Source organism: Oncorhynchus nerka, linkage group LG23 (assembly GCF_034236695.1).
Source record: "Oncorhynchus nerka isolate Pitt River linkage group LG23, Oner_Uvic_2.0, whole genome shotgun sequence".
In the NCBI taxonomy this organism is placed as follows: domain Eukaryota; kingdom Metazoa; phylum Chordata; class Actinopteri; order Salmoniformes; family Salmonidae; genus Oncorhynchus; species Oncorhynchus nerka.
Genome location: NC_088418.1, coordinates 39408408 through 39656295, shown reverse-complemented (window position 1 = coordinate 39656295; position 247888 = coordinate 39408408). Strand labels below are relative to the sequence as shown.

Sequence of the window (247888 nt, the reverse complement as noted above, 5' to 3'; positions counted from 1 at the left end):
GGGACCAAGCTTCCTTCCATCCAGAACTTCTATACCAGGCGGTGTCAGAGGCCCTAAAAATTGCCAAAGACTCCACCCACCCTAGTCAGAGACTGTTCTCTTTGCTACCGTAGCTTCTAGCCCCAAGCCATAAGCTAATTAAATGTCTACCTGGACTATTTGCATTGACTCACCCCCCCACCCCCATTTTTACGCTACTGCTACTCTCTGTTTATTATCTATGCATACTCACTTTACCTTTACCTACATGAACATATTACCTCGGCTAACCTGTTCCCCCGCACATTGACTCTGTACCGGTACCCCCTGTATGTAGCCTCGCTACTGTTATTTTATTGTTGCTCTTTAATTACTTGTTATTTCTTAACACTTATTTTTCTTAAAACTGCATTGTTGGTTAAGGGCTTGTAAGTAAGCATTTTACTGTAAGGTCTGCACTTGTGGTATTTGGCGCATGTGACTAATACAATTACATTTTGTATTTGATTTGATCGACAGCTTCCCTAACATCAGCTGCCTGTTGGATAAAGAATACATGGGTTTATCACAAAGGGGTCCCATAAGTAGGTAAGAGGTAACTTAATCAGCATTCTTATATACTGTATATTTACCTGGTCAACAACTGCATGTGAGCTATACCCAGACAGAGAGAGGGAAACCTGATACAGTAAACAACCTTTGCCTTCACTGAACTGGGTTTTTCACTTAGCGCTGACTTCATAGCTTGGGAGGTCTCTATTTTAGAGCGCACTGTACTTTCCTCAATCTAGACATCAAATAATGTGGTATTTGTTAGATTATATTGTATTGTATTGTATTGTTATTATGTACAGCATTAGGCTGTCTAACACAGACAGACCAATTCGATATTTTTTTACCATGTTTTGACCAATCAGATTAGCTCTTTTGCCCATAATTGGAATTGGCCTGCCTGTGTTAGACCTTGACCAACAGTAGGCCTAAACACCAGGAAATCGGATAACGTGGGCAATGTTTTTTTGTGTATTTTGTACCAGTTTCCATCTATGTACAAAGGCATAGTCTTCAACAAAAATATAAACGCAGCATGTAAAGTGTTGGTCTCATAAAGCTTATTTCTCTCAAATTTTGTGCACAAATTTGTTAACATCCCTGATGGTGTGGATTTCTCCTTTGCCAACATAATCCACCCACCTGACAGGTGTGGCATATCAAGAAGCTGATTAAACAGAATGATTATTAAACAGGTGTACCTTGTACTGAGGACAATAAAAGGCCACTCTAAAATGTGCAGTTTTGCCACACAACACAATGCCTGCCACAGATGTCTCGAGTTTTGAGGGAGCGTGCAATTGGCATGCTGACTGCAGGAAGGACCACCAGACCTGTTGCCAGAGAATTGTATGTTTATTTCTCTACCATAAGCCGCCTCCAACGTCATTTTAGAGAATGTGTCGGTATGTCCAACCGGCCTTACAACCACAGACCATGTGGTATGGCATCGTGTGGGCGAGTGGTTTTCTGATGTCAACATTGTGAAGAGAGTAACAGTGGGGTTATGGTATGGGCAGGCATAAGCTATGGACAACGAACACAATTGTATTTTTAGCCCGTTGTCGTGCCATTCATCCACCGCCATCACCTCATGTTTCAGCATGATAATGCAGAGCCCCATGTAGCAGGGATCTGTATACAATTCCTGGAAGCTGAAAATGTCCTAGGTCTTCCATGGCCTGCATAGCCACTAGATATGTCACACACTGAGCATTTTTGGGATGCTCTGGATCGGCATGTACGAAAGCGTGTTCCAGTTCCCGCCAATATCCAGCGACTTCGCACAGTCATTGAAGCATAGCCGCGGAAAGTAGTTTGGAGGTGGGGGTGCTGTAGAAATATTTTTTCTGGCGCTGCAGACAGATATATCGGTCCACTAATAAAGGACTATTAAAGGCCCAGTGCATTACTTTTGTGAAATAAAAATTTTTTGACACACATTTGTATTTTTTTATTCAGATATTTCTAATTCTGATTTTTCAGGGGATGCTGCAGCACCCTCAGCACTGCTACTTCCGGTGGCTATGCATTGAAGAGGAGTGGGACAACATTCCACAGGCCACGATCAACAGCCTGATCAACTCTATGCCAAGATGTATCACGCTGCATGAGGCAAATTGAGGTCACACCAGATACTGACTGGTTTTCTGATCCACGTCCCTAACTTTTTCTAAAGGTATCTGTGACCAACAGATGCATAATTGTATTCCCAGTCATGTGAAATCCATGGACTGGGCCTAATGCGTTTATTTCAATTGAATGATTTCTTTATATGAACTGTAAGTTAATAGGAAACCAAAACAAAATAGGAAAAATGCCAAGGGAGATGAATACTTTTGCAAGGCACTGTAAGCAGACAATGAAAGCTCTTACAATATTCAATGATTACATTTGTCAAAAACAGGTTATAGGCTACATGTGCACCACAAAGTCAGAAAAGTAGGCGAAATTAAGAGGTGAAAATAGACCAAATTATTAGGGTGAGGCACATGGGTTACTAACAGCTTACTACACAACATACACTCAGTATTATTGTTTTAGCTACAGTATACATATCTTCCTGGCATATAATTTATACAGCAGCATAGAAGACATTTTTGGACTTACTTTGTTGTGCTGTGCTCACTTGAACAGGAAGGTGGCGCGGCGGTCCTTCGTGGGCAAATTTTGTCATCAAACCTTATCATCAAAGTCTGTCATTCTCTGGATGTATGGTGCTTTCAAGACAACTGGGAACTCGAAGAAAAAAGGTTGAATCATGATGACGTTAGTGATCTTCAGGTCGTAGCTCTAGAAAGAGGTCTGAGTTCTGAATTTACAATTCCAAGTTGGATGACAGTTCAAAACGTATTTTCTCAGTCGTAGCTCATTTTTCCTGAGTTCCCAGTTGTCTTGAACTCACTAAAGTCAGATTTTGAAGTTCAGAGTTAACACTTTTTTTGAGCGTGGCACAAATCATGCTTCATTGACAATGTTGAATGGTTATACTTTTAAACTAGGAAAAGAGATGCTTAGTCTTGACAATGTTGAATGTTTATCATTTTAAACTAGGAAAGGGGACCCTTAATCTTAGACGTGGTACCACACAGCCACTCCACTGAATAGCAGGCTAATGATTGCTTTGCAATGCTTGCAGTTAGCCACTGATTCCTTCCAAACCACTCACTGTTGAATTTGCGATTTCCAACTTGTTATGTAATGTTTATGTCCAATGGCCAATGAGCACCAATAAGTTTTGTTTATAATTTCTCTTCATTATTTCTCTTCATATGACAGGGATTAAAAAGGATTTGCCAGTAGATTGTCGACTTGACTCATGATGATGACTGCTAGCTAAGATTTTGAAAGTATGTAGATATAATGCTACTGTAGATACGTGATTTGATGTCATTTTATCTGTGGCCAATCACCTTGAGCCTTCTTGGATGGGCACTTCTAATGTAACTCTATGGCAGGTAATGTAACTCTAGGGCTTGAATTGTCTAGCTCTACCCTTAGACTTGGACGTGACATAGTGTCCCCATGAGTGACAGAACACTGAGCCAATCACGGCGCAACGCTCCGTATTTTCTGCTGGCTTGCCCCACCACAGAAAGCACTGAGCTAGGCTGAAACACCTGCATTTTGGAGCTTCCTTATTCTAGAAACCAAAAAGAGACCATGTTTGTATGCAGCTTTATTAACTGAATCATATGGTTTTTAAAAATATTGTTTGTAATCTGATATGTAAAAAAACAACAGATAAAAAAACATGAGCTGGCACACATCCAGAAAAATAGCTTGTGTGGAGGTGCTGACTAACGGCAAACTAAAAACCAAGAGCGGAATTACTAAAAATTAACCAAAGAAGAAAGACAGGGCAACCGTCTTTTGTACTAAGTACACCAAGGGTTCGGAGAAAATGAAAGCAATTCTGAAAAAGCACTGGCATATTCTGCAATCAGACAACAAAAAAATTGCACACCTCTTCAGGGAAACCCCACTGGTGGTCTATAAGTGTGGTCACAATATTGGAGATAGTTTGGTGAGATCTGACATGCCCCCTGAGCCCACTCAGACACTCTTGACACCTATCCCAAATGGGAACTACAAATGTGGCTCATGCGCACAGTGTAATAGCACCATAAAAATGTCTTTCTTCAGACACCCACATACAGGTCGAAAGATCCCTGTGAGGGGTATCATCTCATAAAAGACCAAGAGAGTAATCTATCTCATCACCTGTCATGTGGAAAAGCCGACATAGAACAAACGAAAAGACAATTAAAACAACACATAGCTGAACATCGCAGCTCAATCAGGTGTAAGAACATTGACTATCTAGTAGCATCTCACTTTGTTGAAGCTAACCATCCCATCTCCTCCCTCAAATATACAGACATTGAGCTTGTTGCTCTACCAAGGAGAGGTAACATTGAGATCCTACTACTACAAAGAGAGGCTTAATATCCTGCCTAAAAACATTGACCCCTAGTGGTCTGAATATTGACTTTGATCTCAGGCCCTTCTTATGAAAACATTTTCCTTTATGAACAAGTCTTATAAATGTAAAAAAATATTTTTACAGCTTTTTAGCGTACACCTAATATGTTCCCCCTGTTGATGCTCATTATATATTAAGGTTGAACCAAAAGATTACATGTAACAAAAATGAAATACGAAATTATGTGAAATTGAATGAAACAATGTATGTTGACGCTAATATGATGTACAATATTCCATTATGTTTCTATATGAAGGCACAGTGATGCCGAAATATTGGTAAATACCCATTAAATTGCTGGGAGATTATACATGGAGTGTGCGACTTTCTTTATTTTGATAGTGTAATCTGAGATGTGACACATGTTAATTGCCAAAATAAAATGGAAAACAGGAAACCCCTCCCAAAAATATGTATTTCTTTTTTTGCTAAAAATGTGGGGCTCAAAACAGGTGGGGCTCTGAATGATGCGTCGCCACATGATGCGTCGCGTCATAGCGACGTTGGCCAGCTAAACTCATGCGTAGAAGCACCTAATCGCGTCGCAGGCCGTCAACGGGACTCCTTCGATATAAAGTTGTTTTCGACGCAAATGAAAACAGTTTGTTTCACGAGGTTGGGAGGAATAAGTTCAACTGCTTAAGATATTGCCTCGACTCTTGGTTGTGTTTTTTCGATTTCGGACAAACTAGTTTGCAAAATGAACAACTAAGGAAGAATGTTACTATTCTCATTGACTTCTCGAACTCCAAACCACCGTCAGTTTGGTCGCAAGCGTTCGCGGAAGTTTCGTATCTGGGTATAGAAACTCTGCTATAACGTTCCAGGTCATAAAAAAAAAAAAAAAACGTTCCAGGTCATACAAAATAGAATATCAACTGTTTCCACTAGATGGCGGTAAAGCCACATTCACCAATACCGACAAATCTGAAAAAGTGACCACAGGACCACATTATTGCATGTGTCAACGTGAAGTCATCTGAATGATCTTTTATCAAAATGAGAATTAAATGCATGCCTCTGATCAACATAAATCCAAATGAACGAAGCAAAAGTTTGTATGAACAACTTCATGTAGGCTTATGTGGGGGAACAAATGCAGGGGGAAATGACTGTTTTCCCATTGGGGTCTTTTTATTTGATGATAAAATATCATTGTATGGCATTGGATGTGGTTGATAGATTTACACAACCTGAATTCAAAACAGCTGAACTATGAAACACCTGAAAACAATCTATTGAATTCACCTTGAATTTAAAGATGGAAACATTTTAGACTTGATTGCAGAATTGCATATAAACCAAGACAACATAATCAATGACAAACAAAAACATCAAATAACCGCAGGTGGAATCGGTGATTAGTTACACCCCCATACAACGTCAAGCACTTTGAGTTAGAAAAAAACAACAACATAGATATACAAAATACAAATCACCCCAATCAAATAATGATGCAAAGTCAAGGTGTGGTTGTGGATGACGAGACCAAGGTTGCACCTGAAGAGGTAGCAGCAGAGATGTTGAGTTCCTGTAATTTCTCTGTTAGCGTCGGACACTCCTGCTCCAGACTGTGTGGGGGGTCAGTGAGGCACTCTAGAAACTCGCTCCCCGCCACCCTCTTCCCTGTCAGGGGGTCCACCACGTTGCCCACCTTGTAGACGATCTCTGCCAGTTCATGTTTCACATGTCTCGACCTGCGCTCAGCAAGGGCCTTCAGAAGGACTATATCTCCCACAGTGCACTGCTGCAAGGCATCGTGGGCGAAGTAGGTCTTTCTCTTGTTGTAGTACTGTAAGAGAGAGGTGAGAGTGAGGACTGGTACAGTTGTTGGACAACTAGGGATGGTAGATGTCACAGTACCCTGAATAACAAATAAGCTATAACATTGAGTGAGAAATAACCAAAGCAATAGAGAATTTTCTATACAAATTTGCCGGTATCCGTCTAGTTTTTTTTTTTTATACATCAGTGCAGATGACGTAAAGCCGACGAGGAGAGGTTGCCTCCATAGATATGCACCTATTAAGTGAATGTGCTGGACTGGCCTAGAGTACTAATGTAGTGGGCATGAGTCAGGCTCATTGTCTCGTGATGAGGTAGCCCTGCCAGCAACTTCAAAATCAGTGTCCCTCCCGGTCTAATGGTCAAGATGTTTTTTTTCTCCCGTGGGAGATCCCACCTGTGACACTGGGCTGACCCCGTCTGTGTTTACCTTGAGCAGGTACGGGTCCAGAACCAGTCTGGTGACTCTAACTTTTGCTGTCTTCTGCATCTTGGTCCCGATCACTCTGCCGATGATCCATTTAGCATGGACTGAAGCCTGTTTTACAGACATCCTGCTAAAGCTTACAAATTCCTAGAACACATTACACACAGACAGGCTAAATAGGATGACAAAGTTGCACGAGGGTTGTTTAACTGATAAGCCTTGTACCTATTTAAAGTATTTGACCACAGACTTTGGCTGCTGGGTGGCGAAGTGGTCCAAGGAACTGCATCTCAGTGCTAGAGGCGTCACTATAGACCCTGCTTCCAGGCTGTATCACAACCGTGATTGGGAGTCCCATAGGGCGGCGCACAATTGGCCCAGCGTCGCCGGGTTAGGCCGTCATTGTAAATAATAATTTCTTCTTAACTGACTTGCCTAGTTATATACCAACTGTGATATGACACCACCAGATAGATTGGACGGACGGCAAACTAACGTTAGCTTGCCAGTTACCGTTAGCATTTCTTGATCATGTGACTTCGCATTGGCATGAATAAAAAAAGCACACAAGCAAAACAGCAACCTCAACATTGAACTTAACAGTAATGCTATTTTAATGGCAAGATATAAATAGGCAAATCGACTTACTTTATTGGGTAACTGTTCAAGTGAAGGTCAGAATTGTGTCAATGCGATCCGACCGACTCTGGCTTGTTTTGATGACGTACCTACGGAATAATGATGACGTAACTACGGAGTATAAAAAGGAACAATACATTGCCGTTTGGTTCTTGGTTGATTACCTTCCTCAAATCGCATGGGCATTCCTTTCCACAGTAAATACTTAGTGATATACACAGTAATATTTTTACATCAATCAATCACATTTCGTACTTTCTTATTGTTTATCCACATATTTGAACTTACTCTACCAATTGTCTGTGGGGTTGGTTTTTGGGGGTGGAATTTGAGACAAAATATCCAAAGGAACGTATTATTAAACAGACTTTCCAAACGTGGGTCTGTTGTAGACCCACTTCTTCTCAGCTTTCCTCCTGTCAAAATAAAAGTCCTGGACTTGTGCCAAATGTGCACAAACAAGCAATAACTCGTGGGGGATTTGTAGTCTGGGAGACTCGTAGTCTCAAATTCCACCCTATATGAGAACCAACCCCATGGACAATTGGCAGAGTAAGTTAAAATGTAATTTTATTCAACATTTGTGACAGACAAGAGATGTTTAGGTCCAAGAGTTCAATATAGCCTAGCCCTTCTCATGACTCTAATTCCATTCCATGACAGTGGAGATATTCCACGTCACATTTTGCCATGTGAGGAAAATGCACTAACACTCCAAAGCTGTCGGATGCTGTCCAAATGCTTCATCTTAATGTGAATATTCCTCGGTTTTTGGAAACATTTGGAATTTAACTTTCATACCAGCGAGATATAATTTACAACAGATACACATACTGTACGCAGTTTAGTAAAGGTGTACCCGGCTATATTTCCAGAACCACATACAATCCAACCGGAAATTTGGAATGGAATGGTCCAATGGAAAAGCTAGCGCAAGGTGAAAGGATGTGTTGTAGTCGAAGCAGTGTGTGAAAACAGCTGGGTTCAACCTTTTGAATTTGAAAGATTCTTTCTCGCTTATATGAACATTTTTACCATCGAGGACCACTTTGGAAACAAGCGTTTTAATGAATACTTTCAATGGATATCCTCTGGGTCCACATTGTACAGTTTGTTGTTCCAAAGATTTCCAAAACCTTATCACTGGTGAGGATTAATACAGTTCATAAATGTTAAAACAGAGTGTCTGGATAGTAGTTCATTGATCCAGATATGGTCCATACCTTCAGTTTAAGAATTCAAGGGCTGGATATACCCCCCTTGGGCTCTTGAGAGCTGGTATAGCCTAGTTCAATAGTGGAATAGAAGCTAGGAAAATGTACTTTGTCAGCCACCCTCCAGTGTTACCACTCGATCTGTTAAAAAACATAACTCTTGTTTTTTTCATAATGTCTTAACAGAACAAATAGATTTTGTTAGGCTCTTCACTTTTACGTTTTCTTATCTGCATGTCTGGTCATTTTAACACAGCAATAACCCCCCAGCCTGCAGCTTCTAATCAGACCAATCGTTGAGCATTGGAACACATCCCTCTTTGTTTTCCACTGGAGAACATTTACATTTACATTTAAGTCATTTAGCAGACGCTCTTATCCAGAGCGACTTACAAATTGGTGCATTCACCTTATGACATCCAGTGGAACAGTAGTGCATCTAAATCTTTTAAGGGGGGGGTGAGAGGGATTACTTTATCCTATCCTAGGTATTCCTTAAAGAGGTGGGGTTTCAGGTGTCTCCGGAAGGTGGTGATTGACTCCGCTGTCCTGGCGTCGTGAGGGAGTTTGTTCCACCATTTGGGGGCCAGAGCAGCGAACAGTTTTGACTGGGCTGAGCGGGAACTGTACTTCCTCAGTGGTAGGGAGGCGAGCAGGCCAGAGGTGGATGAACGCAGTGCCCTTGTTTGGGTGTAGGGCCTGATCAGAGCCTGGAGGTACTGAGGTGCCGTTCCCCTCACAGCTCCGTAGGCGAGCACCATGGTCTTGTAGCGGATGCGAGCTTCAACTGGAAGCCAGTGGAGAGAGCGGAGGAGCGGGGTGACGTGAGAGAACTTGGGAAGGTTGAACACCAGACGGGCTGCGGCGTTCTGGATGAGTTGTAGGGGTTTAATGGCACAGGCAGGGAGCCCAGCCAACAGCGAGTTGCAGTAATCCAGACGGGAGATGACAAGTGCCTGGATTAGGACCTGCGCCGCTTCCTGTGTGAGGCAGGGTCGTACTCTGCGGATGTTGTAGAGCATGAACCTACAGGAACGGGCCACCGCCTTGATGTTAGTTGAGAACGACAGGGTGTTGTCCAGGATCACGCCAAGGTTCTTAGAGCTCTGGGAGGAGGACACAATGTAGTTGTCAACCGTGATGGCGAGATCATGGAACGGGCAGTCCTTCCCCAGGAGGAAGAGCAGCTCCGTCTTGCCGAGGTTCAGCTTGAGGTGGTGATCCGTCATCCACACTGATATGTCTGCCAGACATGCAGAGATGCGATTCGCCACCTGGTCATCAGAAGGGGGAAAGGAGAAGATTAATTGTGTGTCGTCTGCATAGCAATGATAGGAGAGACCATGTGAGGTTATGACAGAGCCAAGTGACTTGGCGTATAGCGAGAATAGGAGAGGGCCTAGAACAGAGCCCTGGGGGACACCAGTGGTGAGAGCACGTGGTGAGGAGACAGATTCTCGCCACGCCACCTGGTAGGAGCGACCTGTCAGGTAGGACGCAATCCAAGCGTGGGCCGCGCCGGAGATGCCCAACTCGGAGAGGGTGGAGAGGAGGATCTGATGGTTCACAGTATCGAAGGCAGCCGATAGGTCTAGAAGGATGAGAGCAGAGGAGAGAGAGTTAGCTTTAGCAGTGCGGAGCGCCTCCGTGATACAGAGAAGAGCAGTCTCAGTTGAATGACTAGTCTTGAAACCTGACTGATTTGGATCAAGAAGGTCATTCTGAGAGAGATAGCGGGAGAGCTGGCCAAGGACGGCACGTTCAAGGGTTTTGGAGAGAAAAGAAAGAAGGGATACTGGTCTGTAGTTGTTGACATCGGAGGGATCGAGTGTAGGTTTTTCAGAAGGGGTGCAACTCTCGCTCTCTTGAAGACGGAAGGGACGTAGCCAGCGGTCAGGGATGAGTTGATGAGCGAGGTGAGATAAGGGAGAAGGTCTCCGGAAATGGTCTGGAGAAGAGAGGAGGGGATAGGGTCAAGCGGGCAGGTTGTTGGGCGGCCGGCCGTCACAAGACGCGAGATTTCATCTGGAGAGAGAGGGGAGAAAGAGGTCAGAGCACAGGGTAGGGCAGTGTGAGCAGAACCAGCAGTGTCGTTTGACTTAGCAAACGAGGATTGGATGTCGTCGACCTTCTTTTCAAAATGGTTGACGAAGTCATCTGCAGAGAGGGAGGAGGGGGGGAGGGGGAGGAGGATTCAGGAGGGAGGAGAAGGTGGCAAAGAGCTTCCTAGGGTTAGAGGCAGATGCTTGGAATTTAGAGTGGTAGAAAGTGGCTTTAGCAGCAGAGAGAGAAGAGGAAAATGTAGAGAGGAGGGAGTGAAAGGATGCCAGGTCCGCAGGGAGGCGAGTTTTCCTCCATTTCCGCTCGGCTGCCCGGAGCCCTGGAGAAGAGAGAAAAAAGAAAGTGAAGTCAGAAATCATAGCAAATGTATGCATAGCAGAGAGTAAACAGTTCGCTCCGTCCCTGAGTGGGAATTGGATGCGTGTCAGAACCAACCAACCACAGGCCAATCTGGTCTTAATCAGGCACATGCTGAGGAGAGAACACAATAGGTCTGGTTCTCCTCGTGTTAGTTTCCCATTTAAGGGAAACACTGTGGATATCTAGCCCAGGTCTACCGCTGCCTCTGCACTGACTCACAGATAACAGCCAACAGAACATAGACTACCCCGTAGAACAGGACCACTCATAACGCTCACTAATATATCAGCATCACATAGTGTACATTTACTGTAGCCAGGGAGGTCAAATGACTAGATGTAATTTAGATCATCTTTGTGTTATACATATTCTAAGTGTTGTGAATGAGGTATCGATGTATGAATGTAACTTGAGGATATCAACTCAAAATTTACATGCTTATAACATGCTGTTATAACGGTTTTATATTTGCATATGGGATAAAAACATCCTTAAAAGTACATGCACATGTATGTTTTCACAAGATTACTGGCTGTGACATAATGACTGGATGTCTAAATGTAAATGTAAATGTCTAGTCACACAAGCCATGCAACCAGAGGTCTCTTCACAGTCCCCAGTTCCAGAACAGAGGCTGCGAAACAAAGTATTAAATAAAGTCATGACTTAATGGAACATTCTGCCACCCAGGTAACTCAAGCTAGCAATAAAACCAGATTAAAAACTACATAAAAGAACACCTTATGGCATGATAGGGACTGTGAAGAGACACACAGACATTTGAATGCATTTTGTATTCAGCATTTTGCATCTTCAGTATTTTGCATTTAATTATGTACAGTATATATTTTATTATGTACACTACATGACTAAAAGTATGTGGACACCTGGACACCTGCTTGAACATCTCATGGGCATTAACATGGAGTTGGTCCCCCTTTGCTGCCAAAACAGCCTCCACTCTTCTGGGAAGGCTTTCCACTAGAAGTTGGAACGTTGCTGCGGGGACTTTCTGCCAAACAGCCCTAAATGCATTAGTGAAGTCGAGTACTGATGTTGGGCAATAAGGCTTGGCTCGCAGTCGGCGTTCCAATTCATCCCAAAGGTGTTCTATGGGGTTCAGGTAAGGGCTCTGTGCAGGCCAGTCAAGTTTTTCCACAAACCATTTCTGTATGGATCTCACTTTGTGCACATGGGCATTGTCATGCTGAAACAGGAAAGGGCCCTCCCCAAACTGTTGCCACTAAGTTGGAAGCACAGAATCGTCTAGAATGTCCTTGTATGATGTAGCAATAAGATTTCCCTTCACTTGAACTAAGGGCCCTAGCCTGAACCATGACAAACAGCTCCAGACCATTATTCCTCCTCCACCAAACTTTACAGTGGGCTCTATGCATTGGGGCAGGGAGCGTTCTCCTGGTATATGCCAAATCCAGATTCGTCCGTCGGACAGCCAAATGGATTAAATCGTTTTTATTCTCATCAATCTACGCACAATAACCCATAATCACAAAGCAAAAACAGTTTAAAAAAAAAAAATTGATAAAAAAACTAAACTGAAATATTACATTTACGTAAGTATTCAGACCCTTTACTCAGTTCTTTGCTGAAGCACTTTTGGCAGTGTTTACAGCTTCTAGTCTTCTTGAGTATGACGTTAAAAAGCTTGGCACACCTGTGTTTGTGGAGTTTCTCCCATTCCTCTCCGCAGATCCTCTCAAGCTCTGTCAGGTTGGATGGGGAGTGTTGCTGCACAAATCTTTTTAGGTCTCTCCAGAGATGTCCGATCGGGTTCAAGTCCGGGCCCTGGCTGGGCCACTCAAGGACATTCAGAGACTTTTCCCAAAGCCACTTCTGCGTTGTCTTGGCTGTGTGCTTAGGCTCATTGTCCTGTTGGAAGGTGAACCTTCGCTCCAGTTTGAGGTCCTGAGCGCTCTGGAGCAGGTTTTCATCAATGCTCTCTCTGTACTTTGCTCTGTTCATCTTTCCCTCGATCCTGACTAGTCCTCCATTCCCTGCCATTGAAAAACATCCCCACAGCATGATGCTGCCACCACCATGCTTCACCATAGGGATGGTGACAGTTTTCCTCCAGACGTTACACTTGGCATTCAGGCCAAATAATTACATATGGGTTTCATCAGACCAGAGAATCTTGTTAATCATGTTCTGAGTCCTTTAGGTCTCAAACTCAAACTGTGCCTTTTACTGAGGAGTGGCTTCCGTCTGGTCACTCTACCATAAAGGTCTGATTGGTGAAGTGCTGCAGAGATAGTTGTCCTTCTGGAAGGTTCTCGTATCTCTACAGAGGAACTCTGGAGCTCTGTCAGTAACCATCAGGTTCTTGGTCACCTCCCGACCAAGGCCCTTCTCCCCCACTTCCTCAGTTGGACTCCAAAGAAGTTTGAGGAATATCTCAAGGATGATCAATGGAAGCAGGATGCACCTGAGCTCAATATCGAGTCTCATAGCAAAGGGTTTGAATACTTATGTGAATGAGGTATTTATGTTTTTTATTGTTAATATATCTGCAAAAATATCTAAAAGCCTGTTTTTGCTTTGTCGTTATGAGGTATTTTGTGTAGATTGATGAGGAAAAAATGTATTTAATCAATTTTAGAATAAGACAGTACGTAACAAAATGTGGAAAAAGTCAAGTGGTCTGAATACTTTCCGATTGCACTGTATAGTGTATGTGATTTCTGTTTGGGATATGATTTTGATATTTTGTAGTCTCGCCTGGCTATCTTAAGATGAATGCACTAGCTGTGGGTCGTAGCTGTGGGTCGCTTTGAATGGCTAAATTGTAATGTAAATGTTGTCATATGTATGTTTATGTATATTATGTATGTTATTTGTTGTGTTGTTTCCTGTTTAGACCCCAGGAAGAGTTGCCGCTGCCTCGGCAGCAGCTAGTTGTGGATGCTAATAAATACGAATAGTAAAAAATACATAGTTACATTCAAACATAAAATACTATATGAGATACCAGAACTATCTTCCTCATGGTTTCTATGATAGCAGAGTGTGAGAGACAACTCTTTACAGACTATACTGTATATCTGACTAGATGGTACACTCCTAGGAAACAAAAAGGGTCTATCTAGGCTCTGGGTAAGTTGCAGGAGATTCATGGCACAAACAGGGAGCCCAGCCAACAGCGAGTTGCATAAATCCAGACGAGAGATGACAAGCGCCTGAATTAGGACCTGTGCCGCTTCCTGTATGAGGTAGGGTCGTACTCTACGGGTGTTGTAGAGCATGAACCTGAAGGAGTGAGTCACTACTTTGATGTTTGCAGAGAACGATAGGGTGTTGTCCAGGGTCATGCCAAGGTTCTTTGCACTCTGGGAGGGGGACACCATGGAGTTGTCAACCGTGATGAGGAGGTCTGGAGTGGTGTCCTGGTTAAACAAAGACAATGGGTGTGAAACATACATGATGAGTCAAAAATCTATACATCCCAACTAATGAATTGTACTTTAAATTGAAGTTATGTTTCAAATCTGAAGAGGTGCTTTCATTAAACATACTCCACGCACGTCTTCAGTAACCTTGCTGGAGGGTTAGGGTTAGGGTTTAGGGTTCAAATCTATACCTCCCCACGAATGAATTGTACTTTGTATGGTAGTTCTTTTTCAAATTTGCAGAGGTGCTTTCATTAACACACGTCTTCAGTAGCCTTGCTGGATTTTCGCAAACAAACAAGGGTAGACCTTCCAGGACTGTTTTCCGGTGTGCCACAGTGTTGGAGTTCTGAAAAACAATACATACAAGAAAACAATAGGATTTACTTTACATATTTGTGTGTACTTTGTGGCATTTATGATACCTTAAAGCAATTTGTAAATATCTGGGCTACTCAACATAATGCACATAGAAATGTGAGTTATAGATCTGCCATTCGCATTGAACGCAAGTCTAAGAAGCGGTAGATATGTTCTATGTGTGCTATTTCTATGCTTCCCATGCTTAAGTATAGCTTTTACTTTCGGGTTTGTACACCAGGATCAAACAACTGAAAATACAATATTTTCGGTTATGGAAAATATGTATATTTCACAGCAGTTTAGATGGTACAGTGATGTTTTGTCACAAACTGAAATTAGGCATACTGTTCTAATTTTAGCAACCAGGAAATAGCGGAGCGATTTCTGCATAGTGCATCTTTAAATGCCGATAGTGCTAAAACGTGTTAAATAGCTGAAAGATTAAACATTTTGTGGCGCTCCCTTGAGCTAACATACGTCACCCTCACATTTAAATGAAACACATCAAGGATCTGTTGATGGCAACAAAAAGGAAACAGATCAAAGGCCTTTGCTGAAAGCTCATACTGCCTGCTACTTGATAGGCTTTGAAAGTACAACATTAGACAGAGAAAAACACACACGGTTAAAGTAGTACCACCAGATTGTGAACATTTTGTCTAGCCTATCTTGACAATGAAAGTACAGTTAAGCCTACGGCCAAGCTATGAAAAACACATGCTCAGTCTGCAGCAACTATCAAAGAATACAAAAATCTACTCAATTTACCTCATCTGGACAAAATAGGACGGGCCATCGGTCCTGGACCTCAGATACCATTGGAGCCATGTTGACAATCTCTTTCCTTCACAGAGAAAAGGTCAGGTGCATCTTCTGACTGATGAATGTTGAATCTCTCCTTCTCTTTTTAATTTCCTCCACAATGATTAGCCTTTCCTTCTCCAGACTATCATCATTTCGGCCCTCGGTATGGTCGTCTGCTAAATGACTTAAATGTAAATGTAAATGTAGTCTTTTCTTAGTAACATTAGGCGTATTCGAGCAGATCACTTTTGGCATGTTGCATTTTTGGTATAAAAAATAACGAGAGTCGCACACTCCATATATAAACTCCCAGTAATTGATTGGGTTGATTGGGTAATTTATCCAATCAATTACTGGGAGTTATATATGGAGTGTGCGTGACTATTTTCATAGCTTATAGTTTATTTGTCATTAGTCAGCACCTCTACATAAAACAATTTTCTCTGGGTGTGCGCCAGCTCATGTTTTTATTGCATTATGGGTATAACAATTGTCAGACTTGCGACTACATGTCGACTGCATGACCTTTACAACAACCACATGATCAAAGGTCATGAACTTTCAACTGCACTTGACTGGAAATTTCTGCAGTTGCTTCTCACCAACTGCAACATGAAGTTGGAACCAAAGAATTGTGGGAGACAACGTTCTGTTTTTTGGAAGCAGAAGGCACTACTATCAGGATAAAGGTAAGATCCAGACCGTGTTGAAGTAACAATGTTTATTACAGCAACAGGGGCAAAGGTACAGGACCGCAGGCAGTCTCAGGCAGAGTGGTGGTTATTCATGTTTTTAATAAAGACGACTATACATGAACAGACTATACAAAACAAGAAAAGTGAAAACCTAAACAGTCCTATCTGGTGCAAACACAGAGACAGGAACAATCACCCACAAAACCCAACACAAAACAGGCTACCTAAATATGGTTCCTAATCAGAGACAATGACTAACACCTGCCTCTGATTGAGAACCATATCAGGCCAAACATAGAAATAGACAAACCAGACACACAACATAGAATGCCCCCCCAGCTCACGTCCTGACCAACACTAAAACAAGGAAAACACATACGAACGATGGACAGAACGTGACACACGGCCGTTGAAAGAAGAGGACCAAGGCGCAGAGTGGTGAGCGTACAATCTCTTTTTATTAGAAAAAGACGCCAAACAAAACAATTCTAATTAATTGTCTGGCAACAGCTCTGGTGGACATTCCCGCAGTCTGCATGCTGATTTGCACGCTGCCTCAAAACTTGACACACCTGTGGCATTGTGTTGTGTGACGAAACTGCACATTTTAGAGTGGCCTTTTGTTCCCAGCACAAGGTGCACCTGTGTAATTATCATGCTGTTTAATCAGCTTCTTGATATGCCACACCTGTCAGGTGGATGGAATCGAGCCGGTTGGTCACATGTGTAATAGTGGAGTATTGGCCTGGGGGAAGACACTAAATGTATTGGGTAAAGTGTTATGAAATATAATGTCATGTACTATTTTAAATTGTGTTTATACCTGCCTTAATGTTGCTGGACCCCAGGAAAAGTAACTGTTGCCTTGGCAGCAGCTAATGTGGATCCTTAATAAATACAAATACAAGACTCAACTAACAAAATCTGACCAGAGAGTACTGACCAGAGTGGTCCAGGACCTTAAGAACAGTTTTCAGTTCTCTCAAGGTTAGGTGGATGTCCTCAAAGAGACTTGCAGCAATATGACCACAAACTGTAAGTCCACGTGACTTCACTGTCTGTGAATCATTATTAACAATGACTGGGAAAACAGACTATCTATAGGGACAATCCAGGAGGAATAACATTGTTGTCGGTGGCATACCAGAGTCTTCACATGAGAACTGGGCCGAGTCAGAGGAGAAAGGAGGGAAAATGATAACTGAAAATCTGCAGATGGATCATAGGAAGATGGGTGGAGCGTGCCCCCACAGGTCTAGAAAACCTGTAACCAGCCAAGGTGACAGACTACTGATAGTAGTCAAGTTCCTAAGGTTTAAGGACAAGATGGCCGCTCTGGAGAGAGCCAAGAACTTGAGAGGAACCAACATCTTCCTTAACTACTCGGAAGATGTGCGCCAGAGATGGGAAGAACTTATCCCGGCCAAGAAAACTGCCAGAGAGCATGGGTACATTGCTTACATCCGCTACAACAGGCTCATTGTCCACCCTCCCTCCCAAAAGACCGGCAGGAGTGAGAGAGCTCAGCTTCCAGGTTAGTAGCTTCAGCCACTGAGGCCGGTTAGACATGCTGCCAAATACTCTAAAAAGACCTTGGAGGCGGCTTATGGTAGAGAAATGGACATTCTGGTGGACATTCCTGCAGTCAGCATGCCAATTGCACGCTCCCTCAAAACTTGAGACATCTGTGGCATTGTGTTGTGTGACAAAGCTGCACATTTTAAATGGACCTTTATTGTCCTTAGCACAAGATGCACCTGTGTAATGATTATGCTGTTTAATCAGCTTCTTGATATATCACACCTGTCAGGTGGATGGATTATTTTGACAGAGGAGAAATGCTCACTAACAGGGATGTAAACACATTTCAGCACATCATTTGAGAAAAATAAGCTTTCTGTGAGTAATTGTTTTTCAGCTCATGAAACATGAAACCAACACTTTACATGTTCCGTTTATTTTTTTGTTCATTGTAGTATAGGGAATCATTGAACCATTTAAATTGATGTGAAATAAACACTACATGACCAAAAGTATGTGGACACCTGCTCATCGAACAATTCATTCCAATGTCATGGGCATCAATATGGACTTGGTCCCCCCTTTGCTGCTATAACAACATCCACTCTTCTGGAAAGGCTAGAGTCGTATAGGATGTCATTGTATGTTGTAGCATTAATATTTCCCTTCACTGGAGCTAAGGGGCCTAGCCTGAACAATGAAAAACTGCCTCAGACCATTATTCCTTCTCCACCAAACCATCAATCAGGTAGCTCACCAAACCGAGATTCGTCTGTCAGACTGCCAGATGGTGAAGCTGTGTGCTCGATTTGATATACCTGTCAGCAACGGTTGTGGCTGAAATAGCAGAATCCACTAATTTGAAGGGGTATCCACCTACTTTTGTATGTGGCATTATAACGCCGCCATTATTTGTCAGTTTGTGGCCCGCCTGTTAGGACTGCTGTTTTTACAGCTGTTTGAAACTGGTGGACCAAAACGAAAGTTCTTTCGGTTTTACTTTTGTTTTGGTCCACCAGTTTCAAACAGCTGTAAAAACAGCAGTCCTAACAGGCGGGCCACAAACAGACGAATAATGGCGCAGTACAACAGTGGTGTTAACGGCATTGCGGAACGTACAACTCACCGATCATTGTCAGGGATGGGCTATTGCATCAGACGACCACCCCGGGTTCAACTCCTATCGGTTAAAAACAAGAAGAAGAGGCTTCATTGGGCACGCGATCACCAACACTGGACAATTGAGGAGTGGAAAAACATTGCCTGGAACATGACAGTGATTTAATTTTACTTGAGTGGCCTGCTCAGTCCCCAGACCTCTATCCATTAGATCATTTTGGGATGAGATGGAATGGGCTGTTCCCAGCATGAATGTACCGGCATCCAAATTGCAGCATCTGCCTGATGCCATCAGCATTGACCAACATCCCTGTGGAAAGTTTTCAACACCTTTTACAATCCCTGATGAATTCAGGCTGTTCTGGAGGCAAAGGGGGATTCGACCCGATACTAGATGGGTGTAGCTAATAAACTGGCCGTTGAGTGTATATTGTGATGTACCATTTGACATACATTTATATCAGTGGAGGCTGCTGAGGGGAGGACAGCTCATAATGATGGCTGGAACAGCGGAATGGAATGGCATCAAACCATGTGTTTGATGTATTTAATGCCATTCCATCTCTTCTGCTCCAGCCATTACCACGAGCCCATCCTCCCAAATTAAGGTGCCACCAACCTCCTGTGATATATATATATATATATATATACACACTTTAAAAAATACTTTATATATGTTTGATGTTTGAATGTATTTATAACGTATTATCTACTTTTTTTTTAACATACATTATTTGGCCAAGTTTTATATTTGACATATATCCTAAAAAAGGTATTTTAAATGTATTTTTTGTCTATATGGCTGTGTCTGCGTAATCATCATGAACAGGACAGGTCTGTACTTCTCAGACCAAACAAACACAGAAATGGGAGTGAGAGAAAAGGAAAGGGGCTCAGGGATAGAAGGAGGGATGAATAAAGAAGGACTGCATGGGAAGGACACATGGAGGGGAACGTAAACCTGCATGCATCACTGACATGACATCCCATGGAGCTCTGGGATTCCGTGTGTGTGTGTTTTGACCTATACGAGTGGAATATTATTGTGGTAATTATTAGATGATTTACAGCCTTCTCTCCAACAGGTAATGTCATAAGTATGAGCTAGACAGACAACACAGACCAAACAGCACCTGTGTACACTACGGACACAAACAGGACACAGTGACACATTCACAGATAAATAAAGGTTTAAACAGACACCATTCATTATTAGTATTAGCTGTAGCAACAGCATTAGAAGTGTTGGAGTAAGTACACACTCCAATAGTACTTTGAAATGCTCCATATGAAGGAAGTGATGCTTGAAGGCCAAGGAAAAGCCAGGATCTCATGTTTGTGCCGATGTCATCGTTGACTAATGGGACATGGTGGTTGTTGAACAAACTCACCTCCGGCCAATGAGACGCTATGTGAGGTCACCACACACCAATCATTTATTGCACCTGGGACAGTTCTTCAGATGAGGTCACAGCGAGCAAATGAGACTGTGGAACAAGGTTACAATTATACAGTTATGAGTAAATAGTTTCACAATATTTTCTTTCTGCTAAGTCATGCACGAAGGTTGAGTCAAAAGTCAAGCACTTCAACAGAATTTATTTTGCATACTATAAGAGATTAAAATACAGAATCACTAATGGTATGCTATGGACCTCTGGCATCCACACACACACTGTATGTGCAGTGAATAACAATAAATAATTTAAACTCATTAAAATGTTAGATTAGCCAGTTGTTTGACCCTTTGAACCAGGGCTGGGGTCAATTAGATTTATTTGTATTTTTTACTTGTAACTTTTTTTTAAACTTTTGAAAGAAATAGCTTCGACTACTCAGTTTATTGCAAATAGATGCAGTTTTTTAAACATTTTGAATTGTTATGTAAGTTTACGTCTATTAGAATTGACCGCAGCCCTGCTGTGATCTCTCTCCCTGCTCATCTGTTTAGCCATGTGCCATGGTGGCCCAACGTCTGCAGGTCTGAGCTGTGAGGTTAAACCAGCACCACCTCCACATCAACACTGACTGGAGGGAAGGAGAAACATGAGACAGACAGGTCCCTGGTCTTAATGTAGGGTGGGTCGGTTAGATAGCCATCTCTCACACACACAGCCATCTCTCTGACACACACACACACACACACACACACACACACACACACACTGCTCTAATCATCACTGGCTGTGCTTAAACAGGGTCTGTTAGCCCCTGGGGAGCGCATTCGTTAACCCCTCAGTAAATCAATGCATTGTGAAAACAAACACGTTACAAGTCATGTATGTTAGCTGACTAGTACTGCCTACCCGGCCGAGACGCTTCCTGTCCCACCAGCCTCATCCTTCTCTTCCTCAGGCCCGCTAACCGCTAGACGCTGCCTCTGTTTCGCTAATCTGTCACTATAAGCTTTTAACCTTATCATAAAATGACTGACTGCACTCAGTGAATACGTTGCTGTGGAAAAGAGCATGTTGTGAAATTAATAAATCTAGCTATCCTAAATGACAATGTTTACGCTAGCTATTACACTATGTACAGACCTCCCTGTGCAGTTAACGAACATGGTTTGCAGAATACATCAAAATATGTCAAGTTTCCCTGTATTTGAGCGGGAAACTGTGAAGTGAGATGTCTATTTCTGTTCAACGTTGTGTCTGTTTGCTACTTTTTATTAAATTATGAATAGCTGTTCTTTAGGCTATGGCCTAAAATACATGTGTTCATATGGGCAGAATATTTTTTTTTTATTATTATATTTTTTTTTCACCTTTATTTAACCAGGTAGGCCAGTTGAGAACAAATTCTCATTTACCATTGAGACCTGGCCAAGATAAAGTAAAGCAGTGCAACACAAACAACACAGAGTTACACATGGGATAAACAAACGTACAGTCAATAACACAATAGAACAATTTATATACAGTGTCAGCAAATGTAGTAAGATTAGGGATGTAAGGCAATAAATAGGCCATAATGGCGAAATATTTACAATTGAGCAATTAACACTGGAGTGATTAGATGTGCAGAAGGATGTGCACGTAGAGATACTGGGGTGCAAAAGGAGCAAAATAAATAACAATATGGGAATGAGGTAGTTGGGTGTAGGCTTTTGATTAGTTTCAATAAAAAAAGACTGTCACATGATTATAGAACTGCAAACATTGTGCTTTTAGAGACAGAAAGTAACAATAGGATATGATTTAAGGGTTTGCAGTCCATCTGTTAGGCTACTGTGTCACGACTCCCACCGATAGGCCCTCTGCGGTCGTCGTCGCCGGTCTACTAGCCGCCACCGATCCCTTTCCTTTTCGTTTTGTCTTATTGGTTGCACCTGTTCCCTGTTTCGTTTCTTGATTTATGTCTATTTAAGCCTGTTAGGTCCGCCTATGTTTGTGCGGGATTGTTACTCTGTCGGTTGTGGATGTGTTTTTGTGTTTGTTTTCTCCGGACTGTTTGGTCCTGTGTTTGGGCTGGTCTGTTTTATGCGCCCTGTATTTTGGCGTGACCGTTTTGTGCCGGAGAATAAACTCCAACCCACTACTCCTAGTAAACTCTGACAGAATCCCGCACCTTTTTGAATGGAGTCAACAGGAGCAGCCACACCTCCTCTCCCATCGATGGAGGAGCGAGCCCTTCATCATACGGCCATTCTCCACCGGATTGGGTCGGCAATGGACCAGAGGATGGAGAGGATGGACTGATGGGAGAGGAGTGGCCTCCCTACCTCACCTCCAGCTCCTCTTCTACCAGCACCACCTACCCCTCCTCCGGCGTCCGGATCCGGTGCCCTGCATCTGGCGCTCCCCAGCAAGTACGATGGAACGGCGGCTGGGTGCCAGGGGTTCCTGATACAGTTGGAGTTGTACCTGGCTACCGTTCGTCCGACTCCCTCGGGGGAGGAGAGCGTGAGCGCCCTCGTCTCCTGTCTGACGGGTCGAGCCCTGGAGTGGGGCAACGTAGTGTGGAATGGCCCAGACTCGGCGAGGGATCACTACCCCGAGTTCACCCGCCGGTTCCGGGCCGTGTTCGACCACCCACCGGAGGGCCGAGTTGCGGGTGAACGGCTGTTTCCCCTGCGACAGGAGATGAGGAGCGCGCATGACTTTGCGCTGGAGTTGCGGACCTTGGCCGCAGGGGTGGGGTGGAACAACAGGGCCCTGATAGACCACTATCGCTGTAGCCTCCGGGAGGATGTCCGCAGGGAGCTAGCTTGTCGGGACACCACCCTCTCCCTCAACGAACTTATCGACATGTCCATCCGACTGGACAATCTGCTGGCTGCCCGCGGGCGTCCAGAACGGGCCCTGTTGGTTCCACCTCCAGGCCCTCCCGCACCTATCTCCATGGAGTTAGGGGGGGCCGCATCGAGGGGGACCGGAGGAGGAGTCTCCTTCTGCACCGGGTGTGGTCGGAGAGGACATACTGCCGATCAGTGCTGGAGGAGCTCGTCTGAGAGTCGGGATGGCAGGCAGAGCACTCCTCATTCACCCCAGGTGAGTCAGCACCAGACTCACCCAGAGCTCTCGGTTGGCCATATGTTCTTACTAATTTATTTTTCTGAGTTTTCTCCCTCTCTACAGCATAAGGCGCTAGTTGATTCAGGTGCAGCTGGGAACTTTATGGATCGTGGGCTCACGTTAAGGCTAGGGATTCCCCTGGTGTCGTTAGACCAACCTTTCCCCGTGCACAGTCGACCATTAGGGTCAGGGCTGGTCGGGGAGGCCACGGTGCCACTGGACATGGTAAAGCAGGGGAATCATAAGGAGCAGATCAGTCTCTTCCTTATTGATTCGCCTGCATTTCCAGTGGTGCTGGGGATTCCCTGGCTGGCTAATCACAATCCTGAAATTTCATGGAGACAGGGGGCTCTCAGAGGGTGGTCAGAGGAGTGTTCAGGCAGGTGCATAGGAGCTTCCATCGGTGCGACGACGAGTCCAGACCAGGTTTCCACTGTGCGCATTCCCTCTGAATATGCCGATTTGGCTATCGCCTTCTGTAAAAAGAGGGCGACAAAATGACCACCTCATCATAGAGGGGATTGCGCGATAAACCTCCTGGAAAACACTGCACTTCCCAGGAGTCACGTGTACCCATTGTCCCAGGAGGAGACAGTGGCGATGGAGACATACTACACTGAGTCTCTGGGACAGGGGTACATTCGGCCCTCCACGTCACCAGTCTCTTCGAGCTTCTTTTTTGTGAAGAAAAAGGAGGGAGGTCTGCATCAGTGCATTGATTATAGAGGTCTAAATTCCATCACAGTGGGGCTTAGTTACCCACCACCTCTCATCACCACGGCAGTGGAATCATTTCATAGGGTGCGTTTCCTCACAAAACTGGACCTTAGGAGTGCGTATAATTTGGTGCGTATCCGGGAGGGAGAGGAGTGGAAGACCGCGTTTAGTACCACATCTGGCCATTATGAGTACCTCGTCATGCTGTATGGGTTGAAGAATGCTCCAGCCATTTTCCAATCTTTCGGAGACGAGATTCTCAGAGACCTGCACAGGCAGGGGGTGGTAGTGTATATCGATAATATACTGATCTATTCTGCCACACGCGCCATGCACGTGTCTCTGGTGCGTAGGGTACTTGGGCGACTGCTGGAGCATGACATGTACATCAAAGCTGAGAAATGTGTGTTCTCCAAACAAGCCGTTTCCTTCCTGGGTTATCGCATTTCCACCTCTGGTGTGGTGATGGAGTGTGACCGCGTTACAGCCGTGCGTAATTGGCCGACTCCGACCACGGTAAAGGAGGTGCAGCGGTTTTTAGGGTTTGCCAATTACTACCGGAGGTTTATCTGGGGTTTTGGTCAGGTGGCTGCTCCCATTACCTCACTGCTGAAGGGGGGGCCGGCGCGCTTGCGCTGGTCAGCAAAGGCGGGCAGAGTTTTCAGTCATCTGAAGGAGCTATTCACAGACGCTCCCGTGCTGGCTCATCTGGACCCCTTGTTGGCCTATATAGTGGAGGTGGACGCGTCCGAGGCTGGGGTGGGAGCCATGCTATCACAGCGCTCGGGCGCGCCACCAAAGCTCCGCCCCTGCGCTTTCTTCTCGAAGAAGTTCGGTCCGGCGGAGCAGAACTATGACGTGGGGGACCGGGAGTTGTTATCTGTAGTCAAGGCTCTGAAGGTGTGGAGACATTGGCTTGAGGGGGCCAAGCACCCTTTCCTCATCTGGACTGACCATCGTAATCTCGCGTACATCCGGGCAGCGAGGAGACTGAATCCGAGTCAGGCCAGGTGGGCCATGTTCTTTACCCGATTTTGTTTTACGATTTCCTATCGGCCAGGCTCACTTAATACGAAGGCTGACGCGCTGTCCCGCCTATATGACACAGAGGAGCGGCCCATCGATCCGACTCCCATCCTCCCAGCTTCATGTCTGGTAGCACCGATGGTATGGGAGGTGGACACGGAGATCGAGCGGGCGTTACGGTTGGAACCTGCACCCCCCCCAGTGTCCAGCAGGTGTTCAGTACGTGCCGCTTGGTGTCCGTGATCGGTTGATTCGATGGGCCTATGCACTACCAGGTCATCCTGGGATCGAGAGGACAGTGCAGAGTCTTAGGGGGAGGTACTGATGGACCACTTTGGTTAAGAACCTGAGGTTTTATGTGTCCTCCTGTTCGGTGTGCGCTCAGAGCAAGGCTCCTCGACACCTGCCTAGAGGGAAGTTACAGCCCCTCCCCGTTCCACAACGGCCGTGGTCGCCCTTGTCGTGGACTTTCTCACCGACCTTCCCCCATCTCAGGGAAACACCACGATCCTGGTCTTTGTGAATCGGTTTTCTAAATCCTGTCTTCTCATCCCGTTGCCCGGTCTCCCTACGGCCCTACAGACTGCGCAGGCCCTGTTTACCCATGTCTTACGGCACTACGGGTGCCTGAGGACATCGTTTATGATCGGGGTCCCCAGTTCACATCCAGAGTTTGGAGGGCGTTCATGGAACGGCTGGGGGTCTCGGTCAGTCTGACCTTGGGTTTCCACCCCGAGAGTAATGGGCAGGTGGAGAGAGTGAACCATGATGTGGGTAGGTTTTTGCGGTCGTATTGCCGGGACCGGCCTGGTGAATGGGCGAGGTATGTACCATGGGCGGAGGTGGCTCAGAACTTCCTTTGCCACTCCTCTACCAATATGGCACCTTTCCAGTGCGTGTTGGGCTACCAGCCGGTCCTGACTCCATGGCATCAGAGCCAGACCGAGGCTCCTGTGGTGGAGGAATGGGTGCAGCGCTCGAAGGACACCTGGAGAGCCGTCCAGGAATCATTCAAACAAGCTAGTGGACGGCAGAAGAGGAGCGCTGACCAGCACCGCAGTGAGGCCCCCATGTTCGCAACGGGGGACCGGGTCAGGCTCTCGACCCGAAACCTGCCCCTCCGCCTGCCCTGCCAAACAAGCTAGTGGACGGCAGAAGTAAACTCTGAGGGCTCTCACCATCATCATCATTATCATTATTCACAAATGTAATCAAGTCAGTTATCAGCTTTAGTATGACTTTCGATTGCCCTTTCATTAGCATCAGCACCAAGCAGTGAGGCCCCCATGTTTTATATAAAATGTCTGCACACTTTTAACAGGGGTAATGAGTGACCGGGCCTATCAATTTTGATGTTATGAATCTCTAATTCGACCCAAAATTATGAAACCTGCCCCTCCGCCTGCCCTGCCAGAAGCTGGGGCCACAGTGTGTGGGGCCATTTAAAGTCCTGAGGAGGGTAAACGAGGTGTGTTATAGGTTACAGCTTCCTCCTTACTATCGTATTAACCCCTCGTTTAAATTATTTATTTAACCAGGTAGGCCAGTTGAGAACGAGGGGTTAATGACAAAGCGAAAACAGGTTTTTAGAAATGTTTGCAAATGTATAAAAAAAAAAAACAGAAATAACTTATTTACATAAGTAGTCAGACCCTTTGCTATGAAACTCCAAATTGAGCTCAGGTGCATCCTGTTTCCATTAGTAATCTTGAGATGTTTCGACAAGTTGATTGGAGTCCACTTGTGGTAAATTCAATTGATTGGACATGATTTGGAGAAGGGCCTTGGTCAGGGAGGTGACCAAGAACCCAATGGTCACTCTGACAGAGCTCCAGAGTACCTCTGTGGAGATGGGAGAACTTCCAAAGGGACAACAGCACTCCACCAATCAGGCCTTTATGGTATAGTGGCCAGATGGAAGCCACTCTTCAGTAAAAGGAACATGACAGCCCGCTTGGAATTTTCCAAAAAGCACCTAAAGGACCCTGATGGGTCCTCAGATCCTCAAAAGGTTCTACAGCTGTAACATCAAGAGCATCCTGACTGGTTGCATCACTGCCTGGTACGGCAACTGCTCGGCCTCCGACTGCGAGGCACTACAGAGGGTAGTGCGTACGGCCCAGTACATCACTGGGGCTAAGCTGCCTGTCATCCAGGACCTCTACACCAGGCGGTGTCAGAGGAAGGCCCTAAAAATGGTCAAATACCCCACCCACCCCAGTCATAGGCTTTTCTCCCTACTACCGCATGGCAAGGGGTACCGGAGTGCCAAGTCTAGGAACAAAAGGCTTCTCAACAGCTTTTACCCCCAAGCCATAAGACTCCTGAACAGGTAAACAAATGGCTACCCGGACTATTTGCATTGTGCGCCCCCAACCCCTCTTACACTGCTGCTACTCTCTGTTTACCATATATGCATAGTCACTTTAACTATACATTCATGTACATACTACTTCAATTAGCCCGACTGTATATAGTCTCGCTACTGTTATAGCCTCGCTACGGTATATAGCCTCGCTACTGTTATTATTCACAGTCTTTTTACTGTTGTTTTTTAGTTCCTTACTTATCTATTGTTCACCTAATACCTATTTTTTACTTAAAAATTGCACTGTTGGTTAGGGCCTGTATGTAAGCATTTCACTGTAAGGTCTACACCTGTTGTTTTCGGCGCACATGACAAATACACCTTGATTTGTTTTGACCGTGAGAAACAAGATTCTCTGGTCTGATGAAACCAAGACTGAACTCTTTGGCCTGAATGCCAAGAAACCTGGCACCATCCCTATGGTGAAGCATGGTTGTGGCAGCATCATGCTTGTGGGGATGTTTTTCAATGGCAGGGACTGAGAGACTAGTCAGGGCAAAGATGAACGGAGCAAAGTATAGAGAGATCCTTGATGAAATCCTGCTCCAGAGCACTCAGGACCTCAGACTGGAGTGAAGATTCACCTTCCAACAGAACAATGAGCCTAAGCACAAAGCCAAGACAACGCAGGAGTGGCTTCGAGACAAGTCTCTGAATGTCCCTTAGTGGCCCAGCCAGAGCCCGGACTTGAACCCGATCGGACATCTCTTGAGAGTCCTAAAAAGAGTTGTGCAGCAACGCTCCCCATCCAACCTGACAGAGCTTGAGAGGATGTGCAGAGAAGAATGGGAGAAACTCCACAAATACAGGGGTGCCAAGCTTTTAGCGTCATACCCAAGAAGACTCGTGTCTGTAATCGCTGCCAAAGGTGCTTCAACAAAGTAGTGAGTAAAGGGTCTGAATACTTATGTAAATCTGATATTTCAGTTTTTCATTTTTAATACATTTGCAAATATTTTTAAAACCTGTTTTTGCTTTGTCATTATGGGGTACTGTGTGTAAATTGATGAGTGGAAAAAACTATTTAGTACATTTTAGAGTAAGGCTCGAACGTAACAAAATGTGGAAAAAGTCAAAGGGTCTGAATACTTTCTGAATGCACTGTATATTTAATCTCGCCCACATTAAGTTTTAACCCAACCAGGGCATTTTGTAAGGCAACAAAGTCAGATCGCAGCTCTAACAACGCCTGGTCTACAGTTAGGACAATGGCTTACATAACAGTATCATCTGCATACAGATTAATACAATACGTTTTAACAGACCAATATTATTTATATGAATAAAGGGAACAGGCAAAAATCCTGACCCCTGTGACACACCTTTCGTAATATCCACTAACCTAGACTTAACACCATCAGAAATCACACATTGTGTCTTGACTGACAGATAATTTTCATACCACTTGCGAGAAGCCTGATCCAGACCTATTTCAGTCAACCTTTGAATGAGAGTGTGATCTTTAACAGTGTCAAAGGCCTTGGAAAGTTCTATAAATAAGGCAGCACAATGCCTTTTATGATCTAAGCAATTTACACTGTCTAAAACCAGATTGGTATAATAATAAGTCAAAAAAGTTCTTAGCTGACAGTTTGCCAGGGTTTCAAAAATGTTGTAAAGGCAAAATAATTTGTAGATGAACAGTAGTTGTATAAGATCTTTTTATGTAGGGGAGGACATGTGTCAAAGGCCTTGTCAAATGAAAGATATAGGTCAACGGTTCTGCAATAAGTGGGGCAGAGAGCTGCAGTAAGAACGGATTAAGTGAATCAGCCCCTATGGATTTTTTTAACATCAATTTTTAGAAAAGCACTTACTACATCGTAGACATGAAATAGTCAAAATAAAAATAAAATATGACTTCCTCATTCACTACAATCTGTTCTAAGGTGGCTAGAGTACTCTAGTAGACTGAGATTAATTTTCAGAGACTATCATTTCAAACAAGTGGCCAGCTGAAGCAAAAATGTACATTTGTGGTGCTTTTAATTACTATTTGTCTAGTAAATCAAATCAAATCAAATCAAAACATCAAATGTATTTGTCACATACACATGGTTAGCGGATGTTAATGCGAGTGTAGCGAAATGCTTGTGCTTCTAGTTCCGACAATGCAGTAATAACCAACAAGTAATCTAACTAACAATTCCAAAACTACTACCTTATACACACAAGTGTAAAGGGATAAAGAATATGTACATAAAGATATATGAATGAGTAATGGTACAGAGCGGCATAGGCAAGATGCAGCATATGGTATCGAGTACAGTATATACATATGAGATGAGTATGTAAACAAAGTGGCATAGTTTAAAGTGGCTAGTGATACATGTATTACATAAAGATGCAGTAGATGATATAGAGTACAGTATATACGTATACATATGAGATGAATAATGTAGGGTATGTAAACATTATATTAAGTAGCATTGTTTAAAGTGGCTAGTGATACATTTTACATCAATTCCCATTATTAAAGTGGCTGGACTTGAGTCAGTGTGTTGGCAGCAGCCACTCAATGTTAGTGGTGGCTGTTTAACAGTCTGATGGCCTTGAGATAGAAGCTGTTTTTCAGTCTCTCTGTCCCAGCTTTGATGCACCTGTACTGACCTCGCCTTCTGGATGATGGCGGGGTGAACAGGCAGTGGCTCGGGTGGTTGTTGTCCTTGATGATCTTTATGGCCTTCCTGTGACATCGGGTGGTGTAGGTGTCCTGGAGGGCAGGTAGTTTGCCCCCGGTGATGCGTTGTGCAGACCTCACTACCCTCTGGAGAGCCTTACGGTTGTGGGCGGAGCAGTTGCCGTACCAGGCGGTGATACAGCCCGACAGGATGCTCTCGATTGTGTATCTGTAGAAGTTTGTGAGTGCTTTTGGTGACAAGCCAAATTTCTTCAGCCTCCTGAGGTTGAAGAGGCGCTGCTACGCCTTCTTCACGATGCTGTCTGTGTGGGTGGACCAATTCAGTTTGTCTGTGATGTGTATGCAGAGGAACTTAAAACTTTCTACCCTCTCCACTACTGTCCCATCGATGTGGATAGGGGGGTGCTCCCTCTGCTGTTTCCTGAAGTCCACAATCATCTCCTTAGTTTTGTTGACGTTGAGTGTGAGGTTATTTTCCTGACACCACACTCCGAGGGCCCTCACCTCCCCCCTGTAGGCCGTCTCGTCGTTGTTGGTAATCAAGCCTACCACTGTTGTGTCGTCCGCAAACTTGATGATTGAGTTGGAGGCGTGCAGGGCCACGCAGTCGTGGGTGAACAGGGAGTACAGGAGAGGGCTCAGAACGCACCCTTGTGTTGAGGATCAGCGGGGTGGAGATGTTGTTACCTACCCTCACCACCTGGGGGCGGCCCGTCAGGAAGTCCAGTACATAGTTGCACAGGGCGGGGTCGAGACCCAGGGTCTCGAGTTTGATGACGAGTTTGGAGGGTACTATGGTGTTAAATGCTGAGCTGTAGTCGATGAACAGCATTCTCACATAGGTATTCCTCTTGTCCAGATGGGTTAGGGCAGTGTGCAGTGTGGTTGAGATTGCATCATCTGTGGACCCATTTGGGCGGTAAGCAAATTGGAGTGGGTCTAGGGTGTCAGGTAGGGTGGAGGTGATATGGTCCTTGAATAGTCTCTCAAAGCACTTCATGATGACGGAAGAGAGTGCTATGGGGCGTAGTCGTTTAGCTCAGTTAGCTCATTCCACTTGCCTATTCCATTTTTGCGGTTAAACTGTAATTAGTTTGCTGTAATTTTGGATAAGAGCACACATTTCCACATACCTTTGTTAGCTGCATTTGTGACATAACTCTACCAGTCCTATATAGGATATTATTTACAAAGATTATACATTTTTTATTGAAAAATAATGTTTTTTTGTCAATTAGAAAATTTGAGTTTTACCACAGTATTTGTTGAATGATTTGTTCTGTCCTTTCTGGTGGATTAAACTGAAAATGCAACCAACTTTGTATTACTTGTTTTAAAAATAACTATATTTTGGAGATTATTTTTCTTTTCAAATTAACAAAAGTGAGGGGTTGTAAATCTGAAAAAAGAGAAAAACGCCATTCTTGAACATGTAAAATCATTTCTTTCTTTTGGGATTTGTATACCAAGTATGTTCACATCTCTGTCAGACCATTTATTTGGTAAACTACACGATAATGTAAAAGTTGTATTTTTTTATCAATACGTAAAATAGTACATCATAAATTGGTTTTAATCAAGGAGGTTATAAAAAGTATCTATATCCTCTATGAGGCTATGGAGGGATCCAAATTGTGGATTTAAAGTAAAACATGAATCATCAGCGTACAATGACACCTTTGTTTTTAAGCTCTGTATTTCTAACCCCTTGATATTATTGTTGGATCTGATTTTAATAGATGACATTTCGATGGCAATAATAAATAGATATGCCGATAGTGGACAACCTTGTTTTACTCCTCTTGACAGTGTAAAACCTTCTGAGAAGTAGCCATTATTTACTATTTTACACCACATAAGATTACAAAACATAACTTCAACCAATGTTATAAGAGATTCTCCAAAATAGGCATTTATACTGTATATAAACTCCAGTTGTACTTTATCAAAGGCCTGGTTTCCCAGATTGTTCATAGTGTTCTATTGTTTCCAATACTTGTCTTATTGTCACGTCTACTCCCGCTGGAGTTTTCCCGGACAAAGGCTTTAATTGCGTCAAGAAGTTCCTCCTCTTTAATTTGCCCTTCTCATGAGTCTTTCTGTACAGCTGTTAATTTTACATTATTAATAGAAAAAATCGATACAATTAGCTTCGGTTAGTGGATGGAGGACACTGAAAAGAATATATGCTTAAAAGTACTTTACTTCCTCTTTCAAAATGTAGTTTGGTGAATCATGGGTGACACCGTCATTTGTAACAAGGTTTGTTTAATTATTTTTGGTACGTTGAATATTAAAAAATAATTTGGTGCATTTTCCCCATATTCCATCTGGTTCGCTATATTTTTGTAATACATTACACTTGATATTTCAAGAGTCTTATGTAACTGTGTTTTTTACATTGGATAAAAGTAGAGATTCAGAGCAAAACAAATTGTATATCATACACTGCATTTGAGGAACAATCGGAAAGTAATTCTGCTTAGAAAATTAATAAACTTGTAACCCCACTTATGAGAAAATGTTTTGGTTCACCTACTGGAGAGCTCTTCCATGTCAACACCCATTCAGAATCGTTCACACCCACTTAAGCCTTAGCCCCACCCATCTCTTTAAGGATTCACATGTGAGGCCATGTGCTAAACAGAGTGAGTAAGGTAGTGTAGTAAACAACCAAAGATTTTAAGACTAAAAGTGGTGAAAATAGTAGGCTACAATTAGGAAAAATACACTTTATCTAGTCCTTGGCCTATATCCTAATCTGACTGTGGTGCAGGTCATGTTGTTCTTCACATTACCGTCTCTGGTAAACACACACTATATAAAATAAAATCTATGTTTATTTGTCACATGCACAGGGTACAGAAGGTGTAAACAGTACAGTGAAATGGTTACTTGCATAGTAGCAATATCAAAAACAGAAAGTGTCCATATAAAAAAACAAGAACAAAAATGTCAATGCTATTAGAAAAATAACAAAATAATACACAGTATATACAAGAACAATATCAATAACGATGTTAGTCATACTGTTGATAGACAAGGCAGTTACACGCATACAATCAGGGGTAAAGTGGCTGAGCAGGAGGATACAAAAAATAGTAGCAGAAATGTATGGTGTGTGTGTGTTAGGAGAGAGTCATGTGAATGTGCATAGAAGCACTGCAGATATTGCTGGTGACTGGGAACTCGCCACCACTGATTAACTGGTCCGTCCGTACCACGCCTGAACAAGGGAATCTATATTTGGAGAGCTTGTTTCTGTCCTGCCCTTGACTTAGGTGCTGGACATGTGATTTTCATGCCCTCTTCATCACAAAACTCCCAGATCTTCTCAAAAAGATACCTTTGTCTAGTTATTTCCAGTCCAGGTTGTGCTTGTACATGCAGACCGTCTATGGGAGCAAGGATGTCAGCTTTGCGCAGCAGTTGAAACCTGGTCCCGACTGAGTCCAAACGCTCCTTGGTGACAACAACACCAGGCTCCAGAGCATTGAAGCTGTAAAACAGAAAAATAGACAAAACAATTGAGAAGGCGTTGTAATCTTCCAGAACATAAATTCACCTCCCAAGTTGAGATAATATGAATAACCTCATACAATGCAATGAAAATTATATTCACCTGACGTGCTGGTCTGCTTGATCTCTGGCAGCGGCCTGAAGTACGGAGTCAGCTGTAGTTGCCAGCCATAGCTTTCCACCAGAACAGTACCATCCTCCAGTCCGACCAGCTGTGGGATGTTGATCCCTGTCACAGTGCTGCCCTTTACCACACCAATAATCTCTGACAAAGTGTTCACTCTGGTATTTCTGAAGCTCTGCTTGATGGGGCCTGAATCATCAGTTGAGGGAAAACTTGGTGTGGCCAGTGATCAGTGAAGGTCTAGACTATGGTGGAGCTGAAAGTGCCCTCCACTAATATTGGCACCCATGGTAAATATGAGCAAAAATGGCAGTGAAAAACATTTCTTTGCTGTTTATCCTCTTGGTTTTTCATTCAAAACATTCACAAAAATCGAACCTTTAATTGAAGCGAAATTATAGAAAAATAAAATTATTATTATTTGTGCCACTTTTATTGGCGCCCCTAGACATTTTTATGAGTAAAATCTAACTGAAGTATATTCCAATTCATATTTTACGTTTTTAAGTTCACCTGAGTGATTAGGAACACTTAAGTGGTCAGCCATGACTTCCTGTTTCACTGACGCATAAATATGAGGTGACACCCAGGCCAAGTTCCCATAGTTATCCCATCACTATGGGAAGACCCGAGAATATAGTAATGATGTGCAACAAAAGGTTGTTGAGCTGCACAAATCAGGAAATGGCTATAAGAAAGTAGCTCAACGGTTGAAAATGGCCATTTCCACTATCAGGGCAATAATTAAGAAGTTTAAAGTAACTGGAGATGTTAATAATCGGCCTGGAAGAGGACGTGTGTCTATATTGACCCCACGGACAGTGAGGAGGAAGGTACGAGTGGCTAAAAAAATCTCCAAGGATCACAGCTGGAGGATTGCAGATGTTAGTTGGGTCATGGGGTCAGAAAGTCTCCAAAACTACGATCAGACGCAACCTACATAACCACAAGTTGTTTGGGAGGGTTGCCATAAAAAATCCTTTGCTGTCATCAAACAACCAACTCAAGCGCCTACAGTTTGCCAAACACTACTGTAACTTTCAATGAGACCGAGTTCTATGGTCAGATGAGACCAAAATATAGCTTTTTGGAAACAACCAGAGGTGGGTTTGGTGTAGACAGAAAGATTGCCATGCAGAAAAGTACCTCGAACCAAATAATGTCCATGATATTGGCTAGCATACAGATGACACATTTGGACCATTAGGGGGATTCAAAAGGCTGCCCTCCAGATTGCAAGGCATTATTGTGAAATATTAAAGTATGGATTCCCATTTACAATGTTTTTCAATTTTGCACCAAATAGAAATTGTGTAAGCAATAATAGGACCAAAACGTAGTTGCCAAAGTTTAAGGGATATATCAGTGAAGACTACCTTTTCCAAGGTAGTAGGAGACACCATATTTCTCTCTATACTCAGCCAGGGGACAGAATAATAATTTCTAAACCAATTAAGGATGGGGTAATAGGCTAGTGCCTGGAAATACAATTGAAAGTTTGGTACGGATAGTCCTCCTACATATTTGCCTCTTTGTAAATGTGTTCATTTAATCTGGGACCGTTTACCTTGCCATATACATTTTAAAACAGCACAATGAAAGCATTGAACTACAGAAATTCAGCCATGGCAATATATTCAATTTGACAATAGTTATTCTGCCTGTTAAAGCAACTGGGGTATTATTCCATCTAATGAGGTCCGATTGAATTGATTTGAGCGTTCAGTAAAAATGTCTGTTTATGGTTTTATATAAGGAATCAAATATATAAACTCTTAGGTATTTAAAATGGGAAATGATTGGGATTCCATTAGTAGGGCTGATTTGTTTAGATAAATTTTATAACTTGAGAATTTGTCTATGATATTCAATGAGTTTGGAGCGATTGAGGTCCGTTGTCTAGAAATAGTGAAATATCATCTGCATTTAATGAGATTAAAAGATCCATAGATTTGAGGGAAATTGGGGTTATTTCCTTCGATTGACATATTGCCTGGGCTAGGGGCTCCATGGATAAAAAAAAAAACAAAGGTGAAATTGGACCACCTTGTCTGCCTTTATTGATTCTGAACAGAGCAGAGCAGAGCAGATTATTGCCTGTTATAACTATGGCTGAGGGATTGGCATATAGCATTTTAATCATATTAATTACATTGTAGCTAATTCCTATATATTCCCAGACAGACCAGAGACACAGTGCCTTAATCCCTTCAGAAAGTATTCACACCCCTTGACTTATTTCATATTTTGTTATGTTACAGAATTCAAAATGTATTACATTTATGTTGCTTTCAACCATCTACACACAATACCCCATAATGAAAAAGTGAAATCATGTTTTTAGAAATGTTTGCAAATGTATTGAAAATGAAATACAGAAATATCTCATTGTTTTAAAAATATTTGTAATTAACTAGGCAAGTCAGTTAAAGAACAAATTCTTATTTACAATGACGGCCTAGGAACAGTGAGTTAACTGCTTTGTTCAGCGGCAGAAAAACAGATTTTTTACCTTGTCAGCTAAGGGATTCGATCTAGCTACCTTTCGGATACTGGCCCAACACTCTAACCTCGAGGCTACCTGCATAAGTATTCACACCTCTGAGTCAATACACGTTAGAATCACCTTTGGCAGCGATTACAGCTGTAAGGTTTCACTGTCTTTAAGAGCGTTGAACACCTGGATTGTACAAAATTCTTCAAGCTCTGTCAAGATGATTGTTGATCATTGCTAAACAGACATTTTCAAGTGTTGCCATAGATTTTCAAGCCGATTTAAATGAAATTATAATAATTATAATAATTGCATATTTGGCCTTGTGTTTTAGGTTTTTGTGAATTTGTCTCCCAGTGTCTGTTGGGAAAACAGACTGAACCAGGTTTTCTTCTAGGATTTTGCCTGTGCTTAGCTCTATTAAGTTTCTTTTTATCCTAAAAAACTCCATAGTCCTTGCCGATGACAAGCATACCCATAACATGATGCAGCCACCACCAGGCTTGAAAACATGAAGAGTGGTACTCAGTGATGTGTTGGATTTGCCCCAAACACAATGCTTTGTATACAAGATGTAAAATACATGTCTTTGCAACAGTGCACTTTTACTTTAGTGCAAACAGGATGCCATTTTGAGTTCATTGAGAGAGACTTCTAGACATCAGGACTGCGATTACTCACCATGGACAATCAGAATCCTCTTTTTCCTTTCAGGACTCTGATGAGCCCGACGCAAAGGATACACTGCTTCCTCGGGAACAGGCGATCGAATAAACCCCCACTTCCTTTCATACTGCTAGCAAACGTGCAATCATTGGACAATAAAATCGATATGGCTGAACGACGACAACATCAACATACAGCTGGCTAGTTATACGATATACCGGTAGGATAGAACAGCAGTGTCTGGTAAGACAAGGGCCGGCGATAAGAGCGTCTGCTAAATGACTTAAATGTAAATGTATTTTTGTAAACAACAGGTGGTGCACGATATCTAAGCAAGTCTTGAACTTTTGCTCGCCTGAGGTAGAGTTTTTCATGATAAGCTGTAGACCACGCTACCTACCGAGATAATTTTAATCTGTATTCTTTACATACCACCCCAATCATAGGCTGGCACTAAGACAGCATTGAATGAGCTGTATTCCACCATAAACAAACAAGAAAACGCTCACCCAGAGGCGGTGCTCCTAGTAGCCTGGGACTTTAATGCAGGGAAACTTAAATCCGTTTTTACCAAATTTCTATCAGCATGTTATATGTGCAGCAGAGGAAAAATAACTCTGGACCACCTATACTCCTCACACAGAGATGCATACAAAGCTCTCCCTCGCCCTCCATTTGGCAAATCTGACCATAATTCGATCCTCCTGATTCCTGCTTACAAGCAAAAATTAAAGCAGGAAGCACCAGTGACTAAATCAATAAAAAAGTGGTCAGATGAAGCAGATGCTAAGCTACATGAGTGTTTTGCTAGCACAGACTGGAATATGTTCCAGGATTCCTCCGATGGGATTGAGGAGTACACCACATCTGTCATTGGCTTCATCAATAAGTGCATTGATGACGTCGTCCCCACAGTGACCATACGTACATACCCCAACCAGAAGCCATGGTTTTACAGGCAGCATCCGCACTGAGCTAAAGGCTAGAGCTGCCGCTTACAAGGAGTGGGACTCTAACCCGGAAGCTTATAAGAAATCCCAGTATGTCCTCTGACGAACCATCAATGCAGGACTAAGATCGAATCGTATTACACCGGCAGTGATGCTCGTTGGATGTGGCAGGGCTTGGAAACCATTAGTGACACAAGCTAAACTACTTCTATGCTCGCTACGAGGCAAATAACACTGAAACATGCATGAGAGCACCAGCTGTTCCGGATGACTGTGATCTCGCTCTCCGCAGCCGATGTGAGTAAGACCTATAAACAGGTCAACATTTACAAGGCCGCAGGGCCAGACGGATTACCAGGAAGTGTACTGCGAGCATGTGCTGGTGTACTGCGAGCATTTGCTGACCAACTGGCAAGTGTCTTCACTGACATTTTCAACATCTCTGCAATACCAACATGTTTTAAGCAAACCACCATAGTCCCTGTGCCCAAGAACACTAAGGTAACATGCCTAAATGACTACACTCATGTCTGTAGTCATGAAGTGCCTTGAAATGCTGGTCATTGCTCACATCAACACCTTCATCCCGGAAACCTAGACCCACTCCAATTTGCATACCGCACCAACAGATCAAATCAAATGTATTTATATAGCCCTTCTTAGATCAGCTGATATCTCAAAGTGCTGTACAAAAACCCAGCATAAAACCCCAAACAGCAACCAATGCAGGTGTAGAAGCACGATGGCTAGACAAAACTCCCTAGAAAGGCCAAAACCTAGGAAGAAACCTAGAGAGGAACCAGGCTATGAGGGGTGGCCAGTCCTCTTCTGGATGTGCCGGGTGGAGATTATAACAGAACATGGCCAAGATGTTCAAATGTTCATAAATGACCAGCATGGTCAAATAATAATAATCACAGTAGTTGTCGAGGGTGCAACAGGTCAGCACCTCAGGAGTAAATGTCATTAAATGTCATCCACAGATGATGCAATCTCCATTGCACTTGGTGTCCACATCATCAACAAATTAACATGGTCCAAGCACACCAAGACAGTCGTGAAGAGGGCACGACAAAACCTATTCCCCCCAGGAGACTGAAAATATTTGGCATGTGTCCTCAGATCCTCAAATCAAGGTTCTACAGCTGCACCATTCTTGTTGATGGGGCTGCAGTTGAGCATCACTGGTTGCATCACTGCCTGATATGGTAACTGCTCGGCCTCCGACCGCAAGGTACTACAGAGGGTCACTGGTTGCATCACTGTGATATGGTAACGGCTCAGTACATCACCGTGGGCCAAGCTTCCTGCCATCCAGGACCTCTATACCAGGCGGTGTCAGAGGAAGGCCCTAAAATTGTCAATGACTCCAGCCACCCTGGTTATAGACTGTTCTCTCTGCTGCCGCATGGTACCGGTACCGGACCACCAAGTCTAGGTCCTAGAGGCTCTTAAATTGCTTCTACCTTCAAGCCATAAGACTCCTGAACAGCTAATCAAATGGCTACCCAGACTATTTGCATTGCCCCCCTTCTGGAAAGCTGCTTCTACTCTCTGTTGTCATCTATGCATAGTCACTTTAATAACTCTACCTACATGTACATATTACCTCTAATAGCTGGTGCCTCTGCACATTGAATCTGTACCGGGTACCTCCCTGTATATAGTCTTGCTGTTGTTATTTCACTGCTGCTCTTTAATTACTTGTTACTTTTATCTCTTATTCTTATCTGTATTTTTTAAAACTGCATTGTTGGTTAGGGGCTCGTAAGGGAGCATTTCACTGTAAAGTCTACACCTGTTGTTTTCGGCGCATGTGACTAATACAATTTGATTTGATTTGGACCCCTAGTGGGTGGCTTCTTCTCTTGAGAGAAGAGGAGTTCTTAATTATTGTAGAAATGACTTAGTCTGGCTTGAGGTAGATTTAAAATTGGAGGTGTACAGTTCTTTATAAAAGCAGGAGAAACTTTGATTGATTCATTTGGGATCTGATAGTAATTCCCCTGTTTCAGATTCAATAGTTGCTATATCAGCTCTACGTCTTATCAATAAATTAAGTTCTATCTTGACCTTGGAAAGAGTAATAGCTACCTGGTCTGAAACATCTTCTTTAATTGTGATTTATTCAACCCAGATGAAAATGCAGTTGTAATATTTTACCGGAAGGTATAATCTAATTAAAAATCGAAAAGAGATTGAAAATAAAATTTAAATATAAATACGAAAAATACAGAAGTACACGAGAGGACGAACAAAACACGTCTTCACTGCTACGCTATCTTGGACAACAATGCATTACATGGGCCTACAAAGCATTACATGGCTTGCTCCTACCTATCTCTCTGATTTGGTCCTGCTGTACATACCTACACGTACGCTACGGTCACAAGACGCAGGCCTCCTACTTGTCCCTAGAATTTCTAAGCAAACAGCTGGAGGCAGGGCTTTCTCCTATAGAGCTCCATTTTTATGGGATGGTCTGTCTACCCATGTGAGAGACGCAAACTCGGTCTCAACCTTTAAGTCTTTACTGAAGACTCATCTCTTCAGTGGGTCATATGATTGAGTGTAGTCTGGCCCAGGAGTGTGAAGGTGAACGGAAAGGTTCTGGAGCAACGAACCGCCCTTGCTGTCTCTGCCTGGCTGGTTCCCCTCTTTCCACTGGGATTCTCTGCCTCTAACCCTATTACAGGGGCTGAGTCACTGGCTTACTGGTGCTCTTTCATGCCGTCCCTAGGTGGGGTGCGTCACTTGAGTGGGTTGAGTCACTGATGTGATCTTCCTGTCTGGGTTGGCGCCCTCCCTTGGGTTGTGCCGTGGCGGAGATCTTTGTGGGCTATACTCGGCCTTGTCTCAGGATGGTAAGTTGGTGGTTGAAGATATCCCTCTAGTGGTGTGGGGGCTGTGCTTTGGCAAAGTGGGTGGGGTTATATCCTTCCTGTTTGGCTCTGTCCGGGGGTATCATCGGATGGGGCCACAGTGTCTCCTGACCCCTCCTGTCTCAGCCTCCAGTATTTATGCTGCAGTAGTTTGTGTCGGGGGGCTAGGGTCAGTTTGTTATATCTGGAGTACTTCTCCTGTCTTATCCGGTGTCCTGTGTGAATTTAAGTATGCTCTCTCTAATTCTCTCCTTCTCTCTTTCTTTCTCTCTCTCGGAGGACCTGCGCCCTAGGACCATGCCTCAGGACTATCTGGCATGATGACTACTTGCTGTCCCCAGTCCACCTGGCCGTGCTGCTGCTCCAGTTTAAACTGTTCTGCCTACGGCTATGGAATCCTGACCTGTTCACCGGATGTCCTACCTGTCCCAGACCTATTATTTGACCATGCTGGTCATTTATGAACATTTGAACATCTTGGCCATGTTCTGTTATAATCTCCATCCGCCACAGCCAGAAGAGGACTGGCCACCCCTCATAGCCTGGTTCCTCTCTAGGTTTCTTCCTAGGTTTTGGCCTTTCTAGGGAGTTTTTCCTAGCCAACGTGCTTCAACACCTGCATTGCTTGTTGTTTGGGGTTTTAGGCTGGGTTTCTGTACAGCACTTTGAGATATCAGCTGATGTACGAAGGGCTATATAAATACATTTGATTTGATTTGATGTACCAGTCCTGTGCTGGTGTTGTTACATGTGGTCTGCCACTGCGAAGACAATCAGCTGTCCGTCCTGTCTCCTTGTAGCGCCGTCTTAGGCGTCCCACAGTACGGACATTGCAATTTATTGCCCTGGCCACATCTGCAGTCCTCATGCCTCCTTGCAGCATTTTATTTATTTATTTCACCTTTATTTAACCAGGTAGGCAAGTTGAGAACAAGTTCTCATTTACAATTGCGACCTGGCCAAGATAAAGCAAAGCAGTTTGACACATATAACAATACAGAGTTACACATGGAGTAAAACAAACATACAGTCAATAATACAGTAGAAAAATAAGTCTATATACAATGTGAGCAAATGAGGTGAGATAAGGGAGGTAAAAGGCAAAAAGAAAGGCCATGGTGGCGAAGTAAATACAATATAGCAAGTAAAACACTGGAATGGTAGATTTGCAGTGGAAAAAAGTGCAAAGTAGAGATAGATATAATGGGGTGCAAAGGAGGAAAATAAATAAATAAATCAATAAATACAGTAGGAGGAGAGGTAGTTGTTTGGGCTAAATTAATCTGTGATCTGTGAGCTGCTCTGACAGCTGGTGCTTAAAGCTAGTGAGGGAGATAAATGTTTCCAATTTCAGAGATTTTTGTAGTTCGTTCCAGTCATTGGCAGCAGAGAACTGGAAGGAGCATGCCTAAGGCACATTCACACAGATGAGCAGGAACCCTGGGCATCTTTCTTTTGGTGTTTTTCAGAGTCAGTAGAAAGGCCTCTTTAGTGTCCTAAGTTTTCATAACTGTGACCTTAATTGCCTACTGTCTGTAAGCTGTTAGGGTCTTAATTTAACGACCGTTCTACAGCTGCATCTTCATTAATTGTTTATGGTTCATTGAACAAGCATGGGAAACAGTGTTTAAACCCTTTACAATGAAGATCTGTGAAGTTATTTGGATTTTTACGAATGACCTTTGACAGACAGGGTCCTGTAAAAGGGACGTTTCTTTTTTTGCTGAGTTTATATTTTGATAAATTGAATTTAAACTTGTCTCATTATGGTAAGTGGTAAAATAAGTATAGCCAGTTATAATTGTAATGGCTTAGCAGATAATAAGAAAATATGATCAGTATTTAACTGGCTAAACGATAAGGAATATAATATCTGTTGTTTACAGGAAACTCATTCAACAATTTTAGATTACGTTTTGTGGAAAAAGGACTGGGGGGCAAAATATATTTCTCCCATGGGCAAAGAAATTCAGAAGGGGAGATGATATTCATTAACAGTAATTCTGATCCAGTGTGCCAATTGTTCAAACAGATCATCAAGGTAGATGGATTATTTTAAATATGTTATTGGACAATAAACATATATAGATTATTAACCTATAAGGTCCAAATAATGAAGATCCAAGCTTCTTTGAAAATATAAGAATTGATCAATTCTACAAGCAACACAAGACTCTATTATTATGGTGCGGGATTTTAATACGGTTTTAAATACCTCTATGGATCGTAAAGGAAATCCCACTACAAACTATCACCCTCAGGCACTTAAGGAAATAATGAATGTCATGGATATATTGGAATTAGTGGATATATGGAGGCTTAAATTCCCTGACCTAGTGAGATATACATGGCGGAGGCTTAATCAAGCTAGTCGTCTCAATTACTTTATATCACTCTTTCTGTCAGCAAAAGTTAAAAAGTGTTAATAGGGGACAGAATGCGGTCGGATCATCCCATAATTGGCATATATATTACTCTTACAGAATTTCCACATGGGCGAGGACATTGGCAATTTAATCAAATCCTACTGGATGATAACTTTATTATAACTAGGACAGAAGAATTTATAACAGACTTTTCCTGACATAACATAGGTACAGCAGATCACCTTATTGTATGGGACACCTTTAAATGTGCCTTTAGAAGCCATGCAATTCAGCACTCACATCTAAAACAAAAGCGATTTCGGTCAAAAGAGTCCATATTAACAAAGGAAATTGAAGTACGAATAGTACAGTTAGATAGCAATAAAAAACTGTACCATCGAGGCACTGAATAAGTTAGATGAACAAAACAAAAAGAAATGGAGGAACTTATTCAAGAAAAATCCAGTGTAATATATTATAAAAATAAAGCGAACTGGATGGAATATTGGGAAAAATGCACCAAATTATTTTTCAATCTTCAACATAGAAATGCTACCAAAATATTTTTATTGAAACTTCTTACAAATGATGGAGTCACGCATGATTCACCGGATGATATTTTGAAAGAGGAAGTAAAGTACTTTAAGAATATGTTTTCATTTCAGTCTCCACCATCTCCGCTAACCAAAGCCAATTGGATAGATTTTTTTCCTTTTAATAATGTAAAATTAACATCTGAACAGAAAGACTCATGTGAAGGCCAAATTACAGGGGAGGAACTTCTTGATGCAATTAAAGCCTTTACGGCTGGGAAAACTCCAGGGCTGGATCGCATACCAGTGGAAGTATACAAAACCTTTTTTTATATACTCAGAGGACCATTATTGGCATGTTTTAACCACTCCTATATAAACGGTAGATTATAGGACACGCAACAAGAAGGTCTGATTTCATTATTACTAAAACAGGATCCAAGTGGAATATAAAGACCCAGTCCATTTTAAAAAATGGAAGCCTCTTACACTTCCGTGTTGTGATGCAAAATTTCTAGCTAAATGCTTGGCGCATAGAATTAAAAAGGTATCATCAGATATGATTCATCCTTATCAGGCAGGTTTTTTACATGGGCGAAACATTGGAGATAATATAAGACAAGTCCTGGAAATATTGGGGACACCAGGCCTGATTTTCATAGCTGATTTTGAAAAGGCTTTTGATAAAATACGACTGGAGTTTATATATAAATGCCTGGAATATTTCAATTTTGGAGAATCTTTGATAAAATGGGTTAAAGTTATGTGTAGTGTCACGCCCTGACCTTAGAGAGCCGTTTTATTTCTCTATTTGGTTAGGTCAGGGTGTGATTTCGGGTGAGCATTCTATGTTGTTTGTTTCTATGTGTTGACCGGGTATGGTTCTCAATCAGGGACAGCTGTCTATCATTGTATCTGATTGGGAATCATACTTAGGCAGCCTTTTTTCCTTTTGGTAGTTGTGGCTTTGTTAGTGGCCTGTATAGCCCTAGGAAGCATCACGTTCGTTTTGTTATTTCTTGTTGGCGACAATCAAAATAAAAAGAAATGAACACTCACCACGCTGTACCTTGGTCCATTCCATACGATGATCGTGACATATAGTAACCCTAGGTGTAAAATAGTAAATAATGCTACATCTCAGAAAGTTAGAAAGGTTCAGTACTTTTATGAAGCATCACAGCACGGTTGAAAAATATATGGCAAATAGAAATACAAAATGGATGGTGTTAAGAGATCAATGGGAGGAGTTAAAGTGTGGGACTGATAACCAATGTAAAACATACGTGTCTGTAAAATGTTTAGAAAAAATAGGTTCAGAAATTGTGAAATAGCACAGTTACAAATAGAATTGACATCAGAAATAGAGGAAGGACTAAAAACAAACACAATATAACTATTGTAAAATAGATTGTCTGTAAAATGTGTATAGTATATAGAAGCATAGTGTTATTGTTTATTAGTTTACTCCAATTGGGGGAGGGGTGGTAGGGTTTGACTTATGACCCCAATTTGTCGTTTTAACAATCCATCAGTGGGACCAAACGATCCATCAAGTCTGCTCCGAGTAGCAGGTGTTCAGTGTCGAGGCTGGTAACATACACATGGTGAACGAGCAATACGTTCTGGGAGGGTAGTTTCAGCATGAGTCAGATTGTGAGAGGCGAGGTAGACTGAGTGAAACCTTGAAGTTTAGTGTCAGATCTTTCAGCTTTTAACCAACATTTAGGTGGGTCCACAGCCCCTTTGAGATCATTAAACAACGTTTGAGAGAGGAGTGATATTGTCGAGCCTGAATAAATTAGCGCAGTCCTTTTAGGTCTGTTTCCGGGTAGCGACTTTCAGAGTTGCATTTTATAATCATATTCCCCACAAAGTGGAGTGCTTCGGTCGTCATTGAACCCTTTTTTTGTCACTGTAACGGCATTCGTCCTCCTCTGATGAAGAGTAAGAGAGGTCGGACCAATTTGCAGCGTCGTATGTGTACATTTTAATATGAAAAAAGTGAACACTACAAAATACAAAATAACAACGTGAAACAAACGAAACAGTCCCGTGTGACACAAACACAAACACGGAAAATAACCACCCACAAAACAGGCTACCTAAATATGGTTCTCAATCAGGGACAACGATTGACAGCTGCCTCTGATTGAGAACCATACCAGGCCAAACACAAAATAGAAAATCATAGAAAACTAGCATAGACTACCCACCCAACTCACGCCCTGACCATACTAAAACAAAAGACAAAACAAAGGAACTAAGGTCAGAACTTGACAGTCACCCTTGTTACCCTTGAGCCCTGACCTTTTGTGTGGGTTGGGTGCAGGAACGTAGCAATCAGGTTGATTTTTGCGGTATTCGTTTCACTGGCGACCACCGTGGTGGTTATTGGTATCGTAGTTTTGTGGTAGATACCGTTGTTGTGCGTCATCTCTCACCGATCGTATCCCTGATGGCAGTGTTAGCCAGCGAGCTGTCATGTTTGTGAGTCGCAGAAACACTGAATTCTATTTTCAAAGCCGTGGCAAGTTTTGTGAAGTCGTTTTGCACGTGTTGCTGTTGTAGACGGACGAACCTTGTCACGTGTCTATTCAATGTTCGCTTCAACAGATAAAGCATGTTGGTATCCCTAGCATCCGGGTAGCCATCCAAGGCGACCTTTATGTCTGGTAAGAACGTCTCAGTGTCGTTTGGCTTCCCTGGAACGGGGTCAAAGGTGCAGAAGTTCTTGACAATTTTGTCAAGGCGTTCCACGCCAAGTGCAGGGGGAGGGTTTTGTATTTTTTTTGCATTTATTATGGATCCCCATTAGCTGCTGCCAAGGCCGGAGCAGCTCTTCCTGGTGTCCAGCAAAATTAAGGCAGTTTATACAATTTTAAAAACATTACATTCACAGATTTCACAACACACTGTGTGCCCTCAGGCCCCTACTCCACCACTACCACATATCTACAGTACTAAATCCATGTGTATGTATGTGTATAGTACATATGTTATTGTGTGTGTCTGTGTCTATGTTTGTGTTGCTTCACATTCCCCACTGTTCCATAAGGTGTTTTTTAATCAGTTTTTAAATCAAATTTTACTGCTTTCATCAGTTACCTGATGTGGAATAGAGTTCCATGTAGTCACGGCTCTATGCAGTACTGTGCGCCTCCTCATAGTCTGTTCTGGTCTTGGGGACTGTGAAGAGACCTCTTGAGGCATGTCTTGTGGGGAATGCATGGGTGTCCGAGCTGTGTGCCAGTAGTTTAAACAGACAGCTCAGTGCATTCTTAATGTCATAACCTCTCATAAATACAAGTAGTGATGAAGTCAATCTCTCTTCCACTTTCAGCCATGAGTGATTGACATGCATATTATTAATATTAGCTCTCTGTGTACATCCAAGGGCCAGCCGCGCTACCCTGTTCTAAGCCAATTGCAATTGTACTAAGTTATTTTTTGTGGCATGTGACCACACGACTGAACATTAGTCCAGGTGCAACAAAACTAGGACCTGCCTTGTTGATAGTGTTGTTAAGAAGGCAGAGCATCACTTTATTATGGACAAACTTCTCCCCATCTCAGCTACTACTGCATCAATATGTTTTGTCAATGACAGTTTACAATCTAGAGATACAACAAGCAGTTTACTCATCTCAACTTGATCAATTTCCACGTTATTTATGACAATATTTAGTTGAGGTTTAGGGTTTAGTGAATGTTTTGTCCCAGATAAAATTATTTTAGTTTTAAAAATATTTAGGGCAAATGTATTATTTGCCACCCACTCTGAAACTAACTGCAGCTCTTTGTTGAGTGTTGCAGTCATTGCAGTTGCTGTAGTAGCTGACGTGTATAGTGTTGAGTCATCCGCATACATAGACACTCTGGCTTTAGTCAAAGTCAGTGGCATGTTGTTAGTAAAAATTGAAAAAAGCAAGGGGCCTAAATAGCTCTCTGGGGAATTCCTGATTCTACCTGGATTATGTTTGAGAGGATGCCATTAAAAACACCCTCTGTGTTGTGTTAGACAAGTAACTCTTTATCCACAATATAGCAGGGGGTGTAAAGCCATAACACATACGTTTTTCCAGCAGCAGACTATGATCGATCATGTCAAAAGCGGCACTGAAGTCTAACAAGACAGCCCCCACAATCATTTTATCAGTCATTTCTCTCATCAATCATTTGTGTAAGTGCTGTGCTTGTTGAGTGTCCTTCCCTATAAGCGTGCTGAAAGTCTGTTAATTTGTTTACTGTGAAATAGCATTGTATCTGGTCAAACACATTTTTTTCCAGAAGTTTACTAAGGGTTGGTAATAGGCTGATTGGTCGGCTATTTGAGCCAGTAAAGGGGGCTTTACTATTCTTGGGTAGCGGAATGACTTTAGCTTCCCTCCAGGCCTGAGGGCACAAACTTTCTAGTAGCCTTAAATTGAAGACGTGGCAAATAGGAGTGGCAATGTCATCTGCTATTATCCTCAGTAATTCTCCATCCAGATTGTCAGACCCCGGTGACTTGTCATTGTCGAAAGACACATTTTTTTTTTCACCTTTTCCACACTGACTTTACGGAATTCAAAAGTAAAATACAACATCTTTCATTATTTGGTCCGACATACTTGGATGTGTAGTGTCAGCGTTTGTTGCTGGCATGTCATCCCTAAGTTTGCTTATCTTGCCAATGAAAAAGTCATTAAAGGAGTTGGAAATATCAAATCAAATTTTATTTGTCACATACACATGGTTAACAGATGTTAATGCGAGTGTAGCAAAATGCTTGTGCTTCTAGTTCTGACAATGCAGTAATAACCAACGAGTAATCTAACCTAACAATTCCACAACTACTACCTTATACACACAAGTGTAAGGGGATAAAGAATATGTACATAAAGATATATGAATGAGTGATGGTACACAACGGCATAGGCAAAATGCAGTAGATGGTATTGAGTACAGTATATACTGTACATATACATATGAGATGAGTAATGTAGGGTATGTAAACATTATATTATATTAAGTGGCATTGTTTAAAGTGGCTAGTGATACATTTTTTACATGAATTTCCATTAATTTCTATTATTAAAGTGGCTGGAGTTGAGTCAGTATGTTGGCAGCAGCCACTCAATGTTAGTGGTGGCTGTTGAACAGTCTGATGGCCTTGAGATAGAAGCTGTTTTTCAGTCTCTCGGTCCCTGCTTTGATGCACCTGTACTGACCTCGCCTTCTGGATGATAGCGGGGTGAACAGGCAGTGGCTCGGGTGGTTGTTGTCCTTGGTGATCTTTATGGCCTTCCTGTGACATCGGGTGGTGTGTAGGTGTCCTGGAGGGCAGGTAGTTTGCCCCCAGAAATCACTGGGCTTTCTGGTGAACTAGCCATCTGAATCAATGAATGAAGGAGCTGAGTTTACTTTTTTTCCCCAAAATTTAATTTAAGGTGCCGCAAAGCTTTTTACCATCATCTTTAAATACACTGCTCAAAAAAATAAAGGGAACACTTATTTAAACAACACAATGTAACTCAATCACACTTCTGTGAAATCAAACTGTCCACTTAGGAAGCAACACTGATTGACAATACATTTCACATGCTGTTGTGCAAATGGAATAGACAACAGGTGGAAATTATAGGCAATTAGCAAGACACCCCCAATAAAGGAGTGGTTCTGCATGTGGTGACCACAGACCACTTCTCAGTTCCTATGCTTCCTGGCTGATGTTTTGGTCACTTTTGAATGCTGGTGGTGCTTTCACTCTAGTGGTAGCATTAGACAGGGTCTACAACCTACACAAGTGGCTCAGGTAGTGCAGCTCATCCAGGATGGCACATCAATGCGAGTTGTGGCAAGAAGATTTGCTGTGTCTGTCAGCGTAGTGTCCAGAACATGGAGGCGCTACCAGGAGACAGGCCAGTACATCAGGAGACGTGGAGGAGGCCGTAGGAGGGCAACAACTCAGCAGCAGGACCGCTACCCCCGCCTCTGTGCAAGGAGGAGCAGGAGGACCACTGCCAGAGCCCTGCAAAATGACCTCCAGCAGGCCACAAATGTGCATGTGTCTGCTCAAACAGTCAGAAACAGACTCCATGAGGGTGGTATGAGGGCCCGACGTCCACAGGTGGGGGTTGTGCTTACAGCCCAACACCGTACAGGACGTTTGGCATTTGCCAGAGAACACCAAGATTGGTGCCACTGGCGCCCTGTGCTCTTCACAGTTGAAATCAGGTTCACACTGAGCACATGTGACAGACGTGACAATCTGGAGACGCCGTGGAGAACGTTCTGCTGCCTGCAACATCCTCCAGCATGACCGGTTTGGGGGTGGGTCAGTCATGGTGTGAGGTGGCATTTCTTTGGGGGGCCGCACAGCCCTCCATTTGCTCGCCAGAGGTAGCCTGACTGCCATTAGGTACCGAGAAAAGAATGTGGTGATCGATGGTATCAAAAGCAGCACTAAGGTCTAGGAGCACGAGGACAGATGCAGAGCCTCGGTCCGATGCCATTAAAATGTCATTTACCACCTTCACAAGTGCCGTCTCAGTGCTATGATGGGGTCTAAAACCAGACTGAAGCATTTCGTATACATTGTTTGTCTTCAGGAAGGCAGTGAGTTGCTGCGCAACAGCCTTCTCTAAAAATTTTGAGAGGAATGGAAGATTCGATATAGGCCTGTAGTTTTTTTATATTTTCTGGGTCAAGGTTTGGCTTTTTCAAGAGAGGCTTTATTACTGCCACTTTTAGTGAGTTTGGTACACATCCGGTGGATAGAGAGCCGTTTATTATGTTCAACATAGGAGGGCCAAGCACAGGAAGCAGCTCTTTCAGTAGTTTAGTTGGAATAGGGTCCAGTATGCAGCTTGAAGGTTTAGAGGCCATGATTATTTTCATCATTGTGTCAAGAGATATAGTACTAAAACACTTGAGCGTCTCTCTTGATCCTAGGTCCTGGCAGAGTTGTGCAGACTCAGGACAACTGAGGTTTGGAGGAATACGCAGGTTTAAAGAGGAGTCCGTAATTTGCTTTCTAATAATCATCATCTTTTCCTCAAAGAAGTTCATGAATTTATCACTGCTAAAGTGAAAGTCATCCTCTCTTGGGGAATGCTGCTTTTTAGTTAGCTTTGCGACAGTATCAAAAAGGAATTTCGGATTGTTCTTATTTTCCTCAATTAAGTTAGAAAAATAGGATGATCGAGCAGCAGTAAGGGCTCTTCGGTACTGCACGGTACCGTCTTTCCAAGCTAGTCGGAAGACTTCCAGTTTGGTGTGGCGCCATTTCCGTTCCAATTTTCTGGAAGCTTGCTTCAGAGCTCGGGTATTTTCTGTGTACCAGGGAGCTAGTTTCTTATGAGAAATGTTTTTAGTTTTTAGGGTGCAACTGCATCTAGGGTATTGCGCAAGGTTAAATTGAGATCCTCAGTTAGGTGGTTAACTGATTTTTGTCCTATGGCGTCCTTGGGTAGACAGAGGGAATCTGGAAGGACATCAAGGAATCTTTGTGTTGTCTGTGAATTTATAGCACGACTTTTGATGTTCCTTGGTTGGGGTCTGAGCAGATTATTTGTTGCAATTGCAAACGTAATAAAATGGTGGTCCGATAGTCCAGGATTATGAGGAAAAACATTAAGATCCACAACATTTATTCCATGGGACAAAACTAGGTCCAGCGTATGACTGTGACAGTGAGTGGGTCCAGAGACATGTTGGACAAAACCCACTGAGTCGATGATGGCTCCGAAAGCCTTTTGGAGTGGGTCTGTGGACTTTTCCATGTGAATATTAAAGTCACCAAAGATTAGAATATTATCTGCTATGACTACAAGGTCCGATAGGAATTCAGGGAACTCAGTGAGAAACACTGTATATGGCCCAGGAGGCCTGTAAACAGTAGCTATAAAAAGTGATTGAGTAGGCTGCATAGATTTCATGACTAGAAGCTCAAAAGACGAAAACGTCATTTTTTTTTGTTGTAAATTGACATTTGCTATCGTAAATGTTAGCATTTGGTTGGTCCTCATTACACACCACAGACCAGCAAATTTTCTTTATATCATCAACATATGAATCACTACAAAACTTATTGTATGACCTCTTATACACTATAATAGGCCCAGCCTTTGGAACTTTGGTTTTCCTACATATGGCTACTATATTGTGATTACTACATCCTATGGATTTGGATACTGCTTTAAAGCCAATTTCTGCAGCATTAGTGAAGATGTGATCAACAGATATTGATGATTTAATTCCTATGCTGTAACTGCCCTGGTAGGCTGACTGACAACATGAACCAGGTTGCAGGCACTGGTTACAGTTTGATTTTTTTTTGAGTGGGCAGCTTGATGATAGCAAGTCAATATTTAAATCACCCAGAAAATAAACTTATCTGTTGATATCACATACATTGTCAAGCATTTCACACATATTATCCAGATACTGACTGCTAGCACTTGGTGGTCTATTGCAGCTTCCCACAAGAATGGGCTTTAGGTGAGGCAGATGAACCTGTAGCCACATTACTTCAACAGTATTTAACATTAGATCGTCTCTTAGGTTTACAGGAATGTGGTTCTGAATATAGACCACAACACAAACCTAAGGGTTTGCCTCATCCTGTGAGGAAGTATGGGCCGAAAGGCAAAGAGGAGAAGCCGAGCTTTGGCTATGTTGGCGAGGATGCACCATTCTTCTCTGGGCCGAATATATATAAATAAAATCAGTGATGAGATTTCCTCCACTTGTTCAGAGATCATTTTGTCCATATTCCTCGCCTGAGTTCTCTCATCATTCATTTGGTCATCGACTTCAATGAGTTCCGCTGTTATGTCATCCAACTTGGTGATTGTGTTCGTTAATTGATCTTCTTTGGTCTGCAGCATTTGGACCAGAACATTATTGCTTTGAGTGTTATCAAGTTGCACACCCCTGTTTGTAGATAACTCGGCAGATTTATCTAGTTTAGCGTGGACTTCGACGTATTTATTTTGGGCTAAACTGAGTTGTTCCTGTAGAAGGTTACTTTGTTCCTGTTGAAGACAATTTTGTTGAAGAGTTTGTGCTCGTTCGTCGTCATAAGTTTTTGCCATTTCTTTAAAACAAATTGTTCTGAAACGCAGTTACTCGGCTAGCATTATCTTTTCCTTTCTGCTTTTGTCAATAGTGGTTCTCTCCACCTGTCCCTTCATCTCAACCGTTACTTGCTTGTAATGGACCCTGATGTATGGCGGCCATACATCCTAGCTAAACTGGAGAGAACCTTTACAGGGCCTGCGCCTGATGGTTTATTTTGGAGGGCATTTTCCGCAATTTCTGCTGATTTTTGCTTATTGCATTGTGATCTAACATTTTCATCCCTTTGGCATAGTTTGGGTTTAAATCGCTGCTGAGGTCAGCGATCAATCTTTCTGTGGGTGAGGGTTCAGTAATTAGCGGGGGAATGTGGATCACCTTCTCTGATAGCTTGGTCATTCTTTTTATTATTATATTATTTTAAGTTTGGGTTTTGACCCTTTGGAAGCTGAAAAATGATTTTAATCAATTTATGGACGTTAATGAATCGTCAACACTGGATCAGTAATCTTGGAGTTGGACTTCAATGAACCTGCAAAAGCTAATTGAATTGATTTAGCAATGTTTATGATTAATCATATGTATAGGCTATCTGGGAATTCAACTTTAATGAACCTGAAAGAGTCACTGTATCTTGGATAATATTGACAAGTTTAAAATGTCTCATTGGTTGGAACAAATTAATTTGGTCTTTGTCTGAATTATCAACCTGGGAAAAAAAATTGTTTGGCGATTTAACTTCCTTGTTAACACTCTCTGGGATATGTGGGTTGGGAGAGTCCCACCTCGCCAATAGCCAGGGAAACTGCAGGGCGCCAAATTCAAAACAACAGAAATCCCATAATTAAAATTCCTCAAACATACAAGTATTTTACACCATTTTAAAGATAAACTTGTTGTAAATCCAGCCACAGTGTCCGATTTCAAAAAGGCTTTACGACGAAAGCTCACCAAACGATTATGTTAGGTCAGAGCCAAGTCACAGAAAAACACAGCCATTTTTCCAGCCAAAGAGAGGAGTCACAAAAAGCAGAGATAAAATGAATCACAAATCACTAACCTCTCTGCAAAGAACCACTAAATTCCAAGCATCTGCCTCTAAAGGAAGCTGAACCTTCTCTCCCTCCTGAATCCTCCTCCCCCCCCCCCCTCCTCCCTCTCTGCAGATGACTTCGCCAACCATTTTGAAAAGAAGGTCGATCTGGTTCTGCTCACACTGCCCCTACCCTGTGCTCTGACCTCTTTCTCCCCTCTCTCCAGATGAAATCTCGCGTCTTGTGACGGCCGGCCGCCCTAGCCCGCTTGACCCCTATCCCCTCCTCTCTTCTCCAGACCATTTCATGAGACCTCACCTCACCTCGCTCATCAACTCATCCCTGACCGCTGGCTCACGTCCCTTTCTTCAAAACACCCCTTCTGAAAAAATATTTATATGTCAAAACTACAGACCAGTATCCCTTCTAACTTTGAACGTGTGTTCTCTCTCAGAATGACCTTCTTGATCCAAATCAGTCAGTTTCAAGACTATCATTCAACTGAGACTGCTCTTCTCTGTATCACGGAGGCGCTCCCGCAAAAGCTAACATCCTTCTAGACCTATCGGCTGCCTTCGATACTGTGATCAGATCCTCCTCTCCACCCTCTCCGAGTTGGGCATCACGCTTGGAACCTGACAGGTCGCTCCTACCAGGTTTACACCACGTGCTCTCACCACTGGTGTCCCCAGGGCTCTGTTCTAGGCCCTCTCCTATTCTCGCTATACATCACTTGGCTCTGTCATAACCTCACATGGTCTCTCCTATCATTGCTATGCAGACGACACACAATTAATCTTCCCTTTCCCCCTTCTGATGACCAGGTGGCGACATCTCTGCATGTCTGGCATTTTGACGGATCACCACCTCAAGAACCTCGAAGACCTGCTCTTCCTCCCGGGGAAGGACTGCCCGTTCCATGATCTCGCCATCACGGTACAACTCCATTGTGTCCTCCTCCCAGAGCGCTAAGAACCTATCCTGGACAACACCCTGTCGTTCTCAATAACATCAAGGCGGCCCGTTTGTAGGTTCATGCTCTACAACATCCGCATACGACCCTGCCTCACACAGGAAGCGGCGCAGGTCCTAATCCAGGCACTTGTCATCTCCCGTCTGGATTACTGCAACTCGCTGTTGGCTGGGCTCCCTGCCTGTGCCATTAAACCCCTACAACTCATCCAGAACGCCGAGCCCGTCTGGTGTTCAACCTTCCCAAGCAGTTGAAGCTATCCGCTAGACCATGGTGCTTGCCTACGGAGCTGTGAAACGGCACCTCAGTACCTCCAGGCTCTGATCAGGCCCTACACCCAAACCACTGCGTTCAGGCCTGCTCGCCTCCCTAATTCCCGCTCAGCCCAGTCAAAACTGTTCGCTGCTCTGGCCCCCAATGGTGGAACAAACTCCCTCACGCGCCAACAGCGGAGTCAATCACCACCTTCCGGAATGAAACCCCACCTAAGGAATATATTTAATCCTCTCACCCCCTCCCCTGAAAAGATTTAGATGCACTACTGTTCCACTGGAGGTCATAAGGTGAATGCACCAATTTGTAAGTCGCTCTGGATAAGAGCGTCTGCTAAATGACTTAAATGTAAATGTAAATGTAAATGATCTTCATCAGATGACACTCATAGGACTTCATGTTACACAATACATGTATGTTTTGTCAAAACATAAAGTTAATATTTATATCCAAAAATCTCAGTTTACATTGTGTGTTATGTTCAGTATTTCCAAAACATCTGGTGATTTTGCAGAGAGCCACATCAATTTACAGAAATACTCATAATAAACATTGCTAAAAGAGTTAACAACAAGTGTTATGCATGGAATTTTAGATCCACTTCTCCTTAATGCAGCCGCTGTGTCAGATTTTTTTTTTTTTTAGAGCTACTAGTTCCCCTTTGGGAACTCCCCCCCCCCCCCTGAGCTGTAATGTGGCGCAGGGAACGCAAGAAATAATCCTAAAAATATTTAACCTCCACAGAATCGCTTGAAAAATGGCTCAAATGAAAGATAAAGAAGTTATTTATCTACCCAGCAAGTCAGATTTCTAAAATGTTTTACGGCGAAAACATAGCACATATTTATGTCCAACCACCACTGCATACAACCTCATTAGCATAGCCAAGTAGGAAAAAATATGCAATCAACAAACGCAGGATTAAAAGAAAAATCATTTCACTAACCTTTTGAAATCTTCATCAGATGACAGTAATATAACATGTTACACAGTACATTCATTTTTTTCAATAATATGCAATATATATCCATAAATCTCTGTTTACAATTATGCATCGTTCAAAAATGCTACTGCAATGTCAGGAGAAATAAAATAGCTCCGGCAGATAACGTCAGCTAACAAGGAATACACATCATAAACTTTGACTAAATATGCATGTTTTACATATGTATGGCAAGATAAACTTCTTCTAAATGCAATCGCTATGTTACAATTATTTTTAACGTTACATTTTGCGTTCACTAGGCTATAATAGGGAGGCGGCGCTCCCATTTAGCATACTGACTCCTCTATCTTGGAGTCGACAGAAACCCAAAATGAAGACATAAATATTCCCTTACCGTGGCTGTTCTTCCATCAGAAGACCTGGAAGGGTTAATACTCACCAAGTTAGCGTTCAGTTTTCAAGTCTGTGTCTTTCGGTTCTCAAACTAGACACTTTTCGGTCGAAATGTATGCAAATTTCAAGTGGATGCGCACCAAAACGTCGAAAGTATACATTATATTTCGAGTAAACTTGTCAAACTATGTTTATAATTAAGCCTTAACATGTTATAAAGGTCTACAGCAATCGTGAGGGCGAACAGAGAAACACACGTTGTTCAATCCATCCTGAGGGAAAGAGAGAGAAATTTCCCAGCTCGCATTGGTGAAACTTTTTTTTTGCGTCACCGGGACGTTTGGGCATGCTGAACGTCTCGTGAGCGCGCGATTCTCACAGTTACACGCCTCATCGAAAGCAGGCTTCACGCTGAAGACGTAGAAACTGTTTCCATGGTTATAACTGCTTGGGAAGTGTGTATACGATGACGTTGAAGTGGTGGCAACTTTTTTCATTACAAGAGAGACTTTGGGAGAATGCATGCCCTGAGACTTCTGCTTTACATAGAGACAAAATTTAAACGGTTTTAGAAGCTTTAGAGTGTTTCCTATTCGATAATAATTTTTTATTTATTTTTATTTTATTTGCATATATTAGCAACTTTTGACAAAAATGTATCATGTTTTATATGGGTGCCGAATTCCTCCAGAAGGGGCAGTATTCAGGGCTAGCCCCAACAGGTTAACTCACGGAAAAAGCACACCATGCAATAATCTGAGAACGGCGCTCAGTCACAAAAACAAGCCGTACAGATATCCGCCATGTTGTGGAGTCAACAGAAATCAGAAATAGCATTATAAATATTCACCTACCCTTAATGATCTTCATCAGAATGCACTCCCAGGAATCCCAGTTCCACAATAAATGTTTGTTTTGTTTGATAAAGTCCATCATTTATGTCCAAATACCTCCTTTTTGTTCACGCGTTCAGCCCAGTAATCCAAATTCATGAGGCGCGATCACTAGGTCCAGGCGAAAAGTCAAAATCTGTAGAAACATGTCAAACGATGTATAGAATCAATCTTTAGGATGTTTTTCACATAAATCTTCAATATGTTCCATATAATGTTCCAACCGGAGAATTCCTTTGTCTTCGTGGAACGCAAGTCGCTCTCACGGGTGTTCACATGATCAGCTCATGCCAGACACCTGATTGAAAGAGCTCTCTTTCTCTCCCACCTCATAGTAGAAGCCTCAAACAAGGTTCTAAAGACTGTTGACATCTAGTGGAAGCCTTAGGAAGTGCAATATGATCCCATAGACACTGTATATTCGATAGGCAATGACTTGAAAAACTACAAACCTCAGATTTCCCACTTCCTGGTTGGATTTTTTCTCAGGTTTTTCCCTGCCATATGAGTTCTGTTATACTCACAGACATAATTCAAACAGTTTCAGAAACTTCAGTGTTTTCTATCCAAATCTACTAATTATATGCATATTCTAGTTTTTAGGCCTGAGTAGCAGGCAGTCTAGTTTTTGAGGCCTGAGTAGCAGGCAGTTTTACAGATGTGAGAAAATGTTTTTCCATCACAAGCTATTCAATACTGCCCCCAGTCCCAAAGTTAAATTGAATGAGACAACAATATCCAATCAGTTGAGGTTGGTTGTATATTATGAAGTGTAACCAGTTGTTACAGATATTACCAGAACACGCGGCCAGCATTCCAGAGTCGCCTCTTCACTGTTGACGTTGATGACTTGTGAGGCGTCTCTGTCTCAAACTAGACACTCTAATGTACTTCTTGCTCCTCTTGCTCAGTTGTGCACCGGGGCCTCCCACTCCTCTTTCTATTCTGGTTAGGGAGAGTTTGCACTGTTCTGTGAAGGGTGTAAACACAGCGTTGTACGAGATCTTCAGTTTCTTGGCAATTTCTTGAACATCCCACAGAGCACCATGAAATCAATTATTTAAAAAATGGAAAGAATATGGCACCTCAACAAACCTGCCAAGATAAGGCCACCCACCAAAGCTCACAGACCAGGCAAGCAGGGCATTAATCAGAGAGGCAACAAAGCGATCAAAGATAACCCTCAAGTAGCTGCAAAGCTCCACAGTGGAGATTGGAGTATCTGTCCATAGGACCACTTTAAGCCGTACACTCCACAGAACTGGGCTTTACGGAAGAGTTGCCAGAGAAAAAAATAAGCAAACACATTTTGTGTTCACCAAAAGGCATGTGGGAGACTCCCCAAACATATGGAAGCAGGTGCTCTGGTCAGATGAGACTAAAATGTAACTTTTTGTCCATCAAGGAAAACAGTATGTCTGGCGCAAACCCAACACCTCTCATCCCCCTGAGAACACCATGCCGATGTTTTTCATCGGCAGGACTGGGAAACTGGTCAGAATTGAAGGAATGATGGATGGAAACCTGCTTTAGTCTTCCAGAGATTTGAGACTGATGTTCACCTTCCAGCAGGACAATGACCCTACGCATACTGGTAAAGCAACACTCCAGTGGTTTAAGGGGAAACCTTTAAATGTTGTGGAATGGCTTAGTCAAAGCCCAGACCTCAATCCAATTGAGAACCTGTTGTATGACTTCAAAACCTCTTAAGGATCCTCCCCTTTTTTCAATTTTCGCCTATAATGACATACCCAAATCTAACTGCCTGTAGCTCAGGCCCTGAAGCAAGGATATGCATATTCTTGGTACCATTTGAAAGGAAACACTTTGACGTTTGTGGAAATGTGAATGGAATGTAGGAGAATATAACACAATAGATCTGGTAAATGATCATACAAAGAATGAACCAACCGTTATTTTGTTTTCTTTGAAATGCAAGAGAAAGGCCATAATGTATTATTCCAGTCCAGGTGAAATTTAGAGTTTGGCCACTAGATGGCTGTCAGTGTATGTGTAAAGTGTTTGACTGGTCCAATGAACCATTGCATTTCTGTTCAAATTGTTGAATCAAGACTGCCCAAATGTGCCTGATGTTGTTTATTAATCACTTAATAACTTGTTTGTTTATTAACTAAACTAAATTAATGTTCAAAATTGTGCACTATCCTAAAACAATAGCATGTTATTATTTCACTGTAATAGCTACTGTAAATTGGACAGTGCAGTTAGATTAACAAGAATTTAAGCTTTCTGCCAATATCAGATATGTCTATGTCTTAGGAAATTTTCTTGTTACTTATACCCTCATGCTAATCGCATTAACCTACGTTAGCTCAACCGTCCTGTGGAAGGGACACCGATCCCGAAGAAGTTTTAAAGATTGCTGTACACCAGCTGAACTCATCCGACCTGAAGCAGTTTTGCCTTGAAGAATGGGCAGAAATCCCAGTGGCTAGATATGTCAAGGTCATAGAGACATGCCCAAAGAGACATGCAGCTGTAATTGTGGCTCTATAAAGTATTGACTTAGGAGGGGTAAATAGTTATGCACACTCAAATTCAGTTTTTTTGTCTTAAATATTTTTTATTATGAAACAAACAAGAAATAACATATTCAAAGATGTTGTTTAAATCAAATGATAGAAACTCCTCCAAAATATTTTTTAATACCAGGTAAACTCAGTTTTTCACAATTCCTAACATTTAATCATAGTAAAAATTCCCTGTCTTAGGTCAGTTAGGATCACCACTTTATTTTAAGAAAGTGAAATGTCAGAATAATAGTAGAGATATTGATTAATTTCAGCTTTGATTTCCTTCATCACATTCCCAGTGGGCCAGAGGTTTACATACACTCAATTAGTATTTGGTAGTGTCATGACGTGGCTCTCTTTGGGTATAGCAAGCACCATCCCCATCTTTCTCTCTCTCTCTCTCTCTCTCTCTCTCTCTCTCACCATCTCTCTCTTCCCCCTACACCCAGGCTCTGTTATCGCAGGTCATAAATTCCTAGAGGAGTCTCTCTCCTCATGGCCAGGCAGAATAGAGGCAGAAGGTTTCACAGGAGAACAAACAAACCTCTTCTCCATCAAAGAACTTGAGAACTGAACAATGTCCATGTTTTGGAGAATGTGTACACGGTCGGGGAAGAATCCATTTCATTTAATGTTTGTGAAACTCATGAGAGACAATACAGCCACAGTACCATAACTCTGTTTATACAAGGGTCTCAGTTGTGAGGCTTGCATCCAATTGTTGTATAAAATGAATGAAAGATGAAACAATTTGTGAAATTATGTAATGTAAATAAACTGTTTAATGAAGGCAACTCCAATTCCTTTTGGAGTTTAAAACCTCTCTAGGTTAGGGGGCGGTATTTTCACTTCCGGATGAAAAGCGTTACCAAAATGAACTGCATTTAGTGTCGTGCCTGGCGGATTGAAATATGAATGTTATGTGTTTGTTTGATGGAGTGCTATCCTCAGATAATAGCATGGTGTAACGGCGTTCTTCGTTTGTGGAAGAAAGAGAGTCGGACCGAAATGCAGCGTGTAGGTTACTCATGTGCTTTAATAAAGGAAATAGCGATACATGAAATAACTGGGAGAATACAAAACAACAAACGGAACGTGAAACAAATTACAGCCTATCTGGTGACATACACAGAGACAGGTACAATCACCCACGAAATACAACGCGAACTCAAGCTACCTAAATACGGTTCCCAATCAGAGACAAAGAGAAGCACCTGACTCTCATTGAGAACCGCCTCAGGCAGCCAAACCTATACCACACCCCTAATCAGCGGCAATCCCAAATAATACAAACCCCAATACGAAACACAACATATATACCCATGTCACACCCTGGCCTACCCAAACTATACCAAAAACACAAAATATAATGACCAAGGCGTGACACATGGTTTACTTTCGCCTTAAAAACTTTTTGAAATCTGACACAGCGGCTGGATTAACAAGAAGTTTATCTTTAGGCCTATGTATAACACCTGTATCTTTCATCAATGTTTATGATGAATATTTCTGTAATTTGATTTGGCTCTATGCAATTTCACCAGATGTTATTTGAGACAATGCATTACTGAACATAACGAGGCAATTTAAACTGGGGTTTTTGGACATAAAGAGGGACTTTATTGAACAAAACAAACATTTATTGTGTAACATGAAGTCCTGGGAGTACCACCAGAGGAAGATCATCAAAGGTTAGTGATTAATTTAATCGCTATTTCTGACTTTTGTGAGCCCTCTCCTTGGCTGGAAAATGTCTGTATGTTTTTGTGGCTAGATGCTGTCCTAACATAATCGCATGGTGTGCTTTCGCCGTAAATTATTTTTGAAATCGGACATTGGGGTTGGATTAACAAGAAGTTTATCTTTAAAATGATGTATAATACTTGTATGTTTGAGGAATTTTAATTATGAGATTTCTGTTGTTTGAATTTGGCGCCCTGCAATTTCACTGGCTGTTATCGAGGTCGACGCTAGCGTCCCACTAATCCCAGAGAGGTTAACTAAGTCATAGGCCCGCCCCATGAGCACCGACATTGGTCTGGTGTCATGGGACAGCCCTTTCCTACCGTTCTGGATATTACCCCCACCTTGGGAATTTCCCAGGAGACCAAGCTTACCTCGATTACCGAGAGGGCTAAGGTTTGAGTAGAGACCATAAACCCTAAGGCTGTAATGGTTGTTGAGACTATCGATACCGACAGAATAAGAGCAAATCTTCAATTGTAATTACTAGTCTGCAACTAGGAATTGTGTACCATTGAATGCGAAGGCTGACAACCACCGAAACATCTATTCTGTAAGAACATTTCTGAATGTGACTCTGAAGAATCCTTTCTAACCACGAAAGACGAGTGGATGAACTTCCAACAGAAAGAAGGATGATTCCAACAGCGATCACGACGACACACTGAACGTAAATACATATATTTATTGCAATTATTCCTGAATGAGTGTGCGTTCTTGTGCAAAGGATTAGCATTTCAATTGTTATAATCATCAACTGTGTAGTGTCTTCTGTCTTTCGCGCCCTTCTCAGTCCCTTTGTCTACCAAGCCGCCATACCGGTTTAGCCCACTAGGGCTCATTCCCTATCATTTCCTTGTAACCATATCTACTTTGTTTGTTTGTTTGTGCATTTCTGTGACTATTTTGTTTGTTAATAAAGAAATGATTGAGACAATTGATGTATGGATGATTCATAGTGAAGACTGGGTTCGTGCAGATAACCAACAATTTACGACATTTGGAATGAGAATAACGTGAGGTAAAGAATAATTAATTCATAAGAAGACTAATTGATCAGATATTAAAATATCTGAAAGTTATATTAGGAAAATTATAATTTTGTAATCTGAAGATTTTCCTTGGTGCCCCGACTTCCTAGTTAATTACATTTACATGATTAGTTTAATCACGTTATAATAATTACAGGGAATTGATTTGCTAAAATCACAATCTTCAGTGTAATGATGCCATAGACACGACAGTAGAATTTCCTTTAACTTGTTTAACTTGGGTCAAACATTTTGGGTAGCCTTCCACAAGCTTCCCACAATAAGTTGGGTGAATTTCCTGACAGAGCTGGTGTAACTGAGTCAGGTTTGTAGTCTTCCTTGCACTCACACGCTTTTTTAGTTCTGCCCACAAATTTTCTATAGGATTGAGGAAAGGGCTTTGTGATGGCCACATCAATACCTTGCCTTTGTTGTCCTTAAGCCATTTTGCATTAACTTTGGAAGTATGCTTGGGGTCATTGTCCGTTTGGAAGATCCATTTGGACCAATCTTTAACTTCCTGACTGATGTCTTGAGATGTTGCTTCAATATATCCACATCATTTTCCTGCCTCATGCACCAGTCCCTCCTGCAGCAAAGCACCCAACAACATGATGCTGCCACCCCCGTGCTTCACATTTGGGATGGTGTTCGTTGGCTTGCAAGCCTTCCCCTTTTTCCTCCAAACATAACGATGGTCATTATGGCCAAACAGTTCTATTTTTGTTTCATGAGACCAAAGGACATTTCTCCAAAAAGTACAATCTTTGTCTCCATGTGCAGTTGCAAACCATAGTCTGGCTTTTTTATGGCGGTTTTGGAGCAGTGGCTTCTTCCTTGCTGAGTGGCCTTTCAGGTTATGTCGAAATAGGACTGGTTTGACTGTGGATAAAGATACTTTTGTTCCTGTTTCCTCCAGCATCTTCACATGGTCCTTTGCTCTTTTTCTTTGCACTTTTCGCACCAAAGTACGTCCATCTCTTGGAGACAGAACGCGTCTCCTTCCTGATCGGTATGATGGCTGCGTGGTCCCATGGTGTTTATACTTGAGTACTATTGTTTGTACAGATGAACGTGGTACCTTCAGGCGTTTGGGAATTGCTCCCAAGGATGAACCAGACTTGTGGAGGTCTACAATTTTTCTTCTGAGGTCTTGGCTGATTTCTTTTGATTTTCCCATAATGTGAAGCAGAGGCACTGAGTTTGAAGGTAGGCCTTGAAATACATCTACAGGTACACCTACAATTGACTCAAATGTTGTCAATTAGCCTATCAGAAGCTTCTAAAGCCATTACATAATTTTCTAGATTTTTTTGTTTAAAGGCACAGTCAACTTAGTGTTTGTAAACTTCTGACCCACTGGAATTGTGATACAGTGAAATAATCTGTCTGTAAACAGTTGTTGGAAAAATTACTTGTGTCATGCACAAAGTAGATGTCCTAACCGACTTGCCAAACCTATAGTTTGTTAACCAGAAATTATGTGTTCAGTGGTTGAAAAACAAATTTAATGACTCCAACATAAGTGTATGTAAACTTCCGACTTCAACTGTAGCTTCTTCTAATTTACCAATGTCTCTGGGTTTACGTGTTTATCCATGTCTTGGTCGGGGGATTCGGGGGACTTGCTGTTAGTGTACTAGTCAATGTGGCCTTCTGTGAACACTTCTGTGAATACCGCGTGTTAGTCTTGAAGTCTTGAAGTTTCTCATGTAAATTATCTTAATATTAAACTGTACTTCATGTCAATTTATTAAGAATAAATTGAAAGTGTATGCCATTGGATTTCATGCAGGTATTAGGAGCTCTCTAAAGTGTTGCTATCTTTTTTGGCGGTCCCACGTGACTCCCAGAAATGTACTAACAATAAAAACATAAACACCTTATTTACATAAGTATTCAGGCCCTTTTGCTATGAGGCTCGAAATTGAGTTCAGGTGCAACCTGTTTTCATTGCTCATCCTTGAGATGAGTTTCTACAACTGGATTGGAGTCCACCTGTGGTAAATTCAATTGATTGGACATGACCTGTCTATATAAGGTCTCACATTTATTTTTTATTTTATTTCACCTTTAGGTAGGCTAGTTGAGAACAAGATCTCATTTACAACTGCGACCTGGCCAAGATAAAGCAAAGCAGTTCGACACAAACAATAACACAGAGTTACACATGGAATAAACAAACATACAGTCAATAACACAATAGAAAAAAAGTCAATATACAGTGTGTGCAAATGAGGTAAGATAAGGGAGGTAAGGCAATAAATAGGCCACAGTGGCAAAATAATTACAATATAGCAAATTAAACACTGGAGTGATAGATGTGCAGAAGATGAATGTGCAAGTAGAGATATTGGGGTGCAAAGGAGCAAAATAAATAGATAACAGTATGGGGATGAGGTAATTGGATGGGCTATTTACATATGGGCTATGTACAGGCGCAGTGATCTGTGAGCTGCTCTGACAGCTGGTGCTTAAAGTTAGTGAGGGTGTAAGGGATTTCCTCCTCTTCTTCCGAAGAGGAGAGGCGAAAAGGATCAGAGGACCACGTGGTAAGTGTCCATGGTTCTTTTAATACGAAAATGTACACATGAACAACTGAATACAAAAACAATAAACGTGGAATGAACGAAACCCAAAACAGTACCGTGTGGTGAAAAACACAGACACGGAAACAAACACCCACAAACACACAGTGAAACCCAGGCTACCTAAGTATGATTCTCAATCAGAGACAACTAATGACACCTGCCTCTGATTGAGAACCATACTAGGCCGAAACATAGAAATACCCAAATCATAGAAAAACAAACATAGACTGCCCACCCCAACTCACGCCCTGACCATACTAAATAATGACAAAACAAAGGAAATAAAGGTCAGACCGTGACATAGGGAGATATGAGTTGCCAGCTTCAGTAATTTTTGCAATTCGTTCCAGTCATTGGCACCAGAGAACTGGAAGGAAAGGAGGCCAAAAGAGGAATTGGTTTTGGGCTTTGACCAGTGAAATATACCTGCTGGAGCGCATGCTACGGGTGGGTGCTGCTATGGTGTCCAGTGAGCTGAGATAAGGCGGGGCTTTAGATGACCTGGAGCCAGTGGGTTTGGAGACGAATATGAATTGAGGCCCAGCCAATGAGAGCATATAGGTCGCAGTGATGGGTAGTTTTGGGGGCTTTGGTGACAAAACGGATGGCACTGTGATAAACTGCATCCAATTTGCTGAGTAGAGTGTTGGAGTCTATTTTGTAAATTACATCGCCGAAGTCAAGGATTGGTAGGATAGTCCATTTTACAAGGGTATGTATGGCAGCAAATGTGAAGGATGCTTTGTTGAAAAAATAGGAAGCTGATTCTAGATTTAATTTTGGATTGGAGATTCTTAATGTGAGTCTGGATGGAGAGTTTACAGTCTCACCAAGGTATTTGTAGATGTCCACATATTCTAGGTCAGAACCATCCAGAGTAGTGTTGGTGGACAGGCAGGCATGTGCTGGTAGCGATCGGTTGAAGAGCATGCATTTAAGAGCAGTTGGAGGCCACGGAAGGAGAGTTGTATGGCATTGAAGCTCGTCTGGAGGTTAGTTAACACAGTGTCCAAAGAAGGGCCAGAAGTATACAGAATGGTGTCGTCGGTGTAGAGGTGGATAAGAGAATCACCAGCGGCAAGAGCGACATCATTGATGTATACAGAGAAGAGAGTCTGCCAGAGAATTGAACCCTGTGGCACCCCCATAGAGACTGCCAGAGGTCCAGACAACAGGCCCTCCAATTTTACACACTGAACTCTGTCTGAGAAGAAGTTGGTGAACCAGGTGAGGCAGTCATTTGAGAAACCAAGGATGTTGAGTCTGCCGATAAGAATATGGTGATTGACAGAGTCAAAAAACCTTGGCCAGGTCTTTGAATACAGCTGCACAGTATTGTCTCTTATTGATATAGGTTATGATTTCATATCGGACCTTGAGCGTGGCTGAGGTGCACCCATGACCAGCTCGGAAACCAGACTCCATAGCGAAGAATGTACTGTGGGATTAGAAATGGTCGTTGATCTGTTTGTTAACTTGGCTTTCGAAGACCGTAGTAAGGCAGGGTAGGATAGATAAAGGTCTGTAGCAGTTTAGGTCTAGAGTGTCTCTCCCTTTGAAGACGGGGCTGACCGCAGCAGCTTTCCAATCTTTGGGGATCTCAGATGATACGAAAGAGAGGATGAACAGGCTAGTAATAGGGGTTGCAACAATTTCAGCTGATAATTTTAGAAAGAGAGGGTCCAGATTGTCTAGCTCGGATGATTTGTAGGGGTCCAGATTTTGCAGCTCTTTCAGAACATCAGCTATCTGGCTTTGAGTGAAGAAGAAATGGGGAGGCTTGGTGTGGGGGGTGCAGGGCTGTTGACCGGGGTAGGGGTGGCCAGGTGGAAAGCCAGAAATTCTCAATTTACGTGGATTTATGAGTGGTGACAATGTTTCCCAGCCTCAGTGCAGTGGGCAGCTGGGAGGAGGTACTTTTATTCTCCATGGACTTTACAGTGTCCCAGAACTTTTTGGGATTTGTGCAGCAGGATGCACATTTCTGTTTGAAAAAGCTAGCCTTTGCTTTCCTAACTGTGTATATTGGTTCCTAACTTCCCTGAAAGTTGCATATCGCGGGGGCTATTCGATGCTAATGCAGTACGCCACAGGATGTTTTTGTGCTGGTCAAGGGCAGTCAGGTCTGGAGTGAACCACGGGTTATATCTGTTGCTGGTTCTACAGAAATGAGGCATGCTTCTTTAAGATTGTGAGGAAAACACTTTTAAAGAATAACCAGGCATCTTCTACCGACGGAATGAGGTCAACATCCTTCCAGGATACCCGAGCCTGGTCGATTGGAAAGGCCTGCTCGCTGAAGTGTTTTAGGGAGCATTTGACAGTGATGAGGGGTGGTTGTTTGACCGCAGCCCCATTATGGATGCAAGCACTGAGGCAGTGATCGCTGAGATCCTGGTTGAAGACAGCAGAGGTGTATTTGGAGGGCAGGTTGGTTAGGATGATATCTATGAGGGTGCCTCATTGGGGTTGATTGGGGTTGTACCTGGGAGGTTCATTGATCATTTGTGTGAGATTGAGGGCATCAAGTTTAGATTGTAGGATGGCTGGGGTGTTCAGCATGTCCCAGTTTAGGTCACCTAACAGCACGAGCTCTGAAGATAGATCGTGGGCAATCAATACACATATGGTGTCCAGGGCACAGCTGGGGGCAAAAGGTGCTCTATAGCAAGTGGCAACGGTGAGAGACTTGTTTCTGGAAAGGTGGATTTTTAGAAGTAGAAGCTCAAATTGTTTGGGCACAGACCTGGATAGTAAGACAGAACTCTGCAGGCTATCTTCGCAGTATATTGCAACTCTGCCCCCTTTGGCAGGTCTATCTTATCAGAAAATTTTATAGTTAGGGATGGAAATTTCAGGGTTTTTGGTGGCCTTCCTAAGCCAGGATTTAGACACGGCTTGGACATCCGGGTTGGCAGAGTGTGCTAAAGCAGCGAATAAAACAAACGTAGGGAGGAGGCTTCTAATGTCAACATGCATGAAACCAAGGCTTTTACGGTTACAGAAGTCAACAAATGAGAGCACCTGGGGAATTGGAATGGAGCTAGGCACTGCAGGGCCTGGATTAACCTCTGCATCACCAGAGGAGCAGAGGCGGAGTAGGATAAGGGTATGGCTAAAGGCTATAAAAACTGGTCGTCTAGTACATTCAGAACAGAGAGTAAAAGGAACAGGTTTCTGGGTGCGGTAGAATAGATTCAGTGCATAATGTAAAGACAAAGTTATGGTAGGATGTGAATTTCGTGGAGGTAAACCTAGGCATTGAGTGACGATGAGAGAGGTATTGTCACTAGAGGCATCAATTAAACCAGGTGAGGTCACCGCATATGTGGGAGGTGGGACAAGAGGGTTAGCTGAGGCATATTGAGCAGGGCTGGAGGCTCTACAGTGAAATAAGACAATAATCACTAACCAAAACAGCAATGCACAAAGCATATTGACATTAGGGAGAGGCATGCGTAACCGAGTGATCATAGGGTCCAGTGAGTAGCTGGGCGGGCTGGAGACACGGTAATTCAGACAGCTAGCAAAATAGGTATTGTAGCCCAAAGAGTGGCTGATGGACCTCTTCAGCTAGCCGGGAGATGGGCCTAGCATAGGCTAGCTCCTGGCTAATTGCTGCTTGCTTCAGGACAGAGACGTTAGCCAGGAGAAGCCAATTGGATAGCAGCTAGCTAGCTGCGATGATCCAGGTGAAGAGGTTCAGAGCTTGTGGTAGGAATCCGGGGATATGGAGAAAATGAAGTCCAATAAGCTCTGGGTTGAATTGCGCTGTGCGGACTGGCAGGAGTTGTCTGGGCTGAAGGTTAGCTGATGACCACTAACAGTGGCTAGCTGACTACTAGCTAGTAGCTAATTAGCTGGCTAGCTTCTGTTGGGGGTTTCGGTTCTAAAGTAAAGAAAATAGCAGATACATAACACATGGGGTGAGACGGGTTGCAGGAGAGTATGTTGAAGTTGGGGTTAAGAAGAAAAAAAAAGAAGATATGCGAAGAAAAAAAGATATAAAAAGATATATACACGGAACACGACAAGACAAAGACAACGACGCCTGACTGCTACGCCATCTTGGATTTTTGAGGGAATGTTGACAGTGCATGTCAGGGCAAAAACGAAGGCATGTGGTTGAAGGAATTGTCCTTAGAGCTCCGAGACAGGATTGTGTTGAGGCACAGATCTGGCGAAGGGTACCAAGACGTTTCTGCAGAATTTAAGGTCCTCAAGAACACAGAGTCCTCCATCATTCTTAAATGGAAGAAGTTTGGAACCACCAAGACTCTTTCTAGAGCTGGCCGCCGGTCCAAACTGAGCAATCAGGGAGGTGACCAAGAAACCTTATAGTAACTCTGACAGAGCTCTAGAGTTCCTCTGTGAAGATGGGAGAACCTTTCAGAAGGACAACCATCTCTGCAGCACTCCACCAATCAGGCCTTTATGGTAGAGTGGCCAGACGTAAGTCACTCCTCAGTAAAAGGCACATGAAAGCACGCTTGGATTTTGCCAAAAGGCACCTAAAAAAAAGATTCTCTGGTCTGATGAAACCAGAGGGGAGAATGATATTGTAGAAAAAGAGAATGAGCTGGAAGAGGAGCAGGAAGAGCGAAAGAGAGATAGGAGGTAAAGGTGATGTAAGAGGACAGAGGGAGAGAGTTCCCATACGGAAAGAAAATCGTTAAATATATTTTTGAAACATTTTTTAGGATACATGTGAAATATAAAACATAACACATATAATGAATGGCATTTTTGTCAGGGAGCTTGGCCCCAGTGATGTAGCAAGCCAATCTTATTTTTTTCTCTAATCATTTTAGAAAGATAATTGTCCCTTAATGATGATGTCAGTTATTGTCGGTTCTTCTCCAGACCTGACCACCAAATCTGTCATGCATGAAGGATGAGTGTCACTTAATCATGACCTCTCTCTCGCTCTGAATCCACAGATACCACGACCTCTCCACGACGACTCTTCTCATTGGGCAGCACTGATATGTATAGACTCTTGTAATATTTAGTGTAGGCTTCACCAAGACCATGATACAGAAGATATGTGTGTGTCTGTGTTTTGTGTGTGTATGTTTGTATGGCTGTATGTCTTCATGTGAGTATGTGTGTGTCTGCGTGTGTCTTCATGCATTGGTATATGTGTGATTCCCACCATAATCAATCAGAATATTCCCCACTTCCCAGTAATGGGAACTCCAGTGCTGATTGTGTGAAAGCGTATCACACACATTGTGATGTCACATTAAAACAATGATGGCTGTAGAATACCAGAGATCTTTTCCACCCCAGCGCACTGAGGTCATGGCTGAAGCCTGGGCCTTCCACAGATAAGGCAATTACGGGCTCAGTCCTATCTCACGGAGCTGTTAATGCTTGCGTGTGTATGCACATGCATGCGTGTGTGTCCTACTCCACAAATCCCAGGCAAACCAACAGAACACACACCGTACCCCAGGATTTGCACACCCACATTTTTTGGGGGCCTTTCATTAACACATTTCATGCAATTCTACGTAATTTACATGACTAGAGACCAGGGGTTGGAACCAAAATGATTTTCCAATCGTTACTTTCTGAACAGAACCACTATTTTTTATTTTATTCGTTCCACTGTTCCCGACCAGAAGAAGAAAAAGTTCTGGACTGGTTCCAACCCCCAAAAAGTACTGGTTTATATGGTTCCTTTCTGTTCCTTTTTCAACCCGTGAAATCAACTGTTGTTTACATTTAGCTCATTAAATGACTTCACCAGTCAGTGCAGGAAAGCTGATTGTTTACATGCGTGACAGACAAGTGTAGCCAATGGCACAAGATGCCACTGAGATTATTCAGGGTGGGGAGAGAGTGAGAGAGGGTTGAGGAGGAGGCTTGAACCGCTGGGCATCTTGTTATGACATGTATTATCTGCATCACCTGTCCTTTGAGCTAGCTAGCAAACAAGCTTGTGTGTGCAGAGCGGCACCACAATTAAAAACACGTCTTACCTTTTTGTAGTGAATAAATAGGCCTATAGTGTCCTTAACCTCTTCAGTCGACCCTCTACTTTTTTGAACATTTTGTTAAAAATCGCGCAACATTTCAGCGCCCTGCTACTCATGCCAGGAATATAGTACGTTCATATGGTTAGAATGTGTGTATAGGAAACCCTCGGACGTTTTTAAAACTGGTTAAATCACGACTGTGGCTATTACATAACGTGCGTTACATCGGAAAGCGCAGGAAAACCTGATCACAGAAAATGGAAATAAATATCCTTGCGCCACTTCCAGCAATTGTTAACAGTGAGCCGAATTAGATAAGACCGAGCATTCAACTCCCACAGCATCCCCATGTAGTCGAGTATCTTGTGAATTTAATCATCTTTGATTCTTGGTTGAACCGAAAGAGGGGCACCGCTTACCTCCGGTCTCCGCCCAGATCATTCCGGAAGAGCTCTCTCCTGAAATTTTTTCCAAGACGACAGCTAATGATATATACATCGCCTACGGATGATTTTTATCGCTTATTAACGTTTACTAATACCTAAAGTAGCATTACAAACGTATTTCGAAGTGTTTTGTGAAAGTTTAACGTCTACTTTTTGAATTTTAAAAAATGACGTTACGTTGTGAAATCGCTGTTTTTTTCGTTTATCACACAGTCTACATATAACGATATCTTGGCTTTATATGGCCCGATTTAATCGAAATAAAGACCCAATAGTGTTTATGGGACATCTAGGAGTGCCAACAAAGAAGATGGTGAAAGGTAATGACTGTTTTCTATTTTATTGTGCGGTTTGTGTAACGCCGAAATGCTAATTATTTTGTTTACGTCCCCTGCTGTGCTTTTCTGTTGTAGTGTATTGGTGCATGCTATCAGATAATAGCTTCTCATGATGTCGCCGAAAAGCATTTTCAAAATCTGACTTGTTGCCTGGATTCACAACGAGTGTAGCTTTAATTTGATACCCTGCATGTGTATTTTAATGAACTTTTGAGTTTTAACTAATACTATTAGCATTTAGCGTAGCGCATTTGCATTTCCAGAGCTCTAGTTGGGACGCAAGCGTCCCAGGTAGAGGTAAGAGGTTAACTAGCATTGAAAAAGGGAATCTATTATTTTCTAGCTAATAAAAAATATCTACTCCCTATCTTCTGAATCAAACTAGTAATGTCAGTACAGTAGCCTATGCTTCAGAGGGGGGAGGGGCAGGTCGCCTAAACACGCACAAGCACATGCAAAGATTTTCAGCTTGCATGCAGACACTGGAATACATTTCTGAGTAACAGACAGAGGGCTTTGCCGAGGCGCTTGTTGTGGAAGTTGATAAAAAATGCCTGAAACATTAAAAAACGTTACAAACCAGTTCCCAGGCTTTTAAAATAACGGTTATTTTTCAGAACAGTATGGATCAGTTTCGTTCCAGGTTCCATTTCTGATATTTGAAAAATGTTGATCTTTCCCGGTTTTCTGTTCTGTTCCCTGAACCAGTTCCAACCCCTGCTGGAGACATTAGCAGAATATTTTTTAATACCACACAATTAACCGAAATGAGTAACTACTCAGACATTGAAAAACTGAGATCAATAAAAATGACCTCATCGTGAATTCAACCAATAGCCCAGGCCAATGAAAAGAGACAATATTAGGAGGAAATATAATGGGCTACATTATAGGCTACTAAATAAACTTTTGAGTGGCACTGACTCACCAACTGAGAAAGAGAGCATGAATATGCATAGGCTACTCACCGTTGATTGGCCGATGCTCTTGCACCAATTGTAACAATACAGAGGCGGATGCAAGATGCAAGCAACGATGGTTTAATGAATACAGGTTACAGCAGCAACAGGACAGACAGACTGTACTCAGACGGAATCCGACCCAGGGACTAGGGCGCATCCTCCTGTGAAAGCGTGCTGAGAAACCCAGGGGAGAGTGTCCAGATGGGTAGGAAGGAGCACAGCAGATAAACCACACCGACACAACCTCCGGACAACAAAAACAACAGAACATATAAAGGGAAGATTAGCTGCGGGCAACAGGCCGAGGGCGGAGGCGTGGATTCCCCGTTCTAAGGCCGTTTTGACCCTCGATTCAACCTCCCATGTGAGTGTGGAGACCACTAGGGTCCCGGGTAGGATGCACTGCCTGAAACACAGGTTTTAGTGGATGGATGAATTCGTTCGCGGAATGGTCAAAAATGCGAGAAAGGGAATCGGGTTTGACATTCTTGGAACACGGGCGATACGAGAGAGAGAAGTCAAAACGTCCGAAAAGAGTGCCCACCGCGCCTGCCTGCAGTTGAGTCGCTTAGAGCGGTTCTGATATATTCCAAATTTTTGTGATCGGTCCAAACTATAAACAGGCTGACCCCGACCCCTCTAACCAATGGCGCCCCCTGTCACTCCTCCAGTGCTAACTTCACTGCCAACAACTCTCTGTTGCCAATCTTGTCGGGAGGGCGGTTGCGTTCCAGGGTCTCGAGGACCGTGATAACCGATGGGAAAAGGAACGCGCAAGGGTGCATCTTGTCGTCAGAAGAGGAACGTTGGGAAACCGTACCGCACCTACCCCCACCTCTGAAGCCGTCCACCTCCACCACGAACTGACGCGGTCAGGAAAGGGAATCGGGAGCTATGAGGATGGGAGCCGAAACAAAGCGGCTCTTGAGTTTGAACAACTCTCTGAATGCAGCCTCGGCTGTATCGGACCACCTGAACGTCCACTCTGGGGGAGGTTAAGGCGGTAAGAGGAGCGACTATCTGGCTAAAGTTGCGAACGAAACGCCGGTAGAAATTGGCGAATCCCAGAAACCTCTGTAGGGCCTTACGGGAATCTGGGCTTGGCCAATCCACCACAGCCTTAACCTTGTCAGGATCCATGCGAATACCTTCAGTCGAGACGATGTAACCTAGGAATGGAACGGATTGTGCATGAAAAATGCATTTCTCCGCCTTGACAAAAGTCCATTCTCCAACAACCTCTGAAGCACTCGTCTGACGTGCTGAACGTGTTCCTGGAGAGAAGAAGAAAAAATCAGTATGTCATCCAGGTAAACATATATGAACTGATCAATCATATCTCTCAGCACGTCATTTACGAGTGCCTGGAAAACCGCTGGGGAGTTGGATAGCCCAAAAGGCATGACCAAATATTCGAAGTGCCCTCTGGGGTGTTAAACGCGGTCTTCCATTCGCCCCCCTTATGCGAACCAAATGATATGCATTACGTAAATCCAACTTAGTGAACACGGATGCTCCCTGTAACCTTTCAAAGGCTGAGGACATCAACGGTAAGGATAGGTATTCTTCACTGTGATGTTATTCAACCCACGGTAATCAATGCAAGGACGCAGAGATCCGTCCTTCTTCTCCACAAAGAAGAACCCCGCCCCGCTGGAGAAGAGGAAGGACGAATGAATCCAGATGCCAGAGAACCAGAGATGTATCTCTCCATAGCCTCCCTCTCAGGAACAGAGAGTGAATATAACTTGCCTTTAGGCGGAGACTCACCTGGCAATAATTCTATTGCACAGTCATAGGGACGATGCGGAGGAAGAGAAGCAGCATGGGACTTACTGAACACCTCCTTCAGGTCGAGGTATTCAACGGGCACGTTAGACAAATCCACTGCCTCCTCTAGAAACACAGAATCAGACACAGACGAACAAGCAGACACTAAACAGGACTCAAGACATTTGTTACTCCACATGGATATAGAGTTATGACCCCAGTCAACTCTGGGGTTGTGTTGGGTGAGCCAAGGGTGGCCGAGAACTAATGGTGCAAGGGGTGAGTCCATGAGTAGAAATGATAGTGTCTCAGTGTGATTGCCAGAAGTGATGAGTGTGATAGGTTCAGTGGTGTGAGAAATGTTGGGTAGTTCTTGACCATTGAGAGCGTTGACGGATATCTTGTGCGTGAGTGAGGTGATAGGAATCTGGAGTTTGTGAGCGAGCTTGAAGTCCATGAAATTACCCTCTACTCCTGAGTCCAGTAAGGCTTGGGTGTCGTGCGTGTGGTTGGCCCATCTTAGTCTTACCGGGAGGAGAGTAGATGATGAGGTCTTCTCTGTGGTGACACCACCCGATAGTAGCCTCATTCTTACTACCGGGCCTAATCTTTTACCGGGCAGGAGTGGATAAAGTGGCCCGCTCTACCACAGTAGAGACAGAGTCCTTGGGATCTCTGCCTCTCCCTCTCTTCCGGGAGAGGCGAGCTCTCCCCCAGCTGCATGGGTTCGTGAGCGGAGGCTGAACTGGCCATGTTCCCGCCGCTGGCATGCCAGCCCTCCGTGTCGTTATACGGTCTGTTAGGGCATGCTCGGCGGCCAACACGACTCAGACGAGCGTCGACCCTCAAGGCTAGTTCCACTAGTCCATTTAAACTCCTGGGAAGGTCCAGAACATAAATCTCCTTCTGGATCCGGTCCTCCAGCCCATGCAGGAACATGTCCCACTGCGCCTCCTCATTCCACTGACACTCTGCGGCCAGAGTGCGGAATTGGATGGAGTATTCCGATACTGAACGGTCTCCTTGGCGAAGGTCAGCGAGTAGTCTGGCCGCCTCCCTACCCGCCACGGCCCGATCGAAGACCCTTCTCATCTCCTCGGAGAGTGTCTGGAAAGAGGTGCAGGATGGGTCCTGGTTCGCCCACACCGCCGTTCCCCAAAGAGCCGCTTTGCCTGATAGCAGTGTGAGTACGAATGCTACCTTAGACTGTTCACGGTTGAAGGTCCGTGGCTGCAACGAGAAATGCATGGAACATCTCGTAAGAAAAGCTCTGCAATAGTCAGGATCACCTGAATAACCCTCTGGTGTCGGTAGCCGTGGCTCTAGCTGGGAATCCGGCTCTGGCGGGGCGGGTTGAACTGCCGGTGTAGGTGGCGCAGCGAGACCCCTCAGATGTTGTAATTGTTGGGTCAGCTGGGATACCTGCGTCGCAATGGCTTGTACTGCCCGACCTGTGCTGGAGATGTTCTCCTCTTGTTGATCCATTCTCGTGATACTGCGGGAAATGAATTCGGTCAGACTCGTTGAACTCGCTGCATCCATGGTCTGGTCAGATCGTTCTGTAACAATACAGAGGTGGATGCAAGATGCAAGCAACGATGGTTTAATGAATACAGGTTACAGCAGCAACAGGACAGACAGACTGTACTCAGACGGAATCCGACCCAGGGACTAGGGCGCATCCTCCTATGAAAGTGTGCTGAGAAACCCAGGGGAGAGTGTCCGGATGGGTAGGAAGGAGCACAGCAGATAAACCACACAAGGGCGACGAGAGATGAGCACGGACACACGACACAACCTCAGGGAAGTAACAACGATCTGACAACAAGAAACACTGGTTACAGAACATATAAAGGGAAGATAAGTGATTCCAGCTGGCGCAGACAATCAGGCCGAGATTGGGAACCACGCCCACACAAACACGAGAGAGAGAGAGAGAGAGAGAGAGAGAGAGAGAGAGAGAGAGAGAGAGAAAGGAAAAGGAGGCAGTGGATTCATGAACCGTGACACCAATAGCTTGTCTCAAGCTAGGCTACTTTGAAAAACAGTGCTGTTCGCTCAAAATTGAGAGCTGAGAAAACATTTGGTAGCTTCTACAGATGGATTAGTCTTCTCTTTTCATCAGTAGGCATTTGCTTTCCAAACAAACTAAATTGTATTTTATAATCTAGACATACTCCATATGTTAGAGCACACTATAAGGAGGATAATGACACCAAGATGGGTCTTACAGGAGGCATCTATAGCTATAAAAAGTGCCTAAGATGGCCACTCTCATCATGATTTTCCCCCCAAAAATATGTGATACAAATGTAAAAAGCATGTCAAACATCCTTCCTCACGATGAAGATCCTATGTGAGAATTGGCAGAACAATCTGAGATACCCTAAATATTTTCGGGCAGTCCTGGTGTGGAATCGCCCCCATAGGGCTCTAGTCAAAAGTACACTATGTAGGGAATAGAGTGCAATTTGGGGCACCTAGTCCTACATAGGATTCTATTTGTAAGTGTAATTATGGCAATCTGTGAGGGAACAGTGGCCATAATGTTTTAATCACATTGGGCTATTCTTCTGATTTGTCATTGGATGAATTCATCACATCCCAGTTTTATTTTAGGGTATGCACTGTAAGAGAGAGTCTGATTGACTGGGAGACAGAAAGCATCTCTGGACAGAGTTTAGATGGACTCAAGGGACGTCCCTGTCTCTGAACAATTATTATTTTGTTATTCAATAAATGTATTTATTATCAACAGATACCATAGATTAATGAGTCATCAGCATCAATGTATGCAGATGGGACAAGACAGCCAAACAGTCATGTCTGACTGCATTAGTTAGTTAGTTAGTTACTTTAATCAATTATTATTATGAATACTATACCGCAATTCATGTCTGTTGTTGGTGGTGTGTTCGTCTCTCTGGGTAAGAGCCTTTGATTAATGAAAGTCTGTTTGGCAGGCTGAGTGACACAATGAGTGACACTGGAGTGACAGCCACATCAGTCTCATATGTCAGAGGTGTGCTTTAGCAATGGTCTAACGTTAATGAGTGAAGCCCTTCAGTCCACTCTCTATATAATTAATGGTACTGTATGTCACACCACAGTCAGCACAGCACACAGACTAGAAAAAGATTACAGTAATACTCAGTTCTTTCCTTTTATTTATATATTTTTTAAAGGAACTGTTCATAGTTTCAGGGTTTACCTCACAGTTTGAACTTGCCAAAGTATCTAAAATCAATATTGATAGCGCGTCTCAGCTCGGCAGTCTGTGATAGGGGCTGATTCTATGTATGGTCAGAAGTAAAGAATGCAGGTATGTGGTCACTAGTGGAGTGGGCTGCTGGTTGCTGCTGCCAGGACTTTGACTGACAGGCTGGCCCAATCTCTCTCTCTCTCTCACACTCTCTCTCTCTGTGTGTTTCTCTCTCTCTCTCTCTGTGTGTTTCTCTGTGTCTATCTCTCCCTCTCTCCCTCTCTCTCTCTCTCTCTCTCTCTCTCTCTCTCTCTGTGTTTCTCTGTGTCTATCTCTCCCGTTCTCTCTCCCTCTTCTGCTCTCTGCTTGGAGTGATTACATTCCTGTGTTCTGTTTGTGCAGTGATTCAGAGGTCTGAATCAGACGTTGTGTGCTCATAACTGTGGCATGCACTGATATTTGCCACACACACACACACACACACACACACACACACACACACACACACACACACACACACACACACACACACACACACACACACACACACACACACACACACACACACACACACACACACACACACACACACACACACACACACACACACACACACACACACATATGCACTTGCAAGAACACACACACACACACACACACACACACACACACACACACACACACACACACACACACACACACACACACACACACACACACACACTTGTAAGAACATGTGCACTCACACTTGCAAGAGCACACACTACACTGGGAGAGTGTCTTGGCACACGCATAGACCAGCAGACATTAAAGGTGCTTAGTTTTGGCATTTTCACTTTTATTACGATTTGTACTGGTTTTATTGAATTATTGGATGTTTGCTGGCATCACTGCACCAACCAATGACTTTGCATGTCTGACTGCAACATTGAATAAGTCCTCCATTAATATCCAAGCAAGCATTGATTTGTGAGCATAAGAGCTCCATTCACAAAACAATGAATAATGACCTGTTGCCAGGCATTTCAATCGCCATAATCATGACCTAAGTGGCTTACGTTATATGGGCATTGAATTGGTGAAGGTGCGACATAGGGGAGGAGATAGGGATAAATGACATCTCCAAAGAGACATTGGATAAAGCGCTTGGGCACCTTTGCCCAGCAAGTCTCAATGACGAATGTTATTTTTCTTGTTTTTTTTGTAGAAGGTTATAAATATGTAGGCCAAAATACCCTCCTTACATTTAGGTTATGACATACTAATGTATCTTTATTGTGTGTTTGTATATTTTTATTTTATTTAACCTTTAGTTTATCAGGGAGTCATATTGAGACCAAGGTCTCTTTTACCAATTTACATGAAGAACAGAAAATGCAAGCAGAACGAATTTTAAAAAACATTCATCAGTAATAAGGTCCTCAACCCTCTTTTTGAATTACCCTGGAGGCACCAGAACATCACATTCATCAGTAATAAGGTCTCAATCAGCTCTTTGAATTGCCGTAGAGGCACCAGAACATCACATTAATCAGTAATAAGGTCCTCAATCACCTTTCTGAATTGCCCTGGAGGCACCAGAACATCACATTAATCAGTAATAAGGTCCTCAATCACCTTTCTGAATTGTCCTGGAGGCATCAGAACATCACATTAATCAGTAATAAGGTCCACAATCACGTTTCTGAATTGCCGTAGAGGCACCAGAACATCACATTAATCAGTAATAAGGTCTCAATCACCATTCTGAATTGTGCTGGAGGCACCAGAACATCACATTAATCAGTAATAAGGTCCTCAATCACCTTTCTGAATTGCCCTGGAGGCATCAGAGCATCACAATCAGTAATAAGGTCCACAAACACCTTTCTGAATTGCCGTTGAGGCACCAAAACATCACATTCATCAAAAATAAGGTCCACAATCACCTTTCTGAAATGCCCTGGAGGCACCAGAACATCACATTAATCAGTAATAAGATCCACAATCACCTTTCTGAATTGCCGTAGAGGCACCAGAACATCACATTAATCAGTAATAAGGTCTCAATCACTGCTTTGAATTGCCCTGGAGGCACCAGAACATCACATTAATCAGTAATAAGGTCCTCAATCACATTTCTGAATTGTCCTGGAGGCATCAGAACATCACATTAATCAGTAATAAGGTCCACAATCACCTTTCTGAATTGCCCTGGAGGCACCAGAACATCACATTAATCAGTAATAAGGTCTCAATCACCTTTTTGAATTGCCGTAGAGGCACCAGAACATCACATTAATCAGTAATAAGGTCCTCAATCACCTTTCTGAATTTCCCTGGAGGCACCAGAACATCACATTAATCAGTAATAAGGTCCTCAATCACCTTTCTGAATTGCCTAGAGGCACCAGAACATCGCATTCATCAGTAATGAGGTCCTCAATCACCTTTCTGAATTACCCTAGAGGCACCAGAACATCAACTTTAAGAATATTTTGAAGATTGTTCCACATAATAATTTGCAAATAAATTCATTAAAAATCCTACAGTGTGATTTTCTGGATTTTTTTTCTAATTTTGTCTGTCATAGTTGAAGTGTACCTATGATGAAAGTTACAGGCCTCTCTCATCTTTTTAAGTGGGAGATCTTGCACAATTGGTGTCTGACTAAATACTTTTTTGCCCCACTGTAAGTGCATTAGTCCAAGTCCCCTATGAGATTTTAAGTCAGAAGGGTGTTAAACACTCAGATATAGCACCAACAGCATCCGCCATGGCAGCAATGGTATTAACGAACACATCTACAAGCAAGAGCTCAACTTTCTTGGGAACATAAATATTTAAAGATTGGGATGCCATAAAAATTAAATTGCTCCTTCCCATAAGAGCTAAGAGGCATAGCGTCATCTGCAGCTATTTGTTGAGAGAGCTGAGACTTTGTCAAGGTCCCTGGCCAACAACGTGAGAGCAGAGCAGAATGAGCATTTGACAGACCTCCCTCAAGAACTGGGAGAGCAGTGTTTGCAGAGCTCAGTGCACCCAGATGTCCTAGGCCTGTTCTGGGGATGGGAGTAGGGAGGGTAACCAAAACTAACCTGGAAGGGAGGTTGTGGCGGAAATTGATGAGGTTGGTATGGAGGGCAGTGTGGCTGGCAAAGCTCAAAACTCTCATTATATGTAAGTTGATGATGAATATGATACATGGTGTGGACTGCATCATGTGGTGCACTCCCATTGACAGTGTTTTGTCAGATCCTAGAGTAGAGCTGGGCTGAGTTGAGGTGGGCCTGGTCTAGTAGAGCTGTGATGAGGCGGGCCGGGTCTGGTAGAGCTGTGCTGTGATGGGCCGGGTCTGGTAGAGCTGTGCTGTGATGGGCCGGGTCTGGTAGAGCTGTGCTGTGATGGGCCAGTTCTGGAAGAGCTGTGCTGAGACGGGCCGGGTCTGGTTCAGCTGTGCTGAGACGGGCCTGGTCTGGTTGAGCTGTGCTGTGATGAGCCGGCTCTGGTAGGGCTGTGCTGTGATGGGCCAGGCTCTGGTTGAGCTGTGCTGAGGCGGGCCAGGTCTGGTTGAGCTGTGCTGTGATGGGCCGGCTCTGGTAGAGCTGTGCTGAGGCGGGCCTGTTCTGGTTGAGCTGTGCTGAGTCGGGCCGGGTCTGGTTGAGCTGTGCTGAGGAGGGACTGGTCTGGTAGAGCTGTGCTGTGATGGGCCAGTTCTGGAAGAGCTGTGCTGAGACGGGCCGGGTCTGGTAGGGCTGTGCTGTGATGGGCCGGCTCTGGTTGAGCTGTGCTGAGGCGGGCCGGGTCTGGTTGAGCTGTGCTGTGATGGGCTGGCTCTGGTAGAGCTGTGCTGAGGCGGGCCTGTTCTGGTTGAGCTGTGCTGAGTCGGGCCGGGTCTGGTTGAGCTGTGCTAAGGAGGGCCTGGTCTGGTAGAGCTGTGCTGTGATGGGCCAGCTCTGGAGGAGCTGTGCTGAGATGGGCTTGGTCTGGTTGAGCTGTGCTGAGACGGGCCTGGTCTGGTTGAGCTGTGCTGTGATGGGCCTGGTCTGGTAGCATGGGAGGGAGGTTTTAGAGGGTATTGAAGAGGGAAGTGTGGCCGGCGATGCTCCAAACTCTGTGTGGGGTCTCTTTTACTGCGTATAGCTTGGGCATAGCTCAGTGTATCTGCATACAGTTCCTGGGAGATAAGTGGTGGAGAGTGGTGTGGGGGGCAGTGTCTGCTGGCTGTTCTCCAGTCTCTGTGAAGCGCCACCAGATACATGTCTAAAGGAGTGTCTGATTTGTCTAGGGGAGTTGGTGGCTGGTCTCCAGTCTCTGTGAAGCGCCACCAGATACATGTCTCAAGGAGTGTCTGATTTGTCTAGGGAGTTGGTGGCTGGTCTCCAGTCTCTGTGAAGCGCCACCAGATACATGTCTAAAGGAGTGTCTGATTTGTCTAGGGGAGTTGGTGGCTGGTCTCCAGTCTCTGTGAAGCGCCACCAGATACATGTCTCAAGGAGTGTCTGATTTGTCTAGGGGAGTTGGTGGCTGGTCTCCAGTCTCTGTGAAGCGCCACCAGATACATGTCTAAAGGAGTGTCTGATTTGTCTAGGGGAGTTGGTGGCTGGTCTCCAGTCTCTGTGAAGCGCCACCAGATACATGTCTCAAGGAGTGTCTGATTTGTCTAGGGGAGTTGGTGGCTGGTCTCCAGTCTCTGTGAAGCGCCACCAGATACATGTCTCAAAGGAGTGTCTGATTTGTCTAGGGGAGTTGGTGGCTGGTTCTCCAGTCTCTGTGAAGCGCCACCAGATACATGTCTCAAGGAGTGTCTGATTTGTCTAGGGGAGTTGGTGGCTGGTCTATTGCTCCTGTGGGGTGAGGCGGACTGGCCACACAGAGCAACATCTTTTAATGCCCTTTCGAATGTGGAGACTGTCTCTTTGTACATGTGTACATTGTCATAAAGACAAGTCCAGGCTGAAGATGGGATGGTGGGCCAGGTGTATGTTGGGCCATAGCACACAGTCCCGAGAGAGGCTGACATTTACCCTCTGGATGGTGGCGGGGTGGAAATCTCTCCTCTGGTGTAGTGTAGATATTACAATCTTCTAAGGGGGAAGATGGTGGAGGCCCTCTCTATCACTCAGTGATGTGGCCACCTCTCCTGTGAGATGGGGATGAAATGGATCAACTGGGTTGGTGCGTTGGTTGGTTGGTTGGTTGGTTGGGTGGGTGGGTACTGATTCAGCTGTTGGCTTGGTTCTGGGTTTTTGTGGGACTCTTTTAGAGTGGATGGTTGCAGCTGAGAAATTCCTGCCTTAGCTCGTGTACTATAGCTCCTTCTGCATGTGGCTGGTGTTTTCTGTGCTGGACAGTTCCTCCCAAAGTCTGCGCACTTCCATCCTGAGAGCCTGGTTGTTTTTATTTGATTTTTCATTTAAGTTTATTCACCGGAGTGCTGTCCTATTTTTGTTCTTTGGATTATATACGAGGATTCAGCGCCCGATTTAAGTTCATTTAATGTGGAGTTGAGCGTGTTGTTTATCTTTTAAGCAAGCATGGCCCTCATTTATAAATACAAAGCAGGCCTATATGAAACACTGTGAGCTCATAACTTACACCATTGTGCTGTGACTTTGGGTGGACACCAGAGAGACTTTTCCTACTTTTCCATGGCTGTGCCAGTCAACATAAACATGCACCCAGTAAGCAAAATGATGTTGAAATCACGTGCTTATCAGGTTAGAAGACCTCTTTTCCGGATGTCAGAAATACGTCTTATATGAACGTTGAAAATACTTCTTATACGGACATTTTAGGTGATGAATGAAAGGTAAAAATACATTGAAAATATATAATTTACAGACATTGAAAATACTTTTTTTCAGTCATTGATTCTATGGCCAAATTTCAACTGCTAGACATTCTAAATTAAGTAAGCATCATATACATTAATAATCGTTCACGTCTCTTAATAGGAAAGAGGAGTCAACTTTAAATTGCAACCAAATATCACGTGCACTTATGATAGCTTTTTCAAAAGCTTTAAAACTGGCAGCAATGATGTTATAAGTAGTCCAACATAAAGAATAAACCAACAGATTACTTCAACTACAATAACATTCTGAGTAATGGTTACAGATTTTTATGTTGTTGCTATGAATGTGGCATTTTGTTGTTTATCTACCTTAGTTGAATGCACTGGATTACTGTAAGCCAAATTAAATGTTATTTCACATGCGCCGAACACAGCAGTTGTAGACCTTACAGTGAAATGCTTACTTACAAGTCCATAACCAACAATGCAGTTTTAAGCAAAAAGGTGTTAAGTAAAAAAATAGAAAAATAAAAGCAGCAGTAAAATAACAATAGCGAGGCTAAAAACAGAGGGTACCAGTACAAAGTCAATGTGCAGGGGCAGTGGTAAGTGGATGTAATTAAGGTAATATGTAGTTATTAGTGACTATGCACAGATAATAACAGAGTAGCAGAAGTGTGAAAGGGGGGGGGGCAATGCAAATAGTCTGGGTAGATATTTGATTAGATATTCAGGGGTCTTATGGCTTGGGGGGTAGAAGCTGTTTGGAAGCCTCTTGAACTTAGACTTGCCGCTCCAGCAGAGAGAACAGTCTATCACTAGGGTGGCTGGAGACTTTGACCATTTTTAGGGCCTTCTTCTGACACCGCCTGGTATAGAGGTCCTGGATGGCAGGAAGCTTGGCCACAGTGAGGTACTGGGCCATACACACTACCCCTGTAGTGCCTTGCGGTCGGAGGCAGTTTCCATACCATGCAGTGATGCAACCCGTCAGGATGCTCTCGATGGTGCAGCTGTAGAACTTCTGAGGACCCATGCAAAATCTTTTTAGTCTCCTGAGGGGGAATAGGTTTTGTAGTGTCCTCTTCATGATTGTCTTGGTGTGCTTGGACCATGTTAATTTGTTGGTGATGTTGACACCAAGGAACTTGAAGCTCTCAACCTGCTCCACTACAGCCCTGTCGATGAGAATGGGGGCGTGCTCGGTCCATGGCTCTGGTTGGGTTATGTATGTACAGTCACTGTGGGGACAACGTCATCGATGCACTTATTGATGAAGCCAGTGACTGATGTGGTGTACTCTTCAATGCCATCAGAAGAATCCCGGAAAATATTCCAGTTTGTGCTAGCAAAACAGTCCTGTAGCTTAGCATCAGTGTGTGCAGCTGAACATTGTATGATGGAAAACACTTGGTTTGTTACTTTATTCCTGCGAATACCGAACTTGTTTTTACGTGATTTTGTACGTTTGCCCACTGACAAAGAAATGATCAGTCTATAATTTTAATGGTAGGTTTATTTGAACAGTGAGAGGCAGAATAACAACAACAAAATCCAGAAAAATGCATGTCAAAAATGTTATACATTGATTTGCATTTTAATGAGGGAAATAAGTATTTGACCCCTCTGCAAAACATGACTTAGTACTTGGTGGCAAAACCCTTGTTGGATATCCCAGAGGTCAGACGTTTCTTGTAGTTGGCCACCAGGTTTGCACACATCTCAGGAGGGATTTTGTCCCACTCCTCTTTGCAGATCTTCTCCAAGTCATTAAGGTTTCGAGGCTGAAGTTTGGCAACTCAAATCTTCAGCTCCCTCCACAGATTTTCTATGGGATTAAGGTCTGGAGACTGGCTAGGCCACTCCAGGACCTTAATGTGCTTCTTCTTGAGCCACTCCTTTGTTTCCTTGGCCGTGTGTTTTGGGTCATTGTCATGCTGGAATACCCATCCACAAGCCATTTTCAATACCCTGGCTGAGGCAAGGAGGTTCTCACCCAAGATTTGACAGTACATTGCCCCGTCCATCGTCCCTTTGATGCGGTGAAGTTGTCCTGTCCCCTTAGCAGAAAAACACCCCAAAGCATAATGTTTCCACCTCCATTTTTGACGGTGGGGATGGTGTTCTTGGGGTCATAGGCAGCACTCCTCCTCCTCCAAACACAGTGAGTTGAGTTGATGCCAAATAGCTCCATTTTGGTCTAATCTGACCACAACACTTTCACCCAGTTGTCTTCTGAATCATTCAGATGTTCATTGGCAAACTTCAGACGGGCATGTATACTGTATGTGCTTTCTTGAGCAGGGGGACCTTGCGGGCACTGCAGGATTTCAGTCCTTCACGGCGTAGTGTGTTACCAATTGTTTTCTTGGTGACTATGGTCCCAGCTGCCTTGAGATCATTGACAAGATCCTCCTGTGTAGTTCTGGGCTGATTCCTGACCGTTCTCATGATCATTGCAACTCCACGAGGTGAGATCTTGCATGGAGCCCCAGGACGAGGGAGATTGACAGTTTTTATGTGTTTCTTCCATTTGCGAATAATCGCACCATGTCACAGCTGGCTGAAGGACCAAGGTGCAGCATGGTAAGCGTACATTTTCTCTTTATTAAAAATGACGCTGACAAAACAAAGAACAAAACCAAACCGTGATGCTTTGGGCTATGTGCCCTGAACAAAGTCAAAGTTAACTTCCCACAAAACAGGTGGGGGAAAAGGGTACCTAATTGTGGTTTTCAATCAGAGACAACGATAGACAGCTGTCCCTGATTGAGAACCATACCAGGCCAAGACATAGAAATACAAAACATAGAAAAAAGGACATAGAATGCCCACCCTAGTCACACCCTGGCCTAACCAAAATAGAGAATAAAAAGCCTCTCTATGGCCTGCGCGTGACACACCAACTGTTGTCACCTTCTCACCAAGCTGCTTTGCGATGGTTTTGTAGCCCATTCCAGCCTTGTGTAGGTCTACAATCTTGTCCCTGACATCCTTGGGGAGCTCTTCGGTCTTGGCCATGGTGGAGAGTTTGGAATCTGATTGATTGATTACTTCTGTGGACAGGTGTCTTCTATACAGGTAACAAACTGAGATTAAGAGCACTCCCTTTAAGAGTGTGCTCCTAATCTCAGCTCGTTATCTGTATAAAAGACACCTGGGAGCCAGAAATCTTTCTGATTGAGAGGGGGTCAAATACTTATTTCCCTCATTAAAATGCAAATCAATTTATAACATTTTTGACATGCGTTTTTCTGGATTTTTTTGTTGTTATTCTGTCTCTCACTGTTCAAATAAACCTATCATTAACATTATAGACTGATCAATTCTTTGTCAGTGGGCAAACGTACAAAATCAGCAGGGGATCAAATATTTTTTTCCCTCACTATATATACGTCTAAAATCGGACAAAATCTGAACGTCTATGTTTGGGTCAAATATAGGCCAGTCCGGACATCTGTAGACATCTATGATTGGTTCAGATTTGTTCAGGACCAGATCAAAAGTCAACGTACATGAACGTTGAAATCAAGGCAAGTCCGGACCAAAAAAAGCCTGCCAAAAGACGTTGCCTGATGTCAAATGCTTAATGGGCAGTGTCCTACTGTTGATTTTGTCATCCATTCGTATGTTTGTTTATCCTTCGTTCTCAGGAGCGCCCGTCCTCTCCTCATCTGCCCAGACACTAAGGAAAACACAACAACCACCCTTCTCTTTCTCTCTTCTTCTAAACACTTCTAAACACAGCAGGCATCATGCATCACCATGGTTACAGACGTATTAACGTGTAGTCATCGCACATCTCACTGGTGTCACACACACACACACACACGCACACACACACATACACGCACACACACACATACACACACACACACACACACACACACACACACACACACACACACACACACACACACACACACACACACACACACACACACACACACACACACACACACACACACACGTTAACGGCCTGTACCAGTCACAGCAATGACACAATACATGATTTACCATTCTTTTCTATTGGGCACAAAATAACCTGAAAAACACAATCAACACAAACAGTACATTTACAGAAAAAGTTTGTACAGTCACAACTTTGTACAGTCACAAGCTTAATGTAGTCATTGCATGTAAGGAATATGGGACCAAAGATTTAACTTTTTACTACTTTAATACACAAGTTAATTTGTCCCAGTACTTTTGATCCCCTAAAATGGGGGGACTATGTACAAAAAGTGCTGTAATTTCAAAATGGTTCACCCGATATGGATCACAATTCCCTTAAATTAAAGCTGACCGTCTGCACTTTAACGTCATAATCATTGATTCATTTCAAATCCAAATTGCTTGAATACAGAGCCAAAATAACAAAACATTAGTCACTGTCCCAATATTTTTGGAGCTCAATGTGACTATGAATGACATGCATGTAAAGTATGTGGTACAGTACAGTGTGTGATCTTGGCTGTGTAAAGGCAGATTGTTGAGTGAAGGATAAATGAATGAGACTATATAATGTATTGTGTCAGACACAGACCTTGTGCCACCTGCCTGCCTGCTGTAACCGTCGCACTCTGATGACATTCATCATATGGATACGCCTGTGATGACCAGGGGCAGCATGGTTAGTGTATTTTAGCAGTGTACTACATAGGGAATAGGGTGCCATTTGAGAAACTGCCGTAGTTTGCCATTATAATTGCTATTGGCCTAACTCAGGGATTGGCATGGCAACGCTGGGCCTGGAGAGCTGTATATGATGTGTATAGTCTGTTCTCCAAGCATAGCACTAACACACCTGATTAAACTAGTCAACTAAACATTGCCTTCTATTTAGATCATGATTAGTTTAATCAAGTGTGTAAGTGTTGGGCTGGAACAAAAGCCTGCACAAACTTCAGACCTCCAGAACCGGAAGTGGCAGTTCACTTGGATTTTTTTTGTAAGGTTTTAAAAAACAGATTCACCCGTTTTGAGTGTTATATTGGTTTTGTGCATCTCTGAGTGATGTTCTGTCGATTCCCAGGTTCATTTTATGTGCATCTGAGCTATTGCTATTCAAGCAGGCAGAAATTCGAGCAGGTATGAAGTAGCATTGTGAAAAGCCGCTCTCACTACACTGGATGTTACTAGGAATACGACTTTTAGATCACAAAAGCATCTATCAATGTCAGTTTTCAATACGGGACAATGTCATAACGTTGGAGGTTGTCTTCTCTCGAATGAGACATTGATCATATTTTGGTGATATTCCTACCTCGGGAAATGTGTAATTCAACAGAGTAATCACTTTAGTAATACAGTAGATCGCCTAAAGCTATCTTACCATGTAACATTCAACCTTAAAATTAGTAGCACATATATGTCCACATTGTGAGGTTACTTGGTCTGTAAATGTATTGTTATGTAATCATATAAAGCTTACATGTTCAAAATAGGTCAGTGGAGATCTTCACAATTGCTGTAATAGTATGTGCAGAATCTCGAACGGCATTTCTAACTTGTACCGAGTACTTTTAATGTCTCAAAAGCTCTGGTGAAGGCCGTGAGGCCGACACGTAAAGCTTATTAAAGAGCAGTGATACTAGCAAGACCAGTGTGTCTAACTTCCTTCTCATTTTATTCAACTGTTACCCACGCACCTGCAAAAAAAAGATAGCTCAGATGTGCGAGTGCCTTTTGAATTTCGAATGTAATCTCACCTGAAATCCAAGTCATTTGGTTCTGCTAATAGATGAGGAACAGTGATAACACGTCAATATGTTGTGTAATTCAACAAAATATCTCAATTGTAATCCTGTTGAACTTTACAATGATTGAAGCACAGTGATAGACATTTGGGTGAAAACTAAACCAAAAATAGTTTTTATCATTATTTAAGCAAGGAGTCATCATTGATACCAGGGTCTCTTTCACGAGGGAGTCCTGCATATACAATTTCATAGACATCAAATTCAAATGTAAAATACAGCACGACACAAATGTTCAAGAAAAACGGTCACATTCCTCAATAAGAATGTCCCCAGTCAATATATGTAACTGCCTGAGCGGCAACAGAACATACATTTATAATGTATTTTGTAGATGGTTCCAGTAATGAGGTGCTTTAAAACTAAAAGTGGATTTTTTTTCTAGTTCACTGGAGACCCGAGGAACCTCGAGTTAACCATCCTTGTGAATAGGTTTTGTATCTTACGTTATTATATTTTAATAGCGGAGTTAGGTAAGTCGGAATGGAGTAGAGCTTTGTAAACAAAAAGGGAATAGTGAAGAGATCTACGGGACTTTAATAAGTTATGCTTCTAGATAGTTGACGCAACATAACATATTGGAAAAATGGGACCTCATTCACTCATAGGGCTCTGGTCAATGGAAACACACTATATAAGGAATAGGGTGCCATTTGGGACACACTACAGCGGGCCTGACAGTCCAGGTTCAGATGTGTAGCTGGTCTAGTTTAGTTTCTCTAATTAACTCACACACTACAGCGGTACTGACAGTCCAGGTTCAGATGTGTAGCTGGTCTAGTTTAGTTTCTCTAATTAACACACACACTACAGCGGTACTGACAGTCCAGGTTCAGATGTGTAGCTGGTCTAGTTTAGTTTCTCTAATTAACACACACACTACAGCGGTACTGACAGTCCAGGTTCAGATGTGTAGCTGGTCTAGTTTAGTTTCTCTAATTAACTCACACACTACAGCGGTACTGACAGTCCAGGTTCAGATGTGTAGCTGGTCTAGTTTAGTTTCTCTAATTAACACACACACTACAGCGGTACTGACAGTCCAGGTTCAGATGTGTAGCTGGTCTAGTTTAGTTTCTCTAATTAACTCACACACTACAGCGGTACTGACAGTCCAGGTTCAGATGTGTAGCTGGTCTAGTTTAGTTTCTCTAATTAACTCACACACTATAGCGGTACTGACAGTCCAGGTTCAGATGTGTAGCTGGTCTAGTTTAGTTTCTCTAATTAACTCACACACTATAGCGGTACTGACAGTCCAGGTTCAGATGTGTAGCTGGTCTAGTTTAGTTTCTCTAATTAACGCACACACTACAGCGGTACTGACAGTCCAGGTTCAGATTTGTAGCTGGTCTAGTTTAGTTTCTCGAATTAACGCACACACTACAGCGGTACTGACAGTCCAGGTTCAGATGTGTAGCTGGTCTAGTTTAGTTTCTCTAATTAACGCACACACTACAGCGGTACTGACAGTCCAGGTTCAGATGTGTAGCTGGTCTAGTTTAGTTTCTCGAATTAACGCACACACTACAGCGGTACTGACAGTCCAGGTTCAGATGTGTAGCTGGTCTAGTTTAGTTTCTCGAATTAACTCACACACTACAGCGGTACTGACAGTCCAGGTTCAGATGTGTAGCTGGTCTAGTTTAGTTTCTCGAATTAACGCACACACTACAGCGGTACTGACAGTCCAGGTTCAGATGTGTAGCTGGTCTAGTTTAGTTTCTCTAATTAACTCACACACTATAGCGGTACTGACAGTCCAGGTTCAGATGTGTAGCTGGTCTAGTTTAGTTTCTCTAATTAACTCACACACTACAGCGGTACTGACAGTCCAGGTTCAGATGTGTAGCTGGTCTAGTTTAGTTTCTCTAATTAACGCACACACTACAGCGGTACTGACAGTCCAGGTTCAGATGTGTAGCTGGTCTAGTTTAGTTTCTCGAATTAACGCACACACTACAGCGGTACTGACAGTCCAGGTTCAGATGTGTAGCTGGTCTAGTTTAGTTTCTCTAATTAACGCACACACTACAGCGGTACTGACAGTCCAGGTTCAGATGTGTAGCTGGTCTAGTTTAGTTTCTCGAATTAACGCACACACTACAGCGGTACTGACAGTCCAGGTTCAGATGTGTAGCTGGTCTAGTTTAGTTTCTCGCACACACTACAGCACACAGATGTGTAGCTGGTCTACAGCGGTACTGACAGTCCAGGTTCAGATGTGTAGCTGGTCTAGTTTAGTTTCTCTAATTAACTCACACACTATAGCGGTACTGACAGTCCAGGTTCAGATGTGTAGCTGGTCTAGTTTAGTTTCTCGAATTAACGCACACACTATAGCGGTACTGACAGTCCAGGTTCAGATGTGTAGCTGGTCTAGTTTAGTTTCTCTAATTAACGCACACACTACAGCGGTACTGACAGTCCAGGTTCAGATGTGTAGCTGGTCTAGTTTAGTTTCTCTAATTAACTCACACACTATAGCGGTACTGACAGTCCAGGTTCAGATGTGTAGCTGGTCTAGTTTAGTTTCTCTAATTAACACACACACTACAGCGGTACTGACAGTCCAGGTTCAGATGTGTAGCTGGTCTAGTTTAGTTTCTCTAATTAACTCACACACTTGCTTTTTAAAACATTCGTACAGCTCAAAAAAAAAATACATACCACATCGAAGGACAATTAGTCACCACAAGCCAAGGGTTTTTGTGCTAGGTACATGCAAAACTGATTAATGTTACTCAAAATATTGGCCCATGTGTGCCAAAAATCAGTGTGTGTGTATGTGTGTGTGAGTGAGAGTTAGCGAGCAAGCAAGTGATCAATCTGTGATAGCTAATATGGTGTGTGTTTCTTTGTCTGTGAACATGTGAGCGCTGTGCGTGAGACTGCGTGTGGGCTGAAATGTGTGTGTTTCCATCCAGTTGCGTCAGCGTGCTGTTATTAACGTGGTCAGACAGCAGGTCATTGCTCTCTCAGGGAGCACCAGCTCTCTTATCTGACTGGCTGCTCTCCATCCCACATAAACTAAACATTATTAAAGATTAGTATGGCTTGAGCTGGGACTGCAAGGTTGGCTCTGAAAAGCTATTACTTCTCAACCAATATCTGTTTTGGATTTCAATGTTAGAGCCAGAGGGAGAAATGACAACTCTTTGCTGCAGTCTTGTAGAGATAGGGAGAGAATGAGAGAGAAAAAGAGTGAGCCAGAGAGAGAGAGAGAAAGCGAGAGAGAGAGCTCTATTTTCATGTAATCTGACCATAACACAGGTTACAATCTAAATTCTCATGCGGTTTAGCAAACTCCCAGCATTTACTTTTGTTGGACGACATGAAAATAGAGCTCTTTGGCCACGACACCAGTGGTGGCTTTGGCATCTAAATAAGGAAGTGTAAGCAGAAAGGTCAACAGCATCACAAACTTTACCCAGTACCAGGACATTTTAGCCAAAAACCTGGTTGCCTTTGCTAGGAGGCTGAAACTTTGCCACAAGTGGATATTCCAGCAAGTAAATAGCCCCAACAAACATAAAAATCCAATAATTGACCACAATATCAACATTTTGCAATGGCCATCTCAGTCTCTGGATTTGAAACCCCTTGGAAACCTGTGGTTTGAATTGAAGTGGGCAGTCCATAAACTCAGACGAAGGATATCAAGGATCTGGAAAGATTCTGTATGGAGGAATGGTCTAAGATCCCCCAATGTGTTCTTTAATCTCCAATTGTTTTTGTTTTAAAAAAGGCTCATTGCCGTTATCCTCTCAATGTGAGGTGTTAAAAGGTATTGAAAACATGGGTGCCCTATCATTTTGAGAAAAATAAAAACATGTTCAACAAAATCTCTTTCTCTGAGAAAATGTTGTATATAATAATATACTTCTAAAAAAAAATGTAGCATACAATATAGCTCAGAATATGTATTATATATTTCATACAGTGTTTTTTGCTCATCTTTAGCAAGGGTCCCAATAACTTGTGTTAGGTCGTGCGTACATGGGTGTGTCTTTTTCTGGGTGCATGAGGGTTTTGGAAGGCCAATGGGGAGGGTTACTTTTGGGGGTTGATTTCTAGAATCCACACTCAGCAATAGGTCGTTATCAATAAAAAGTCGCATTAATAAAGTACAGTATTTCTCACATGTTGGTATTATGAGTTCATCTCTATAATTATTTTGTTTATATTTTTTGAAGTATTGTTTGTGCATTGCCAGTCAGGGGTGCCAATAATATTGGAGCCCACTGTAGATGGCTATATGCAAATATTGTTTGATTTGCTTGCCATCTATACTGGTGATGACAGTAGTCAGACTGACAACTTTACCAGGACGAGGACTTGCCGATGTCAAATTCTTACCAAAAGCCTCATCTCTGATGAAGCAAGCTAAATGACACGTTGTTTGCCTAGCTAGCTACTTGCCAAATGCGTCAACTTCTCTCACGTATCTGAAAATAAATAATAAATAGATGTTTACTGATCATGAAAACTGTAAAACTCTGATGATAGAGCTAAATGTGGAATAATCGGAAATGTGTAGTTCTGACTATGCTCTTCAAGAGGTGAGGATATTTTAACCAAATAGTTATAACATTTATTTAATAATCCCTTTGAAAATGGCACATCGTCAATGGTTTTAGCAGAGCTGGGGGTCTCCTTGCCCCCCAGCAGTCATTACGAAAGCTCTGCATTGCATTGTGACGTTTTCTTGATTAGGACCTATATAAACAATTGATTGAAGGTTGGTAAATAGTATGGGTTCCATTATTCTGGAGGACATTAAAATTCCATTCATTCATCGTTCCGAGCCTTCATTTGGCAGACTGTGACCAATCAGTGTGCTCAGAATAGTAACTCGCGGAAACCCATAGGAGTGGTCACCATCTTGTTCTGAGTCATGATCACTTTCGGAGTCAAAAAGCTAGCTGAGATCTACCGCTCTGAATTTTTTTTTCAACATGACTTACCACGTGTAAGCCTATGCAACATTAAACTCATAAAAACAGTTCTGTAGGAATGAGGTTTGTGCTGTAGGCCTAATACATAATCACAGCATATTGGCTATAGGCTTGGCCTGCCAATGTTGTTCTTTCTCAGACCATATTATATTTCAAAACTCAAGCTTTGATAAAAACATTTATCAGTTGTTGTATCACTTGCAAAAGGCATATCTGAGCATAAATTGAAATAATTAGCAAATAATTATGTTTTTCATTTACTGTACCAAATGGTACCTGTATTTGATGGTCAGTCTCAGCGAAGGGAGGGAGAGAGAGAGCAGCAGAGGGTCTGCCTCTCACAGTCCCTGCTCTCTTCCTCCCTCCTGTGAGACTGACCAGAGAGAGGGCCACAAATGCATGTTGTTCCTATGAACAGATGAAGTGAAATATTCCCAGATATTAAAATAGACACAATGAGCTGCAAAGAATAAAAAGGCAGGCCTGTCAATACACTTGGCTACTCATTCATTGCAGCTGCAGTGCTGGTTGTAGCATGAGTGGAAGTAGGGAGAAGCGCATCATATGTTTTGGAAAAGTGTTGAATAATCACAGTGTTGGCAGTGCTGAATAAAACTTAAACATGAACTTACTCTTTGCAGTATTCTTTGACAATCTCTCTCCGGTCATGGTTTTAAAAGTTGTGAAATCTCACATAGGCTAGTATCACACTTTGCTGTGGGGTCATGGAAGCTGTTGACACAATGAGTTTTGATTTTGATAGCTATCTGATTGGCCAGCGCGCTAGGCACACTTGATTTAGCTCTCCTGGTTCACCGGGAGGCGGAATCTGTCCCTTCAGACAAATTAAATTGTTCAAAATGGGAACACGTTGCCTACCCGGTTTGCAAAAAATAGCAGCGCAAGGCTTTGTCGTTAGATATTCTACAGAAATGTTTGGTGATCGACTCGGAATGCCTTGAAGATCGACCGGTTGGTAACCACTGATCTAGGAAGTCTAAACGGTCTCTGATCAGACACAGGATAGATGAGCCTGCGGTATAATTGGTCTAATGGTGATGTCAGCAGGGGAACGGGATGATTACGGAGCCTAAATTATGTCCAGATGAGATGTTACAGTCCTGACGTTACGGTGATGACAGGGAGCGTCTCATCCTCTCTGTTCTCAACTAAGAGCTCCTGTCCTGTGTGGGGGATGACTTCCTATCACATGTCAGGGGTTAGGGGGTATATAGATCAGAGAGATGGATATGAAATAATTAAGACATGTTACATGACTGACCCCTATGTCACTTGTGATGTGCTGATGAGCTATACATAAGGTGTGGGATTACAATCCTGGAGCTGTGTCATGCCTGATATGTAAATGCCTACACCTAGAGAACAGAGAGAGATATAGAACATGTCTGTTACATGTTACAGGCCTGACCCCTGTGTGACTTGTGATATGTTGATGAGCTATACATAGGTTGGAGTTTCTTGTATAACATACTTTAGAATGATACCAATACTATACAACAGGTGGGTCTAATCCTGAATGCTGATTGGTTATAACCGCATTCGAGCTGGTTGCCACCGGCTAAATCTATGATGTTGAAATGCCTATTTACTCTATTCCATCTGACTGCGCAATCCACTGTCTCATCAGCCCAGCCAGGCACTTTATAAACTTGATCTCCATTATAGACATTATCTCATTCTTTTACACTAACATTTAGTTTTCAACAGCGGAGATTTGAATAAACCTCGCTGTCTGTCTGTCCGACATTTGCAACATTGTTTCAATTTTCAAATTCGATCTCCTGCTGTCCCATAGCAATGAACGTGTCGTGAGTCTGGACGAGACAAACAGGCAGGCAACGTTTCTCAACCAGTTTAAATCACGATTCAGCTGCCATCATTTTTATAGATAAAAAAATAAAAATAAAAAAAGTAATTTAAAAAAAGATATAACGAAACGCAGCTAATTTGCAGTCTTTCCAGCTTCAGTTTGAAGTGATTGTGTTACTGTATATGTGTTGTTGGAAAGCTCCTCTGAACAACAGTGTCCTGACAAGTAAGCACATTTTCTATGCCAGGCGAAATCGCGTCTCATCAGCTTATTGTTATTGATGTATGCAAATAAATGTCACTAGAAAACAGTTTATGCAAATGCAGGTACTTTTGCGCTTATTCTGGCTGCACTTCGTCTTGGGCCTAACAAGTGAATGCAGCGGTCTAAGGCACTGCGTCCCAGTGCCAGAGGCGTCACCTCAGTCCCTGGTTTGAATCCAGGCTGCATCACATCCGGCTGTGATTGGGATTCCCATAGGGCGGCGCACAATTGGCCCAGCGTTGTCCAAGTTTGGCCGGAGTAGGCCGTCATTGTAAATAGCTTAAGTTAAAGTTAAATGCATTTTTTAAATAAAAACAACACCCGTGCCAATATATCCTTCAAATATCAGCTTCTTTGGAATTATTACTTAAATAAATGCCTGCAGCTGGGCATGGGGTGGGGGTTTGGCTTTGCGTCAGTTCAATCACTGTGGAGGCTGGAAATACCTGAAAGCCTCATGCAATGAGGTTTACATGAGCAATACAATACCTGCAACATTGACTAATGTTTTATTATTAGGTAACATGGTCTGGGTAAAAGGGCCTGAGATACTAACGTTATCTAACGTTATCTAACTAACTTCATCATTAAAACAATGTCAGATAGTTTCAGTCAGGGATATCCCCTGACTTTGTATAACATTTCCTTGACATTAAAAGCAAACCATAACTCTGGTAGGAAAATTACTACTAAGACATCATTTGATATGGCGGGGGGTGTAACCAACAATATTTCCTCATGATGTTCCCCTTTGGTTTCTCCAGGGAGAAAGTGATTGTGAAATAAAGTCATGATGAAGACAATGAACTTTGTCTTACTTTAACAACTGGAGCAGAGAAAAAGAAGAAGAAGTTCTACATACATTTGTATTTGCAGTTGCCATGAGATCAGGGGAGTCTGTTGCCTTGCCGACCTTGTCTCTAAGGATATGACCTATTCTCACAGGTACTATTTGACAAAGGTGAGCTCACATCAGTAGTATGCGTGTGGGTGTGTGTGTGCGTGTGTGTGTGTGTGTAACGTTCGTCGTTGGGAGAAAGAGAGAAGGACCAAGGTGCAGCGTGGTAAGTGTTCATAGCCTTTAATGAAGTACAAGAACACTGAACAAAACAATAAATAACAAACGAACAGTCCCGTAAGGTGAATGAAAAAAACACTAAACAGGAAATAAGCACCCACCACGCAAAAGTGAAACCAGGCTACCTAAGTATGGTTCTCCATCAGGGACAACGATTGACAACGGCCTCTAATTGAGAACCATACCAGGCCAAACACAGAAATCCCAAATCATAGAAAAAAGAACATAGACAACCCACCTAACTCACGCCCTGACCATACTAAAACAAAGACATAACAAAAGAACTAAGGTCAGAACGTGACAGCGTGTGCAAATGCATTTTTGTTCTCCTTTTCTGTGAGCTATGCTGGGTGGTCATCCACTCTTCTTCTAATCCCCATTATTAGGTGAGATTATGGTGTTCATAGTGACACGTTTCATTTAGACAAGTATTTATCCTCTCTACTCTATTGTCCCTGCTTTGTGCCCCCATGGGATTTGGAATGTAATATAGAGTAATTTACTCTTCACTGAATAACAGATACTCTTAAATAACAGGTAAATGTACATTAGAGGTATTGCAGGGGAGAGAAAAATAAGACTTGATTGTCCATTGTCATACCTTGAATGTTTTCACTCCCACGTCTGTCTCCATCTCAGCTCTGTGGAGAGGAGAATCCTTAGAGCTGACCTCATACACACATCACAGCCTGTGTTATTACAGCAGTCTAATGAACCAAATACACACCCAGTCCTCACATTTCTCCTGCCCTGGCACAGGCACTCAACACACACACACACACATGCAAATTGTTTTTTATTCTATCTTTGTGGGGACCTAAAACTTATTTACATTCTAAATGTCCCTTAAACCTAACCCTAAACCTTACCCTAACCTAACCCTAACCCCAATTGCAAACCTAACACTAAACCTAACCCCTAAGCTTAAAATAGCCTTTGTCCTCATGGGGACGTGGGAAATGGGAGCATTTTCCTTGTTTAACTATCCTTGTGGGGACCCACACGCACGCACACACACACAGACACACACACACACACACACACGGTGGAATCAGTCAACAACCTTCATTAAAGCATTTTTAATGAGGGTAAAACACTTCTTACCATTTTCCAGAAAGTCAGAATGATGACGTAAACTACAGTCAGAACAGGTAGAAATATAAAGGTGTGTGAATGACAACACCCCCATCTCCTAACCAATATCCATTCTGTCTGATTAGTTTCCATGGAGAACAACAGTATGCTTTGGTCCAGACACCTGTCTGAAGCATGGAGAGGGTGGAGGTCTGGGTGAGGATAGGGGTGTGTAATGCTTTGGCGAGGGTCGACACTGAAAGCCAATACCGACCTAGAACCAGACCTTCATGCTGAGAAATAACAGGGCTCACTCGTGCCAGATTATCAGAGGAGTGTGTGTGTGCGACCTTGCTCAGATTTGACTTTTTACTTCTCTCTCTCTCCTTTCAGGGGTACCAGGCTGGAGGGGTAGACTGAGCAAGGGAGAGCAGCACAGAGCATTGCTCTCCACAGGTCCTTATAAAGGCAGCAGACGTTGGGTAAATGCTAGGTAGACGTTAGGTAAACTGAAACAGGCAGGACTCAATCGGTAGCTTTATACATAGCACCAATACGCCTCTCTGAGCTGGCACAGGCATCACTCAACATAGGGTACTGGGCAGGCATGGGGGTGTGTAAGTGTGCGTGTGTGTGTGTGTGTGTGCACACAGGCATGCATGAATATGGGTGTGGGCAGGTGGATGTGTGTTGGTCTGTTTGTTTGGTTTGGATAGGAGTCAAGAGAAGCATATCTATATCAGAGGGATCAGCTCTTCCCTCTCTAGCTGTCAAATGGAGTAAATGGGTCAGATTCCCCTCTCACATGTCTTTTCCTGTACTGTTGGACAGATGCCTGCAGTGCTGGCTCATAAATCTTCTCAAAAGGTCACAGCACCCACTGACATGTTGTATGAAAGGTGCGAACCAAATAAGGTTTCTGATATTTACCATAGCTCATTGCTGTTTTCCCCTAAGAGGCACTAAAAACTGTCCTGGTCATTTCCCCGTGGGCCAAGTCCTCTGCCACCACTACCACTGACTCTCCTCTCTTGTTTCTTATTACACGTCTGAGAGGCTGAGTTAGAGTAGTGTTTCATCTCCCTGTCTGACCCCTTTCTACACTGCTGCATGTATCACCTGAGAGAAGGAAAAATGCATACCATTCCATAAGTATATATTTTATTTCTCCCCTAATTCTTTTCTCTCTCTATTATTCTGGTCTTATTTCACTGCATAACTATGCTACTCCATTAAAGCATACGACCTAATTTGAAAAAAGGGGTAATAAAATCTATGCTTTCAAGCCCAATTATGGGAGCTCAGGTAGTTTTTTACACACACACACACACACACACACACACACACACACACACACACACACACACACACACACAAAACTAGTAAAGTTGTTTCAGACGGGTCTCAGAGCCAACAGTGTAAGCCTGATCAAGTCTCCAAGACTTCTAAAGGTGTCCGCATACATAGTTTCGGTTTGCTCCTAGCAGAACTAGGCTAGGCGAAGCGACCGTCTGTGCTCTCATACTCCCTATAAAGAACTTTGCTTGAAAAACAAGAAAAAAGCAGCAACATTGCTGTCGTTGATCCCTCTTGAGCCATCATAGCAACAACAAAGCCAGAAACATTTCTTCAAAATAGACAGAATTATTTTACGTTTTTGCCGTTGAGGTCTTAGTAGCTAAATTGTACATCTAGTTAAGGTGCAGTATTTCTCAAGTTAAAAAATGTGCATGAAAACTACTCCCCGCTCTTTGAATGACAACAAACACTTAATGTTCCCACTCCTACTAGGGTAGTACTAACGAAGGGGCGTAAACTTAGGTTACTGAAATTTGACTTGCCTCAAGAAAAACATTTGCGTTCACCAACAGCCAAAAGAAAACCTGTTCAAAACGATCAAAGCAAACAAAATTGTAACCAAATGTTGTTTTAATATACAGTGGGGAGAACAAGTATTTGATACACTGCCGATTTTTTCAGGTTTTCCTACTTACAAAGCATGTAGAGGTCTGTCATTTTTTATCATAGGTACACTTCTACTGTGAGAGACAGAATCTAAAACAAAAATCCAGAAAATCACATTGTATGATTTTTAAGTAAATCCAGTAGGCTGGTGACGACGACCGCCGAGCGCCACCCGAATAGGAAGGGGAGCCACCTTCGGCAGGAGTCGTGACAATACTTCAACAGGGAAGTGAGGTATGATGGATGCTTGTGGAGCAGAACTTTGTAAACAAGAAGGGAGCAATGAAGTTATCTACAGGATTTTAGTGAAGTCTAGCTGAGCTTCTGATACAGGATGCAGCGAGGAGTATTAAAAGGGTGCTATGGTAGACGGCTGCCAAAGGTTTAAGAGTAGTGGCTGCTGCATTCTGGTAAATGGTGTCACCATAGTCAAGAACTGGCAGGAAAGTTGACGTTACAAGCTGCTTCCTGCTGTTCATGGAGAAGCAAAATCTATTCCTAAAAAAGAAGCCCACTTTAAATCTTAGCTTTTTAACTAGCTCATCGGTATGCTTTTTAAACGTTAGATCTGTATCAATCCAAACGGCCAGATATTTATAAGTGAAAATGTAGCCCATCTGAGACATTCTTCTCTAATTTAAAGAATAACATATAGTTAGTTTTGCCTGCATTAAGTAAACGTTTTATATCAACAAGGGCTTTTTGTAATGTAACAAATCAGATTGCAGCTATAACATAGCTTGGTCAACAGTCGGTGCAATGGCATACATAACTATATTGAGTGAATACAGATGGATATTGCAGGATTTAAATCATAGACCAATATTATTTATATAAAGAGTAAAGAGAACAGGTCCCAATACGGACCCCTGCGGTTCGCCTTTCATAATATCGAGGAAACTAGACTTGACACCATCAGAAAGCACACATTGTGTCCTGCCTGTCAAATAGTTCTTAAACCATTTGCAAGACTCCTTATCCGGGCCCATTTCAGACAGTTTTTGAATGAGTAGGGAATGGTCAACGGTGTCGAATGCCTTGGAAAGGTCTATACATAAGGCAGCACAATATTTTTTATGATCTAGGCAGTTTAACACATCATCTAAGACAAGCGTAGTGGCTGAAACAGATCTATGTCCAGGTCTAAAACCAGATTGTTGCATGTTTAGAATACAGTTAGAAGTTAACGTTCTTAGCTGGGAGTTGATCAGGGATTCTAATATCTTGTCTCGGCAAGATAACTTGGATATTGGATGGTAAATTAACTAAGTCAAAAGGAACGCCGCCCTTATCTAGGGGGAGGACATTTGCCGCTTGTCAAATCTTAGGGATAACATCAGAAGCAATTGTTAAATAAGAAATACAGGTTCAAGGTTCAACAATGAGTGGGGCAGAGAGCTCTAGTAAGACGGGGTCAAGTAAATCAGCCCCTGTGGATATGTTTTGCGTCGATCTTTAGCAAGGCACTTAATACATCATAGACAAAATGATTGAACTGAAAATAAAGTATGTGAGTCTGTTAGTGCATCATTCTCCACAATCTGTTTTGAGGTGACTAAAGGACTCCCTCTAGTGGAATGAGATACATTTTCAGAGATCATTGTAAACAGCTGTTATTAAAAGCATATCTACAGTATTTCACTTTTTAATGTGTACAGTATTGCTTACTAGGTGTTGTCCAATGAATGATGTATCCACTCCTTTAAATCAAATGGTGTACCTTAGCAGCGCTTCCCTTCCTTCATTTTTTTTACACTACAAATGTCTAGTTTGGTACAAGAGGCTGTCAAAACCTGCTGGGGCCACAAAGGGGTGAATCCTCAATTCAATAAATATATTGATATTGCTTTTTTAACCATGCATAGATAGACATCTATTTCTGAAATGTCTGAAGGACTGCCACAGACATAACCCACCAGTCACTCAACCCCAGCTAAGACAAAAGATGTTGCTCATTAAAATGTCTATAATATTCGTGAGCGAGATTTAAGGCAGATTTAAGGCAGTTTAAGGTCTCTTACGCTGGCAATGGAACAAATATTCCGGGTGTTTAATCAAGTTGAGGCGAGTTAGTTTAGTTGAGTTAGATTTAGCTCCGTACAAATATCTTTCAGATGATCAGATGTTGGTGTCAACTAGTCCAGATTAAGATCATCCACTGTTAATAATCCAGATTTAGAATAGTTAGACAGCAGGTCAGACAATTTGTTAAGAGCACATATGGAGGCAAAGGGCGGGTGATAAATCCCCACGAGCTTCAGATCATTACCATGGCTCACATTTAAGAGATGACATTCAAATTGCTTAGGCACAGAGATGTTAATGGATACAAAAACATTTAACTTGCTCTTTATGCATATGGTGACAGCCCCTCTGTCAGATCTAAAAACCATTCTAACAGGTCAGATACACATCAGAGTCCGGCACAGACTTCTTTAGCCAAGATTAGGTTATAACCAAAACGTCTGCGTCGGTTTGAGAAGCAAGAGTCACAATAAAGGCAATTTTAGAAATAAAAGATTTAGCATTTACATGAATCAATCCAAGGCCGCAGCTGCGGGATTTCAGATCAGAAGTCATTTCTAATAACGAACATGCCATGTATTACTAAACACCATGGGTTTGGCTTGAATGCAACATACACGATTTAAAGCTGCAATATGTCACTTAGGAAGAAACCTAGAGAGGAACCAGGCTATGAGGGGTGGCCAGTCCTCTTCTGGCTGTGCCGGGTGGAGATTATAACAGAACATGGCCAAGATTTTCAAATGTTCATAAATGACCAGCATGGTCAAATAATAATAATCACAGGCAGAACAGTTGAAACTGGAGCAGCAGCACGGCCAGGTGGACTGGGCACAGCAAGGAGTCATCATGCCAGGTAGTCTTTAGGCATGGTTCTAGGGCTCAGGTTCTCCGAGAGAGAGAAAGAAAGAGAGAATTAGAGAGAGCATACTTAAATTCACACAGGACACCGGATAGGACAGGAGAAGTACTCCAGATATAACAAACTGACCCTAGCCCCCCGACACATAAACTACTGCAGTTATAGATCTGTCATTCTCATTGAATGCAAGTCTAAAAAAGAAAGTGGTAGATGTGTTCTATGTGCGCTATTTCTATGCTTCCCGTTCTTAAGTTTAATTTACTCTCTGTTTTGTACACCGCCTTCAACAGCTGAAAAATACATATTTTTCGTTATTGAAAATATTTCTCACAGCGGTTTAGATGGTACAATGATTTTTTGATGTCTTGTTACATTTACTGAAATTAAGCAAACTACTATAATTTTTGCAACCAGGAAATGGTGGAGCAATATCTGCATATTGCACCTTTAACTCTGTGGCAGTGTTCCCCATTTAACTGAAAGTGTAAAATGCACACTGTTTTCACTGTACTGTCCCACTGTTCTGGTGTTAAAATAACACTTTGAAAGTGTTAAAGATTTAACTATGTTGCAGTGTTCCCCATGTAACTCTTAAAGTGTTCAAAGGAACTAAATTGTGGTGCTTGCATAGCTTTACTGTTGAGTAGTACGCCACACCTACAGTGTGAAACATAACACTTGATTTAGAGAGTAACGTTTAATTTGTATGTTTCCCAGGGTGCCTTTTCTTTTTGAGTAAATTGAGTTAACACCCATGACTGTATTTGTTAACACCCAGAGACATGTTTGTTGAATTATTTCCATTATAAAGGCTCGTGCTTTTGCCAAGTAGGTACCTAGGGGAACGTTATCATTTAAAATGAAACCCTATGCCAATGCATTACATATATCATAAGGTCTTAATTATTAGTATAGTAAATGGCCTAGATTAACCCTAAAACAGTGGTGTTAGGAAACTCCTGGATGACAGGCCACATCAGGTCTGCATTACGCTTGCTTGCAAGGTTATGTGTATTGGAATCCAGCCTGGGATAGGATATCCAACAGGTGGCATTTTTATTCACCCGCAACCTGCATTCAGATTGACTGTGTGGATTAAGATACTTGGTTAAAAAAACACTACCTAAATCTTTTAAACCGGAAAAAAACATAAATCTAACGAATTGATTGAATTAGATTAGCAGAATGTATGTTATATATCTTTGTGTAGCATAAGATTAATGAATATATCAATATACAGTACATGCAGAAATGCAGATATTAAAAAGAAATCGACCTGCAGTAGAGCATGCTGGGAAATGTGATAATGATGGGCGTGGTTTTGATGGGACTATTTTACTTTCCACAGTGTAAAACAATAACTCTAGCTATTAACACCAACACTTGAGGTTATTTTATACCACCGAATGTTAATTTCACTCTTACAGAGTGAATTTAACTCCTGAATCAACAGTAGAATTATTACACTGAAAAATCAACACTGGCCAATTTGCTGTGTGTCTGTGTGATTGTGTGTGTGCGTGTGTCACTTTTTCAAAGGAATGGTACTAGGAGGTGCTAATTTCTATCTGGCTGATATATCTCCTATTCTTTAATTACGTCTTTCTATGAATAACAAGTTTACATTTCAGTTTCCCCCGTTAGTGACATGACTTCATGCTCTTCTCAAGAAAGGACTGTGTTGAGTGGAAGCCTGCCAAGGACCCTCCACCCCCTCTATACACATACACCAACACATGCACCAAATATGCACATGCATACACACACACACACACACACACACACACACACACACACACACACACACACACACACACACACACACACACACACACACACACACACACACACACACACACACACACACACAAACAAACTGTGGGTCTAGAAGAGTGTGCAAAGAGGATAATGGGATGATCAGGTGAGGTTCCTCAGTCTTTACTTGGTGCTACTTGTCATCAACACAGTATCCACTTACTCCACTGTTCTAGAGTTGTCCATGGATATACCGTGTTGTATAATGTTCCGGAAAAGTTTCCGTCTTTCTTCAGTTACAATTCAGCAGAAAAAACACACATCTGTAATTGCCGTATCAGGCCTGTATAGTTAGTTACCTCTTCCCCTTGACTTAACAAAATGACATCATTTTGGAATCTATGAGAATATCTGGCAGACTGTCCCATTTATTTTCCTTTGGTGGGGTGGGATAGGGGGTGGACCCCCAACTCTCTCTCAATTTCCTTCTCTCTCCATCTCTCTCTCTTTACATCCTCCAGCACTCTGTCTTTTTTTGGGAGGGGTGGGATAGGGGGTGGACTCACCCGACTCTCTCTCCCTCTTCATCTCTCTCTCTCTCCTCTTCATCTCTTTCTTTTTCTCCACCTCTTTCTCAATTAACCCCCCCTCTCTCTCTTTTAGGCAACCATGTTTTTATGGCAGGAGTCAACCAAATAAAAGCAGCCCCACCAGTCTGTGGGGGAGAAAAGCCGCTGGTTCAATGAAGTGATCTATTCAACTCAGTGTTTCTCTCTCTTGCTCTCTTCATTAATTACATACTGTCCTGCCTTTTCATCCTTTCTGTCTTTTGTTTTCTGTCTCTCTTACTCTTTATTCCCCTCCTTCTTTCTCTGGCTGGCTGAGCTCTGACAAGGGGATAGAATCAAGAGTTTGGGAGAGGAGAGGGACATTTGGGAGCGAGATGGCGGGTGGGACGGTGGCGTTGTTCCTGTATGGATTCCTGCTCCTGTCTCTGTGGAAACCTTCACTGCAAGGAGGTAGGACCCCCTTTACTATGGATATCTATTTATATACACCCCTGTGTTTCAGGTGCCACTCTAAGCTTGTACACACAAAAAAAAGGAGGGTTTCTCAAGGGTTCTTTGGTAAGGGTGATTGTTCTATGTGCAATTATAATGAGTCAAAGAATCCTTTGAACTCTTCAATGGTTCTTTACGGTTCACAAAAGGGTTGTTTGCTCTTTTAGTGATCATTAAAATGTAGGGGAGGTGGTACATTAGAATATTTTGGGGTGTGGTTTGTGCACAGCTCTTTTTGTAAAACCGTGATTGGGAGTGTCATTCCAGTTTATCTAATGTGTTGTGTTACTGTATGAAATTACATATTTTGAATGGCTATGGCTAGTGACAGTGTCTTGTGTCAATTGTGAACAGTTGACAAAATTAGTCAGTGGGTTTTGATTCTTTCCACAGGGACCCCCAGCTGTTTCTGAGAAAGCTCATGTTATTCAACAAGTAAATTAACATAATAATAACGCATTTGGAATTTTAACAATATAAAATGGTTGACCAGAATAAAAAACCCTGTATGGTTCTTCAAAAGGGTCCACAAAGAACCTTTCAGATTGAGAATGTTCTATAATGAACAATAAAAAGATCTTGAGTGTTTTTAGTTTAAGTGTTTTCAGTTTTGAGCGTTGTACTGATTTGCTCAAGACGTAATTGATGTATTATGCTATTTTGATAGATTTGTTAAAAATGTTCTCAACATCTTTTAGATTTCAAAGTGTCTTTCAAAGTGTCCAACATTCTGGAGCTCTACTGTTCTGTGGAGTGACATAGAATCGGCCCGTGGAGCTGAGTGTATTTACCTGCTGGTATTCCCTCTAGGAGTGGGGCTTGTAGTTCGAGTCCCACTCCTCTCCCCACTCTGCTCCCCGCTCCGCATAATTCAGAATTACCCACGATGCCATACTATAGGTAGACAGTGAGCTGTCTGATTGGCTGTTGGGTTTTGTTTAGCCTGTTTTGATAGGCCAGCTGAGGGTTACTGGTTCCTATGATCTCTCCGCTCACTGGAACACAGGACTTAAACAGCTCTGAGAGAGGTCAAAGGGTGGAGGGTAATAACTATGTTTCTAACACTGTAATAAGCATGTAATAAGATCATAATATCAGTATCTCACATGTTCAACCAAGGTGTGTGAACTGTGGAACCAACTGGAAATACTGTATATTCAGCTACTGTTGGAGGAGAACAGAAGTTGAATAGAAAATGCAACTTTATTATTACACACTGATTGAAGAAAATGGCAAATCTTGCTGGTCTTTGGTAACAGTGAAATAACAGTGAGGTTTGTGGTTCAGGCTTAAGTTTATATGGAGTGTAACTCAATAAAAGGAAATGATTTGTAGAGCATGGTTCAGGTTTGTATGATTGAGTTCCCCATTGATAGAGAAATACTCAATACAGCATTGGGCCCCTCCAAGACTCTTACATCTATGCTGATGTGAGAAATCTGTCCTGTTCTGTTGAAACATACAGAACTGTCGTGTTCTTTTACAGACGATTCATGGCAGAAGGGAATGAGTAATGTTGTCCACTTCACAGATACTGAATCTCCCACTGTGGATTATAGCAACATGCACAACAATTCCTGTACATTTCCAACCCACTGGGGTCTTGGTTACATATCACTGGAGTCTCTGGTCAAAGTAGTGCACTTTATAAGGGATATGCTGTCATATGGGGAACAACCTATACCTTTCTGCTCCACCGTGCTCTTGGTCAAGTCCAATGATAGAAACAGATGTCCTTCTCATGTTCAGTTTCCTTTGAACACAGACCACAACTCTCCCAAAACTAGATGCATCATTTCTTATTATCTCTGAAACAGTGAAGAAACATGGCATTGATGAATGACTGAAAAGGGAAAAGACTAAAGTGTAAAAATCAATCATATAACAGATGACAAAACATAAATAAATTCTTATAAAACTGCAGTTCCTCACAATAAAATGACAGCTCTTAATAAAGATTGTTTAAAAAAAGACCAGCTCTATACTGTTAACAAAATGATTTGAAACTCACAGCCTACATCCCAAATGGCACCCTCTTCCCTTTACAGTGCACTAAGGACTCTGATCAAAAGTAGTGACTATATATTGTGTATTGGCTGCCATTTGCTGATGTAGCTGATGTAACTGCACGAGGGGGGCACAACAGACTTCCCTCCATCGCGTCATCTCTCTAAGGCCTTTCTGTTAGCCTGCTAGCCCCGTGCCGCTAGCTGCTTGAAGCCACGCACTGGACTTGAATGATCACCCGGCTATGCATGCCTTTCCCTAACGTCACCATGCCGTGTCGATTGCTGTTCTGGTTTGTAACTATTGTTTTATTTCACCGTAGAGCCTCTAGCACTGCTCAACACACCTCGGCTAACAATTTAGTTCCACCCCCCACACACGCAGTGACATCACCTGGTTTAAATGCTATTTCTAGAGACAATATCTCTTTCATTATCACTATTATCACTGTATTCACATCCTACTATACCTTTGTCTGTACATTATGCCTTGAATATATTCTACCGTACCCAGAAATCTGCTCCTTTTACTCTCTGTTCTGAACGTAATAGGCGCCCAGTTCTGTTAGCCTTTAGCTGTACCCTTATCCTACTCCTCCTCTGTTCCTCCGGTGATGTAGAGGTTAATCCAGGCCCTGCAGTGTCTACCTCCACTCCCATCCCCCAGGCTCTCTCATTTGTTGACTTCTGCAACCGTAAAGCCTTGGTTTCATGCATGTTAACATTAGAAGCCTCCTCCCTAAGTTTGTTTTATTCACTGCCCTAGCACACTCCACCAGTCTGGATGTCCTAGGCGTGTCTGAATCCTGGCTTAGGAAGACCACCAAAAACCTTGAAATTTCCATTCCTAACTATAACATTTTCCGACAAGATAGAACTGCCAAAGGGGGCGGTGTTGCAATTTTCTGTAAAGATAGAACTCAGGTTGCAGAACTGCAGGTTGTCTTACTATCCAGGTCTGTACAATTTGAGCTTCTACTTCTAAAAATGAACCTTTCCAGAAACAAGTCTCTCACCGTTGCCACTTGCTATAGACCACCCTCTGCCCCCAGCTATGCCCTGAACACCATATGTGATTTGATTGCCCCCCATCTATCTTCTGAGCTCGAGCTGTTAGGTGACCTAAACTGGGACATGCTTAACACCCCGGCCATCCTACAATCTAAGCTTGATGTCCTCAACCTCACACAACTTATCAATGAACCTACCAGATATAACCCCAAATCCGTAAACACGGGCACCCTCATAGATATCATCCTAACTAACTCACCCTCCAAATACACCTCTGCTGTTTTCAACAAAGATCTCAGCGATCACTGCCTCATTGCCTGCATCCGTAATGGGTCTGCGAGCAAACGACCACCACTCATCACTGTCAAACGCTCCCTATAACACTTCTACAAGCAGGCCTTTCTAATCGACCTGGCCGGGGTATCCTAGAATGACATTGACCTCATCCCGGCAGTAGAGGATGCCTGGTTATTCTTTAAAAGTGCCTTCCTCACCATCTTAAATAGGCATGCCCCATTCAAAAAATGTAGAACCAGGAATAGATATAGCCCCTGGTTCACTCCAGACTTGTCTGCCTTTGACCAGCACAAAAACATCCTGTGGCGTTCTGCATTAGCATCGACTAGCCCCCGTGATATGCAACTTTTCAGGGAAGTTAGGAACCAATATGTCAGGACCCGGTTACGAACCCGGGTCTCCGGAGTGAGAAACAGTCACTTAACCAACTGAGCCACGAATAGTTGGCAGAACCCAGAAGATGAGGCAGACACAGCAGTACTTGAGACGATGTATTTAATGAAGTAAAAAATGAAGTTCTTCAGGAAAACATGTAACTCCACAACTTCAAAAGGAATTCCACAAGAACAAAGGTAATCCTCCAAGACAAAAAGGTAAATCCACAAGGTGGAAGGTATAGCACAAAAAGCCTCAAAAAATACTCAAAAACAAACAAACAAGAACAAAAAACAGAATTCCACAAGAGAGTCCACCGGGATCAACAAGAGTACACAGAGTACTAGGGCTGGGTGCTAACATACAAACACAGAGCAAAGGACTGAGGAAAACAAAGGGTTTAAATACAATCAGGGAAACGAGGCACAGGTGCAAATAATAATGGGGATCAAGGGAAAACAAAAAGGTCAAAAGGCACAATGGGGGCATCTAGTGACCAAAAACCGGAACAACCCTGGCCAAATCCTGACAGAATCCCCCCTAGGAACGGCTCCTGACGTTCCTACCAGCTCTCTCAGGGTGGAGAGCCCTGAACTGACGAATGAGGTCAGGGTCCAGTATGTCTTTGGCAGGAACCCAGGAGCGCTCCTCGGGACCGTAGCCTTCCCAGTCCACCAGATACTGCCAGGACCGCTGCACCCGGCGGGAATCCAGTATCCGATGGACGGTATAAGCCGGCTGGCCTCCAATGACACGAGGCGGAGGGGGAGGTCTGTCTGCCGGGACAAGGGGAGAAAAAACAACAGGTTTTAATAAGGAAATGTGAAATGTGGGATTAATCTTAAGGGATCTGGGTAAGTGTAGGCGATAAGAAACTGGGTTAACTCTCCTGGCAACCTTAAAGGGACCGATGTATTTTTGGGACAGCTTGCGAGACTCCACCCGTAGTGGTAAGTCTCTTGTGGAGAGCCAGACTCTCTGGCCAGGGCGCAGGGTAGGCCCGGGACGGCGACGTCTGTTGGCTTGTTGTTGGTACCTCTGTGAGGAACGCATAAGATTAAGACGGGTCTTCCTCCACATAAGCCGACAGCGTCTGACGAACTTCAAGGCTGAAGGCACTCTGACTTCTGCCTCCTGGTCCGGGAACAATGGAGGGGCATAGCCAAACTGACACTCGTGCGGGGACATACCAGTGGAGGAGCGCAAGGTGTTGTGCGCGTATTCGGCCCAAACAATGAAGGACGACCATGTGGACGGGTTGTTACGAGTCATACATCGGAGGGTGGCTTCCAGCTCTTGATTCATCCTCTCTGTTTGGCCGTTGGACTCCGGATGGTACCCTGAAGATAGACTGGCAGAAGCACCCATGAGTTGGCAGAAGGCCTTCCAAAACCTTGAGGCGAACTGGGGACCTCTGTCAGAAACCATATCTTGAGGAATGCCGAAGACTCGGAACACATGATTAATTACCAACTCAGCCGTCTCCTTGGCAGAAGGTAACTTAGTCAGAGGGACGAACCTGGCCGCCTTTGAAAACCTGTCAATTATGACTAGGATAGTAGTATTGCCATGGGATGGAGGAAGGCCAGTAATAAAGTCCAACGAGATAAGGGACCAGGGTCTGTGGGGAATAGGTAAAGGGTGAAGGAGTCCTTGAGGGCGGAGGTGAGAAGATTTGCCCTGGCAGCACACGGGGCAGGCATTGACGAAAGAGGCAACGTCTTCTCTTATGGTAGGCCACCAGAACTTACGCTGGATGAACTCCAAGGTGCGACCTACGCCCGGGTGACAGGTGAGGCGAGAGGAGTGCCCCCACAGAAGGACCTGAGTCCTCACTGCCTTGGGGACAAACAACCGATTGGCAGGACCCCCTTTCGGGTCCGGTTCGATAGCTTGAGCTCGTCTCACGGTATCCTCAACTTGCCACGAAATCGGAGCCACGATCTTAGCAGCAGGAAGGACAGGCATGTCCGTGTCATCTCGAATGGCAGGAGCGTAGACTCGGGACAGGGCATCCGGTTTGAGATTCTTCGACCCGGGCCGATAGGTGAGGATAAACTGGAATCGATTGAAGAAAAGAGACCATCTAGCTTGTCTAGAGTTCAACCGCTTCGCCTGCTGGATATACTCCAGATTTTTGTGGTCCGTAAGCACTTGAAACGGGTGAGAAGCCCCTCGAGCCAGTGTCTCCATTCCTTCAATGCCATCTTAACCGCTAGGAGTTCACGATCCCCACATCGTAGTTCCTCTCAGCCGGGGTAAGCCGGTGTGAGAAGAAAGCGCACGGATGAAGCTTCTTGTCTTCACCCCTCTGAGACAGGACAGCTCCAACACCAACCTCTGAGGCGTCTACCTCCACCACAAACGGTTCATCCGTAGTCGGTAGTATCAGGATGGGAGCAGAGAGGACGCGCTGCTTGAGTCCTTGGAAGGCCGTCTCAGCTTCTCTTCCCCACAAAAACCTTGCATTGCCACCCTTGGTTAAAGCTGAGAGAGGGGCTGCCACCAAGCTGAAGTTCTTGATGAACTTGCGGTAAAAGTTTGTGAAGCCCAGGAAACGCTGAACTTCCTTAACGGATTTGGGGGTGGGCCAATCCCTACCGCCCCTACCTTCCTGGGGTCCATTTGGACTCGACCGGGTTCCACTACAAATCCCAGGAATTGTACTCGGGATGAATGGAATTCACATTTTCCGGCTTAACGTACAGATGGCTGTCTAGGAGCGTTTGAGTACTTGTCTGATATGCTTTGTGTGTTCTTGAAGAGAGCTCGAAAAGATGAGGATGTCATCCAAGTAAACAAACACAAATATGTTAAGCATATCCCTAAGCACATCGTTTATGAGCGCTTGGAACACCGCTGGGGGCGTTGGTCAGGCCGAAGGGCATCACCAAGTATTCATAGTGACCAGTAGGCGTGTTGAACGCGGTCTTCCACTCGTCACCAGGTCTGATCCGCACAAGATGGTATGCGTTCCGCAGGTCAAGCTTAGTGAAAACAACTGCTTCCTGGAGCAGCTCGAAGGCTGTGGCCATAAGGGGTAGCGGGTAACGGTTACGGACGGTTATGGCATTGAGTCCCCGGTAGTCGATGCAAGGACGTAATCCACCGTCTTTCTTGGCCACAAAGAAAAACCCTGCTCCCGCCGGGGAGGTGGATGGACGCATGAGGCCTGCTTCCAGAGCGTCCTTGATGTAGGTATCCATAGCAGCTCGTTCGGGTGGAGATAGGGAAAAGATCCGACCCCTGGGGGGGCAAGTGCCCGGAAACAGTTCGATGGGGCAATCATAAGGTCTATGGGGTGGTAGCATGGTGGCCCTCTGTTTGCTAAATACCAGTTTGAGGTCATGGTAACACTCGGGAACTCGGGTCAGGTCGATGGATTCTAAAGACTCGGGAGTAGAACTCGGGAATTCGGGAAAATACATGTAGCTTGGCACGTAGGACCCCACTGCTTGATAGTGCCCACAGACCAGTCGATGTGAGGGTTATGGCTGTGAAGCCAGGGGTATCCAAGGACGAGAGGGAACTCGGAACAGGAGATCAAATGAAAGTTCATCAATTCCTTGTGTTGTGAAACTGAAAGTCGCAAGGAGGTAGTGACATGAGTGACAAGTCCAGATCCCAAAGGGCTTCCATCCAATGTAGTAACCCTCATGGGGTTACTTAGAGGTTCAGAGGGAACGCCATTCTCCTTCGCCCAGACACCATCCATGAAGTTACCTGCGGCTCCAGAGTCTACCAAGGCTTGAAGGTGAAGCTTGTGGTTGTCCCAGGAAAGGGTGACTGGAATGAGCAGACGGGAGTTGGACGGATGGGAGGAGGTTATGTTTCCCGTTACAGTTCCCCCCGGTCTGTACGGGACAGAGCGTTTCCCTGGAGCCCGGGACACGTGGAACGGAAATGGCCCGGTTTGCCACAATATAGACAGCGTCGCTCCCTCATCCGGCGGTCTCTCTCAGCCTGGGAGATGCGTCCAATCTGCATGGGTTCCGGTGGAGCCAGCGAGGATAAAGGTGGGGACTCGGAGCTGGGACTGATAGGGGCTAGAGGTCTACGGTTGAGTTCTCTCTCTCTCAGACGCTGGTCAATGCGTGAGGCCAACTTGATCAGGGACTCGAGATTGTCCGGTGGTTCCCGAGTGGCCAGTTCATCTTGGATAGTGTCGGAAAGGCCTTTCAGAAAGCACACAGTGAGCGCCTCGTTGTTCCAGCCACTCGCTGCTGCCACCGTGCGGAACTGGATGGCATAGTCCGTCACGCTGCGCCGACCTTGGTGGAGAGTCAGGAGCTGTTTGGCTGAGTCAGGACCACTGCTTGGGCCTTGAAACACTCGTTTGAATTCCTCAGCAAAGGCAGAGTAGCTGGCACAGCAGGAACTATGGGCATCCCACACAGCAGTAGCCCAGGCCAGGGCTTTTTCCGACAGCAGGGTGATGATATATGCGATCTTAGACCGGTCGGTGAGGAACGACGAGGGTTGCAGCTCGAAGGAGAGAGAACATTGGGTGAGAAACCCTTTACAAGCACTTGGATCACCTGAGAACCGTTGGGGAGGTGGAAGACGAGGTTCAGCCAGAGGGTTAACTGCCATGGGTACGTGAATCTGAGATACTGGGACGTCATTTTTTGGCTCTGTGTTTCTGTCAGGACCCGGTTACGAACCCGGGTCTCCGGAGTGAGAAACAGTCACTTAACCAACTGAGCCACGAATAGTTGGCAGAACCCAGAAGATGAGGCAGACACAGCAGTACTTGAGACAATGTATTTAATTAAGTAAAAAATGAAAGTTCTTCAGGAAAACATGTAACTCCACAACTTCAAAAGGAATTCCACAAGAACAAAGGTAATCCTCCAAGACAAAAAGGTAAATCCACAAGGTGGAAGGTATAGCACAAAAAGCCTAAAAAAATACTCAAAAACAAACAAACAAGAACAAAAAACAGAATTCCACAAGAGAGTCCACCGGGATCAACAAGAGTACACAGAGTACTAGGGCTGGGTGCTAACATACAAACACAGAGCAAAGGACTGAGGAAAACAAAGGGTTTAAATACAATCAGGGGAAACGAGGCACAGGTGCAAATAATAATGGGGATCAAGGGAAAACAAAAGGTCAAAAGGCACAATGGGGGCATCTAGTGACCAAAAACCGGAACAACCCTGGCCAAATCCTGACACAATATACACAGGCAGTTAGGAAAGCTAAGGCTAGCGTTTTTAAACAGAAATGTGCATCCTGCAGTACAAACTCAAAAAAGTTCTGGGACACTGTAAAGTCCATGGAGAATAAGAGCACCTCATCCCAGCTACCAGCTACCCACTGCTCTGAGGCTAGGAAACACTGTTACAACCGACAAATCCACTATAATTGAGAATTACAATAAGCATTTCCCTATGGCTGGCCATGCTTTCCACCTGGCTACCCCTACCCCGGTCAACTGCCCGGCACCCTCCACAGCAACCCGCCAAAGCCCCCACCATTTCCCCTTCACCCATATCCAGATAGCTGATGTTCTGAAAGAGCTGCAAAATCTGGACCCCTACAAATCAGCCGGGCTAGACAATCTGGACCCTCTCTTTCTTAAATTATCTGCCAAAATTGTTGCAACCCCTATTACTAGCCTGTTCATCCTCTCTTTTGTATCGTCTGAGATTCCCAAAGATTGGAAAGCTGCCGCGGTCATCCCCTCTTCAAAGTGGGAGACACTCTAGACCCAAACTGCTACAGACCTATATCTATCCTACACTGCATCTCTAAGGTCTTCGAAAGCCATGTTAACAAACAGATTACTGACCATTTTGAATCACATCGTACCTTCTCCGCGATGCAATCTGGTTTCCGAGCTGGTCATGGGTGCACATCAGCCACGCTCAAGGTGAACCTTTTGTGACTAGGGGGCAGTATTTTCATTTTTGGAAAAATAACGTTCCCGTAGTAAACGGGATATTTTGTCAGGACAAGATGCTAGAATATGCATATAATTGACAGCTTAGGATAGAAAACACTCTAAAGTTTCCAAAACTGTAAAAATATTGTCTGTGAGTATAACAGAACTGATATTGCAGGCGAAAGCCTGAGAAAAATCCAATCTGGGAGTGCCTCATGTTTTGAAAGCGCTGCATTCCAATGCGTCCCTATTGAGCAGTGAAGGGGCTATCAACCAGATTACTTTTTTCCGTATTCCCCAAGGTGTCTACCGTATTGTGACGTAGTTTTACGCATTTATCTTGAAGAATACCCGTAAGCGGCTACATTGCGCAACTGGTCACCTGATGTCTCCCAGAGTGATTCTCGAGTAAAATACAGAGGTAGCCATTATTCCAATCGGTCCAACTGAAAAACCAATTGTCCCGGTGGATATATTATCAAATAGATATTTGAAAAATACCTTGAGGATTGATTATAAACAACGTTTGCCATGTTTCTGTCGATATTATGGAGCTAATTTGGAATATTTTTCAGAGTTTTCGTGACTGCAATTTCCGGGCGATTTCTCAGCCAAACGTGAAGAACAAACGGAGCTATTTCGCCTACAAAAATAATATTTTGGGAAAAAAGGAACATTGGCTATTTAACTGGGAGTCTCGTGAGTGAAAACATCTGAAGCTCATCAAAGGTAAACGATTTAATTTGATTGCTTTTCTGATTTCCGTGACCAAGTTACCTGCTGCTAGCTGGACAAAATGCTATGCTAGGCTATCGATAAACTTACACAAATGCTTGTCTAGCTTTGGCTGTAAAGCATATTTTGAAAATCTGAGATGACAGGGTGATTAACAAAAGGCTAAACTGTGTCTCAATATATTTCACTTGTGATTTTCATGAATAGGAATATTTTCTATGAATATTTATGTCCGTTGTGTTATACTAATTAGTGTCAGTCGATGATTACGCTCCCGCATGCGGGATGGGGAGTCACTAGAGGTAACGATATCATAACCGCCATCGTTAAGAGACATTACTGTGCAGCTGTATTCATCGACCTGGCCAAGGCTTTCAACTCTGTCAATCACCACATTCTTATTGGCAGAGTCAACAGCCTTGGTTTCTCGAATGATTGCCTCGCCTGGTTCACCAACTACTTCTCTGATAGAGCTCAGTGTGTCAAATCGGAGGGCCTGTTGTCCGGACCTCTGGCAGTCTCTATGGGGGGTGCCACAGGGTTCAATTCTCGGGCCGACTCGCTTCTCTGTATACATCAATGATGTCGCTCTTGCTGCTGGTGATTCTCTAATCCACCTCTACGCAGACGACACCATTCTGTATACTTCTGGCCCTTCTGGCCCTTCTTTGGACACTGTGTTAACTAACCTCCAGACGAGCTTCAATGCCATACAACTCTCCTTCCGTGGCCTCCAACTGCTCTTAAACGCAAATAAAACTAAATGCATGCTATTCAACCGATCATTGCCCGCACCTACCCGCCCATCCAGCATCACTACTCTGGACGGTTCTGACTTAGAATACGTGGATAACTACAAATACCTAGGTGTCTGGCTAGACTGTAAACTCTCCTTCCAGACATTAAGCATCCCCAATCAAAAATGTAATCTAGAATCGGCTTCCTATTTCGCAACAAAGCTTCCTTCACTCATGCTGTCAAACATACACTCGTAAACTGACCATCCTACCGATCCTTGACTTCGGCGATGTCATCTATAAAATAGCCTCCAACACTCTACTCAGCAAACTGGATGTAGTCTATCACAGTGCCATCCGTTTTGTCACCAAATCCCCATATACTACCCACCACTGCGACCTGTACGCTCTCGTTGGCTGGCCCTCACTTCATACTCTTCGCCAAACCCACTTGCTACAGGTTATCTACAAGTCTCTGCTAGGTAAAGCCCCGCCCTATCTCAGCTCGCTGGTCACCATAGCAGCACCCACTCGTAGCACACGCTCCAGCAGGTATATCTCACTGATCACCCCCAAAGCCTTTCCTTCCAGTTCTCTGCTGCCACTGACTGGAACGAACTGCAAAAATTACTGAAGCTGGAGATTCCCATCTCCCTCACTAGCTTTAAGAACCAGCTGTCAGAGCAGCTCACAGATCACTGCACCTGTTCATAGCCCATCTGAAAACAACCCATCTATCTACCTCATTCCCATACTGTATTTATTTATTTTGCTCCTTTTCCACAACAGTATCTCTACTTGCACATCCATCTTTTGCACATCTACCATTCCAGTGTTTAATTGCTATATTGTAATTACTTTGCCACCATGGCCTATTTATTGCTTTAACTCCCTTATTTGACCTTATTTGCACTCACTGTATATAGACTTTGTTTTTCTTTTTTTGTCTACTGTATTATTGACTGTATGTTTTGTTCATTCCATGTGTAACTCTGTGTTGTTGTACAGGTATCTTATGTATAATCTTAAAGTGCAATTCCTTAAATTAGTTTGGTATACAATATTTGTCAGGCATCAACCAAGCATTATTCAAGACAATGACAGGAATAAGCATTTCCACACTTTGTTACATTACAGCCTTATTCTAAAATTTATTCAATAACACATCAATCTACACACTATACCCCCTAATGACAAAGCTAAAACAGGTTCATAGAAATGTTTGCTAATTTATAAAAAAAAAACTAAACAGAAACACCTTGTTTACATACGTTTTCAGATGCTTTGCTATGAGACTCGAAATTTAGCTCAGGTGCATCCTGTTTCCAATAATCATCCTTGAGATGTTTACACAACTTGATTGGAGTCCACCTGTGGTAAATTCAATAGATTGGACATGATTTGACAGTGCACAGTTGACAGTGCATGTCAGAGCAAAAACCAAGCCATGAGGTCTAAGGAATTGTGCGTAGCGCGCCGAGACAGGATTGTGTTAAGGCACAGAGCTGGCGAATGGTACCAAAACATGTTTGCAGCATTTAATGTCCCCAAGACCACAATGGACTCCATCATTCTTAAATGGAAGAAGTTTGGAACCACCAAGACTCTTTCTAGAGCTGGCCGCCCGGACAAACTGAGCAATCCTGGGAGAAGGACCTTGGTTACGGAGGTGACCAAGAACCCAATGGTCATGCTGACAGAGCTCCAGAGTTCCTCTGTGGAGATGGGAGATCCTTCCAGAAGGACAACTATCTCTGCAACACTCCACCAATCAGGCCTTGATGGTAGTGGCCAGACAGAAGCTGCTTCTCAGTAAAAGGCACATGACAGCCTGCTTGGAGTTTGCCAAAATGCATTTAAAGGACTCTCAGACCATGAGAAATAAGATTCTCTGGTCTGATGAAACCAATATTGAACTCTTTGTCAGGAATGCCAAGTGTCACGTCTGGAGGAAACCTGCACCATTCCTATGGTGAAGAATGGTGGTGGCAGCATCATGCTGTGGGGATGTTTTTCAGCGGCAGGAACTGGGAGACTAGTCAGGATCGAGGGAAAGATGAACGGCGCAAAGTACAGGGATATCTTTGATGAAAACCTGCTCCAGAGCACTCAGGACCTCAGACTGGGGCAAATTTCCACCTTCCAACGGGACAACAACCCTAAGCACACAGCCAAGACAATGCAGGAGTGGCTTCGGGACAAGTCTCTGAATGTCCTTGAGTGGCCCAGCCAGAGCCCGGACTTGAACCCAATCTAACATCTCTGAAGAGACCTGAAAATAGCTGTGCAGTGACGTTCGCGATCTAACCTGATTGATCTTGAGAGGATCTGCAGAGTTGAATGGGAGAAACTCCCCAAATACAGGTGTGCCAAGCTTGTAGGGTCACACCCAAGAAGACTCAAGGCTGTAATCACTGCCAAAGGTGCTTCAACAAAGTACCGAGTAAAGGGTCTGAATACTTATGTAAATGTGTGTTTTTATTTAATTTTTATTATTATTTTCAAAAATGTTAAAAAACTAACTTTTTCTTTTGTATTGTGTGTGCAAATTTGCATAATGTCCAAAAGTGTGCAATGGAACAAGTTAGAGTAAACTATCAGAACCATATTGAACAGTACAGGCAATGAGGAAATTAAACGGTGCTTTATAAACTATGACAGATTTCATACAGGCTGGGTTTACACAGACAGCCCAAATCTGATATTTTTTGACAAATTGCATCAGATGATTTCACATCAGCTCTTTTTCAGAGCTGATCTGATTGGTCAAAAGACCAATTAGTGTAAAAGTATCAGAATTGTTCTGCCTGACATAGAACCGCAGAAGTTTCGTGGTCATTTAAGAGTCCAGAATAAATGAAAATATGGATAAACGGTTGTTTATTAACATATAAGGCCAAGCCCTTTGTATTTAAGATTTACATGGTAATGAAATCAGCCGTCCACTGTGGACTGACAGAATGAAGAAGGGGAAGAAGGAACTGAGCCAGTAGAGAAAATCCTTCCTCTATTTTTCTTATTGGTCATCAGTGTTGCTAACAAGGGCAATATTTATCACAGACAATCCATCAACCCACCAATCAACCAATCAATCTGGCAATCAAACACACAATGTATTTTTTTTTTATCACAATACAGAAATGTCCCTGAACACAAACTCAATCCCATACCTCACTTGACGATTGATTAGGTATTTTGGTGCTGGACTGGAACAAAAGCCTGGACTCCCTATAACTGTCCAGGACCAGAACTGGTTGTGCTATGTTTCAGGTGTGTGCTTTAGTTGTGTGTATACAGTGGTTTAACATGTTTGTGCTGTGTTCCAGGTGTGTACATACCTGCTGGTGTAGGTGAAGGAGCTGGGGCTGGATTAGGAGCTGGAGCAGGAGGCAGAGCTGGATTTGGTCCAGGTGGAGCTGGCACCGGTTTTGGGCCTGGTGGTGTAGGCACTGGATATGGGCCAGGTGGCGGAGCCGGAGTTGGATCAGGAGGTGTAGGTGGAGCTGGCGCTGGTCCAGGAGGTGCAGGCTTTGGCCCTGGAGCCGGTGGAGGTTACACCAAGCCAGGGAAGACGGGAGGTAAGGGAGAACGTTAAACTATCAACTGCTATTTGCCATATCTTCAATTTAAGTCTACTAGAAAGTGTGTGCCCTCAGGCCTGGAGGGAAGCAAATGTTAGGCGGCAGGGTAGCCTAGTGGTTAGAGTGTTGGACTAGTAACCGAAAGGTTGCAAGTTCAAACCCCTGAGCTGACAAGGTACAAAATCTGTCTGTTCTGCCCCTGAACAGTCAGTTAACCCACTGTTCCTAGGCTGTCATTGAAAATAAGAATTTGTTCTTAACTGACTTGCCTAGTTAAATAAAGCCACCTTTACTGGCTCAAATAGCTGACCAATCAGCCTGTTACTTTGTTAACTTTAAGAAAAAATTATATTTGACCAGATACAATGCTATCTTACAGAATTTCAGCATGCTTATAGGGAAGGACATTCAACAAGCACAGCACTTACAAAAATGACTGATGATTGGCTGAGATAAATTGATGATAAAGAGATTGTGGGGGCTGTTTTGTTTGACTTCAGTGCTGCTTTTGACATTATCGATCATAGTCTGTTGCTGGAAAAGCGTAAACTATCGTTCAAAAGTTTGGGACCACTTAGACATTTCCTTGTTTTTGAAAGAAAATCAAAAAACATTGTCCATTAAAATAACATCAAAGTGATCAGAAATACAGTGTAGACATTGTTAATGTTGTAAATGACTATTGTAGCTGGAAACTGCAGATTTTTTATGGAATATCTACGTAGGTGTACAGAGGCCCATTATCAGCAACCATCACTCCTGTGTTCCAATGGCACGTTGTATTAGCTAATCCAAGTTTATCATTTAATAAGGCTAATTGATCATTAGAAAACCCTTTTGCAATTATGTTAGCACAGCTGAAAACTGTTGTCCTGATTTAAATAAGCAATAAAACTGTCCTTCTTTAGACTAGTTGAGTATCTGGAGCATCAGCATTTGTGAGTTCGATTACAGGCTCAACACAGCCAGAAACAAAGACCTTTCTTCTGAAACTCTTCAGTCTATTATTGTTCTGAGAAATGAAGGCTATTCCATTTCGAGAAATTGCCAAGAAACTGAAGATCTCGTACAACGCTGTGTACTACTCCCTTCACAGAGCAGAGCAAACGCGGTCTAACCAGAACAGAAAGAGTGGGAGGCCCCGGTGCACAATTGAGCAAGAGGACAAGTACATTAGAGTGTCTAGTTTGAGAAACAGACGCCTCACAAGTCCTGAACTGGCAGCTTCATTAAATAGTACCCTTAAAACACCAGTCTCAACGTCAACAGTCAAGAGGCGACTCCGGGTGACTGGCCTTCTTGGCAGAGTTCCTCTGTTCAGTGTCTGTGTTCTTATGCCCATCTTAATATTTTCTTTTTATTGGCCAGTCTGAGATATGGCTTTTTCTTTGCAACTCTGCCTAGAAGGCCAGCATCCCGGAGTCGTCTCTTCACTGTTAACGAGGCATTTGTTTCTCAAACTTCTGTTGAATGCACCGAGCTGTCTGTTTGAACTACTGGCACACAGCTCAGACACCCATGCATTCCCCACAAGACATGTCAGCAATGGTCTCTTCAGTCTCCAAGTCCAGACCAGCCTATGGAAGGCGCACAGTACTACATAGAGCCATGACTACATGGAACTCTATTCCACATCAAGTAATGCAAGCAGTAAAATTTGAATTAAAAAAACACTTAAATATACACCTTATGGAACAGCCGGGGACTATGAAGCAACACAAACACAGGCACAGACACATGCATATAAACACACGATAACATACGCATTACACACTCATGTACAGATGGATTTTGTGTTGTAGATATGTGGTAGGAGAGTAGGGTCTTGAGGGCACACACTTAATATGTTGCGAAATCTGTTGTGAATGTCTTGTAATGTTTTTCAAATGTAACTGCCTTAATTTTGCTGGACCCCAGGAAAAGTAATGGACATCCGTAATGCATGCAAATACAGCAAATTGCATTCATTTCTGTAATGTCTTTATTGAAGTCCTGCTGATACTTTATTAACATAGAAAGCCAAGTCCTTTGTATTTAAGATGAACATGGTTATGAAATCAGCCGTCCACTGTGGACTGAAGGAATGAAGAATGGGAAGAAGGAACTGAGCCAGTAGAGAAAATCCTTCCTCTGTTTTTCTTATTGATCGTCAGTGTTGCTGCCAAGGCCAATGTTTACCATATTCCTATTAAAGTCTTACAATGATTCATGCTCTCACAGACAATCAATCAATCAACAAATTGATAATTGCCTTTATTTAGTCTCAAGGTTAGGATGATGACCTTCGATTAAACAAATATCGGTGTTTTCATTTGCTGGGATGTAATCCTGTTGATATGACCATTGCATCTTGCAGCTGGCTATGGTGGTCAGGTTGTAGGCCAAGGCCAAGGCCAAGGAGGACTGGGGACTGGAGGTCTGGGGGAAGGAAGAGTTAGACCAGAAGGAGCTGGGGCCGGACCAGGAGGTTATGGACATGGCGGTGGTTTAGGAGCTGGAGGCCTTGGAGCAGGTATACTATGAGCTACTCACTGTTTGTGTTTGTTATATTGGTATTTTCTTGGCTTAGAGATGTAATCAAGGCCGAACAACTGCATTTGGGGCCCCAGGGATATTTGTGGTGGGAGTGGGGTAGGGCAGATTTAAAGCAAATTTCTTGCTATACTAAACATTTTTCATAATGCTGAGATAATCTTTTATAAGTTTTAAAGCTAATTTCCTGCAATTCTACACATTTTGCTATCATATGGTATCTGGGGCCCTGCATGCCCCATCTGTAATCCGGCCCTGGATGTAATGGACAGATTCAGTTGTGGTAGTGATACTTGAGTCTTCCTCTCCAGGAGCTGGCAATGGAGGTTGGGGTCCTGGAGGACAGGGGGCTGGACTAGGAGCTGGAGGTCTGGGAGGAGGAGGTCTTAGACCAGGAGCCAGACCAGGAGGTTATGGACCAGGTGGTTATGGGCCTGGTGCTGATCTTAGTCTGGGCGGAGCTGTAGCTGGAGGTCTTGGTGGTGGTTACGGACTTGGCGGGGGTCTAGGTGCCGGAGGCCTTGGAGCAGGTATGAGGCTCTTGATTTGATCATCTGATCAATTATAACTAATTTCAGTTCATTTTACAGAAATTAATTTTTGATGATTGTTGTGTTTCCACAGGAGCTGGAGGAAAGCCAGAGAAGGCAGGTGAGTGACATATGCAGTTCAGGTCTGCCCTAGACTTCTTTTAGGGCTCACAAACTATTGACTTGTTTTTTCAATGGCAGCCTATTTCCTCAGTATATCCAAATTAACACTACACATGACAAAGACCCTCCTAAAGCTTTTAAGCCTGTTTGTTGTTATCGAGAGGATGATGCAGTCAATCTTGATCTCCAGGAGCTGGCTACGGTGGTAGAGATCCAGGAGGACAGGGGGCTGGACTAGGTGTTGGAGGTTTTGGACCAGGTGGCTATGGACCAGGTGGAGCTGGAGCTGGTGCTGGACCAGGTGGCTATGGGCTTGGTGTTGGTCTTGGTCCTGGGGGAGCTGGTCCTGGAGTTTTTGGTGGTGGTTATGGACCCGATGGAACAGGTAAAGAACCCTGAGGTTTACAGATGGAGTACAGTCAAAGATACCGTCCGTGTCCCCAAAGGGCACCATATTACCTAAATAGTGCACTACTTTTTCCCATAAGTGGGTGCGTTTTGGGAGTCACACTAACTCATGCAGTACAAACTGATCTTATGGCCTCTGTTATTCCTCTGCTGTTTCTCCATCTTTCTACAGGAGCCAGTGGGAAGCCTTCCAAAACAGATGTGTGTGAATCTTGTCTCTATGTTCAGTAGACCTTTGAGATGTATGTGTTTTTGTCTGTTTGAGTCTGTATTTCTCGTGTTTGATCCCCAGGAGCTGGCTATGTAGGTCGCAGTCCTGGGGGACAGGGGGCTGGATTAGGAGCTGGAGGCTATGGACCAGGTGGAGCTGGACCAGGAGGATATGGGCCTGGTTCTGGTGTTGGCCAGGGTGGAGCTGGTGGTTTTGGTGGTGGTCTTGGAGCTGGCGGACAAGGAGACGCCCTTGGAGCTGGTAGGGTGGAAGGCCTAACTCATATAGCGCATGAGTCTGATATACTGTAACTTTGCTACTGTAGGTGCGTCTTTGGGTGCTATTAATGATGACAAAGTCTGTGACTGCTGTAATGGAGTAAAGCCAAAGCCATGTTACCATCTTTATGCACTAGCATCCATAGAATTAGGAATTCGATTATTAGAATGGACCTTCTTATGATGGTCCAAAGGTCAGCCATGTTGGTCAGGGAGTTTGTCAACCATGGTTTGCCAGTGCTGAGATAAGATATTGTGTAAAACAATGAATGTTAATAATTGATATGCATTGTATGTGTGTTAGCTAGGTAGCCACAGTTTTAGAGGAATGATTCCATTCATTTTTCAAATGAACTGCCAACATTCCATTCAAGCAATGCAGTCAATCCACAGCCATACACTGGCTGAAATCAGTTGATGATACAGATGTACTGTAGGATCTTCATTTGCTCACTATTTTCTGCTGATAATTTTCCTGCACAGGAGGAAATGCAAACTTCTAGTGTATTTGAGTTTTAAAAAGGCTTCTAATGTTTGTAATTTCAACTTTGAAATTTCAGACTTGTTTTGCCCTAATGGAAAATGTATCGACCCCTACAAAAAGGTATATTAATTATAATTCACATAATAATTCAAATATCCTGTTGCGGCAGGATTATTTTCCTGCTGTAGCAAGCTGTCTCAAATTAAGATCCTACATTAAACAAGTACTCCTCATATAATCAAATATGATATCTCATATACATATACACTCCATGGTCAGTTTATTAGGTACACCCATTGCCTACAGAACAGTCTGAATTCTTCGGGGCATGGATTTTACAAGGTGTTGGAAATGTTCCACAGGGATGTTGGATTTTTTTCCCAAAATTATGTTTATTTTTCCTGGTTTTATAATTATAATTATCATACTAAATGGAGTGTCTCGAATTTATGTCCAGAATAATACAAAATGCTCTGAGACTGAGTTGACTTTGCAGTTAACATTTAATTGAGAAGGTTTTGGGGAAAGTATTTCTGTCAACCCACAAGATGGTTATCACATCAACTGGCTACACACGGAGTGATAGACAAATGCGCATACCATACAGACAGACAGGGGCAATATTGCTGGAAATTAATTGGCAGATATTTTCATAGGTTTGGCTTTTTAAGCCAATAGTGGCTAACCAGGGGTGGGATAACCTCAATGTTGCGTTGATTAGACAGTAGCTGGGAGCTTGCAGTCTCAGATACTTGTGTGATTTGTTTATGACAGTTTGCGATGGATTACATAAAAAATTGCATATACTTTTGGAATTGTTTGGTGAGCTACTCATAGGTGGGCTGCGAGCTACTGGAGACCCCTGCTTTAGACCCTGAGATAGAAAGTGTGCCACAGACCTGGGTTCAAACACTATTTGAAATACTTTAAAATCTAACGATGAAAAATGTTTTCCAGATTGTATCTTGTCGCTTTTTTTTTTTTAATTGCAATGCGAGTATTGGGTTCAAACTGAGACAACCTGGTTCAATTTGGGTACCGGGGTAAAACCAGTTCGGAAACACTGATGTAGTGTAATACACCTGGGAATTAGACTGCATGCTGTAATGTAACTGGCCAAAGGAGGGCAGTGCTTCATACTCCAGGGCTTGGAGCAGGGCTTGGATTTAAATCAAGCACTAAACCCTTATATACCCAGTGTGTTCTTAGAACATTAATCTCAGTGTTCTATTTTGGAGTGTTATTTAAAATGTCTTTTACATTAACCTCACAAAAATGTGCCCACAATGCAAGGATGCCATCATGTGTTGGATTCATATAAAACATAATTCCTCCTGTGTTCCCATCAGGGTATGGAGGCCTCGGAGCAGGGTGAGGCCACGATTTAATGATGACGTCATGTGTTGGATTCATGTAACACATCAAAACATCATGTCTATACTGTGTTCCCATCAGGGTTTGGAGGCCTCGGAGCTGGGGGACTGGGATCCAGAGGTACAGGTCAGGGGGCTGGAGGACTTGGAGCAGGCCAAGGTCTTGGAGCCAGCCAAGGAGATGGATACAGACCTGGAGGAGGCTACGGTGGTGCTGCTGGTGGTCTGTACCCTGGAGCTGGAGGGGCGGGGGCAGGCCAGAAACCTCCCAAAACAGGTACAGGCTCCAGGAGGATGGGGCTAGGGGTGGAATGACCAGAGCCATATGTCACAGGTATACAGAGTTTGGTCAGCTCTTTATGGCCACCTGGCTATTGCCTGATTGTTCTGTGCATTTCTCTCACCCTTTTTCATTTGCATTAGGAGCAGGAAGCACACTAGGAGGAGATGGATATGGGCCTGGTGGTGCTGGTGGATATGGGCCTGGTGGCGCAGGTGGACATTGGCCTGGTGGCGTAGGTGGACATGGGCCTGGTGGCGTAGGTGGACATGGGCCTGGTGGCGCAGGAACTGGGCCTGGTGGCACAGGAACTGGGCCTGGTGGCGCAGGAACGGGACCTAGTGGCACAGGTGGATATGGTCCTGGTGGCGCAGGAACTGGGCCTAGTGGCACAGGTGGAGTTGGCCTTGGTGGTTTTGGGCCTGGTGGCGCAGCAGTACCAGCTGGAGGTTAGTAAGGGTTTATCAAACCCGAGAACTACGACATTCACAGAGAACATGCAAAAAAACAGAGCAAGACTGAACACTATTTCATTGTGTAAAGTATATATATTAGACTGAGTTGGAAATGAAGGGAGAAGATATGCAGTACAATACACCTCATTAAGATGAATATATACATCATATTGTTGCAGCACCAGTACTTCCACAGACTGGAGTCCCTGGGGGTGGAGCTAGAGAGAAGAGCGGTTGGAAGGCCAACAAACAAGTGCCAGGTAAACTACAAGTCCCAGAGGCCAACTCCATATCTTACTGCAGTACAGATGTAAAGGTAGTAGTTTTATTTCAAAACACAGTAGTTTTGTTTTGTCATATATTCCTTACTTTATCAACACAGGTGTTGGAGTACCTGGACTTTATCAAGGTGGAATAGTGCCTAGTCAAGGTATGTCTGCCAAGATGTTCTGATTTGGTTGATATGTTGTGAGATTAGATGAGCTGAGATGCGTTACAATACTTTACATGTCTGCTTTTGCAAAACTTTGCTTTGGTGCTCTCTCATTTCTCCTCCATTATTGTGTTTAGGTTTCGGAGGGCGTGGGGTTCTACCAGGTGTTGCCACTGGATCCGGACTTGCTCCCCAGACAGGTGAGTCTGTCATCCACCTGTTGAACTACTGACCTTTGACCCCTAATTCTGCACCCTGTTGACCTTGGTCTCGTCTTTCCTACAGGGGCAGGTGTGCTGGGCCAGGGTGGAGTTGGAGCTGGCACTGGAGCTGGAGGTAAGGGTTTATCAAACAGAGAGGGACAACAGTGTTATAATTGATTTTATAAGACGTGAATATACAGTGAGCTCCAAGTATTGAAACAGTGACATTTTTTGTTGTTGTTTCGGCTCTGTACTCCAACACTTGAAATGATAGGAGGTTAACCTCTTAAAGGGCAGACTGTCAGGGCAGACTGTCAGCTTTAATTTGAGGGTATTTTCATCCATATCAGGTGAAATGTTTATAAATAACAGCACTTTTTGTACATCGCTCTCCCCATATTTTAGGGGACCAAAATTATTGGGACAAATTCACTTGCAGTGCATTTGGAAAGTATTCGGACCTCTTATCCATCTAAAATGGATTACGCAAAAAAAAATGTCCTCATCAATCTGCACACAACACACCATAATGACAAAGCGAAAAAAAATAATTGATTAAAAATCAAAAACAGAAATACATTATTTACTTAAGTATTCAGACCCTTTGCCATGTTACTCGAAATTGAGCTCAGGCGCATCCTGTTGCCATTGATCATCCTTGGGATGTTTCTACAACTTTATTGGACTCCATTTGTGGTAAATTCAATTGATTGGACATGATTTGGAAAGGCACACACCTGTATATATAAGGTCCCACAGTTGACAGTGCATGTCAGAGCAAAAACCAAGCCATGAGGTGGAAGGAGTTGTCCATAGAGCGCTGAGTCAGGATTGTGTCGAGGCACAGATCTGGAGAAGGGTACCAAAAAATGTCTGCAGCATTGAAGGTCCCCAAGACCACATTGGCCTCCATCATACCTAAATGGAAGAAGTTTGGAACCACCAAGACTCTTTCTGGAGCTGGCCACCCGGCCAAACTGAGCAACCGGGGGAGAAGGGCCTTGGTCAGGGAGGTGATCAAGAACCAGATGGTCACTCTGACTGAGCTCCAGAGTTCCTCTCTGGAGATGGGAGATCCTTCCAGAAGAACAGCCATATCTGCAGCACTCCACCAATCAGGCCGTTATGATAGAGTGGCCAGACGGAAGTCACTCCTCAGTAAACGGCACATGACAACCCACTTGGAGTTTGCCAAAAGGCACCTAAAGGACTCTCAGACCATGAGAAACAAGATTATCTGTTCTGATGAAACCAAGATTGAACTCTTTGTCATGAATGCCAAGTTTCACATCTGGGGGAAACCTGGCACTATCCCTATGGTGATGCATGGTGATGGCAGCATCATGCTGTGGGATGTCTTTCAGCGGCAGGGACTGGGAGACTAGTCGGGATCGAGGAAAAGATTAATGGAGCAAAGTATGGAGAGATCCTTGATGAAAACCTGCTCCAGAGTGCTCAGGACCTCAGATTGGGGCGAAGGTTCACCTTCCAACAGGACAAAGATCCTAAGCACACAGCCAAGACAATGCAGGAGTGGCTTCGGGACAAGTCTCTGAATGTCATTGAGTTGAGAAGACTCGAGGCTGTAATCGTTGCCATAGCTGCTTCAATAAAGTACTGAGTAAAAGGTCTGTGAATATTTCAAGCTTTTTTTAAAATAAATTTGCAAACATTTCTAAAAACCTGTTTTTGCTTGTCATTATGTGGTATTGTGTGTAGATTGATGAGGGGGAGAAACTATTTAATCAATTTTAGAATAAGGCTGTTAATGTAACAAAATGTGGAAAAAGTCAAGGGGACTGAATATTTTCCAAATGCATTGTATATGTGTATAAAAGTAGTAAAAACTTTTAGTTTTTGTTTGATACATTGATACATTTAGTTGTTTCAGATTATTTTCTGCCCAACAGAAATGTATGGTAAATAATGTATTGTAATTCTGAAGTCACTTGATTACGGATAGTCCTGATGAATTGTGAATAATGATGAGTGAGAAAGTTACAGATGCACAATTTCATACCCCCCCCAGCAATATAAAATGCTAATCTCCCTTGTTATTGTAATGGTGAGATGTTAGCATGTCTTGGGGGTATGATATTTTTGTGTCTAAACTTCTCACTATACATTATGTACCATTAATTTGTACACAAAATTTTGGGCACAAAATAATCTGAAACGCAACCAAAGCAAACAGCAAATGCGTCCAACAAATTTGTAAAGTCACAAACTTGATGTTGCGTGCTATGAATATGGGACCAAATACTTATTTTTTTACTACTTTAATACACATATAAGTGAATTTGTCCCCATAGTTTCTGTCCCCTGTACAAAAAGTGCAGTAATTTCTAAATGTTCCACCTGCTATGGATGAAAATACCCTCAAATTAAGATTGACAGTCTGAACCTTAAAATCATTGTATCATTTCAAATCGAAAGTGCTGGAGTACAATACTTTTGTAGCTCACTGTATGTACTCTATATAAACACTCACCTTGTGCATTAATATACAGGTAACTGGCAAAATAAAGGAAACCCTGAGTAAATGAGGGACACAAAGTATATTGAAAGCATGTGCTTCCACACAGGTGTGATTCCTGAGCTAATTAAGCAATTAACATCCCATCATGCGGAAGATCATTTATAAAAATTCCCAGTTGACCATTATTTTGTCTACCATGGCTAGAAGAGATTTTGAAAGAGGAGTCTCTAAGGAGCATAAGCGTGTGTGTGTCTCAGTTACCAGATCTCAACCCAATTGAGCACATATGGAAGATTCTGGAACGGCACCTGACACAGCGTTTTCAACCACCATCAACAAAACATAAAATTATGGAATTTCTCGTGAAAGAATGGTCACATCCCTCCAATAGAATTCAGACACTTGTAGAATCAAATCCAAGATGCATTGAAGTTGTTCTGGTAGCTCGTAGTGGCCCAACACCCTATTAAGACACTTTATGTTGGTGTTTCCTTTATTTTGGCAGTTACGTGTACATTAATATAGAAATAAATACATTGTACATAGTGTATATTTTTCTCCTCAGGTGGCCGAGGCAGTTTAAATGGAGTGTTCCGTGGATATCCCCTCATATCACCTAAATCTGGAGGTACTGGACACTCAGCCTGGTCTCATAAACTAGACATAGTAAACATAAATTCGGGACACTCAAATGTGTATGATATGTTATGTTTTGTATGAGACTTAATGAAAGTAGCATGATTGGTCGGAGTGGATGGGTGGGCATATAATGCGAACGTCTATCAACCCAAAAGTTGCAAGTTCAAATCTCTTTACGGACAACTTTAGCATTTTAGCTAATTAACAAGTTTTCAAATATTTAGCATGTTAGCTAACCCTTTTAGCTAACCCTAACCTTAACCCTTTTAGCTAACCCTAACCCTTTAACCTAACTCCTAAACTTTACCCTAACCCCTAGCCTAGTTAATGTTAGCCAGCTAGCTAATGTTAGCCACCTAGCACCTAGCTAGAATTCAAAACATATCATAAGTTTAGCAAATTCGTAACATATAGTATGTTTTAGAAATGTGTAAGATATTGTACAATTGCAGATTCATAATATATACACTGCTCAAAAAAATAAAGGGAACACTTAAACAACACAATGTAACTCCAAGTCAATCACACTTCTGTGAAATCAAACTGTCCACTTAGGAGGCACCACTGATTGACAATAAATGTCACATGCTGTTGTGCAAATGGAATAGACAACAGGTGGAAATTATAGGCAATTAGCAAGACACCCCCAATAAAGGAGTGGTTCTGCAGGTGGGGACCACAGACCACTTCTCAGTTCCTATGCTTCCTGGCTGATGTTTTGGTCACTTTTGAATGCTGGCGGTGCTTTCACTCTAGTGGTAGCATGAGACGGAGTCTACAACCCACACAAGTGGTTCAGGTAGTGCAGCTCATCCAGGATGGCACATCAATGCGAGCTGTGGCAAAAAGGTTTGCTGTGTCTGTCAGCGTAGTGTCCAGAGCATGGAGGCGCTACCAGGAGACAGGCCAGTACATCAGGAGACGTGGAGGAGGCCGTAGAAGGGCAACAACCCAGCAGCAGGACCGCTACCTCCGCCTTTGTGCAAGGAGGAGCAGGAGGAGCACTGCCAGAGCCCTGCAAAATGACCTCCAGCAGGCCACAAATGTGCATGTGTCTGCTCAAACGGTCAGAAACAGACTCCATGAGGGTAGTATGAGGGCCTGACGTCCACAGGTGGGGGTTGTGCTTACAGCCCAACACCGTGCAGGATGTTTTTCATTTGCCAGAGAACACCAAGATTGGCAAATTCGCCACTGGCGCCCTGTGCTCTTCACAGATGAAAGCAGGTTCACACTGAGCACGTGACAGACGTGACAGTCTGGAGACGCCGTGGAGAACATTCTGCTGCCTGCAACATCCTCCAGCATGTTTGGCGGTGGGTCAGTCATGGTGTGGGGTGGCATTTCTTTGGGGGGCGCACAGCCCTCCATGTGCTCGCCAGAGGTAGCCTGACTGCCATTAGGTACCGAGATGAGATCCTCAGACCCCTTGTGAGACCATATGCTGGTGCGGTTGGCCCTGGGTTCCTCCTAATGCAAGACAATGCTAGACCTCATGTGGCTGGGGTGTGTCAGCAGTTCTTGCAAGAGGAAGGCATTGATGCTATGGACTGGCCTGCCCGTTCCCCAGACCTGAATCCAATTGAGCACATCTGGGACATCATGTCTCGCTCCATCCACCAACGTCACGTTGCACCACAGACTGTCCAGGAGTTGGTGGATGCTTTAGTCCAGGTCTGAGAGGAGATCCCTCAGGAGACCATCCGCCACCTCATCAGGAGCATGCCCAGGCGTTGTAGGGAGGTCATACAGGCATGTGGAGGCAACACACACTACTGAGCCTCATTTTGACTTGTTTTAAGGACATTACATCAAAGTTGGATCAACCTGTAGTGTGGTTTTCCACTTTAATTTTGAGTGTGACTCCAAATCCAGATCTCCATGGGTTGATAAATTTGATTTCCATTGATAATTTTTGTGTGATTTTGTTGTCAGCACATTCAACTATGTAAAGAAAAATGTATTTAATAAGAATATTTCATTCATTCAGATCTGTTCCCTTTATTTTTTTGAGCAGTGTATTACGAATTGCAATTCGAAACATATCATATGATATGATGGACAACAACAAATTAATACATACCATAGTAAATGCAACATTGAACAATTCCAACAATTTTACAGAGTTACAGTTCATATAAAGAAATCAGTCGATTTAAATAAATTCATTAGGCCCTAATCTATGGCCTAACTGGGCAGGGGCGCAGCCATGGGAGCCAGGCCCACTCACTAGGCAGCCAGGCCCAGCCAATCAGAATGAGTTTTTCCCTACAAAACAGCTTTATTACAGACAGAAATACTCAGTTGGGTGGCTGGTCTTAGACAATGCCACAGGTGAAGAAGCCGGATGTGGAGATCCTGGGCTGGTGTGGTTACACGTAGTCTGCATTTGTGAGGCCGGTTGGACGTACTGCCAAATTCTGTAAAATTACGTTAGAGGTGGCTGATGATAGAGAAATTAACATTAAATTATCTGGCAAATGCTCTGGTGAATATTCGTGCAGTCAGCATGCCAATTGCATGCTTCCTCAAAATTTGTGACATTGGTGGCATTGTGTTGTGACAAAACTATACATTTTAGTGGCCTTCTATTGTCCCCAGCACAAGGTGCACCAATGTAATGATCATGCTGTTTAATCAGCTCCTTTATGTGCCACACCTGTCAGGTGGATGGAATTATCTTGGCAAAGGATCACTAACAGGGATGTAAACAAATTTAACAGAAATGAGCTTTTTGTGCAAATGAAACATTTCTGAGATATTTTATTTCAGCTCATGGAACATGGGACCAACACTTGACATTTTGTTCAGTATAAATTGAGTGTCCCGTATTTACGTACGAAATGCTCTGAGACCAGGTTGGGACACTATAAAACTACTTCAACAATCCACAATCCATATCTATTATCCTGCTATTTCTCTTCCTTTTCTTATTTCATTCTTCCTCTTTGTCCTCTTCTTCTCTTCCATTTTTAGGGGCTGGAGGCAAATCAGCTAATTCCCAGGCCAAGCTTGCTGCTAAATATGGTAAGACTGAATTAATAGTTCATCCTTTAGGAAAGTGGTAGTTGATAGGTTTACGGTAAGACTATATGAACTAGTCCTTAGGAAGATGGTAAGTGTACGTTTGGTGACATAACAGATTTTATTACCCAGGTATTGAATGATTCAGGTGTTTGTGGTCTGGGGGGATTCAGGTGTTTGGTGTGGAGAGGCTCAGGTGGCTATGTGTTTGGGGGTTCAGTGTGAATTAGAGTCAAAGATGAGAATTGTCTAACCCTGGCCAGCTGGAGCTGGAGGTGTACTTCGTCAAGGGGGCATGTCGGGAGCAGGAGGAGTACCTAGCGGTGTACCTGGAGCAGGTGGGGTCCCTGGTTATGGAGTTGGAGCTGGAGGTGTACTTCGTCAAGGGGGCATGTCGGGAGCAGGAGGAGTACCTAGCGGTGTACCTGGAGCTGGTGGTGTACCTGGTTACGGAGGTGGAGCAGGAGGCATACCTGGATTCGGAGGCGTACCTGGTTACGGGGGCGGAGCCGGGCCAGGAGGCGTACCTGGGGCAGGGGGCGTCCCTGGCTCAGGTGGGTATGGATACCCAGGGGGTTACCCAGGTGGAGGGCGGTACCCAGGGACTGGCCTAGGTGTAGGAGGTGCCTACCCCGGAGGTGAGTTAGAGACATAAAGGAAAAGAAAGGAGAATACTTGCTGCCAAGTTTTTAAATACTCCTAGCTGTTTTGATGTTGCAAAATTTTGACCATATTGACCTAAACATTGAATCTGGTCCTCAACTAACTCTAAGAGCATCTAAACAGTGTGTGGGGGCATTCTCCTATCTTTCCACATGATATCTTACATATCATACACGTGTAGAATGTGCTAGATCTGTGTACACTCACTCCTACCACCCAGCAGGTCCCTCCATCTGGCTACCTCCCATCCTACACTCTGCATGGCTACGCATTTGGCGTTTGAAATACAAAAGGAGTTCACTTAAATATTCTTATTTTTTGAAGGATAAGTTATTTCATCTGATGCCAATGCTAATTTTAGTTTCTTGCATCACTCTATTTTACAGGAGCTGGATCTAAGGCAGCCAAATATGGTGAGAGTTTGCTTCAAAACCAAGAGCACAACTAATCTTATTTACTAATCTTATTTAAGGTAACTGTCTGCATCCTATTCAGTTTTGGGTAAGCTACTCTGAAAATATAGTTTACCAAGCTACCAATTACTTCACACTGGAAGACGTTAAGCTACACTAAAGCTACCCTTAAGAAACGTATAGTTTACTTAGCTAAAATAATTTGGAAAAGTAGTTCACGACATCCAAACTACTTTGGGAAAAATGATCATATCTAAATCTGAAATGTCAGACTACAAATTGCAAGAATAGTCTATTAAACGCAAACTTACCCATATTATTATTATTACTACTTTTATTATTATATATACAGTTGAAGTTGGAAGTTTACATACACCTTAGCCAAATACATTTAAACTCAGTTTTTCACAATTCCTGCCATTTAATCCTAGGACAAATTCCCTACATAAGGTCAGTTAGGATCACCACTTTATTTTAAGAATGTGAAATGTCAGAATAATAGTAGAGAGAAATATTTATTTCAGCTTTTATTTCTTTCATCACATTCCCAGTGGGTCAGAAGTTTACATACACTCAATTAGTATTTTGTCGCATTGCCTTTAAATTGTTTAACTTGGGTCAAACGTTTCGGGTAGCCGTCCACAAGCTTCCTACAATAAGTTGGGTGAATTCTGGCCCATTCCTCCTTACAGAACTGGTGTAACTGAGTCAAGCTTGTAGGCTTCCTTGCTCACACACGCTTTTCCAGTTCTGCACACTCATTTTCTGTAGGATTGAGGTCAGGGCTTTGTGATGGCCACTCCAATTCCTTGACTTTGTTGTCCTTAAGCCATTTTGCCACAACTTTTAAAGTATTCTTGGTGTCAATGTCCATTTGGAAGACCCATTTGAGACCAAGCTTTAACTTCCCGACTGATGTCTTGAGATGTTGCTTCAATATATCCACATCATTTTCCTACCTCTGTCACGCGGGACTAAGTGGGTGAAGGAATCAGGCGCAGAGAGTTCCACCGGGGAAAAGTGCTCTTTAATACGGCACCCAAAAATGACAAGCCCAATAACACAGGGCGCGGACAACAAAGTGACTACCCAAAAACACAGGGTGCCAAGTCCAGAAAATATAACCACCTCTACCTAAAACGCACACATGTAACATAAAGACAATCCCGCACAAAACAAGGGCGGGTACACGTACTTAAAATAGGGAAGCTCATTAAGCCATACAACAGAACACAGGTGAAACTAATAAGACAAAACAAACAGACAAACGAAAAAGGGATCGGTGGCGGCTAATAGGACGGTGACGACGAGGCAAGGGAGCCAACTTCGGCGGAAGTCGTGACAACCTCATGATGACATCTATTTTGTGAAGTGCCCCAGTCCCTCCTGCAGCTAAGCACCCCCACGACATGATGCTGCCACCACCGTGCTTCACGGTTGGGATGGTGTTCTCTGGCTTGCAAGCATCCCGCTTTTTCCTCCAAACATAAGGATGGTCATTAAGGCCAAACGGTTCTATTTTTGTTTCATCAGACCAGAGGACATTTCTCCAAAAAATACGATCTTTGTCCCCATTTGCAGTTGCAAACCGTAGTCTGGCTTTTTTATGGTGGTTTTGGAGCAGTGGCTTATGTCGATATAGAACTTGTTTTACTGTGGATATAGATACTTTTGTACTTGTCTCCTTCAGCATCTTAACAAGGTCCTTTGCTGTTGTTCTGGGATTGATTTGACCTTTTCGCACCAAAGTACGTTCATCTCTAGGAGACAGAATGCGTCTCCTTCCTGAGTGGTATGACGGCTGCGTGGTCCCAGGGTGTTTATACTTGCGAACTATTGTTTGTACAGATGAACGGGGTACCTTCAGGCATTTGGAAATTGCTCCCAAGAATGAACCATACTTGTGGAGGTCTACAATTATTTTATCTGAGGTCTTGGCTGATTTCTTTTTATTTTCGCATGATGTCAAGCAAAGAGGCACTGAGTTTGAAGGTAGGCCTTGAAATACATTCACAGGTACACCTCCAATTGACTCAAAAGATGTCAATTATCCTATCAGAAGCTTCTAAAGCCATGACATAATTTTCTGGAATTTTCCAGGCTGTTTGTAGGCGCAGTCAACTTAGTGTATGTAAACTTCTGACCCACTGGAATTGTGATACAGTGAATTATAAGTGAAATAATATGTCTGTAAACAATTGTTGGAAAAATTACTTGTGTCATGCACAAAGTAGATGTCCTAACCGACTTTGTAAACTTCTGACTTCAACTGTATAATATATATATACAGTATATATATAATAAGTGTGTAGTTGGGTACACCACTGCATGGCAAAAAAAAGTGAAAACAATACCTAGACTTGAATTTTGTTGAACTACCACCAAGCTACTACAAAGTGGAATTAAATAACTAGTTGAACTACCACCAAGCTACTGCAAAATTACTAGTTGAACTACATGTAGTTCACTACTCCCCAACACTGGTCCTCTAATTGTTGAGGTATAAGCACTCTTCATACAAGACCATTGCCTCCCTTTCTCCAGGTCAGGGTGGAGCAGGCACTGGAGCTGGTGGTGGGCTCAGCCAGGGAGTGCCTGCATCTGGGATTGGAACCGGAAGACTGCCTGGTGGGGCTGGAGGGGAACCAGGAGGCGGTTACAGGCCTGGCGGTAGCTTCGGTCCTGGAGGTGGAGTTGGACCAGGGGGGGCCAGTTATGGACCAGGTGGGGCCGGCTATGGACCAGGTGGAGCTGGACCTGGTGGCTATGGACCAGGTAGTGCTGGAAGTTATGGAACAGGTGGAGGGGTTGGACCAGGTGGTGCCGGGGAAGGACATGGTGGAGCTGGCTATGGACCAGGTGGAGGAGTTGGTGGAGTGCCTGGTGGTGGACACAGACCCGGAGGTGGTTTACCTGGTAGTGGTGCTGGTTACGGACCTGGTGCTGGTGTTGGAGGTACATTAAACCAGTGGGTCAAAAAATCTAATATGATTTGTCACATTCTTTGTAAACAGGTGTTGGCTAACAATGAAATGCTTAATTACAGGCCCTTCGCAATAATGCAGAGAGAAAAATAGAAAAATAATAACACAAGGAATAAATACACAATGAGTAACAATAACTTGGCTATATAGACGGGGTACCAATACCAAGTCGATGTGCAGGGGTTCGAGGTAAATGAGGTAGATATATTTATTTAACTTTATTTCAACAGGGAAGTCATATTGATACTAAAGTCTATTTTACAAATGAGCCCTGCACCATACAAAACAAGTGTATCAATAGACAAGTATAGATAAACATAAATATACACATTAAATAGACATTCAGTCAAAGAACCAGGTGAAGCTGGGGAAGGACAAGGAACTGGAGCTGGAGGCATAATTGTATTCCTGTTCAGTGACAAGAATAATCTGTAAAAGAGAAAACAGGATGTGTATTTAATTCATAAATGTCCTCCTTTACAGGATATGATGCAAATGCCAAAGCTCGTAAATATGGTGAGTAAATCCAATATCCTTGTCTTTTGTAAAGTTGAAAGTTCCGTTTTGAAATATTTATTTGTATGCATACTGTACCAGCTGGTATAATACTTTAATAGAGAGGTAAATCAATGTCTCCACTGACAGGTATGCTAAGTGGTGTCCTTGGGACCCCAGGAGGAGGACAGGCAGCCAGCCTGGGAGGAGTACCAGGAGGGGGAGCAGGGACTGGAGTAGGCCAGGGTGGAGTGCCTGGATCTGGGCTTGGTGGTGGTGGAGGTGTCCCTGGTGGTTATGGTCCTGGAGCTGGATTTGGACCTGGCCGTGGAACCGGTGGTGGTTATGGACCAGGAGTGGGTGCTGGGACTGGACTTGGCCAGGGAGCAGGGCCTGGAGCTGGGCTTGGTGCTGGTGGAGTGCCTGGTGGTGGATACACACCCGGAGGTGGTTTACCTGGTAGTGGTGCTGGTTACGGACCTGGTGCTGGTGTTGGAGGTACATTAAACCAGTGGGTCAAAAAATCGAATATGATTTGTCACATTCTTCGTAAACAGGTGTAGGCTAAAAATGAAATGCTTAATTACAGGCCCTTACCAATAATGCAGAGAGAAAAACAGAAAAATAATAACAAGTTATTTATTGCAAGTTATTTAACCCTGTGAACGGGGTTGATAACTTGTAGTTATAAATCGTAACAGTAAAGATAGGTAAGTTGGAAGCTTGTTGAGCAGGGATTTATAAACAAAAAGAGCATAATGATGTGATCTACTGTACGTGACTTTCACCTTTAACCGTCCAGCCAACCTTTGGTAAAGAATGCAGTGATCAGTAATACAACTGCCTACTGTGATAAAACGAAGGGTACATCAAAGGGTTTAAGAGTAGTGGCAGCTGCACTTTGATAAATAGTATCACCATAATCAAGAACAGCTAGAAAGGTTGACAGCACAATCTGCTTCCTACTGACTAGAGAGATGCAAGATCTGTTTCTGTAAAAAAGCCCACTTTTAATCTTAGCTTCTCATTCATATGTTTTTTAAAATGTTAAATCAAGGTATTTGTATGCAGGGACTTGTTCTATTTATAGAACCATCCGATGATGAATGAAGATGTAATCCAGCAGAGACAATTTTAGGAGAACTTAATTATTAAGCACGAGTTTTAAAATCAGGAAGGGCTTCCTGTACAGCTATAAAATCTAACTGTAGCCTTGTCACAGCCAGGTCAGCAGTCGGGGAAATTGCGTACATAGTAGTATATACAGCATATTGATGAAATGTTTTTTTTTTAAATTGACCGATTGACCAATTGCATTCATAAAAATTTTGAAAAGAACAGCTCCTGGTATCTACTTCTGCGGAACACCTTTATTTTCAAGACATTTGGACTTCAATCAATCAAGATGGCCTGAGTTCTGTCACTGAGTTAATCATGAAACCATGGGCAGGCATCAGAGCCCAGGCCAATCTAGGACAATTTATTCATTAAAATAGCATGATCAACAGTATCAAAAGCTTTTGACAGGTCCACAAACAAAGCAGCACCTTTCATTTTAGAAAAAGCATTGACAATATCATTAACAACTAATGTGTTTTTTGTGATAGTGCAGTGCCCTGGCCTAAATCCAGATGGATTTATATTCAAAATACCATTCACAGATATAAAATAGTGAAGTTGATTATTTACCAAATATTTGAAAATCTTAGCGAGACATGGAAGCCTGGAGATGGGACGATAATGATCAAGTTCACGATGTCAACCACTTTGAAGATTCTATTTTTTTATTATTATGAAACAAATAAGAAATAAGACAAAAAAACTGAAAACTTGAGCGTGCATAACTATTCACCCCCCAAAGTCAAGACTTTGTAGAGCCACCTTTTGCAGCAATTACAGCTGCAAGTCTCTTGGGGTATGTCTCTATAAGCTTGGCACATCTAGCCACTTGGATTTTTGCCCATTCTTCAAGGCAAAACTGCTCCAGCTCCTTCAAATTGGATGGGTTCCGCTGGTGTACAGCAATCTTTAAGTCATACCACAGATTCTCAATTGGATTGAGGTCTGGGCTTTGACTAGGCCATTCCAAGACATTTAAATGTTTCACCTCAAACCACTTGAGTGTTGCTTTAGCAGTATGCTTAGGGTCATTGTCCAGCTGGAAGGTGACCAGTTTCCCTGTCCCTGTGGACGAAAATGCTGCCACCACCATGCTTCACTGTGTGGATATTTTGTTATAACTCAACCCTGATCTGTACTTCTCCACAACTTTGTCCCTGATCTGTTTGGAGAGCTACTTGGTCTTCATGGTGCCGATTACTTGGTGGTGCCCCTTGCTTATTGCTGTTGCAGACTCTGGGGCCTTTTAGAACAGGTGTATATATACTGACATCATGTGACACTTAGATTGCAGACAGGTGGACTTTATTTAACTAATTATGTGACTTCTGAAGGTAATTGGTTGCACCAGATCTTATTTAGGGGCTTCATAGCAAAGGGGGTGAATACATATGCACGCACCACTTTTCAGTTATTTCTTTCTTTCTTTCTTTGCACAAGTCATTTTTTTCACTTCTCCAATTTAGAATATTTTGTGTATGTCCATTACATGAAATCCAAATAAAAATAAATTTAAATTACAGGTTGTAATGCAACAAAATAGGAAAAACACCAAGGGGGATGAATACTGTCGTGGTAATTTCTTGTATTACTAAATGAGGAGAGTTACAAACCACACACCAGTTAGAGTTGTACTTAAACTTAATATTTGAATAATATGACCTTCACCATAGCCCTGTGACTCTCACATCAATTCAGTGTCTATAAATGAATTCTGAGAGTGCTTACAAAATAATATTTCATATTTTATAGCCAAGATACACCCCTCTCAACTCACAATGACGAACCACAGATCTTAGGAACTTCACAAAGGGCTTTTTACTTGAAAGAGGAGTATCCCATAGCCAGATAGCATTAACTATAAATTATCGTTCAGTTTGGTCTCTTAGACGAGGTTCTACTTCTCGTTCTTGGTACTTCATATTACCAAAACATTACCTCATCCAATGGCATATATCAATTGTCAATTCTAGATACTCCCATCTCAAATACACCCCCTCCTGGACAAGCTCACGGAGGAGAGTGAGCCTCCAGGTCATATACTAGGTCAAGAGAAGGGCAACATCAGAGGGGACATACAATGGTTCCAGACACTGCCATACTCCTCCCCCAATGGGAAAAGAGAGGGAGTGACTGGAGTACAGACATTATGGAGCCCTTCACATGGTTTCACAGATATATTCGTTATGAAGAGGTTAGTTCAAACCTGACTTCTCCCTTTCTGATATTCTGCCTATTACCAGACATGTAAAAGACAAGCCTGACCTCTCCCCTCTCTGGGCCCCAAGTGACTTTTCCCTAGAGGAGAGGAAAATGCAACTGCCAACAGTATAGTCCAAAAGAAGACATTCTAATGACAAGTATAAAGTAAATAAAACATCTTATTTATCTATGTTACCTAACTAATTCTGATTCAGCTACAACAATACTTTTGCAAGGCACTGTATAGGTAGAGGTAAAGTGACGAGGCAACAGGATAGATAATAAGCAGCAGCAGCTGCATGTGATGAGAGTTATTGCAAAAAGGGTCAATGCAGATAGTCCGGGTAGCTAATTGGTTAACTATTTAGCAGTCTTTTGGCTAGAAGCTGTTCAGAGTAATGTTGGTTCCAGACTTGGTGCATCGTTACCGTTTGTCGTGCGGTAGCAGAGAGAACAGTCTATGACTTGGGTAGCTGGACTCTTCAAATATTTTTAGGGCCTTCCTCTGACACTGCCTGGTATAGAACCAACGAAGTGTCTCCCATCATTTAAATGTCTCCCATCATGTGCTCTGTCTCCAGGATATCCTGCTGGGGCTAAGTCTCTGAAATACGGTAATCATTATTTTCTCTCTGTGGAGAGTATTTATGTTAAAATCCTTGAAACAAAACAATATGGCTGCCATATTTATGTTGTCTAACCCTAACCTTTGACCCCTCCCGTGTTGTCCTGCCAGGTCCAGGAGGAGGTGGAGGAGCTCCGGGTGGAGGCCTTGGTGGGCGATTCGGTGCCCCGGGAGGAGGTCTGCCAGGAGGAGGCTACGGACCAGGGGCCGGAGGCGCCTTAGGAGCAGGAGAAGCAGGAGCAGGAGGAAGAGTGCCTGGGGGTGGATACGGGACCGGAGCTGGGCCTGGTGCAGGGTATGGAGCAGGAACAGGGCCTGGAGCTGGGTACGGTCAGGGAGCAGGAGGAGTCCCTGGAGGAGGCTATGAAGCTAGGGCAAGAGCAGGAGGACTACCTGGGGCCGGATATGGACCTGGAAGAGGTTAGTCAACAGCAGAGCCAGGGGTTCCCTAGGACAGGTTGGGATATAGGGGCTATTTACAAAGCAACGTTCCTTGTTTGTTGAGAATATGTTCTTAACGATTTACCTGGTTAAATAAAGGAAACTAATAATAGTTGTACTTGGGGGGATTATTTGATTGGGAATCCTTGTTGTGTATTCCATGGAAAACATTGTTTGTTGGGCTTCAAGCTTCCTACTAAATGGCATTGGTTGGGCAGTTTTTTTCTGTTGGTTTTGAGTTCAACATTCTGTAGTGAAAAGAGTCGCTATGATTCTACAGGATATGGAGCCGGATCAAAAGCTGCTAAATATGGACAAGTTGCTGGTGGGGCCGGTGGGGCCCTCGGAGGAGGAGCTGGACAAGGATGTGAGTTTATTTGTCTTGTCAGTCTGGTCGTACGTTGTTCAAGGAAACCAATATGGTAATTTGGGTGAACTATCCCTTTAAGGGAATATAAAGTTGAATCGATGTCCAGAAAATGTCTAACTTTGATCTGGGGGATTACCTCTTACTTCCATAGTCGGAGGGGTACCAGGTGGCTATGGACCAGGTGAGAAAATATTGCCTATTATTTAGCACCAATGTCGACTTTGCCTCTCAAAGCTACTTACTGCACTACCACAATTTAAGTAACAGCTGAAAATTGTACATATAATCACACTGCAACACCACATTCTAGCTAAACAGATGATACAATATCATCACATCCCTATATTAACACACTCTGTATACAAAGGTGGCTTCGGAGCCGGACCAGGTGGCTATGGAGCCGGACCAGGTGGCTTTGGAGCCGGACCAGGTGGCTTTGGAGCCGGACCAGGTGGCTTTGGAGCCGGGGGCGGAGCAGGATCAGGAGGGGTGCCAGGTGGGCTTCCAGGAGGGTACAGCGGTTCTCCCTGGGGGAAAAGGGGTAAGTGTGAGGAGAGCTGAGAGAGTGGAGAGGATATAGATGGGTTAGTTTGGGTCATTTCACTGACCTTTACTTTACATAGAAGACAAGTTGGTAAGTACATGAAATGTACAGAGAAAGACCAATGGGTAAGTGTATTGTATCAGTATGTTCTGATGTCTGACACTGGTCTCTGTGTGTTTGGTTGGGATCTGCAGGCTATGGTACTGGATCTGGATTTAAGGCAGACAAATACGGTGAGAATGGGTTTTGTTTTCCAGAATACTGCACTGTTGCATTCAAGTGAAGCCGTTCCCAGAGCTAAACAGGCACCCATTACCCATACTATACCTTGCTGTTGCATTTCCCATCATCTCTCAGATGGAAAGATGCAGACATATGAACTGCCTTGATGTTTATTTTTCTAGGACCAGGTGGGGCAGGAGGGGCCCTTGGTGCTGGGGCAGCTGGAGGTGCAGGGGCTGGGACAGGGGCTGGGACCGGAGCTGGGACAGGTGCTGGAGGTAAGGTCAAGTTGGTACTGTTAGGGATAGAGTCTAGGAAGGGACAGAGCTTATGGTTTATCTGTTTTGCAGGTGCGCCTAGTGGAGCCGGAAGCTAACCTGATAAATACAATGAGGGTCCATCCTTTGTTATCCGGTCTAATGATGACGAGGAGGAGGATGTTGAGGATGACTTATTTAAATTTTTACTTAGGAGGTGCAGGACCTACACCTGGCCCTGGCACAAGAGCAGGAGGAGATGGCACTGTGACAGGAGCAGGAGGAGACAGGACAGGCGCAGGAGGAGCAGGCACAGGAGGTAGCTTACATAATCAGCGTTATTGGTCAAAGTTTGAGTTAACTTCACCTCAATTCTTTATGGGTCAAAGTTTGAGTCGACTTCATTTCAATTCATTTCAACTGAATAATCCTGTTTGAACTGGTTCTGGCATCTATTCATCTCTCTTTACCTGCTGCAAGCCCTTACAGAAAAAAAACAGGCTTCTGGCAAACAGTTGTGGCAATAATATTTTCACTAAACTGTTGTGCCAAATTTGCGACGACGTGAACATCTGGCAAACAATTCTGGGAAACTTGTGGAGAACACGGTTTGTTGCAAATTTGTTTCAAACTCATTCTGAATATGCAAATTAGATGATGTTTTTGATTACTTCACATTGAAATGTCTTATTTACATAAAACCAATCACACATAGCTTAAAATGAACTTGTTTTTCATAGAGTAAACTAAACAACGTATCAATGTATTGAATGTCTTAACATATACAAATAAATCCAATCAAATTCTTATCTATCCTACAATTAAAACATAATGCCAAGTGTTACAATATTAACCTTGAAATCATCAGCATGCTAATGAAAAAAAGAGCAAAGACCGAATATTTCCCAAATAAATTGTTTATTTAATGCTTTCACATTGCTACAACATTAACATGAGAGAAATGTGAACACTATAGGGATGTTAGCCTTAGGACAGTATATAACTGAGCAATGAGCTTTCAACCAATGGGTTTAAAATATAATAAATAATTTAAACAATTAAAATAACAAAATCAAACCCAGGTCAGAACTATTGCATTTTTTGAGTAAACTTTGGAGTCCTTCATCCAAAGCTTGTTGAATGCATGCACTGGAATAATCAGAGAACACAAAACAAAAACAAAATGAAGATAGAAAACCTAAACCTAGTACCTAAACATTTAATATTTGTGCATCTTAAGAGGTAGACTCACCAACTAATGGGTGGGTTAGGCTTAGGGAAAACTGGTTGAGCTGTAACAAAGTTGCCTTGATGTTGCTTTTCTTCTAACTAAAACAGATATTCTATATATTTTTCAGCAAGGAAACAATGTTTCTGCCTTGTATAAATTCTATATAGACAAACGATGTAGCTAGCATAAAGTGGGACTTAGGCCTACTAAATCTTAAATGTGTGGCTAAATTGTTCCTATACAAGATTTTTCTCCAGCCAAGCCTCAACACAATTGATTCAAACGAATTACCTAATTACGATCTTCAATCTAGACTGCATTCGGACATCATGATGAAAAGCCAGATGTCTACTAGCTGTCTCTTATTCCTGATTTGGGTTTATAAGGCTTGTGTGGAAGAAAAGCAACATAAAATTGAGTTATGCCTAATATGGCTATTTATATTATTTTTCCAAAATTAATTATATTTGAGTTACATCAAGGTAATGCATGCAAGAAGTATTGATTTGGTGCACACATATTTCGCTTTCCTCCGTTTGAAACCTTCAATCTGTCTTTTTGCCTGGTAACTGATTGCTTCTAGAAAGAGAGAGAGCTCCTAGTATAAAGTAATGAAAGATCCAATTGTTACAAAGAATGAATGAGTTGGCGTTTGAGAACAATACATGCATTTTCTTACCTTATCAAGCTTGAAGACGATACACATATTTATCCATTTTAAAAAAGTCTTAGTGTACCACAAAAATCTTTCCAGGGTGTTGATGCAGCCTCTTCCAACACCATGAGTAGGGAAAAAAGGGTATCCAATCCGCAAAAGATGTCAACTCAAATAGTTGCTACCTTAGTTGTTGTGCTAGCTAATATATTATTTTTTTTAAATTAACAACAAATCAATACATAAAGCACATGAGGGAACACAAGCATACATAGATTACAAACAATGGACAATCGAGCTAGGGGGTACAATATCACATTACAATTACACAAGGACCTTAAGGGACATGCATATACTTCCAATTCTAACAGCTTTTTCGTTAGTAGAGCATTTAACCGTCTTCAAATACAGTTCAATTTATTTTTGTAGGGTACGAAAATGTGGTTTTCTGTTTGTAAATTTACATTTGTGTATATGGCCAAAAGAATAATGAAATTAATTACATATAAATGATTCCGCTTATTTCTATTGTATGTAAAGGATCCAAACAGTACATCTCTCCACAATAGTGTAAAATCTTCATAAATGTGTTCAATTATAAGCCTACTGATTGATGTCTTGCCACAGTTTTCTTACATGCATACAATGCCAAAAAATATGCATTGTGCTAGCTAATAAACATGCTAACGTTACTGAACAGTGACGCTACCATATTGACATGTATATTGGTATTTAAAGACAGCAACGTCTTCATCTAAAAATATGTCTTTAAGATATCAATCGAATCATTAGTTAGCTAGTTAAATATAGCCAACTTTAGCAAGCTAAGCTAGCTAGCTAAGCGCTAGCCATTAGCTACCTACCCAGTAACAAAATGTGCTTCCCTCTATACCATAAAAACATGACAATGCTAACCAGGCATCAAATACCTAGCGAGTTTTAGGTTTATTAGGACAATTTATTAACAAGTTATCAGATACAACTTTGGTATAAAGCTAGTTTACTAGGTTTCCAATTCCAATATATTTTTCTTCTATGGTTCTAAATATGGCTGCCACAAGTATTTCGGCAGAAAAAAAAACTCTGGTGAACTGTTTGCCCTTAAACATTTGCATATTTCTAGCAACATTTTTTGGCACACTATTTACAGTGAACAAAAATATAAACGTAAATGTAAAATATTGGTCCAATGTTTCATCAGCTAAAATTTTTAAGATCACAGAAATTTTCCAGATGCACAAAAAGCTTATTTCTTTCAGATGTTGTGCACAAATTTGTTTACATCCCTGTTAGTGAGCATTTCTCATTTGCCAAGATAATCCACCCATCTGACAGATGTGGTATATCAAGAAGCTGATTAAACACCATGATTATTACACAGGTGCACCTTCTGCTGGGGACACAACACAATGCTACAGATGTCTCAAGTTTTGAGAGAGCGTGCAATTGGCATGCTGACTACAGGAATATCCACCATAGCTGTTTCCAGAAAATGTCATGTTCATTTCTCTATCATAAGCCGTCTCAATGTTGTTTTAGAAAATTTGGCAGTATATCCAACCAGCCTCACATCCGCAGAACACGTGTATGGCATCGTGTAGGAGAGCGGTTTTCTTATATCCACCACGTTGGGAACAGAGTGGCCCATGGTGGCGGATGGGGTTATGGTATGGGCAGGCATAAGCTATGGACAATGAACACAATTGTATTTGATCTAATACTTGGTAAAGTCAAAGTACCATTTGGGATGTTACCTAGGTTTATGTGGACAGAGGTAACAGTATTGGAGGTATTCTGGATGGTGCCTCCATGGAATTTAGATATTTACATTTGGTCTGTTGGAGCATGTTTTCATTAACAGTTACAGTAAATACGTGGTTACACATGCCATAACTTTGCAATGGATGTTTAAATAATATCTAGGATGTCCAATATAAACACTTTTCTCCCTTTTTGTTTGCTATGTCACACTGGAATGTCACTGCATGTGTCATATTCATTCCATTAATATTTGAAACTTTCCCAGTTTTCATAGTACAGGTAACTGCCAAAATAATAAAAAACCCTTGAGTAAATGAGGAATGCAAGTATTCCACACAGGTGTGGTTCTTGAGTCAATTCAGCAATGAGCATCCCATCATATATAAAAATGCTGTGTAGGCTATTATTTTGGCTACCATGGCTATACCCCCATAGGATGACAATGCCCCCATTCACAGGGCATGATTAGTCACTAAATGATTTGATGAGCATCAAAACGATGTAAACCATATGTCTCAGTCACCAGACCTCAACCCAATTAAACACTTATGGGAGATTCTAGAGTCAGTTTTCCAACACCATCAACAAAATTATGGAATTTCTCATGGAAGAATGGTGTTGAATCCCTCCAATAGAGTTCCAGACACTAATCTATGCCAAAGTGCATTGAAGCTGTTCTGGCCCAACGCCCTATTAATACACTTTATGTTGGTGTTTCCTCTATTTTGGTAGTTACCTGTTGTTACTTTGTTCCACCAGGTGAGCCTGGTGGTGCCGGTGGGGTTCTAGAAGGATCTGGAAGTTCTGGTGGCCCAGGAGATGGTGGGTGTGGTGGGTTAGGCCAAATCCTATTGCTGAAACCATTCTAACAATTTCTGGCCAATCAAGATTTAGCCATTGACTTCAATGAGTGCAACAGTGGTTTTAGAGAAGAAGCCATAAACTAAGGTGATGTTTTTGACATGATATAATTCTTATAACACCTTTATCATCTCATGACAGGCACTGGCGTCACAGCTGGTGCTGTTGGAGGAGGGGTGGGAGACACAGGAATCCCTAGCATTGGAGGAAAACCAGGTATTTCTGATAACTACCTGATCAAACATCCCTAGTTCCAGTCTTGGGCTTTAGTTGTATGTGTGAACACATGCATTTCTCTTTCTTTTCTGTTTAATAGATCAATCGGGACTCGGGGGGACAGCAATCCCAGGTGTGTTCATCTGATCTTTTAGAGAGAATGTAATAGGTCTCTTCTGCATCTGTTAATGAGCACTGTTTGTGTTAAAGTTACCTTTGCTTCATCCTCAACATCACTGCATCCTCTCTGCAACCTCATTGGCAGTGCTGTGTGCGCAAAGTACCAGTAGTTGGTTTTTGTCTGGCTTCATGTGCACACATATGATACCAGACATGCTGTAGAACACAAAAGGGATGCGTGCCAAATGGCTCCCTATTCCCTGTATAGTGCAATACTTTTGATCAGGGCCCGACAAGGGCTCTGGTCAAAGTAGTGCCTGGTCAAAAGTAGTGAATTATGTTGGGAATAGGGTGCGGAAAGCACACAAAGTATTCTGGTATCATATGTGTGCACATGACGCCAGACAAAAACCAACTACTGGTACTTTGCACACACAGCACTGCCAATGAGATTGCAGAGAGGATGCAGTGATGTTGAGGATGAGGACCATAGTCATTGTTCTCTGTTGTCTCTTTTGGCAACAGGCATCGCTATTATCATTAGTGACACAGCCCCTGATTCACCCAGTAAGGCAATATATGCATCTCGCTCTCACCCTTTCTCACCTCTCTTCGCTTCCAACTCTGAGTTTCTCACACATCAGCTCTCAACCCTTTTCATGCTAACTTTTATCACTATTATGTAACAGATGTACAGTACATAGTATTGTTTCACTTCTAAAATGTCTGTTTCCATTTGGTTCCGTAGGTGGAATTGCAGTGCCAGAAAGTAAGTGATTTAAGAATGACGTTATCTAGACGTATGATATACTAATCCTGAATTCAATAAGGTGTGGTTTCATTGGCCAACATCTGAAATTCTTGTGTCTTATACAGCTGGGGCTGGAGTTGTTCAACCCAGTGGTGAGTCTGTGGTGCATTGATATTATCTTGATGTCTGTGTCACCATTACATGAAGTCTAATACTATCTTTCATGTCTTGTCTTATACAGCTGGGGCTGGAGTTGGTGAGTATCAGTTGTCTTTGTGTTAATTGTGATATCAATATACATATGTAATAACAGCCTTTTAATTATTGATATCTGTTGCATGCATACGTGACTTAAGGTATTCTTTCTCTTTCTTTCTCTCTCTCTTTGTCTTTCACTCCATCCGGCATCCTCTCTCTCTTGCTCTAACTCACCCCCCCCCCCCTCCTCCTCTAACTCACCCCCCTCCCTCCTCCTCTAACCCCCCCTCCCACTCGCACCCTCTCTTGAGCTGCAGATGGGGTAGGAGTTCCCTCTGGAGGTGAGAAATAGAATAACCACATATTTGTAAACTAATACCATACCCTTATGTCTACGTGCCTATTTTTTCATTCTGTGGTCTGCACTTGGATCACGTGGTCTGTCTTTCTACAGAGGACTCAGGAGCTGGTGTTGAGCACCAGAGCCAGTCTGGTGCTGGTAAGTGACTGTCAGACCCCTGATGTTCCTCACATAAAGAGGGGAACTAGAGACTAATTAAAACTAAATACTTTTAGACTTTTACTCAAGTAGTATTTTACTGGATGACTTTTACTTTTTTATTTTTTATTTAAACTTTCTATTAAGTTATCTACTTTACTCAAGTATGACAATTTTCTACTTTTTCCACCACTGTGTGTGTCTGTATATAGATATCTATGGACATGATGCTCGTCTAGCATACTGTCTAATATACAAAGAGAAAAGGTGGAGTTTTAACTCAAATCAAATGTATTTATATAGCCCTTCGTACATCAGCTGATATCTCAAAGTGCTGTACAGAAACCCAGCCTAAAACCCCAAACAGCAAGCAATGCAGGTGTAGAAGCACGGTGGCTAGGAAAAACTCCCTAGAAAGGCCAAAACCTAGGAAGAAACCTAGAGAGGAACCAGGCTATGTGGGGTGGCCAGTCCTCTTCTGGCTGTGCCAGGTGGAGATTATAACAGAACATGGCCAAGATGTTCAAATGTTCATAAATGACCAGCATGGTCGTATAATAATAAGGCAGAACAGTTGGAACTGGAGCAGCAGCACGGTCAGGTGGACTGGGGACAGTAAGGAGTCATCATGTCAGGTAGTCCTGGGGCATGGTTAACTAAATAAGTCTGTTTGATCCAGTCGAATTGGCTGTTTGAAACTGAATGTAGATGATTTGTCTTTCTACAACACTCAGAAGACATGGGAGGAGCATGAAAGTACCTCCAGAGTGATGACCTCATTGACAACAGGTTCATCTCTTTCAACCTATGGTCTCTTCATCAGGTTCCGCTGGTTCTGGGTCAGGTTCATCTGGTGATGCGATTGGTGTGGGATTTGGTGCGGGCACTGGTATTGTTTGGGTTGGGTATCGGTATCGGCTCTGGTGGTAAAGCTGGAGGTAAATGAAGGCTCTGTGCCTTGACAGGCCAGTACCATATGTGACTGGAACCTGGTCATAACATGCCATGATATTGACATTAGTATATGACTGGACATTGTCATAACATGTCAGTACAGTGCAGAATATGACTGGAGCTTACCATAACATGTCAGTCGAGTTTGTGACTGGAGGTTACCATAACATGTCAGTCCAGTACAGAATGTGACTGGAGCTTACCATAACATGTCAGTCGAGTTTGTGACTGGAGCTTACCATAACATGTCAGTCCAGTACAGAATGTGACTGGAGCTTACCATAACATGTCAGTCCAGTACAGTTTGTGACTGGAGCTTACCATAACATGTCAGTCCAGTATAGAATGTGACTGGAGCTTACCATAACATGTCAGTTCAGTACAGAATGTGACTAGAGCTTAACATAACATGTCAGTCCAGTACAGAATGTGACTGGAGCGTACCATAACATGTCAGTCCAGTACAGAATGTGACTGGAGCTTACCATAACATGTCAATCCAATACAGAATGTGACTGGAGCTTACCATAACATGTCAGTCCAGTATAGAATGTGACTGGAGCTTACCATAACATGTCAGTCCAGTACAAAATGTGACTGGAGCTTACCATAACATGTCAGTCCAGTACAAAATGTGACTGGAGCTTACCATAACATGTCAGTCCAGTACAGAATGTGACTGGAGCTTACTATAACATGTCAGTCCAGTACAGTTTGTGACTGGAGCTTACCATAACATGTCAGTCCAGTACAGAATGTGACTGGAGCTTACCATAACATGTCAGTCCAGTACAGAATGTGACTAGAGCTTAACATAACATGTCAGTTCAGTACAGAATGTGACTAGAGCTTAACATAACATGTCAGTCCAGTACAGAATGTGACTGGAGCGTACCATAACATGTCAGTCCAGTACAGAATGTGACTGGAGCTTACCATAACATGTCAATCCAATACAGAATGTGACTGGAGCTTACCATAACATGTCAGTCCAGTATAGAATGTGACTGGAGCTTACCATAACATGTCAGTCCAGTACAAAATGTGACTGGAGCTTACCATAACATGTCAGTCCAGTACAAAATGTGACTGGAGCTTACCATAACATGTCAGTCCAGTGCAGTATGTGACTGGAGCTTACCATAACATGTCAGTCCAGTGCAGTATGTGACTAGAGCTTGTCATAACATGCCAGGCCAGTACAGTATGTGACTGGGGCTAACCATAACATGTTTATGCAGAACAGTATATGACATTCATGTAGATATGCCTGAACTTGGCAGTATTCGCCACTAATAGCTTCAAGAAGGAAACAAGCTGCTTGGTTCACTGATGGTCTGCTTGTTTGTACGGTTTTACTACTACTAATAATAATACATTGCCAGTGCAAAGATAAGCCCTTTTATAATCAAAGATTTCTGCTTACATAATTAATCATTCATTTTCCAGATGCTCATCATTGTTCAAGATAAAAGTTAAAAGTGATGTCTCAAACACTTAGTTCAGGACTTTAACCTGGTTATTGTTGTGATCTAACCCTGCCTAGTCTAGGGGTAATGCAGGTACAATTTCTGGATTATTCTATTACTGCATGGCTGTCTCAGCCATTTGGAATTGTAAAACCAAAGTACTTTCCTCTTGCACCGAAAACTAATCAACAATCTGATTCTCCATGACAAATATGAGCGTACTGTAACTAACTTGCTTTAAACAGTTGTGTTATTTTTTAAACAAATTAAACAATAACAATGTACCTGTACAACGTAACCACCAATACTTATTAACATATATTAGAAACAAATTAATCCTAGTCTATATATGTGCAAGTGTCTGAATTACCTCCAGTTATAATCTAAACACTGTCCCCACTGGCCCATACACAATACTCCATAATGTCAACGTGGATTTATGTTTTTTGACATTGTTACAAATTAATGAAAAATTAAAAACTGATATCGAGTCAATAATTATTCAACTATTTTGTTATGGCAAGCCTAAATAAGTTGAGAGTAAAAATGTGCTTAACAAGTCACATAAAAGTAGCAATAGTTTTTAACATGATTTTTAAAATGACTACCTCATCTCTGTAAGATCACTGACGAGCAGTGAAATTCAAACAGAGATTCAACCACAAAGACTAGGGAGCTATTCCAATGCCTCGCAAAGAATGGCACCTAATTGGGACATGGGTAAAAATATTGCGTATCCTTTTGAGCATGGTATAGTTATTAATTACACTTTGGATGGTGTACCAACCCAGTTACTACAGATATAGGAAAACTTAACTCAGTTGCTGGAGAGGAAGGAAACTGCTCAGGGATTTTACCATGAGGCCAATGGTGACTTTAAAAAGAGATAGAGTTTAATGGTTGTGATAGGAAAAAACTGAGCATAGATTAGCAACATTGTAATTACTCCACAATACAAACCTAATTGACATAGTGAACAGAAGGCAGACTGTAGAGAATAAAATATAACAAAACATGCATCCTGTTTGCAACAAGGCACTGAAGTAATAACGATAAAAATATGGCAAAGTAATTCACTTTTTTTCCTGAATACAAAGTGTTATGTTTGGGGCAAATCCAAAACATATTACTGAGGGTACTGAGGGTAACGGTTTTCTTCCGTTGAAGGAGAGGAGGACCAAAATGAAGCGTGGTTAGTGTTCAACATCTTTAATATAGACGATAAACGAGAACACTACAAAATACAAAACAACAACTGTGAAAACCGAAACAGTCCTATCTGGTGCAATGATACAAAGACAGAAGACAACCACCCACAAAACCCAACACAAAACAGGCTACCTAAATATGGTTCCCAATCAGAGACAATGACTAACACCTGCCTCTGATTGAGAACCATATCAGGCCAAACATAGAAATATACAAACTAGACATACAACATAGAATGCCTACTCAGCTCACGTCCTGACCAACACTAAAACAAAGAAAACACAAAAGAACTATGGTCAGAACGTGACACTGAGTATCACTCTACATATTTTCAAGCTAGTGGTGGATGCATCTGTAACGAGTTTCTTCTTCCTCCTCTGACGAGGAGTAAGAGATATCGGACCAATGTGCAGCGTGGTAAGTGTCCATAACGATACTTTATTTACATGACCACTAAACTGCAAAATAACAACGTGAAATACCGAAACAAACGAAACAGTCCCGTGTGGCACAAACACTGACACGGAAAATAATCACCCTCAACTCAAAAGTGAAACCAGGCTACCTAAGTATGGTTCTCAATCAGGGACAACGATTGACAGCTGCCTCTAATTGAGATCCATACCAGGCCAAAGACAGAAAACCCAAATCATAGAAAAAAGAACATAGACAACCCACCCAACTCACACCCTGACCATACTAAAACAAAGACATAACAAAAGAACTAAGGTCAGAACGTGACAGCATCATGTTATGGGTATGCTTGTAATCGTTAAGGATTGGGGAGTTTTCTTACCAAGAAGATAGTGAATGTTTCTGAGTGGCCGAGTTACAGTTTTGACTTAAATCTACTTGAAAATCTATGGCAAGACCTGAAAATGGTTGTCTAGCAATAATGAACAACCAATATGACAGAGCTTAAAGATTTTTGAAAAGAATAATGGTAAAAGTTGCACAATCCAGGGGTAGAAAGAGGCATACCCAAAAAGACTCACAGCTGTAATCACTGCCAAAGGTGCTTCTACAAAGTATTGACTCAGGGGTGTGAATACTTATGTAAAAGAGATACATTTGCAAAAATGTCTTAAAACATGCTTTCACTTTGTCATTACGGGGTATTGTGTGGAGATGGGTGAGATTGAATTTTTTTTTTTAATCAATTTTGAATTCAGATTGTAACAAAACCGAAATGTGGAATAAGTGAATTGGTTTTAATACTTTCTGAAGGTACTGTAGATGCCAAATCAAGTTCCGCCCCTATAGCCCTCAGTAGTGCTTGACTAACAGTTATGCTATGTGTACAGGTGATGTCATTTTAAGTCCTTTATCTTCATTAGGTTCGGAAACAGGCATCGGTATTGGTGCCGGCGGAAAACCCTCTAAAGAAAGACAAGCAGGTGATGGTTTCATTGTGTACATGATTTCACCAAAACAATCTCCTGTAAAACTTAAAACATGGAATATCAGCTAAGACTGTCTGAATGAAACTGATAAAAGAAAGGTTATTAAAACTTCTTAGGGCTGAAATCCCGTTAACGGGATCGATATGACAACAGCCAGTGAAATGCAGGGCGCCAAATTCAAAACAACAGAAATCTCATAATTAAAATTCCTCAAACATACAAGTATCTTATACCATTTTAAAGCTAATCTTGTTGTTAATCCCACCACAGTGTCTGATTTCAAATAGGCTTTACAGTGAAAGCACCACAAACGATTATGTTAGGTCACCGCCAAGTCACAGAAAAATTCAGCCATTTTTCCAGCCAAAGATAGGAGTCACAAAAACACAAATAGCAATAAAATGAATCACTAACCTTTGATGATCTTCATCAGATGACACTCATAGGACTTCATGTTACACAATACATGTATGTTTTGTTTGATAAAGTGCATATTTATATCCAAAAATCTGTTTACATTGGCGTGTTATGTTCAATAGTTCCAAAACATGCGGTGATTTTGCAGAGAGCCACATCAATTCACAGAAATACTCATAATAAACATTGATGAAAGATACAACTATTACACATGGCTCTTTAGATAAACTTCTCCTTAATGCAACTGCTGTGTCAGATTTTTTAAAAACTTTACGGAAAAAGCATACCATGCAATAATCTGAGTACGGCACTCAGAGACCAAACAGCCAAAGAAATATCCCCACGTTGGGTAGTCAACATTAGTCAGAAATAGCATTATAAATATTCACTTACCTTTGATGATCTTCATCAGAATGCACTCGCAGGAATCCCAGTTCCACAATAAATGTTTGTTTTGTTCGATAATTTCCATAATTTATGTCCAAATTCCTCCTTGTTTTTAGCACGTTCAGCCCAGTAATCCAAATTCATGATGCGCGAGCAGACAAAAAGTTGAAAAGTTCCGTTACAGTCAGTAGAAACATGTCAAACGATGTGTAGAATCAATCTTTAGGGTGTTTTTAACATAAATCTTCAATAATATTCCAACCGGAGAATTCCATTGTCTTCAGAAAAGCAATGGAACAGGAGCTACCTCTCATGTGAATGCGCCTGACCAGCTCGTGGCTGCTGGCAGACCTCTGACACTTTCCCCTCTCATTCGGCCCCCCTTCACAGTAGAAGCCTCAAACACGTTTCTAAAAACTGTTGACATCTAGTCGAAGCCTTAGGAAGTGCAAGATGACCAATATCCCACTGTATCTTCAATAGGGTCTGCGTTAAAAACTACAAGCCTCAGATTTCCCACTTCCTGTTTTGATTTTTTTCTCAGGTTTTTGCCTGCCATATGAGTTCTGTTATACTCACAGACATCATTCAAACAGTTTTAGAAACTTCAGAGTGTTTTCTATCCAAATATACTAATATGCATTTATTAGCAACTGGGACTGAGGAGCAGGCAGTTTACTCTGGGCACCTTATTCATCCAAGCTACTCAATACTGCCCCCAGCCATAAGAAGTTATTAACAAGAGACAATTGCAGCAGTTACGATCGTGGTATTCTGTGTTCCACATCGATCTGTCTGGCAAGGTTTGGGTCTGAAACCTCTGTCACCTGATTGGTTCTACAGGTGCTGCTAACGGTGATATCACTGGAGGGGGCACTCTACCTGGAGCTAAACCTCTGAAGGCTCCAAGAGGAGATACACCTGGTGAAGGAGAGGGAGATGCAGGAGGAGGAGCAAGAGGTGTTGGTGGAGGTCCTGATGGTGCAGGAGGAGCAGGCAGTGGATCTGGCGGAGTAGGAAGAGATGGTGATGGTAGAGGAGGAGGACCAGGAGGAGCAGGCAGTGGATCTGGCGGTGTAGGAAGAGATGGTGATGGTAAAGGAGGAGGACCAGGAGGAGCAGGGGGGAAAGACGGTGGTGCAGTTAGAGTGGGAGGAAGTCCTAACGGTACAGGGGGAGCTGGAGGTTCAGGAGGTGGAGGAGCAGGAGTAGAACCTGGAGGAGTTGGAGGAGGTGCAGGACCAGGCAGTAGTGACAAACCACCCAAAGGTACAGTTTAAAAGCTACTATAACAAGACTATATAGGGCTGTCACTGTCAACGAAGTGAAGATTAAGATGACACTTTAATGATCTGTTGGTCTCTGCAACTTTAGGTTATGGAGCAGGTGGGGCTGGCAGTCTGGGTGCAGGAGGTGCTGGAGGAGCAGCTCTGGTCCCTGGGACTGGTGGTGCTGGTGATGTAGGAGCTGGAACCCCCAAACCAGGAAAAAGTAAGCCATGACTGCAAACCAGATAAACCAAACAAGTCTTCTGGTTTCAACTCAACATGATTGTCCTGATGTTTTCATTATGGTGAATTATTCTCTCTGCAGGCTACGGAGCTGGTGGAGTCCTGCCAGGTGGAGGTATGTTAAAGTTACTGCCCTGTCAGTCTGAAAGGAGTTCACACACATAATGTTAATTTTTATTAGAGCATTAATCACAGGCTTGGTTTCTCAGGTCTACGTTACCCAACTGGGGCTAGAGAAGGACTGGGCTCAGGGAAGCCGGGCAAAGGTACCTTTGAGCATTCTTTCAGCTGTCTGCATGTCTTTCTGTGTTTGTATCTCTTCTAAAAAAAATATCTGCTTCAAGCTCATCCATGTAATTTCTCTCTCCTCCACTTAGGATATGGTGCTGGCCAATTTGGAGCAGGAGGACGACGTCCTGGAGGATATGGTGCAGGACCAGGCGGATACGGAGCCAGTCCTGGAGGATATGGCACTGGACCCGGTGGTTATGGGGCCAGACCTGGTGGTTATGGTGCTGGTCCAGGTGGTTATGGGGCTGGAGCTGGTCCTGGTGGCTATGGTGCTGGGCCAGGTGGATATGGTGCTGGGCAAGGTGGCTATGGTGCTGGGCCAGGTGGCTACGGGACAGGGGCTGGGCCTGGAGGATATGGATCCAAACCATACAAGACTGGAGGTGCTGGAGCCGGTGGTGTTGGTGGAGGTCTGGGTGGAGCTGGCAGCCTGGGTGCCATAGGAGCCGGACCAGGAGGAGTGGGCGGAGGTCAAGGAGGCGGTCTAGGTGGAGGTCAAGGTGGAGCTGGACCAGGTGGATATATACCAGGTGGAGTTGGTAGCAGATACCCCACAGGTGCTGGAACAGGTACAGGAACTGGCACTGGAAAACCACCTAAAAGTATGGCAGAAACATTGTCACATACATTTTTAATAATGTCACATCACATTTACATCATGAGTGAAAATAAAAATGTAACCAGTGTCTGTGAATTCACTGTCCCCTCTGTTTCAGGCTATGGGAGAGCTGTTGGAGCTGGAGATGGGCTTGGTGGTTATGGTGGCGGAACAGTTGGTTATGGACCAGGAGGAACCGGGGCCGGACTAGGTGGGGCTGGGGCCGGGCAAGGTGGATATGGTGCCGGACATAAAGGTTATGGACCAGGTGGAGCAGGGCCGGGAGGAGCTGGGGTCAGACCAGGTGGAGCAGAGGCCAGACCTGGTGGCTATGGTGCAGGGCCTGGAGGTTATGGGGCTGAACCTGGTGGCTATGGACCAGGTGGAGCAGGGCCGGGAGGAGCTGAGGTCAGACCAGGTGGAGCCAGACCAGGTGGAGCAGAGGCAGGACCTGGTGTCTATGGTGCTGGGCCTGGAGGTTATGGGCCTGGGGCTGGTCTTGGTCCTGGCGGAGCTGGTCCTGGAGGTTATGGGGCTGGACCTGGTGGCTATGGACCAGGTGGCGCTGGATCTCATAAATATGGTGAGTACATAATCTTTTTAGATGTTCCATTCATTCTCTCAAAGAATAATAATCTTTGTTCTGATGAAGTTCTTCCACTGACAGGTATGCTAAGTGGTTCCCTTGGAGGGGGACAAGCAGCTGGCCAGGGAAGAGTGCCAGGAGGGGGAGCAAGGACTGGGCTAGGTCAGGGAGGAGTGCCTGGAGGGGGAGCAGGTACCGGGCTAGGCCATGGAGGAGTGCCTGGATCTGGGCTTGGTGGCGGTAGTAGTCCGGGTGCTGGGTATGTACCTGGCATTGGAACCCATGGAGGTTATGGACCAGGAGGTGGTGCTGGGACCGGACTTGGTCAGGGAAGAGCCGGGGCCGGACCAGGTGGCTATGGACCACTTGGAGCTGGGGCTGGACAGGGAACTGGAGCTGGAGGTACTGAAAATAACTGCTTTTAAGTGTGGATCAATAGAGATCATCTTTTTGTATTTATTTATACACCTCTCCACTCAGAAAAATGCACTTTAGAGCAAACAATTTCTGATACCTGTTTTGTATTGCAGGGTATGACGCAAATGCAAAAGCTCGTAAATATGGTGAGTATGTAATCTTTTTAGAAGTTCCATTAATTCTCGCAAGGAATCATCTTTTTGCTGATGAAGTTCTTCCACTGACAGGTATGCTAAGTGGTACCATTGGAGGAGGACAAGCAGCTGGCCAGGGAAGTGTGCCAGGAGGGGGAGCAGGGACTGGAGTAGGCCAGGGTGGAGTGCCTGGATCTGGGCTTGGTGGTGGTGGAGGTGTCCCCGGTGGTTATGGTCCTGGAGCTGGATTTGGACCTGGTGGTGGAACTGTTGGTGGTTATGGACCAGGAGGGGGTGCTGGGACCGGACTTGGCCAGGGAGGAGTTGGGGCCGTACCAGATGGCTATGGGACTGGGCCTGGTGGTTACGGACCAGGTGGAGCCGGACAGGGTGCAGTGAAGCCAAACAAATCAGGTTATGGCTCCTCCTCCTCGGGTGGAGCTCTCTTTGGACCAGGTATGGAAGAAAACATACTTGTATCCCCTCTGTAGTTAACTGTCCAGGGTCTTGGTGTAGCTACAACTGATGATGACTAGACACCTGCTTACCTTTTCACTGGCCTTCTGGCGCTTTTGAATTTACAATCAATCTGTTCTTCAGGTGTGTCCAGTTTACCTGTGTTAGTCCATAGGTGCGTTTAAGAAGGGAAACATTCCATTTGTTTTGTATATAACCTTGATGCATTTTAGGATACATGTGAATTATAAATGTTTTGCCAAATAAGGTATTTCTTTGGCAATTTTGAAACGTAAATATATTTGCAATACATACATTTGGAAATATATCTTTGGGCCAATTCTTTATATTTACCATGTATTTGATATGGGAAGGTCATTGTTTGGCGAACATAAGTATCTGTTTCGGGTTTAAACTGCTGATACAAATAATAATGTGGCTGTGTAGGGTTTCTACGCAGTAATAATAGCAAAGTCATTTGCACTTTGAATATTGCTGGTAAAAAGTCACAGTTATCCATACTAAGATTTGCTATTTGCAGCTTTACCGTAACATTTTGGAATGGTAATTCAAATTGTTGAACTGAAATTGTTCACCGCAAACAGCACCCTTGTTGAACTCTCCTCTATCTTACACACACCCTAACACACCTGTACCTCTTCTCCAGGTGGTGGAGCAGGTGGGGTACCTGGTGCTGGGGCTACCGGGCGAAGAGGAGGAGTACCAGGTTAGTCACCTGGGGTGTAAATATAGGGTGTACCTGGAGTTAGGTACAAGGTGAACTACCAAAGGGGGTAGGAACATACATCCCATGTGTTGGTATTCTCTGTAGCCTCTGCTTGTTTAGTGCAGGCTAGATGGCTTGTTTACTGTGTGCTCTTTCCAGGTTATTATGGCTCCCAGGGTGGAGCTGGCTATCAACCAGGTGAGCGAGCAACACTGCAAAGGCCATGGAGCTTTAACAGTGCAAGTGTTATGAACATGTTGCTAACTATGGTTCTGAATTCAAACATGCTGGCTCTAAGGAGCTGTTCTTTAGTTACACAAACTGACCTGTCCTGTGTTAAACACACACACACACACACACACACACACACACACACACACACACACACACACACACACACACACACACACACACACACACACACATACATCCAACCAAACTGAGCAACCGGGCAAGAGGGACCTTGGTCAGGGAGGTGACCAACAACTCAATGACCACTCTGATAGAATGACAGAGTTTCTTGGCTGAGACGGGAGCACCTGCCAGAAGGACAACAGTCTCTACAGAACTTCACCAAATTGGGCTTTATGGGAGTGTGGCAAGACAAGAGGTCGCTCCTGAGACAAACGCACATGACAGCACGCCTGGAGTTTGCAAACGGCACGTGAAAGTCTGAGTGCATAAGACAAAATATTCTGTGGCCTGATGAGACAAAAATGTAACTCTTTGAAATGTAACTCCTTGGCCTGAATGCAAAGCGCTGTCTGGAGAATACAGCTCATCACCCTTCCAACACCATCCCTACTGTGAAACATGGTGGTAGCAGCATCATGTTATGGGGATGCTTTTCAGCAGCAGAGACTGGGAGTCTGGTAAGGATAGAGGGAACAATGAATGGAGCAAAATAAAGGCAAATCCTTGATGAGAACCTGCTTCAGCGTGCAAACAACCTTAGACTTGGGTGAAGATTTACGTTCCAACAGGACAATGACTCTAAGCATACAACCAAAGCAACGCTGGAATGGCTTCAGAACAAGAATGTGATAGTCCTTGAGTGGCCCAGCCAAAGCCCAGACTTGAATCCCATTGAACATTTTTGGAAAGACTTAATGATTGCTGTGCACCACCACTCCCCCGTCTAACTTAACAGAGCTTGAGAAAATCTGCAAGGAAGAATGGGAGAAAATCCCCAAATCCAGATGTGCAAAGCTGATACAGACATTTCCAAGACGACTTAAAGCTGTAATGGCCGCCAAAGGGGCTTCTAAGTATTGAGTCAGGGGTGTGAATACTAATGTAAATGAGAGATTTCTGTATTTTATGTTCAATACATTTGCAAATGGGGCGGCAGTGTAGCCTAGTGGTTAGAGCGTGTGACTAGTAACCGGAAGGTTGCGAGTTCAAACCCCCGAGCTGACAAGGTACAAATCTGTCGTTCTGCCCCTGAACAGGCAGTTCCTAGGCCGTCATTGAAAATAAGAATTTGTTCTTAACTGACTTGCCTGGTTAAATAAAGGTAAAATAAAAAAACATTTCTAGTTTTCACTTTGTCATTATGGGGTATTGTGTGTACGTGGGTGAGAAAAATATATATCTAATACATTTTGAATTCAGGCTGTAACACAACAAAATGTGGAATAAGTCAAGGGGTATGAATACTTTCTGAAGTTACTGTAGGGGGGTGAGGGAGAGCGATAATTCCCAAGAGGACAAAAGAGACCCTTGCTTATGGTGTCGAGAGTACACACTGAACATATACACGTTACCACAGAGATCATACATCCATATAGCATCAGAGTTACCCTCAGTGAACAAGTTTCAGATAGATACCAAACATGAATCCTTACTATTATTATATCACACATTCCAATGGTAAGTCCTCTGGATACTGTAGAGAGAGAATTTGGCCTCTTGACAGGGAAGGGCTGACTGACCTTTGGGCATTGTATTGGGCCATTTGCCATGCGGCCAGAGGTGATGTAGAGCACATAAATTAGGACCGAGACTACAATGTCAATTCACAAATACCAATTCATCTCTGCTTCAAAATAGTCAATAGTGAAATATCTAAATAACAGCCAAGGTGTCGTAAAACATTGTTGCGACACCATATCAATGCACTTTTTCTCAATAGTTCCAAGTGTAAGCCTCCACTGTGTATGCTAGACGATGTTAAGGAGTTTTACTATAGAGACCTCTCACATGAGTTTATATTCACTATGTTCTCCCATGGTATGAAAAAAAGAGGTTGGAAAAGCTTTAGTATACAATTTTCTGAGAGTCAAAGTCTTTGGTTTTTATAAACATTGATGTTGCAGAGATGTCAGTCCTTTATTTATTATGTTAACAAATGCCTGACAAAAAATGAACAGATTAAATAGTCAGTTTAGTAGGAATGATCAGCTGTTTATTATGACTGATGTGGGTTTGTCTATTTCCTGTTCTTTTTCTTCTCCTCTAGGAGGCTACGGAGTAGGAGAAGCGGGACAGTCAGGGCAGAAATGTAAGACATTCCGCTTCACATATTATAATCAATTACTGTCCTGATACTCAAATGCACATGTAAGCACAAATACACATGTACGCATGCTCACTCCCGCTTGCTCACAGTTAATTAACACATGTTAATCTTGATTAGCTTGACACCTCACTGAGTCAGAATGATTAACATAATGAAACACAATATCAGCTCAAAGACTCGCAAATAGTTTGCTATTTTTTTGTCTTTTAGGGATTTGGTCTCATTTTGCTTAGTGATGAATTGAGTCAAAACTACTTGACCTTATGGCACAACACCTGATACATGAAATAGACATGTTTCTGGCATTCCTGAGCTGTACTGGACACATAAGGTTTAAATAGATGAACCTCCTTGTCTTATTCTACTCTTCCAGCAAAGGCACAGAAGGCAGCCAAATACACAGCCATGCAAGGCTTCCTGGGAGCACGCAGCTACAGAGGTAAACAACAACACCAGAGTACAATGTCTTGTGTTGTAAATAATATACAGTGGGGTCCAAAATGATTTACCTACTTGATAAAGATGAGCTATGCTGTGTGCTCAATTTTTTTTTTAAAAATTATATTATTTTATACTAATACAATAGCTCACAGAAATAGATTTTGTTTAACAGGTAATCCATTTTTTTCTCAAAAAGGTAGGGGTCAAAATGGTTGAAACCTCTGTTTTTAATAGCTTTCAATACCTCACCTTGCGAGGATGTTTTATTTTTTGGAGAACACATTGGGAGGGATCTTAGTCCATTACTCCGTACAGAATTCGTCTGGTAGAGGTGACCAAATTTTGGGGAAAATGTCCTGGTACTGGGTAAAGTTCATGATGACCTTAACAAGGACCCCAGGACACGTGGAAGAAAATAGCCCGATAACTTCAAAGATCCACCACCATATTTGTTTTATAGAAAAATAGAACATTTAAAACATCTGTCGTTCTGTCCCTGAAAAAGGCAATTAACCCACTGTTCCTAGGCCGTCATTGTAAATAAGAATTTTCTTAACTGACTTGCTTAGTTAAAAAAAGGTGGGCTTTGGAACAGTTTTATGTGCCATTTTTTTGACAACGTTTTTGCAATTTCTCAATTTATATAATAAGCCTTTGGCTGATCAGTGGGCAACGGCCAGCCCCCATACCAAGATGGACCAGCACGGTTTTCTGATAGGCTGAGCTGAAGTCACGCAAACTAACATTCAAAGTCAAATGCGACACCAGCAAAGAGACCTGCTCCGACTCTATCATTAGTTAGACAGCCAAGATCATGAATCGTAAAAAACAGAAAGGGTGCCTATAAACGTAGAAAGAGCACATTCTATATTGTAACCTCACTCAACTTCATGGCTAACAGTAAAGGGCATTATCCTAATTATTCCTGTAATGAAAGTGTCTGCCCTGCCCCTGTGCCTGTTATGCTGGAGTATGCTGCTGTGATAAGCGAACCACTCTCCTCTTCCCCAATGCACTTGAGAGAAAAATGCGTTCTGATCGTAAAACATTTAAAAATGCAATTGCGGGAAAAACACACCTTTGGAAGCTTCGTCCCCTTGTCCCTGTCAAAGAGAGCAGGGTCTCAGCTTTCTGTATGTATAATTTCTCAACTCTCACTATTCAGCTTAATAACAACTTAATACAACCAAGATATTTGATATGGCTTTGAGATATGGATGGAGCACACACGCCGGAAAAGATTAAACAACTTACTTCTGAACCAAATTAATTTAGTAAATGTCAACCTAGCAAGCCAGGCAACTAAAAGCAATTTTCTAAACAATGCTTTGGTTCATTTCTAACTGGTTAGCTAGCTAGCTGGCTAGCCAGTTCAAATAATGACCAAAGTATAGCTGACAACTTAAGCTACTTTTTATTCGTTATTACAGGAAAATAAATCCACAACATTATTTACAAGGTAATGGCGAGCTTACAGAAAATAGCTTACTGCAACAGTGTGAATAAATAACAGTAGGTAATTATTTTAGAGAACTTTACAACTCCTGCATTGTTTGGTCACAGGAGGATTTGGTCTGGTTGCTGTGGATGTCCGGTAACCATGGCAACGACATTGTGTCAGTCGCAGAGGCGTAAACTTTTTTAATGTCTGTGCGAAAAGAAAACCGACAGTTGCAGCGACGGCCTACAGACATTCCACCAGAGTTTGACTCGCATTCTAAATTGTCTACAGACATGTCGTTATAAACGGGCCTTAAGTCATTAGCTTGGCTTTTGTAACGTATAAGGCTGAAGCAGACAGGCTGACAGACAGAGAACAAAAAGAAGCACAGAGTTACAGCAGAGAAGACGCTGAGACAGACAGCACAACAGGGAGGGAAACGAAATGGCTAGAGCAGAGGCACAGTTAATAGCGGTGAGTTGTATCGCCAGTAGTGTTTTTACACATTGTATTTGTTTAAAAAAATAAGTTGGTTAAAAAAGATGAGGACAATATCTCGCCAGTCACTGGTACAGAAATGGTTGATAAACACTGTACTGTACTGTTATGTGTCAGCACCACTGCCTGTTTTTAACTAAGGTGTGTAGGGGCAGGGCAGGGTAGAGCAGGGGTCGGCAACAAGTGGCCGACTGGCCAATATGAGTGATTTTTAGTACAAAATGTTTTATATGTACAGTACCAGTCAAAAGTTTGGACACACAAAACTATGAAATAACACATATGGAATCATGTAGTAACCAACAACAAAAAAGTGTTAATCCAATCTAAATATATTTTAATGTTGCCTTGATGACAGCTTTGCACACTCGGCATTCTCTCAACCAACTTCAGCTGGAATGCTTTTCCAACAGTATTGAAGGAGTTCCCACATATGATGAGCATTTGTTAGCTGCTTTTCCTTCCCTCTATGGTCCAACTCATCCCAAACCATCTCAATTGGGTTGAGGTCGGGGGATTGTGGAGGGCAGGTCATTTGATGCAGCACTCATCACAATCCTTCTTGGTCAAATAGCCCTTACACAGCCTGGAGGTGTGTTGGGTCATTGTCCTGTTGAAAAACAAATGATAGTCCAACTAAGCCCAAACCAGACGGGATGGCGTATCGCTGCAGAATGCTGTGGTAGCCATGCTGGTTAAGTGTGCCTTGAATTCTAAATAAATCACTGACAGTGTCACCAGCAAAGCACCCCCACACCATCACACTTCCTCCTCCATGCTTAACGGTGGGAACCACACATGCGGAGATCATCCAGTCACCTACTCTGTCTCCCAAAAACACGGCAGTTGGAACCAAAAATCTCAAATTCGGACTCATCAGACCAAAGGACAGATGTCCATCGGTCTAATGTCCGCTGCTTGTGTTTCTTTATCCAATAAAGTCACTTCTTCTTATTGGTGGCCTTTAGTAGTGGATTCTTTGCAGCAATTCAACCATGAAGGGCTCCCAAGTGGTGCAGCGATCTAAGGCTCTTTATCTCAGTGCTGGAGGCGTCACTACAGACCCTGGTTAGATTCCGGGCTGTATCACAACTGGCCATGATTGGTAGTCCCATAGGACAGAGCACAATTGGCCCAGCGTTGTTAGGGTTCTAAATAAGAATTTGTTCTTAACTGCCTTGTTCAATAAAAATGCCTGTTTCACATAGTCTTCTCTGAACAGTTGATGATGAGATGTGTCTGTTACTTGAACTCTGTGAAGCATTTATTTGGGCTGCAATCTGAGGTGCATTTAACTCAAATAAACTTATGCTCTGCAGCAGAGGTAACTCTGGGTCTTCCTCTCCTCATTAGAGCCAGTTTCATCATAGCGCTTGATGGGTTTTGCGACTGCACTTGAAGAAACTTTCAAAGTTCTTGAAATGTTCTGCATTCATGTCTTAAAGTAATTTGAGCTCTTCTTGCCATATGGACTTTTTGGTCTTTTACCAACTAGGGCAATCTTCTGTATACCACCCCTACCTTGTCACAACACAACTGATGGGCTCAAACGCATTAAGAAGGTACAGAAATTCCACAAATGAACTTTTAACAAGGCACACCTTTTAATTGAAATGCATTCCAGGTGACTACCTCATGAAGCTGGTTGAGAGAATGCCAAGAGTGTGCAAAGCTGTCATCAAGGCAAAGGATGGCTACTTTGAAGAATCTCAAATATATTTTAATTTGTTTAACACTTTTTTGGTTACTACATGATTCCATATGTGTTATTTCATAGTTTAGATGTCTTCACTATTATTCTACAATGTAGAAAATAGTAAAAAATTAAGAAAAACCCTTGAATGAGTAGATGTTGTCCAAACTTTTGACTGGTACTGTACTGCATATAAATAAATAGGATGTGTTCTTAACTGACTTGCCTAGGTTAAAAGGTAAAAAATAACATATGTATACATTTGGGATGAGTTGGTAGTGCGCACAGTGATGTGGGCTGGTGAGGATGAAATTCCAGGGCCGAATTCTTGTTCCAGTCCGTCCCTGACAGTAGGTATGGGATTCTTTTCTGCTTTCATTTCGATACTAAACGCACCACTGGAGTGCGTGGCCAAAGACCTCTATTTTCATGTCATCTGACAAAAGCACAGTTCCAATCCAAATGCCGTTTAGCAAACTCCAGGCGTTTCCATTTGTTGGATGACATAAAAATAGAGCTCTTTGGCCACGTACACCAGTGGTGAGCTTGGTGTTGAAATGAGAATGCATAACCAGAAAAGAACCCCATATCAACAGACAAATATGGTGGTGGATCATTGAAGTTATGGGGCTATTTTGCTTCCTTCCACTGGTCCTGGGGCCGTTGTCAGTAATTTCGGACACCACTGTGCATAATACATGTTGTTTCACCCTTGCTATACTGTAAATATTCTTATTTGATTGTATGTAATTTGATCAAATGGCCCTGAGATGCTGTGCTGTGAATGGTCCTTCAGGGGTCGCCGACTGCCAGGGTATATACTGCGGACGGAGGAGGAAGTGAGAGAGCAGCAAAAAGAAGTGACCTCATCAACAACATTGTGGTGCTACTGCATGATTCAAGAATGTACTGATTTTCAACTACTAATATTTCCCTTTTTTCTTTTAAAGTGTGAATCTCGGGCAATGGCAAAACCAGAGCCTGTTTGATCTTTTATTCTGAAACTGTGATCATGTGTTTATTGTTCCTCACCTGTACCCCTTTAGCCCCTCCTGTGTGTACCCCATTTACCCATTTAGCTCCACCAAGAATCATGTTTGTTTAAAACACTGATACTAAGGCGTCCCACAACGGAGTGCCTCTAGACCTGTCTGTATGCTGACTAAACTGTCTGTTTTCTGATTAATGTGACTAACATCCCTCTATAAAGCTATGCTATTGACACACAGGCCCAGACTTACTCAACATTTGCACCTGCACTTTTCAATATACCTAGTTTTTGTTCAAGTTGTTTAGTTGCAAACATTTACAATATCTGGCCCAAGGCGTCTTGAGATATATACACACACTGCTGCCATAAATTTAAATCATAGGAGATATCTTTAGAGTGGTAATCTTACAACCACCATTTTTGATTTAGAACTGTGTCCACTCTGAACCCTCAAAAGCAGTGTGTGTCCACAGCAACGCTCATGTTCTAACTCTGATTCTAGTTTCAGCAGTTCTCAAAAAAAAAAGGAGCTTATTGCCCTTAGAGCCATTAGTAAAGGTTTTAAGATCTTATATGCAGTCGTGTATAATGCCTTTACAGAATATATATAGTAAGGTTTAACTAAGCCACTTGCCTGAAATATTATCAACATCTTTCTGAATGGCTGTATAACACTGAATTGCTGTGAGTGTTTTGAATACTTAATCACACCGATATGACTGTGTTAGTACAGCCATAGTTGAGATGACTGAAAATGCAAACGTATATTTTCTTTGTTTAAAATCCTCATCTTGGCTTTACTGAGAGCAACAGTACCTACATGACATTTGCAGTTGATTAAAACTAATATTATAATCATGCTCATCTCCACAGATTGGCCTGTTTTCAGACCTATCACCGTAAAACATAATTCTGTTCACTCAAATTATTTGAAAAACTGATTTCCTTGACTCATTAAATTAAAGCAACACATTTTTTGTAAGTTACCAGTACTCAGTTCATTTAGTTTTAGTGACTTAGAAGATTATGTTACACAGTGAACTGTAGAGAGCATATAACTGCAGACTGTTGACAAAAGCCCCGCGTTTTTACGCGCGTTAATTCACCCAGGAAATAGAATGAATGAGAGACAACAGATGGGCCTCAACGGTGTCATTACACATCAGTTTAGAAGGAAGTCTATTTCTCTCCACATCTACAAGAAGCAATGCTGGTAAAATTAGCAAATAAATTGCCAGAAAATAGACTGTTTGCATCGTTATATCTGGAAATGTGAAATGTATCGTTAAAAAGTGTCTATTCAGTGTTGATCAGTTTAACTGCCAATACATATTTGAAAACAAATGCATACAATTTCGATCACAGGCATATAGCCTAGGCCAGGGGTCTCAACTTTTCTAGCCTGAGTTACTTTAAGAAAAATGTGACATGTTGCTTCTCCTCTCCCATTCAACTCTTCCTCAGGTCCTTAGTGTATAAGAGAAAGTAGTGCATTGTTTCCTGTCAATATACCTGGTAAAATAAGGATTAATAAACAACAAGGGGAGACCTATAAAGTCAGATTTGTTTTCTCCAAAATTATGTTTTCAATTCCCCAAAATACGTTTTCTCTGTTTTATATTTTCTGGTTTAAGATGTTGATTTTACTCTCAAAATTACAATTGTTCATAGAGAAGTTTGTTCTGAGGACATGTCAATGGTTAAATCACATCAGGATACCTTTTTTTTGGGGGGGGGGGGAACAAATAGATTTCCCCTTTATTGTGCATCTAGCGAGTAAGGAATGTGCCTTCTAATGTGCCAGTCTGCGATGGAACAGATGAAAAATTGCATATACTTTCAGAATTGTTTGGTGAGCTACTCATAGGTGAGCTGCGAGCTACTGGTAGCTCATGAACAACCTGCCGTAGACCCCAGGCCTTGGCAGACTACGGCTGGGAAACTCGAGGAACTACGATTTCAAGAGAGAATACTATTATGTAGGAAGAACGAACTAGCTAAATTCCTTATAGACTGCTCGGGTTTATTAGCTACAACTCTCCTCATGTTCATGAATAACATTTTTTTTGCCTGTGCAGGCAGGTATGGTGGCTCCCATAGGACATCTAAGATGAGTCAAAAGGAACACACAAAAATAGTTCCCAGGTGCTATATAGCGAACATAACAATTACAACTGTTTATTATGGATTATCATGACGATTACGTTGGCATACGCTACGCAGTATATGTGAATTGACGCTGGCCTCTCGCAAGCAAATTTCACACCGTTGACAGGCATCTCCGGGTGATGCAGTTCAAGTCTTTTCACTCTGAACTTAAACTATTTGTTTACTTTAGCTTTTTAAATTATGAAGGAAAAAAAATGCTAAAACATTTTCAACAATGTCTACTCTTCTGATTTAAAAAAAATTAAGTGCTTTATTTTTTTACATTGTCTTTGAATGCTCTCTAATGCTAGTGTTACCTGAGGTGTCATGTTACATGTTTAATGAAACTTTGTAATCTTGAGTTATCATCTATGGGCTCTAGTGTTTATATCATTAAGCCCAGACAGACAAAGAACATCTGTGTTTTACCTTAGAAGAGAATGATGCACTTTTTTTTTTTTACACGGTACACAGTTTTTAAATAAAGAAATTACCTGAATGTTGTGTTGTGAGTCTAATCTTTTCCAACACACACACACACACACACACACACACACACACACACACACACACACACACACACACACACACACACACACACACACACACACACACACACACACACACACACACACACACACACACACACACAAAACTCTAGTGACTGTCTGCTTTTTTGCACAGCAAGAGTAAACAGATACACCCCTCCCAAACACATGACATTCTGCTCCCAGCATTAACCATACGTGTTCCTCCGCTGGCCTGGCATGCTATACCACCACCGTAACCCTGAGTTATACGGTACCAGTCAAATGTTTGGACACATTTTCTTTATTAGACTATCAAAACTATGAAATGACATATGTGGTAGTGAACATATATTTTAGATTCTTCAAAGTAGCCACACTTTAGCTTGATGACAGCTTTGCACACTCTTGGTATTCTCTTGGTATTGCTTTGAAAATTGATACACTTGTAAACTCACTTTTGAGGAAAGGAGCTATTGAATGTTTTGGTACCTACTGGAGAGCTCTCCTTTGTCTACACCCATTCAGCATTGTTCACACCCTCCTAAGCCAGCTCAACCCATCTCTTTAAGGATTCACATGAGGTCATGTGCTAAACAGTGAGCCTACAATAAGTAAAAATGTCAGGTAAACAGCAAGTGTCCAGACAGAAATATTTGATAAATATTAGATGACGCTTACCCAGACACACTAAATTGATGGGTCATGTGAAAGAAATGCTTTAACGCCCAGCCACATCCAGTGGTGGGAAAAGTACTTAATACAAATAAAAAAGTACATTATTTTGGCCATCTAGTTAATTATAAGGAATTTGAAAAGATTTATACTTTTACTCAAGTATGACAATTGACAAAAAGTATTTGTGTTTAGTGAGTCTGCCAGATCAGATGCAGTAGGGATTCTCTCTTGATATGCGTGTGAATTGGATAATTTTCCTGTCAAAATGTAACGAGTACCTTTGGGTGTCAGGGAAAATGTATGGAGTAAAAAGTACATTATTTTTTTTCAGAATGTAGTTTAGTAAAAGATCCCCAAATATAAATAGTAATGTACAGATACCCCCCCCAAAATACTTTAAATTACTGTAACGGTTTTCTTCCGTTGAAGGAGAGGAGGACCAAAATGCAGCGTAGTTCGTGTTCAACATGTTTAATAAAAGACAATAACGTGAACACTACACATATACAAAATTACAAACGTAGCAAAACCCCAAAACAGTCCTATCTGGTGCAGAGAACACAAAGACAGGAAACAACCACCCACAAACCCCAACACAAAACAAGCTACCTAAATATGGTTCCCAATCAGAGACAATGACTAACACCTGCCTCTGATTGAGAACCATATCAGGCCATACATAGAAACGGACAAACTAGACACACAACATAGAATGCCCACCCAGCTCACGTCCTGACCAACACTAAAACAAGGAAAACACAAAAGAACTATGATCAGTCAGAACGTGACAATTTACTTAAGTATTTTTGACCACTGCCCAAATGCCTTCACACCAGTACATTAGCATACTTTATATACTGTTACACACTTATCGTGTAGTATTCCATACACAAGTTAAGGCCATGCAACCTGAGTTGAAACCTGAGTGAGGTGCACATGTACAGTACATAAACAGAACCAAACTTCTTAACCATTAGACCAAAGAAATAGTCAGGCTTTGGCCAAGGGTGGTTTTAAGTTGTATGCCGGGCTACTTCATCACCAGAGTGTTTTAACTCGACTCTGCTACACTTATCCTAGATAAAATAAAATAAATGTGGCCTACATGACTGCTGTTTCCCTCTGTACTCACTGAAATATACTGTGTGTTAATGTCAAATCTTTTTGTTTTCAGGAGTTCCAGGGCAAGAAGTATAGGCAATAAATATATTACTTTTAAAAGGCAATAACTTTTTGTAGATTAATGGTTTGTAAAATAGTGGTACAGTCTGCCACGACCCCCAGGTGCCAAGTCTGTGGGGGTTCCAAATCTACATATTCCAGGGTCCATAAAATGATATTGGTTCCAAATTTGGTGCCTTTACCTCAAAACAGTTCTTCTGAATTGTAAAGAAAAATCTTAGACCAAACAATGGTGGCAATTTATTGCCTGGCCGGTTCCCCTCTCTCCACTGGGATTCTCTGCCTCTAACCCTATTACAGGGGCTGAGTCACTGGCTTACCGGTGTTCTTTCATGCTGTCCCTAGGAGGGGTGCGTCACTTGAGTGGGTTGAGTCACTGACGTGATCTTCCTGTCTGGGTTGGCGCACCCCTTGGGTTGTGCCAGGCCGGAGATCTTTGTGGGCTATACTCGGCCTTGTCTCAGGATGGTAAGTTGGTGGTTGAAGATATCCCTCTAGTGGTGTGGGGGCTGTGCTTTGGCAAAGTGGATGGGGTTATATCCTTCCTGTTTGGCCCTGTCCGGGGGTATCATTGGATGGGGCCACAGTGTCTCCTGACCCCTCCTGTCTCAGCCCCCATTATATATGCTGCAGTAGTTTATGTGTCGGGGGGCTAGGGTCAGTTTGTTATATCTGGAGTACTTCTCCTGTCTTATCCGGTGTCCTGTGTGAATTTAAGTATGCTCTCTCTAATTCTCTATTTCTCTCGGAGGACCTGAGCCCTAGGACCATGCGTCAGGACTACCCGGCATGATGACTCCTTGCTGTCCCCAGTCTACCTGGCCGTGCTGCTGCTCCAGTTTGAACTGTTCTGCCTGCGGCTATGGATTCCTGACCTGTTCACCGGACGTGCTACCTGTCCCAGACCTGCTGTTTTCAACTCTCTAGAGACAGCAGGAGTGGTAGAGATACTCTTAATGATCGGCTATGAAAAGCCAACTGACATTTACTCCTAAGTTGCTGACTTGCTGCACCCTCGACAACTACTGTGATTATTATTATTTGACCATGCTGGTCATTTATGAACATTTGAACATCTTGGCCATGTTCTGTTATAATCTCCACCCGGCACAGCCAGAAGCGGACTGGCCACCCCTCATAGCCTGGTTCCTCTCTAGGTTTCTTCCTAGGTTTTGGCCTTTCTAGGGAGTTTTTCCTAGCCACCGTGCTTCTACACCTGCATTGCTTGCTGTTTGGGGTTTTAGGCTGGGTTTCTGTACAGCACTTTGAGATATTAGCTGATGTACGAAGGGCTATATAAATACATTTGATTTTAAAAAACTATTTTGAAATTGAATAAATTCACCACTTAACAATAACCAACACAATTCCAGTCAAAAAAAGAAGATTGCAGGAAATATTGTATCCTACCATTACTATATCCAACCGAACTCCAAACGTTCCCTGTCATTTCAGTCATAAAATGCAAGATAGGCTACAGAACTGAACTGCGTTTTACACCTGCATTTGGAACTGAAAGTCATTCATGTTAGTAGGGATATATGAGTCCAGAGCAAGCTAAATCATATGGCCTACTTTTAGCAGAGGTTGCAGGATCGGATGGAAAGCGTACCATCACGTTGGAGGGCAACCTGCCTGCAGAATGCTTGTTGCCAGCCTGGTAGCCCTTTTCTTCCTCACAAATATTATAATCAATTTGCCAGAAAATGTTACATCATCATCCCATAATATTTACAGTTACAGCTGCTTATCTTTAGACATATAGCCACCCAAACTGGGCTTATCTGAAATATGAAAATGATCATGAGTCAGTAGTAGATTGCTAAACTGTATTTTATATGGATGATAAATGTAGTACTACTCTAGTTTTGCGAGGCAAAACTGGAGGGAACAAAACAAGTTGTTTCTGTTCACTAATCTGGATAGACCCGCCTTGCGTGCCAATGCTGATAACTGGACATTGGTCAACAATCAAGACTCGTGGCGCAGCTTTTCAGTTCTAAAGAATAGATATGAATTTAATTTAATGACGACTTGGGTTCAGAACAACGACCAAAAATGTATAGGGAAAAGGGGCAAGTGCTCTGCACAGGTAGAGCCATATCTGTGCATGTGCCTGAGAAGATTCACTATTTTAAGATTTGTTTTAATAAGCGACCGCCATGAGACCTGAAACGACATCTGGTTCAAGTCAGTTGGGAAAACGTTAGGCTAAAGACATCTTAAGCTGGTCATATTTTGGTCATATGACATTGCGACCAGAATATGCCCATAGCGAGACGTCGAAATGACATTGTGTGCCTGTTGGGTTGTTGTCTATGATGTCGATCGTGACAGTGGACAACGACGTTAGTGGAGTCGAACGAAATGGGGATGTGGCTGATGGAAGTCTAGTTTCACTAGACCATAGTTACGCAGCTGCGCTTTCTAAAGGTTATTTTGAGACTGATCACTCCAACATTGTGGCACCGGATCACTCCTACAATGCGTCATCTCCAAGAACAATGAAGAAGAAAATGGATTCAACCCAGGGTCAGCTGAAAGCATGCCGTACAAAGGTGAAGATGCAGTGGCAGGCGATCAGCCGATTGAATAGAAAGGTTTCTTCTTTGTCATGTCACATAGGAGTTCAAAGAGAAACGATGGGTCTCAACAGACTGCGCAGAACTGATGAAGATCTTCAATGATTTACCAAGGGAGGTCCTGTCCAAGTTACAACAACCAGGTTTCAGGGTGTTAAATAGAAGTTGTTGTGGTGACAGTAGGTCCACCCACCGCCCAAACTCTGCAAGCCCATCCATTGTCTGGTGCTACTCTGATGCTAAAAAAGTTTGAAATATCCAATAAATGTCGTTCCACTTCATGATTGTGTCCCACTTGTTGTTGATTCCTCACAAAAAAATACAGTTTTATATCTTTATGTTTGAAGCCTGAAATGTGGCAAAAGGTCGCAAAGTTCAAGGGGGCCGAATACTTTCGCAAGGCACTGTAGCTTGCAGCATTGGCCGAGGAAGAAGCCCTGCAGAGGGAAGATGTTTTTCCTTTTGTGTTCACATGTTACTTGACTGAGATCCTCCTGTGTGTTCCAGTCTCCTGATGCCTGAAGCAACCCTGATAATTTTCAAATTCATTCATTAACTTGAGTGTGAAAGCTAGAGTTGTTAATCACATGCCATTTAACCAATTTCACTTGTGTTCTAGGCCGCCCGACGCCGGAGCTCCAAAGACACAGCTGCTGCTGATTTCTTGTCTCTAGCAGAGAGCTACCTTGCTGACGACAGTGGAGCTGGCGTCACCACGTGACACTCCCAAACCTCAACTGAACAGAGAAGATCCAAGACCGACAAACCCATGGTCTCTAACCCACTTTGCCAGCGCTGCCGTAAAGAGCCAGCTCAGCTCATCAAACAGACATTGCTCAATCTGGGCTTGATTCAGCCCATTCGCCACCTAGACAAACCTTTTTTAATGCATGAACTCTTTAGCTATTGTATTTCAACATTTTGTGTGTATTTCTTAGAAGCTTGCAGGTTAATGTGGGGCTGTTGAGAGATGTGAAAAGATTAGCTGTGGAATTTTGCACTTGATTATGATATTATTGATATATAATGTTTGCAGTGAAAATCAGAGCATTTCTAGTGTGAATGCTTTGCAGTCTAGACTACTAAACTGTCCTTGTCAAGGTTCAGCTTCTCAGTCCCTCAGACCTGTGATGTTAAATGTCAAACTCCATCAACTGAGCCAGCAACCAGTATGTAACCTGACACCGCTGAAGGTCTTGATGTTTTTTTTGTAGAACAAGAAAGAAAACATGGAGGCGCCCAGTGCAAGTTTAGTGAACTATTTATAGATAACATAACATGTAACTACAATACCGTAATTGCCAGAGTCTTAAAGAATCCTGGAGTTGGTATAATAAACTACCTGGCACTGGGTTAGGCATCCTCACATAAAAACATGATCGCCCTGGCCTACTACACAATAATGACCTTGGAGGACACCAGAAAGATCTGCAGCAGGCTGGACATCTCACACATATCCAGCAGGGCTTGATCCTCCTAGGTGGGCTAGTCGGGTTACGGGAAGGTTGGCCCTCTCTGCCTTTGTCAGGTGCTTCAAAGGGAAGTAAATGACAGGGACTGGCTACAGAGCTTCTAACAGATCGTATCCAGGAAGAAACATGTCCTGTGTGTCCATCAGGAGGGCCCACAGCCTTCTCCTCCATCACATTGGGCAGCTGTGGGTGACACCACACCATTTCACCCTGTTTCTGAAATTATATGAAATAAAAAACAACAGTAAATAATAGGTCATACAAAATACCAATTACACTGTTATGTCACTTTTCAGAGGTTTATGCAGTGCATTCAGAAAATACTTTTTCCACATTTTGTTGTATTACAGCCTGAGATTAAATTGAGATATTGTGTCTCTGGTCTACACACAATACCACATAATGCCAAAGTGGAATTATGTTTTTTAAAACGTTTACACATTTATCGAAATGAAAAGCTGAAATGTCTTGAGTCAATAAGTATACAACCCCTTTGTTATGGCAAGCCTTAATACACTAAAAGTATTTGGACACATGCTTGTCTAACATCTCCTTCCAAAATCATGGGCATTAATATAGAGTTGGTCCCCCTTTGCTCCTACAACATCCTCCACTCTTCTGGGAAGGCTTTTCACTAGATGTTAGAATATTGCTGCGGGGACTTGCTTCCATTCAGTCACAAGAGCATTAGTGAGGTCAGCCACTGACTTTGGGCGATTAGGCTTAGGTTGCAGTCGGCGTTCCAATTCATCCCAAAATGTGTCCGATGGGGATGAGGTCAGGGCTCTGTGCAGGCCGTCAAGTGCTTCCACACTGATCTCGACAAACCATTTCTGTAAGGACGTCGCTTTGTGCACAGGGACAATGTTATGCTGAAACAGGAAAGGGCCTTCCCCAAACTGTTGACACAAAGTTGGAAGCACAGAATAATCGAGAATGTCATTGTATGCTGTAGCGTTAAGCTTTCCCTTCATTGGAATTAAGGGGCCTAGCCTGAACCATAAAAAAACAGCCCCAGACCATTATTCCTCCTCCACCAAACTTTACAGCTGGCACTATGCATTGGGGCAGGTAGCCTTTTCCTGGCATCCGCAAAACCCAGATTTGACCATTGGACTGCCAGATGGTGAAGCGTGATTCATCACTCTAGAGAACACGCCCCAGAGTCCAATGGATGCGAGCTTTACACCACTCCAACCGACGCTTGGCATTGCACATGGTGATCTTAGGTTTGTGTGCGGCTGCTCGGCCATGGAAACCCATTTCATGAAGCTCCCAACAAATCGTTATTTTGCTGACGATGCTTCCATAGGCAGTTTGGAACTCTGTAGTGAGTGTTGCAAGCGAGGACTGTCATACACTGATCTGTTTCACCTGTCTTTGTGCTTGTCTCCACCCCCCTCCAGGTGTCACCCATCTTCCCCATTATCCCCAGTGTATTTATACCCGTGTTCTCTGTTTGTCTGTTGCCAGTTCGTCTTGTCAGGTCTTACCAGCATGTTTTCCTGTCTCCCTGCTTTCTCAAGTTCTGTTTCCCCGGTTCTGAACATTCTGCCTGCCCTGACTCCAAGCCTGCCTACTGTTCTGTACCTGCCTGACTCTGACCCGTTTACGAACATCTGCCTGTCCTGACACCGAGCCTGCCTGCTGTTCTGTACCTTATTGACTCTGCCCTGGATTACGGACCTCTGCCTATCTTTGACCTGACTTTTGCCTGCCCCCTGTTTGGGTAAATAAACATTTGTGACTCTAGCTGTCTGCATCTGGGTCTTATCCTGAGTTCTGATAAGGACAGATGATTTTTACGCACTTCAGCACTCAATGGTCCCATTCTATGAGTTTCCACTTCACAATAACAGCACTTACAGTTGACCAGGGCAGCTCTAGCAGAGCAGAAATTTTACAAACTGACTTGTTGGAAAGATGGCATCCTATAATGGTGCCACGTTGAAAGTCGCTGAGCTCTACAGTATAGGACATTCTACTGCCAATGTTTGTCTATGGAGATTGCATGCCTGTGTGCTTGATTTAATATACATGTCAGCAAAGGGGTGGCTGAAATAGACAAATCCAACTCATTTCAAAGGGTGTCCACATACTTATATAGTGTACGTTAAGGAGTAAATATGTGCTTAACAAGTCATATAATACGTTGCATGGACTCAATCTGCGTGCAATAATAGTGTTTAACATGATCTTTTTATGCCTACCTCATCTCTGTTATTATTTTAAATGTATCTTTAGTTTCTTTAGTAAAAACCTCTTTGGGCTAGGTGGGGCTCTAGTGACCCACCTGGCCAACATCCGGTGAAATTTCAGAGCGCAAAATGCAAAATACAAAAATTGTAATATTAGACATTCATGAAAATACAAGTGTCTTACATCATTTAAAAGCATGAATTCTTGTTCATAAGGCCACTGTGTCAGATTTCAAAAATACTTTACGGCGAAAGCATACCAAGCGATTATCTGAGCACTGCGCCCCGCATACAAAATCCTTAAAAACATTTTCCAATCCAGCAGCAAAAGTCAAAAATAGCGATAAAATAAATCACTTACCTTTGAAGATCTTCCTCTGTTTGCAATTCCAAGGGTCCCAGATACACAACAAATGGTCGTTTTGTTCAATAAAGTCCTTTATATCCCCAAAAAGTCAGTTTAGTTGGCGCGTTTGATTCAGTAATCCACCCGTTCCAGTCGTTCAACATGCAGACAAAGCAATCCCAAAACTTACCAATAAACTTCATCCAAACAAGTCAAACAACATTTCTAATCAATCCTCAGGTACCCTAATATGTAAATGAACGATAAAATTTAAGACAGAGAATAGTATGTTCATTACCCGGAGATAAATAACAAGGTGAGCGCCCTCATCCACACGTGCCACAAGACTACAGTCCAAATGAGAGCCACCTTGAAACACTACAAATTCTCGCTAATTAAAAAAAAAACAAGCCTGAAACCCTTTCTAAAGACTGTTGACATCTAGTGGAAGCGATAGGAACTGCAATCTGGGAGGATTTCCTTTGAAATTCCCATAGACAAGCATTTTCAATGGGTGTTGACCTCAAAACAAAAATTTCCAGATGGATTCTCCTCAGGTTTTTGCCTGCCATATCAGTTATACTCACAGACATAATTTTTAACAGTTTTAGAAACGTCAGAGTGTTTTGTATCCAATACTACCAATTATATGCATGTCTTAGCTTCTGGGCCTGAGTAATAGGCAGTTTACTTTGGGCATGTCAGTCATCCGAACTTCCGAAAACTGCCCACTAGCCTTAAGAATTAACTCTATTTTCTTAAAACTGCATTTTTGGTTAAGGGTTTGTAAGTAAGCATTTCACGGTAAGGTCTACACCTGTTGTATTCGGCGCATGAAACAAATACAATTTTATTTGATTCACTATGCTGTAAATCCTTTGGCTGAAAACGTCTGCCAAGTGATATTGAAATTGTTGTAAAAATGCATTTGGTCAAAAACTTTAATTAATAAAAGGGTCATTGAGGAATACTTCTGCCTCCTGTTGGTCTGTGAGTTCTTATTTATTGATTGTATTTGAAATTGAAAGACACACGTAGGCCTTTATCATTGCAATGCTTGTAAAATCCAGCCCATACAGAGGCACTCATTATATGATATAATATGGTCTTCTACCCTGTAATGTAATGGTTCGTTATAATATATTACCTGCTTGGATTGTACACTTCGCTCACTGTATTTTTTACAGTCTATGTACTACCCATGCTCTTAAATGGCAAATAAAATGAGTTTAAGCCCGCTAATACTTGTGCACCTGAGAGAGGACACAACAGGCCAGTGCTGGGCTAGCTAGGAGCATCTGACAACTCACACGACACATGATCAGTGCATGGGGACAGTCTGGTTTGCTGAAGCCACGAGCTGGAGGTGATCGATATGTGAGGGGGAGAGCTATACTACGCATGTGTTTCACTTTTCAACTAGCTAAAAGCAAGCTAGTTGGAGTCTGAGACTGTACTTTCGCTTTTACCACCGCACAGTAAAGCAATGCACAAGTTAAAATTATTGAGCGCACCGCAGTCTAGTGCGGCGGAGAGGGCGAAGGGACGTTGTGTGAACTGTTAGAAATAGCGGAAAAATAAGCAATCTAACTTTACTTGGTGTGGCGGGGGCTCGGCACAGTTGTGCTGTGACTGGTTTAGAGATGGTAGGAGATAGTGATCGAGAACAAAGTGAAGCAAGTATGGAGCATAGTAGTACAAATAAATGAGGGAGTAAGAAAGACGGAGATAAATGGAGTAGTGGTTTGAAGGGGAGCGAAAGGTCTATGGAGGCAGAAAAGGAAGTTTGAGGAGAGCAACCATTTCTAACGCTAGTGACAGATAAAACACGAGGGGAGCATGGAGGTGAGTTTTTCAATATGCTTTGTGTTGTAGTCACGACAAAGATTCCGTTTCCTACGTAACATCAATGAGTAACATCAATATTGCTACATGTTCTCTTTTTTTTAACAAAGGCAGACTCCACCTAACTTTGGCTTGTAGTCCATGTCTGCTGGACTACAACTGAATGTGAACTGAATGTTTGTTTACTGTCTCTGACTGTCCATTAATTATTATTATTTTTACCTTCACACAAAGTCTTTCACGTGTATAGGTTTTCGGCTGGCGCTACCAGACCTTGTGCGTGGAGTGTTGATTACATCAGGAGGTGCTTGACCTGAGATGTTTGGATCTTCTTGTTGAGGTGCAGCGTCCACCTCTAGGTTGTGTTCTGCATCCTGCTGGGTGTCAGCTGGTGCTCTGTTTACTGGCTCTGTGCCAGGCTCCTCAAAAGTAGGGAAATCCTCCTCTATTTCTCTGGTCTTCCTCAGGTGTTGCCTGTTCCTCCTGAAGACTTGTCCCTGTTCTGTCTTCACCTCATAGGACCTTTGCTCCACAGGTTTGACTACTGTGGCCCTCTGCCACCACTGTTCTGTGAGTGGCTGAACTCTCACTCTGTCATCTCGTTGCAGCTCTGTGAGATACTTAGCAGAGGTGTCGTGGTACTTTGCCTGTTTCTGCTATCTTTCTTTGAAGTTCTCCAGCTGACAGTTTGACATCCCCGGTCTCAGAAGATTTTCACTCATTATAAGTAGTGTCTTTGTACGTCTTCCCATGAGCACCATTGCAGGGCTGTTGTCTGTTCCTTGTGACATGGTTTTTTTGTGATCCAGAAGGGCCAGGTATGGGTCAGAACCTTCTCTCTTTGCTTTTGCCATCTGACTTTTGGCTGTTTACTGCTGATTCCACTTTCCCATTACTTTGTGTGTATCCTGGAGACAATGTTTTGTGTGTAAAGTCCCAAGCCTTGCTGAAACTCGTCTGAAGAGTACTGGGGACCATTGTCTGAGTAAAGGATGTCGGGTATCCCATAGCGTGCAAAGTGTGTCTTCAGTTTTCGAATGACCTGTGTGTTCTCCAAATGGTCCACTTCCCAGAAGTTGGAGAGATAATCAACTGTGACCATGTAGACTCTGTCATTGAACTGGAACAGGTCAGTGCCTATTTTTTGCCCAGGGACACTTTGGTGCATCGTGTGGCCTCAGCGTCTCTTTCGGCTACTTCCAAGGGTACATGTTCTTTCACTTCAGGCCACCCCTGCAGGATCACATTTTTCAGTGTCTGGAGCTCCCGGTCCAGCTCAGTAGCTCTCTGAATGTCCTTTAGTCTCATGCTTGACACAGGGAGGTAGTGTATCATATTGATTGATTCCACTTCGACCTCCACAGGGCCTCTGTTGTCTTGTTCTGTGAGGGGTATCGGCCGGCACCACATGTTGTCCCGGAACGTATCGGAGACTAACCTCGTAGTTTTGGAGTCTCATGAGCCTGCGTTGTTGTCTTTTTGGTGCGCTGAGGAGAGGCTTTGTCATGATGCTCTCTAGAGGCATGTGATCTGACTGCACTTCCACAGTTCGTCCATATGTGAATTGGTGGAACCTCTCCATGCCAAACACCACTGCAAGCAGCTCCTTCTCTATCTGTGCATACCCTTTTCCAGTCTCTGTCAGGGCTCTGCAAGCAGCTCCTTCTCTATCTGTGCATACCATTTTCCAGTCTGTCAGGGCTCTGCAAGCAGCTCCTTCTCTATCTGTGCATACCCTTTTCAGTCTCTGTCAGTCTTTCCAGGTCAGTGCTAAATTACAGTCTATTTTTCCCGGAAGTTTCAGTGCATTTTCCATGTCGATTTATTTGTAGAATGGAATGTTAGCTACTCATGAATCTGCTTGTGTCCAATAGCCAGCTAGCTTTTAGCATTGAGTCACTCACAATAGCCAGCATAACGTTAACGTTCGGCGCGATGACTAGCCTGTAAACGTGGCACTTTTTCAAACTGCCGCCTGGGATGTATTCTTCATTTACATCGATGAGATCCAGGTTCTTTTGACTCCCGCTGCCACCATGTTTCAATATGCTTTGTGTTGTAGTCACGACAGACAAAGATATATAGTTAAGCAAACTTTACGAGGCATGTTTTCAACCAGCACATGAATAAGGTAAGTAACAACTGGTTTCCGTTTCCTGCGTTGATATGAGTAACATCAATATTGCTACAGTGAGGAGGAGCATGAAGTAATTCTGAAGTTTAGGGAGGAAGTGGGAGTAGGGGCGATGAGTCCGATAAGGTTGATGCCTGTGATAAAAGAGTTGATTGGGGAAGTTGTTGTCATGTCTTTACTATGGATTAAGTGATATTTGACATGCTATTTTATCAAATCAATTCTCTGTAATTAATATTACCTGATTAAACTAATCATGTAAATGTAATTAACTAGAAAGTTGGGGGCATCATGGAAGAATGTTTTATAGAGCTGGGGCCTGTTGCACAAAAGTAGAATTAAGACATCCGGGATAAATGACTCAGCTGAGCTCAATGAAGCCAAAACATGTGCGTCCAGGCTTAATTGGTTGCACAAAGACCAAGCCAGGATGAGCAGACACGGATTCATTAAGCCAGGTGAAACCAATCCTGGATAGGTGCGCGCTCACGGCTCACTCAAATAGACCCCGCCACAGATCACAGATTAACTGATTTACCATGGCAACTAGAGCCGCGTACTTTTCCCCGTCGGAAGCACAAATCCTCATGGAGGCATACGAGGAGGTAAAAGATATAATTAAGAAGAAAGGCAACACCGCCACAGTGATAAAGCAAAGAGAAAAAGCGTGGCAAAGTATTGCAGACCGCCTGAATGCGTAAGTAGTGCACAATTACACACTCACCGCTCCGCTGAAACATCACAATTACAATTCAAATATTTAATTCACATCTCCAAAAATGCAGTTGTACTGTAATTATGAAACGGTTAAATTTTTAATTGAAATGCACTGCAGATATGAGTGAAATTGTGTAAAGTAACTCCATCACACTGTATAAAGCTATGATAATTTTTTGATATTTTTACTGAAAACAAGACAAAAATACCAAGTAATTTTTTGCAGTGTGACTCCATTAAATGTGTGTGTGTGTGTGTGTGTGTGTGTGTGTAGATTAAACATGAACGGGCCAAAACGGACATGGCAGCAGGTCAAAATCAAATACAAGAACATTCTGCAGAATGGTATGGTCCCTGACTAATATTTAACAAAGCACAAGCATATATTGTACCCAGAAGGTGCCTGCTCACACATTGTCTGTACTGTTTTAGCAGTGAAAAGAATACCCACAGACAAGGCACGGGTGGTGGGTCACCAAAGGCTGACCTTACCCCAGCAGAGGACATGGCCTTGGAGCTAAATAAAGGCAGGCCCGTCTTAGAGGGGATCCCTGGGGGGAAAGAGACGAGCATAGGTTCCTCCCAAGATGCCACCCGCTTCATTCAAGGTATGTCCTTCCATCTCTACATGGGATACAACCACATTCATATTGAATCAATTTGGACTGTCTGACTTTGGTTTACCTATTGCCTTGCAGTGCCTGGCAGCACTGTGTTCCTGTTAGAGCCACCAGCACAAGCACCAGACGATGCTGATCCAGTGAGTACTCCATCAAAGGCATACTGTAGGCCTGGCATGTCTTGTCTACTAGCTTCAATATGAATCTGATTAAATGTGATAGGGTGAAGGCCCCAGTGCAGCAGCAACAGCACATGATGGAGACGATGATGAGGAGGAGACCATCTCTCTGGATTCCAGAAGGCATGAGGTATCATGTTAAGACTGTGAAAGTACTATTTACTCTACAATGGTGAGGAGTCCTCATCAAAATCAAAAAATCTAATTTCTTTTACAGGACCCAGATGCTATACAGTGGGAAAACCAGCCTGGCAACATAGTGCGTATTAATAAAAGGACACCACATCCTGCCAAATTCCAGCTGCGCTAATTGTATTGTGTTCACAGAGCTCACAAGCTATCAGAAAGTTGTATGGCAACCACCTCCGGCGCCAAATAGAACTGGCAGACATAGACATTCAGTACAAGAAGAAAAAGATGGAAAATCTTGCACTGGAGTCCGAAATAAAAAGAGGACAATTAGGAAACTGGACCTTGAAATAAAAAAACTTGAGAGGGAGGTGAGATATGCCTTCAATGTACACTGTATGCTAACTGTAACACAAATGTATTAATCATTATTTTTCTTTCCTCCCCCAGCTCCAAGAAGATGACACAGCTCAAAATAAAAATTAGGTATATTCTCGTAAAGTCAAGTGAGCCATGACATATGAGCTCTTATTGTGAGCACACAGGACGGTGGCATCTTTCTAAGGTTTTTTTATTTTCCCAGCAATCCGTACAACCAAGTCATCGTTATAAGGCATCGCCCTCTTTTGCCCACCCCCCAGCACCAGGTGTGGCCACTAGCCTATATGAAGGCCCAAAATTGTGTGTTCCTTTCTGCTCTGACAATGGCATGCCCATTCGTGCGAGATGTGGTGGATGAAGAAGCACTTGTGCTGAGGAGAGCCTTCAGGCGAGAAAGGGTCTTCAGGGACCGGTTGGACCCACTGGCCTTCCCTGATGACCATCTATATGAAAGATACAGGTTTTCTGCAGATGGCATCAGGTATCTATGCAGACTACTGGGTCCCAGGATTAAGCACCGCACTGCACGGAGCCATGCACTGAGTGTGGAGCAAATGGTTTGTGTGGCCTTGCGCTTTTTTGCTAGTGGAGCCTTCCTGTACTCAGTGGGGGATGCAGAACAGCTGAACAAGGCCACAATTTGCCGCACAATAAGGAGTGTGTGTCTGGCTATCAAAGCATTAGCAGATGTCTTCATCTCCTTCCCTGGCCACAGAAGACTCTGTGACATCAAAGAGGAGTTATATAGGATTGCAGGTAAGAGGATCTACAAATTACAGGACAACTGTTAACACATAGTAGGATACTCATTACTTTGTGTGACAGGTTTCCCCAATGTCATTGGTGCAGTGGACTGCACACACATAAGGATAAAAGCCCCTCAGGTGCCCATGAGGCCGATTTTGTGAATAGGAAATCCTTTCACAGCATTAATGTTCAGGTGAACATAACTTTTTGATATTGTCCATTGACGAACACTCTGCATTGCCAGTGATGTGCATTGATTGGTGTAATATTCCTCATCTTATGATTTCAAATGGTCTGCAATGCTGACTGTGTGATCAGCAATGTTGTGGCAAAATGGCCTGGCTCAGTCCATGACTCCAGAATCTTTCGGGCCTCTGAAATCTATCAGTGCCTATCACAAGGTAAGCCACACAACCCCTATTTATAACCATCATGGCTGTGTCAAGAATATCACTGTGTTTATGAGGTAGTAATGATGAGATTTTGTGTTGACAGGTGAATTCTCTGGTGTGTTGCTGGGAGACCGGGGGTATGGCTGCCAGCCTTTTCTCCTGACACCTTTCACAGACCCCCAGGAAGCACAGCAGGCCTACAACCATGCCCATGCCAGGACCAGGGCCAGAGTTGAAATGACCTTTGGCCTCCTGAAGGCACGCTTTCACTGCCTTCACAAATTAAGGGTCAGCCCTGTTAGGGCATGTGATATTACTGTGGCTTGTGCTGTCCTCCACAATGTGGCCTGCCTGAGGAAGGAGAGGGCCCCCAGAGTGCCACCAGCCATGGACTGGGACAATCCGGCAATCTTCCCTGATGACGACAGTGGTCGGCTGCTGAGGGACCAATATGTGTTGAATTATTTTAGTTAGTATGTGTGCTTTCAATTTTGGTTAAATATGTCCTGCGGTGGCAGAGGAATTTGGGTTTTTTGGGTTCGTTTTTTGACGAATTTGGCCTCTTATGATGTTTGTGCGGTATACTGTGTGTAATACAAGGCTGCAGGGAGGCTACTGCATCCATTCATTTGTCTGTTCAGTTGATGTGTATGGATTTGTCCTGCATTTATTTTAGTGTGCAGACATGCAGGGTGTGTTATATACAGACCTTTGAATGTGTATGTATCATTTTGTATAATATGCTTGGATTCTGTGCTTTCCATCTTGTAGAGTCACTGTGACTTCAGTTTCGAAAGGAGCTGATGGTTTACCTGCTTTGTTTTGTCCTTATTCAATAAAGGAACATAATGTTACACATTGTGTTTTTATATTCATATGGAATGTGTATTTGTTTATATGACAGAGTACTAGGGCCACACTGAAGAAAAAGGATAAAGTCATAAATTTATGAGGCTGGTTCTTTCTGCAGAAAAGCTACATATTGTTTTTACAGTTTTGATACTTATGACAATGTGATACTTAATATTCTGGCACATCAGCATGTCTTTGTTTATGAAACCATACTGAAGTACAATTTCACGAAATGCCCCACATCTGTCATTTTAACAACTGTCCTCCTTTAAAACAACTGGTTACAATATTATGACTTGTGTTTTTTCCCCTCTGTGGCCCTAATATTCTATCATTTTATATATAGCCTTATAGTCTATGGGAAACTGTAAATTATCTAATGATAGCAACATCATCTAAAAATCATTTTTTATCCAAAATCATTGAAATTAATGATCACAAACGTTTAAATAATAACAGTGGGTCTAGTTATATGTGATAACAATGTATAGTGAGCAGTGAAATAACTATTGGTTTCCATTTGTGGTGACTGCTGACTGACATTAGGGATGAGATTAAATAGATCCTGGAATTTAGCCTGGTCTGGAGCAGGCTAGCTCCACAGAATAAATCTCCATGGTAATTTATACCATAACATATCCTCCTGCCCCCTATCCATCTTTAGTGCAACCGGATTACGGATCAATTGAGCCAGGATCACCAAGATATCCTGGCTTAATCCCTTATCCTAGTTTTGTGCAACAGGCCCCTGTTGTCTAACGAATAAACTCTTAAAGACCTGGTTATCTTTTATATAAATAATTTTTATTCATTATTTAACCAGGTAAGTTGAATGAGAACACGGTCTCATTTGCAGCAACGGCCTGGGGAATAGTTACAGGGGAGAGGATGGGGATTTATGAGCCAATTTTAAACTGGGGATTATTAGGTGACCGTGATGGTTTGAGGGCCAGATTGGGTATTTAGCCAGGACACCAGGGTTAAGTGCCATGGGATCTTTAATGACCTCAGAGAGTCAGGACACCCGTTTAACATCCCATCCAAAAGACAGCACCCTACACAGGGCAGTGTCACCAATCACTGTCCTGGGGCATTTTTTACACCAGGGGAAAGAGTGCCTCCTACTGGCCCTCCAGCACCACATCCAGCAGCATCTGGTCTCCCATCCAGGAACTGACCAGGACCAACCCTGCTTAGCTTCAGAAGCAAGACAGCAGTGGTATGCAGAGTGGTATGCTGCTGGCTAATAGCAGTCAATTATCAATCGTCACCTTATTCAGTCTCATCTGAACATCGTAAAATTCTTGGTTATCTTCACGAACCCTGGCTAGCAAGTTGTGTCAGCATTACAACATTTAGTTTAATTATTTATTTACTAAATAATCACACAGAATTACATATACACAGGATGGATCATACAATGATTGCCAATTATGTCATACAAGAAAACGTCCCTAGCGGACGGAACCGATATGACAGCTGGTTACACAAAGAAAGGGGTTGGGTTTGAATGAAAGCGTGGGAAGACAGAGACCCAATCCTTTTGTTCCTCAATCAGACCTTATGAAGTTATGCTATCGTAAATACAGAATCTTATGCATTCTAAATAACCGCCCATTTGGAAAAGGAAAATGCAATAAATATATTTACTCTGAGCTGTGCTTCGATAGATTGGTCAAAGATGGAAGGCTGGGTTGCCCAGCAGAGATCTCCCTTGTCCTTTGAAGAATATGTCTTGTTGTAGTACCGTTGTCGTATGGTAGAACGGATACGTTGTAGTACCGTCGTTGTGTGGTAGAACGGATACATTGTAGTACCCTGTCTTTCTGAAGAGATAGTTTGTCCTTTCCTAGCCCACGTTTACAGCTGCTGCTGATAACTCAACGTCTAGGATGTATCACTTCTTTAGTGAATAAGAGTTCAAAATTCATACCAAGTTGCCATACTATAAACTCATGCTATATTCTGGCTGGTATAGTCAAAATTCATCCTTCCAGCGTGTCGATCATCACCTCCACATTGAAATTAGCCCTTTTAAATGTATAGACAGCAGTCCTCGCGTCCTGGGGAACACAATGTTAATTTCGTTAGGTTGTAGTCGTTCAACCATTCATAACCAAGGCTCACGCTGAGGTTGGCCAAGGAAGGAGAGTTGTATGGCATTGAAGCTCGTCAGGAGGTTAGTTAACACGTGTCCAAAAAAGGGCCAGAGGTATACAGAATGGTGTCGTTTGCGTAGAGGTGGATCAAAGAATCACCAGCAGCAAGAGCGACATCATTGATGTATACAGAGAAGAGAGTCGGCCCGAGAATTTAACCCTGTGGCACCCACATAGAGACTGCCAGAGGTCCGGACAAATGGCCCTCCGATTTAACACACTGAACTCTATCAGAGAAGTAGTTAGTGAACCTGGCGAGGCAATCATTTGAGAAACCAAGGCTGTTGAGTGTGCCAATAAGAATGTTGTGATTGACAGAGTCGAAAGCCTTAGCCAGGTCGATGAATACGGCTGCACAGTAATGTCTCTTATTGATGGAGGTTATGATATCGTTTAGGACCTTGAGCGTGCCTGAGGTGCACCCATGACCAGCTCTGAAACCAGATTGCATAGCGGAGAAGGTACGGTGGGATTCTAAATGTTCCTTAGAAAGACAGGGTAGAATAGATATAGGTCTGTAGTAGTTTGAGTCTAGAGTGTCTCCCCCTTTGAAGAGGGGGATGACCGCGGCAGCTTTCCAATTTATGGTAATCTCAGACGATACGAAGGAGAGGTTGAACAGGCTAGTAATTTTGGAAAATAATTTTAGAAAGAGAGGGTCCAGATTGTCTAGCCCGGCTGATTTGTAGGGGTCCAGATTTTGCAGCTCTTTCTCTTTCAGAACATCAACTATCTGGATTTGGGTGAAGGAGAAGTGGGGAGGCTTGGGCGAGTTGCTGGGGGGCTGTTGATTGGGGCAGGGGTAGCCAGGTATAAAGCATGGCCAGCCGTAGAAAAATGCTTTTTGAAATTCTCAATTTTCGTGGATTTATCGGTGGTGACAGTGTTTCCTATCCTCAGTGCAGTGGGCAGCTGGGAGGATGTGCTCTTATTCTCCATGGACTTTACAGTGTCCCAGAACTTTTGAGTTTGTGCTTGTTACGTTCCCTAGTTCCTGTGTTGTGGTTTTGTTTGTATGTGTGTGTTTGAGAAAAATGGCTTCCTAGATTCCCCCAAGCAGCTGATTGGTTGGCCCCATTGATGATTGGAGAGCTGACCCCGCCCCCTCGTCAGGATACAGCTGTATCCCATTACAGACTCCTTCTCCAGCTATATAAGTCAATGTCCTGTGTTGGTTGTTGCTGAGAGAGAGAGCGCTAATTTGCATGTCCTGTGTTTGTCAATAGGACGCAGTTTTTATTATTTATTAATGACATTGTGTTATTCTGTTTCATTTGTTCCGGGGGGGGCGCGGCGCGGTGCGGCGCGGCGCTTAGGCAAGAGGCCTGCGGGCATACATAACTGTCTATACACACTAGGTAAGACCTGGGCGGACCACCATCTGTATTTTGGTTAGCACACCAGGTGGTGCTAAGGTAGCTAAATAGTGGGTCGTAAGGTAGGAGAGGGGGCTTTGTCATTTACTTTCTTTGCTTTGGTTCCGTTCAGCCCCGTTTTCCAAAATTTACTGTGAAGGAATAAATTCCCAGTAAACGGTAAATTCTGCCTTTTGTCATCCTTACTCGCACCTACAATCCCATACCTCTTTCACTCTACAGGGAATTGCGTTGTAGCAGGGTGTTGCGTTCACTCTTCCTAGAGTTGTAAGTGCTACAGGATGCAAATTTCTACTTGAAAAAGCTAGCCTTAGCTTTCTTAACTGCCTGTGTATATTTGTTCTTAACTTTCCTGAAAATTTGCATATCACGGGCTATTCGCCGCGGGTGGATATAATTTGTCGAACGTTCCAAAAACTTCGTAAATAACAAGGTTGCCAACAAACAACGTATACAGAGTCGTATAACAGTAGAATGAGAGACCGGGTAGGGAGTGAGCTATGTAATTACGTTTTTCACTCACCACGTTTATTCTGGAAAAAATGTCTCTTCGTTCTGGTAGCCTCCACCATTTCTCATTCGTTTGGCTTAGTTATTTCCGTTGTTCCTGCATTTGCCGGTGAACTCTGTTGCGCCTTAATTGGGGAATCGCTGTGGTTGAAATGTAACTAATGACCGCAAGCCCCAGTATTTTATTAGCTAGGTGGCTTATACTCAATTGTTACTGATGATACTGTACTACAGAAGCATGCATTGTATTTTGCCAAGTTCTCTCTGTGTTAATCCTGTTTACCAAATATAGCAGGTAACTTGTGTCTCGATGTTGAGTTCATCTTGCCTAGTTAAATAAATATTAAATAAATTAGAACATTTAAAATATATACTTTGACCTATTTCAGGTAACCCCAAGATGCTTGATTCACTATAGCTTCTTTTAAATAACGTTCCAGTCGTTTTTGCTTTACATTCCGACTTTTGAATGTCTGTTTATTGGACATACAGTATATATTAGTGTCTAATTTAAAAAAAAAAAAGCAACTCATGGAAAGCATCCCATCTGTTTTAAGGTTAATGTGTGTACATGTGTGTAGGTCTTCTTGATGTCCACTAGGTGTCAGCACTGGTTCAATAATGTCACACCAGGTTCAACATGTTTTCACGTGTAACAAATCAAATTGTATTTGTCACACAGTGCCTTACAGTGAAATGCTGAAATGAAGCCCTTAACCAAAAATTTAGTTGTGTTAAGTAAAAAATAAGAAATAAATGTAACTAATTAAAGATCAGCAGTAAAATAAAAATAGCGAGGCTATATACATGGGGTACCAGTGTTCCTTTCAAGTCCAGTGGTGTAAATTACTTAATAAAACTGTATTTAAAGTACTCCAATACATTCTGTTTATCTTTATCTGGCTTTTGCAGAGTGTGGTTGTATTGTTACTCCACAGCATAGTATGTTATCACAACTCTCTTAATGACATTTGAAACAAGGTGTCACTTCATTCTTGCTATTTGATGGGAACTAGCCCCTTTTCCCCTCTTGTTTGCTCTTTCAGGCACACAAAAGGCAACAAGAAAGAAGTTGTTCCATTAACTGTTTCTCTGGGATTTGAACTCTCAAACTCTAGTTTGGGGAGCAACCACCATAACTACTACTCTACCAGACAGACAGAGACTAAATAGTAAAGGGTACTTGAAAATGCACACATCAAAGACAACACTTAAGATTGGAGAATGGTGTGGGGGCTTGTACTTCTTGGGTCCACCAACCGTTCCTCAATCTTCTTCTGATGGCTACAAACATTATGAATTTTCAAAACCTACACTATAGGATGGATGTGTTTAGGAACGGGGGACGAAATTTGAAAGGGACGTGTTTCCAATTACCAGCAAATAGACCCTAGAAATGTTATTCCAGCATCTTAATATTGGTGTCTATAAGCTATCATAACTTGTGTTTTTTTTCTTGGGGACAAGGTATCGGAACGCTTTTGAATGGTCTACAAAGCATGCCCCCAGGTCAAATTTGGCTTTTGCAGACAAGGAATATATTGTTACTCCACGACATAGTATGTTATCACAACTCGATTAAAAGGACATTCTATACAGGGTGTCAATTCAGTCCTTCTATTTGATGGGAACTAGCCTCTACCCCCCTACAAACCTCAAGTTAGCTCTTTCATGCCAACAAAAGGCAACATAAAAATGGCTCTCTAAAAAATGCTCTCCTCAGATTTGAACTCTCAAAGTCCAGTTTGGGAGGAAACACCATAACCACTACTCTACCAGAGACTGACTCCTTTTACTTTTTCACATGCTATAACCTAACAACCTTATTCTAAAATCGATTACATTAATATTTTCCCTCAATCTACACACAATACTCTATGATGACAAAGTTAATATCGGGTTTATACATTTTAGCAAATTATTTACAAATTAAAAAACAGAAATACCTTATTTACATAATGATTCATCCCCTTTGCAATGAGTCTCAAATTGAGCTCAGGTGCATCCTGTTTCCATTGATCATCCTAGAGCTGTTTCTACAACTTCATTGGAGTACAGCTATGGTAAATTCAATTGATTTGACATGATTTGGAAAGGCACACACCTGTCTATATAAGGTCCCACAGTTGACCGTGCATGCCAGAGCAAAAACCAAGCCAAATCAAATTAAAATGTATTTGTCACATGCGCTGAAAACAACAGCTGTGGACCTTACCGTGAAGGTCTTACTTACAAGCCCTTAATTAAGAAAATGTTTCCTAAGTAAACTAAAGTCAAACAATGTAATTAAATCCATAAGTAACACAAGACAATTACATAACAATAAGGAGGCTATATACATGGGGTACCGGTACCGAGTCAATGTGCGGGGGTACAGGTTAGTTGAGGTCATTTGTAAAAATGACTTTGCATTTATAATTAACAGTGAGTAGCAGCAGTGTAAAAACACTGGGGAGGTGGGGGCTCTTTGACTATTTTTTGGCCCTTCCTGTGACAACACTTAGTATATAGGTCCTTGATGTCAGGAAGCTTTGCCCCAATAATGTACTGGGCCGTACGCACTACCCTCTGTTGCGCCTTATGGCCAGATGCCCAGCAGTTGCCGTACCAGGCGGTTATACAACCTCTCAGGATGCTCTCGATGGTGCAGCTGTAGAACTATTTGAGGATCTGGGGATCCATGTTAAATATTGTCAACAATTATAAATATTGTTAACAATCGATCAAATTGGAGACGGGGCAATCTGTATTCCATACAGGAAAGAAAACACACCAGAGCTGCTTTTCACATCTTGCGCAACTCACAAAAGTGTTACCCAGTTCCTAGTTGGCCTACTTCTTCATTGCACAAGGGAATAACCTCAAACAAATTCCAAAGACTGGTGACATCCAGTGGAAGCGATAGGAACTGGAAACAGGTTCCTAAGAAATATCCCTTGGCAATGACAACTCAAGGAACAGAGAGAGGCAAAAAAACAACAACATCTGAACAGTTAGTCCTCTGGGTTTTGCCTGCTACATAAGTTCTGTTATACTCACAGACATGATTCAAACAGTTTTAGAAACTGCAGAGTGTTTTCTATCCAAATCTATGAATCATAGTATATACACTGCTCAAAAAAATAAAGGGAACACTTAAACAACACAATGTAACTCCAATTCAATCACACTTCTGTGAAATCAAACTGTCCACTTAGGAAGCAACACTGATTGACAATACATTTCACATGCTGTTGTGCAAATGGATAGACAACAGGTGAAAATTATAGGCAATTAGCAAGACACCCCCATAAAGGAGTGGGTCTGCAGGTGGGGACCACAAACCACTTCTCAGTTCCTATGCTTCCTGGCTGATGTTTGGTCACTTTTGAATGCTGGCGGTGCTTTCACTCTAGTGGTAGCATGAGACGGAGTCTACAACCCACACAAGTGGCTCAGGTAGTGCAGCTCATCCAGGATGGCACATCAATGCGAGCTGTGGCAAGAAGGTTTGCTGTGTCTGTCAGCGTAGTGTCCAGAGCATGGAGGCGCTACCAGGAGACAGGCCAGTACATCAGGAGACGTGGAGGAGGCCGTAGGAGGGCAACAACCCAGCAGCAGGACCGCTACCTCCACCTTTGTGCAAGGAGAGGCAGGAGGAGCACTGCCAGAGCCCTGCAAAATGACCTCCAGCAGGCCACAAATGTGCATGTGTCTGTCTGCTCAAACGGTCAGAAACAGACTCCATGAGGGTGGTATGAGGGCCCGATGTCCACAGGTGGGGGTTGTGCTTACAGCCCAACACCGTGCAGGACGTTTGGCATTTGCCAGAGAACACCAAGATTGGCAAATTCGCCACTGGCGCCCTGTGCTCTTCACAGATGAAAGCAGGTTCACACTGAGCACGTGACAGACGTGACAGAGTCTGGAGACGCCGTGGAGAACGTTCTGCTGCCTGCAACATCCTCCAGCATGACCGGTTTGGCGGTGGATCAGTCATGGTGTGGGGTGGCATTTCTTTGGGGGGGGTCGCACAGCCCTCCATGTGCTCGCCAGAGGTAGCTTGACTGCCATTAGGTACCGAGATGAGATCCTCAGACCCCTTGTGAGACCATATGCTGGTGCGGTTGGCCCTGGGTTCCTCCTAATGCAAGACAATGCTAGACCTCATGACGCTGGAGTGTGTCAGCAGTTCCTGCAAGAGGAAGGCATTGATGCTATGGACTGGCCCGCCCATTCCCCAAACCTGAATCCAATTGAGCACATCTGGGACATCAGGTCTCGCTCCATCCACCAACGCCACGTTGCACCACAGACTGTCCAGGAATTGGCGGATGCTTTAGTCCAGGTCTGGGAGGAGATCCCTCAGGAGTCCATCTGCAACCTCATCAGGAGCATGCCCAGATGTTGTAGGGAGGTCATACAGGCACGTGGAGGCCAGACACACTACTGAGCCTCATTTTGACTTGTTTTAAGGACATTACATCAAAGTTGGATCAGCCTGTAGTGTGGTTTTCCACTTTAATTTTGAGTGTGACTCCAAATCCAGACCTCCATGGGTTGATAAATTTGATTTCCAATGATAATTTTTGTGTGATTTTATTGTCAGCACATTCAACTATGTAAAGAAAAAAATATTTAATAAAAAAGTATTTAATAAGAATATTTATTTTAGTGTTCCCTTTATTTTTTTGAGCAGTGTATTTTAAATGTTCTAATTTATTTCATCTTTATTTAACTAGGCAAGATGAACTCAACAACATCAACATAGACACAAGTTACCTGCTATATTTGGGAAACAGGATTAACACAGAGAGAACTTGACAAAATACAATGCATGCTTCTGTAGTACGAGTAGTACAGTATCATCGGTAACAATTGTGTACAAGCCACCTAGCTAATAAAATACTGGGGCTTGCGGTCATTAGTTACATTTCAACACAGCGATTCCCCAATTAATGCGCAACAGAGTTCACCGGGAAATAATAACTAAACCAACGAATGAGAAATGGTGGAGGCTACCAGAACGAAGACATTTTTTCAGAATAAATAAACGTAATTACATAGCTCACTCCCTACCCGGTCTCTCATTCTACTGTTATACGACTCTGTATGCGTTGTTTGTTGGCAACCTTGTTATTTACGAAGTTTTTGGAACGGATTCCTGTTGGAACGTTCCACAAATTATACCCACCTATTCGACGCTAATGCAGTACGCCACAGGATGTGGGCAGTCAGGTCTGGAGAAACCCAAGGGCTATATGTTCCTTTTTTAAAGTTTTGTTTGGAATGGGGCATGCTTCAGATGGTGAGGAAGGCACTTTTAAAGAATAACCAGGCATCCTCTATTGACGGGATGAGGTCAATGTCATTCCAGGATACCCTGGGCCAGGTCGATTAGAAAGGTCTGCTCGCAGAAGTGTTTTAGGGAGCGTTTGACAGCAGACCCATTACATATGCAGGCAGTGATTGCAGATCTTGGTTGAAAACAGCAGCGGTGTATTTGGAGGGCAAGTTGGTTAGGATGATATCTATGAGGGTGCCTGTGTTTACAGATTTGGGGTTGTACCTGGTGGGTTCATTGATAATGTGTGAGATTGAGGGCATCATGCTTAGAGTGTACGGATGGCCAGGGTATTAAGCATGTCCCAGTTTAGGTCACCTAGCAGCACGAGCTCTGAAGATAGATGGGCGGGGCAATCAATTCACATATGGTGTCCAAGGCACATCTGGGGGCAGAGGGAGGTCTATAGCAAGCGGCAATGGTGAGAGACTTGTTTCTGGAAAGGTGGATTTTTAAAAGTAAAAGCTCAAATTGTTTGGGTACAGACCTGGATAGGAAGACAGAACTCCGTCTATCTCTGCAGTAGATTGCAACACCGCCCCCTTTGGCAGTTCTATCTTGTCAGAAAATGTTAGTTGGGGATGGACATTTCAGGGTTTTTAGTGCTCTTCCTAAGCCAGGATTCAGACACTGCTAGGACGTCCGGGTTGGCAGTGTGCTAAAGCAGTGAATAAAACTTAGGGAGGAGAATTCTAAAGTTAACATGCAGGAAACCAAGGCTTTTATGGTTACAGAAGTCAACAAATGAGAGCACCTGGGGAGTAGGAGTGGAGCTAGGCACTGCAGGGCCTGGATTATCCTCTACATCACCGGAGGAACAAAGGAGGATTAGGATAAGGGTACAGCTGAAGGCTATCAGGACTGGTCGTCTAGTGTGTTCAGAGCAGAGAGTAAAAGGAGCAGGTTTCTGGGTGCGATAGAATAGATTCAAGGCATAATGTACAGACAAAGGTATGGTAGGATGTGAGTACATTGGAGGTAAACCTAGGCATTGAGTAATGACAGATATTCTCTAGAGACATTTAAACCAGGTGATGTCACCACATATGTGGGAGATGGAACTAAATGGTAGGTTAAGGCATATTGAGCAGAGCTAGAGGCTCTACAGTGAAATAAGACAATCACTAAACAGGACAGTCATGGACAAGGCATATTGATATTAGGGAGAGGCATGCGTAGCCGGGTGATCAATAGGGGTCCAGTGAGTGGTTGGGCTGGCTGGAGACATGACGATTCAGACAGCTAGGAGGCTGGGGCTAGCAAGCTAGCAGAAGGGCCTTAGAGGGACGTCTTGACAGATGAAAGTTTGTTTTAGCCTCCTCGTGCGTTGACGTCGATAGACCAGTCGTCATGGATTAGTAGGGTTCCGAGTAGCAGAAGGGTCCAAGTCCAATTGGCAAAATGGGTATAGTGGCCCAAGAAATTGGTTGATGGATCTATACAGCTAACAGTCTAATATGCTCTAGGCAGCTAGCGGGCCGCGGCTAGCAGATGGGCATTCAGGGGACGTCGCCATGTAGAGGCCGCTGAGTACCCCCTCGAGCAGATTACGTTGTAGTCCAGTCATGAATGATCGGCGGGGTTCCATGCCCTGTACCGGCAGTAGAAGGGGTCCGGGTATTGTAGCCCAGGAGTGGCTGATGGGCCTCTTTAGCTAGCTAGGAGAAAGGGCCTAGCATAGGCTAGTTCCAGGATAATTGGTGCTTGCTCCGGGACCGACGTTAGCCAGTAGTCACTCGGATAGCAGCTAGCTAGCTGCGATGATCCAGGTGAAAATGTCCAGAGCTTGCAGTAGGAATGCGGGGATATGGAGAGAAAATAGGTCCGGTATGCTCTGGTTTGAGTCGCGTTGTACAAACTGGCGAGAGCTTTCCGAGCTAAAGGTTAGCTGATGACCGCTAGCAGTGGTTAGCTGACTACTAGCTAGTAGCTAGTGAGCTGGCTAGCTTCTGTTGGGGGATTCGAGGTGAATAAAAATACTTTAGAAAAAAGACAGATCCGCACCACATTGGATGAGGCGGGTTGCAGGAGAGTGTTTTGAAGTTGAGTTTTAGAAAAAAATATAAATAAGTTATGTGAAGAAAAAGATATACATGGGACAAGACGAAAAACAAAGACATCTGACTGCTACACCATCTTGGCTCAAGCTTGATATTGTTAATTGTTATTCATGCTTGATATTGTGGGGTTAGGAGGAAGAACGTACAACTAGATAAACCTTCCAAACAGGAAATCCTTTATCAGGCAGCTGCCTGGTGGATAATGGTATACCACAGGGGAGTTTGATTAGTCCTATGTTGTTCTCAATCGGGATTAATGTTTACTCTTAGGTAGAGCCGGATATTGGGTCATTGGGTCATTATTTGCAGATGATGGGGCCTGATGGACGAGGGGAAGAAATGTGCCAAACATAGTCAGGAAGGTACAGGGAGCATTTGATGAGGTAGAGCGGTGGGCATTAATGTGGGGATTCAGGTTCTCTGTAGAGAACTGTGTTCTTTACCAGGAGGAAGGTGTGAGATGAGGTATGCTTGGAGCAACTTGGAGAGGGTGGGAGCCTTCAGGTTCTTTGGGGTTTACTTTGATATTAGAATGACCTGGGCAGAACACATCAAGTGAGTAGTGGGGTGTAAGAAGGTACTAAATGTGATGTGCATTTAGTAGGGGGCTGGGTGTGCCTCATTGAAGACCATATATGTTGCATTGATCTGATCTGTTATACACTATGGAAGTATAGTGTATGGTTCTGCAGCCCGGACATCATTGGAAAGGCTAGATGTCATATAGGGACAAGGACTCAGAATATGTAGTGGGGCATTTCGCATTTGGCAGGAGTAAACAAGTGGGTATACAGATAATATTTACATGGGTCCCAGCTCATGTGGGAGTGGAAGGGAACGGGGCAGTTGATATACTGACTAAACAAGCACTAAGTAGTGGGGATGTTGATGTGGTAGTTTCAATGATACAGAGGAAAGTTGGGGAGGGGAGAATGGCAGGAAGGGACAGAAGAGAGGAGGCTATATTTACAAGATTAAGGGTGGGACACAGCCAGTTGAACAAGACCTTAAATGTGATAGGAAAGCATCCAACCGGAAAATGTGATTATTGCCAGGAAACAGACAGTGGTCCATGTATTCATAGTGTGGACATTGTTGGAGGGAAAGAGAGAGGATGAGATCTAGTATGAGGGAGAAGGGGATACAGGAAATTTGTTTAAAGAGTATATGGAGTAGAACGTCATTAGATATAGTGTCAAATATTTTATATTTTTAAGAGCAACAGGGCTGGCAGGTAGGATTTAGTTTCTGGTCCCACTCTCCAGTACAATAGGTGGCGGTAATTACCATAACGTTGGATGCCAACCACCGATAAACCCCACCGAAGAAGTCTAGCGCTGCACCCCCAAGGTAGTGTTGCGGTCTGCTAGATTGATAAAATAAATTGCTTCCTGCGGAACGCAAAGCGTTTGATGCATCTGGTGGGCATGAGGCGTAACACATGCTGTAAGTGCATCTTGGCGCCACTAGCACGTCGTCGAGCGCGCGGGTTTTATCTATATGTTGGTGCCCGAACGCATTGGGTATATAGCCTACTTTTAAATGTAACGATTCTAACCGTTGAGCCTCGCTATCTAACGACATAAATACAATGTACAACGATGAACAAGGTAAACACAAGTTGTAGACAAAACGAGACCATAATAAGCCAGCCACATCAATATATACTAAAATGACACATTTATTTTCACCCGTCCCGTTTGCTTTTACAGTATACATTAAATAAGCTATTGGCTGTCTCCAGCTAGCTTGCCTTTTGATTGTGGGTTAAAAACAGCTTATATATATATATATAGTAGACTAGACGTAACGTAGGAAATGTAAATCCTGTATGTACAAATTAGTATGATTTCTTAGGTTTGATGTGGTTAAGGTTAGCTACATAAGACAGGACGCGAACATCCTAGCCGCCCAAATGTTTTTCAAATCTCATCACGGAGAACTTTAGCTCGCTAATTAGCAACTTCAACTACTATACTTAGTACGTTTTTGCTCCTAACTAAGCCACCTAGCTGATGTTAGCCACATGAAATTAGAATTTGTAACATATCATACTTTTAGAAAATTCTAATCAAGTTGTATTGGTCACATACACATATTTAGCCGATGTTATTGCGGATGTAGCGAAATGCTTGTGTCCTAGCTCCAACAGTGCAGTAATATCTAACAATATGCAAGTAAAAAGGTCATTCAGACATGTATAATTATTAGGACGAGCAAATGTCGGAGTTGCACTGACTAGAATTCGTAACATATTGTACATCTTTCAAGTTCTTAACAAGTCATACAAATTGTAATTCGTAACATTATACGAAATGGATGATGGATATCCACAAATTAATACATACCATACGAAACGTAACATATCAAACTATATTTGATTTTCTCGGGTTATTTACAATAATGTGAAGTCCTCTGAGACCAGGTTGAGGTAGTTAGCAAACAAATCATAACTTCCCTGCTTCTCACTTGTCCTTGTTGTTCAGAGATAACAGTTGAACATGGGTTATTTAGTCATAACATGGCATTGTGCCATTTGAGTTGGTTACAAAGCTAACTTTTATTTGCTAAAACCTTAAACATCTTTCCACTCCAGGCACACAGACAGACGAAGGCCTTCCAGGTAGGCTAGTCTAAGAAGTCTTATTTGCAGGTGTCTGTGTACATAGCTACTAGCTACATGGTGTTAGTTACAGGGTGGTGAGGGTGAATTCAATTCTTAAACGTATTGCTAACTAGTTATCTAGCCTGTGATCATGACTCCGTTTCATTACATTTACACGTAAGAGTCATTGGATGAAGTCATTTTCTCTACGGGGGAGTTTCATTAAGATCCCAAATTATCGGTATGAACGTTAATACGCATCGCTTGCGGTACGTTTTGGGAAGCATAAGGACCGTTTTATATAATCAAGAAATATTGTAATAATAAAAAACGTTTGATACACACCTTAGGGTTAGTGTTCTCAGACAGCCATATCTACATGTGACAGCGCGTGTTTACGGAAGACTGAGTGCTAATTAGCTATCTAGCATGCTCCAAACACCTGTGTAATGGAAGAAGGCTCCCAAAACGTGTCATTGAAAAATACCGTCGGCGGCAAAAGTGAAATCTGGTTAAAACCGTGTATATGTTGCATTTGTGAAGTTATTTTGATGTCATATGAAAGTAAAGGGCTTTATGTTTCTAGATATCAGATTGAGAATCGATTCCTGTTTAGATGTTGTATATGGCTGTTTTGGCTCCCAAAGCCAGTCTACCTCAGTAAATAACATAAGGGCCCTGGACCTTAGGGAGTAACGGTTGGCTCTTTAAGAGTACATCTTGGACTAGCTAGTTGTAGCCAAATGACTTTCTACAAATTCTATCTAGCTAGCAACATTAGTAAAGCTCGCTGCACAGGCACATTGGCTACCTTACAACATGACATACTTTAACATTTCTGGGCATATAATTAAGAATGAGAAACTGGGTGGTTTGAGCCGTGAATGCTGACAGCCATGGAATATCAGACCATATACTATGAGTATGACAAAACATTTATTTTTAATGCTCTAATTATGTTGGTAACCAGTATATAATGGCAATAAGGCACCTCAAGAGTTTGTGAAATATGGCCAATATACCACGACTAAGGGCTGTGTCCAGGCACTCTGCATTGTGTACAAGAACAGCCCTTAGCCGTGGTATATAGGCAATATACCACACCTACTTGGGCCTTAATGCTTAATTCGAAGTACTGACATTTTATCATATAATAGCACATATAGCTTTCCAAGAACTCAACTCAAATTTAGCAGTGGTGGAAAAAGTACTCAATTGTCATACTTGAGTAAAAGTAAAGATACCTTAATAGAAAATGACTCAAGTCACCCAGTAAAATACTACTTGAGTAAAAGTATTTGGGTTTTAAATGTACTTAAGTATTAAAAGTAAATGGAAATACTTAAGTACATTTTAGCATCAGAAGTAAAAGTATAAATCATATCAAGTTCCTTATATTAAGCAAACCAGAAGGAACAATAAAAAATAAAAACATTTTTATTGACAGATAGCCAGGGGCACACGCCAACACTGAGACATCATTTCCAAACAGCATGTGTTTAGTGAGTCTGTCAGGTCAGAGGCAGTAGGGATGACCAGGGATGTTCTTTTGATAAGTGTGTGAATTGGACCATTTTCCTGTTACAATGTAATGAGTACTTTTGGGTATCGGAAAATGTGTGGAGTAAAAAGTACATTATTTTCTTTAGGAATGTAGTGAAGGAAAAGTAGAAGTTCCAAAAATATAAATAGTAAAGTACAGATACCCCAAAAACTACTTGAGTAGTACTTTAAAGTATTTTTACTGAAGTACTTTACACCACTGAAATTTAGACATTTATGGTTTTTATATATGTATATTTTTATATTTATTTATGGAGCTGTGAGGGGAACGGCACCTCAGTACCTCCAGGCTCTGATCAGGCCCTACACCCAAACAAGGGCACTGCGTTCATCCACCTCTGGCCTGCTCGCCTCCCTACCACTGAGGAAGTACAGTTCCCGCGCAGCCCAGTCAAAACTGTTCGCTGCTCTGGCCCCCCAATGGTGGAACAAGCTCCCTCACGATGCCAGGACAGCGGAGTCAATCACCACCTTCCGGAGACACCTGAAACCCCACCTCTTTCAGGAATACCTAGGATAGGATAAAGTAATCCTTCTCACCCCCCCCCCCTTAAAAGATTTAGATGCACTATTGTAAAGTGGCTGTTCCACTGGATGTCTTAAGGTGAACGCACCAATTTGTAAGTCGCTCTGGATAAGAGCGTCTGCTAAATGACTTAAATGTAAATGTAAATGGTCTGCTTACATATATTTTAGAGGGTATTTATGCAGAAAATTTGTATAAAACATATTACATTATTTTAGGTTGACAATAATGCTATTACAACATTTCTGATACTTTTGGTCATATAGTGTATGTGGACACCTGCTCTTCAAATCTCATTCCAAAATCATGGGCATTAATATGGAGTTTGTCCCCCTTTGCTGCTATAACAGCCACCACTCTTCTGGGAAGACTTTCCACTAGATGTTGGAACATTGCTGTGGGGATTTGCTTCCATTCAGCCACTAGAGCATTGGTGAGGTCAGGCACTGATGTTGAGAGATTAGGCCTGGCTCGCAGTTGGTGTTCCTTTTCATCCCAAATGTATTTGATGGAATTGAGGTCAGAGCTCTCTGCAGATCAGTCAAGTTTTTCCACACTGATCTCGACAAACCATTTCTGTATGGACCTCGCTTTGTGCACGGGGGCATTGTCATGCTGAAACAGGAAAGGGCCCTCCCCAAACTGTTGACACAAAGTTGGAAGCACAGAATCTTGTAGAATGTCATTGTATGCTGTAGAGGTAATATTCCCTTCACTGGAACTAAGGGGCCTAGCCTGAACCATCAAAAACAGCCACAGACCATTATTCCTCCTCCACCAAACTTTACAGTTGGCACTTTGCATTGGGGCAGGTAGCCTTCTCCTGGCATCCGCAAAACCCAGATTCGACTGTCGGATTGTGAAGCGTGATTCTTCACTCCAGAGAATGCTTTTCCACTGCCCCAGAGTCCAATGGCGGCTTTACACCACTCCAACCGAGACTTGGCATTGCGCATGGTGAACCCAAATTTGTCCACCGGACTGCCAGATGGTGAACTGTGATTCATTTTTACACGCTTCAGCACTCGGCAGTCCCATTCTGTGCGCTTGTGTGGCCTACCACTTTGCGGCTGAGCCGTTGTTGCTCCTAGACATTTCCACTTCACAATAACAGCACTTTCAGTTGACCGGTGCAGCTCTAGCAGTGCAAAAGCTTGAAGAACTGACTTGTTGGATAGGTGGAATCCTATGACGGTGCCACATTGAAAGTTTCTGAGCTTTTTGTCTATGGAGATTGCATGACTGTGTGCTCGATTTTAACACCTGTCAGCAACGGGTGTGGCTGAAATGGCAGAATCCACTAATTTGAAGGAGTCTCCAAATACTTTTGTCTATATAGTGTATATCACATGCCTTTTAATTTTTCTTGCTGGCTAATATGGCTGTCATTTTCAAACCATCCTGGAACTTTGAGCGGTTTATGACACTACTGTTCAAAAGTTTGGGGTCCTTGTTTTTGAAAGAAAATATATTTTTTTGTCCATTTAAAATAACATAAAATTGATCAGAAATACAGTGTAGACACATTTTTAATGTTGTAAATGACTATTGTAGCTGGAAACGGCAGTTTTTTATGGAATATCAACATAGGCGTACAGAGGCCCGTTATCAGAAACCATCAGTCCTGTGTTCCAATGGCACGTTGTGTTAGCTAATCCATCATTTTACAAGGCTAATTGATCATTAGAAAACCCTTTTGCAATTATGTTAGCGCAGATGAAAACTCGTACTAATTAACGAAGCAATAAAACTGGCCGCCTTTAGACTAGTTGAGTATCTGGATCATCAGCATTTGTGAGTTCGATTACAGGCTCGAAATGTCCAGGAATCTCGTCAGTCTATTCTCGTTCTGAGAAATGAAGGCTATTCCATGTGAGAAATTGCAAAGAAACTGAAGATCTCATACAGCGCTGTGTACTACAGCTAACCGATCGCTGCAGCTGTATATAGTCCATCTGTAAATAGCCCACCCAATCTATCTACCTCATCCCCATACTGTTTTTATTCTATTTACTTATCTGCTCTTTTGCACACCAGTATCTCTTCTTGCACATCATCTGCTAAATTGTAAGTATTCGCTCCTATGGCCTATTATTGCCTACCTCCTCATGCCTTTTGCACACACTGTATATATACTTTCTTTTTTCTACTGTGTCATTGATTTGTTTATTGTGTTAATGGCTTGTTTATTGTTTACTCCATGTGTAACTCTGTGTCACACTGCTTTGCTTTATCTTGGCCAGGTCGCAGTTGCAAATGAGAACTTGTTCTCAACTAGCCTACCTGGTTAAATAAAGGTGAAAAAAAACCTACTCCCTTCACAGAACAGCGCAAACTTCCCCCAACCCAGAATAGAAAGTCCTCAACTGGCAGCTTCATTAAAGATGACCTGCAAAACACTAGTCTCAATGTCAACAGTGAAGAGGAGACTCCGGGCTGCTGGCCTTCTTGGCAGAGTTGCAAAGAAAAAGCCATATTTCAGACTGGCCAATAAAAATAAAAGCTTAAGATGGGCAAAAGAACACAGACACTGGACAAAGGAAGACTAGAAAAGAGTGTTAGGGACAGACCATTCTAAGTTGGAGGTGTTCGGATCTCGAAAAAACATTCGTGAGATGCAGAAAAAATGAAAAGATGCTGGAGAAGTGCTTGACGCCACCTGTCAAGCATGGTGGAGGCAATGTGATGGTCTGGGGATGGTGAAGTGGGTTATTTGTACAGGGTAAAAGGGATCTTGAAGAAGGAAGGCTATCACTCCATTTTGCAACTCCCTGTGGACGGCGCTTAATTGGAGCCAATTTCCTCCTACAACAGGACAATGACCGAAAGTACAGCTCCAAACTATGCGAGAACTATTTAGGGAAGAAGCTGTCAGCTGGTATTCTGTCTATAATGGAGTGGTCAGCTATGCTATATGGAATTTGCTGTGCTACCTGGAACCAGTGCCCCTAGGAAGAAAAAAATCACTCATGGAATAATTGTTGGAATGTCCCGCAGCCACAGTAGTGCAAATATGTGGTAGCACAAAGAAAGGAAAATGGACTGCTTATAAAGTAGCTAGGATTCATAGGCCCAATCTTAAAAATAAAATGTTCTGGTGCTCCTAAACCCTGTATGTTGTTATTGCTGGCAATTCTTATAATTTAAAGGGGCTTGCAGCAGTAGTAACTACATCACTTTTTGGACTTAAATTAATGATGTAACCCCATTGATTATTGAAGAATATCACTTTTAAATGCCCCATGAGCTTAGTTTAACTGTCGTACCACATCAGAAGCCAAAATATAACATAAGGTTTGTAAACAAGCTAAATGTAAACAAACACTATATAGCCTCAAAACATGGTTCAAACTGTCATTTTGATATCATGGATGCATCCGTCTATGAATTTGAGTGTGGTTACGTTTCTCCAGCCGCATCCTTCCACCTTTTACAGAAACAGTGGTGCGGATAAATGCTTTATTGTTTCAACTGCGGATTGCCACATTAATACCTCAAATATTTTTCATTGTGCTCCTACATCTTTTTACTTAGAGCACATTTGCTCCTTGTAAAAAATGTCACTGTAGAGCCCTGCATAATCAATAGAAATGTAACTTATTGCTGTCTGTCAGATACTCACATTTATTGGCTGCAATTTAGGTATTTTGATGTTATGTTCAGCAGGTGTAGACTAGCCTATAATATAACAGTAAGATTCTGCCCTTTGGTGTTGAAATTGTGCTGACATCATCCTGGTCCCCTCTCTCTTTATGATCCTGAATGTGTGTGTGTGTGTGTCTCTCTCTCTCCGCCACCATACCTGCACTGCCTTCAGATGGAGAGGTATGTAGGATGCACAGAAAGCAGTTAAAACAGTATCTCCAAAAATAGTGTTGCTATCACTGTGCCATGCCAATGATGATGAAGTGTCATCAGATTGTTTTCTCCATATGTAAGCTACTGTAAACCCTACACTCAGACATACAGTAGCACAAAGCACACCTTTTTAATAAGGAATCTATCCCCCTCCCTCTCCTCTCCCCCTCTCTACTTCTCCTTCCTCTACAACCCTCCCTCTCCTCTCACATTCGTTCTCATCTCCCTCCTCTCTGTCCTCTGTTCTGTCTAGTTCTCCAGCCTGGCTAAAGATCAATTGGGGAACTTAAATCTGGAGAGTTTCATCAGGGAGTTTCCCCAGAACAGATACAACTTTTCCTCTCATCAGGGCACAGGATTGATCTCAGGAAACTTCTGTTACTCCTCCCCTCTCCCAGAACACCACTACCTGGCCACACCCACCAGCTGGACCTCTGACCGCCCCCCACGACCCAAGAGCCCCTGGGGCTGCCTAGACCCCTACACCTCTGAGGTAATTTAGCTACGGCCTAAAGCCACATTTATTTCTTAAGGAAGTAAACACAGAAAGACCCAATTGGCTTCACAAAATTGCGACCCTGTGTAGTTGCGTCAAGCTACAAATTGCGGGGTTGCACATGTCTACATATTTTTGCTACGCAAGTATGCAGAACAGCCATTTTGTGTAGTTGTGTTATTGCGTTGCGTACTTGTGTAAGTTCACAATTAGGCTTTAGGCACAGCGTAGGGTTGCACATTTTGGGGAATATTCAGAGGTGGAAACTTTCCGTGGGAATTAACGGGAATACAGTTGAAGTCAGAAGTTTACATTCACTTAGGTTGGAGTCATTAAAACTCATTTTTCAACCACTCCACAAATTTCTTGTTAACAAACTATAGTTTTGGCAAGTCTGTTAGGATATCTACTTTGTGCATGACACAAGTAATTTTTCCAACAATTGTTTACAGACAGATTATTTCACTTATAATTCACTGTATCACAATTCCAGTGGGTCAGAAGTTTACATACTGAGTTGACTGCCTTTAAACAGCTTGGAAAAATCCATAAAATTATGTCATGGCCTTAGAAGCTTCTAATAGGCTAATTGACATAATTTGAGTCAACTGGAGGTGTACCTGTGGATGTATTTCAAGGCAGCTTCATTGTGTGGTGCTCTTATTCTTCACTTTGCTTGGTGAGGTAGATTGCTGCTATAACTTGAACCACATACAGTGGGGCAAAAAAGTATTTAGTCAGCCACCAATTGTGTAAGTTCTCCCACTTAAAAAGATGAGGCCTGTAATTTCCATCATAGGTACACTTCAACTATGACAGACAAAATGAGAAGGAAAAAAATCCAGAAAATCGCATTGCAGAATTTTTAATTAATTGCTCATCGGCAATGTAGAGATGTGTCTGTTGTCCCTTGTTTCTGCTTTTGTAGAATACTGGTTGAGGGGTGGAGATGATGGAGTTAATTATTCCTTGCCCACGAACATTTGACCACCCATCAGAGATGATTGCAATACAGTCTTCTTTCTCTATGATTTGCTTTACCTTCACTTGAACTCTGTTGAACTCTGTATCCAGCAAAATAGTAGATAAAGCATGTCTGGTTGGAGGGGTGTATGTTGGGCAAGGAACATTCAGAAATCTCTTCCAATACACACTGCCTGTGAACATCAGAGGTGAACCAGTTGCATACACAGCTCGAGCAAGACATTCATCAGCATTTCTCTGACGACGTTCCTCCATTGAGTCAGAAAAACTTCAGATTCCCCGAGGACCATGAGCTGTTGCTATCGATAAGGTGTCTGGTTCTTCATTTTCATCACAAATAGAAGTACAGGGACTTTTGTCAGAGGTTGCTTGTTGTGAGCAGAGGGAACTTTATGCACTTGGCCAGATGATTCTGCATCTTTGTTGCATTCTTCACATAGGATTTTGCACAGTATTTGCGAATGTACACAACTTTTACTACTTAGCAAAAAAAGCATGTATGTCATATATATACTCACCTCACCCAGTATTGTAATCAAAACGTACCAGAAAGCATGTGGTCCTTGGCTCAGACAGTGTAGTAGTGTGAGCTCAATAGCATCTCATTAGTGTGCAAGATCTTGAGAATCAGCTGTACTTGTGATGGGAGAGTGCACTGCACATGTGATGGAAGAATGCACTGTGCCTGCAGAGGGTGGCAATTCCATTGAATTGGGGATAGTTTAACCAAAATATGCCACAAGATTTAGAATTGCCTTGTGTATCCCACAAAAAGGGTTCACTGTTATAAGCTATTTTTTAAATAAATGTAAGCGTCCCACCTGGCCAACATTCGGTGAAATTGCAGAGCACCAAATTCAAAATACAGAAATAGTCATAATAAACTTTCATAAAAATACAAGTGTTATACATCGGCTTAAATATTAACTTCTTGTTAATCCAGCCGCTTTGTCAGATTTCAAAAAGGCTTTATATGCAACAGCATACCATGCGATTATCTGAGGACGGCGCCCCGCTTACAAAAGCATACAAACATTTTACAACCAAGTAAAGGAATTACAAAAGTCAGAAATGGCGATAAAATTAATCACTTACCTTTGAAGATCATCTTCTGGTGCAGTCACAAGAGTCCCAGCTACACAAATGTTTTTGTTCAATAAAGACCCTCTTTATATCCAAAAAAACTCAGTTTTGTTGGCGCGTTTTGTTCAGTAATCCACTGGCTCAAAGGCGATCAAAACATGCAGACGGAATACATCCTAATAGTACCGGTAAAGTTCGTTGATACATGTCAAACAATATTTATAATTATTCCTCAGATTGTCTATTTTCGAAATAATCGATAATATTTAAATCGGACAATAGCGTATTCATTAGAAAGGAAAAACAACGAAGGTCACGCACACAAACCAGCTCTACTTGATTCTACAGTCCACATACAAAATGGTCTCATTCTTCTTAAATTTTCAGAAATCAAGTCTGAAACAATGTCTAAAGACTGTTGACATCTGTTGGAAGTTATAGGAACTGCAATCTAGGTCCTAACCATTTAGATACTCTATAGGCATTCAATTGAAAACTACCCACATCAAAAAATCCCACTGGATGGATGGATTTTCCTCAGGTTTTCGCCTGCCATACCAGTTCTGTTATACTCACAGACATTATTTTAACAGTTTTAGAAACTTTAGTGTTTCCTATCCAATACTACCATGCATATGCATATCCTAGCTTCTGGGCAGGCAGTTTACTTTGGGCACGTTTGTCATCAAAACTCAAATACTGCCCCCTACCCAAGAAAGGTTAAGCAAAATTCCCGAAATTCCCGGGCTTAACTTCCCATGGAAAATTTCCAGGAAATTTCCCAACCCTTTGCAACCCTGTACACAGGGAGAGAACAGTGGTATTAAGAGCCCACATTGGCTCCTGTGCTGAGTTGTTAATGGAGTTAGATTTTGCTGTTGAAAATCCAAAACGTAGATTTCAAGTGTCTAAGGTGAAACGTGATATATGGTCTAAAAATAGGCAGCTTTCAGGGCTTTCTCATGATGCCATCATAACTATTTACAACGCCTCTGTTGATTGAGCTACATATTATAAACTCAGCAAAAAAAGAAACGTCCTCTCACTGTCAACTGCGTTTAGTTTCAGCAAACTTACAAACATGTGTAAATATTTGTATGAACATACGATTCAACAACTGAGACATAAACTGAACAAGTTCCACAGACATGTGACTAACAGAAATTGAATAATGTGTCCCTGAACAAAGGGGGGTCAAAATCAAAAGTAACAGAGAGTATCTGTTGTGGCCACCAGCTGCATTAAGTACTGCAGTCCATCTCCTCCTCATGGACTGCACCAGATTTGCCAGTTCTTGCTGTGAGATGTTACACCACTCTTATACCAAGGCACCTGCAAGTTCCCGGACATTTCTGTGGGAAATGGCCCTAGCCCTCACCCTCCGATCCAACAGGTCCCAGACTTGCTCAATGGGATTGAGATCCTGGCTCTTTGCTGGTCATGGCAGAACACTGACATTCCTGTCTTACAGGAAATCACGCACGAACGAGCAGTATGGCTGGTGGCATTGTCATGCTGGAGGGTCATGTCAGGATGAGCCTGCAGGAAGGGTACCACATGAGGGAGGAGGATGTCTTCCCTGGAATGCACAGTTTTGAGATTGCCTGCAATGACAACAAGCTCAGTCTAATGATGCTGTAACACACTGCCCCAGACCATGACGGACCCTCCACCTCCAAATCGATCCCGCTTCAGAGTCCAGACCTCGGTGTAATGCTCATTCCTTCGACGATAAATGTGAAATCGACCATCACCCATGGTGAGACAAAGCTGCGACTCGTCAGTGAAGAGCACTTTTTGCCAGTCCTGTTTGGTCCAGCGACTGTGGGTTTGTGCCCATAGGCGACGTTGCTTGTTGCCTGTGATGTCTGGTGAGGACCTGCCTTACAACAGGCCTACAAGCCCTCAGTCCAGCCTCTCTCAGCCTATTGCAGACAGTCTGAGTACTGATGGAGGGATTGTGCATTCCTGGTGTAACTCGGGTAGTTGTTATTGCCGTCCTGTTCCTGTCCCGCAGGTGTGATGTTCAGATGTACCGATCCTGTGCAGGTGTTACACGTGGTCTGTCCTATCTCCCTGTAGCGCTGTCTTAGGCGTCTCGCAGTATGGATATTGCAATTTATTGCCCTGGCCACATCTGCAGTCCTCATGCCTCCTTGCAGCATGCCTATTGCACGTTCACTCAGATGAGCAGGGACCCTGGGAATCTTTCTTTTGTTTTCCAGAGTCAGTAGAAAGGCCTCTTTAGTGTCCTAAGTTTTCATAACTGTGACCTTAACCTCTTTGGTACCAGTGGGACGGTAGCGTCCCACCTCGACAACAGCCAGTGAAATTGCAGGGCGCCAAATTCAAAACAGAAATCCCATAATTAAAATTCCTCAAACATACAAGTATTATACACCATTTTAAAGATACATTTCTTGTAAATTCAACCACAGTGTCCAATTTCAAAAAGGCTTTACTGCGAAAGCACACCATGCGATTATGTTAGGTCAGCGCCTAGTCACAGAAAACCATACAGCCATTTTCCAGCCAAGGAGATGGCTCACAATGTCAGAAATAGCGATTAAATTAATCACTTACCTTTGATCTTCATCAGATGGCACTCTCAGGACTCCATATTAGACGACAAATGTGTGTTTTGTTTGATAAAGTTCATCTTTATGTCCAAAAACATAATTTGAAATTGGTGCGTTATGTTCAGAAATTCATTGTCTCCAACAAACATCTGGTGAAAGGGCAGAGAGCCACATCAAATTACAGAAATACTCATTATAAATGTTGATGAAAATACTGTTATACTGTTATATACTTCTCCTTAATGCAACCGCTGTGTTAGATTTCAAAAAAACTTTATGGAAAAAGCAAACCATGCAATAATCTTAGTACAGCTTTCAGACAACAAAGCAGCCAAAAAGATATCCGCCATATTGGGCAGTCAACATTAGTCTTCATCAGAATGCACACCCAGGAATCGCAGTTCCACAATAAATGTTTGTTTTGTTCGATAATGTCCATCATTTATGTCCAAATAGCTTCTTTTGTTAGGGCGTTTGGTAAACAAATCCAAAAACGCGTTCAGGTCCCGCCGAACATCGGACGAAAAGTTCAGAAAGTTCCTTTACAGCCCGTAGAAACTTGTCAAACTAAGTATGGAATCAATCTTTAGGATGTTTTTAACATAAATCATCAATAAGGTTCCAACCGGAGAATTCCATTGTCTGTCGAAAAGCAATGGAACGAGAGCTAACTCTCTCCTGACCGCACCTCAGAGCCTGTGGCACTCTGCCAGACACCTGGCTCAAACAGCCCTTATGAGCCCCCACTTCACAGTAGACTCCTCAAACAAAGTTCTAAAGACTGTTGACATCTAGTGGAAGCCTTAGGAAGTGCAACATAACCAATATCTCACTGTATCTACAATGGGGGCTAAGTAAAAAAATAAAAAAACTTCAAGCCTCAGATTTCCCACTTCCTGGTTGGATTTTTCTCAGGTTTTCGCCAACCATATGAGTTCTGTTATACTCACAGGCATCATTCAAACAGTTTTAGAAACTTCAGAGTGTTTTCTATCCAATACTACTAATAATATGCATATATTAACATCTGGGACAGAGTAGCAGGCAGTTTACTCTGGGCACCTTATTCATCCAAGCTACTCAATACTGCCCCCCTGTCACCAAGAAGTTAATGCAACCGCTGTGTCGGATTTCAAAAAGGCTTTACGGCAAAAGCACACCATGCGATTATGTTAGGTCAGCGCCTAGCCACAGAGAACCATACAGCCATTTTCCAACCAAGGAGAGGTGTCACAAAAGTCAGAAATAGCGTTAAAATTAATCACTTACCTTTTGATGATCCTCATCTGATGGCACTCCCAGGTCTCCATGTTAGACAATAAATGTTAGTTTTGTTCGATAAAGTTAATCTTTATGTCCAAATACCTCCTTTTTGTTCGCGCGTTCAGCCCAGTAATCCAAATTCATGAGGCGCGGGCACTAAGTCCAGACGAAAAGTCAAAAAAGTTCCATTACAGTTTGTAGAAACATGTCAAACGATGTATAGAATCAATCTTTAGGATGTTTTTATCATAAATAATATTCCAACCGGACAATTCCTTTGTCATTAGAAATTAAAGGGAACGGAGCTCGTGCTCACGACTCTGCGCGTGACTAAACTAAAGGCTTTCAGCCAGACCCCTGGTTGAAACAGCTCTTATTCGCTCCCCTTTCACAATAGAAGCCTGAAACAACGTTCTAAAGACCATTGACATCTAGTTGACATCTAGTGGAAGCCTTAGGAAGTGCAATCTGACCCCATTTACACTGTATATTGGATAGTCAATCAGTTGAAAAACTACAAACCTCAGATTTCCCACTTCCTGGTTGGATTTGTCTCTGATTTGTCTTTGAGTATAACAGAACTCATATGGCAGGCTTTCGCCTCAAAGACATCATTCAAACAGTTTTAGAAACTTCAGAGTATTTTATATACAAATATACTGATAATATGCATATCCTAGCCTATGGGCCTGAGTAGCGGGCAGTTTACTCTGGGCACGCTTTTCATCCGGACGTGAAAATACTGCCCCTTACCCCAAATAAGTTAATTGCCTACCGTCTGTAAGCTGTTAGTGTCTTAACGACCGTTCCATAGGTGCTTGTTCATTAACAGTGTTAAAACCCTTTACAATGAAGATCTGTGAAGTTATTTTGATTTTTACGAATTATCTTTGAAAGACGGGGTCCTGAAAAAGGGACGTTTTCTTTGTTTGCTGAGTTTATTTTATGTAAGCAGTGAGTACAGTATATTCTCTTTTATGCAAGTAGTGAGTTACAGTGTAATCTGTTTGTCTTTGCTTTATGTTGGTTTGTCATGTGGTCAACCCCTGCAGGACCAGGACAGGGAGTATGTAGGCTTTGCTACTCTGCCCAACCAGGTACACAGGAAGTCAGTAAAGAAGGGATTTGAGTTCACTCTGATGGTGGTAGGTGAGGACAGGGGAAGGGCTGTTAGGGAGTTGTAGTTTGTTCACTTTCATGACAATGTTTCCACTAAGCAGGATCTCTTGCGCTCTATCTCCCTCATTCTCTTCATCATTCTCTCTCTCCCTCTCTCTCTTTCTCTAGGAGAGTCTGGTCTGGGTAAATCTACACTAGTCAACAGTCTGTTCCTTACAGACCTCTACAAGGACAGGAAGGTGCTGAATGCAGAGGGTGAGAGTGATTTCTCAATGAGTCTATTACTGTTGATATTGTACTTCTGCAACATCAAGTTGTATCCTGTGGAGTGGTTTTTCTCTACTGTACCTACCCAACCCTGATCTACAAGATTGATTTTATACAACCTCTGATCTTCTGTGTATGTGTGCATCTGTGTGTTGTCCAGAGAGGCTGGCTCAGACTGTGGGCATAACTAAGAACACAGTGTGCATCGAGGAGAAGGGAGTGAAGCTCAAACTCAACATAGTGGACACACAAGGCTATGGAGATACCATCAATAATACAGACAGGTATATAGGTATTTACCGGTACATGTAGGTTCATAAAGATGCTAAATAGTAATAAGCTTAGCCTAGTCTCAAAATGACATGGTGTGCTCATGAAAAAGTCCTCCCCAGAGCCATTGTGAGTGTGTGTGTCATGGGAGCTGTGCTTACACACACTTCTGTCCTGTGTGCTGCTGTAGCTATAAGTGTGTTTCAGACTACATTGACCATCAGTTTGAGCAGTACCGCAGGGATGAAATCGGCCTGAACAGAAAGAACATCCAGGATAACAGAGTCCACTGCTGCCTCTACTTCATCTCTCCCTTCGGACATGGGTACCAGACTACACACACACTCATACTACACACTCACCCTATGCAAACGTTACACACTGTGTGTCTGTGTGTGTCGTCAGTCTGCGGCCATTGGATATAGAGTGTATGAGGGCTCTGCAGGACAAGGTCAACATCATCCCTGTTGTGGCCAAATCTGATGGTCTCACTTATGATGAGGTTAAGAAGAAGAAGAGCAGGGTAAATAAGATAGTTTTCCAGACCCTAGTTAGAGTGACATGTCTCAAGCTATCACCTTTCCCACCAGTTGTTTATTTCACCGTGCAGATATTTTATAACTCCCCCTCACTCCCCCTCTCTCTCGCTTCCCCTTTCTTGCCTTCTATATCTCCCCTTCCCCCTATCCCGCTCCCCTATCCCTTGTATTCTCCCTCCCTTTTTCTCTACTTCACTCTCCCCGTCCCTCCCCCATCTCCCTCCCCTATACAGATCCTAAGTGAGATAGATAAGTACAGGTTAAAGATCTACCAGTTCCCAGACTGTGACTCTGATGAGGACGAGGAGTTCAGGAGGCAGGACATGGAGCTCAAGGTGAAAACGGAGAGACGGATGATGATGACAATAATAACAGCTTTGTCAGCAAAATGTTGGTTAAAACCATTTGAATTCAAACACTTTTTGACAGCACACCCTTTGATTTGAACAAAACCTTTCATACATATTTGCCCATTGTAGAAGTGCTCAGAAAGGGACTTTTTGGACCTGTATGCCAAAACATTCAAGAGATAAAGGTGCTCAAAGTTGACCTATTTAGTATCCCCCACTGTACAATGAGACATCCATGTCTTCATTACTGGAAAATATAAATGGTTGAGATTTATATCATTTAAAAGCCTATAAACAGGGTTGTCAAACTGTTTCTTTTCTTAAAAATATATATATTTTTTTACTTTTAACGTCAATTATCAAAAAAAAATCTAATCTCATATTTAGCAATGGTATTGCGGGTGTCGTGAAATGCTTGTGTCCCTAGCTCCAACACTGCAGTAATATCTAACAATACACACATCTAAAAAGTAAAATAATGTAATTAAGAAATATTAGGACAAGCAATGTCAGAGTTGTGTGTGTATATATATTGTTAGGTTCTGAACAAATCAAGTAAAATCTCAGACGTCTAGAAAAAGCTAAAACTGTGTTAATTCAACCCACTGGGTGCTTCTGCTGCGAACACAACATACAAGTCACAAAATAACATATTTATACCGTCTGACTAGGCAGTCACCTCCTTTTATGTGTAAGATAAACAATTCTCAGTCTGTTCCTCTAACTGGTATTGTCATGGTCTGCCTAAATCTAGGCGTGGAAGTGTGTGCATATGGGATAGGACTGTAGTCAGATGGTCTTCAGGGTGGACCCCCATGGCCCCCCTCCCAGCAGTGTCTTCTCTCTTTAACTGTTGACTTATCTTGAGTTGAGTTCCACATCCCTCATTGTCCTAGTTCCACAGCAGCTTGCCTGCCTTGTCAGGAACTGAAACCAGACTGCTACCCTTTGGTCCTTCCTTTAGAAATATTAATATTCAGCAATAACATGTTTGAACAGAATATGAACTTTCTGTACTTCCCCCTGTCTCACTCAGTAACTTTCTATACACAAAGTTCTTATTCACCCTTCATTGACCTCCAACATATACAGTACCAGTCAAAAGTTTTGACACACCTACTCATTCAAGGGTTTTTATTTTTATTATTTTCTACATTTGTAGAATAATAGTGAAGACCATCAACTATGAAATAACACATATGGAATCATGTAGTAACCAAAAAAGTGTTTAACAAAACCAAAATATATGAGATTCTTCAAAGTTGCCACCCTTTGCCTTGATGATAGCTTCGCACACTCTTGGCATTCTCTCAAACAGCTTCATGAGGTTGTCACCTGGAATGCATTTCAATTAGCACGTGTGCCATGTTAATTTGTGGAATCTCTTTCCTCAATGTGTTTGAGCCAATCAGTTGTGTTGTGACAAGGTAGGGGTGGTATACAGAAGATAGCCCTATTTGGTAAAAGACCAAGTCAATATTATTGCCCGAACAGCTCAAATTAGCAAAGATTACTTTAAGACATGAAGGTCAGTCAGAACTTTGAACGTTTCTTCAAGTGCAGTCTTAAAAACCATAATGCGCTATGATGAAACTGCCGCTCATGAGGACCGCCACAGGAAATGAAGACCCTGCTGCAGAGGATAAGTTCATTAGAAATACCAGCCTTGGAAATTGCAGCCCAAATAAATGCTTGGAAACATCAACATCAACTGTTCAGAGGAGACTACGTGAATCAGGCCTTCATGGTTGAATTGCTGCAAAGAAACCACTACTAAAGGACACCAATAAGAAGAAGAGACTTGCTTGGGCCAAGAAACACGAGCAATGGACATTAGACCGGTGGAAATCTGTCCTTTGGTTTGATGGTTCCAACCGCTGTATCTTTGTGAGACGCAGAGTAGGTGAACGGATGATCTCTACATGTGTGGTTCCCACCGTAAAGCATGGAGGAGGAAGTGTGATGGTGTGTGGGTGCTTTCCTGGTGACACTGTCAGTGACTTATTTAGAATTGAAGGCACACTTAACCAACATGGTTACCACAGCATTCTGCAGTGATACACCATCCCATCTAGTTTGGGCTTAATGTGACTATAATTTGTTTTTCAACATGACAATGACCTAACACACCTCCAGGCTTTGTAAGGACTATTTGACCAAGAAGGAGAGTGATGGAGTGCTGCATCAGATGACCTGGCCTCCACAATCCCCCGACCTCAACCCAATTGAGATGGTTAGGGATGAGTTGGACCGCAGAGTGAAGGAAAAGCAGCCAACAAGTGCTCAGCATATGTGGGAACTCCTTCAAGACTTTTGGAAAAGCATTCCAGATTAAGCTGGTTGAGAGAAGGCCAAGACTGTGCAAAACTGTCAAGGCAAGGAAGAATATATTTTGATTTAACACGTTTTTTGGTTACTACTAGGGGTGCACGATAAATCGGTGAACATATCGATATTAGCTAAAAATGCCAACACCGGTATCGGCCCGAAGTCTAGTTTAACGGCAATATGCAAAACCAATGTCGAAGCTGACATGCATACCTATATAATTACATGACGTAATGAAGTCATGTAAAGTTTTGCGCTACACAAGCAACACTGCATTCCTAACCTAGCCCACAATATCTGCTGTGTGGAACGAGCAGTCAACAAGTCGAACAGTCATTTGAAAGAGTAAGAACATTTCAGCGAGACAACTCAGGCGAAATACATTAATGCCAAGATAATGGACTTCTTTGCCCTTGACAATCAACCGTTCTCTGTCGTGGGTGATGTTGGCTTTAGCGACTGGTCGAGCACCAGTACACACTACCAAGTGAGCTATTTTTCAGATGTTGCCCTACCGGAGTTGCACAGTAATAGTGTCACTGCTATTAGCTTCACGACATACTATGGAATGCCGTTTGGGTCTTTTCGTGTCAAAAAAGATACACGTCAAATAAGCTTTTAATTTGACATGTCAAATAACACAGTTCTATTATAGAATGTGTGTTCAGAATTTGCACGTGCAAGCCAAGCGCCACCACTACTATCAGTAGCACTGTCAAAGCTGTACAAAAAGGTCTGCAAACACCGGCCACAAACAATGTGTTTACAATAAAGCCTTATTTGTTCGATCGCAGCTTCTAGCGAGCTAGCTAGCTTTAGCTTGGTACCTAGCAAGCACCAACTCAACCAGCCTGAAAACAATGACCAGTAGGAACTGCAGTCATTTTCATTATTCTTGGCAATGATTTAGGAATCCTTGTGAGGTAAGTATTAGCTAGGTAGCCAGTTGTTGTTCGCCTATTGAAATTGAACTTCAGTTAATGAAAATAAATAGCTAGCCAGCTACTAAACCCTTTTGCCCAAAAGCTAATGTTATAAGCAGCCAGCTAGCTTCATCTGGCTAGTGAGGCTCGACCGAACTGGGTTATGTGTTGTGAAGGATTAGGGCACAATAGTGTAATTTGCGGTTTTCCTTCAAAATAAAAGTATCTCTTAGACAGTGATGCAGAAGGTTACAATTGGTGGAATCATGCCGTATTTAGACTAGATAATGTTAAACAAGGTTGAAATGTGAAGCAATGAAATGGGGTATCGGTCTACTCGCTGACACCCGCAGAACACAACTGTGAAGAGTTTACGCAAGTCTTGGCGTTGTAGCTCTTATCTCGTGACTGTGAAATCACCTCCCTTGTCAGGCTATTGTGTGTGTGTTGACATTCATATTGCACTGTACAGCTTTACCTAAGGATTGGGGATAAGTGAAATGGGGTATCAGTTTATCAATACCCAAGCAATTATTATTAATTTTTTCTCCCAACATCCTCAGAGTTATCAGACTCAAACATCCACGCAGTATTGTTTTTCCTTGGGAATAGTGTTCAATACACATAGTGCCTTGCAAAAGTATTCATCCCCCTTGGTGTTTTTCCTATTTTGTTGCATTACAACCTGTAATTTAAATGGATATTTATTTGGATTTCATGTAATAGACATACACAAAATATTCAAAATTGGTGAAGTGAAATGAAAAATATAAACTGAAAAGTGGTGCGTGCATATGTATTCACCCCCTTTGCTATGAAGCCCTATTTAACCAATTACCTTCAGAAGTCACATAATAAGTTAAAGGCCACCTGTGTGCAATCTAAGTGTCACATGATCTCAGTATATATACACCTGTTCTGAAGGCCTCAGAGTCTGTGACACCACCAAGCAAGGGGCACCACCAAGCAAGCAGCACCATGAAGACCAAGGAGCTCTCCAAACAGGTCAGGGACAAAGTTGTGGAGAAGTACAGATCAGGGTTGTGTTATAAAAAAATATCAAACTTTGAACATCCCACATAGCACCATTAAATCCACTATTAAAAAATGGAAAGAATATGGCACCACAACAAACTGGCCAAGAGAGGGCCGCCCACCAAAACTCACGGACCAGGCAAGGAGGGCATTAAATCAGAGAGGCAACAAAGGTAACTCTGAATTAGCTGCAAAGCTCTACAACGGAGATTGGAGTATCTGTCCATAGGACCACTTTAAGCTGTACTCTCCACAGAACTGGGCTTTACGGAAGAGTGGCCATAAAAAAGCCATTGCTTAAAGACAAAAATAAGCAAACACGTTGGGTGTTTGCCAACAGGCATGTGGGAGACTCTCCAAACATATGGAAGAAAGTACTTTGGTCAGATGAGACTAAAATAGAGTTTTTTGCCATCAAGGAAAACGCTATGTCTGGCACAAACCCAACCTCTCATCACCCCTAGAACAACATCCCCACAGTGAAGCATGGGGGTGGCAGCATCATGCTGCCGGGATGTTTTTCACCGGCAGGGACTGGAAACTGGTCAATTGAAGGAATGATGGATGGCGCTAAATACAGGGAAATTCTTGAGGGACATCTGTTTGTCTTCCAGAGGTTTGAGACTGGGACGGAGGTTCACCTTCCAGCAGGACAATGACCCTTAGCATACTGCTAAAGCAACACTTGAGTGGTTTAAGGGGAAACATTAAATGTCTTGGAACATTAAATGTCTTGGAATGGCCTAGTCAAAGCCCAGACCTCAATCCAATTGAAAGATTTCTGTACACCAGCGGAACCCATCTAACTTAAATGAGCTGGGGCAGTTTTGCCTTGAAGAATGGGCAAAAATCCCAGTGGCTAGATGTGCCAAGCTTATAGAGACATACCCCAAGAAAGAGACTTGCAGCTGTAATTACTACAAAAGGTGGCTCTCCACAAAGTAATGACTTTGGGGGGGTGAATAGTTATGCACGCTCAAGTTTTCAGTTTTTTTTGTCTTATTTCTTGTTTGTTTCACAATAACTATTTATTTTTCATCTTCAAAGTGGTAGTAGGCATGTTGTGTAATTCAAATGATACAACCCCCCCCAAAATCTATTTTAATTCCAGGTTGTAAAATTCCAAAGAGGTGAATCATTTCATAAGCCACTGTAGGTTGACAAATGTGGCTCAATTCAGTTGTTTCAGAGTCCCGCAATAAGAGCTACGATGCTAATGTTCTCTGGGTGTCACGGAGTAGACTGATACCCCATGTCATTTATTCACAATCCATAGGTAAGGCTGTGCAGTGAAATAAGTATGCTCCCAATACAATTCTAAAGTATAATACATCCAGTGTGATTTCAACAGATATTTTGTCAAATTAACTAATTATTGTATTTTGTTGATTTTTATATAACATTCCAACCTTGTTTAGCATGATCTATTCAATTATGGCATAATTCTACGATTTGTATTAATTTGCATCACTGTCAGTGACATACGTTTATTTTGAAGGCTAACCGCGAAGTCCACTATTGTGGCTAATCCTTATTGTGGCTAGCTTCACATAGATGGGTCTGACCATTAGTCAAATAAGAACTGTTTTATAAATTAGGGTTATTTTAGATTATGATGTGCTGGGTCATCGGTTAGTTGGGCAAATTGAGGTAATATGTACATGTAGGCATGGTTAAAGGGACTATGTATAGATGAAAAACAGAGTAGCAGCAGCATAAAAGAGGAGTTGGGGGGAACAATGCAAATCGTCCGGGTAGCCATTTGATTACCTGTTCAGGAGTCTTATGGCTTGGGGGTAAAAGCTGTTGAGAAGCCTTTTTGTCCTAGACTTGGCACTCTGGTACCGCTTGCCATGCGGTAGTAGAGAGAACAGTCTGTGGCTGGGGTCTTTGACAATTTTTAGGGCCTTCCTCTGACACCGCCTGGTGTAGGGGGTCCTGGATGGCAGGCAGCTTAGCCCCAGTGATGTACTGGGCCGTACGCATTACCCTCTGTAGTGCCTTGCAGAGCAGTTGCCATACCAGGCGGTGATGCTCCCGATGTTGCAGCTGTAGAACCTTTTGAGGAACCATGCCAAATCTTTTCAGTCTCCTGAGGGGGAATAGGTTTTGTCGTGCCCTCTTCACGACTGTCTTGGTGTGTTTGCCAACAAACTAGAATGGTCCAATGTGGACACCAAGGAACTTGAAGCTCTCAACTGCTCTACTACAGCCCCGTCGATGAGAATGGGGGCTTGCTCACTTCGAGTTAGATGCAAATGTATTTCAATTACATCCAAGCTTTCGGTCAATCGACCTTCATCAGAGCATAACTCCACAAACAAAAGTGGGACAGGTAAGGCCACACAGTGAGCCAGAGGTAATTGCAGACACTTGTAGTAATCTAAAGTATCCACAAAGTGTCATTACAGGATAGAACAGAACATGACATGGATTTATAGTAGAACAAAAACACATCTACACTGGGAATGTGGTGTTAGTATAAGGAACACATACTCTCAAAGAGAGCAAAAAAGGCAAAAGAAAAGAAAGAAAACATTCAACACTATATACAAAGGTATGTGGACACCTTCAAATATAGAACCAGGAGAAATCTAGAAAATAACTAGATAAAGGTAACCTGTCAAGGAAAAATTGGGCCACTAGGGCCATCATGAATACAGGACACCCTAATAACAGGGAAGGTGTGTGTAAGATGATGACAATAGGAATTGTAACTTGACCCTCGTATAAATATCTTCAAAAGACTTCTCTCTTGCAGAGTTTATTGTCGTCGTCTCATATTGGTGACACTTCCACCTTCTCAATGCCCTTTAAGTGTAGAGAAGACACTACAAAGTGACAAGCAACGGTCGTTTTCATCCTGGTGTCTTTATTTGAAATTTTATTTCACCTTTATTTAACCAGGTAGGCTAGTTGAGAGCAAGTTCTCATTTACAACTGCGACCTGGCCAAGATAAAGCATAGCAGTGTGAATAGACAACACAAAAGAGTTACACATGGAGTAAACAATAACAAGTCAATAACACAGTAGAAAAAAAATAGTCTATATACATTGTGTGCAAAACGCATGAGGAGGTAGGCGAATAATTACAATTTAGCAGATTAACACTGGAGTGATAAATGATCAGATGGTCATGTGCAGGTAGAGATACTGGTGTGCAAAAGAGCAAAAAGTAAATAAATAAAAACAGTATGGGGATGAGGTAGGTAAATTGGGTGGGCTATTTACCGATGGACTATGTACAGCTGCAGCGATCGGTTAGCTGCTCAGATAGCAGATGTTTGAAGTTGGTGAGGGAGATAAGTCTCCAACTTCAACGATTTTTGCAATTCGTTCCAGTCACAGGCAGCAGAGAACTGGAAGGAAAGGCGGCTAAATGAGGTGTTGGTTTTAGGGATGATCAGTGAGATACACCTGCTGGAGCGCGTGCTACGGGTGGGTGTTGCCATCGTGACCAGTGAACTGGGATAAGGCGGAGCTTTACCTAGCATGGACTTGTAGATGGGTGGGTCTGGCGACGAATATTACATTTACATTTAAGTCATTTAGCAGACGCTCTTATCCAGAGCGACTTACAAATTGGTGCGTTCACCTTAAGACATCCAGTGGAACAGCCACTTTACAATAGTGCATCTAAATCTTTTAAGGGGGGGTGAGAAGGATTACTTTATCCTATCCTAGAATATGTAGCGAGGGCCAGCCGACTAGAGCATACAGGTCGCAGTGGTGGGTGGTATAAGGTGCTTTAGTAACAAAGCAGATGGCACTGTGATAAACTGCATCCAGTTTGCTGAGTAGAGCATTGGAAGCCATTTTGTAGATGACATCGCCGAAGTCGAGAATCTGTAGGATAGTCAGTTTTATTAAGTTTGGCGGCGTGAGTGAAGGAGGCTTTGTTTGCGAAATAGAAAGCCAATTCTAGATTTGATTTTGGATTGGAGATGTTTGATATGAGTCTGGAAGGAGAGTTTACAGTCTAGCCAGACACCTAGGTACTTATAGATGTCCACATATTCTAGGTCAGAACCATCCAGGGTGGTGATGCTAGTCGGGCGTGCGGGTGCAGGTAGCGAACGGTTGAAAAGCATGCATTTGGTTTTACTAGCGTTTAAGAGCAGTTGGAGGCCACGGAAGGAGTGTTGTATGGCATTGAAGCTTGTTTGGAGGTTAGATAGCAGTGTCCAAGGAAGGGCCAGAAGTATACAGAATGGTGTTGTCTGCGTAGAGGTGGATCAGGGAATCGCCCGCAGCACGAGCAACATCATTGATATTTACAGAGAAAATAGTCGGCCCGAGAATTGAACCCTGTGGCACCCCCATAGAGACTGCCAGAGGACCAGACAACATGCCCTCCGATTTGACACACTGAACTCTATCTGCAAAGTAGTTGGAGAACCAGGCAAGGCAGTCATTAGAAAAACCGAGGCTACTGAGTCTGCCGATAACAATATGTTGATTGACAGAGTCGAAAGCCTTGGCCAGGTCGATGAAGACTGCTGCACAGTACTGTCTTTTATCAATGGCGGTTATGATATCGTTTAGTACCTTTAGCGTGGCTGAGGTGTACCCGTGACCGGCTCGGAAACTAGATTGCACCGCGGAGAAGCTACGGTGGGATTCGAGATGGTCAGTGATCTGTTTGTTGACTTGGCTTTCGAAGACCTAAGATAGGCAGGGCAGGATGGATATAGGTCTGTAACAGTTTGGGTCCAGGGTGTCTCCCCCTTTGAAGAGGGGGATGACCGCGGCAGCTTTCCAGTCCTTGGGGATCTCAGACGATATGAAAGAGAGGTTGAACAGGCTGGTAATAGGGGTTGCGACAATGGCGGCGGATAGTTTCAGAAATAGAGGGTCCAGATTGTCAAGACCAGCTGATTTGTACGGGTCCAGGTTTTGCAGCTCTTTCAGAACATCTGCTATCTGGATTTGGGTAAAGGAGAAACTGGGGAGGCTTGAGCGAGTAGCTGCGGCGGGGGGCGAGGTTGGAGTAGCCAGGAGGAAGGCATGGCCAGCCGTTGAGAAATGCTTGTTGAAGTTTTCGATTATCATGGATTTATCGGTGGTCACCGTGTTACCTAGCCTCAGTGCAGTGGGCAGCTGGGAGGAGAATTCTGCTTGAAAAAGCTGGCCTTTGCTTTCCTGACTGACTGCGTGTATTGGTTCCTGACTTCCCTGAACAGTTGCATATCGCGGGGACTATTCGATGCTATTGCAGTCCGCCACAGAATGTTTTTGTACTGGTCGAGGGCAGTCATGTCTGGAGTGAACCAGGGGCTATATCTGTTCTTAGTTCTGAAGTTTTTGAACGGAGCATGCTTATCTAAAATGGTGAGGAAGTTACTTTTAATGAATGACCAGGCATCCTCAACTGACGGGATGAGGTCAATATCCTTCCAGGATACCTGGGCCAGGTTGATTAGAAAGGCCTGCTCGCAGAAGTGTTTTAGGGAGCGTTTGACAGTGATTAGGGGTGTTCGTTTGACTGCGGACCCGTAGCGGATACAGGCAATGAGGCAGTGATCGCTGAGATCCTGATTGAAGACAACTGAGGTGTATTTGGAGGGCCAGTTGGTCAGGATAACGTCTATGAGGGTGCCCTTGCTTACAGATTTAGGGTTGTACCTGGTGGGTTCCTTGATGATTTGTATGAGATTGAGGGCATCTAGCTTAGATTGTAGGACTGCCGGGGTGTTAAGCATATCCCAGTTTAGGTCACCTAACAGAACAAACTCTGAAGCTAGATGGGGGGCGATCAATTCACAAATGGTTTCCAGGGCACAGCTGGGAGCTGAGGGGGGTCGGTAGCAGGCGGCAACAGTGAGAGATTTATTTCTGGAGAGATTAATTTTTTTAATTAGAAGTTCGAACTGTTTGGGTATGGACCTGGAAAGTATGACATTACTTTGCAGGCTATCTCTGCAGTAGACTGCAACTCCTCCCCCTTTGGCAGTTCTATCTTGACGGAAAATGTTAGTTGAGTATGGAATTCTCCAAATTTTTGGTGGCTTTCCTAAGCCAGGATTCAGACACAGCAAGTACATCAGGGTTGGCAGAGTGTGCTAAAGCAGTGAGTAAAACATAACTTCTTAGGGAGGAGGCTTCTGATGTTAACATGCATGAAACCAAGGCTTTTTCGGTTACAGAAGTCAACAAATGACAGTGCCTGGGGGCACGCAGGGCCTGGGTTAATCTCCACATCACCAGAGGAACAAGGGGGAGTAGGATGAGGGTACGGCTAAAGGCTATCAAAACTGGTCGCCTAGAGCGTTGGGGACAAAGAATTAAAGGAGCAGATTTCTGGGCGTGGTAGAATATATTCAGGGCATAATGCGCAGACAGGGGTATGGTGGGGTGCGGGTACAGCGGAGGTAAGCCCAGGCACTGGGTGATGATAAGAGAGGTTGTATCTCTGGACATGCTGGTTGTAATGGGTGAGGTCACCGCATGTGTGGGAGGTGGGACAAAGGAGGTATCAGAGGTATGAAGAGTGGAACTAGGGGGTCCATTGTAAACTAAAACAATGATAACTCACCTGAACAACAGTATACAAGGCATATTGACATTTGAGAGAGACATACAGAGAGGCATAAAGTAATCACAGGTGTTGATTGGGAGAGCTAGCTAAAACAACAGGTGAGACAACAGCTAATCAGCTAACACAACAACAGCAGGTAAAATGGCGATAACTAGGCAGAGAGGGTTGGATTAACTACACAGAGCCTGAGTTCGCGGCTGGGGCCGACAGATAAAAAAATAAAATAAACAGAATGGAGTACCGCGATTAATGGACAGTCCAGTAGGCATCAGCTATGTAGCCAAGTGATCATAGTGTCCAGGGGGCAGCAGTAGATGGAACAGGGGAGCACCACTACGCTAGCGACACGGCGTTTAAAGTTAGTAGCGTCTGCTCCGACGGAGTCCGGATGAAGGCACAGCGGATGGAGTATTCGTCGGCAGACCAGTCGTGGTGGTGTGGCGGGGCGCTGTCGACAGAATCCAAGCCAGATGGCGAAAGAGGTATTGTGGAATTTTGTTTGCTAGCCGGGAGATGTTCCTGGCTCACGGCTAACTGGTGCTAGCTTCGTGGCAGTGGCATTAGCCACTATATCCAATCGGTAGCAGCGGGGATCCGGTGCCAAGGTCCAGAGTTTACAGCAAGGATCCGGTGGAGTTTTGGGCTCTAGTCGTGTATGAGTGGGGTTCGGGTGAACAGCTGAGTAGGCTGAGTAGAGCTGTGAGCTAGCTAGCTGTGAAGATCAGAAGTAGTGGTCGAGGGATTACTGCAGGAATCCGGCGTTGTTGTGGAGAGACAGTCCGATATTGGTAGACAGGCGAGTATTATCCAGGCTAAAAACAGGGCTGGTATCTGTGCAGAAGGTAAAAGCTGCTAGCATTGGCTAACAATGACTAAATAGCTTGTAACTAATTAGCTGGTTAGCTTCTGGAAATTCTTGAAATGGTTCTAAAATGAAAAATAATAGTGATTCCGTATCACATTGGGTGAGGCAGGTTACCGGAAGGTACAATCGAATAAAAAAATATACAAAAGTACACGAGAGGACAAAACAAACACGTCTTCACTGCTACGCCATCTTGGATTTCTATAAAGCACACGTTTAATAGAATTCTTATGTTCACTTATTCTCTATTTCAAGCTTCTGGATGTCTTGCCCATGTACATTCTATCACAAACAGCGTAGGATGTAAATCACAAAATTTGTTATGGCCTTTAACGCTATCTTTTTCCAGACCTAGGGTGTCGGAACGCTGAGGTGTTGTATTGGTGTTGCACTAAGCTCAATTGCCACAGGGGTAGTTTCCGTCTCAGGGGAGTAAGGAGGGTTTGTTTAGAACCCGTGTTGAGGCTGGCACGGACTAGTCAACTGTTAAAATTGGGTTCCCGTTTGTAGATGAATAAGGGGGATCCTTGAATTCCTGAATTCCAGTGCTGGGTCTGAGGTGAACATATGTCAGTGAATGTAGAAATGCAAGTAACAAACAACTCAGAAGTTTTAACTTTTTTTTGTTTATCTTTAGCGAGGTTTAGAAAGCACAATTTGGTATGCCTCTTCCAAACACGGAGTGGAGTAACCCCTGTCCAGAAAACATTGTTTCATGTTGACAGCTTCCACAATATAGTCCTCTGTTGAATGACACACGTTTGAGCCTATAGAACTGTCTCTTGGGCACTACGATGAGTGCTACTTGCTAGGAGAAATGTGTTTGTCAGTCTCTTTCTGATATAGAGTGGTGATAAGTTCCCCATTAGCAACCTCGATCCACATGTCCAAGAAATTGACCCGCTTATGGTCATATTCAATAGAGACTTCAGGTCAGTGTTCCTATTGTTCAAAACGGAAGTGAACTCATTGTCTTGTTCAGTGCCAATCCAAACAGAGAATTTCAGCAATATACCTAAACCATTGGAGGATCTTGGAGAAGTAAGGGTTTCTGGTCTCATCACAGAAACATTTGCTCAAAATGGCTCACGTATAAATTAGCGGCAAAGGTGGAGCCAATAGCAACTCCACTAACAAAGGTTAAAGTAGTTGAGCTTGTGAACTAGAGAAGCCAGTTCACAGAAGAATTCACTAGGTGGTGACATTTCTCAGTGACGGTCCTGTTGGTAATATCCCAGTGCATCTAGGCCTTTTTCATGAGAGATTCATGGTGAGGATATCTAGATCAAATATAGCCAATAAGTTGCCAGGGAGATTAGACAGTTCAGATATTTTGTTAATCACATCTATAAAATCTTTGACGAATGCTGGGAGTTTTTGCACAATAGGCTTAATGAAGGAATCAACAAAGTTGGAGAGTGGCTCCAGAAGTGAGTCAATACTGGCAATTTTGGGTCTGCCCTTAGGTTTGAATAAGCTCTTATGGATCTTAGGTAGCATATAGAAAACAGGTATGACAAGGATTTTGCAATGAAGGTAGTCAAATTCATGTTTAGAGATCCAGTTCTGATCGACAGCAAATGTCAGATAGTTGGTTATCTTTGTCCGATGCAGGGTCAGTTCTGAATTTCCTATAGAAATGTTCATCAGGCTGGTGATAATCTTTCGCCTTATAGTGTGAATGACTATAGCCCCTCCCTAATTGGCAGGTTTAATGAAAATCCAAGTTCCTGAATAGCTAGTCTTTCCTCTCGGCTCACATTCTTTGGTGAATAAGTCAGTTTGGAATGAAAAATGTAAAACATTCTGTTCCACAATTCTACAGGTGTGAATGGAAGGATTTGATACTTGCGGCATAAATAAACTCTTGGGTTTGTACACAGAGATATTGACCCTTTGTGCATCATTGGAGTCATTAGACTTGCCAAACATATGCCTAAGTTAAATTTTTCAAAAAAAGTGTGGGGACAAAAGGGAGGCCTTTGCTTAAAGCAGACGCCTGATGTGTAGTAATTACCTTATCAGATCAGTTGATTACAGCGTCCTCGCCGGTTGGTAGGTGAGGGGTGTACCAGCTAAATTGCAGTGGTCTGAAGGGACAGGTCCATTCCGTGACTTATTTCTATGCTTGAAATGACATCCACGCTTTATTCAAGAGCATGTTGTCCCAACCGATGGCGGGCACAACACAACAGCTTCAGATGTGAAATAGGGTCTAAGCTACCACATATGCGAATGACAACCTGATTTGACACGTTTTTAGATCATTTATATTAAAGGTTTAAAAATGTTTTATTTTTTAAAATGATATAATAAAATAGTTTGACAACACTGTAAGCTTTTAAATGATGTCAAACTCAACTGTTTATCTTTTCCAGGAATAAGACATTGTCTCGTAAAGTATGCAAAATGGGTGAACTTTGAGGACCTTTATCTCTTAAATGTTTTTGCATTCAGGTCAAAAAAGTCCCTTTCTGACCACCTCTTCCATGGGCAAACATGTAAGGAAAGTTTTGCTTAAATCAAAAGCGATGCTGTCAATAACAACAAAAAAATAAAATCCGTTCAAATGGATTTACCCTGCTGCTAAATGAGGAAGTGTCTTCTATAAGTTTCTGTGTCTCATTCTCTGTCAGAGGAGTGTTCCGTTTGCAGTGATCGGCAGTAACATGGTGGTGGATGTTAATGGTCGGCGGATCCGCGCCCGTCTCTACCCCTGGGGAGTGGTGGAAGGTGCAGATTAAATACAGACACACACACGAACATGCACACTCACACACCTTGTAAGTGAACTTGAGATAAATGTACTGTCCACTCCATTTAAGTTTATTGCAGTTCACTGTTGTCTTGTTGTGCTGTCAGTGGAGAACCCATATCACAGTGACTTTGTCCACCTGAGGAACATGTTGGTGAGGACTCATATGCAGGACCTGAAGGACATGACCCATGACACACACTACGAGAGTTACAGAGCACAGTGGCTGTGCAAGAGCCAACACACTGATGTGGTAGGGAGACACGCGAAAGAGATTTATCCTTGTGGTTATGATTTTGGTCTATTTTTTTGTTGATTGATGAAATAATATTGATCGTATTAAATAAGTTATTAATTGAATAGAATAATACTTTATTGCCAATTAATATGTAAAATCTCCATTAACTTCATTCTCTTTTAGGATTATGACTTCTGCCACACAATCTAATCCAGGAGGCCTTTGGTGTTAAACAAAAGATGATACACTGCTTTCACTATTGCTGGAATAAAGTCACAAGCTAAATGTAGTATCGGTTTCCCTTTTTGATACAGTGTGTACAGTATACTGTGTCAGTTTAGTTCATTTTCAATCTTTCTCGTTCTATTGTGCTAGATGACAAGACCAAATGCTTTTGACTTCAGTGAGGAATGCTTTACTTAAGAGAACAAGGAGCATATCAAACACTGTGGGTGCTGACAAGTATTTTTCTCTGCTCATACAGGAGTAATAAAGGCCTAGTTCACTTTTTTTTTACTAACTTTATATACATTACCGGTCAAAAGTTTTAGAACACCTACTCATTCAAGGGTTTTTCTTTATTTTTACATTCTACATTGTAGAATAATAGTGAAGACATCAAAACTGTGAAATAACACATGTAATCATGTCGTAACCAATAGTGTTAAATAAATCAAAAATATTTTATATTTAAGATTCTTCAAAGTAGCCACCCTTTGCCTTGATGACATCTTTGCACACTCTTGGCATTCTCTCAACCAGCTTCATGAGGTAGTCACCTGGAATGCATTTCAATAACAGTTGTGCCTTGTTATGTTAATTTGGGGTATTTCTTTCCTTAATGCGTTTGATCCAATCAGTTGTGTTGTAACAAGGTAAGGGTGGTATACAGAAGATAGCCCTATTTGGTAAAAGACCAAGTCCATATTATGGCAGAACATTACTTTAAGACATTAAAGATCAAGTTAATACGAAATAAGCCGAATGCATGTTATTATGAGAGAGAGCCTTTATTATTTATTCTAGACCCCCATGGACTGCATTTGGGCAGAAGTCTCTGGGAAGGAGATCAGCTAGCTACCTTACCTTCACCACTAAGAGGACATAGAGGAACAGTTTAGGTAAGTGTCCTTTTTGTCTTGTAATTTCATATTTGGACGGTGAAACAATTAGCTAGCATGATTATATATTCTCTAGCACAACCAACTAGTTAGCAAGCTTTATCTGAATGATGCACTGAAATTAACTACTCTCGAGGGGATCACTATTGTAGCTAGCTATGGCTATTCTCAAGAACAAGCAATACCCTATCTGAGAAGCGTGTCCGACTGACTGATGGAGCATATTCAATTAACCTTTAATCATAATTTTGATGTTCCCTGATTTACTTTAATGTTAAGATTGGGGGGAGACCAACACGGATTTTAGCTAGCGACCGTTAGCATTGCTAGCTATGTTTTTGACTAACTTTGCTAGCTGATGGCAAAGTTGTTTCCTACTAAAGATAGCAATGTCATATTTCCAGACCATTTAGACAAAAGTCGTTTACCTCTATCACGACTTTTGGGCACCACCATGGCGCTGCTGGCAGAGGGCAGTTTAAGTTAAGAACATTAATTTTGCATGGCCCGGTGCCCCAGGTGAGCAGAGTTAGCTTGACAGCGGTGCAACCTATGAATAAATCAAATCGATTTTTATTGGTCACATGCCTAATACACACAAATCTAAGTAAAGGGATGGAATAAGAATATGTACATATAAATATATGGATGAGCGGCGTAGGCAAGATGCAATAGATGGTATAGAATACAGTATACACATATGAGATGAGTAATGCAAGATATGTAAACATTATTAAAGTGACTAGTGATCAATTTATTGAAGTGGCCAATGATTTTGAGTCTATGTAGGCAGCAACCTTTGTGTCAGCGATGGCTGTTTACCAGTCTGATGGCCTTGAGATAGAAGCTGTTTTTCAGTCTCTCAGGCCCAGCTTTGATATGCACCTGTACTGACCTCGCCTTCTGGATGGTAGCAGGATGAACAGGCAGTGGCTAGGGTGGTTGTTGTCCTTGATTATCTTTTTGTCCCATTACCGTGACATCGGGTGGTGTAGGTATCCTGGAGGGCAGGTAGTTTGCCCCGGGTGATGCGTTGGGCAGACCGCACCACCCTCTGGAGAGCCTTGCAGTTGTGGGTGGTGCAGTTGCCGTACCAGGCGGTGATACAGCCCGATAGGATGTTCTCAATTGTGCATCTGTAAAAGTCTGAGGGTTTTGGGTGACAAGCCAAATTTCTTCAGCCTCCTTGCGCCTTCTTCACCACACTCTGTATGGGTGGACCATTTCAGTTTGTCCGTGATGTGTACGCCAAGGAACTTGAAGCTTTCCACCTCCACTGCGGTCTCGTCGATGGATAGGGGGGTGCTCCCTCTGCTGTTTCTTGAAGTCCACAATCATCTTCTTTTATTGACATTGAGTGAGAGGTTGTTTTCCTGACACCACACTCTGAGTGCCCTCACCTCTTCCCTGTAGGTTTTCTCGTTGTTGTTGGTAATCAAGCCCACTACTGCTGTGTCGTCTGCAAACTTGATGATTGAGTTGGAGGCGTGTATGGCCACGCAGTGGCTGAGCATGCAAACGTGTGGGGCCCCAGTGTTGAGGATCAGAGAAGTGGAGATGTTTCCTACCTTCACCACCTAGGGGTGGCCCGTCAAAGTCCAGGACCCAAGTGCACAGGGCCTCAAGCTTAATGATGAGCTTGGAGGGTACTATGGTGTTGAATGCTGAGCTACAGTCAATGAACAGCATTCTTACATTGGTATCCCTTTTGTCCAGATGGGATAGGTCAGTGTGATGGCAATTGCATTGTCTGTGGACCTATTGGGGCGGTATGCAAATTGAAGTGGGTCTAGGGTGGCAGGTAAAGTGGAGGTGATATGATCCTTGACTAGTCTCTCAAAGCACTTCATGATGACAAGTGAGTAATTTACTTCAGTTATCTTTGCCTTTTTGGGTACAGGAACAATGGTGGCCATCTTGAAGCATGTATGGACAGCAGACTGAGATAGGGAGCGATTGAATATGTCCGTAAACACACCAGCCAGCTGGTCTGCGCATGCTCTGAGAATGCGGCTAGGGATGCCGTCGGGGCCGGTAGCCTTGCGAGGGATAACACGTTTAAATGACTTACTCACATCTGCCACGGAGAAGGAGAGGGGTGGCCCGCAGTCCTTGGTAGTAGGCCGCGTTGGTGTCACTGTATTATCCTCAAAGCGAGCAAAGAATGTGTTTAGTTTGACTGGAAGCAAGACGTCGGTGTTCGCGACGTGGTTGGTTTTCTTTTTATAGTCCGTAATTGCCTGTAGACCCTGCCACATACGTCTCGTCTCTGAGCTGTTGAATTGCGACTCCACTTTGTCCCTATACCGACATTTCGCCTGTTTGATTGCCTTGCGGAGGGAATAAACTACATGGTTTATATTCAGCTATATTCCCAGTCATCTTTCCGTGGTTAAATGCAGTGTTTTGTTCTTTCTGTTTTGCGCGAATGCCGCCATCTATCTGGTTAGAGTATGTTTTAATAGTTTTAATAATACAACATCTCCAATGCACTTCCTTATAAACTCACTCACCAAATCGGCGTATAAATCAATGTTATTCTCTGAGGCTGCCAGGAACATTTCCCAGTCTGCGTGTTCAAAACAATCATGAAGCATGGATTCCGATTGGTCAGATCAGCGTTGGATAGATCTAGTCACGGGTACTTCCTGTTTGAGTTTCTGCCTATATAGAACGGTAGGAGTAAAATGGAGTCATGGTCGGATTTGCCGAAGGGAGTGCGGGCCTTGTGAGGTGAGGGCCTTGTATGCATCGCGTAAGTTAGAGTAGCAGTGATCCAGTGTATTGCCCGCACGAGTGCTACAATCAATATGCTGATACAATTTAGGTTTCCTTGTTCTCAAATTTGCTTTGTTAAAATCCCCAGCTACAATAAATGCAGCCTCGGGATATATGGTTTCCAGTTTGCGTAGGCTCCAGTGAAGTTCCTTGAGGGCCGCTGTGGTATCGGCTTGAGGAGGGATATGCACGGCTGTGATAATGACTGACGAGAATTATTTTAGGGGATTATGTGCTCAGCATTTGATATGTAAGAAATTCTGGGTCAGGTGAACGAAAGGATTTGAGTTCCTGTATGTTACGATTACACCATGAGTCGTTAATCATGAAGCATACACCCCCGCCCTCCTTCCCAGAGAGATGTTTATTTCTGTCGGCACGATGCATAAAGAATGGCTGTACCGACTAATTTAGTCTTATCTAGATACTGCACATTGGCGAGTAATATACTCCGAAGCGGTGGGTCGTGTTGCATGCCTTTGAAGTCTGACCAGGAGGCCGCTCCGTCTACCTCTTCTGCGGCGACATTGAATTTGGCTCAGCCTCTGGAATCAGATCCAATGTCCTTGGGTCGTGATGTTGATAAGATGACGTCGCTCTGATATCCAATAGTTCTTCCCAACTGTATTTAATAACACTTAAGATTTTCTGGGCTAGCAATGTAAGAAATACATTTTTTAAATTCTGCATAGTTTCCTAAGGAATAGAAGCGTGGCGACCATCTCTGTCGGTGCCATCAATCCAGACTAATAATTTGCAAAAGATCATAATGAATACTAGTATTATATGGACAGAGTGGACCTGATCCTAGATCAGCACTCCTACTCTAATGGCGAATTCTGTCTCTCCTTCATCCTTTCTGTAACTTCAGATTGACCCCCCTGGTCTATGATTAGTAGATGTGAGTGAGTGGACATACAGATCTGGGACTAGCCTAGCAACAGTAGCTCTTAACTATTGGCAAGGATTTATTAGATATCCAATCACCATGAGAGATGCCTTATCCTTTTCAACACTTCTTTTGCAGGAGGCCAGGAAGAACTCCGAAGTAGGAGCCATGTTCATCTCAATGCAACGCTCTACTGACAGAGGTAGACTATGCTTTGAGTAGCAACTGAAACACACTCACATTTGACTTGACCTTATTAGTGACAGCACTCTACTCACAGGTAGCCCCATCTTCCTTCCCATCCCATTCACCTCCCTTTCTCCACTTTAGGTGCCAAAGTGGTCTCCCATCTACTTCATAGTGGCCTCAGCTGGCTTTGGCTTCCAGGTGGATTAGTTACAATGCCGTTTGCTTCCACCAGCCTCATTTATCAACTAGGGGCTTCACATTCTTCTAGAGGCGCTGATTTTACTTTATAAATTAAATGTTATCATGGTCTGATGACTTACAATAGTGAATGATTATATTCCCTCAGGGGACAGTACAGGGGACTGTAAGTGGGCTTTTGCCTGATTAGGAGTTTACAGAAGTTTTGGGGGGAATAAATTATTTTCTATATTATACTGAACAAAAATATAAAACGCAACATGCAACAATTACAAGGATTTGACTGATTCACAGTTCATATATGGAAATCAATCAATTGAAATAATTTAATTGGGCCCTAATTTATGGATTTCACATGACTGAGCAGGTGCGCAGCCATGGGTAGGCCTGGGAGCGAAGCCCACCCACTGGGGAGCCAGAATTTGTTTTTTTGCCACAAAAGGGCTTTATTACAGACAAACATACTCCTCAGTTTCATCAGCTGTCCGGGTGGCTGGTCTCAGACGATCCCACAGGTGAAGAAGCCGGAGGTGGAGGTGCTGGTGTAGTTACACGTGGTCTGCGGTTGTGAGGCCGGTTGGATATACTGACAAATTCTCTAAAATAACAGAGGTGGCTTATGGTAGAGAAATGAACATTCTATTCTCTGACAACAGCTCTGGTGGACATTCATGCAGTCAGCATGCCAATTGCACACTCCCTCAAAATTTGACACGTCTGTGGCATTGTGTTGTGTGACAAAACTGCACATTTTAGTGGCCTTTTCATTTCCAACACAAGGTGCATCTGTGTAATGATCATGCTGTTTAATCAGCTTCTTGATATGCCACACCTGTCAGGTGGATGATTTATCTTGGCAAATGAGAAATTCTCACCTACAGGGATGAAACAAATGTGTGCCTAAAATTTGAGATTAATAAGCTTTTTGTGCATATGGAACATTTCTGGGATATTTTATTTCAGCTCATGAAACATGGGACCAACACTTAACTTGTTGCCTTTATATTTTTGTTCAGTATAATAATTTAGACCTCATCTAATCCCGACCTGACAGTGTGCCTTTCAACTAATCTATTTTGTTTTCCAACCCTCAGGAGATTATGAGAAGGGAGTGGGACACCTGACCAATGCCATTGATGTGTGTAGTTAACTTCAGCAGCTCCTCTAGGTGCTCCAGCAGACCACCTGTCTTTTAGAATCTGTCCACTATCAGCCAGGTGAGGATGTTCTCCCATGGAAAGTAAGGGATGCTGTGGCAACAAATTGGCCTAAAGTTGCCTGGTTACCGCTTCCTTTCTCTGAAAAGTCAAATGTACCCCTGAAAATCTTGGTGCATTTAACTGGCAACTATGGACAAGACTGTTTTAAGGCAAGCCATGTTTTCCTGTCATTCAGAATCTGCAATATATTCAGGTAACAAGTTAGGATCTTGCTTATCTCCACTTTGGGTACGCTATTAAAGTTTTGTTCAGCTCTGGCACTCTCCCTACATATTTGCCACTACTTCATCATGCATGCACTTTTTTATATTATGTCTATCCTAATTGACGTGCTGGTATCTCCATTCCAGAAACAACAAACATTCCTTCCTACCACAACCATCCTACAGTACTCAACAACTACTGAGCCTCCACTCCAACCGACTGTGTTTCATTATCTGAACATTTTGAAATACCCTCCTGTTGTGATTTGAGCATACTACTCAACTCCTCTCCTTGCATTTCATGCCCTCTGCCTCTTTATAACCTGTAGTCCACCTGTGTTTGTGTTTGATCACCTCTTAGGGGAGCAGGAACATTTCCATGGCGCTTGTGTCCAATGAACACGCTATCGGTCCAAACTGCAAATGTCTGAGCTGCGGAGCTCTAGTTAAGCTAGCTCATAGTGGCGTCCGACCTAACTTACTGAGTGTACAAAACATTAAGAACACCATCCTAATATTGAGTTGCACTCCGTCCCCCCATTTTGCCCTCAGACCAACCTTAATTTGTCGGGGCATCGACTCCACAAGGTGTCGAAAGCAGTCCACAAGGATGCTGGCCCATGTTGACTCCTATGCTTCCCACAGTTGTCAAGTTGGCTGGATGTCCTTCGGATGGTGGACCATTCTTGATACACACGGGAAACTTCTGAGCAGCAGCGTTGCAGTTCTTCACACAACCGGTGTGCCTGGCACCTACTACCATACTACTTAAATAGTTTGTCTTGCCCATTCACCCTCTGAATGGCACACATACACAATCCATGTCTCAAGGCTTAAAGCTGCAATATGTACCTTTTTGGGGCATCCCGACCAAATTCGCATAGAAATGTGTGTTATAAATCTGTCATTCTCATTGGAAGCAAGTCTAAGAAGAAGTAGATATGTTCTATGTCCACTTTCTATGCTTCCTGTTAGGTATCAGTTTTGTACACCTGCTTCAAACAGCGGTTTAGATGGTACAATGATTCTCTACACCCCTCAAACTCAACTCTGGACCTTGAAGCCAGTTCCACTGCTTTTTTGTCATTTTTCCTCTCTAATCAGGGACTGATTTAGACCTGTGACACCAGGTGGGTGCAATTAATTATTAGGTAGAACAGAAAACCAGCAGGCTCCGGACCTCGTAGGGCAAGAGTTGAATACCCCCGCTCTACGCTATTCTTGCTTGGTTTTTCACATAAATTGGCATAAGGCAAACTATTCAAATTTTTGCAACCAGGAACTGGCGGAGCGATTTCTCCATAGTGCACCTTTAAAAATCCTTCTTTAACCTGTCTCCTCCCCTTCAGCTACACTGATTGAAGTGGATTTAACAAGGGAGCATAGTATGTTTTGTACACCGTGTAGTTGGCCCTGCTTTCCCGGGTTGTCGGCTATCGTTATTTTATTTTTTATATCTTGCGCCACTCCACGTGCTTCCCCATGCTCGGTGTGTTGGTGGGTTCGCTAAGGTATTTGTTATGATTGAGATGTAACTCATTTATTGCTTTGTACTCGCAAACCACCATCCGGGGAGTTTCGGAAATCCAGACCAAGGCAACAACAGTGACTGGGTTTTGGATTAATGACGGACTCTATTGGTAACTTCATAAAACGAAAGAAGAAATAACTCTCCCAACAAATCACACGCTTGGGTGGACAGGGTTTAAAATGCTGGGAATGGGAATTGAGGGGATAAGATTATCTGGCCCAGATTAACCCAGTGAGAGGAGTTTGCACCTGGTGAAAAGTGATTGCATTCATTTTGGAACCGCCTCTTGGGCCTGAGCCAGGTGCCCCATTTAAAAGCCCAATGCAAAGTCGGCTCAAAACAAAGATGACGAAGGCAAGATTAAGCACCTGGTGTAATGAGTAGGGTTGTTGTTCTTACATGCAAAAGTGATTCCTTTTGTAGAAAGAAATGCTTTAAATGGGCCTTCCCCATTGAGAACTAGTTTCAAAATGTTAACATATTTTATGGAGCAGGGATACTGGACGATGCACGCTGCCTTATTGACAAAATGACAGAGCGAGGCAAATTACTGTTAGATTTGAGAAGGGCGCTCCTCCCTCACCACTTTTGCTCATTCACCTCACAGGCCATACCGTTGCACCGCAGCTCAGATTAATAGAACGCCCTCATTGTGCAAGGGCAGTGTTTCCCAACTCCGTTCCTCAACAGTACACATTTTGTTGTAGCCCTGGAAAAACACACCTCATTCAACTCAAGGGCTTGATGATTAGTTGACAAGTTGAGTCAGGTGTGCTTGTCTGGGGCTACATTAAAAATGTGTACTGTTGGGGGTACTTTGAGGTCTGGAGTTGTGAAACACTGCGCTAGGGCAATAATGCAGATATGGCAGTGACGTAGAAATGCCGGATGTCCCAACTCCGTCCGTTCCTCAATGCCAAACTGACGTTTTTTTACATACAGACGTATAAAGCCGGTACATTGTGGAAGGCAACCCGTCTGAGACTACCAGCCGGCTATGTATTATTGATTAATGAATGTTGGAACTGGCTAACAAACAGGAAGTGCCGGTTTTAATCTTGTAACTTAAAAATACACTTTTTATAAAGTGTTGTCTGGTCCATTGTAATGCTCAGAACTCATGAGCCAATTCAATGGGTTGCCTGACACGAACCAGTCTTATGGTTCCCCCTCAGTAAAAAGGAACTGCCGTAGTCTGGTAGTTGTGCCATGTTAGGTAACTCTATAGGCGGTATGTGTTACATAGTCATTTGGCCAATGTATTCTGTAAATATAATTACATTACAGACATGTACTTGCTCTTTAGTGAAGTTCTGTCCACTTTATTGGAAACCTATACTGAACAAAAATATAAAAGCAATATGTAAAGTGTTGGTCCCATGTTTCATTAGCTGAAATAAGATCCCAGAACGATACGCACAAAAATATTATTTCTCTCAAATGTTGTGCTCAAATGTGTTTACATCCCTGTTACTGAGCATTTCTCCTTTACCAAGATAATCCAGCCACCTGACAGCTGTGGCATATCAAGAAGCTGATTAAACAGCATGATTATTACACAGATGCACCTTCTGCTGGGAACAATAAAAGGCCACTCTAAAATGTGCAATTTTGTCACCCAACACAATGCCACAGATGTCTCAAGCTTTGAGGGAGCGTGCAATTGCCATGCTGACTGCAGGAATGTCCACCAGAGCTGTTGCCAGAGAATTACCATAAGCTGCCTCCAACGTAGTTTGAGAATTTGGCACTACGTCCAACCGGCCTCACAACTGCAGACCATGTGTAACCACACCAGCCCAGGACCTCCACATCCGTCTTCTTCACCTGCAGGCTTGTCTGAAACCAGCCACCTGGACAGCTGAGGAAACTGAGAAGTATTTCTGTCTATAATAAAACCCATTCTGATTGGTTGGGACTGGTTCCCCAGTGGGTGGGACTATGGCTGCGCCCCTGCCCAGTCATGTGAAATACATAGATTAGGGCCTAGTCCTTATATGATCTGTAACTCAGTAAAATAGTTGGAATTGTTGCATGTTGCGTATATATTTTAGGACAATGTTTCCATCATAGGTCCCCAAGGCTACAGTAAGGGTATATTGTTAAATGTTCAGATTGGCCATGACAAATCAATGAACTAATGATATCAACATTATTTACATTATACCTCACACAACCTTTTCATGTTGACAGTGTCAACTTGATATGCATTTATTGTAGGATTTTCTATCTTGTGAAATAAGATGTTTCTTAAAGTATTGACTCAAGCAAATATGGTGTAAACAGTACTGGAGGGACAGAGCAAGCAGGTGTGCTTCCTCCATCTTTGGGGATACACTTAGGGTTTCAGAGGAAGCCAAAGATGGTGGATAAATTACGATTGTTCACTCAGGCCTTGTACCATTTGTCTACTTAAGGGGGTGGCTCTCCCATAGACACCCAATCCGATAGCAGCTGGATCTGGTCTACTTAGTTCATTGACTTGAATTGAAACGGAAAACATTTGTGAGTGGGATGTCTTACTTCTACTTCCGTCTCTGGTGAAGCTCTTGATTCACCTTTCTAGACCAAGAGGTTATGCAGCGGGGTCCAGCTGAGGCTACTATGAAGGAGATGGGAGACCACTTGGCACTTAAGGTGGTGAAAGGGACCTATACTGACGAGTAATGTCAAATGTGTGTGTGTGTGTGCCTGCCTGTCAGTTAGTTAGTTGCTACTCAAAGAATAGTCTACCTCGGTCAGTAGAGTGTTGCATGGCGATTAACATGGCTCCTACTTTGGCTGGTGGAGTTATTCCTGGCATCAGCGATGGTCAGCAGACTGCACCAAGAGGCTGAAGGACAGCAGGGGGATCTGATAGGCGCTCTCCTCTCCTGCAATAGAAGTGTAGAATGCAAAATAAAGAATCTCTCCTACAATTGGATGTCAAATGAATCCTTGCCAATAATTGAGAAGAGCTGCTGTTGCCAGGCTAGTTCCAGATCTGTATGTCCACTCACCCACATCTAGTAATCATAGACCAGGGGGGGTCAATCTGAAGTTATAGAAAGGATGGGGGAGAGAGAATTCTTCCTCAGAGTAGGAGTGCTGATCTAGGATCAAGTCCAATCTGTCCATATTCATTATGATCTTACCTTTTGTAAATTCTTAGTCTGGATTGTTCTCTTGGGTCAAAGTGAACCCTGTAAATCAATGCAATATGATTAGTTCTGTAAACCCATATGTAGATGTACTAGCTAGCACTGTAGTAGTACCTAATATAGAATACTCCCAAGACAGACGGACAGGCTGGCAAACAGACACACATACACACAATCTGAGACCTGGGCAAAATAGGCAAATGCTAAAAAAAAATTGCTATTCATAGGTTGCACCTCAGTCATTGGGCCATGTCATGCCATTGGTGGAGTTTGTTTTGCATGTCCCGGTGCCCCGGGTGAGGGGATATTTCACTTAAGAAACAATGCAATGGAATACAATTGACAACCTCTGCCCACCCGGGGCATTGGGCCATGCAAAATTAACTCCACCATTGTTAAGAACGTTCTCAAGCCGCCCTCTACCGGCGGCGCCATACTGGGATCGGAGGGTCTAATTGGCATCTACACCCTCAGTTTTGGGAAGCTTGCACATAATGACAGAGGCGCGCCTAAACGCCCAAATGGGAAGTGAAATGTAGAGGTTTTGGAGGCGGACTTCACGTTCCAGGAAATCGAGGAATACGGGAGAAAGAGAGCGTGTTTGAAATGGAAAAGCGTTGAGGTAGATATTGGTAAAGAAGAACATCAAGACGAAGTGGCTGCTTTACAAGTGGGATGCACTGTTGAGTGCCACATCCTGAGGGGTTTGTGCTGGTTGTACGGATATTGTGACAGCTGGTTAAATGGTCATAAGGCAAGAAAAAGATGTATGTCAAGAGAAGTGCAGCATTATCATAAGGAGAAAAATGAGGCGGTCTAAGAGAAAGGGAGGAAGAGGGTGAGCTTGAGCTGGTTAAAAAGTGTGGGAATAAGAAGATGGTTTGTTAAAGAATAAATGGTAGAAAGTGTAAGCAGAGGGAGCTGAAGACAGGAGGACAAATGGAATTGAATGAGGGCGAAGTATTGGAGGTGGTAGGTGTGAAGTTCTCTGAGCCCATGGCTTGCACCGAGGGTCAGGATAAAGATGAGTCTGACAATAGGAGTGAAGTTTTTGGTAAAGTGGACCCTTGCCTTTTGGCTGATCCATTTTAGGTTTCAGGGTGGGTGAAATCAGAGTTGGGTGCTTTGGAATCGGTGAGGGTAACAAGAAGTGGTCTTGTGATAATTGTATGTGTTTCTGCTGTTAGAGGGAGCAGGTGCTCCGTGTTAAACGAATGGGGGCAAGAGATGTGAATTGTTTTGCTCTCAAGAAAAGGGTGCCATTGAAAGTGATTACTGGGGGTAGCAGTAAATGTGAAGGCAGACCAACTGAAGGGGAAGATTCCCGGTGTTTGTGATGCTCGCAGTTTGGTGCGACGCAGACAGGATGGCGTGAGTGGAGAAACAGAGGAGTCATTGTCTGTTCTTTTGAGTTTTGATGTTGAGTCTTTGCCTGACAAAGTGATGTTAGGAAATATAAATTATCCTGTACGAGCTTTGTGCCGACTACATTATGTTGTTACAGGTGTCAAGCTTATGGGCATGTGGCAGCAATGTGTAGGAAGGAGGTTCCAACGTGTGAGAAGTGTGCAAAAGGGCATGAGACAAAGAATTGTGTAGCATTGGGGAAATATGTGGTAATTGTAGGGGTGCCTATGGAGCTAGGGATCAGATGTCCAGTGCGAGAGAGGCAGGTTGACGTTTCAAGTATTAGAGTAGTGCAGAAGTTGTCATATGCTGAGGCAGTGAAGAAAGAAGAAGATTGGTCAAGGGGGAGGGTTTCTGAGAGGGGTGTGAGTATTAGATCTGTACCAGTACAAGTGATATGTTTCAGTAAGATTGGATTTTTGGCATTTATAGTAATGGTTATCAACTCTACTGCAGAGATGGAAAGTACAGTGGGGCAAAAAAGTATTTAGTCAGCCACCAATTGTGCAAGTTCTCCCACTTAAAAAGATGAGAGAGGCCTGTAATTTTCATCATAGGTACACTTCAACTATGACAGACAAAATGAGAAAAAAAATCCAGAAAATCACATTGTAGGATTTTTAATGAATTTATTTAAAAATTATGGTGGAAAATAAGTATTTGGTCACCTACAAACAAGCAAGATTTCTGGCTCTCACAGACCTGTAACTTCTCCTTTAAGAGTCTCTTTCTGACCGTTTGAGAAGACACATGCACATTTGTGGCCTGCTGGAGGTCATTTTGCAGGGCTCTGGCTGTGCTCCTCCTACTCCTTGCACAAAGGCGGAGGTAGCGGTCCTGCTGCTGGGTTGTTGCCCTCCTACGGCCTCCTCCACGTCTCCTGATGTACTGGCCTGTCTCCTGGTAGCGCCTCCATGCTCTGGACACTACGCTGACAGACACAGCAAACCTTCTTGCCACAGCTCGCATTGATGTGCCATCCTGGATGAGCTGCACTACCTGAGCCACTTGTGTGGGTTGTAGACTCTGTCTCATGCTACCACTAGAGTGAAAGCACTGCCAGCATTCAAAAGTGACCAAAATATCAGCCAGGAAGCATAGGAACTGAGAAGTGGTCCGTGGTCACCACCTGCAGAACCACTCCTTTATTGGGGGTGTCTTGCTAATTGCCTATAATTTCCACCTGTTGTCTATTCCATTTGCACAACAGCATGTGAAATTTATTGTCAATCAGTGTTGCTTCCTAAGTGGACAGTTTGATTTCACAGAAGTGTGATTGACTTGGAGTTACATTGTGTTGTTTAAGTGTTCCCTTTATTTTTTTGAGCAGTGTAAATTACTGATAGTGTCACCAGCAAAGCACCCCCACACATCACACATTCTCCTCCATAGTTCACGATGGGAAACCACACATGCGGAGATAATCCGTTCACCTACTCTGAGTCTCACAAAGACACTGGTTGGTACCAAAAATCTAAAATTTGGACTTAACAGGCCAAAGGACAGTTTTCCACCGGTCTATTGTCCATTGCTCGTGTTTCTTGGCCCAAGCAAGTCTCTTCTTCTTATTGCTGTCCTTTAGTAGTGGTTTCTTTGCAGAAATTCGACTATGAAGACCCGATTCACGCAGTCTCCTCTGGACAGTTGATGTTGAGATGTCTGTTACTTGAACTCTGTGAAGCATTTATTTGGGCTGCAATTTCTGAGGATGGTAACTCTAATGAACTTATCCTCTGCAGCAAAGGTAACTCTGGGTTTTCATTTCCTGTGGTGGTCCTCATGAGAGGCAGTTTCATCATAGCTCTTTAGGGTTTTTGCGACTGCACTTGAAGAAGTTCTTGAAATCGTCCATATTGACTGTCCTTCATGTCCTAAAGTAATGAACTACTGTCATTTCCATTTGCTTATTTGAGCTGTTCTTGCCATAGTATGGACTTGGTCTTTTAGTAGATAGGGCTATCTTCTGTATACCACCCCTACCTTGTCACAACACAACTGATTGGATTAAGAAGGAAAGAAATTCCACAAATTAACTTTTAACAAGGCACACCTGTTAATTGAAATGCATTCCAGGTGACTACCCCATGAAGCTGGTTGAGAGAATGCCAAGAGTGTGCAAAGATGTCAAGGCAAAGGGTGGCTACTTTGAAGAATCTCAAATATAAAATATACTTTGATTTGTTTAACACACTTTCAGTTGCCATAAGTGTTATTTCCTAGTTGAGGTCTTTACTATTGTTCTACAATGTAGAAATAGTTTGTTTTTTTTTACTTTAAAAAAAACTTGAATTAGTAGGTGTGTTTGGGGAAGGCCCTTTCCTGTTTCAGCATGACAATGCCCCAGTGCACAAAGTGAGTTCCGTACAGAAATGGCTTGTCGAGATCTGTGTTGAAGAACTTGACTGGCCTGCACAGTCCTGACAGAGCCCCCATCGAACACACTTGGAATGAATTGGAGGGGGGAGGACCAACTCCATATTAATGCCAATGATTTTAGAATTAGATGTTCGACAAGCAGGTGTCCACACACCTTTGGTAATGTAGTGTAGATTAAGTTTACAATTCTTTAACAGATTGACCAATGGTGTTGATATAAGTAGTGAAGTGAACACGTCCCAAAATTGACCCCTGTGGGTACACCTTTATGTACTTCATGAAATTCAGACTTAACCCCGTCAGTCACGATAGCCTGAATACTGTCACTAAGAAACCATGAACAGGTGGCCGAGCTCAGGCCTATTCAGGACAACTTATTCATTAAAATAGCATGATCAACACTATCAAAAGCTTTTGACAGGTTCATAAACAAAGCAGCATATTTCATTTGTGTCTAAAGCATGGACAAGATCATTAACAACTAAAGTGGTTGCTTTAATGATTTGATTTTGTTTTGATAATAGTGCTATGCCCATGCATAAACCGTGATTGATTTACATTCAAAAATACCTTTCTCATACTTTTGGAATATGTCCTGATAACAATGTTAAGTAAAAAATAAATAAAAAGTGTTATTCAGCCAACAATAATAGGCGCTGCACACTTAAGCAGACCAGGATCCAATTGGTCGGCCTCTGTATATTTATTGTTGTCTATTGCTCGCAAAGCAGGACTTATTTTTCTATAAATAGCCTAAAAGAAAAGCTTTGACTATCATTTCGCTGATCATTCAGCAAGTTTACAAAGTAAATTCGTATTTACAATGGTGGCCTACACCAGCCAAATCCGGACAACGCTGGGCCAATTGTGTGGGCCAATTTGTTTTACAAAATGATTCCTGAGTTGCTTAAAAAGCTTTTCAGTCTGGGCCTAAGCCTGTG

At 42.9% G+C, this 247888-nt stretch overlaps 5 protein-coding genes and 1 long non-coding RNA gene across 10 annotated transcripts; 5 read left to right on the top strand and 1 right to left on the bottom strand.

Moving 5' to 3' along the window:
- Positions 1-5625: 5625 nt before the first annotated feature.
- mrps17 (mitochondrial ribosomal protein S17) lies at positions 5626-7477 on the bottom strand. 2 transcript variants are annotated; one of them, XM_029628793.2, is made up of 3 exons: positions 7377-7477; positions 6732-6875; positions 5626-6308 (listed from the first exon to the last, which is right to left on the bottom strand). In XM_029628793.2, the coding sequence occupies exons 2-3, from the start codon at positions 6852-6854 to the stop codon at positions 5979-5981; spliced, it is 453 nt and encodes a 150-aa protein (XP_029484653.1). In that variant the 5' UTR covers positions 6855-6875; positions 7377-7477; the 3' UTR covers positions 5626-5978. The 2 variants fall into 2 exon arrangements, with proteins under 2 accessions (XP_029484653.1, XP_029484654.1); XM_029628794.2 differs by having other exon boundaries at positions 6732-6839; positions 7377-7463.
- A 98372-nt stretch (positions 7478-105849) lies between these two features.
- Positions 105850-144521, top strand: LOC115106821 (fibroin heavy chain-like). The gene is made up of 26 exons (XM_065008396.1): positions 105850-106256; positions 120676-120927; positions 123287-123442; positions 123774-123992; positions 124087-124113; positions 124306-124500; positions 124816-124995; positions 126952-127146; positions 127293-127598; positions 127784-127864; positions 127987-128034; positions 128175-128237; positions 128323-128373; positions 131285-131347; positions 134335-134385; positions 134646-135020; positions 135432-135458; positions 138003-138413; positions 138926-138958; positions 139088-139435; positions 142840-142872; positions 142995-143303; positions 143605-143691; positions 143846-143875; positions 144062-144235; positions 144433-144521. The coding sequence occupies exons 1-26, from the start codon at positions 106181-106183 to the stop codon at positions 144519-144521; spliced, it is 3879 nt and encodes a 1292-aa protein (XP_064864468.1). The 5' UTR covers positions 105850-106180.
- A 133-nt stretch (positions 144522-144654) lies between these two features.
- On the top strand, positions 144655-150473 carry LOC135564023 (uncharacterized). Its single transcript, XR_010460768.1, has 7 exons — positions 144655-144738; positions 144932-145036; positions 149124-149186; positions 149367-149441; positions 149542-149574; positions 150310-150330; positions 150438-150473. It is a non-coding gene; the product is annotated as an uncharacterized LOC135564023 (long non-coding RNA).
- A 40-nt stretch (positions 150474-150513) lies between these two features.
- Positions 150514-171800, top strand: LOC135564004 (spidroin-1-like). The gene is made up of 17 exons (XM_065008395.1): positions 150514-150568; positions 150965-151009; positions 155979-156038; positions 157692-158117; positions 158223-158339; positions 158442-158474; positions 158569-158625; positions 158737-159219; positions 159367-159831; positions 159916-160236; positions 160365-160397; positions 160479-160841; positions 161509-161568; positions 161728-161766; positions 164030-164071; positions 164463-164528; positions 168959-171800. Exons 1-17 carry the CDS (start codon positions 150514-150516, stop codon positions 169003-169005), a joined length of 2712 nt encoding a protein of 903 aa, XP_064864467.1. The 3' UTR covers positions 169006-171800.
- An 11979-nt stretch (positions 171801-183779) lies between these two features.
- On the top strand, positions 183780-188284 carry LOC135563964 (uncharacterized). 4 transcript variants are annotated; one of them, XM_065008109.1, is made up of 10 exons: positions 183780-185327; positions 185415-185590; positions 185681-185742; positions 185825-185911; positions 185999-186040; positions 186109-186281; positions 186361-186396; positions 186494-187047; positions 187357-187439; positions 187534-188284. In XM_065008109.1, the coding sequence occupies exons 1-6, from the start codon at positions 185284-185286 to the stop codon at positions 186262-186264; spliced, it is 567 nt and encodes a 188-aa protein (XP_064864181.1). In that variant the 5' UTR covers positions 183780-185283; the 3' UTR covers positions 186265-186281; positions 186361-186396; positions 186494-187047; positions 187357-187439; positions 187534-188284. The 4 variants fall into 4 exon arrangements, with proteins under 4 accessions (XP_064864181.1, XP_064864179.1, XP_064864178.1 ...); XM_065008107.1 differs by having other exon boundaries at positions 183785-185327; positions 185999-186281; XM_065008106.1 differs by having other exon boundaries at positions 183785-185327; positions 185681-185911.
- A 13027-nt stretch (positions 188285-201311) lies between these two features.
- Positions 201312-232180, top strand: LOC115106085 (septin-5-like). Its single transcript, XM_029628653.2, has 11 exons — positions 201312-201320; positions 208516-208755; positions 215720-215816; positions 215955-216041; positions 216214-216337; positions 216514-216648; positions 216729-216846; positions 217096-217197; positions 231539-231635; positions 231765-231910; positions 232079-232180. The coding sequence occupies exons 1-11, from the start codon at positions 201312-201314 to the stop codon at positions 232103-232105; spliced, it is 1182 nt and encodes a 393-aa protein (XP_029484513.2). The 3' UTR covers positions 232106-232180.
- The last annotated feature ends 15708 nt before the right edge of the window (positions 232181-247888 follow it).

Coding starts and splice junctions, on each gene's coding strand:
- LOC135563964 (XM_065008107.1), top strand. CDS start 186,371: ATGACACAGCTCAAAATAAAAATTAG. Junction 186,397..186,493: donor CAGCTCAAAATAAAAATTAG/GTATATTCTCGT, acceptor TTATTTTCCCAG/CAATCCGTACAACCAAGTCA. Junction 187,048..187,356: donor GGAGTTATATAGGATTGCAG/GTAAGAGGATCT, acceptor CTGTGTGATCAG/CAATGTTGTGGCAAAATGGC.
- LOC115106821 (XM_065008396.1), top strand. CDS start 106,181: ATGGCGGGTGGGACGGTGGCGTTGTTCCTGTATGGATTCCTGCTCCTG. Junction 106,257..120,675: donor GAAACCTTCACTGCAAGGAG/GTAGGACCCCCT, acceptor GCTGTGTTCCAG/GTGTGTACATACCTGCTGGT. Junction 124,501..124,815: donor TTATGGACCCGATGGAACAG/GTAAAGAACCCT, acceptor TTTGATCCCCAG/GAGCTGGCTATGTAGGTCGC.
- LOC115106085 (XM_029628653.2), top strand. Junction 208,756..215,719: donor TAGACCCCTACACCTCTGAG/GTAATTTAGCTA, acceptor CAACCCCTGCAG/GACCAGGACAGGGAGTATGT. Junction 231,636..231,764: donor CCCCTGGGGAGTGGTGGAAG/GTGCAGATTAAA, acceptor TTGTGCTGTCAG/TGGAGAACCCATATCACAGT.
- LOC135564004 (XM_065008395.1), top strand. CDS start 150,514: ATGAAGTCTAATACTATCTTTCATGTCTTGTCTTATACAGCTGGGGCT. Junction 150,569..150,964: donor TACAGCTGGGGCTGGAGTTG/GTGAGTATCAGT, acceptor GTCTTTCTACAG/AGGACTCAGGAGCTGGTGTT. Junction 156,039..157,691: donor CTCTAAAGAAAGACAAGCAG/GTGATGGTTTCA, acceptor TTGGTTCTACAG/GTGCTGCTAACGGTGATATC.
- mrps17 (XM_029628793.2), bottom strand. CDS start 6,854: ATGTCTGTAAAACAGGCTTCAGTCCATGCTAAATGGATCATCGGCAGA. Junction 6,309..6,731: donor TGGACCCGTACCTGCTCAAG/GTAAACACAGAC, acceptor TCTCTCTTACAG/TACTACAACAAGAGAAAGAC.